The following is a 236108-nucleotide window of genomic DNA, read 5'->3' on the forward strand; positions in this document are numbered from 1 at the left end:
ACATATCAATCAGTAAACAAAACGAAGATCTCCACTTTCATGGAGCTTATGTTTTTAGCAATGGAGAAGATATAGGCAATAAACAATGATCATAACAAATTAGTAAATTATAATATGTTAGAAGATGAGTAGTGCTAAGTAAAGTAGTTAAAATTAAAACACAGCAGAAGGGATTAAAATGTTGATAGGGTGGTTGCTTGTAGTTTTGAGTTGGGTGTTTTCTCAGAGTCCCTTGTACATCCTCTTCTTTCTCTAGCCTGATGTTTACCGGGGCCAGGTTTCCCTCCTTTGGACTTAGAAGCAAACATCACAATATTCAAGGTGTGGGAATCTACTTTCCTGAGTGGCTGCTGAGTGACTAGATGATGCAACCCAGAAGTGCAGGGAGTTAGCTCTCCATGGCATCAACCTTGACTATATGAGTAGGTCTAATTGAGAGTCCACAACCTAGGCATTCAGGAAGTACCACATTTCCTTACATTCTACAAACCTATTTAGATTTTGATGCCCCATCCCACTGAAGTGGCAGGAAATTCAAACTCTTATTTTCAGGACTTATTTCCTCCTTCCCCCATCACCAGAAGTGAAGTTTCCAAGGTCTTAACCAACATTATTAGTCTTCTGTCCAAACAGTTTACTTCTCAGTTTTTCATTGGTTTGTCTGTCTGTCCTTTCACCTCTCTGATATTTTGACATACAAATATATAACCATAAAAATGTAATGGCTTATATTTAGTGGGCACAGTAATTGTTACTGTATTAGTGCTTCACATGGATTTTTTTGCATTTGGTTCTTACACCTTTATGAGTTAAGCGTTGGTGTTGTCCTCATTTTAAAGATGTAGAAATTGAGGTAACTTGACCAAGACCATACATCTGGTGAATTTAGGATGGGAATGTCAGTGGTTACTGAGCTTTTATTCTTACAATAGAGGATTTAGTGGAAGAGTTGATTTGCTCTCTTTTTAGCATTTATTATATGTAGACTTGTAGCATGATTGTTAAATATCTTAGATCACCTAGTAGATTGTAGGTTTCATGAAAGCTTAAATATTTTGCTTATCCTTGTAATCTCTAAATTTTCTGACGTGGTCTCTTGTACACAATAGTTTATGTTTGAAATAACTATGGAAAAAATTGGACAAAACCAAATAATAAATTACAGTAAAATAGCTCAGAGAAATGCTTATCTCTTTGATAACAAAAGAGGCAATGCATTTTGTAATGCTGCAGCATTTCTAATCTGAGACCTAATTAAGCAACTTGAAAAAAAGTGCTAAAATTAAGAACCGTGGACAGCAGGAGTGCTCATATCAGAAATTTTTAATTGCTAAGTGTGGAGACGAATAATAAACAAAATGGTGGATACACACTTATGAATAATGATTCTCAAAATTGACCCATATGAAAAAGGGAGCAATGGTACAATTGTTGAGAGTACAAATCCCATAGGGAAATGCTAATTGTGATATAGTGTTTAAGTCTAGATAATGGAAAAACAGAGAGGTAACTTTAAGCATACAAAGTTTGGTTCTGTGTAAGAAAACTATAATTTACCATAGATCTACTCAGTTGTATGGATGTATCTAAACAATTTTTATCTTGCCCTTGATAAGTATCATTAAGCATCCTTTAAAAAAATTTTTATTGAGGTATAATTAATACACAATATTATATGTTTCAAGTGTAGAACATAGTGATTCACAATTTTAAAGGTTATATTCCATTTATAGTTATTATAAAATTTTGGCTATGTTCCCTGTATTGTACAATATATCCTTGTAGCTTATTTTTTAAAATTTCTTTATTTTTGGCTGCATTGGGTCTTCGTTGCTGCGCACGGGCTTTCTCTAGTTGTGGCAAGCGGGGGCTACTCTTCGTTGCTGTGAGTGGACTTCTCATTGTGGTGGCTTCTCTTGTTGCTGAGCACGGGCTCTAGGTGCATGGGATTCAGTAGTTGTGGCACACGGCCTCAGTAGTTGTGTCCCACGGGCTCTAGAGCACAGGCTCAGTAGTTGTGGCACACAGGCTTAGTTGCTCCGTGGCATGTAGGATCTTCCCGGACCAGGTCTTAAACCTGTGTGTCCCCTGCATTGGCAGGCAGATTCTTAACCACTGCACCACCAGGGAAGCCCTGTAGCTTATTTTATACACAGTAGTTTGTACCTTTTAACCCCTCACACCTATCTTGCCTCTCCCCGCTCCCTCTCCCCACTGGTAACCACAAGTTTCTCTCTATATCTGTGAGTCTTTTTCTTTTTTGTTACATTCACCAGTTTGTTTTATTTTTTTAGATTCCACATATAAGTGATATCTTTCTCTGTTTGACTTATTTCACTTAGCATAATATCCTTCAAGTCCATACACGTTGTTGCAAATGGCAAAATTTCATTCATTTTAATGGCTGAATATTATCTCATTGTATATATATGCCACATCTTCTTTACCCATTCATCTGTTGATAGACACTTAGGTTGCTTCCCTATCTTGGCAAGTGTAAATAATGCTGTTTTATTTTAGTTTTTTGGGAACCTCCGTACTGTTTTCCACATTGGTTGTACCACTTTACATTCCCACCAACAGTGTTCCTTTTTCTCCACATCCTAGTCAAAAATTTTTTATTTGTGGTCTTTTTGATGTTAGCCATTCTGACAGGTGTGAAGTGATATCTCTGTGATTTTGATTTGTGTTTCTCTGTTGATTAACAATGTTGAGCATCATTTCATGTGCTGTTGGCCTTCTGTATGTCTTCTTTGGAAAAATGTCTCTTCAGGTCTTCTGAGCATTTTTTATTCAGGTTGTTTGTTTTTTGGCTGTTCAGTTGTAGGAGCTATTTATATATTTTGGATATTAACCCCTTATTGGTCATATCATTTGCAAATATTTTCTCCCACATTAGTAGATTGTCTTTGCATTTTGTTGGTGGTTTCCTTTGCTTTGCAAAAGCATTTAAGTTTAATTAGATCCCATTTATTTATTGTTGCTTTTATTTCCTTTGCTTTAGGAGACAGGTCCAAAAAATATTGCTACAATTTATGTCAGAGTCTTCTACCTATGTTTTATTATAGGAGTTTTATAGTTTCTGGTCTTACACTTAGGTCTTTAATCCATTTTGAGTTTATTTTTGTATATGATGGTTAACTAACACTAAGTATCTTTTAAAGTCTTTTGGAGGGCAACTGCATTCTTATTTTTCTCGCAATAGGTTGTTATCTCTAGCAACACAAGTTGTTGTTGTTGTTATCTCTGTCTGGGAAAGAGTAGTACCTTTACTTCCCTTGCAAAATGTTCCTCCAGCTAGAGATGTTAATTTGCCCCAAACTGGCAATGTGTAGTCTTGTAGCAAAATCTTTCCCTCTGCTACCCAGCAAAACAGGTGGCCTTGGCTTTGGTCCCTGTTGCTATGGGTCACTGCACACCTGGACCCATTTGTTCAGCTTGAAGTGGAGCAGGTGTGATGAGGGTGGGCTATCCTGTGGGACAAAAATGGACTCCACATAGTGCTTTGCTCCTGTGCCAGGCAGCCTTGCTGAGTGGGTGGGCTGGAACGGGCTATGGTAGGCTCAGGGGGGAGCCAAATAGAAGGGCTGGTAATGCAACACAGACTTTAGAATCTAAAATAATTCGTAGCAGTAAGTAGAGCCTGGCAGCCGTTCACACAGAAGTTAAATGCTGGTTAACACCATGGCAGGTGCTGTGCATGGGCTGGACAGTTGTAAGCACTTGGATAAATATTGGCTGTTGATTTATTCTCACTGTTTCAAGAGTGTCAGTTTCCCAGCCTTCGGAGAGATACTACTAGTTTACTTCATCTAGCCCCTTTATTTATTTATTTAATTTATATTTAAGAACACAGCAGAGCAAGTCACAGTCATGTTAAAGCAAGGCTGCAAGTCCCTTGATCTGAGTAGGTTTGTAAACATAAATAAATAAAAGTGTACAGCCTGATTAGCTCTATCTCTTAGAGGTAGAAGCTTCAAGGTAAGAATTATGTCACTCATCCTGGTAACTGATTATTATGAGGGATCAGAGACATGCTCAGTGTGTTTTATGTGAAAATCATGTAATATCACTGTTAAAGGAACATTTAGATGGGGAAACTCACCTTCAAAGTTCAAGGAATTATTTGTGACAGTAATTTTGATGTTTTTAAATATTGAAGTTTGAGTTATTCGTTTGCTTAACAAGTGTTCATTGAAAAGTGGTTGGTGGCACATGAGTAAGAATGAAACACAGTCCCCGACCTCAAGGAGTTTATGGACTAGGGAGGGAAACTGACAACACAACAGTTTCAACACGATTGCACATCTGCAGGTGGGCTGTAGAACACCTGACTGAAACTGCTCGTCAGAGAAAAATTATTCCTCCATTTTTATGTGAAATAGAAAAAAACAGCTTCAAAAATGGGATAACTGGGTTTACAATGTGTAAATGTTTTGAAGTCACTCACCTCACACAGAATGGTCTCTGTGAAGTATATTAACGAGTGTTTCTAGAAAACTATTTCAGAAGAAATCGTATGGCTATATTGACACCATGTGCATTTTAGAGCTCTCTGAACTGTCAGTGGCAGAATCCTGATTCAAAACTACTGAAGACAAAAGGAGCAATAACAGGCTCACACATTAAAACTTGTGGGAGCTAGAGGTGCTTTGGACACATCTGGGTTCACGTCCTGAAATAATGGCATCTGGAAACTTTCCCTCCATCTTTAGTTTTCTTCTGTGTGGCCTTCCTTCTTAGGCAGGCTGTCTGCACATGGTGTACTCCTGCAGGACTGGCTTCCATCCAACCAGGTTCAAGAATAGTGAGAATGAGAACCCTTCACTACCAAGTGCACCAGCAAAAATCCCAGGATCAGCTCTGATGACCTTTGACTGGGTCAGGTGCCCAACCCTGAACAATCACAGAGACCAAGTTGCTCCAAAAGGTCAAACTTGGGCCATGTGCCACCTTTAGCGAAGGGGATAGAGGCAGCTCACCCAAATCAGGTGGGCTGAGATCAGGTGAGAGGTAGTTACCTGTGGAAAATTGGGGAGTTCTTATTAGAAGTGAGACTGGTTGTTAGGCAAATCAGCCACCAAAACCCATGGATTTCTGTTTAATTAAACTTTTTATTTTGAGATAATTATAGACCCACGTGTTTTTAAGTGTTAAACATTTAAAGGTTAAAAAAAAATGTCTATTTTCTCAAACTTCCTAAGCTACTCTTACAAAACCCTTTGTTTTAATAAGTTATTAAAGAAAATTTCTGATTTGCATTTGTAATCAACATCTCTATTTTAGAACAGGGAAAGAGCCCTAGGTTCCAGGCCTAGCTTTGCTAATAAAAATGTGTGGTATTAGGCAAAACACCTGAACTTTTTCAGGCTCCATGTTCTCAACTGTAAATGTAGTAATTTTTGTGGCCTCACTTCCTTCACGGAATTGTTGACAAGATAAATAAAATGACAATATGGTTTTTAAACTGTAAAATATTACTATATTTCTTCACAAAGTTTATTTTTGAAACACATATTTTTACTTGATTTTGTATAAAGATTTCTTTCCACTGTATTATTTCTATCTCCTATATACAAATGAAAACTTTAGAAAAATTAATGTCTAACATGATAATTTAGCTTCCTATATTTTCCAGAAAATTAAGACTTGGATTTTTTCATACTTCTCTAGATTCTTCCAGTGGCTTTTTAGTGCTTGTTTGTTAGTCATCTATAAGTTAGCCATACTTATTTGATTGTTTGGAAGGCTTTGAAGTAAGGTAATCATTCTGTTCGTAGCTAAGTGGCTACTAAAATGCCTGAACAAATTAGATGCAACAACTCTCATTCAGGAGCTTTAGAAATAAGTATCCTCATAGGCATTTTGACCATGTAAATACTGGGCCATCAATTTGTGTACAGACTATTCACAGTCAAATAATATATTGAACAGGCCTGGGCTCACAGAGTATGATATCAAAGGCAACTCTATTTTTATCTTCACTGTTTTCAAAAAGGAGTACAGTGGAAGAATTTCTTCCCCTGTTCATGGTTAAAATCTTGGACATGCTCAGTAGTTTTTCTTGTCCCTCTTAAGTAATAGAAAGTCTTATAGTCTCATTTTGTCACAAACTTAATCTCAATTTACTAGCTGTATAAATAACCCATTTAGAAAATAAAAATTTGAACTTGATTTAAATTTAAAATTTTCTCTTTCTGGTGGAAATAAAAATGCAGTCCTCTCTCTCCCCTCCTTAAGACTCTACCTCTCCTCCCCCAGCATACCACTCTTGGGTCCTGACCCTTGCAGGATTAAAGATGGGAGGAGATGGAAAGTGGAAGAAGGAAAGTTCTTACTTGGCTGGTAAGGCTGTAAGACAACTTCATCATCTTGACATCTTAGGAACTGCCAAATGTTTAGAGGCAATTCTTCTTTCAAGAGTGATTCTTAGAGGGAGTATATGACTACTCTTACTTTCACAAGGACAATGCATTTTTATTCCCCTTGGAAAATGCTCCTCCCTTGGCTCATGGTTTTCTGGAGACCCACTTCATCCAGGTTATTTGTCCACATCTTATTGCCTTTTCAGATGGATAATTGAAAAGGTTTAAAACTGGTTCCATATTGACTCTGTCTTCCATGTGGAAACTCTTGCATTTTTCTGCCTAAATTTTACCAAAATTTCTGGAGATGGACTCCAATCCCAGCACAGAAACCACCTCCCTTTTGTTTTGCAAAAGCAGCATGTTAGATTTTCTTGTGTCCTATGCCTGATTAAATGCTGGGGACTTTTATTAACCTCCATGGTTGATGCCTTTGAAAATCTTATTACTATACTTGAGGTGAAGATGGGGCTACCTCCACTCTTCTCTCTTGGTGGAAGGTGTTTTGGCAACTAATTAGTAGAAGTTTCAAAACAATTCCTCTTCAAAAATCCCCTCTAATTTCCACAGACCAAGTTTTGTCCCCTTGAGGTGGGTGCAGGGTTGTGAGAATAATGAAACTTCATTCAGGTATGCATGTCTGGAACCTTCTTTGGAATACAGCATTGCATTTATTAATTCTTGGTTGAAATTTCCAATTTAAATATTGTGATTCACCTACTATTTAATCCACACTCACACTCATTTCACCTCTCGAAATCCTTTGTAGTACGCTGTTGCATCTGTATAAGGCCCCACTGATTCATTTACTTTTCAACATCTCTGTAATCTACTGAATTTTCTACCAACAGAAATGATCAGGCACTACAATGATTCTGTCCTTGCTGGGTTCTTCTGTTTGAAGAGTGTCCTTGTAGATTACTTGAACTAGCACTGTTAATATCATCACTGACAAGCAACATGATGATAACTATCAAAAATGCAATTCGGGTTTTTTTTCTTTAAAATTGAGTGGCATGAACAATTCTTCACTATTTAGAAATCTGTTCTACAAATTCCAACACTTTTGATAGTAACTTTAAGAACAATTGAAGATTAAGGAAGTAGCTTTTACTTCTTAAATTAGTTGCTAATTATCAGTACTGTGTGTAAAGAGCCTTGAACAACAAATAGGTAACTCAGCAAGCAAGAAACAGCCATAATAATAAACCAGAGTTCTCATCTCCTAAAGTATCACACCCAGAATCTAGAGTCGGACATACCTAAAACCACATAATCAATTAAACTTTTGATCACCCCTAATGATCTAGACAGAAATGATCTGCCAGAAAAAAATATATCTTTTAATTATGATGGGTTGGTGATGTGGAGAAAGATGAATGATTCAAGGTATAAACAATCTCTGATTGAATACAAATACACAATTTTAACTAAAGAGGAATACTTAAATAATCTCTAGAAACTTCAGTCCTACAGTTCTATGCATCACTACACAATAGCCAGCTAGCTGCTGAAGAAAAACACATTGAAAAACTCCATTGTATAGATCATAAATTTGAAGGAAATAAATGAGGTGACAAAGCAAGGTTGCCTGCCATGTCTCTTTTACAAGTTGGAAGCATTGCATTTAGGGAACATGTTATGTCTGTTGGACAACCTTCATGCCGTTTTTAATATGGAGGTCAATTGCAGGAAGGATTGACGGGTATTTTCCTGAGGGTTTAATTCACAGGGAGTGTCCTAAGCATTAGCAAAAGCAAAGCCCAGGGCGTGGTAAGAGCAAATAAAATGGGATCGCCATTTAATAAAACAGACTTGTAATTGAGTACAAGAATTTCAAGTGCTAGAACTAAAACTGCTTTCTGAGAGCTATCACATACCTGATAATGTTTTCCCTGAGCACTGCAAATAAAAAGCTTTCTTTAATATAGTGCTATTCCATTTATGTTCTATGCAGACTTAGATCAATCACATTAATAATCAACATCATTTGGAAAGAAGTTTGCTAAGCGAGCCTTAATTTATTGATTTTTTTCTTATGTTGGGGCCTTAGCTGCCTATGAAAAAGACTGCCCCGTTTTGTTTTGCCTGCCACGAAGCAGGCATTTTATAAGTAGCGATGTAAAAATTAGTTGGGATTATTTGGCTTCAAGTGACAGAATAGTCAACCATAATTGGCTTAAGTGGAAGAGAGTTTATTGGCTTATTGGATTGGGAAGTCCAGAATGTGATATGGCTTCGGGCAAGCCTGCACCTGGAGATCAGATGAAATCATCTGGACCTGATCTCTCTTCCAGCTGTCGCCTTTTCTTTTCTCACTATTGACTTTATTCATAGATATTCTCTCCTCTCTTATGCCAAGATGGCCTCTAGGAATTACATGTTTATATGCTCACAATTATAGTCCAGTTCCAAAGTTTGTTGGTTTTTTGGTTTTTTTTGCGGTACACGGGCCTCTCAATGTTGTGGCCTCTCCCGTTGTGGAGCACAGGCTCCGGACACACAGGCTCAGCAGCCATGGCTCACGGGCCCAGCCGCTCTGCGGCATGTGGGATCCTCCTGGACCGGGGCACGAACCTGTGAACCCTGCATCGGCAGGCGGACTCTCAACCATTGCGCCACCAGGGAAGCCCCAAAATTTTGATATTTTGATCCATTGGTTCTGATTGAGACTAATGTCCAATCTTGACCCAGGCTTGGTGGCCAGAGAAATATAGAAACCAACGGCAGTGACAGTTACATGGACTACAGGTACCAACAGTTTGGTCAAGAAGGATCTCTAAAGAGAAATTGGGGTGTGAGTGTAAGCAGATGAGGAGAGTGTGCAGAGTTGCAAGTACAGCAAGTATCCACTATAGATTTTTCCCTCTGGTCACTTCTAGAAGAGGATAGTGAAGCAAAAGGAGAGTGTCTTGTGGTGACATCTAAAGGCCCCTAAAATTGCTTTCCCCAGAAATGGTTCCTTTAAAGATTCTGTCTTGTAAGGAATATGTCTGTGGCAACTGAACACCCATATAAGTGGGCAACCCTTCTTTCTAGCCCAAATTCAGATAAATGTTTAGCTAACACTCACTCAAAGACAATCTCACTGTTGGGCAGTGTCTTCTTAAGTCTTGCTCTACCTCTGATTAAAAACAATAAAACTGGTCTTCCCTGGTGGCACAGTGGTTGAGAGTCTGCCTGCCGGCGCAGGGGACACAGGTTCGTGTCCCGGTCCTGGAAGATCCCACATGCCGCGGAGCGGTTAGGCCCGTGAGCCATGGCCGCTGAGCCTGCGCTCCGCAATGGGAGAGGCCACAACAGTGAGAGGCCCGCCTACTGCAAAAACAAACAAACAAACAAAAAAAACAGTAAAACTTAACTTGCAATTTTTAAGGTGTTTTCCTATTTATCCTGTCATTTGAAATATCCCCCAAGAGTTTTATATTTCATTAGCTAAACTAAATTTGCTTTGCATAAAAGTGATATACAGAGAGCCAAAGAGAATGGTCTCTACAGCGTTTTAGTTTTAAATGTATTGTCTAAGCAGCCAGAACTCTACATTTTTATTTTTCAGATACAGTTTTATTAAACCTGATTCACCTTATCCTAAACTTATATTTTTTATATCCAAACTAGAGCTTTATATTTATCTCTTTTAACCATTCTGTTTTTGTAATATTTAACTTATTTTTCCAACATATTGAGATAGTTTGTGGTCTAATTTCTCATGTAATAAACTCATTATAATCTGTACATTCTCCTCGCCTTATTTCTCTGCCCATCCCATCTTCCATGGCTTGGGGTTAAAGAGAAGCTTCAATGGTTTCTTCATCCTATGCCATAGTCCTCTCTACTCTGTTGGTTTCCCCAATGCCAGACTTGAGTGGCATGTACCCCAGCAATTTTGGAGCCAAGATTTATGATCCAGTTCTAAGTTGAAGATGGTGAGTGCAAACTGGGAAAGGACATAGGAAAAAGGCCTGTAAATATTTAACATTGGGGTACAGTGTGACAGAGGAAGGGAAACAAAGATATTAAGTTTGGATAAGAAGGGGAGAAGATTAAGTAAGGGTTATCTATATGTTGTGCTTGGCCTGTGTATTCTCTTAATCTATAAATTCCTTGTTTAATCCTTGACTACTGCAATTTGAGGCTACTATTCCTCAGAAATCAATTTCCCTGGGGTTACCGGTGTCCTAAAATTACCAAATACAAGGACTGTTCTTCCATTACTTGATGTGTCTGTATTGTTTTGTACTCTTGACTTCTCTTGCCACATAATTCTACTCACTGTTGTCTTTGGTGAGATCATTCATCTTAAAGATGCTTCTTCTACTTTGGTAGTTTTTGGTTTCAGTCTTTAGTCATCCAAGCCAGAAACTGATAGACTAAACTTAGACCTCATGTATATTCCTTTCCCAAAGCATTTAATTTAACTTTTAAACAACTTTATTGAGAAATAATTTGCATGTTATACAATTCACCCATTTAAAGTATACAATGCTATGGGTTTTAGTATATTAACAGAACTGTGCAAGTATCATCACTATCAGTTTTAGAACATTTAATCATCCCAACAAGAAATCCCATATTCATCAATAGTCACTTTCCATTTCCCCTAGCTCTTCATCCCTGCATCCCCAGCCCTAGGTAACCACTAATCTACTCTCTGTCTCTATCAATCTACCTATTCTGGATGTTTCATATAATGCATTCATACATTATGTGGTCTTTTGTGACTGACTTCTTTCACTTGGCATAATGATTTCAAGATTCATCCATCCTGTAGCGTGTATCAGTATTTCATTCATTTTAGTTGTCAAATACTATTTCCTTGTAGAGGTAAACTACATTTTACTTATTTGTTTAACAGCTGATAGACTGGTTTGTTCTCACTTTTTGGCTATTCTGAATAATCTTGCTATGAGCATTCATGAACAATGTTTTGTGTGAATGTATTGCTTTTTTCTTCTCTTTAGCATATATCTAGGAGTGAAATTGCTGTGTCATATGGTAACTCTCCGTTTAACTTTTTGCGGAACTGCCAAATTGTTTTCCAAGATGGCTGAACCAGTTTACACTCCCATCAACATGCAAAAGGTTACAATTTCTCCATATCCTCACCAACACTTGTCTTTTTTACCTGTTGCCCTTGTTGTTATTATAATTATTATCATTGCCTTCCTAGTGAATGTGAAGAGATATCTCATTGTGCTTTTGATTTGCATATCCCTAATGATTAATGATGTTAAGCATCTTTTCCTGTACTTATTGGCTATTTGTATATTTTGTTTGAAGAAATGTCTATTGAAATCCTTTGCTGGTTTTTAAATTAGGTTATTTGTTTTTTAGTTATTTACATGTGAAAATTCTTTTCCTTTTTTTAACATCTTTATTGGAGTATAATTGCTTTACAATGCTGTGTTAGTTTCTGCTGTATAACAAAGTGAATCAGCTGTAAGTATACATATACCCCCATATCCCTTCCCTCTTACATCTCACTCACTCACTCCCTATCCAACACCTCTAGGTGGTCACAAAGCACTGAGCTGATCTCCCTCTGCAATGCAGCTGCTTCCCACTAGCTATCTATTTTACATTTGGTAGTGTATATATGTCAATGCTACTCTATCACTTTGTCCCAGCTTACTCTTCCCCCTCCCCGTGTCCTCAAGTCCATTCTCTACGTCTGTGTCTTTATTCCTGTCCTGCCCCAGGGTTCTTCAGAACCATTTTCTTTTTTAGATTCCAAATATATATGTTAGCATATGGTATTTTTCTCTTTATGACGTACTTCACTCTGTATGACAGACTCTGGGTCCATCCACCTCACTACAAATAACTCAATTTCATTCTTTTTATGGCTGAGTGATATTCAGTTGTAATATATGTGCCACATCTTCTTTATCCATCAATCTGTCGATGGACACTTAAGTTGCTTCCATGTCCTGGCTATTGTAAATAGTGCTGCAATGAACATTGGGATACATGACTATTTTTGAATTATGGTTTTCTCAGGGTATACGTCCAGTAGTGGGACTGCTAGGTCGTATGGTAGTTCTATTTTTAGTTTTTTAAGGAACCTCCATACAGTTCTCCATAGGGGCTGTATCAATTTACATTCCCACCAACAGTGAAAGAGGGTTCACTTTTCTCCGCACTCTCTCCAGCATTTATAGTTTGTAGATTTTTTGATGATGGCCATTCTGACTGGTGTGAGGTGATACCTCATTGTAGTTTTGCTTTGCATTTCTCTAATGATTAGTGATGTTGAACATTCTTTCATGTGTGTGTTGGCAATCTGTATATCTTCTTTAGAGAAATGTGTATTTAGGTCATCTGCCCATTTTTGGATTGGGTTGTTTGTTTTTTTGATATTGAGCTGCATAAGCTGCTTATATATTTTGGAGATTATCCTTTGTCACTTGCTTTGTTTGCAAATATTTTCTCCCATTTTAAGGGTTGTCTTTTCGTCTTGTTTATGGTTCCCTTTACTGTGCAAAAACTTTTGAGTTTAATTAGGTCCCATTTGTTTGTTTTTGTTTTTATTTCCATTTCTCTAGGAGGTGGGTCAAAAAGGATCTTGCTGTGATTTATGTCATAGAGTGTTCTACCTATGTTTTCCTCTAAGGGTTTTACAGTGTTTGGCCTCACATTTACGTCTTTAATCCATTTTGAGTTTATTATTATGTATGGTATTTTGTAGTGTTCTAATTTCATTCTCTAGCATGTAGCTGTCCTGTTTTCCAGCACCACTTATTGAAGAGGCTGTCTTTTCTCCATTGTATATTCTTGCCTCCTTTATCAAAGATAAGGTGACCATATGTGCATTGGTTTATCTCTGGGCTTTCTATCCTGTTCCATTGATCTACATCTCTGTTTTTGTGCCAGTACCATACTGTCTCTATTACTGTAGCTTTTTAGTATAGTCTGAAGTCCAGGAGCCTGATTCCTCCTGCTCCGTTTTTCTTTCTCAAGATTGCTTTGGCTATTCGGGATCTCTTGTGTTTCCATACAAATTGTGAAATTTTTTGGTTCTAGTTCTGTGAAAAATGCCATTGGTAGTTTGATAGGGATTGCATTGAATCTGTAGATTGCTTTGAGTAGTATAGTCATTTTCACAATGTTGATTCTTCCAATTGGTTTATCTCTCCATTTGTTTGTATCATCTTTAAATTCTTTCATCAGTGTCTTATAGTTTTCTGCATACAGGTCTTTTGTCTCCTTAGGTAAGTTTATTCCTAGGTATTTTATTCTTTTTGTTGCAATGATAAATGGGACTGTTTCCTTAATTTCTCTTTCAGGTTTTTCATCATTAGTGCATAGGAATGCAAGAGATTTCTGTGCATTCATTTTGTATCCTGCTACTTTACCAAATTCATTGATTACTTCTAGTAGTTTTCTGATAGCATCTTTAGGATTCTCTATGTATAGTATCATGTCATCTGCAAACAGTGACAGCTTTACTTCTTCTTTTCCAATTTGGATTCCTTTTATTTCGTTTTCTTCTCTGATTGTTGTGGCTAAAACTTTGAAAACTATGTTGAATAATTGTGGTGAGATTGGGCAACCTTGTCTTGTACCTGATCTTAGTGGAAATGGTTTCAGTTTTTCACCGTTGTGAACGATGTTGGCTGTGGGTTTGTGATATATGGCCTTTATTATGTTGAGGTAAGTTCCCTCTATGCCTACTTTCTTGGAGAGTTTTTATCATAAATTAGTGCTGGATTTTGTCAAAAGCTTTTTCTGCATCTATTGAGATTATCATATGGTTTTTATCCTTCAATTTGTTAATATGGTGTATCACATTGATTGATTTGCATATATTGAAGAATCCTTGCATTCCTGGGATAAACCCCACTTGTTCATGGTGTATGATTCTTTTAATGTGCTGTTGGATTCTGTTTGCTAGTATTTTATTGAGGATTTTTGCATCTATGTTCATCAGTGATATTGGCCTGTAGTTTTCTTTTTCTGAGACATCTTTGTCTGGTTTTGGTATCAAGGTGATGGTGGCCTCGTGGAATGAGTTTGGGAGTGTTCCTCCCTCTGCTGTTTTTTGGAAGAGTTTGAGAAGTATAGGTGTAGTTCTTCTCCAGATCTTTGATAGAATGCACCTGTGAAGCTGTGTGGTACGGGACTTTTGTTTGTTGGAAGATTTTTAATCACAGTTTCAATTTCAGTGCTTGTGATTGGTCTGTTTTTATTTCCTATTTCTTCCTGGTTCAGTCTCAGAAGGTTGTGCTTTTCTAAGAATTTGTCCATTTCTTCCAGGTTGTCCATTTTATTGGCATATAGTTGCTTGTGGTAATCTCTCATGATCCTTTGTATTTCTGCAGTGTCAGTTTTTACTTCTTTTTCATTTCTAATTTGTCGATTTGAGTCTTTTCTCTCTTTTTCTTGATGAGTCTGGTTACTGGTTTATCAATTTTGTTTATCGTGTCTAACAACCATCTTTTAGTTTTATTGATCTTTCCTATTGTGTCCTTCATTTCTTTTTCATTTATTTCTGATCTGATTTTTATGATTTCTGCTAACTTTGGGGATTTTTTTGTTCTTCCTTCTCTAATTGGTTTAGGTGTAAGGTTAGGTTGTTTATTTGAGATTTTTCTTGTTTGTTGAGGTAGGATTGTATTGCTATAAACTTCCCTCTTAGAAGTGCTTTTGCCACATCCCATAGGGTTTGGGTCTTTGTGTTTTCATTGTCATTTGTTTCTAGGTATTTTCTCATTTCCTCTGATTTCTTCAATGATCCTTGATTATTTAGTAGCATATTGTTTAGCCCCATGTGTGTTTTTTTTTTTTTTGTGTGGTACGCTGGCTTCTCACTGTTCTCACTGTTGTGGCCTCTCCCATTGCGGAGCGCAGGCTCAGCAGCCACGGCTCTCGGGCCCAGCCGCTCTGCGGTATGTGGGATCTTCCCAGACCGGGGCACGAACCCGTCTCCCCTACATCGGCAGGCGGATTCTCAACCACTGCACCACCAGGGAAGCCCATGTTTGTATTTTTTACAGTTGTTTCCTTTAATTGATATCTAGTCTCATAGCATTGTGGTTGGAAAAGATACTTGATACAATTTCAATTTTCTTAAATTTACCAAGGCTTGATTTGTGACCAAGATATATCTATCCTGGAGAATGTTCCATGAGCACTTGAGAAGAACGTGCATTCTGTTGTTTTTGTATGGAATGTCCTATAAATATCAGTTAAGTCAACCTTGTTTAATGTATCATTTAAAGCTTGTGTTTCCTTATTTATTTTCATTTCCATGATCTGTCCATTGGTGAAAGTGGGGTGTTAACGTCCCCTACTATGATTGTGTTACTGTTGATTTCCCCTTTTATGGCTGTTAGCATTTGCCTTAGGTACTGAGGTGCTCCTATGTTGGGTGCATCAATATTTACAGTTGTTATATCTTCTTCTTGGATTGACCCCTTGATCATTATATAGTGTCCTTCCTTGTCTCCTGTGATAGTCTTTATTTTAAAGTCTATTTTGTCCGAAAGGAGAATTGCTACTCCAGCTTTCTTTTCATTTCCATTTGCATAGAATATCTTTTTCCATCCCCTCACTTTCAGTCCCTATGTGTCCCTACGTCTGAAGTGGGTCTCTTCTACACAGCATATATACGGGTCTTGTTATTGTATCCATTCAGACAGTCTATGTCTTTTGGTTGGAGCATTTAATCGATTTACATTTAAGGTAATTATCGATATGTATGTTCCTATTACCATTTTCTTAGTTGTTTTGGGTTTGTTTTTATAGTTCTTTTCCTTCTCTTGTGTTTTCTGCCTAGAGAAGTTCCTTTAGCATTTGTTTTAAAGCTGGTTTTGTGGTGCTGAGTTCTATTAACTTTTGCTTCTCTATAAAGGTTTTAGTTTCTCTGTTGAATCTGAATTAGATCGTTGCTGGATAGAGTAGTCTTGGTTGTAGGTTTTTCCCTTTCATCACTTTAAATATGTCCTGCCACTCGCTTCTGGCTTGTAGAATTTCTGCTGAAATATCAGCTGTTAACCTTATGGGGGTTCCCTTGTATGTTATTTGTTGCTTTTCCCTTGCTGCTTTTAATATTTTTTCTTTGAACTTAATTTTTGTTAGTTCAATTAATATGTGTCTTCGTGTGTTCCTAAGGGTTATCCTGTATGGGACTCTCTGCGCTTCCTGGTGTTGGGTGACTCTTTCCTTTCCCATATTAAGGAAGTTTTCAACTATAATCTCTTCAAATATTTTCTCAGACCCTTTCTTTTTCTCTTCTTCTTCTGGGACCCCTATAATTTGAATATTGGTTCATTTAATGTTGTCCCAGAGGTTTCTGATGCTTTCCTCAATTATTTTTATTCTTTTTCTTTATTCTTCTCTGCAGTAGTTATTTCCACTATTTTATATTCCAGGTCTTTTATCCGCTCTTCTGCTTCAGTTTTTCTACTATTGATTGCTTCTAGAGAATTTTAAATTTCATTTATTGTGTTGTTCATCATCGTTTGTTTGCTCTTTAGTTCTTGTAGGTCCTTATTAAACGTTTCTTGTATTTCCTCCATTCCATTTCCAAGATTTTGCATCATCTTTACTATCATTACTGTGAATTCTTTTTCAGGCAAACTGCTTATTTCCTCTTCATTTGTTTGGTCTGGTGGGTTTTTATTTTGCTCCTTCATGTGCTGCATATTCCTCTGTCTTATTTTGCTTAACTTACTGTGTTTGTGGTCTCGTTTTCGCAGGATGCAGCTTCATAGTTCCCGTTGTTTTTGGTGTCTGCTCACAGTGGGTAACGTTGGTTCAGTGGGTTGTGTAGGCTTCCTGGTGGAGGGGACTGGTGCCTATGTTCTAGTGGATGAGGCTGGATCTTGTCTTTCTGGTGGGCAGGACCACGTCCAGTGGTGTGTTTTCGGGGGTCTGTGAACTTATGATTTTAGGCAGCCTCTCTGCTAGTGGATGGGGTTGTATTCCTGTCTTGCTAGTTGCTTGGCATGGGGTGTCCAGCACTGGATCTTGCTGGTCGTTGTGTGGAGCTGGGTCTTAGTTCTGAGATGGAGAGCTCTGGGAGAGCTCTTGCCGGTTGATATTATCTGGGGCCAGGAGGTCTCTGGTGGTCCAATGTCCTGAACTTGGCTCTCCCCCCTCAGAGGCTCAGGCCTGACACCCAGCTGGAGCACCAACTCCCTGTCAACCACACAGCTCAGAAGAAAAGGGAGGAAAAAAAGAAAGAAAAATAAAATAGAATAGAGTTATTAAAATAAAAAAATTACTAAAATTTAAAAATTAATTTAAAAAAAGAAGAGAGCAACCAAAGCAATAAACAAATCCACCAATTATAACAAGCTCTAAAAACCATACTAAAATAAACATAAAAATAAGAAACTAGTCTGTTGCAGACAGCAAACCCCAAGTCTATAGTTTCTCTCAAAGTCCACTGCCTCAATTTTAGGATGATTCATTGTGTATTCAGATATTCCACAGATGCAGGGTACATTAAGTTGATTGTGGAGATTTAATCCACTGCTCCTGATGCTGCACAGAGAAGTTTCCCTTTCTCTTCTTTGTTCACACAGCTCCTGGGGTTCAGCTTTGCATTTGGCCATGACTCTGCATGTAGGTCACTCTCTGACAACTGTTCTTTGCCCAGACAGGACGGGGTTAAAGGAGCAGCTGATTAGGGGGCTCTGGCTCACTCAGGCAGTGGGGAGGGAGGGGTACGGAATGTGGGGCAAGCCTGCAGCGGCAGAGGCCAACATGACGTTACAGCAGCCTGAGGCATGCCATGTGTTCTCCTGATGAAGTTGTCTCTGGATCACGGGACCCTGGCAGTGGCGGGCTGCACAGGCTCCCAGGAGGGGAGGTGTGGATAGTGACCTGTGCTTGCACACAGGATTCTTGGTGGCTGCAGCAGCAGCCTTAGCATTTCGTGCCCATCTCTGGTGTCTGTGCTGATAGCCACAGCTCACGCCTATCTCTTCAGCTCGTTTAGGTGGCGTTCTGAATCTCCTCTCCTGGCGCACCCGGAAACAATGGTCTCTTGCCTCTTAGGCAGGTCCAGAGTTTTTCCCGGCTAGCTGTGGTGCACTATCCCCCTTCAGGTGGTCTTCACACAGCCAGCCCCAGTCCCCTTCCTGGAATCTGACCTCGGAAACCCGAGCCTCAGCTCTCAACCCCTACCCGCCCCCGGCGGGTGAGCAGAGAAGCCTCTCAGGCTAGTGAGTGCTGGTCAGCACCTATCCTCTGTGCGGGAATCTCTTGGCTTTGCCCTCTGAACCCCTGTTGCTTCCCTCTCCTCCATGGCTCTGAAGCTTCCCCCCTGCCCACCCACCGTTTCCACCAGTGAAGGGGCAGGGGGGAAGGGCTTCCTGGTGTGTGGAAACCTTTCCTCCTTCACAGCTCCCTCCCAGAGGTGCAGGTCCCATCCCTATTCTTTTGTCTGTTTTTGATTTTGCCCTACCCAGGTACGTGGAGATTTTCTTGCCTTTTGGGAAGTCTGATGTCTTCTGCTAATGTTCAGTAGGTGTTCTGTAGGAGTTGTTCCACATGTAGATGTATTTTTGATGTATTTATGGGGTGGAAGGTGATCTCCACATCTTTCTCCTCCACCATCTTGAAGGTCCTCCATAAAAATTCTTTACTTATGCTAGATACAAATTCCTTATTAGATCTATGACTTTCAAATATTTTCCCCCATTCTGTGGGTTGTGTTTTCATTTTCTTGATGGTAGTCTTTGAAGGACAAAGGTTTTTAGCTTTAATAAATTTGAATTTATTTGTATTCCTTTGTCACGTGTTTTTTTGTGTCATATCTAAGAAATTATTGCCTAACTCAAGGTAATGAAGGTTTACTTCTATGATTTTTTTCTAAGAGTTTTATAATTTTAGTTCTTAAATTTAGGTTTATAATCCATTTTGACTTAATTCTTCTATGTGGTGTAAGGAAGGGGTCCAACGTCGTTCTTTTGTATGTGCATATCCAATAGACCCAGCATCATTTGTTGAAAAGACCAGTGAATTTTCTTGGTACCCTTATCTTGTTTTTAAATATTGTACATTATAAAATTTTAATGTCTCTTTTCTACTTTTGTTTCCATTCTGTTGCCTCTGCCTTAGTAGGACCTTATTAGTTCTCATTGGGATTACAGAATATATATAGTTTATTTGTGATTGTATGTATATGTATGTAACTTCATCCATATATATCACCATGTTTTGCGTGTGGTCCCTAAATTTTTTATTCATGAAACAGACAACTTTATTCCATGAAGATTTATCTGTTAAAAAAGAAGACAATCTGAAGAACAATTCTTCAGTTGTTCACAAACTGTGAGACTGAATTCTTAGAAACCATCTTCTATGTTTGTTCTTTAGGAAACAAGTAAATGATTAGGAGAGGACTGAATATCTGAAATGAGGAAAGTGATCTTATTAAAGGGAAAGAGAGAAACTGGGATATGGAAATGAAATTGTATGAAGCAATGAAGAGTGAGGATGTGGCAAACTTTGATTTTCCTGTATATATTTTGTTTTCGTTTTAAAGCATTAGATAGTCTTTTAAGTAAGAGGCAAGTACAGTTGACCCTTGAATAGCATGGGGTGATGTGTGGGGCAGCAGGGGTGCCAATCCACCCTGCAGTCAAAACTTCCCACATAACTTTACAGTCGGTCCTCCTGCCCTCTGTATTCCCAATTCCACATTTGTGGATTTGACCAGCCAGGGACTGTGCAATATTGCAGTACATATTTGTTGAAAAATTCTGTTTCTAAGTGGACCCATGCAGTTCAAACCCGTGTTGTTCAAGGGTCAACTGTAAATGAATCTGTTAATATTTCAGAAGGGTCTATTTGGGAATATTTAGGATATAGTCTTGCTGGAGGACTCAGAAATGAGTAGATTTTGATCCCAGTTTTGCTAAAAATGTATTTCTTTCTCTAGCCAAAAATATAGTTAACGCGAATAGACCTTCTTTATCATAGTCTATGTATCATTTGTATAAATACCATAATAAGATTTATAGAATGTCTGCACTGTGCTAGGCATACTCCTTTTGTTTTAGCTTAATACTCACAATCTTACCAGGTAGTTACAGGTGGATATCACAGAGGAGCTAAATGATAGTAGAAAGGTTAAGTAAATATTTGAACTGAGATTTCACCCAATGCTTGTCTTGCACCAAAGCCCACACTTTTCCTAGCCTAGGCATACATCAAAATATTGACCATATACTTGTTCTACTATTAAGTGTCAGAATCAATGCAAAAAATGCACTGTTTATAAAAAAGAGGCAATGTGGGCTGGGGTAGTCAGGACAGGTTCAGAAAAAGGTAACTGTGGAGTCGACCCTTAGGAGGAGGATGGAAGAAAAAAGATGAAAAAAAAGGATGAAAGAGAGATGGTGAAGGTGTTCTACCATAAAGAATAGCATGGCATAAGAAAAGTCTCTTAAAACATTTGGTCTGAGCTTTATAAAAAATTTCTTTTTTGATTTATCTCTTTGGGACAAATGTTCTTGCCTGATTTAATAGAAATGGTATTTTCTCTGCAGATACCTTTGAGCCATACTCTGAGATGCAGAGATATTTCTTGTTGGAACCAACTCTGCCAGCATGCTTGAATAAGCAGAATTATTCCTCTAAGCTATCTGAAATGGAGCTGAGACACCAATAAGCAAATAACAACACACAAGAATGGAAAAGACAAACACTCCATCCAACTAGTGCTTACATTAATCTGATTAATTAAAGCATGAATTAGAACTAGTTACTTATGCTTGTTATAAAAGAGCAAATATTAAATCAGCTCTTTACCCTTGGAGACACACTGTGATTGTTGGCATTCATTCTGTTTTTAACCTCATTGCTTTCTTCTTTAAAAGCAATGGCTTACTATGTTTTCTCATGTTTCCTACTAGTTGAAGCAAGGCTAGTGCATAGCCAAAGAGGTTTTGTTCATTTCACTGATGACCAAACTCAAACAAAAGCAGGGTTTTAATATTGAAATTAATCATGAAATTTGCTATCAGACAACCTTGTATGCATGCATGTAAGACAGCTATCCAAATGACAGCAGCAACATGAGGGTCATCCTATACTTTTTTGAGGACTTTTTTCTGGGGATTTTGGTTTCCATTTGGGTTTTATCTAATCAGCTTTCCCCTTAAAAATTTCATAAGCATGAGGTTTATTTCCAATTTCCTATCTGTTTGCTCTGGGTTTCAGTGGAGATAAATCATTTTTATCGAATCAGTTCTAAAGAAGGATGCTTCGGGATTCCTTGAAATACATAAGAAGCTTAAGAATCTAGTCAAAATTGCTCATAAAATAGACTCTTGTTTAAGGTCTGATCCTGGCTTAGTTCTGGCTTTGACCTTGCAATGTCTATCTGGAACGGACTTACTGAATTTATGAGTGGGACTTAACATGATCCTCTGTGTTCATAAGTGAGGCTCCAGCCTGTTCAAAGGACTAGAAAGTGTTAATAGTTTTATAGATGCAGAAATGAAAGAAATAGAGTAGAGAAGTAACTTAAAATTGAAGTCAGCTTAAAATGAAATTTAACTTGTAAAAAATTGATTATGACATTGAGTGCTATAAAATTGAAATTGTTTGACTAGAAAAGAAATTCTTAGTAAGAAATATGCAGAGTAGTAGCTTGAATATAACATCAGATTATGCTTAAATAAAAATCAAGTTTATCGAAAATTCAGACTGGATGGAAGGCAAGAGAGAAAAGTGCTTTAACTGGTCATTTAAAATGTAGGTTATAGAAGCTATTTGAATTTAGAAGCTATTTGACCAAGTGATAAATTCATAGAGCATATGCTCTAACGGGCTGAGCAAAAAAAAACAAAATAGGTTTTGGTGGAAAGTTGTATAAGTACACTGGTAAATGTATTTTGTTGTTTTTTCACCTGAGAAATCTTTCTTGATCTCCTTGCTTCCAACCTGGGAAGATTTATTAGCTATGTCATCTGTTATGCTTGCCTGTATTATGAAATGTATCCCACTCTGTGCTAATTTTGGTTTCATTTTTCTCTCATCTGTTAGAAGGTGAGCTACTTGAGGCAGAGATTTTGCCTTGTTCATCTTTGTGTCCCTAGCACCTAACATGGGGCCTGCTAATAAATGTTTGTCCAATTGAATGGGTCTACACAATGGTCAGGATATGCTCAGACATTTGGTATTATCGTTATTTAAAGAGACAGGGTAGGTCTCAATTTTTTGTCCTATCTTTTAAAGTCCACATGAATAACATACCTAGAGGTGCAAGCGAGGTGGAGGAGAGCCCAGGGAGCTATTTCTAGAAAGAAAGCATTTCTCTGATCCTTTGCTTCTGCCCACAGTGTTAATAACACTTTGTTCAGCACCCACACTGTCAATTTCGTTCCAGCTGGGACTCTTCTGATTAGCAGTCTGCCTTTGTGTTCCCAGAGACAGACTAAGGGGAGGGACCGAAATGACAAAATTAAATAAATATGGTATTACTGTGTGACAGCACCTTACGTCAGTGCCAAGGGAGAAAAACAAAGAAGCTCAAAGCTTCTCTTGGGATTGTTATCCAGCACTGCCTACTGATAATTTCAAAGTAATTTTGCAGCAGTTTGTTGTTTCAGAAATAATTTCCCAACTTCATTTGATTGGTCTTTATATATAACAACCATGTGAATTTGGGTGATAAAGCTATCATACTGTACCTAAGACAAGGGAGAAGGGAGTGATGAATCTACTTTAGATGGTTGGCCAGGTCTGCACAGAACCTGAATTTTACAAGATCAGTAGATTACCAGGCAGATGATGGAAAACAAAGAAAGTTCTCAGTGGAGGTGACAATGTGCAGGAGGGAACAGAGACATGAAAATGTATATTGTTATTGGGAATATCCAGTAATATAGAAGCTAATGGTACATGGCAGAGAAGAGGAGGAGGTAAGGATGCAGAGATAAGGCAGGCATAAATCACATCATGAAAAGATCTTGCTTGCCATCCTTAGGGGCTGGAACTTCATCCCTGGACAGTAGTGAGCCACTGAACATTTTCTAGCAAGGGACAGTTATGATTAGTTCTGTGCTTAGTAAAAATTATTGAGAAACACAATTGCTTATGATTAGAACAGAGGCATGCAGTATTTTTATGCTTCAAAATAATGCTGTTCACACTTGAGGTCCAATCCCATAATTCTATTACCAACATGCTAACTGTAAATCTAGCTTTCTTCCCTCTTAAGAAAGGCTCTCTGAATGACAGTTAATGGGACTCATACTATTATGGGGACAATCTCAGATTCACATTAAATTATATAAAAAAGTAACCATTTGCAACTTTTAGCCCATTATTATTATTAACAAATTAACTATAATACTCTTTACAATTAAAACACTGTGTCTGATCAGACAGTAGGAAGAAAGCAAAGGAGCAATCAGAGTGCTAGGTGGAGAACCAGGAGAGAAACCTGGAATTATTGGCACAGGGCAGAAAACCTGAGCTTTGTTGGTGTAACCACAACTGCCATTAAATTTGTCCCGACAGCAGATCTCCCACTCTTATATTTTAAGCCTTCTCTGCTGGTACTGTGTTCTAAACTTATAAGGCTGGATGACTCCTAGCTAACAAGTGTTAAAAATACAGACTGTAGTCTGTGGATAATTTTTTAATGTGTGGGTAATACATTTTTCTCCTTCAAAAAATTCAATTGAAGAAAGCCTTTTATGCTATTTCCAAGCACATATACAAATTTGAGAGATGTGAGATAAATTATCTGCAGTTATTCTGATTTGTGTTTTTCTTTCTTTTGGAATCTATGGATAAAAACTATTATGTTAGGTTCCACATCATTAGTTTATTCCAATAGAACTTTAGAAGTGAGGACGGAGGATTAGAGTAGTAGTCTTCTCCAGAGATCTTTTTATCCCTTCAGGGCCAGTGAGCTAGATTGGTCCCTGCTTTTATAGCTAGAGGAACTTGATAGGCCAATGTTTCTGATTGTATGTTTTATAGAATACTATCCCCAGAGATGGTCCAAGGAAAAATGGGTTTTGTCGTCCAATGTTTTGGCAATTCTTATTAAAATCTCTGTTAAAGAATCATAATGCACATTACTGCTTTAAGTATCTTGAGAAATACTTTAGTAAAGAAAAAATTTGTTTAATATTTTTAATCCAGTGTGATAGACTGCTAGTTTCCCCTCCCCCCCAAATATGTTCTTGCCTTTTGCCATAATAATAGAGTTTAATCTGGGAATGTGGCCACCCAACACCTTCCATTGAAATTAGACATGGCGATGCAATTGAGTTCTTGCCAGTGGATTGTAACTGAGGGGTATATGCACAACTTCTGCATTTGCTCATTCTCCACTTCCTCACTTCTTCCCATGGGCCAGAATGTGGACATGAGTGTCAACCAACCTCAACATGAGGATGAGGACAATACCCTAGGAGAGAACAGAACAGCAGAATGGATCCCTGATGACCTTACAAAGTACAGCCTGCTTTCATACTCTAGATTCTTATGTGAGAGACAATTTTCTGTCCTGTTTGAACCAGCATATAACTTTGTTATACTATCTCAGGTTATACCTTATTATACTCAACATTACTTAAACTATCTTTGACCCTAGAAACTTCCTTCCCTTTTGTGGGGGAAATCTATTAACATCTTGAAAAACTAAAATTCTAGGAAACACACTTCAGGCAACACTGGACCATGCCAACGGATTCTCTGATTCTGATTTCTTAGTCAATACCACATGTTTTGAGGCATGTCTTGCTCTATGATTTTTCTCACCATTCTCCATTTCCTGATTGGCACTACTCTAATTGATGATCCAAGACCAAATTCCATCTATCTAATGGTTCTTCAGAATCCTCCACTGGATCCTCTGGACCTGGCTAGGATACAAGGAATAAAAGAGTTTGTCAAGGATCACATGACAAGATTGAGGGGCCAGGCCTGCAAGAGATGAACATTACTCTTGCTTACTTTGTTTTGGTTATAATCACATTGTGCTATAAACTGCCAGGGAACTGAGAATTGTAGCTTAGTTGTGTGTTAAAGAAGAAAGTGAAACGGTTTGGTGAACACAGAGTATTGTCTCTGCTACTCTGGAGTTTGAAAAATGTCAGAGACTCACTTCCTAAATTCAACTCTTCGTAGTTGCATTCTCTTTTGGAAATACACGAATGCTTCCACATGGAACAGCAGAAAGAAATGAGACCACTTTTGCTATAATTCTTATGAGGAACTGCATATCCTTTCCATGGTGAAGGACTGTTTGGTATAGTGGAAAGGAAACTGGTTGGGGGATGAGGTAGGTGAGAGGGCTTCTAGTTCTCTCTTGAAGTGATATCTTTGTTTAGTCATCTATCTTTTCTGAAATGTAAATCTGAGGTATAAATTGGTTTCCTGATCTCTAAAACAAGAGAGGTGTTTAGATATTTGCCCTGGTAACAACATCTTGTTATTTAAGAGCCAAAGTGGGTTATAGAAACCAGCTATTCCTACATCAGTACAAAAATCCATTTGACAACATTTCTGACAGATGTTCAAATTCTATGGAACTCAGAGAAATTCCTGTCTCCAAGAAGCTCTTTCCATTGTCACATAGCTATTATTAAGTTCTCTATTATATTGACCAAAAGCATAATGGTAAAAGCAGGTAGAACTTAGAGATTTGAGTCCTTCCTCTTTACCCGAGTTACTTGTTAATCTATTGACAATTCTTCTGCATTATTCACCTTTCCATATCACCTGCCTTCTTCATAATTGTTTAAATACTATATATCATCACTAGACTCTCTCATCTGCAAGTGTTTGTTCCTCTTTTTGTCCACTCCTCTAATAACCCTGCCCACCATTCCTGGGAAACATAAAGAGTCTGAGTATTTGATATCCTCTGACAGCTTTATCTTTCTCATGTATAGGTTCACTTTGTATCTCCACATTCATATCTTTTACTTTTGGTTCACCATCCTCATCTGCTCCCTTTGTTCATGATAATGTGAATTCAATCTTTGCTATAAAAATGGTTTAATATGCTGTATCTGACAATTTTGCCCCTTCATGTTCATAGCCATATATGGAAACTTCTCCTCCTTGTTCAGTCCCTATTCTCCTTTTATCTAAGAAGGAGAACAGTTAAATGTCTCCAAATATGCAGACATTTTTCTCCCAGGTCTTCTACAGACCTCAGTGGGTGAAAAGGTAATGATCAAGGTGAGAATTTCACGCCACTCCTGGCTGTACAATGGGACCCTCTTGTGTACATGACCACAAAACATGGAGAAGGCTAGATGAAGTATTTGCCCTGAAAGATCCTGGTTAAATCAATATATCCTGGTCATTTCTAGGGTTTTCTAGTTACTTATGATGGGTTAACTGCTAATTTTCCCACTGTTTGTCACAATTACTGATCTCAAGAAGTCAGAGTTTCCTATAGCCTTGACTAGAACCAAAGCCTTCCTTACCTAAAGATCGTCTTGACTTCTGCTCTACAGCCTGGCTTGGAAGTATTGATGACACCAATAGGCTAAGAGGATTTTACTCCCCCAGGAAAAACTCTTTCCATTCATGTTTTTCCAGGTAACTGGTCCTGCTTAAGTAGTCAGATCAGCTAACTGATGAAACTCCTTTGAAGCCTGAGAACTTTGCTTTGAGATAATTTTCTTGAATGCAGCCTGTGTCACTAACTGACCCTAGCTGGTTTGAAGAACAGTTATGATGTTACACCCACGCAGTTGCTGAGCATACCTGACTGGCCTATTCAAGGGCCTCTATACCCCTTCCTCCAACACTGACCTTACACTGTTTTTCTCGGATTTTGGTGGTGTTGCTTGACTCCTTCAAAGAACAATTTAAACTACTACTCTGATTTTAATACTCCTTTCTACTTTAGCATCTCAGTGACTGACTACATGTCTAAAAGAATGTTTGTCTTCCTAGAGAACTCTGTTTCCAGTTAATTTTTAGAACAAAGAGATACACACTGCGGGGCTTCCCTGGTGGTGCAGTGGTTGAGAGTCTGCCTGCTGATGCAGGGGACACGGGTTCGTGCCCCGGTCCAGGAAGATCCCACGTGCCGCGGAGCAGCTGGGCCCGTGAGCCATGGCCGCTGAGCCTGTGCGTCCGGAGCCTGTGCTCCGCAACAGGAGAGGCCATAGCAGTGAGAGGCCCGTGTACCGAAAAAAAAAGAGAGATATGCACTGTAGACAAATACAAGGAAAGAACATACTGGCTGTCTACTGGGTTTATGTGCATTATCCAATGATGCAGGATGCTGGAGGAACACTATGTGTTGCTTAGGTGGCAAAGTTGTTAATTCGGTGGCGTTTAATTTCTAGGTGTTCTTTCTATTCCTGACATCTCTTATCTTCTATGAGTCAGTGATTTGCCTGACTCAAGAAAGCACCTTCCCAGTGAACTACAATGTGATAGAGGTAGCTTTAGAAGTAATTGGTACATTACACTGTGATGAGCATGGGTCAAGGGAAAAGATGTGCAGTACATCTCTCATCTCCAGAAACTTACCAGAGAGTACTTATCCCCACTGTAAGGTGAACCTGGAAACACTCGGAAATTTCTCCAGACTTCATCATCTTCTGCCCACTCCATCCATAAAACAATTAGCATCTTTTAGGCCCCATCACTCTGAGTTCACTTTTCTTACTTGCCATGCTGGAACTTTCTTATTTGACTCTGGTCCCTGTAACTTGTTGCAGTGTAGTAAATTCAGTAAGGGAGATGGCTGTTTCTAGTAATTAAAGCTTCTCTTGCTTGCCCTTCCCTAGTTCAGGCTTCATGCTTTATACAGATGAGTAGCAGGGCTCTCTGCCCAACAAAGTCCGCAGAATTCTAATCATCTCTGATCTCTCCACTCTGTCCCATCATCCATCCAAGTGAGTTCTTTTTAAAATTTGTTATTGGACTTAATTAATTGTACTACCTTAAAAAGGTAGTTCTCTACCTTGTGTTATTTGCCCCACTGAGAGGTGAATTTGTCAGAAAATAAAACTAAGAATTTATCAAATGTATTTTTTAATGAAAATTTTATGCTGATAATTACCATTATTAGTAGTAACAATAATGATAAGTTTGGGGGAAAAAAGCACTGTGAAATGGCTACTATAAGAACCACAAAGAAGGATTTGGAGTTTATGGTCAGTCTTCTGCCTATCAGGGGATTTTTTTAGGCACCAAGTAACCATGCTTTGGCTTCGGGTTTGGAGAGTATCATCATGTCTAAATGGTTCTTCATCCTGTTGGTTGAGTTTTTGCTTCAGGACAGAAGCACACCTTCTGATTAAGGATGTCAGGACAACCTGATTATACTTTCCTTGCTGTCAGCAGGGAGCCACCCACCAGAATTTATGTATTTCTAGTGTCAGTAACAGGATCATGTGAGGCTTTTAGCACATATGAAAACTTCTCATTGTTCAGTGGATCATGGAAAGCTGCACTCTTTCAGAGAACTATCTTCTAGGAAGAGACGAGTCTTTTGCAGAATTCCAGGGGTCCTGTACTTCTTTTACCACTCTGCCCTCTTCTCCTGCTCATTAATCTCTTGATGATTTATTTTCTTTAATCACTCTTGCTTCTGTTTCTTTGCCTGTCTTTCTGTGTTAGTCCTTCCATCTATTATAAACCCATTACCGGCTCTAAAATACAGTAGTAAGGAGAAACACAGCTGAAGATTATCCTTCTTTCCCACTTCCATCTTGCTTTTTTGGCTTGCATAAGTGATGAGACGTAGAGCTGAGAACAAAAAGCACATAAATTCTAAAGGTTGCTGGAATAATTCCCTCAGGGTTTCTATCTCCTGAGTCTCAAGAAGGATTCAAATAGAACCCAAACATCGAGAATTGAGGTCTGAGTTGGAGTTCAAGAAACATCTTTTGCCAGCTGAGAGATTTTTAGCTTTATTTTCTTCATCTTTATTAGGGAAAAAAAGAAAACCTAGTTCACAGGCCTGCTGTGGTAATTTAATGAGATAATCTATGCAAAGTGCTTGGCACACTGCTTGGCACATAAAAAGTACTCAATAAACTTTAGCTATTGCTAAAATTATTTGTAACACCCCCTTTTTCAAAAGTTTATGGCAAATATTGTATCAGATTTTGTTCATGGAAACTATACGCTTTTGCCAGCCTAATTTTTATCTCCCCTTTATTTCTTCATCTATCATTTGATAACATACTGGTAAATTTCAATTCACACTAATTGGGATTAGTGTGATAAGCTACCCTTTTCATCAGTATTAGAGGTCTTTGAACATGGTGTGAAAAAATTTCTGCCTTTTCTAGCTTTTGAAGGTCTGTGATGCCCTAATGACAATGCTACAAGAGAAACATTAGATATAGAGCTCAACTTTTAAAAACTGTCCTGACTAAAACTATATAAAGTAAATTGTTTTTTTCAATAGTCTGCTGGGTTGCATTTCTTCAAAGTGGACGTTTTACATGTGAAAAAGTGATGTGAGAAAAATATAAACAAATATTCTGTACAAACTAGACTCTTAGTCTTCCTTTACTTCTTGAATTGGACAGATATTTAAAATAATTGAGTGAGTGAGAAGTGGTAAAGAGTGACAAAATTAAATCTTAATTGATGTCTGCAACTTAACGGAGGTGAAATAAGACTTACCTACTGTATTAGGGTTTTTCCAAGAAAAAGAACATGTATGTGTATATATATAATATTATAACATATTATTAAAACAATATTATATATAGGAGCTACATAATATATCATACATAATACATATAGTTCTATAGTATAAGTATAATATATAAATATTTTATATAAATGTACTATATATTTAAATATATAATATATGAATATAAAAAATATTATACATACACGTAAAGCTGGAGACCCAGAAAAGCCAGTGAAGTACCTCAGTCTGAGTCCTAAGGCCTAAGAACCAAAGGAGCCAAAAGTGAAAATCTCAGTTGAGAGCAGAAAAAGATGAGAAAAGCTGTTTTAGCTCAAAAGCGGGGAGGCATTTTTTAAAAAGGGAGGAAGTCCTTCTTCCTTCACCTTTTGTTCTATTTAGACTCTCAACAGATTGAATGTTGCCCACCCACTCTGAGGAGGACAATCTGCTCTACTGAGTCCACCAATTCAAATGCTAATTTCATCCAGAACCCAAACAGATACACCCATAAATAATGTTCAATCTGGGCTCCTTGTGGCCAGTTAAACTGGCACATAAAATTAACCTTCACACTTGTTTTATCCCATAAAATTTAAAGTAATTTTGAAAATCAAGCCACCAAAATAAAACTAGGTTTTATGATTAAAGCAGTGCCAGAGAGAGATATCATTAAGAAATTATGTGTTGTTTCTTTGTTGTTGTTAGCCAAATGAAAGTCAACTCAAGTTGATTTAAGAATATACATGTGTATGTATTCTCTCAGACAGATAGATATAGATACACACACACACACACACACACAAACACACACACATACACACCATGGGAAACATTGCTTATATTTTTACAACTTATTTTTAAGTAGCTAAAACTGTTCTAGATGAGAATAAACATTTTTTAATAAAAAATAAAGTTAAAATAGTCTTTTCAAAGTCAGTTCAAGGTCTCCTTCAAAGTCTGGGAAAGCATGCTAACATGAAATGAGTTGTTCAATGACATTTTAGCAAGATTTTTTTCAGAACTTATTGAAAATAATTCAAAAGCTTAGTGGTCTAATTTCAACATTTATGTAATTAACTCGATGTATTTATTGAATACCCATTATATTTCCAACTTTCTGTTTAGATCCTGGATGATAGTTTAGTCAAAGAACATGCTATTTACCTCATTGATTTCACACTCTGTGACAGACATATTCATAAGAATGTAGAAATTCACACATAAATATAAATAACATTTCCATGATGTATTAATAAAAATGCATATTCTATGTCTAAGACATTCATTCATTATTTGGGCAGCTTTTATGTTCCAAGTACTGTTTTATGAACCAGATTTATAGCAGTGAATGAAACAAACATCTCTGCCTTCATGGAGTTTACGTTTTCCGTAGAAGAGGCAACAGTAAACAAAATGTATAGTATGTCAGCTTCAGGGAAAAATAAAAACAGAAGAGGGGTTAGGGTGTACTGTTAGGGGTCAGGGCTAGCCTCACTGAGGAAGTGGCTCTGAGTCATGACCAAGAATGAGAGGGAGTGAGCTATGAGGAGCCCATGTAAGAGTATTCCAGGCAAGGAGATCAAAAGGTGGGAATTTCCTGAAGAAGGAGAACTGCTGCCATGTTTAACTGCAACGAAACCAGAAAGGTTGGAGTAGAGTGAGTGAAGGCAAAGGTAACTAGAAAATAAATCAGAGTAGTAAAGAGGCCCATTAGACTGTCCTTGGCTTTATTCTGGGGGAGAATGGTCGCCACTGGAAAATTTTGAGAAGAGTACATTGTACGACTTACAGTTTAGTAGGATTACTCTAGTTTCTGTGTTAAGAATAGATTGTAGCAAAGGCAAAAGAAGAGGTAGAGAAAGAAATAAGAAGAATTGCATAAATACAAAGTAGAAATGATGCTAGCTTACGTCAAGATAAACTAGTGAAGTAGTGAGTTAGATTCTGGATACATTTTGAAGTTAACAGTACTCACAAACTGATAACATGTGGAATATGAAAGTAAGAGTCAAAGGTGACATAAAGTTTTGGTCTAAGTAATTGAAAAGATGGAACTGCTATTAACTGGAGATGGAGAAGCTCATTTTTGACATGTTCAGTTAAAAGGGCATGAAAATGATGAATAGCATTTGAATATACTAAGTCTGGAGTTCAGGAGCCAAGCTAGAACAATAATTTGGGAGTTGTCAGAGATTGTTTTCTGGAGCCTGTCAATGTTCAGAGCTAGGAAAATGGAGGGAAAATCAGCAAAGGACAAAGAGAAGAAGCAGCCAGGTATAGATGAACTACATTATAGGATGCTGCCAAGCAAAAGCAAGGGGAGAAAGTATTTCAAGAAGAAGGAAGTAAGCAAATGTTTCAAATGCTTTTTAATACTATGACTGCAAATGCACCATTGGATCAAACATGAAGAAATTGGATCTAATGCAAACAAACATATAGTTAGTTCATGGTTTTTTTGGTTTGGCTGATCCTGGCTCGACTCAGCTGATCTTAGGCTGGATTTGCTAATTCACTTGCATCAGCTGCCAGGTCAGCTTGGGACTAGCTGTTCTTAGAAATTCACAACTGGGAAACTGTCTCTGCTCCATGTGGTCTCATGTCCTCTGTTAAGCAGGTGCAGACTTGTTCATATGGTGGTCAGAGAGGGCACCAAGAGAGGAAGCAGAAGTATGAAAGGAATTTTGAAGTCTACACTAGAACAATGTCACTTTTATTACATTTTACTGCCAGATCATAAGGTCAGCACTGATAAAAGATGAAAAAATTTTGGAGATTAATCCTTTGTCAGTTGCTTCATTTGCAAATATTTTCTCCCATTCTGAGGGTTGTCTTTTCATCTTGTTCATGGTTTCCTTTGCTCTGCAAAAGCTTTTAAGTTTCATTAGGTCCCATTTGTTTGTTTTTGTTTTTATTTCCATTTCTCTAGGAGGTGGGTCAAAAAGGATCTTGCTGTGGTTTATGTCATAGAGTGTTCTGCCTTTGTTTTCCTCTAAGAGTTTGATAGTGTCTGGCCTTACATTTAGGTCTTTAATCCATTTTGAGTTTATTTTTGTGTATGGTGTTAGGGAGTGTTCTAATTTCATTCTTTTACATGTACCTGTCCAGTTTTCCCAGCACCACTTATTGAAGAGGATGTCTTTTCTCCATTGTATATGCTTGCCTCCTTTATCAAAGATAAGGTGACCATATGTGCACAGGTTTATCTCTGGGCTTTCTATCCTGTTCCATTGATCTATATTTCTGTTATTGTGCCAATACCATACTGTCTTGATTACTGTAGCTTTGTAGTATAGTCTGAAGTCAGGGAGCCTGATTCCTCCAGCTCCGTTTTTCTTTCTCAAGATTGCTTTGGCTATTCGGAGTCTTTTGTGTTTCCATACAAATTGTGAAATTTTTTGTTCTAGTTCTGTGAAAAATGCCAGTGGTAGTTTGATAGGGATTGCACTGAATCTGTAGATTGCTTTGGTTAGTAGAGTCATTTTCAGAATGTTGATTCTTCCAATCCAAAACATGGTATATCTCTCCATCTATTTGTATCATCTTTAATTTCTTTCAACAGTGTCTTATAATTTTCTGCATATAGGTCTTTTGTCTCCTTAGGTAGGTTTATTCCTAGATATTTTGTTCTTTTTGTTGCAATCGTAAATGTGAGTGTTTCCTTAATTTCACTTTCATATTTTTCATCATTAGTGTATAGGAATCCAAAAATGGGCAGAAGACCTAAATAGACATTTCTCCAAAGAAGATATACAGATTGCCAACAAACACATGAAAGGATGCTCAACATCATTAATCATTAGAGAAACGCAAATCAAAACTACAATGAGATATCTCACACCGGTCAGAATGGCCATCATCAAAAAATCTAGAAAGAATAAATGCTGGAGAGGGTGTGGAGAAAAGGGAACCCTCTTGCACTGTTGGTGGGAATGTAAATTGATACAGCCACTATGGAGAAAGTATGGAGGTTCCTTAAAAAACTAAAAATAGAACTACCATACATCCCAGCAATCCCACTACTGGGCATATACCCTGAGAAAACCATAATTCAAAAAGAGTCATGTACCACAATGTTCATTGCAACTCTATTTACAATAGCCAGGACATGGAAGCAACCTAAGTGTCCATCAACAGATGAATGGATAAAGAAGATGTGGCACATACATGCAATGGAATATTACTCAGCCATAAAAAGAAATGAAACTGAGTTATTTGTAGTGAAGTGGATGGACCTGGTGTCTGTCATACAGAGTGAAGTAAGTCAGAAAGAGAGAAACAAGTACCGTATGCTAACACATATGTATGGAATCTAAGAAAAAAAAAAGTTCATGAAGAACCTAGGGGCAAGATGGGAATAAAATAAAGACACAGACCTACTAGAGAATGGTCTTGATGATATGGGGAGGGGGAAGAGTAAGTTGGGACAAAGTGAGAGAGTGGCATGGATATATATATACACTACCAAATGTAAAATAGATAGCTAGTGGGAAGCAGCCACATAGCACAGGGAGATCAGCTCGATGCTTTGTGACCACCTAGAGGGGTGGGATAGGAAGGTTGGGAGGGAGGGAGACTCACGAGGGAAGAGATATGGGAACATATGTATATGTATAACTGATTCACTTCGTTATAAAGCGGAAATTAACACACCATTGTAAAGCAATTATACTCCAATAAAGATGTTTAAAAAAAAAGATTACAAAATAGTCCCCATCTCTTAAGGGTACTCACATTGCAAAGGACATGAACATGAGGAGGAGAAAAGGATTGTGACAATATTTACATTTGCTACAGTGACTTTTACAGACCACACTAAAAATGAAGAACGCAAATATATTTTATAATTTTTTAAAGGTATCACTTATTAATATTGAACTCCTAGTTGTGTGATTAGTCAAAACTGAAATTTTATGCTGGAAAGGAATACATGAAAAAAACTTTTAAGTAATTACCTATTTGCCAAGATAAATTGATTTTATGTCTAATCTCATAGTCCTCACACTGGGGGTATTGTGTCCCCAGGAGTGTGTGGTGGCATGCCTGGAGGTCCATAAAATCGCAACATAAGTTAGACACATCTTCCTAAAGGGTGAAATTTACATTCAAAATAATGAGAAAATAATTAATGTTTTAAGAAAAGTGTTTAAATGTTACATAAATTATTATAAACTTTCCATGATTTTAAAGATAAAGTAAAAAGCTTCAGTGATATTTCATGTTTGTGGCATCTCAGATTGTAATCTTATGAGTTCAATCTTTTTTGACCATTAGGAGTGCTTTGCTGAAAAATTTAAGATAAATTATCATAACTTATGTGCCCTGAGGGTTTATAACAGTATCCTGTTTTTGCAGGAAACTTATGGGAGGAAATAGTTTGAGTGTACATATTTAAATAATTTGATCTGCCAAGTCACTTTAATTTTTTATTTGTGCAATGTTATTATGTATTTTTAAAATAATACAAATATATCTTAATTATATTATAGAAATAGAAGTAAGGTAAAATTTAGAGAACCAGGTTTGTTCTTCTGACTTGCTTATTAATTAACTCTGAGCAAATTACTGAAGAGTAGACTTAAGTAACTTCATCTATTCAGTGTGGGAACTTATGCTGGAACAATCTGCATAATATAACATCATGAAGAATAAAATGAAATATTGTGTGGAGGATCCAAAGAAAGTGTGAGTTATAATCATATTTTTATTGAATAGATTCATCTGCATTATGGCTTCTGGTCAATATGTATACTATACTGTGGATAAAATATTACTTCGACATTTGTATTTTAGATACTGTCACTTATTCTGGATTATATAGTACCGTTAAAAATAAAATTTATATGAAATATTACAAAGACAACATTTGAGACCAGTTTAAGGCCTAGAACCTTTGAGTTCTGAAATTGGTTTTCAGCACCTCGGACAGCGTCACAGTGTTTCTGCAGTAGCAGCGAATGAAAGGCTTTGGAATAGCAAAGACTAGTAGGGAGCACTTTAGTTCATACATATGTCTTCAAATTTAAATGGTATTGTGAAAATGTTGAAGAAGGACAATCTATATGTTTATTTCAAAATTTAACAATTAACCAGGACTTCACAATTAACCATAGAAAAAATAAACAAATACATATTGAGCACATGATATGCTCAGTATAACTGATGTTATTTATTAAATGCATTCTTATAATAATTTAATTTTTCTCTTATCCTTCTAATAATATATAACCATACACTATAGGGTACTACAATTATCAAATTTCATATAGCATGTAATTTGATATTTGTATATTTTGAAATATCTTTAAAAGCTTGAGTCAACTAAAGATCTTCTAGTTTGTCTTTTGTTAATTTCATTGTCCTGCGTTAACTACAATCCTTTAACACCCCCAAACAACATTAATAACAACAACATAATGCCGAATTTCTCTAGTAGCAAAAACTTATACATCTCCGCAAAGTGGTGTTCAAGAAATATAAATTTGACATCCAAAATTATTTTGTAGGAGACATATATTATTTTTTCAGATGTCAAATAAAGTTAAATAAGTTTTTAGGTAAGCAGTAAATTTTTAATAATGCTATGACAAGGTTCCATTTAAGTTAAATACAATGTAAGTAAATTGAAGTAAATCCCAAAGTAGGACTACAAATGTAAAAAAAATCATATGCTAATCCTTCTGAAATGTTTACTTTACAATTAATTAAGGTAGTTGATTTCAAATACAGTGGAATTATGGGCTATAACCACATCAAACTTACTCGATGTGACATTGCCAAGGGATCATTAATGAAAATGATTCCACTTTTGGCCAGGAGATGGAGCTGTCATGTAAGATGCTGTCATATTTATTTATTTATTTTTTAAATTTAGCATGCTGCTTTCTAACAGACAGTGGGTACCATTGAGTATGTGTCAGAACAGAAAGCTAAGGCAGAAACAGAGAGGATGCTACGGTCGTCCTTTCTTGTTTTTTCTCCTTCAGTGAGGATGGAACACGTGAGATTTTACTTTCTGCTCTAGTGGGAATTCTGAATAACTGTGTTGGAGAATATTATATTTAACACATATGTGGATTCTGATCTATGATTTACAATTCCCTTTATTTCAGGTAAGCCAAGATGATTCTATCTTTGACCTTTCAATGAATTGTTATATATGTTAATGATGACATTTAAAATGTGTGCTTTGTGAGCTTGGATTTGGATCTAAGAGATTCAAAAGCTGTAATTCTGTCTGTTCTGCATCTTTAAATCTTCTTAGACTGAAATGAGCTCTGACTCTGACGTGCTGTATTTTAATATTTCTTTGGCTTTCTGGCCTTTAGTGTCTATCTGTGGCCATATTTGTATACCTTTTGAAGGTAAAGCTTTCAAAGTGAAGGATAGATCTTCCTTTCACAAGGCAAATACTGCTCCTTAATGGGGTGAACAAATTGTAGAAATGTAATGAAGCAGATTAACATGGCAGTGGCTTTGCCAAAGCCCAGGGCTGAGCCTTCTGATAGCAGCCTCCGAGGCACGCCAACATCCTGAGCCCAAAGGCCTTCTGAACAATCCCTGCCAGTAATGATGGTACAGATTATTTATGCTTTTTTCCCTTTTAGGAAAAATATGTAAGTCATTTCTCCCACATGAGTGGAAGATTTATGTAATGTGCTTAGTAGACTTGGAATGATGGTACAGACCCTGCCCCCTCCCTCCAGTATGGATGTGAGGAGTAAACTGAAAACAAATTAATTGCTGAGAAAATTATTTTTTTTCTTAGATTGTGGTGGATTTGTGATGATAGGACTGTGGCCATTTAAAATAGTTGATGTTGTATAAGATGCTCACATTTAAAATTATTTTTCATCATGTGACATTAGCTGTGCTAAAGAGTGGAATGACTCAGGAGCTGGAAATTGCATGCAACCGCCTTGCTTTTCTGCTGCTTCTCATGCTTTCCCCTAAATTCTCTTTTTATTATTATAAAATTAACAGGAAGAAAGCAATATAGAAATCCTGTATTTAAAAGCCCCAACTGTCATTTAGATGAATTTATAATGAAATTTAAAAATATTTAAAAATTATTTTGGTAAGATTGTGTTTAAATATCTCATTCCTTCCTCTTTCGAAAGAGCAGTGTGTCTGTGTGGATGTGTGTGGTGCCGGTGGTGGAGGTGGCAGGTGGAGGGTGCAGAAGGATGTTTCTATCTTACTCATCATTTTTTCTGTAAACTGGTAGTTGTGCTGTGTCAGAGGTTGTGAAAGCTATGGAGAAAGATTTTACAGAATGGTTCAAACCACCGAGAAAAAAAAAATGCATTCTTTGACATTTGGGATCTATAAAGAGATTTAAGTTCCATACGATTCTATATACATGAAAAAATTTTAGGAACACAGATTATTAGCATTCATCAAAAACACTTCTGGCTGAGAGATTAAGTGGAATTCCCAGAGCCACATAACTAGAATCAGAGGCAAGACTAGAATGCTGATTGACAGACAGTGTTCAATCTTTCATAGCAGTAACACAATTTACCTCTAGTGTGAACATATCCAAATGGCATATACCAGGTGTGCTGATATTGACTCTGTGTATGCGTGTGTGTGTGTGTGTGTGTGTCTGGGCAAATTTTGTGCCTAATGGTATATTATATACAGTGTTCAATTTTCTCAGGGCTCTTGACAAGGCATTCAAGAAAACTAAAACAACAGCTATGGAGATTCTCTGTTTCTTAGTATTCTTCTTTCCCCATTTGATGAGGTATGTTATTCTACTCTATGCCCATGAATGATATGGATGGTCACATACTAGCTTCCAACTCTATTCCTCCTACCTAATAGAACAGACTATAAATATGGTCGACCGACCCCTACAAGAACATCCTCTCATGCCCTCGCCTTCCTTTTTTTTTTTAAACCTCCTGTGCACAGGCTGCACCCTATTTCTTCAATATCTTGAGGGGGAAAAAAGAGATTAAAATGTGTCACTTTTACATACAACATTTACAGAGTACCACAGACCTACCAAGAACTGTCCATGGGATGGATTGAGATATAAACAAAGGTACATAGTTTATCTCATGGAGTTTAACATGGAAATGTGCATGTACAGATAGTACTATAGCTCAAAATATTATAAACATCAGAATGAAGAAGGGTGGGAAAGTGAATGGGGCAGGTATATGAGCACCTATCTGGTGCCAGGCACTGTGTACATCCTGAGATTCAGAATAAGCCAACAGTCACAATTTCTGTCCATGAAGAACTTAGAGCCCAGAGAAAATGATGTTAAGGGGATATGATAGTTAAATTGTATCTTTGAGAGTGAGTTTGGTATAATTAAATAAGAATATAAAGTTGTTCTTTCCAGGCACAAAGGTGAGGCAGGCAAATACAAAGAAATAGTGAACTATTGGACATTATATAGGGAAATTATAAAGAATGGTAAATAATCCAATCTGTTGAAATTACATAGGGAAATTATAAAGAATAGTAAATAATCCAGTCTGTTGAAGCATGAGGGTGTTGTATTTTTTTCCCCTGGAGCAGCAAAAGTAAGGATAATGAATCTGGCTTTTGATGTTATGCTTTTACATACTAACACATACTCTCACATAGAGATGTTCTGGAGGAACGTGAAAATTTTACATCCAAGTATCAGATTAGAAGGTAAAGCTGAATATACGGATGTATGAAGCTCTGGCAAGAATTAGGTCACACATAAATGAACATCAATAGGGAATAAAAGTGGAGTGAAGATGACTGGGATATAACTTTAAGAGTAGGTGGAGTAAAACAAGTTTAGAGAGAATATTAATTGATTGTAAAAAAAATGGCATAAATTAGAGTAATAACAGTGTCATAGGAGACAAAGCAGTTAAACTGACTACCAATAGCAAACCCATAAAGTGATTAATAAGAGAATAGGGTAGGAGCTGATGGACTTTGTTATTATTAGGTCATGGATGGATTTTAAAAGAAGAGGTTTAGTAGATTTGCATAGACATGGGCTTGGATTGAGGACTAAATGGGAAACGAGAAAGCTGAAGAGTGATTTTAGATTTTAAGACATTTATCAGTGAAAGGAGATAAAGATAACATTTTTTAATCTTGAGGGGTAAGGTTCGATTTTAGTTAGGGTTAGAGAAACCTCAGCCTCTTCACAGAGTAAGGATATAAAGTCAGTAGAGAGAAAGTGAAGAAAAAAGAAACAAAAAAATAAATAAAATTCCTACAGAAGACAAGACAGGGAAGGTTCAAGAATGTTTTTTTCTTTGAGACCAGAAGAAGGGGTAGGAGATGATATAAAGGAAAGCTAATATAGCTCACTTTAGGCTCCCTGTTCTTGGAAATTAAATCCTGTCTGTAAGATAAAATATCTCTTCTATTTAAATCAGTTGGTTCCTCAGAAAAGGCTATTTGTGGCATATTGACTTTCTGGAAGAAATAATTAATCCTCAGTATCGAAACACTTTCCCTCAGAGAATATTTTAGTCACATTAATTTTTTTTTTTTTTTTTTTTTTTTTTTTTTTTTTTTTGCGGTACACGGGCCTCTCACGGTTGTGGCCTCTCCCGTTGCGGAGCACAGGCTCCAGACGCCTAGGCTCAGCGGCCATGGCTCACGGGCCCAGCTGTTCCGCGGCATGTGGGATCTTCCCGGACCGGGGCACGAACCCGCGTCCCCTGCATCGGCAGGCGGACTCTCAACCACTGCACCACCAGGGAAGCCCGCCTTAATTCTTGATTTGGCAACTAATAACATTGTTTCACAGTAAGCTTATTGTATCTGCTTCGGTTATCTGTTTCTTAGTCGGAATGACCTTTAAAAACAAGTTTTATTTTGAACATGCATAAGATTAGACCGACACATATCTATTACACGTATCTAGTTAGTTTGATTAGTAAGGGCTGGTTTGCCAGCATCTGCATTAAATATTCAAGCTCTTGCCTTTTCCTTCCTCCATTTCTTAAGTACTTTCACAAGGGTGTGTGTAAAGAGAAAAGAAAGTCAATTTAATTACGAGTCCTTCCCTTAGGGCGAACTAACCTCCTTTATAAAGAAGTTCTTTCTCCCTTTCTATTGACAGTTCCAGAATCCTCTCACATCTTTCCTAGAGCCCCATCTCTTCTAGGCCTTCCATTGCAATCACATGCCATGGGACAGGAATGTGAAGCCTTGAAGAAGGCACAAGCATGGTGAAGAATCCCATCCTTCACACTGAAGCCTCTGAAAGAACTGCTTTCTCAGGTCAGATTAATTCAGTTCAGTTTAGAATTGCTTGGGTAGAATATTACTTCCTTGTTTTAAGACCTGACTCTATTGAGTTGTACGGTGAGCCTGAAAGGCCATAGTGAGAACAGAAGCAGACATTTAGGTGGCAGTACAGACACAGATGACTTAGCTTCCCTCAGGGCTGACCTTGGGCAACACTGTAAAGCAGATTTCACCCCTGCCCCTCCGTGTTCTTTTCTTCCCTCCTGTCTTCTTCTTTCAGGGGTCACCTTTAGATATGTTCCTAACTACTTCATTCAGCTTCTAAGCTTTATAAATGAGAGTATCATTGTCTAGCCTCAAATTTGCAATTATTAAAATATTAAGACAGAATTAAATTTTATTTGTGTTTGTTTGCTTTTATTCTTTTGTTATTATAAAAATTGGGGTTATTATTGCCAGCTGTGGAACTCTTAACCCTTATCCATTTCAGAACTTGATGTTTATTTGTCTCCATATTTTCTTGACCAGCAGCATGGGCAGTTTGGGGGGCACAGATGGGATAATTGATGATTTGAAATGGGAACAGTAATTCAAGTTCAATTCCATTAACACCCATTGTCATGGACAATGCTTAGTAGTACAGGTTCTGAGGCAAGTGCTAACTATGCAGCAGCAAACCTAGTGTTACCAAACTCAGGTTGGGCTGCTTGTTGCTGAAGAATCCAATACTGAGAGACAAGTATTGGATAAAATGAAAGATAACTATTGAGGAAACCATCAGTCCTGGGGAGAAGGTGGACTCTTGTCTCAAAAAAACAATTCCCCAACTCCCCAGGTTTTGTTCAGAGATTATATAGGGAAAAGAGGAAAGGGTTACCTCCTGGGAAGGGGGATAAGCTCTTATTTTTAGAGATGATTGTCTTGATCATGTGGTTCCAAGTAGCCACCATGTCTTGCTTGTGATCTGAGCCGCAAATTTCTGGTCAGCTAGTCCTTCTGGTTCCAACTGGTCTGGGTCTATGGGGTTGTGGTCAGCAGTCAACTTCTTCCACCTGGTGGGGTTTTCAGTATCTGCAAAACAACTCAAAGGACATGGCTCAGAATATTATCTCTAGCCCTTGAGGAAGAACTAAAGGTCCTTCCTTGACTTTGTTTAATGGCTAAACTGATATTGTCTTGCTTGACAGTTTTCCTTTCTTTCTGCATTTTCTTACTTCTCTGATTAAATTTATTCTTTGGGTGAAGTTTTTCTACAGACAAGAGGCAGGTGTAAGACATCATAAGGGGGAGTGGTGGTCTGTCCTGGGAAGGCCCCATAGGGTCCTGCACAGTTACACTAGGTCATCACTTCTCAACTCAGTATACTTTCAAGGGATTGAATTCTATCTTTGGTTTGTTGTTAATTCCCTTTGAAAAATACTTATTTTTTAATGTTGTAATTTTATAATAAGTCATAGGAAACACAAGGCAGGTCTTAGAATAATATTTTTCAGATTTCTGTTGTAAGCAAACATGCTAAAAGGTACACATCGAGATCTTCTAAAATTTCTATTGAAAAAAACTTTTCTAACAAAGTTCACAAATAACTTTTAAAATCAACTTCATATCACTTTCAGATGCTTCCAATAGAAAAAAAGAAAAGAAAAACCCACTACTTTTCCTATTTGTATCACCTTTTACTCTATAAATTATTAATGCAATTTGCTCAGTGTGCTTTAAATACTGGTGATGGTTACAAACAAGTTTATTTCAAAGGGAAACCAATTTGGAAAATAATTCAAGTGATTTTAATATAAATTTTGTATTTAAAAATACTGTGGATTTGGATTTTGCCAGTACCTACTTCACATGTCTTATGTCTAGAATACAAGTTTAACATGATTTTCTCTGATGTTTAAATATAACAAAGTAAGATTTATGAAAAAAATTATTTGCTATGTTGGGAAAAGTTCTTGCTTTAGGATTCAGAGAAGAAAGGTCATCATTCCAATGAGGGCAACTAAGCTTTTAATCATCAAAATGTAATTTCATATTATACTGATTTAAGAGCATTAGAATTTTATATACATTTCAATGATAATGATGAATACCATTAGCTATATAGTAGTGCCTACCAAAATATTATTTCTATGTAGGAAAAGATGGCCTGCATCAAGAACATGAAGTGAAATCATATTAAAACTCAAAAGTAAAAGCTGTTTGCTTATCTCCCTATAATATTCACACATTAGTGTGTTCTCTGCCTTATTGCATTTGGGTTTAGAGAAATTTGAGTGGGTGGAAGCAGAGGTGGAGGTGACTTTGCAAATCAAAAGTATAAATTCTTCCTGGTGATATTACATTAAACTACAAATTAGGAATGTATCACAAATGATTAACAATTCCATAACAATGGATATTTAGGGTTATTACCACTTTTTTTTTTTTTTTTACTATTATAAAGAATGCTGCCCTGAACATCTGGATATATTTGTCTTTATCTACACATGAGTTTGTGTAGGTAGGTCAAACATCCTGTTTGACATTTCCTCCCCTTTGATCATATTGAGTTGGCCAAAAAGTTCATTTAGTTAGTGAATACATTGTTCAATAAAGTTTTTTGTGAAAACAAAAAGTGTCTTTTATTTTTACTTAAAACCAAATGAATTTTTTGGCCAACCCAATAGTCCAAATAGTCAGTAGTCCACATTTCCACCACAAACATTGTAATAGCTGTAATCTACTTTCTTTTACAGAAGGTAGACCCACTATAAAATTTTGAAGAAAAGTAAATGGAAAAGTTCTAGCACTACAAGATGTTCCAGGCTCATCTTGTATATTCCCTTCCCTAGTCTTACAATCAGCCATATCTGTAAGGAGCACTGGTGCTTTTTATTGGAGAGTTGTATTGGAAACCAAGATCTGGTCACTGGGTGGATTCAACCTTTTTTTACACAATTAGAGTAAACCGAAAATTGGGAAAACACCAAATGTTTTATAATAGAATTGTGGAAGTGGCTTCAAATTTGCTGGGAAGTTTGGTAATTCTTTTCATCTCTCTTTGTTAAAGGCAATTTCCTATAATTTATATGTCTCCAGTGAATCAATCACCTGCTCTTTTCCAGGCAAAGATCTAGAGACTTGAGATACAATGGAGAACTACACAATACTTCTGTCATCAAATTCCAGTTGATAAAGAAAATAAATTATTTTTAAAAGTAAATGAACAAGGTAATAAATGCAATGAACAACAGTAAATAGAACAATATGAAAAAAGGACATGGTTGCAAGAGGGGAGGACAGTTAGCTTTGGCTGGTTAAGGAAGGCATCAGTGAGGAGGTGGCATTTGAATTGAAATAAATTTTCAGCTAGGAGAAGATCCAGGGCTGTGTGTTTCAAAGAGGAGGAATTATGAGTGCAAATACCCTAAGGAAAGAGAGGCCAAACCCTTATAGGAATTTGTAAGTTATTATAAAGGTTTAATTATTATTTGAAGTGCATCTAGAAGCCATCAGTAGGATTTAAGTAGAAACTGACATAATCTGATTTGTGTTTTTAAATGATCATTCTGGCTCTTTGTGGAGAATGGATTATAGGGAAACAGGAATGAAGTTAGAGAAATCCTTAATGAGATAGTTTTCTCTCCAGGTGAGAGGCAGTGCTGGTTTAGACTAGCTGGTAGCAGTGGTGATGGAGATGTATGAGCAGAGTTCACGGAATCTTGTGAATATATATAGTATACCTGACTCTGGGTGATGGAGCTAGAGATGAAAGAGCCAAGGTTAAATTTTTCTGTGGGATTTCAGTGAGAGTGGAAGAAGCCTTCAGGGGAAATCCCCATTTTATGAGCCGTCCCAAGTCTACAAAAGACTCAAGGACTCAAACTTTTAGTTTCTTAAAACTGTCGATGCAGCACTAATTGAAGTTTCAGTTTTTGAGTGTGGTTTCAGTGAAACTTCTACTGGACCACAGTGTCCATTTCTTCCTTGCATTAAATTTAAACTAATTTGAATTTTCCTTTACCAGAAAGCGAATATACGCTCATTAGAGTCCATTTAGAAAACACACATGAAAAAACTAAAGGACATATAATTTATTCCAACATTTTATACCATAAATATTTTTACTAGTAACTTGGTTAGTTCTTTTATAAACATGTGCTCATGCTGTACTCCCTTTGTTAAAAACTGCTTTTTGTTTTCTTTGTTCTCGTATGCAGTCATTTTTATGCCTGCATATTATTCTATCATATGACAGCACCTAATTTTCTTTAGCAAAAATCTTGTTGTTGAGCACTTGGATTTTTTCAGTATTCCATTGTGACAAATATTTCAACAAGCAGTATGTAAGCTAAAATTTTATATACATTTTTATTGTGTTCTTATGATAAATTTCTGAATTGCTTGATTAAATGATATGCACATTTTCAAGGTTCTGTATGGATAATTGCCACATAGAAAATTTGTGTGATTTACATTTTCCATAAGCGTTGCATACAAATGCCAGTTTCTTTGTAACCATGCTAATACTGGGTTGAAGCATTAATTTTTTTCAAATTTGGTAGTTGAAAATATAATGCCTTTGCTAAATTGAGAGTGAAGTTAAAAATTTTGCCTGATTTTTTAAAAAATGAGACTTTGTGTCTTTCTTTTATGAATTGTTTTCTCATATCTGTCACCCAGTTTCTTTCTTTTTTTTTTTTTTCGGCCATACCGCATGGCTTGTGGGATTTTAGTTACCCAGTCAGGGATTGAACCCGGGTCCTTGGCAGTGAGAGTGCGAAGTCCTAACCACTGGACTGTCAGGGAGTTCCTGTCTAGTTTGTCTTATTGTGATGATATTTACTGATTTATATGAGGATTTTTAATGTGTTTTAAATACACCATTTAAAAAATTCTCTATCATAGCAATTGTTTTCCAATTCATAGTGCCTTTTATTTACTTGTTTTTATTGGGGTATAGTTGCTTTACAATGTTGTGTTAGTTTCTGCTGTACAACGAAGTGAATCAGCTGTATACATTTCTCTCCTCTCTCTTGGACCTCCCTCCCACCGCCACCTCCCCCATCCCACCCCTCTAGGTCATCACAGAGCACCAAGCTGAGGTCCCTGGGCTATACAGTAGGTTCTCACTAGCTGTCTGTTTTAAACATGGTAATGTATATATGTCGGTCCCAATTTTCCAGTTAATTCCCCTTTCCCGCTGTGTGCACATGTCTGCATCTCTATTTGTGCCCTGCCAATAGCTTCATCTGTACCATTTTTTCTAGATTCCACATATATGCGTTAATATACAATATTTGTTTTTCTCTTTCTGGCTTACTTCACTCTGTATGACAGACTCTAGGTCCATCCACATCTCTATAAATGACCCAATTTCATTCCTTTTAATGGCTGAGTAATATTCCATTGTATTTATGTACCACATCTTTATCCATTCATCTGTCGATGGACATTTAGGTTGCTTCCATGCCCTGGCTATTGTAAATAGTGCTGCAATGAACATTGTGGTACATGTATCATTTTGAATTATGGTTTTTCTCAGGGTATATGCCCAGTAGTGGGATTGCTGGGTCATATGGTAGTTCTATTTTTAGTTTTTTAAAGGGCATCCATACTGTTCTGCATAGTGGCTGTATCAATTTACAGTCTCACCAAAAGTGCAAGAGAGTTCCCTTTTCTTTACACCCTCTCCAGCACTTACTGTTTCTAGATTTTTTGATGGCCATTCTGACCAGTGTGAGGTGATACCTCATTGTAGTTTTGATTTGCATTTCTCTAATAATTTGTGACGTTGAGCATCTTTTCATGTACCTCTTGGCCATCTGTCTTCTTTGGATAAATGTCTATTTAGGTCTTCTGCCCATTTTTTAATTGGGTCCTTGTTTGTTTTTGATATTGAGCTGCATGAGCTGCTTGTATATTTTGGAGATTAATCCTTGCTCAGTTGCTTCATTTGCAAATATTTTCTCCCATTCTGAGGGTTGTGTTTTTGTCTTGTTTATGGTTTTCTTTGCTGTGCAGAGCTTTTAAGTTTAATTAGGTCCCATTTGTTTATGGGTGGTTTTATTTTCATTATGCTATGAGGTGGATCAAAAAAGAGCTTACTGTGATTTATGTCAAAGAGTTTTTCCTATGTTTTCCTCTAAGAGTTTTATAGTGTCCAGTCTTACATTTAGGTCTTTAATCCATTTGGAGCTTATTTTTGTGTATGGTGTTAGGGAGTGTTCTAATTTCATTCTTTTACATGTAGCTGTCCAGTTTTCCCAGCACCACTTACTGAAGAGACTGTCTTTTCTCCATTGTATATTCTTGCCTCCTTTGTCATAGATTAGGTGACCATAGATGCGTGGGTTTATCTCTGGGCTTTCTATCCTGTGCCATTGATCTATATTTCTATTTTTGTGACAATACCATACTGTCTTGACTACTGCAGCTTTGTAGTATACTCTGAAGTCAGGGAGCCAGATTTCTCCAGCTCCATTTTTCTTTCTCAAGATTGCATTGGCTATTCGGGGTCTTTTGTGTTTCCATACAAATTGTGCAATTTTTTGTTCTAGTTCTGTGAAAAATGCCATTGGTAGTTTGATAGGGATTGCATTGAATCTGTAGATTGCTTTGGGTAGTATAGTCATTTTCACAATGTTGATTCTTGCGATCAAAGAACATGGTGTATCTCTCCATCTGTTTGTATCATCTTTGATTTCTTTCATCACTGTCTTACAGTTTTCTGCATACAGGTCTTTTGTCTCCTGAGGTAGGTTTATTCCTAGGTATTTTATTCTTTTTGTTGCAGTGGTAAATGGGATTGTTTCCTTAATTTCTCTTTCTGATCTTTCATTGTTAGTGTCGAGGAATGCAAGAGATTTCTGTGCATTAATTTTGTATCCTGCTACTTTACCAAATTCATTGATTAGCTCTAGTAGTTTTCTGGTAGCATCTTTAGGATTCTGTATGTACAGTATCATGTCATCTGCAAACAGTGACAGTTTTACTTCTTTTCCAATTTGGATTCCTTTTATTTCTTTTTCTTCTCTGATTGCTATGGCTAGGACTTCCAAAACCATGTTGAGTAATAGTAGTGAAGGTGGGCATCCTTGTTTTATTCCTGATCTTAGAGGAAATGCCTTCAGTTTTTCACCATTGAGAATGTTTGCTGTGAGTTTGTTGTATATGGCCTTTATTATGTTGAGGTATTTTCCCTCTATGCCTACTTTCTGGAGAGTTTTTATGATAAATGGCTGTTGAATTTTGTCAAAAGCTTTTTCTATGTCTATTGCGATGATCATATGGTTTTTCTTCTTTAATTTGTTAATATGGTATATTACATTGATTGATTTGTGAATATTGAAGAATCCTTGCATCCCTGGGATAAAGGCCACTTGATCATGGTGTATGATCCTTTTAATGTGTTGTTGGATTCTGTTTGCTAGTATTTTGTTGAGGATTTTTGCATCTGATGGGTCTGTAATTTTCTTTTTTTGTGATTTCTTTGTCTGGTTTTGGTATCAGGGTGATGGTGGCATCGTAGAATGAGCCTTGAAAGCGTTCCTTCCTCTGCAATTTTTTGGAAGAGTTTGAGAAGGATAGGTGTTAGTTCTTCTCTAAATGTTTGATAGAATTCACCTGTGAAGTCATCTGGTCCTGTACTTTTGTTTGTTGGAAGATTTTTCATCACAGTTTCAATTGTATTACTTGATAGGTCTGGTTATATTTTCTGTTTCTTCCTGGTTCCGTCTTGTAAGGTTGTACCTTTTTTTTTTTTTTTTTTTTTTGTGGTACGCGGGCCTCTCACTGTTGTGGCCTCTCCCGTTGTGGAGCACAGGCTCCGGACGCACAGGCTCAGTGGCCATGGTTCACGGGCCCAGCCGCTCCGTGGCGTGTGGGATTTTCCCAGACCGGGGCAGGAACACGTGTCCCCTGCATCGGCAGGCGGATTCTCAACCACTGCGCCACCAGGGAAGCCCAAGGTTGTACCTTTTTAAGAATTTGTCCATTTCTTCCAGGTTGTCCATTTTATTGGCATATAGCTGCTTGTAGTAGTCTCTTATGATCCTTTGTATTTCTGCAGTTCCAGTTGTAAATTCTCCTTTTTCATTTGTAATTTTTTTGATTTGAATCCTTTCCCTTTTTTTCTTGATGAGTCTGGCTAAAGGTTTATCAATCTTGTTTATCTTCTCAAAGAACCAGCTTTTAGTTTCATTGAATTTTGCTCTTGTATTTTTCATTTCTATTTCATTTATTTCTGCTCTGATTTTTATTATTTGTTTCCTTCTGAATTTGGATTTTGTTTGTTCTTCTTTCTCTGCATGCTTAAGGTGTAAGTTTAGGTTATTTATTTGAGATTTTTCTTGTTTCTTGAGGTACGATTGAATTGCTATAAAATTCCCTCTTTGCACTAATTTTGCTGCATCCCATACACTCTGGGTCATCATGTTTTCATTGTCATTTATTTCTATGTATTTTTTGATTTCCTCTTAGATTTTTTCAGTAATATTTCGATTATTTAGTAGCGTATTGTTTAGCCTCTGTGTGTGTGTTTTTTTACAGCTTTCTTCCTCTAATTGATTTCTAATCTCATAGCGTTGTGGCTGGAAAAGATTCTTGATATGATTTCAGTTTTCCTAAATTTATCGAGTCTTGATTTGTGACCCCATGTGTGATCTATAATAGAGAATATTCTGTATGTACTTGAGAAGAAAGTGTATTCCGCTGCTTTCGGGTGGAGTGTCCTATAAATTAAGTCTATCTGGTGTATTGTGTCATTTAAAGCTGTGTTTCCTTATTTATTTTCTGTCTGGATGATCTGTCCGCCAGTGTAAGTGGGGTGTTAAAGCCTCCCACTATTACTGTGTTACTATCAATTTCCCCTTTTATGGCTGTTAGCATTCACCTTATGTATTGAGGTGCTCCTATGTTGGGTGCCTCAATATTTATAATTGTTATGTCTTCTTCTTGGATTGATCCCTTGATCATTATGTAGTGTCCCTCCTTGTCTCTTGCAACAGTCTTTATTTTAAAGTCTGGTTTATCTGATATGAGTATCGCTGCTCCAGCTTTCTTTTGATTTCCATTTGCATGGAATGTTTTTTTCCATCCCCTCCCTTTCAGTCTGTATGTGTCCCTAGGTCTGAAGGGGGTCTCTTGTAGACAGCATATATATGGGTCTTCTTTTTGTATCCTTTCAGCCAGTCTGTGCCTTTTGGTTGGAGCAATTAATCCATTTACATTTAAGGTAATTGTTGATACGTATGTTACTATTACCATTTTCTTTATTGTTTTGGGTTTGTTATTGTAGGTCTTTTCCTTCTCCTGTGTTTCCTGCCTAGAGAACTTCATTTATCGTTTGTTGTAAAGCTGGTTTGGTGGTGCTGAATTCTCTTAGCTTTTGCTTGTCTGTAAAGCTTTTGATTTCTCTATTTAATCTGAATGAAATCCTTGCTAGGTAGAGTAATCTTGGTTGTAGGTTTTTTGCTTTCATTACATTAAATATATCCTGCCACTCGCTTCTGGCCTGTGGAGTTTCTGCTAAAAAATCAGCTGATAACCTTATGGGGATTCCCTTGTATTTTATTTTTGCTTTTCCCTTGCTGCTTTTAATATTTTTTCTTGGAATTTATTTTTTTTTAGTTTGATTAATATGTGTCTTTGCATGTTTCTCCTTGGGTTTATCCTGTATGGGACTCTGCACTTCCTGGACTTGGGTGGCTATTTCCTTTCCCATGTTAGGGAAGTTTTCGTCTATAATCTCTTCAAATATTTTCTCAGACCCTTTCTTTTTCTCTTCTTCTTCTGGGACCCCTATAATTAAAATGTTGGTGTGTTTAGTGTTTTCCCAGAGGTCTCTGAGACTGTCCTCATTTCTTTTCATTCTTTCTTTTTATTCTGCTCTGTGGCAGTTATTTCCCCATTCTGTCTTCCAGCTCACTTATTTGTTCTTCTGCCTCAGTTATTCTGCTATTGATTTCTTTTAGTGTATTTTTCATTTCAATTATTGTGTTGTTCATCACTGTTTGTGTGTTCTTTAGTTCTTCTAGATCCTTGTTAAACATTTCTTGTATTTTGTCTGCATTACTCTACATTCTTTTTCAGGTAGGTTGCGTATTTCCTCTTCATATCTTTAGTCTTGTAGGTTTTTACCTTGCTCCTTCACCTGTAACATATTTTTTTGTCATCTAATTTTTTTGATGGGTGGGGCTGTGTTCCTGTCCTGCTGGTTGTTTGGCCTGAGGCATCCAGCATCGGAGTTTGCAGGCAGTTGGGTGAAGCCAGGTCATGGTGCTGAGATGAGGACCTGGTCTCACGGGGATTCCTCCCTTCCCCTGAGGTGTCTGAGGTCCCCCACCAGCACCTAGTAGGTGCCCTAGTTGTGAGGAGATGCAAACTCCATGTCTTCCTACTCTGCCATCTTGACTCCGCCCCTCTGTAGTGTCTTAATATTTTATATATGCAGAAGTTATACATATGCTTTATTTATATATGTTATATATATACTTACTTATATTACACATTATTTATATATGTGTAAAATTTTGATGCTCTCCCATAGTTGAGTAACAGAAAGTCTACTCATCTGAAGGTTATATAAATATTCAGCATTTTAAGTGTTTTTTTTTTTTAAGGTTTAGCTTATCTAGTGTCTTATAACAATAGTGTGAGCTAGGGATCCAACTTTTTGTTCTTTCATAATCTTTATATTTCTCTTTCAGTTTTATTGAGATATAATTGACATACAGCACAGTATAAGTTTAAGGTGTACAGCATAATGATTTGACTTACATACATCATTCAATGATTACCACAGTAAGTTTAAAGAACCTCTATCATCTAATATAGATACAAAATTAAAGAATAGAAATAAAGTTTTTTCCTTGGGATTAAAATTCTTAGAATTTACTTTCTTAACAACTTTAATCTATAAGGTACATCTGTGTTAATTATATTTATCAGGTTGTACATCACACCTCTAGTGCTTATTTATCTTATAACTGGAAGTTCGTACCTTTTGACTACCTTTATCCAATTTCCCTTCCCTCCACCTCCTGCCTCTGGTAACCACAAATCTGATCTCTTTTTCTCTGAGTTTTTTTGTTTGTTCTTTTGGTTGGTTTTGAAGTATAATTGACCTAGAACACCATTTTCGTTCCTGGTACACAACATAGTGATTTGTTATTTATGTATATTTCAGAATGATCACCATGATAAGTCTAGTTACCATCTGTCACCATACAAAGATATTACATAATTATTGACTCTGTTCCCCATGCTGTACGTTTCATACCTGTGACTCATTTATTTTGTAACTGAAAGTTTATACCTCTTAATCTCCATTGCCTATTTCTCTCTTTTCCCCCAGCCCCTCTGGCAACCAACTGTTTGTTTTCTGTATCTATGACTCTGTTTCTATTTAATTATGTTTGTTCAGTTGTTTTGTTTTTCAGATTTCACATATAAATAAAATCATACAGTATTTGTCTTTCTCTGTCTGACTTATTTCACTAAACATAAACCCCTCTAGGTCCATCCATGTTGTTGCAAACGGCAAGATTTCATTCTTTATATGGCTTAGTAATATATATATATATATATATATATATATATATATATATATATATATATATATATATATGGCACATTCTTTATCCATTCATCTATTGAGTGAAACCTAGGTTGCTTCCATATTTGGGCTATTGTGAATAATGCTGTAGTGAACATAGGGGTGCACGTATCTTTTCAAGTTAGTGTTTTTGTTTTCTTTGGATAGATTCCCAGGAATGAAATTGCTGGATCATATGGTAGTTTTATTTTTAGTTATTTTAGGAACCTCCGTACTGTTTGCTATAGTGGCTATACCAATTTAGATTCTCACCAATGGTTCCCAAGTGTTCCCTTTTCTTCACATCCTCACCAACACTTGTTATTTATTGTCTTTTTGATAATAGCCCATCTGATAGGTATGAGATGACATCTTCTTTTGGCTTTGATTTGTATTTTCCTGTTGATTAGTGATGTTGAGCATCTTTTCATGTGCCTGTTGGCCATCTGTATGTCTTCTTTGGAAAATCTATTCAGGTCCTCTATCCACTTTTTAATTGGGTAGTTTGGGGTTTTTTGATGTTTAGTTGTATGAGTTCTTTGTATATTTTGATATTAACCTCCTACTGAATGTGTCATTTGCAAATATCTTCTTTCATTCAACAAGTAGCCTTTTCATTTTGTAGATAGTTTTCTTCACTGTGCAACAGCTTTTTAGTCTTATGTTATGTCTCATTTGTTTATTTTTGCTTTTGTTTCCCTTGCCAGAGGAGACATACCCCCCAAATATTGCTAAGACTGATGTCAAAGAACATACTGACTATGTTTTCTTGTAAAAGTTTTATGGTTTCAAGTCCTACATTTAAGTCTTTAATCCATTTTGAGTTTGTTTTCATATGTGGTGTGTGAAAGTAGTTCAGTTTTATTCCTTTGCAGGTAGCTGTCCAGTTTTCTCAACACCAGTTTTTGAAGAGATTGTCTTTTCCCCCATTGTATATTCTTGTCTTCTTTATCATAGACTAATTGCTCATATAAGTGTAGGTTCATTCCTGAACTGTGTATTCTGTTCCATTGATCTATGTGTCTGTTTTTCTGCCAGTACCATACATTTTGATGATCGTAGCTTTGTAGTGTAGTTTGAAAACAGGGCACATGATAATTTCAGCATTGTTCTTGTTTCTCAGGAATGTTTTGACTATTTGGGGTCTTTTGTGTTTCCTACAAATTTTAGAATTATTTGTTCTAGTTCTGTTAAAAATAACTGGTATTTTGATAAGGATAGCATTGAATCAATAGATCACCTTTGGGTAGTATGGTCATTTTAACAATATTAAATTTTTCAATCCACAATCATGGTATATCTTTCCAACTGTGCCATCTTCAGTTTCTTTCATCAGTATTGAATAGTTTTCTGAGTACAGGTCTTTTACCTCCTTAGTTTTATTTCTAGGTGTTTTATTCTTTTTGATGTGATCGTAAATGGGATTGTATTTTTAATTTCTTTTTCTGATACTTCGTTGTTAGTGTATAGAAACAACAGATTTCTGTGTATTAATTTTGTATCCTGCAGCTTTACTAAATTTATTAATGAGCTCCAGTAGTTTTTGGTGGCATCTTTAGGATTTTCTATGTATAGTATTATGTCATCTGCAAGCAGTGATAGTTTTACCTTTTCCTTTCCAATTTGGAGTCCATTTATTTTTTTCCTGTCCAATTGCTGTGGCTAGTGGTGAGAGTGGGCAACCTTGTCTTTTTCCTGATCTCAGAGGGAAATGCTTTCAACTTTCCATCCTTGAGTATGATGTTAGTTTTGGGCTGGTCATATATGGTCCTTATTATGTTGAGATATTTTCCCTCTATACCTACTTTGCGGAGAGATTTTATCACGGATGTTGAAGTTTTTGGAAAGCTTTTTCTGCATCTATTGAGATGATCATATTATCTTTAGTCTCATTTCTTAATTTGGTGTATGACAATGATTGATTTGTGGATGTTGGACCACTTCTGCATCCCTGGGATAAATCCCACTTGATATGGTGTATGGGGATCCTACTTTTTAAATTAATGATTAGTCAGTAGTTCTATGACAATCTTTTCCAGTAAGATAACTTTTATCTTTTTTTTTGTGTGTGTGTGGTACGCGGGCCTCTCACTGTTGTGGCCTCTCCCATTGCGAAGCACAGGCTCCAGACATGCAGGCTGAGTGGCCATGGCTCATGGGCTCAGCCGCTCCATGGCATGTGGGATCTTCCTGGACCAGGGCACGAACCCGTGTCCCCTGCATCGGCAGGCAGATTCTCAACCACTGCACCACCAGGGAAGCCCTTATCTTTGTTTTAAAAAGCCATTGTTATTATATGTTAGTTTTTAATATCTAATCTTGAGCCTTGTCATGGGCATTTGATTCCATATCAATGACTAATTTATTTAATTTTACTTAAACATGAAACTTTACAATATATTTTAATATATAATGAGAATGGGTCCCCTGTTATACTTTTTTTTTCTCAAAATAGTCTTTGTAAGAAATCATCTTTTATATTATATTAATAAAGATTATAAAGTTTACTAGTACCCAGTGTTAGTAAGAGTGCAGAGAAATGAGCACTTTTTGGAAGAAAACTTGACAGTACTTACCAACATTTAAAAGATACTTATTGGACTTCCCTGGTGGCACAGTGGTTAAGAATCCTCCTGCCAATGCAGGGGACATGGGTTCGAACCCTGGCCCGGGAAGATCCCACATTCCGCAGAGCAACTAAGCCCATGCGCCACAACTACTGAAGCCTGCCCGCCTGCCTAGAGCCCGTGCCCTGCAACAAGAGAAGTCACGACAATGAGAAGTCTGCACACTGCGATGAAGAGTAGCCCCCGCTCGCCACAACTAGAGAAAGCCTGTGCACAGAAATGAGACCCAACACAGCCAAAAATAAAAACAAATAAATAAATAAATTTATTTATTTTTTCCAGTGGTTATTTTGAGGGAAGACTTGTATGGGAAGATTGATATGTAGGATATTTATTTTTGCTTTATTTTCCTTTATTCAGTTTGCATTTTTAATAGTAATCATGCATTTCTTTTGTAGGTTAAAAATACAAATAAAATATTCTTCACTATCTGCATTTGACAAGAAGATAATATTTCACCTTTGTTGTATAAATGTCACAATTTAAAGAAAAGTATTTTTCATTGTGCCTCCATACTGACTGGATATAGATTAATAATCTTTATCCTAAGTGAGGTTCTTCAGAGGTTTTTATTTTGTGTATGCTTTATTCTTTCTCTCTTTTTTTAGCATCATAAATCTATTCAAAACTAAAAGCCAAAACAGTATAAAATATTGATTCAAAATATTTCTACATGTGGATATACATCTTTTTAGGAGTTTGCACAAGTATATAATCCTTTGAAAATAGGAAATTAGCTCCATCCTCACTGGCACTCTCTCCAGCATGACCTCTGCCTAAAATCTTGGTAATTTCAGTTTGCCTACAGATAGCCTTTCAACACATTATCTAGATGCAAACCTAATTACCAACTTAGGTCTCTAAGCTTCTTAAATTCCTTTCCCCCAATGGTTGTGTTCTTTACCCTTCCTCAGGGCCTCACCACTGTGGTTTTATCTTAGGTCTCTTCTTTGCCAGTATCTATGACCTTCCTGTAATCTCTATTGCATGCATCCTGTACCATTTATCTTTCTGGCTTGTTTCATCTTTAACTCCAGCTTGAACAATCCTTTAACCCACCTGGGACCCCAACTCACTGATCTTATTACACTTTCACTGTTCACTTATTTAATGTCCTCTTTCCTTTTATTAAATAGATTAAATTCCATGGTCATTCATAATAATCACTCCTTACATACACACATAATAAACTCCCCCTCCATCTTTTTTTAATTGTCTGGCAAAATCCCCATCCTATTTATTTCCAACTCTCCCCTTACTCCATGCTGCATCCATGTAGCTGGACACAAGTACCCACTTCAAGGGGGCCCTGGATGCTGCCTAGCAATCATACCACAATTACCTGGACCACTCACTGTCGCAGTTTCCTGGACTTGGATTTCATACCCTCTCTTCTCTCCTCAAACCACCAATACTTCCTACTTCATCTTCACTCTCAGTTGACAACGTTTTTTTTCCTACATTACTAAGAAATTTGAAACAATCAGAAGATATTTTTTCCTTCAAGACTTTCATCACTAAAGGTACCTCCCTACTGAGTTCTGCACCCACATACTCTGACTTCCCACCTGTTCCCTTAAATCAGCTATTCCTGCTTCTACCTAAGATAATCCCTGCATCTGTTCACTAGAACCTATTCCTTCTTACACTACGCAAGGGCGTCACTTAAGCAATTTTTTTCTCTCTCCCCTACACCAGTAATTTTAGCTCCTTACTATATCATCATGCAAGCATTTCATTATTGCTCCTATACTAAAAAATTTTTCTTCATCAACTACTTCTCTGTTTCTGTCCTCCCTTTTGCAAAAATACTTATCAAAAGTATTTCTGTATTCTGTGTCCATTTTCCTCCTCCCATTCCCTTCTAAATCCACTTTAGTCAAGTTTTCACTCTCACCATTTTACCAAAACAATTCTTGATAGGAATCCAATAGCCATCACATTGTCCAATAGTCCATTCTCAGTCTTTGTCTTAGTTGGTTACATCACAGTATTGGAAACAGTGCATCACTCCATTCCTCTTGATACACTTCTTTACCTTGGTTTCCAGGACAGCACATGATCTTGGTTCTTCCCGTCTCATTGTTCACTCCTCCACATCACTCTGCTTTTTACTCTGCCTTTCCAAAGTTCATTACTTGCGGGTACCCCTGATTCAGTCACTGATTCTCTCTTTTTTTCTACCTTCATCACTTTCTTGTGATTCATTGAGTCCCACAGCCTTAAATGCTATGTAGATAATCATAACTTCCAAATGTTTACCTCCAGTTTTCTGCTGAACTAAAAACTTTTGTGTCCCACTGCATATTTGAGATATAGATTTGGATATTTCTTGGATATCTCAAAGTTAACATGCCCTAAACTATGTTTCTGAACTTCCCTCTCCTTGACCAACCTGCTCTATCGCCAGCCTTCCCTATCTTCTTAGGGAGGTAATGCCAGTCTTACTTATCCTCAGGTTAAAAACTTTAGGGTTACCTTTGAGTATTCTCTTTCTCTCATATCCCATATCCAGTCCCTAAGGAATTCCTGTTGATTTCATCTTCAGAATATATCCAGAGACTGACTACATCCTGACATCTCCACTGCTACTACCCTGGTCCAAGCCATCACCGTATATCTCCTGGATTTCTGTCTTACTTTCTTCAAACTGGACTTTTTTTTGTTTGTTTTTTAGATTTTTATTTTTATTTATTTTATTTTATTTTATTTTTTTACATCTTTATCGGAGTATAATTGCTTTACAATGTTGTGTTAGTTTCTGCTGTATAGCAAAGTGAGTCAGCTCTATGCATACATATATCCCCATATCCCCTTCCTCTTGCATCTCCCTTCCACCTTCCCTATCCTACCCCTCTAGGTGGTCACAAAGCACCGAGCTGATCTCCCTGTGCTATGCAGCTGCTTCCCACTAGCTAGCTATTTTACATTTGGTAGTGTATATATGTCCATGTCACTCTCTCACTTTGTCCCAGTTTACCCTTCCCCCTCCCTGTGTCCTCAAGTCCATTCTCTATGTCTGCATCTTTATTCCTGTCCTGCCCTTAGGTTCTTCAGAACCTTTTTTTTTTTTTTTTTTTCAAACTGGACTTTATTCTTCTACTCCTTCTCCTTCTATTCTCAACACAGCAGACAGGAGTAAGCTTATGCCACATCTCTGCTCAAAATCCTCTAAGTAATGCCAATTGCTCTCGGAGTAAAAACTACTTTATTATTTCTGATTGAATCTGGTCTCCATTCCATTATTTTTCTGACCTCATCTCTAATTTCTCTTCCCCTTAGTCACTTTTACTCTTTCTTGAATATTGCAGGAACACTTACATCTTTATGGAAGTTTATCTTGCTGGAAGGCTTTTGCCTCAGATATTTGCATGAATAACTCCCTCACCTGCTTCAAATCTGTGCTCAAATGGCATCTCTAAATGATGCCTATTCTGACTATACAATTTAGTATCTCTTCTCCCTTCCCCTACTCCATTCTTCTGATCCTCCATACTCTGCTGCACTTTGGTTTTATTTTTACTTTTTGCTTTACTCTTTTTCCTTTCATTTCCTTTCCTTGCTTCCTTTCCTTCTTAAAACTTACAACTTCTAGCACACTGTATAATTTCTGTCTCCTTTGTCAATAATGTAAGCTCCAAATGGGCAAAGATTATTATCAGTTTGGTGCACTAATTTATCACAAGTGCTCAGAATGGTTGCTGACATATAGAAGTAACAAAAATAGTAACGTGTTGAGTAAATGAATGAACCTTAGAAACTTAAATTGTATTCCTTTAAGCATGCTAAAAGGGTAGTGTGTTTCCTCTTTTACTTTTATTGAGCTGATTCACACAAATGCCCAGAACAATCTGCCTGATTTTTCATTCAGTATTTATGTCAATAAGAGTGAAATGTATATTAATGTTATAAAATCAGGGCTTCCAGGAGAGTAAACATACCATAAATACTGGCTGATGGACTTTTCTTGATTTATATAACATTTAATATGTTTCTCATGGGGCTTTATTCTCTGCTTATTTGCCATTGTTCTAGATTGTGAGCTTCTCAAAGTCAGGAACTTAATCTTCATTTCCATCTCTCAGGCACCTAGTCCAGTGCCTGGCACATAAAACATTTAAAAAACATACTAGATTAATCATAGACCGAAAATACTCAAAATTTAATAATGATCCGGTGTATGCTATGTGTCCTGAACTTTCTTCGTGTGGATTCCTTTAATTCTTGCAACAATCCTGAAGAGGAAAGTTTAAGTTTCATTTTTACAGATGAGGTAAAACTGTTGTTTGGCCCAGGACTCCATTCTTTCTCAACTATTGCAGTATCCTCACTGTATAATCTTTAGTGACCATATCATAGAAGTTAAATATATTCCCTTGTTTAGAGATGACTAGAAGTAATGGTTGCGATGTCAAATGTATTGGGAATGTTTTGTGTTTGTTTTCAGTTGGAAACAAATCTTTAGCTTTGGATAACATATAGTTAATTTTATTTTGCTCTTTTAATAAGTTAGGAAAATTGACTTTATATTTTGTCCTTTTAATTCTATATCTGTTACAAAATTATTTACTATCTTAATTTTTTTCCCATCTTATTGTGATATAATTGATGTATAACATTGTGTGACTTTAAGGTATACAACATGTCTATTTGATACACACATATATTGCAAAATATTACTAATGTAGTGTTAGCTAACACCTCCATCATGCCACATAATTACCACTACTGTTTTGTGGTGAGAACATTTAAGATGTACTCCCTTAACAATTTTTGACTATATAATACATTATTGTTAACTGTAATTGCAATGCTGTACATTAGATCCCCAGAACTTGTTCATCTTCTAAATGGAAGTTTGTACTCTTTGACCAACATCTCTCCATTTTCTTCACCCTCCAGGCCCTGGTAACCACCATTCTACTCTCTGTTTCTAAGAATTTGGCTTTTTTAGATTCCACATATAAGTGATATCATACAGTATTTGTCTTTCTCTGTCTGACTTACTTCATTTAACAGAATCCCCCAAGCCATTCATGTTGTCACAGATGGCTGGATTTCCTTCTTTCTCATGGCTGAATAATATTCAATTATATATATGATATATGCAACATCTCCTTTATCCATTCATTCACTGATGGACACTAAGGTTGTTTCTGTGTCTTGGCTATTGTGAACAATGCTGCAATAAACAAGAGAATGCACATATCTCTACAATATTCTGTTTTCATGTCCTTGGATATATACCCAGAAGTGGGATTGCTAGATTATATGATAGTTCTATTTTTAGTTGTTTGAGGAACCTCCATACTGTTTTCTATTGTGGCTGCACCAATTTACATTCCCATGGATGGTGCATGAGGGTTCCTTTTCTCTACATCCTCACCTATACTTACCTCTTGTCTTTTTGATGATAGCTATTCTAACAGGTGTGAGTGTTATCCCATTGTGGTTTTGATTTACATTTCCCTGACGATCAGTGATGTCAAGCACCTTTTCATGTACCTGTTGGCCGTTTGGATGTCTTCCTTGGAAAAATTCCTATTCATGTCCTTTGACATTTTAAAATCAGATTGTTTGATTTTTCTCTATTGAATTATATGTGTTCTTTATATTATTTTGGATATTAACCCTTTATCCAATATATGGTTTGCAAATACTTTCTCTTATTCAGAAGGTTGCTGTTTCATTTCATTGATTGTTTCTCTTGCTATGCAGAAGCTTTTTAGTTTGATGTAGTTCCACTTATTAATGTTTGCTTTTGTTGCTTGCGCTTTTAGTGTCATACTGCCTAGAAATTGTTGCCAAGATGAATGCCAGGAAGATTTTTCCTATTTTTTTCTAGGAATTTTACAGTTTCAGATCTTTTTAAAAATTTATTTATTTAATTTATTTATTTTTGGCTGCATTGGGTCTGTGGTGCTGCGCATGGGCTTTCTCTAGTTGCAGCAAGCAGGGGCTCCTCTTCATTGCAGTGTGCAGGCTTCTCATTGCGGTGGCTTCTTTTGTTGCAGAGCACAGGCTCTAGGCACGCTGGCTTCAGTAGTTGTGGCCTGCAGGCTCTAGAGCGCAGGCTCAGTAGTTGTAGCTCACGGGCTTAGTTGCTCTGCGGCATGTGGGATCTTCCCGGACCAGGGCTTGAACCTGTGTCCCCTGCATTGGAAGGTGGATTCTTAACCACTGCGCCACCAGGGAAGCCCACAGTTTCAGATCTTATGTTTAACTCTTCAGTACATTTCAAGTTAATTTTTGTGTCTGGTGTAAGATAGGGGTTCAATATCTTCTTCTGCATGTGATCATCCAGTTTTCCCAGCAGCATTTATTGAAGAGACTATCCTTTTCTCATTGAGTGTTCTTGGCTTCTTTGTCAAATATTAGTTGGCCTTATATGTGAGAGCTTATTTCTGGGCTCTCAATTCTGTTACAGTGGTCTAGTATGTATTTTTATGCCAGTGTCATACTGTTTTTGACCATTGTAGCTTTGTAGTATAGTTTGAAATCAGGAGATGTAATTCTTCCAGCTTTATTCTTCTTTCTCAGGGTTGTTTTAGCTATTTTGGGTCTTTGGAATATGGTGCTTCCACAGAAGTACTTTTGTTTGTGGATAGATGCCAAATTATTGTTGTTGTGGGGGAAGAGAAATACAAGGGACATCTTATGCTGACATGATGCTGATGGGACTTCATTAAACCAGTAGGATTTAATTGAAATTACCCAGTTTAGCTCTCCTCAAGTGTCTTCGTGCATGTATTCTAAATCTCAGCTTAGGTATTTGTTAAATGCCTAGTATATGTCTTTATTACTTTATTTATAGAAAATTCTAACATAAATATGCCAACTTGCTATTAGAAAATGTATGTTTTTCCACTTAATCATACTGAAAAATATTTCCAATGAATATATTTCTGTCCTCAATAGATTCCAGGTTTCCAGTGAAAAAAAGAAATTTATAATATTCCATGCTTCAGAAGATATATATGAACTTTTGTCCTAATTAGATCTAACTCAAATGTCACTTCCTTTATAATGCTATCTCTGATATTTTCACATACAGCGTCACATTTTCTTCTGTACTTCCATTGCATCCTGCAGCTATCTTTACACTTGTCATAATGTGGACTAGCCAGATATATGTGCACCTAGGTCATCTCTCATATAAAATTGTTTACTGTTTAAGGACAGACATATGTATTATTGATCTTCCTCACACCATGAGGGGTGCCTGCTATCAGCATGACTTGTTACTGATGATGGAAACCTTGATCACTTGGATAAGGTTCAGTCAATAAATTTAATCTCTGTTTCCATGTAGTTCATCATTTTTCCATGAGCTTCTGCTTTCTCAGATTCCTGACCTTGATTAAGTCTTCAGAAAAATTCTGGTCATTATTAAAGACCAGAAAGAGTTATAAATGAAACAAAATATGATTTAATAAATCAATATAATACATTTTACAACTCAAAACATTCTAAGAAGATTTGAGTTGATTTAGGCTATATTTCAGTAAATACCATCTTAGTTTTTATGACAGTGTTTCTAGCAAATCAAGTGTTCTTTACAACAAGTAACAAAAAGACTAACAAAAATATTAGCAAGGGGAAAAAAGGGAATGTATTGGCTAGGTATAGGGTAGTTCACAGACATAGCATAAGAAAGGACAAATACTGGGATGTTCCAATATATAGATGGTAAGAATCAGTGGAACATTAATAATTCTGGAAAGGGGGTAGCAGAAAACAAAATAAAACAAGCTATAACAATAATAAGAATAAAAGAAAAAAGCCAATGGGATGTGTATTTTTACATTTAGATATTCAAAGAAAGCATGACATTTTGTCTCAGGAATTTTATGCAAAGTGCTGCATGTGTTGAAATGTTTGGTGTCTTCCACCCCAGTGATTCTCTTACCTTGCATTGCATAAATTAATCCATGACCTCATAGCATAGCAAATGAAAATTGATCTAGATTGAATAGAGAGATTAACTTCTCTAATGCATTTTTTGAGTTATAATATAAATTAATATGTTATATTTACACTTAGTGGTTCCTGGAGAAAAGGGGGCAGATTAAAAGGAGAGAGAGAGAGAGACAACTTGAAAAGTCCATGGCTTCTAGCATGTGATTATCAGTTTGTAAGCTAAGAATTTTCATAGCCTTTTATGGTACACTGTATAATGACTTCAAAGATATCCATGTCTTAATCTCAGGATTCTATAAATGTTACCTTATATGGCAAAAGGGATTGCAGATGTGATTAAACTAAGGATCTCGAGATGGGAAGATTATCCTGAATTTTCTGGATGGGCCCTAAATATAATCACAAGAGTTCTTATAAGATGAAGGCAGAGGGAGATTTGCATACAGAAGAAGTAGGAGAAGTGGGAATAATGCAAGGTAGAGTTCATAGAACCAGGAATGTAGGTGGCCTCCAGGATCTAGAAAAACCTCTGGAGAAAGTGTGGCCCTCCCACCACCTTGGTGTCAGCCAGGTAAAACTCATATCTGACTTCTGACCTTTAGAACAGTAAAGGTGTAAATTTATGTTGTTTCAAGCCACCAAGTTTGTGGTATTTTGTTACAGCAGCCATAGAAAACTAATACACTTTGTTATTAAGTATGAAATGACTAGGGCATTCAATAAATTAGAATCCTTAATGCCAATGACCTGTATTTTTTTCCTATGTGAGTCAATTTTTGATGATTTAAAGGAGGGGAATACATCAAATGTTACCAGTGAGCATCTGCTATTTATTCTTTAAGGGCTAATTTGAGAAGCATGTTGTCAACTTTATAGACAAAGGAAGACTAATTTTCAACTTTATCAATGGCTGTCAGGTGAACTGAAGTTATACGTTGGGTTATTCATGTTCTACTTTCTTATTGTCAAGAAGTAAATTTGGGGCATTTGTGGTTTGCAGTGGCAAATAGACATGGTAATGATAAGTCATAGTCACACTTCTAAACAAAAAAGATGGCTTGAAAAATGATGATGGGATAGTTGCTGTGCTGGATACATATCATTTGTTCCTCTACTCTTCTAAACCATACTTTGAGACCTGGGAGGTTCTTTGTTGGCACTGTATCAAGAGGCACACTTGGCCTGTGGCTTCTGGCAGGGATGGCCAAAGATGGGCACCAGCAGGGATTGGAGAGTTGGAAGAACATGAAGTTAGGGTGTTTATTTCTCACATATCTCCCTGTCAGATTGCCATGGTAGAATATGAAGGCCATAGCTCTTGTCAAGAGGCCCCTACTCCCTCTTGATTGCAGGAATCACTTCCTTCTCTTGCTTCCTACTGCCACTAGCCCTGGGGTGGTGACCATTGCTTAGTTGGTTTTCCTTAACCCTAACGTGCCTTTGTGAATAGTCATTTTTTGTTTTAATCTCTTCAATTAAATTCTCTTATGCCATCTATTACTCTGTCAAGAACACAGGCATACCTCAGAGATATTGTGACTTCGGTTCCAGACTGCCACAATAAAGTGAACATTGCAGTTAGGAAGTCACATGAATTTTTTGGTTTCCCAGTGCATTTAAAAGTTATGTCTAGGGCTTCCCTGGTGGCGCAGTGGTTGGGAATCCGCCTGCCGATGCAGGAGACGCGGGTTCGTGCCCTGGTCCGGGAAGATCCCACATGCCGCGGAGCGACTAGGCCCGTGAGCCATGGCCGCCAGGCCTGCGCGTCCGGAGCCTGTGCTCCGCAACGGGAGAGGCCACAACAGTGAGAGGCCCAAATAACGCAAAAAAAAAAAAAAAAAAAAGTTATGTCTACACTACATTGCATTCTACTAAGTGTACAGTAGCATTATGTCTAAAAAATGTACATAACTTAATTAAAAGCTACTTTATTGCTAAAGAGTGCTAACCATCATCTGAGCCTTCAGTGAGTCAAAATGTTTTTGCTGTTTAGGTCTTGCCTCAGTATTAATGGCTACTGACTGATCAGGGTGGTTGTTGCTGAAGGCTGGGGTGCCTGTGGCAATTTTTAAAAATAGAGACAAGTTTGCCACATTGATTGACTCTTCCTTTCACAGCTGACTTCTCTGTAGTAGGCAATGCTGTGTGATAGCTTTTACTCACAGTAGAACTTCTTTCAAAATGGGAGTCAGTCCTTTCAAACCTTGTTGCTGCTTTATCAGTTAAGTTTATGTGATACTCTTAATCCTTTGTTGTCATTTCAACAGTCTTCATAACATCTTACCAGAAGTAAATTCCATCTCAAGCAACCACTTATTTTGCTCATCCGTAAGAAGCAACTCCTCGTCCACTAAAGTTTTATCATGAGACTGAAGCAGTGCAGTCACATCTTCAAGCTCCACTTTTATTTCTAGTTCTCTGGCTATTTTCACCACATCAGCAGTTATTTTCTCCACTGAAGTGTTGAATCCCTCCAAGTCATCATGTGGCGTGAAATCAACTTCTTCCAAACTCTTGGTTATGTTGATATTTTGGCCTCTTCCCATGAATCAGGAATGTTCTTAATGGCATCTAGAATAGTGAATCCTTTCCAGGTTTTCAATTTACTTTGCTCAGATCCATCAAAGGAATCACTATCTATGGAAGCTGTAGCCTTACAAAATGTATTTCTTAAATAATACGACTTGAAAGTCTAAATTACTCCTTGAGACATAGGCTGCAGAATGGATTTTGTGTTAGCAGGCATGAAAACAAAATTAATTTCATTGTATATCTCCATCAGAGCTCCAGGGTCACCAGATACATTGTCAGAGAGCAGTAATATTTTGAAAATAATCTTTTTTTCTGAGAAGTATTTCTCAAAACTGGACTTAAAATATTCAGTAAACCATGTTGTAAGCAGATTTGCTGTTGTCCAGGCTTTGTTGTTCCATTTCTGGAGCACAGACAGTAAATTTAGCACAATTTTTAAGGGCCCTAGAATTTTTTAAATGGTGAATGAGCATTGGCTTAAAGTCACCAGCTGCATTAGCCCATAACAAGAGAGTCAGCCTGTCCTTTGAAGCTTTGAAGCCAGGCATTGACTTCTCTTCTCTAACTATGAAAGTCTTAGATGTCCTCTTCTTCCAATAGAAGGCTGTTTCGTCCACTTTGAAAATCTGTTGTTTAGTGTAGCCACCTTCATTAATAATCTTAGCTAGATCTTCGGGATAACTTTCTGCTTCACCTTGTAATTTGATGTTGTGATTATAGCTTCTTTCCTTAAACCTCATGAACCAACCTTTGCTAGCTTCAGACTTTTCTTCGGCAGCTTTCTCACCTGTCTCAGCCTTCATGGAATTGAAGAGAGTTAGCACCTTGCTCTGGATCAGGCTTTGGTTTAAGGGACTATTGTGACTGGTTTGATCTATTCAGACTACTAAAACTTTCATCATGTCAGAAATAAGGCTGTTTCACTTTCTTGTCATTTGTATATTCACTGGAAAAAAAAAAACCTTTTAATTTCCTTCAAGAACTTTTCTTCTGCATTTGTGACTTGGATGGTTGGCACAAGAGGCCTAGCATTTGGCCTGTCCTAGCTATCACCATGCCTTCCTCACTAAGCTTACTTAATTTTAGCTTTTGTTTAAAGTGAGAAACGTGATTCTTTCTTTCACTTGAACACTTAGAAGCCATTGTAGAGTTATTAACTGGCTTCATTTCAATATTGTTGTGTCTCAGGGAATAAGGAGGCCTGAGGAGAGGGAGAGAGACAGGGAACTGTCGATTGGTGGAGCAGTCAGAATACACACAACATTTATCGATTTAATTCATCATCCTATATGGGCATGGTTCTTGGTGCCCCTAAAAAGTTACAATAATAACATCAAAGATCTCTCATCACAGATCACCTTAACAAATATAATAATGAGACAATTTGAAATATTGCAAGAATTACTAAAATGTGACACAATGGCACAAAGTGCTGTTGGAAGAATGGTGTCAATAGACTTGTTCAACACAGGGTTGCCACAAACATTCAGTTTTTGTAAAAAATGCAATATCTGTGAAGCTCAACATAGCAAAGCATAATAAAATGAGGTATGCTGTATTTACTATAATATAGACACTAGTGAAACAATTCACATAAATCAGATTATTTTTTCTCACAATGATCCTGTGAGTTAGGCACTATTATGACCACATTTAAAATATGAGGATTCTGAAAAACATAGAGTTTAAATAACTTGATGGTCACGTAGATAAGAAATGTGTAAACCAAAATTGAATCTAGGAAATTTGACTCCATAGTTGAACTTAGATGTGGTAGTAAATTAATTAATATGCTTTAAAAGATAATCTCGTATATTTGGTATCTATATAAATCCCATAAACAAGACTAAGTACAGAAAAAAATAGAATAAGTAGAAACAAGACAGGAGAATTTAGTTCATAGGTAGTAAAACTAAACACATAAGACACAGAGATATGGATTTAGAAATAGTCTGAACATGCTCTGCATAACTGAATGCTTCAGGATGTTATTCAGTATCTTAATTTTTTTGAAGAATGGAACTGAGAACTACAGCCTTTTTTACAGTACACAAAGAAAACCTTTTATTAATATAAGTGTATCATACAAATTAATTGAAATAATGTATTTGCTGTCTGATTATTTTTTCAGTGATCAAAAACAGATGAATTACAGGTGAAAAAAACTACTTCAGTCCCTAAATATTTGTAAATGTAAAATCAGTAAATGCATTTAACTTATTATCTCGCCAAATTCACACTCCCTGTCTATATATACATATACATTTATTTATTTTATTTTATTTTATTTTTAATATTTTTGGCCATGGCATGTGGCTTGCGGGATCTTAGTTCCCCAACCGGGGATTGAACCTGTGACCCCTGAAGTGGAAGCACAGAGTCGTAACCACTAGACTGCCAAGGAATTCCCACTGTCTTTTTAAATAGACATTTTAATTTTTAAAAAAGCATCATGACTTTAAAACAAAGAGATGAAAACTTTACTTACTGGGAAATTCTTGCTGATCTTCGCATAGGGTTGTGTCAGAATTTATCGTTATTCCATCTACAGAAACTGGAAGAGAAGATGACAACTATTTTTTTAAAACCTTTTAGTGTCTCCTATCTACCTTTCCTAACCCTTATATTCAAAATTTTCTTCCCACTGATATCTAGTAGTAAAAACCTTTCTCCCATGAAGTTTCTGAAATTCTTCACGACGTGACATAGGCTCTGATAGTGCTGTCTGATCCGCATAATACTTATCTGAGTGATTTGTGGTAATATCACTGATAGTCCACTTATAACCTATATCAGGGGTCAGCAAACTATGGCCTTTTATAGCCTCTTTTGTTTAAAACAGTTGGGAAATGAAGAATATTTTGTGATATGTAAAAATTATATGAAATTTGAAGTTTAGTGTCCATTAATAAAATTTTATTGGAATGTCCATGCTTATTTCTTTATATATTTTCCACGGCTGTTTTTCATGCTACAAAGACGGAGTTGCATAGTTGCAGCAGAGACCACATGACCCACAAAGCCTGAAGCATTTACTAAATGGCCCTTATAGGATCTGAGTTGCAGACCTCTTGGCCTATATGCTCACATTGCCGTCCAATTGCAAAGTGTAGGTGTTTGATAGTATTTAAACTTCTGGATGAATGATCTTATACAGTGAAATGTATTGGTATACCTGTATTACAGATATAACCTACTAATTTTACCATTTTTACAGTTGCTTCTTTTAGCCTAAGTATATAATTTTGTCTGTAAATAATTATGATAATTATATCTACTCTTTTCCGATACTTCTAATCAATGGGTTGCTCTATTTAATTCTAAATATTGTTTTCTTCTGATTACTATTGGCATATTATCCTGGCAAAAATTAATAGTGAAAACTTCTAGCTTTTTCCTTACTTTGAAATAAATATTTATAATATTTCATCACTAAAATATATTGGCATCAGTATTCATAGTGATGTAATTCTATTGATGCAATTTTGATTTGAGACAGATAGACATTATCATGTAAGGATGTTTATTTCTCTGACAAAAAGAATTTATAATAATTTACAAGTAAATTTGAGACATTAAATGCCATTTTAGCATCTGGATATAGTTCATATTCTTTATTGATCCACTGACATAATATATTTCATGAATATATTTTCTTATATTATTTTGTAATTGCTATTTTTGATGTTGTTTTTGGTGTGTTATTAAGTAACTGATGAATTTTATATAAGATTTTTATCTCTGTATTCATTAGTGGTGTTGGTGGTAGATTGCATTTTTGGTAAAGTTTTACTATCAAGCTTATATTTGTTTCTTAAATCTTTTGAGTAATTTACTGTTTTTCTATGCTTTGAGTCAATTTAAAAATGTGGAAATAAAGTGTTTCTAGATAATGTCAATATTTATTTTCTAGAGGATATCAATAACTCTTCTGTAAAATAACACCTTAATTGTTATTTTAAAGTAGCTTTACCTATTTTTTCAATTAATTCCTTTACAATTTGCCTGGTCAAGTTTTCTACTTCTTATACGATTTTGACAATTTCATTTTCATACATGATAAACATTTCATAGAGGATTTTAACTATTTATAAATTTTAAAATAAGTCTTATAAGTTTAATGTACTGTAGTCAAGGAATGTGGGTGAGGTCCACAAATTCTACCTTCTAGAGTTTGGTAAGGTCAGATATTTCGGCTTGTATAGTTGCTTGTTTGTTTTTTGTTGCTTTGTTGCTGTGCAACTGATCAGTTTAGGAAACTATAAAATAAATTTTTCTCTGTACAGTACAAGGTTTGGTACTTAGTTATTAAAATAACAGTAATAATTATTTTATTCAAATCTTCAATACCTTTATCTTGCTTTTATACTTGATCTCTCAAAAACTGAGAAATGAATTGATGTCTTCTACAATTGTGTTGAATTATGTGGAATTTCTAACAGTTCTGCATAATAACGTACTACCATTAACTTTACAAATTTATGACTAGTATAACTTTATTGGAAGATTTACCTTTATAAATATAAAATTACCTTATTTATCCATTTAAGTTATTTTTGCCTTGAAAAATTTTGTCTCAAATAACATTGTAAAACCTACATGTTTGTTTGTATTTGCCTGATATATTTTTGCCTATTTTTTAGTTTTAATTTTGGCAATTTCTTCTATGCTTCTTTTAAATAAACAGCATCTGTTCAACTTTTGCTTTGTGATCTAATTTGGTACTTTTTGTTATTTAATATGAATAAACCAATTCACAATTTATTATCATAAGTTTTAGGTATATTTGGTCTTTCTTCTGATAACTTGTTTTGTGGTTTCTACTCTTATTCTTTATTATTTTTCCTGATTTGTCTATTGGACTGTATCAGCTATCATTTTTACTTTTTTCTTTTTTTCTCCCTCTTGTTTTTTTTCTAGTTATTTGGAATGCATACATGGCCTTGTTTTCATTCCATTATTTTAAAAGAAATTGCCAGCATCATGAATGAAACAGTATCTATTAGTTACTTCCCTGTATGATAAAAATGTTAATTTTTCCTTCCCTGTACAACTATTTCCTAGTTTTTTTTAAAGGTAATCTGGTATTTTATACAAATTTACAGAAATGTTCTTAATAAATGTATTGTTTTATATCCATGTTGACATGGATATACATATAGTGATTTACATAGAGCCCTATGGTTTAACTCTATGTCCTAACTGAGAGTTCTTTTATACACAATTTTGCCATTTCTTTTTGCATCATCTTCTGTAGAGCTGAAGTATATCTTAAAATCATTTTTTCATGAAGGATACATTGATGATATATTTTCTTACCTCTCGATGTGTGAGACTGTTTCTCATATAGGCATGACAATTTCAGTTGGTATACAAATATTTTTCTCTATAATATCTTGTTCTTTTATTCTCTGACATCTAATGTGGGGAAGATAAGATACAGCCAGAATTTTGCTAGTGTTTTTCCTCTTCTTGGAAATTAACCATTTTTTCCTACCAGAAATTTGAAAGATTTGTATCTGTATCTTTTAACCTTCTCTAGCCTAACAGAATATGTCTAAATTTGGGTTTATTTTCATTAATGTATGCGTTATTTGCTGGTCCCTTTTGATGTACAGACTCTTTTTGATATAAAATTTTCATTCTTTCTTGAGATTAGAAATTGTTGCAACTACCATGTTTGCTTTAGTTTCTCCTTCTGAATTGCTAGCTTTAATTATATCATCTTCTGGGCTTTTGTCTTATACATTTTTTATACTTTTAGTAATCATTTCTATCTCATTTTCTCCTCACTCTTAAATCTGTGGAAATTTTTTGACTTTGTCTGTTATTTAGTGGATTTAATTTTCAGCATTTTCAAATCTCTTGTTTATTGTTCATATTGTACATATAAATTTAGCTATTTTTGCAAGTGTCCTTGCAGTCTCCAATTGGACTCTCTTGTTATTGGCTTTACTTTCATATTTAAATTGTCCTCTTAATTATGGCTAATATTCCATTGTATATATGTACCACATCTTCTTTATCCAGTCATCTGTTATTGGACATTTAGGTTGTTTCCATGTCCTGGCTATTGTAAATAGTGCCGCAGTGAACATTGGGGTACATGTGTCCTTTTGAATTATGGCTTTCTCAGGGTATATGCCCAATAGTGGGATTGCTGGGTCGTATGGTAGTTCTATTTTTAGTTTTTTAAGGAACCTCCATACTGTTCTCCATAGTGGCTGTTTAAATTTATATTCCAACCAACAGCACAAGAAGGTTCCCTTTTCTCCACACCCTCTCCAGCATTTATTGTTTGTAGATTTTTGGTGATAGCCATTCTGACCAGCGTGAGGTGATACCTCATTGTGGTTTTGATTTGCATTTCTCTAATGATTAGTGATGTTGAGCATCCTTTCATGTGTTTGTTGTCCATCTGTGCATCTTCTTTGGAGAAATGTCTATTCATATCTTCTGCCCATTTTTAGATTGGGTTGTTTATTTTTTTGATATTGAGCTGCATGAGCTGCTCGTATATTTTGGAGATTAATCCTTTGTCAGTTGCTTCATTTGCAAATATTTTCTCCCATTCTGAGGGTTGTCTTTTCATCTTGTTTACGGTTTCCTTTGCTGTGCAAAAGCTTTTAAGTTTCCTTAGGTCCCATTTGTTTATTTTTGTTTTTATTTTCATTTCTCTAGGAGGTGGGTTAAAAAGGATCTTTCTATGATTTATGTCACAGAGTGTTTTTCCTATGTTTTCCACTAAGAGTTTTATAGTATCCGGGCTTACATTTAGGTCTTTAATCCATTTTGAGTTTATTTTTGTGTATGGTGTTAGGAAGTGTTCTAATTTCATTCTTTGACATGTAGCTGTCCAGTTTTCCCAGCACCACTTATTGAAGGGGCTGTCTTTTCTCCATTGTACATTCTTGCCTCCTTTATCAAAGATAAGGTGACCATATGTGCATGGGTTTACCTCTGGGCTTTCTATTCTGTTCCATTGATCTATATTTCTGTTTTTGTGCCTGTACCACACTGTCTTGATTACTGTAGCTTTGTAGTATAGTCTGAAGTCAGGGAGCCTGATTCCTCCAGCTCCGTTTTTCTTTCTCAAGATTGCATTGGCTATACAGGGTCTTTTGTGTTTCCATACAAATTGTGCAATTTTTTGTTCTAGTTCTGTGAAAAATGCCATTAGTAGTTTGATAGGGATTGCATTGAATCTGTAGATTGCTTTGGGTAGTATAGTCATTTTCACAATGTTGATTCTTGCGATCAAAGAATATGGTATATATCTCTCCATCTCTTTGTATTATCTTTAATTTCTTTCATCACTGTCTTATAGTTTTCTGCATAGAGTTCTTTTTTCTTCTTAGGTAGGTTTATTCCTAGGTATTTTACTCTTTTTGTTGCAATGGTAAATGGGAATGTTTCCATAATTTCACTTTCAGATTTTTCATCATTACTGTGTAGGAATGCAAGAGATTTCTGTGCATTAATTTTGTATCCTGCTACTTTGCCAAATTTATTGATTAGCTCTAGTAGTTTTCTGGTAGCATCTTTAGGATTCTGTATGTACAGTATCATGTCATCTGCAAACAGTGACAGTTTTACTTCTTTTCCAATTTGGATTCCTTTTATTTCTTTGTGTTCTCTGATTGTCATGGCTAGGGCTTCCAAAACTATGTTGAATAAGAGTGGCAAGAATGGGCATCCTTGTCTTTTTCCTGATCTTAGTGGAATATTACTCAGCCATAAAAAGGAACAAACTTGGGTCATTTATAGAGATGTGGATGGACCTAGAATCTGTCACACAGAGTGAAGTAAGCCAGAAAGAGAAAAACAAATATTGTATATTAACGCATATATATATGGAATCTTGAAAAATGATACAGATGAACTTATTTGTAGGGCAGGAATAGAGACGTAGACATAGAGAACAGACATGTGGACACAGCAGGGGAAGGGGAACATGGGGCGAATTGAGAGATTAGGTTTGACATAAATACACTACAATGTATAAAATAGACAGCTAGTGGGTACCTACTAGCATCAAGCTCAGCTTGATGCTCTGTGATGACCTAGATGGGTGGGATGGGGGGGCGTGTGGAGGGAGGTCCAAGAGGGAGGGGATATAGGTTTACATATAGCTGATTCATTTCATCGTACAGCAGAAACTAACACAACATTGTAAAGCAATTTTACTCCAATTAAAAAAAAAATTGTCCTCTTAGAAGAGTACATTTCAAAATTAGCATATCCTCTTTTGTAGTAATTTTGTTTCATAAGGAGATATCTGCACCAATTATTACAAACATACACCTTACTTTAAACAATCATATGTCTGGTGATTTTCCTCTGTTCATTCATCCTCACAGAGAAAATTCTATGCTGTATAATATTGGAATTTGTGATGGTTCTATCAAGTATTGTTGGTTTCCTGTAATTATCTAGACATCCTTTAGGCAGAAGAGAAAGCTTTAAAATCCCAGTTGTTATAAGTTTGCCATTTGAATGGTCCAGTGGCCCAAGGAAAACAAGAGCTAATCACAGCAGGGACTGTGTAGGCTTGGCAGCCAGGATCGAATCTTGGGAAATAAAGCATTATTTCCTGAATTCAGTTGTCTTCACGGGGAGCAGTATTCCTGTTATTTGTCTGGCATGGCTGCCTGTACCTGTTGTAAGCTGAACATCCCAGAAATATTAGTGAAATCTGCAGTGTTCTATGATTGCTACAAAACCTACTCTTCCTCCAACCTTTGCCACAGGCTCCAGCAGTGATGATGCTGTTCTATGGGCACATTTTTCATTTATTTCTGAGTGAAAACTGATCTATCTTACGCCTGCAGGTCTGCATATGTTTGGCTTTCCTTCAGTCTGCTGCTGGTGGTCTATATCTAGAAAGACACTTATGGCATGTGCAGATCTGTCTTCCTAGTTTCCAGAAATGATACACATTTTCCCCCCCTCAACTCGTCTCAGAGTATGCAACGCTCTTTTCACTTGCATCTGACATTTGAGAGGGTGGTGCATTGAAAGGAAAGGAATTCTGTGTCTGTGATTGGGAGACTGTTTCACCCAAAGTAAGTGCCTTCAAAACCTAAGATTAGTCATGAATAAAGGAAAGAGATATAATAGAAGTATTCACTGATTCTAATAAATATATATAGTTCTATTTACTTAATAGAAAACAATTCCCATTTTTATCATTCACTTCAAATAACTTTTGTCCCTTTTCTTTTTAAAAATCTCGTAGCTTGTTTCTCTTCTTTAGGGAAAACAAATCATTACCAGTGAAAATAGGACTGTACTGGGAATCAGAAAAACAGAGCTCTGGCCCGGATCTGATACTAACTACCTATACTCTTAAATTCTATAAGCTTCAATTTTACCACCATTAAAGTGAAATAAAATGGACTACATTCTCTCTGAAGTGCTCCATAGTTCTTCTAGTTCATATTAATAGAACCATTGATGATGACATGTTTAAAAAACTATAGAGTTAGAGGTGGACAAGGTTATCTCCTTGTTTAGAAGACAAGAGGTTCCTCTCACTCCACGTCTGGAATACTAGTAAAACAGAAGTTATGCAGTAGGTAAACAGAGTGCTGTAAATGATTTATACTTGGCTTTCCCCTATTAACTTTCTCGGTCCTATTGATTTTGTATCATTTGCAAAAATAAAGTATGCTGAATTATCTGAAGTAGGGGTGCATCTGTGAGCTGAGAGTGATTCGGGGAATACCTCATATGGACCTTCTTTTTTTGCTGCAAATTATCCTTAATAGAGAATATTGCTATGGTTCCTTCTTCACATGCTTGAGCATCCCCTCACTTTATCACTCTGCATCACTGCGTATGACATTGAATGTGTTTTAGCTGTTTGAAAAAGAGAAAAGGTATGATCTTTCCATCTTACTAACATGTTGATTTGTAATAAATAGTAATTTACTATCACTAATACTGTTTCTTTGGCTTTTGAGTACTATAGTTATCTCTCAAATGGAATGGCTTCTATTTTTTTAAACTGATAATGAAAAATATTGCAAGCGAAAAAAAACCGTTGCAGTTCAAAGTCTTAAAGCCAACTAGTGTTTTATCCAGATCGCTATCCTGTTTGGAAATGGTAAAAATGTACAGACTACGGTTCACAAAATACTGAGGTCTGGATGTTTTGCTTTTCTGTGTGTATGTCTTTTATGTTCATCTCTAATAATGATTGGTACTCTTTTAGCGTGCTCTTCCACCTTATCCCTTAGTGATGAAGCTGCATTTTGTTGAATTTTTAAGTATTGGTGGCTTATTTTTGTTTCATTATTGGCCTCTCTGGTGAAGCTTTAACTCAGCTTTCCTTTAAATGAAAATTCCATTATTCACTTTTTATATTGATTGGCTGTTTAAAATATCAAAATGGGGCTTCCCTGGTGGCGCAGTGGTTGAGAATCCGCCTGCCGATGCAGGGGACATGGGTTCGTGCCCCGGTCCGGGAAGATCCCACATGCCGCGGAGCGGCTGGGCCCGTGAGCCATGGCCGCTAAGCCTGCGTGTCCGGAGCCTGTGCTCCACAACGGGAGAGGCCACAACAGTGAGAGGCCCACGTACCACAAAAAAAATAAATAAATAAAATAAAATATCAGAATGTTCTTTCTTAATACTATTTTCATGTTCAACCAGCTAACAAAATTAAAATAAAGGAAAAGGTTATTTTTTTTACTTTTTTGTTACATTTCTTTTTACTATAATTGTTTTAATATTTTATATTAGTAAAAGATAAATCTAATTTTTCAACTCCTTTTTCTGGAAGACTATTATTTTTTTCCTTATTATAGAAAAAACAGTCTATGATAGTCTAATGAACTGTGGAAATATTCACTTACTCTTAAAAATCATATGTATCTTATATTAATAAAGGTTATATTTATTAATCATTCAAACTTCACTCATTTTTTTTCTTTTATGAAATAATAAGAAATATTCATTCTTCACAGTTCAATATCCAGCTGACTTGGATTTCTTCCTGCAAAAGATTCCTCACTAGTATCCTTGATTTTACTCTTCCTCTTTCTCCACTATCTCAAAGCTGAATAATTTTTCTTTAATAAAACTTACATTCTTTTTCCTCTATAAATTTGGGATGGCTTCACGTGCAATTAGACTTTAAAGATGAAAACTAGTGAGGGCTGGGAAAACCAGAGAAGTTGTCTACCTCCTGTGCATCGTCCCCTGGACAAGAACCCTGGAGTCATTTTCAGCTTCTGCAGTTCTCCCCCACCAGTGTGAAAACTTCAAGCTTTACTGAAGCAACCTCAGAAATGCTCAGATCATGTCCTCCTGATCCCATTGCTTCTGCCTCATTTTGACATTCATTGTCTTTCATCTGGGCTCTTACAATAGGCTTTTGTCTTACCTTGCGCCCTAAAAGGCTTCACACTCCAGACCTCTTCCACACTATCAGAATAATATCTAAGAAATAAACTTGGTTGGGTTGCTTTTCTGAATAATGTTCCCCAAGAATTCCTGTGCCCTTAGTATAAAGTCCAGATTGCTTAACTTGCATGTGAACTCCATCCCATGGACTTTATACTCCAGTCCATATACATCCAGTTCTACTGGATATAAAGCCTGGGGAGATGGCAGTGGTCACAGTCTGACCTGGTATAGTAGACCTAAAATAAAAGTTTGAAATCTTAACACTGTAGCAGGAAATAGAGCCATGGCTAACATTTTACAGTTTACATAGATGATTTAGTCAGTGTGCATGGTTAAGAACTTGGACTCAGACATTAGGTTGCCCCAGTCCAAGTTCTGGCTTTTCTAGTTACTCATCTGTTCTTGGGCAAGAAATAAACCTCTTTGGACTTCCTTGTGTGAAATAATTGTTCCTTCACCATAGATTATTGTGAAGACTGAATTAAATAATACAGTGTACATGTAAGACATTTAGAACAGTACTTGTCCTTAGTAAGATTTCAAGAAGTATTAGCATTTTTTGACTAATTTTTTTTAATGTTGGTTATTATGATGTTCCATTGTGTTACATTTCTGGAGAAGTCAGATAGTAAATTTTTCCTAATTTTAAGCTTAAATTCATCTCACACAAGGACATCATATCCTCTTTTATTCAATTGGGGAAAAGTGCTAATATAATAATGACTATATATGTATGAATTATTACCTAAATTTGTGTTTTTTTAAAAGTCTCCTCCATTTCTGTATTTTTATTATTATATCTTATTTCTTTTGTAAACAACCAAAAAATCTGCTTCTTATCAATGATAATTTAAATGACCTTATTATTCGTTCCTGTATTTTCCAGTCCAAATCTTGTCTTTTTTTTAAATCAATATCTGCACAGAACTTTACTCAAAAGATTGAGGTGATCAGATGAATTTGATCTTCTCTGTTGTCAATCTTAATTTAACTGTATTTTCATCCATTTACTTGGACTTTTCCCCATACTTAATGTTATTCTTCTTGATTTCAAAGCTTAATGTTTTATTCTTTGTTCTTGACCCTGTCCTATCCTCATATTCCAAGAGAAAGTCCCCTTTAGCAAGTACTCTCTCCATATCTTTAATTTCCTATTCTTCATTAACTCTTTTTGTTCTGCCTTCGAGCAAGCATAGCTCTCTCTTACACTGAAAAATAATGTGCTCTTTGGTTCTACTGTCCCTGTTTTTCTTCCCTTGAAAGTGAATTTCTTAAGTTTTGTGTACCAATTTCCTTTATTTCTTTATAACCTACTTGTTGCTTATCTACTCTCACTACTGTACTAAAATTGTAACCTTACATGTGTATTAGTTTAATATTTTCATATTAATATTTTATAATATTTAAGATATTTTATAATATACACTTTTCTTCTTAATATTTCATTTTCCTTCTTAAAAACTTCAGCAAATTGCACTAACCTTTGGCATTCTATTTGACACCTTCCCTGCTCTGGCCTCTAATATCCTTCCCTGATTAGATCTGCAATTTGATCTAGGCAAGAACTTCCACTTCAGTTCAATTGATCTTTTCATTTGCTATTGCCCTGACCTGTCTTGTTTTCTCTTATAGGTCAGAGCCAAGCCCTGCTTGGGGCTGAGCCTTGGATTATGATTTCCTTTCCCATAGGAATGTCCTCTTCTTCTGGTACAGCTTTTAAAGTTTAGCCTAAGTTCCATCTCATCTAAGAAGCTTTTGTTGATCACTTCAGCCCTCAATGCCTTTAACCTCTTATAAACAACAAGGGATATAAAATGAATTCTTTTGGGGGGAGAGTCAAAATATGTAAGTTGCACTCTTGCATCTGTTGTGTATTTGCTGTGGCCAGTGACATAGCTAACTAAAAACTTTAGCTTCTTCATCTATTAGATGAAGTTATTCATACCTCCCTGATCTACCTCCTAGGATTGTTGTAAGTGATAAATATAACATATATACAAACATTTTGTTAAATTTTTAAAAATCTGTCACAAACAAATCAACTTGTTAGCTGTATTGTTTTTGTACATTTTTCTCTTATGCTGTTACTGGACTCAGTACTGTCATTTAAATTTCCATGTGTTTATTTGGACTAAATTAGGTTTCAAATTCTTTGGGTGGGGCTGGGGGGGAGCAAGGAAGATTGATAGTGATATGATCAAAGACCAAAAAGAGCCAACTCCCAATTATCTTAGAAGTAATTATCTTAGATGCATAATTGGCTTCTACTTCCCTTTAAAGTGTGAATCCATGTCAGAGGAGCTTATATTCTTATCTTGACCACATGGAGAGAGTAAATTGAAGATACATGATAGAAACACTATCAACTGAAAGAGGGTCAGCAAGAGAGTGAACAAAGATGGTTAGCTTGCCTCAGCTCACCCAGGTCTGGCTTGGTGTAGTCACACAGACTTACTGGAAAACAGGAGGTAGAAGAAAGGCAGTAGAGCTTGGGCTCATCCCATTTTCTCTAGTTGAAGTATAATTTGCATAAAATTAGAGATGAATTAGTTTGAGTCTTGACACATGTATTCCTTGTGTAACCACCATCTTGATCAAGATGTAGAATATCTCTATGCCCAGAACATCCCCAATGCCCTTTCCCGGTCAATTCTTTCTGCCTCCAGAGACAAACACTGTTCTGATTTCCATCACCATATCTTATTTTTGCCTGCTCAAAAACTTAACATAAATGAAACCATAAAGTATGTGGTGTTTTTTTCTTGGCTTCTTTCACTCAGCACAATGTTTTTTTTAGATTCAGACATTTTGTTGCATATATAAGTAGTTCATAACATTTTGTAAAGTAGTACTCCATTGGATAAATACATCTTTATTTTTCATTAACCTATTGATGGACATTTGAGTTGTTTCTGAGTTTTAGCTATTAAAGGTGCTATGAACATTCCTGTATAGGTGTTTTTCGTTTCTCTTGAGATTCTCAGCAGACTGGATAAAAAACAAGATCCAATGATATGCTGTTTTTAAAAGACACATTTTAAGTATAAAAATACAGACGGTTGAAAGTAAAAGAATGGCAAAAGATATAGCATGTAAACACTAAGCAAAAGAAAGCTGAAATGTCTATATTAATATCAAATAAAGTAGACTTCAAGACAAGGAATATTAATACAGATAAAAATGGTCATTTCATTGGGATAAAAGGTCAGATTTGTAACGAGACATAGCATTCTTAAATGTGTATGACAAAATCACAACATTCTAAAACAGAAGAAAAAATTGACAGAACTAAAGTAAGAAATAGACAAATGCACAATTATTTTTAGAGATTTTAACAGTCTTTCAGTAGTTGATAAAACAAGTAGAAAAAAACCTGTAAGAACATAGGAGACAAATAGTATTATCAATTATTAAACATGAGGCTCAAATTGACAGTTATAGAATATTACAATCAACTACAGAATATACATTCTTTTCAAGTGCACATGGAACTTTCACCAAAGATCATATGCTGGGCCATAAAATAAGTCTAAATCTATTTGATTATTTGGCTACAGTGGAATTAAGTTAGAAACCAATAACAAGACATCTAGAAAAAGTCCTTTTTTTTTGAAAAATTAAGCAACTCACTTTTACGTCAATCCATGAATCAAAGAAATCACAAGGAAAATTAGGAAGTGTTCTATACTGAATGACAGACTACAACATGTTAAAAGTCTGTGTGTTTATGTCTTTTAACTATAATGTTGTCTCAGGAACTGATTAATCAAATTTACATTTTCTTCAGAAGAATTGGGAAAGAGAATGGGCAGAAAAGCAGACTAAAGGCTTAGAATTATAGGGATCAACCCACCATCAGCCAGTGTTTTTATTTTACTACAGTTGTTATTGAGTCACTGTACCTTGGTTGAACTAATAGGTAATATCCTTTCAATGTCAATAAAAAGAATGCTAAATAAATGTTTTGGCAATTTCACCCTGATAAATCCCATACTGGGATGTGTATGGTGCTTCCATTTCCATCCAATGAAACACTAGCAGAAATAGTCTGGATAGCGTTAATATTAACAGATTATAGCTAAAGAGTAAGTTAGATGGTGATTAAAGAGTTGAATAGACGACTAAGGAAAATTGAGAAATCTCTGTTCTGCGATCTGAGACAAAGCCATCTGTCTCTGATTTTAGTTCAATCCTTAATGAATATAAGTAGTCTGACTAAATGATCTCTTGGGAGGCCCCCTTCCAAACACAAAACCTATGATTTTAATTAGCATTGGTTATGGTGCCAATACAAGGAAAAGAATTTGCTCAGTGCCATAAAGAAAGTAAGGGTTTAATTCTAAATATAAATCATATCTTCTAATTTGCGAATTCTTTTATTTGGAAGAACATTTTCTTTATAGAACTCAAACCATTCTCTCTCTCTCTCTCTCTGTATCTTTTATGAGAAACCAAAAGAAAATTCAGTTTGCAATTTGTGATCATGATTCGAACTTTTAAAAAAATGTGTGTCATTTCTTGCCCTTTGATAATTTCCAAGTGATGAGGCTGCTTTTACAGATCTGTCCTTGCTTTCAATGATTTCAGTATATTTTGGTTGGGAGTGAGAAAAATAAATGGGAAGGGGCTTCCCTGGTGGCGCAGTGGTTGAGAGTCCACCTGCCGATGCAGGGGACATGGGTTCATGCCCCGGTCCAGGAAGATCCCACATGCCGCAGAGCGGCTAGGCCCGTGAGCCATGGTTGCTGAGCCTGTGCGTCCAGAACCTGTGCTCCGCAAGGGGAGAGGCCACAGCAGTGAGAGGCCCGCGTACCGCAAAATAAATAAATAAATAAATAAATAAATAAATAAATGGGAAATGTCATTCATGAGTATGAGCCTGGAAATGAATATGTAGAAGGCAAATGGTCACTTTATTGGGGAGAGGCAGTATGTTTTCCTGAAGCTTTTGCCCTTTTCCCTTTTTAAGCCTGCTATTTTTCCTGTTTTAGTTTGCAGATGAAACTGGTACAGCAATATGGTGGGAGAGAAATCATGTGACCTGACATATGTGGGCTCCTGCATCTATGTGCATGGATAGAGAGCTGTTCAAAATCTGACCATCTTATGAGTTCTAACCATACTTTTATAATTCACATACATGGAGTTATGTAGGGAAACTTTTAAACATAGAACATAAGTGGTCATTTCTTTTTGTTTAAAATACCCTTTCTCCATTCATTTCTACAGGCAAATTTAATGTTTTAATAATATGAAGAAAAATAATGAATAAACAATGTTATAGGGCTCTACAGTTCAAAAAATGGTTTACTTTAAATAATCTGATTTCATCCCAACAGCAACCTTATGGATTTGATCAGGACAGGAATTATCCTTGCTCTAAAGAGAGGGGGAAATGAAAGAAGAAATAGAAATAAAGAAAGAGAGAGAGAGAAGGGAGGGAGGGAGAGAGGCAGGAAGGAGCCCTTAACGCTTGAGGGAAGAGTGGCTAATTCTCTATTTGTTCTCTCTAAAATGTATTAGGAGTGATTAGAAGCTAGGGAATATGCTAATGAAGATAGCTGCCACCATGTTGAATAGACAAATGCATTAGCAGCACACTTTTCATACATAAAAACAAACAAACAAAAAGTTTTGTAAGCAATACCTGTTTCACAGCTGTGATTTTAATTTGTGCTATATCTTTTAATTGGTCTATTTTAAAACAGCATCACTGTCCCAAAAGAATATCCCTTTTCTAATCTTTTAAAATGTCAACAAATATTTCTAGGCATTAAGGATAGGCAACATTTTGCTTTGCCTGCTTCTCTGATGTTGAGCTGTTTTCTAGCTACTAAATTTGGCTCCTGTATACTCCGTATCTATCCATAAGGCAGTTCTTGGGTCCACTCTGCAGACGGCCATCCAGGTTTAGATTTTTCTGAGCCACCGGGCATGGCTATCCTGCTTTTAACATCCCCCTTTTGTGCTCAGGCTAAGGACATTGAGTGGCATTGAGCTTTCCTTCATTTCTGGTATGATTGTTGCTTCTCAGGTTCTGGCTTGGGCTCTGATCTTGACATTTTTGTCACAGGTGTCCCCGGTGAAACTGCTGGGAAAGCAGATGGCTGGCCAAACTGAGGTTGGCAGCATCTGCTGCTATACTCACTGTCCCTGCTACCTGCTCCACTTTCTTCTTCCTGTTGATATGTGTTGCTTTGCATGGTCATTTCATTCTTTCAATGTTATTTACCTTTCTTTAGGCCTTTCCAAACCTGAATACCTTTCTGCAACTCTTTCGATGCGTTTGCTTTGCTTGCGACCTTTTCATGCAGGAAGGCTCATGACATGGCTGGCTTCTGTGAGTCCTTCAGGGATTTTGCTTGAATGTTAACTTCCTCAGCAAGACTTTCCTTGACCACTCTATTTCAAATTACAACTCACCCTTCTTCTCCCTCACTCTCTACCCTGTCTTTTTTTTCTCTCTCTCTCTTTCCTACATTATCTTTTTCCATAGCAATTACCACCACCTGCTATATTCTATAATTAATTTTCTTGTACATAATCTGTAGTACTAGGATACATAAAATATAAGCTTCATGAGGGCAGAGATTTGTCTGTAAGCATCTGGAAGAATGCTGGTTTTTAGTGAGCATTTAAAAATTATTTTGTTAAATGGTAAACTGGATTGTAAATTGCAAAAGATCAGACTTCTAGCTTTATATTTAGTCTTATTTATTCTGCTTCATATGGTGTTATTTGTAAGAACTTGAAGGGGTCCTAGAGTCTGTCATACAGAGTGAAGTAAATCAGAAAGAGAAAAACAAATACCGTATGCTAACACATATATATAGAATCTAAAAAAGGTTCTGAAGAACCTAGGGCAGGACAGGAATAAAGACGCAGACGTACAGAATGGACTTGAGGACACGGGGAGGGGGAAGGGTAAGCTGAGACAAAGTGAGAGAGTGGCATGGACATATATACACTACGAAATGTAAAAGAGTTAGCTAGTGGGAAGCAGCCGCATAGCACAGGGAGATCAGCTTCGTGCTTTGTGACCACCTAGAGGGGTGGGATAGGGAGGGTGGGAGGGAGATGCAGGAGGGAGGGGATATGGGGATATATGTACACATATAGCTGATTCACTTTGCTATACAGCAGAAACTAATACAACATTGTAAAGCAATTATACTCCAATAAAGATGTTTAAAAAAAGAACTTGAAGGGTATAGGAAAAATATGGAATAAGTAGCATCTTCTGTGTGTGCTGGGTAATTTACTTATCTTCTTCAATCCTCATTATAATCCAAGTACTTTGTTTAAAGGACCACAGCTAGAAAGTAGCAGAGTAAGGATGCAAACTAGTTCTGTCTGGCTCCAAAGTTACTGCCTTTTCTTCAGAAACCTGGTGTACACCAAATAATAGTAAGTCAGTTAGAGCTCCTCAAAATGAGTGATGTTGCATAAATCAAGTGTAACTAGAAGATGAGTGCCAAAAAAGTTTGGTGGGAAAAAAAAGAACCTTAAATTAGCTTCCTAGAAAATAAGCAACAACCCCCAAAGAAGGAAATCCCAAACTATTTAGAGCCGTAACCCTCTTGGCTTAAGTGCCTGGACCTCCAAGGTAACTAATTTTTAAAAGGAAGACATGTATCTGGACGCATATTTTCACATATTTGCTGAAAATATATTTTTTACAATGTGAACTCAACAAAGACAAGTAGATTCATTCTTTATCCTAAAAAGAGGCAAGAAAAACTTCTACCATTGCTTTTCAGTGTTTTCTTATTGCATTCCAAGAAGCAGTAATTGATTGTATTTTTAAAACAAGCCAGATTTTATGTTAAGATCCTTTTTTACTGTGTCTTCTTTCTGACCTCTTTTGGTCTAGTTATGCAAATGCAAATTAAGTCTCATTTTTAATTCAGTTCCACATATTTATGGAGAAACCACATGATGCAATAAGCACTGGAGAAGAGGGTGGTTAGCAGGTCCAGACAAGCTCCCTGCCCTCATATGCTGCTCATTACCAAGCAGCGGCAACCACTGATCGGGGAGACAAAATGTTTTGTCACCATCTTCTGGATGTTGAGTTATCTCTAATCCAGAATTTATGTAAAAGACCATAATAATTAATTTAATTTTGTCTTCATTTTTCTTACTTTAGTAAAAGATAATTTGATGCTCTGCTTTTTAGAAAATCATACAATCTGGAGGTTGGAAATATTTTTGGAATTGTATATTCCAATTATTTGCCCAGACAAGCATCCTTTCTACAGTATCAGCTTGAATATCTCTGGTAACTGAGAATTACTTCTTATTAAAGAGTAGCTGTTTTGCTTTATGCAGCTCTAAGAATTTGAACATTATTATTTATATCGAATCAGTTTTTTTCCTATGACATTCACATGCATCTTAGATCTGTTCTCTTGAGTCACAATAGCCTGTTGTACATCCAGGCCCCCTTCAGCATCACAGCTTGTTCAATACTGTCTCTTTGAGATCTTTTGTTATTCATTTCTTTTATCGGGTATCTACTTTGTGCAACGTATTGCTTTACGAACTTCAAGAGTTACAAAGAGGAGGACATCATACACTTACCTCAAGGCAGTTACATAAATAAAACAAATAGTGTGTAAAAAACAAGTGTTATTTAGCTCAAAAAAGTGAAGGGCATAACAGGATGGAAGGATGTGGAAGTATTTATGGAAAATGCAATATTTGAGCTTTAAAACTGCTGTTGTCTCATCAGGTTGAATTGGTAATATAGTGAATGTCAGGTCGTGAAAACGGCATAAACAATTGCTTGGAAGTGAAGGTACAGAGATCACAGTGCAAGTTTAGGAAAACTTGAACAAATTATTTTGTCTTTATGACAGGTAGGGATAGGGGTTGACAGGATGTAAGACTGGAAAGAAAATTTGGAGTGTCCTTTAACTGTCAGGCAGGGGAATTTGTACTTTATGTGGATGGTAATGGAGAATCCTTGACGATACTTGGATGAGGATGACAAATGTAAGGCTCTAGTTTCATTAAAACTGACCTAAAAGTAGTAATTTAGGGACAAATTAAAGCAAAGGAAAATGTATGTAGAGGTATGCATTAAGAATTAAATACTGCACTATTTTTCAACCATAAATATAATGGAAATTCAGAAAATGAATAAGAAATTTCTTAATGTTTTCCAGAACAATGGCTCGTGAAGAATTGATGACTGTGAAAAGCAAATACATGAATGTTGAACTTTCTGGGCTGGTGAAATAAGCTAGAGAAACAGAAACAAACATATCTGTGTATATGTGCACATGTGTGTGGTGTGTGCATGTGTGTTGGAGAGTAGAGGCAGTGATGATAGTAGTCTGACTTTAGGTTAAGGGCACGTATTAGGACAGGTGAGGTCTGCTCAAACTATAGAGGTGCCATAAATGTATGCAGTCACGTATAAAGTTCTATATAACTGAAACAACGACCACAAAATTAGAAACCTAGAATTAGTTGGTGTCATGACATAAATTATCCCCAAAAGGAAAGAAAGTGTACTCAGTAAAAAGACCAAGAAAGCTCCTGAATAAATGTACAGTTATGACTGTTAATTCATCAGTGATTTACTGGACTTTTTATCTCAGGTGAGTACTATTCTGGACACTGGAAACCACAAACAAAAATGGGATGAGAGGGCTTCCCTGGTGGCGCAGTGATTGAGAGTCCGCCTGCCGATGCAGGGGACACGGGTTCGTGCCCCGGTCCGGGAAGATCCCACGTGCCACGGAGCAGCTGGGCCCGTGAGCCGTGGCCGCTGAGCCTGTGCGGCCGAAGCCTGTGCTCCGCAACGGGAGAGGCCACAACAGTGAGAGGCCCGCGTACCGCAAAAAAAAAAAAATAAATAAAATGGGATAAGATAAGGAAGATGGGATAATGGAGAGAGAAGCTTTACAGAAATAACTTTAATAAAAAGTTCAAATGACAAACAACAGCACTAAGGTATCTCTGAAAAAAGGAAAAGAAGCCAGCATTTACTAAGCATCTGCTATGTCCCAGTCATAGTGCTTAGTTTGTCCTTATAAATTTATTTCATAAAACTCAAAATGAGCCTTCATGTCTACTGATGAGAACACTGAGGTTCAGAGTTTAAAGCTTATTCCAGCGGAAGTCAAGCTAATCCCACAATAGCAAGATTATGAAGGGGAAGCTGAGTTACCCTAGTGGGTCACCAGTTTGTTTAATAGCAGTGGGCTTAGTGTACCCTACAAACATCTTAGCTATAGATGGGGATCCAGCGACTTAAAAAAATCAGACTTATTTCACATTATCCTTTTCAACCTGTGTATCAATGGTACATTTCTCACTCCTGAGGCAAAATGGGACAATGAAGTATATTTGAATTTGAAATCAGACACATGTGAGTTTAAATGCTGGCTCTGTGTGACCATGTCAGGTTACACAACCTATGTAAGCCTGGATCACCATCACATTAGAAAAATGACCACAATACTTCCTTCACAAAATATTACAAGAATTAAATGTGGCAACTAATAGAAAGAACCAGGTAGAATACCAGAATTTAGGACATGCTAACATGATGTGAAGAAACAAATCCATGGTCTCTTACGCGCTCATTCTCATTTCTAGTTCTTTGTCTCTCTGAGGCACACACGTGCACGCGCACACACACGCACACACACACAGGCATGCACAGGCATGCACAAATTTTGTATATAGGACACTTTGGAATGTAGCTAGCTTTTGAGTATCGTTTTTCATTCCAAAGACCTGCTCATGGCTCTGCCTGATTGTTCTCCCCTGGGGAAGATGCCCAGACATTCAGATTTACTATCCCACTTAACGAGGTTAGAGGCCACTTTTTTCTCCCCTATAAAAAAGGATGAGGGCTGAGTGGGGGACAGTTTTAGGTAGCAATCCTCAGTGAAACAGAAGGAAGGAAGAAAACTGAGCTGGAAATATTCAAGCCTTTGGAGAACATGGAAATGTCTCACTCTCATGGGGAGGACCATACCTTAGGAAATTTCCTTCCTTAGTTGATTCTTAAGATCCAGAAGTAGAATTCAACGATTCTAGTATGATCGATCCATCAAAAACAAACTAGCATGTAATCAGATTAGAGGTGAACTTCTAGTTTATGAATCATTTTGGTAGGGTTGAAGTATTTCACGAATGTGAACATGCATTTAATATATCTGAAGATAAAGAAAGGATGTAGAAAGAAGTTGCCACCCTACCTGCAATAAAATGAAAATGCTTTTATAAAAATGAGGCATATTTCATATATAATTTATTTTTCCCAGGAAATTTTATGAAAGAGATTATTGTTACCTTGAATGATATTTCCCAGGGATCACGATAGCATTGGAGTACATCTCTGTTAAAGAGAAACAAAATGTGTTTAAAAACATAACAGTCATTTAAAGGAATATCTATACTTTTTTAAAGAATATTGCTCAACAAATAGCATGATCATAAAATATTGAAAATAAGGTTTTTAAAAAGTATTGTAACTAAAACTAGCATTTAAAGAAAAATGACATTTTATCTGAACAGTACGTACTGAGCATATGTCTTTTATTTTCTGTTATGCTCTGTTTCTAATCTGTAGTGAGAAAACACGTAAGTCTGGTAGTTCAGAACTTTCTCAGTCTTACGGAAATTGTTAGTTACGGAAATGAGCTAGTGGATCAAGGTTAAAGAAAGAAGGATATGCAAAAACACAGTAAGTGACAATCAAAAAGTTCATGAGAAAATAGAGTCAAACCTATAGATTAAGGAAACTAGAAAATACAAAAAATAAATCTCCAGGTAATACTTAGCAAATCTTTCCTTAGCTTATGTTTCCAGTATTACTTTAATGTGCTGAAGAAAACTAAAAATTACAATTGTAAAATAGGATTAAAAGATCACTTGCAGAAAAAGATATTCCTTAGTCTTTCTCAGCTTTCTTAACGCTTAGGTACAAAATCCTCTAAGGTTTTTGAGCACTTATCCACAATCATCAATTATAATATAAACTATTATATAGTTATTTCCTTATCCATAAAATGTAATAAGCCACTAATTTTCTTAGTATAAATTTAATTTTAGAGTACTTATTAATATAAATGTGAATCTTTGTGGAAAGGAATTGAGTCATATACTATTTATTATTTCTTTGTTTTGTTATTGCTCTTTCACTGTAATACAACTTTTTGTAGATATCATCATGTGTAATAATATCGTTAATTTTTCTTTTATATTTTAATTTAGAAAATTAATGTTCTTCTTTTATAAGTGAGACAAATTTTTCAAAAAGAAGACATCGAAAGGGAAACAGAAATGTCATTGGAATTTAGAAATCCAATTCTTAATATTCTTTCCAACCACTTAAAATTATATTGCTTGCCTTTCTTATTATTTATAGGTCTTCCAAATATAGTGTCTGGCCTTAAAAGTTGTAATACAAAATCTTCTGTCTCCAAAGTAGTACAACTGAATGAAATTTAAAAACCATGTAACATATGTCATTTAGCATTCTCATAAAATGTCAGCATGATGTTAACAAGGGTCAGGGAAAATGCAAGAAAAACTAATATGCATGACTTCTGAAAACATCCTGGGAAATCAGAAACAAGATACTATGATTCTTATCTATATTTTACAAAAGACATTTTGAGACGGAAAAAATATGTGTTGTTCATCCTATGTCTTGGATGTTTTGGTAAAATATTTTGTGTTCACCATTTTAAATATCCTAAGACACATTCACTGGCTAGGATCAATGGGAGAGAAAGGGGTGACCCTACAATAATGTAAATGCACATATCTTGGTGTGTTCCTGATACTGAGTGATTCCACAACCCTGACTGTTCATAGGTTTCAAGTAGGATTTCCTCCCTAGTCCAGGATGAGGCATTGGCTTAGGAGAAGCCAATCAAAGCACAAAGCATGACATCACCCTGGACGGCCTGATTGCTTCAGAATGAGCATGTGACCCAACTGAAGCCAGTGAGATGTGGTGAGAGATTTTCTGGATCTTTGTTCCGATTGGATTTAAATTTGGGAGATTGGGAGGCCAGAGATGCTATAGCATCTTACTACAATGAGGAACAAAAAGCTATCACCATAGAAGTCAGAGCCAAAGGATGCAGTTTGACTAGGTGCTGGTAACATAAATTGGGCATGCCTATAGCTAACCCTAAACAATAAACCTTGACAATGAATTCCCATGTTGCTTTCCTTTCTTTCTTTTTTTTCCCCCTTCCTCCCTTCTTCCCTTCCTTCTTTTCTTTCTTTCTTTCTTTCTTTCTTTCTTTCTTTCTTTCTTTCTTTCTTTCTTTCTTTCTTTCTTTCTTTCTTTCTTTCTTTCTTTCTTCCTACCTTCCTTCCTTCCTTTCTCTTTCTTTCTTTCTTTCTTTCTTTCTTTCTTTCCTTTCTCTTCCTTCCTTCCTTCCTTCTTTCTTTCTTTCTCTTTCTTTCCTAAGTCACTTTGGGTCATTCTTTTGCTTCTATAACCAAAACAGACATCCTAGAAGGAATTTAAAAATTCTTTTTGGCTATATCTTATTCTTGCTTGTTTCTATCAAATACCTTTTCTATTGAAAATGATGAAGCTAGAAAATATGTAAAAATATATTGACTTAATAATTATGACTTTGATTATAATTGGTACCACTTACTGATTTTTATTTAATCTTTATTTTAGGATTTAGTTACATGAGCAGGTGTCTTCATTTTTTGTTTTTGTTTTGTTTATGGCTGAATAAAGCTCACAGATTTTAAATTTGAATCCTGCCTGTGTGATCTTAGGTAACTTTTCCTAACCTCAGTGTACGTCCTTTCTTCAGTTTTCAAATAAGGATCATGAAAGCCTGTATCTGATGGAGTTACGGGGAGGATGAAATTATATAGTGCATGCAGACTCAGCCCGGTCAGTGACTGGCACGTGGTTAGCCTGCAAATCTTAACTATATTATTAATCTAAGTATTGGCATTTAGTATCTCACTGGCTTTCTTTTTTTTTTCTGGTTGATTTTCAGCCACTTAAATTAGAGGTCAAAATATTGGTGTCCCATTAGTTTAGTTTTATTTCTAGGGAAAGTTAACTTAGATAACACAAAGGCCACCTCTTTGTTGAACTATCAAAGCCCTTTATTGGATTTCAGGTACTCTGGGACTGAGGCTAATGTTAAAGCTCATGTATGTAAGACTTTCATTAATTTAATTGCTGTTTTATGAGTTTTTATTTTTAACCCTTTATTTACTTTGAATTATTTGTGTCGATTCAATTTGGCTTAGCAGATAAAAAGCATGAATGGAAGCATTATCAGTTAACAAAATTAGTAATTCAAACCAGCTAAGTCTTAATGTTCTGTTCTAAGAAAAGCTTGTAGAAGATTAGAGCTCCATTACTGAGAGCTTTGGGCTGCTTCAAACATGCTTCTGTGTGTACAGAGGGGTCTCTCTTCACAGTTCCCCCGCCCTCTAGTGGTAGTTATAATAATGCCGTTTTGTAGTCCCCGCACAGGAAATGCCTGGTCTTACTTCAGTTACCAGAATCCTTTCACAGGAAGTTAGGTGTGGTCTTTGAAGGAGAATTAAAAAAAAATGAAAAAAAGAAAAAAAAGCATGATGGAATTTTAGCTGCAGTCTTCTTGGTGCCAGCTTATCAATCCTAAACTCGGGGTGTAAAAGATTCTGCAGGGGTAATGTTTTAATATTCTTATTATGCTTATTCTCTGTGATGCTTCTTTACCTTTACAGTAGAATCCTTGGGGGAATCTGCAGAGGACCACTTTCATTTTGAAGCTGCTGTCTGCATGTTTTAGCATGTCTCTTCTATTAGAGCATCCAGGCATGGCAGGTTCCTCCGTGAAGTGTGCAGGGACCGTCTTCATGCCTATGCCTGTCACTAGGCATAAGGGTCTCTGGGGATGGGTGAGAAAAATGAGGGATGTATTGGAGGCACTGTGATACTGAGAGGGCAGTCTTCTAGCTGGTGGCTGAAAGGTCCTGGTCTACTTCAAAAAAAAATGTGGAAATGGTACAGTAACTTATGTTATTTTAGATTTCCCTGTTTGATCTAGCATATCTACAGAAGTGATCTGGATGTGAATGTATTTTACTTTTAGAAAATGCACCTCATATAATTAAATGGTAATTCTCATTCCTGTAGGGTAAGGGTTAAAATGGATCGATATTTTAAAAAGAAGGAAAAATAGATAAGTGATTGTATATAGATGGCATTCAGGAGTCAAGATTTTGGTTGTATTATTTCAAAAAGCATAGAAACTCTTGCCACTGATTCAGAGATAACGTTTGAAATGATTGGTGTGCTCTCTTGAGCTATATATGTTAGTCCAGTAAAATATGATTAGAATACAGTAAAACTCCATTTATGTTATCACAAAGACCAGCATAATAGGAGTTCATGTAAAAGATAAACTATCTTAAACTTACTATTTTTTTCAAGTACAAATCTGCTACGTGGATTCTTAAGAAATGGGCACTGTTTGAGAAAATGAGCTATCTCTACGGTATTTCCTAAGGTACTGCAAATTTGTTAATTTAAGAAGCAATTACACTAGCTAGCAGCAGGTTGCTAAACCAGGGGGTCCAAGCTCCAGACCTCTTGACGTGGGTGACTTCCTGCCTGGTTTGGCAGGAGCTGGGTTCCTTCCTGTGCAGCTTCCGAGCAGTTCCAAATGCAATCCGGCATTCCCTGCTCCTTCCCGCTCCCTTGCTTTCAAGCAGTATCTACCTATGTTTCCACAGCCTGGCATTTCAGGATTTCCAGAGCTCTTTACCAGGTGCATTGATTTTGAATAAGCTCTTTGAGGTGGAAAAGTAGGCCAAAGGGAACATGAAAAAAAATGGAGAGATACATGCAAGATCTTCGCACAGCCCAGGTTCTACAATTTTTGATAATTATTCATCTCTTGTTATGGATCTCGGATATTTGTTTCAGAAGGGATGCTGAAAAAGATGGCTGCCAAAATATTCACACAAGTGAAACAGCAAGCACAAACCGGTATTCTCCATTTCTGAGCTCTGAGTTGGATATTTTCACTTAAAACATTTTGGGAGTGGGAGATTAGATTACCTCATAGACACCTACTGAATGTGAAAGATAATCTCCATGCAAGCAGATGAATGCATACAGGAGAATCCCCCGAATGCCAAGTGCAGCTTCCTTAGTAAAATATTACAGATAGCTTGGTTTATATATTTTATCTCAGTATCATGTAATTGGCCACAGTCACATTTTATCCTAATGACCGTTGCTTTTTTTTTTTCCTCTCTCTCTCTCTCTCTCTCTCTCTCTTTCTCTCTCTCTCTCTCTCTCTCTCTCTCTCTCTCTTTCTCTCTCTCTCGTTTCCATAGCACTTTCTTATGCAAGGAGCTAAACAGTGATTAAAGGAGCAGGATGAAAAGATGGCACAATCAGTGCTGGTACCGCCAGGACCTGACAGCTTCCGCTTCTTTACCAGGGAATCCCTTGCTGCTATTGAACAACGCATTGCAGAAGAGAAAGCTAAGAGACCCAAACAAGAACGCAAGGATGAAGATGATGAAAATGGCCCAAAGCCAAATAGTGACTTGGAAGCAGGAAAATCCCTTCCATTTATTTATGGGGACATTCCTCCAGAGATGGTATCAGAGCCCCTGGAGGACCTGGACCCCTACTATATCAATAAGAAAGTGAGTTCTTAGTCAAGTTACCTTTACTTCCCCTACTTCCTAATTGCTTCTGGGCTAGTGCCAGAGATGTCAGGTGAAGAATGTTGCACATCCTCCCCTCTGTCTGAAGTATCATTAGGGTACTAGGTGGGATTGACCATGTAATGGCCCCATTACCCTAGAACCCTTTTGCAAGCACTCATTTGAACCCATGTCCAGGACAGGCAGAGAACTGAAGGGGCATCCTGCAGTGGGGGAAATGAGGGAGGGCAAAAGTCTGTTCACCTTACACTGTGGTGAAGCAGAAAGTTAAGACAAGGAGTATTTTTTTTTTATGCATTAAAAATAATATTTCCAGGGCTTCCCTGGTGGCTCAGTGGTTGGAGTCCGCCTGCCGATGCAGGGGACACGGGTTCGTGGCCTGGTCCAGGGAGATCCCACATGCCGCGGAGCGGCTGGGCCCGTGAGCCATGGCCACTGAGCCTGCACGTCCGGAGCCTGTGCTCCGCAACGGGAGAGGCCACAACAGTGAGAGGCCCGCGTACCGCAAAAATAATAATAATAATAATAATAATATTTCCAGGAGCAGTATCCAAATTTCTCTTTACAGTATCTAGCTCTACATAAGGTACTTTGATCTTCAGCAGGTTTATTCCTTCACACCATAAACTTTGCCCATTCCATGGCTCCCCCCAGAAGAAATAAAAGTAGGTGGCTTTTAAGTGCCCAAAAAAGAGTGTGATCAAACAACACCTCTGGAAAACCCTGAAGTTCCTCTGAGAAAGTTTTTATCTAACTGAAAAAGTAATCAAAGTCTCATTTTTGAGCTCTTTGTGAATTATAATTACAGTTTTAAAATACTGATATTAAAACTTGATAAGGATGCTAAGTATTCCTATGGCAGTGACTACAGATTTCCTTTATGTTCTTTAAATCCTCATATCACTTACCAAATTTAGGAGAGTTTATAGGGCTCAGAAAGAGAAAGCACATAGCATCATGTTGGTAATTAGTATATTATTATATTATTTTATAAGACAATATTTCTAAATAATTGTCTCACTTTTTTTCTTAAAATGTTTTTAATTTTAATACTAAGATTCTAAATTCTGTTTTATGTGTTTGTTTTCTTTTTCAGACGTTTATAGTATTGAATAAAGGGAAAGCAATCTCCCGATTCAGTGCCACCCCTGCCCTGTACATTTTAACTCCCTTCAACCCTATTAGAAAATTAGCTATTAAGATTTTGGTACATTCATATCCTTTGTTCAAGTAGTCATTTAATATGATTTTGCTCTTTGGCTGACTTATTGAGTGGGGAATTTTTCAGAAATATGCGTGGTTGGCAATGTTATGTGCTCTTTCTTTTTTTTCCCCCTCTTACTCAACAGTTAGCATTATTGCAAAATGGGATCATAGGTAAGTGAAACACTTTGCCCCATCTTCCAAGTATTTCTTCTTTCCCTGACTTACTACTTCTTTCTTTCTTCTTTCCTCCTCTGCTCCCTTCTGAATTGCCTACTACATCCAAGACTTCTTAATTAATTTTGACAGTATTACTAGGCTCTCCTTTTTTAAGTCTTCAAATTTTACAAGGTTATCTATATAATGGGTAAATTCTGTGAGCTAATTTTCTTCCCTACTTTACATTTGGAAAATATATGCATAATCTGAATTATACAATTTTATATCTTTTTGATCTGAATTTTACTACTTTCTGCTTTTCATTTTAGCATTTGAAAGCTTTGAGTTAGTAAATGTTTATAATTGTGATGGAATACACATAACCCTTTCAAATGTCACTTTTTTGGGTCACTTGTTCCTATGTTTTATTCAAGTCTCAGGTCTTGCTACAATTATCTCTTTCCAAAGGCTTAATTTCTATTTATCCTCATTTCATGCTTCATTCTCCTCATGAAGTATCTACTTCCTAGAGATGGGATTGATGACACCTTGGTGGGAGATGGTGATTTGATTTACTCCTGAAGGTTAAATAGAGTAGTTGTGAATGAGAAGTTTTATTCCAGGCCAGGGACAGTGATCTGGCTGACAGCCAGCCCTGGAAAAACCAAGGAAGCAAAGGTTTGCAGGACTGGCTGTGCTCAGTAGAGGCATTTACAGGAAGCACACAGAAGCCTTGGGATGAGGAACTGATATATATCAGGAACTAGAGGTAAGGAAGGGGAAACTGAAAGTTAAGCAAAGTCTCAGGTAGGACAACTTTAAATTTTGTTTCCTAATTAGAAAGAGTCATTGCCTGCAATTTACAACATGGTCAGCCCAGGGCTTGGCTTCAAGGCTTACAAAGTAAAAACTTAACTTCCTCTAGCAGGCCCAGAAAATATTTGAATTAGATATGGTAGGGAATTAGAAAAGATAAGGAATTCAAGAGATGGGATAAGCTTGGTCCAGGGAAGTCATCTAATTTCTGGGTGGAGGGGCTGTAAAGCATGTCCCCAGACTTGCCTGGCATTGTGGCAAATGCTGTCTTTAGAAGGGTGGCATTCTGGAATTCAGTTTCCTTGTAACCTCGAGGTCATTCATTTTCCACCCCTCCCCCAGTTTTGCATAGACATCAACATATTTTAATTTCATGTTTTAACATTTAATAATTCCTTGTGAGTTTTTTTTTCAGCAATAATGATTCCTTACTTCTGTTTTTCAAGTAAGAGAACCCAGTTGTACAGGGAGAAAAAATGCTTTGAGTTAACTTTAGGAATGAATAATAAAATTGAGATTTAGATTTGAGTCTCTTGAACTATAAATTATGGTCCATTATTATGTTTGAGTATTTATAATCTGGGTACTGAATAAATCTTTCCATAAATCATTTATTATATTTAAAAATAATTGTACATCCCTATGTAATCACAATTTATACATGAAATTATGTGGAAAATTCAGACTTCACCCAATGCTCTGTTCATAGTAAATACTGAGAGAGTACATATTGAATAATTAAGTGACAAATGAGTCAAAGGGTTAAATAATTAGATGCAAAACAAGTGACAAGATGGAAGGTTTGAAGAGGTCAGAAAAATCTATTTTTCTTGAAACTGAATGATGAAATAAAATTAAGAAAGCCCAATGTTAAAGGAAAAGGCAGGATTTTTTGTTGTTTTTGTTGTTGTTTTAAAACTTTTGTGGGGAGACAGTATATTTTTTGAAAATCTATAATCTCCACTCCAAAAAATTCTATATTAGGAGACCCAGGAACCCTAACTTAATGCCCTCTGGGAAAAGAGACTTCCAGTGGTAGAGGATGAGAGCAGTTTTAGAAGTTCTGATCAGAGACTCTGGGCATTGAGGACCGACTTTATGGTGGGGGCTATTCAGGAATCAAGATACAATTTAATTTGAAGGTGTGCACTTGCTTCCCAGAAAAAAAAGAAAACCTCCAAGGGGCAAAGTTGTTAGGAGGCCTGCAGTGGTGTAAGTTGAAATGTGAAGGCAGCCAGGTAAATCTAAGATTTGCCAAACTGAACGGTTGACTCTCCCAGAACCTTACAAATGGCATATAGTTACAAATTTCTTCCAACGTAGAAAAAGTAGATTCTTAAAAATCTCTGATTGCCGGAATTAAAATATTATATTTCAGATATCTCACCTTGGAGTAGAGATATGAGAAAAGGCAAGTAGACTGATAGACACATTCTTCAGTCTTTTGGTGATAAGGCACATTTGCCTGGAGATCCTAGTAAACTTTGATGTAGATAATACTGTACAGTTTGCAGGTGATTTTCCCAGTGATTTTGTCTTATTCCTCACAACGCAAATCCTAAGCTCAGATCCTGGTTTTCTGACTTCAAGTGTCTTTTGCTATAAGATAAAAATGCTTGGGGTTGGTAATGGTGGGTTTTGGGCACAGTTAAGAGGTTGTTGTGTATTTATTATCATTAGTTTACAATCCAGAAAATGGCCATTCACAATCAAGAAATGTGTATTTTAAACCTAGATTGGTGTCTCTATTTCCACCGAAAATCCTGACTTATTTATTAAAGAGTTGTTATCTTCATTAGGAGCTGTTGCATATCAAATTAGCTTTGTTTCTTGATTTTGGCAGAAAAATCTTATGCTTGCTATATCTCTGTCAGGGTATATTTTGAAAACTGAAAATGCTGTTGATGTGCCCATTACCTTGTTTCAATAGTTAAATAAAATATGGTTATATTTTCTAGATAGTAAACAAGTAAAAAATAATCCATATTCCTAAAATTCCCTATCAGAATTGTCAATGTGTTGCATGTCAGTTTTTATTATTTTACTTTAACATGCACACTCTCCTTTACTTTGCATTTGTTACTCATTCATTTGTTCATTTGCAAATATTTATGAAGCACCTGTTGTGTGGCAGATGTTCTTCTAGACACTGGGATGCAACATAGAACCAAACCTAGTCCCTGCTCGCATGTGGTTACATTCATATGTATGTGTGTGTTTGAGAGGAGAGAGGTAATAAAAATAAATCAGCTAGGCGTCCCTAGTGATGCAGTGGTGGGGGTCCGCCTGCTGATGCAGGGGACGTGGGTTCGTGCCCCGGTCCGGGAGGATCCCGCGTGCGGCGGAGCGGCTGGGCCCGTGAGCCGTGGCCGCTGGGCCTGCACGTCCGGAGCCTGTGCTCCGCAGCGGAAGAGGCCGCAGTGGTGAGAGACCCGGTACTGCAAAATAAATAAATAAATAAATAAATCAGCTAGCGATAAGCGCCATTAAGAAAAATAAAGTAGTGTAAAAAGAGAAGAGTGGCAAGGTCCTGTTTTAAATCATATGATCAGGGAAGGCCTCTCTGAAAAAATAGCATTTGAGTAGAGAGCCAAAGGAAGTGAGGGAGTGAGACATGGAAATCTGAGGGAAAAAGGAATAGCAAATATGAAGGTAAAGGATAAAAGTGGAAATGTACCTGCTGTGCTCTAGAATCAGCCATGAGCCCAGAGTGCCTGGAGAAGAGTGGGAAAGGCAGAGAGTAGGAGAGGATGAGGTCGGTGAGAGTGAAGGTCGGGGCTGAAGTTGTAGGCCGTGGTGAAGACACCAAATTTATGCTGCATGAGATGGGGAGAGATGACTGGAGGGTTTTCAGCAGAGGAGTGTCATCACCTCACTCAAATTTGAGAAAGATCACTCTGGCTGCTGCGCGGAGAACAGACTGCCTGGGGGGAAAGAATGGAAGCAAGAAGATAGATTGGGGGCTTACTGCCATTATGAAGGCAGGGACGCTGGTGGCTTGGCCTTTGGTGGAAACAATGAGGGTAGCAGATGTCATCAAAATCAGATGTGTTTTTCAGAAGAGCTGACAGGATATGCTGAGCAATTGGACACGGGGTGTGAGGGAATGAGCAGAGCTAAGGAAGACTCCAAGTGTTTAGTCTGGTCAAGAAAAAAATAATGTAGTTACTTGAGCTTGGGACAACATTAGGTGGAGGGATATGCTGGGTAAAATCAAAAGCGTGGATTTGAACATATTAATTTTTTTTGAGGGGTCTATTAGACATTATTCAGTGGAGGAGTTGAGAAGTTAAATGGAAATACAAGTCTGGAGTTCAGAAAAGGGTTGGGCTGGAGGTATAACTGAGAGATGTCAGTGTATGGATGGTATTTAAAGTGATGGAAAAGACCTGAAACACTCCAAATCACGCAATAATACAGAACTACCTGTCATTCATAAGGGGTAGGAAAATAAACAGGTTTTGGTTTCAGAAAACCTGGATTCAAACCCCACCTCTGAGATTTACTTATTGGCTCCATGACCTTGGGCCAAGTTACTCCAACTGTTTTGAATCTCAGTTTCTCCATCTATAAAATTGCAATCGTTATTTTTACATCAGTAATAATAACTACATAAGTACCTGACACCATGACTAGCACTTGGTAGGAACGTGATAGCTGGTAGCTAGGACAGCTATTGTTGGTAGTAGGAGCTACAATTCTAGGAGCAGCTGCTGCAAGATTAGCAAAGGAACACTCTCATATTGTTTAAGGAATTCCACAAAGAATTCTGTACAAATCTCTACTGTCTTGAGGCTTGATTTTGCAAACAAAATGTTTATACAGCACCAGAGTTAGGAGCTGTTAATCTACCAAAACATAATGTGGTCAGTTCCAGCCTTCTCATTTTGCAGATGAGTTCATTGAAGCCCACACATGTTTAGTCTTTTTCTAAGACTACATTTTATATAAGTGGCAGAGCTAAAACTTCAGGTTTGGTCTTTTGCAATTTCCATCTAACTAAATCATCTAAATCAGAAGGAAACTGATTTCTGAACCCTCAGGTATAAATAATGTACTGGGGGCATTGCCAGTGTCTCTGTCTCTGTGTATTTCATAGGTTATTTTCAGTGGCTCCAACTTACTATTTCATTAAATAGGAAGAGAGCTTTTTAGCTCATCCCCAAATTATACGGTATCTATGTAGAAATTTTAAAAATCACGGTTTTCATCTATGTAGGAATCAAAACCCAAAAATTATATAGGTCTAAGGGAAAGGAGGGTAAGCAGCTTATGATTTCTACATTTCCTGCTTTCAGTGCTCAAAAGTTATAACATAGTTAGGAATTTGTTAATAACAAAATTAAATAACTCAAGAGTTAACATTATGTGTGTGTCACATATATATGTGACATTTAGTCAGTATTTCTGCTGTCTCACAAATATGCACCAATATGTAGAAAGAGGCCTGTCTTACTTTGCTTTGAATTCTCCATATTTATGTTAGAAAACATCTTACATAAAACTATCTTCTACCTCTAGTTCATATATATTTTAAGTTGAAAATTTCTCTGCAACTTCTCTGGATATTATGTATATTACAAAGTCCCTGGACAGAACAAACGATGTCTTCTCCTTAAGAATAACAAAGAAATGCCCTACATTTTTATGTTTAATAAACAAATGATTAATAGTAATAAAAATGATTGTATACTCTAAGAAAAGTATTAGTACTCTTATCTGCATTTACACAAGAAAACTGAGCCTTAAAGAATTAACTTGCTGAAGCCCATGTGTTTGGTAAAGGATGCATCTGATCCACAGTTCATCACTTTAAAACTCATGTTGCTTCATCCTACCTACATGGATATAGGGGTAGACATCTAGTTTCCATGTCAAAAGTTACATAAACAATTTTCAGTATAAGCTTGAAGTCTTTCCTCATCATACACACATAGGAAATATTTTAGACTTGCCAACTGACAGGTTAGTATCAATCAAAAGGTTAACACATTTTTATTAATACCTGGTATAGAGAAATTAATAGATTTAAAAATCCTTTTTTTCCGGATATTATATGAGGTTAACCTACCTCTATTTTATTTTATATACAAAGTCTCTTAAGGAAATACTATTCTAGGATTCATTGTTCTTTCGAAAAATGTACTTTAGTTGATGTCATGGAATATATATTTAGAAAATAAATATATGCATTTTGTTACTAGTTCTAACCCCTTGAAATCTGCCTTGACATGAAGTTTCTATACTTTTTCAATGTATGGTATCACCAATACCATGTCTACATTTTTTTTCATATTTGTATATTTGTTATCATTATCTGAAATCCTACTATATCAATCACTCACCAAACTCCAAGAATCTTAAAGGTATGTGACTGATAAAATAAATTTATAGTGATTTTAAAAAGTAATGGATTTTGAAACTCTCTATTTAGAGATTATCTGTTAAACTAAAAGCATAAAAACCTGACTCTAGTTATCTCTTATTTGGTTTAAAAGCAAAATAGTTTTATTTGCTTTCCTTTTTGAGCATCTGTCAGGATCTTTAACTTAAGCATATTTTTTATTATTAAAATGATAGTCATACAATGTGAAAAACACGAGTTTGAGTGTAATGATTTATTAATTTTGACTTACTGGGTAATATTCACTCTTTCTATTATTAATATTTGAATATATATTTTACGTTATTATATATACTTAATTTTTATCATTATAAAGAGTAAATATTTTTAAGGGTCATAAAACCATGGCTTAGTCTGTTATGTGACATAAATCTCATGAGGCTATCAATTTCCACTTTATATTTATCCAGTGTTCTCTCCTTCAAAAAAAGTGTAGAAACTTGTGAACTTGACATATCTGAAAACAAATTTCATGCTGTATTTCTGATCCACATTAATAAATATACCATTAAAAAGGGAAAATTTACTTCACTTAGTAATAAACAGTCTTCCAAACTGACATCATTCAATAGTCAATGGACACTGCAAAATGGCAAGGGTAAGGTGGTGAACAATATAGACATGGCCCTCGTGAAGTTGACTGCCTAGTAGAAAAAAAAACAGTGTTAAAATTAGTCATTGGAGGAATGGTATCAGGTGCTACAAGTATATATTACTGATAGACCTAATCAGGAAATGTGCTATTGTGCACAGCATTTTACTGAAAATAACTTTTAATCTGAGTGCTGGAGAAAAAGTTGGAATTGGCTAGGTGAAGTAGAGAGCATGTCCAGGGCAAAGAGGTGATATTTGCTAAGATCATGACTTGAACAAGAGCTTATTTAATTCCATGACCTAAAACAACTGCAATAATATTGGACTGGGGAGACTGGAATGAAGAGTAAAGAAGCTGAAATTGGAGAAGTAGTGAGGAGTTAGACCTCCTAGACTCTTCACTCTTTGTAAGATATTTGATCGCCATCCTAAGGTAGTGGAAAGCTATTGAAATTACATTTACAAAGGTCATTTGGTACAGTATGCAGAAAGGATTGAAAGGACTCAAACATGGATTCAGAAAGACCAGTTTAGATGAAATTGCGGTAATCTAGGTTAGATTTGATGGACACCTGGGCTATGTAGTGATATGAGGATTGGGGAAAAAGTTCACTGAATCCAGGTATTGCAGGTAGAATTGACAACATTTGGTGTTAAGTTGAATGTGGAGGTTTAGGGAAGAGAAAAATGCAAGATCACTCCTAAGTTCCTGGCTGGATCATGAACCATTTTCTGTGATACAGAGATGTCAAAGGGGCAGTATTTGAGAGGAGCGGAGGGGTAGGATGAAAAGATTTTTAGTTTAGTTTTAGAACTGAAAAAATCTGAAGTGTCAATGAGATGAGTAAACATAAGTGCAGATGTAATATGTACAATTGGGTACCATGACAGTTGAGTTCAGAAGAGAGGGCTAGTCTGGAGAGAAATACTTAAGATCAGTGGGCATGTAAATGTACTTGGAGTTATGTATGTTGATGAGCTTTACTAGGATAAATATAGCAGGAGAGGGAAAAATGGCTTGGATATCCGATGTCCTTTTCAAAAAGGGAAATAGAACATTTCAAAGGATACAAAAAAATTGTTGTCCATGAGACATGAAAAATCAAGGGACTGGGACTTTGTGATAGCAAAAATAAGAGAACATAATGAAAGGGGGAAGAATCATGCTTGTCAAATGCTGCTGAGAGAGGAAGTCAAATGAGAACTCAAAATTATCCTTTTGTTTTCAGGGACAAGACATGAAGATGTTTGTCATATTTAGAAAGAAAACTGGTAGGCTAAGGATGGGATAGATAAATGAGGGAAAGTAAAGATAAACATCTCTTCCAAGAAGTTTGGCTGTGAAATGGAAAAGAGAAGTAGTTAGTAGGAAGTAGTTAGAGGATTGTGGGTTATAGGAAAGTATTTTCTTTTTTTCCTCGAAGATAAGAGAGACTTAAGCAAGTTTGTGCTGATAGGACGAGGTGGATAGAGTGGGAAGTGTTAAAGGTAAGAGAAGGAAGAAGTAAGAGGTTTCTGAAGTGTTCTGGAAAGGTAGAAGGTATCCAGAGTATGACTAGAGGGATTGAAAACTCCCCCCATTGAAACAAGAAGGAGGAAAGGATCTTAATACAGAGAGGTTTGTCAATTTGGGGGTGGGAAGTAAAGATACAGCATTCTGATCCTATCTCTTCTCTCAGTGAAGTAGGAAATAAGGTCATGAGTTTGAAATGGGGAGGGAAGGAAGAAGATTGGAGATCAGAGAAGAGTAGAGAATATTTGGAATTGTCTTTGCAGAGTAGGAGGTGCAGTGAAGTGGAGAAATATTTAGACTGTGTTGAGTGTGGGTGAGGCTGGGAACTATGTATTTTGAATGGTGCCAACCGACCAAGGGGAGTCATTTTCTCCAGTAGAGCCTAGCAGTCTAACAGATACAGAGGATCCTCTAGTTTTATATACTAATAGCAAGTCATCTTTAATTTTGTCTTACTTTTTTTTTCTTTTTAGCAATAAAGGGAAAATGTTTCTTCTTTGAAATGGTGTTTTTCTGTGTTCTCTAGGTTGTAGTGCCCTCATGTGGCTGATCCACATGATTCACTTATGACTGTTTTCATGTGGATACATTTTAACAAGCTGAGAATTAAGCATGTGCCTTGCATCACTGCCAGTCAAAATGAAAAATCAATGATTGCTTGGACTAAAGTCAGTTGTGGGTGCAAAGAAGCTTCCTTTATAGATTAACACATAATACATAACACAACATATAGATAACACAACACTATTCTATTTTACTACACTTAAAATCGTGCTGATATTTTGCTATGTGTAAGTAATGTGAAGATTTATAATAAAAATAAAGAGTGAGAAGTGATATTAATAGCATTTATTCACTGGAATTTTTATAAAGTTTCTAAATCTATATTGATAAAGCTCTTGTTTTGCATAAGTACAGCTGAATCCTTCTTGTGCTTTTTATTAACTGTGAAAGAAAATTATTTCAAGTATTACTACCGAAAGTTTTCTTAAAGAGCTTTTGTTGCTGTTTTTCAGTATAAAGGAGAGTGAACTGCATTGGCTATGTCTACACAGGCAAAGTGAGGTAGAGTGAAACAAACCAAATATTTGTTATAAGTAGTGTTCTCTATGATTTAGGAAATTAAAAAAGTAATTTATTGAGTGTCTACCATGTACAAGGCACATTAAGTTGTAGGAGGTTTAATATATTTTAACTAATTTGATCCTGACAGCAATCCTGTGAAATGGTTATTCTTTCTCCCTTTTATAGCAAAGTGAACCAAGGCTTAGGGAAATTATTAAATAATTTGGCCACAGTTACAAACCCAAGAAATGTCAGTACTAGCACCAGCCATCTTCTCTTACTATTCAGAATTTAATGAGCAATCACTGTATATTATATACTCCACTTAGAAAGAATTTTATTGAAGATATTCCACTCAGGTGACCCTTAGGATGGAGTTATAATGCATTCAGTTGCAGTCGTCCCTCCCCATCCACGGGTTTCATATCCATGGGTTCTACATTTGCAGATGTTTGCAGTGTTCAGGATCCATGGTTCCTTGAATCTGAGGATGCGGAAACCATGGATACAGAAGGCCCACTATGGGACTTGAGCATCCGTGGATTCTGGTATCTGCTGCAGGTCCTGGAACCAATCCCCCATGCATACTGTGGGATGACTGTAATTACTGGAATTCTCTTGTTGAATTTTTGTCGGAGTCTTCATACATGCTGAGCTTGCACTTCAGTCGAGTCTGTCATTAAAGAAAGAAAAAAACTTAAATTTATAAATTATTTGCCAATGAGCTAACTTCTTTTCATTTAATCTTTTTCATTACTAAAATCACATAAGCAGCCTCCAAATAATTGATGGCTTGGCCTGACATGACTTGGTTATGGAGTTGTTAAAATTACAGAAATAGAAAAAGCAAACTCAATAATAAAATAATAAGGGCATAAAAGTTCTAAACTTCATGGTGGTGAAAGACATAATGGTGTATGAAAGTGAAATTTTCCACTGAATTTTGTCTTCCTTGACGGTATTCTTCTACTTTATTCAATGTGCTCATTATGTGCACTATTCTTACCAACTGTGTATTTATGACCATGAGTAATCCTCCAGACTGGACAAAGAATGTGGAGTAAGTAGAAGATTTTTTTTTAAATCTTGCAATATTGTTATCCCTTTATGTGCATTTAATAACTTGAGACCTCATCAGTTTCTTTAGCAAATCATACTTAGCTACTACAAACCAGTTAGTGATTCAAGTTCATTTCAACCACTGATTTTCTGTAGGACAAAGCTTGCACTGGCTCATTAAGTTGCTCCAGTTACTGCACTGATTTGACTGCCAATATTTGTAGCTCTTTATCTTCCTTATGAGTCTCACACTCTTTCAGAGGTCATCAGTGATTACTAATATCTGATGATAAAAACTATACCTAGTTTGTATGTTCTTTTCCTCATGGCTATCACCTTTCTCTGTTTTATTAGTATATATTTCATGGCTGTTAATGATGCACATTTTATTAAACAAAAAAATCTTCATTTATTTTTGTTGATAACCATTTCCTTAAATTAGACCAAAACTAGTGTATTTCAGGTAATATCTTCATATAGAACCATATTATTGGGGCCTTCAAATGAATTAATGTAGCAAGTACAATACTCATTTATAGTCAATGAGAATGTCTTTCAGAATGTAATGTTTCTTTCTTCCTTAAGTACTACCTAAGGTCTACATCATAGGGAGACCAATATAGAACTATATGGAAGCCTCTAATTTGTATTTGTTGTTTTTCTCCTTTAAGATATGTACATGTAAATTACCTACTGGATCTTTAATGTGGGGTTGGCTATTTTCTCTCAGGTACACCTTTACAGGAATTTACACATTTGAGTCACTTATAAAAATACTTGCAAGGGGCTTTTGTTTAGAAGATTTCACATTTCTGCGGGATCCATGGAATTGGTTGGATTTCACAGTCATTACTTTTGCGTAAGTATCTTAATACATCTTCTATCCGGGAAGAGTAAATCATTAGTGGGAGCCTACACTGTATTTCTCCTTGGTGGTTTCCCTTAACAGATCAAGCATTTTTCTTGGTTATTATGTGAATTTAGGATATTTTTCTTCCAATCAGATTGTGCACTTTGGAGAAATTAGGGACTATTATAGTAAATTACATGGTTTTGATTTCAATTAGTGCTGTAAAGCAATAAAATAAGTTTCCCAAGTAACAGAGATTATGATTGATGACAATGCCATTTTTCTCTTAATTGGGAAATCTGATGGCAACACTCATTGAAGTTGAAAGATCTTGATGAAAGACCAACTTAGACTTAGATTTCCCTAAATTCTGAATAACTCTGATTTAATTCTACAGGTATGTAACAGAATTTGTAAACCTAGGCAATGTTTCAGCTCTTCGAACTTTCAGAGTCTTGAGAGCTTTGAAAACTATTTCTGTAATTCCAGGTAAGAAGAAACTGGTATAAGGCGGTAGGCCCCTTATATCTCCAACTGTTTCTTGTGTTCTGTTATTGTGTTTGTGTGTGAACTCCCTATTACAGATATGTGACAGAGTTTGTGGACCTGGGCAATGTCTCAGCGTTGAGAACATTCAGAGTTCTCCGAGCACTGAAAACAATTTCAGTCATTCCAGGTGAGAGCTAGGTTAAACACCGAGGCTGACTTTAGCAGCATTGGTGCTACAATCACAGCTTTTGTGCGTAAGCCTTGTTGCTTCTCACCTATTGCAAATAAATTTGTAAAAAAGCAAGAATCAATACATCATATTTTGGGTGGATTTGATTCTTTGCTTTTACTACTTGCTTTCTTTAAAATGATCTGTTCTAAATCAGCCTTTGAGTTTAACAAGTTTTTGCATGAGGCATTTGCAGTAACAGGCTACATGGTTTGCGTCCTGTAACATCAAGCTTTCTGCATAGAAGCTAAACTGTAAGGCATTCAAACTGCTGCAAATTCGACCAGTTAGATCTAAACCTGGTAATTTTCTTAACTTCAGATAAATGAAAGAGCAAGGGATAGCATGAGTGCTGCATGGGGCTCAGTTTTCAGATGTCTTCCTTTTTTAACCCATACTCAAGCTTGCAGAATTCACAAATATATAACCTCATAATTCAGTGACTTCAAGATTTCTTACTGCTTTATTCATATAGATTTTTATAAAATCAATAAGAGGTTAAGGAGTAAGACATCTACAAATAAAGGCAAAAAATTTATACAAGGTTGATGTTTAAGCATGAATAACGAAACCATTTCTTTTGCTTTAAGGAGTATTTGGAAATACACTTTTGGTTTATTTCCATTCACAGTTTTCTAATGAACATACAAATTCTGCTTTCATTCATTTTCACCAGCTAGCAGGCTTTTCATGAAAATGTTATTCAATCACAAATATTAAACTAATATTGTTGGCATTCTGCATGACATCTTTATTTTCCAGGACAAGCTCATGATGTTTTTGTCTGTGAAGTAGCTGTCGAATAGTATATTTAAATTCCTCCCTTTGATTTTATGTGTAGGCCTGAAGACCATCGTGGGCGCCCTAATCCAGTCAGTGAAGAAGCTCTCAGATGTAATGATCCTGACTGTGTTCTGTCTGAGCGTGTTTGCACTAATAGGATTACAGCTGTTTATGGGCAACCTGCGAAACAAATGTTTGCAATGGCCCCCAGATAATTCCTCCTTTGAAATAAACATCACTTCCTTCTTTAATAACTCATTGGATGGGAATGGTACCACTTTCAATAGGACAGTGAGCATGTTTAACTGGGATGAATATATTGAAGATAAAAGTAAGATATACTCTTTTAACCATTAAGCTGTTTAGTCCTTTAAATATAAAAAATATATGTATAGTGAAAATTGTCTCAATTTTGATGTGAACCAAATTACTTACACCAATTTAAGATAATATATATGATACAGAAATCAAATGGTATCTTACTCCTTTTTCCTTATCTTTCAATCAACGTGATAAAAGTTACCATTTGAAGATGTGTTCTTTTCCTAAACCAGTCTTGACAGCAATGCAGTATAATGCTTTATAAACAAAAATATTTATTTGTTAGGGATTGATCAGGAGTTTTCAGTCATCTTAATAAATAAATCAGTAGTTTGAACTATTCAATGTATTTTGCTGACATGGATTATTAAGAAGTCTGAGGAAAAATAATCTGGCCCTATTTGGTTTGACTCAATATATGTATTGAGTGTATATGATGTATCTGGAAATGGAGAAACTAAGATGAAATCTGAATTTGTGTACACATCAGAAAGTTAAGCAACCTCAATCCAGCAAGTTACTTATTGATGAAAAAGTGTAAACTCAAAACCTACCTTTATAATATTCTTATTCCAGTTTATCTCTTTGGTATCAATCATTGTGTTAGAGTTGTTTATCAATACAGTTTGAATTTATTTTAGAGATGGACATCAGAATATACTTATGATATGCTTTAGTAAAATTTCTTATCATTGAAGCCAGCCCCTCTGTCATTGGAATGTCCAAGTCCCTCCCTCTCCTTTTTTTTAAAAATTAATTTATTTTATTAATTTATTTTTGGCTGCGTTGGGTCTTCGCCGCTGTGCAGGGCTTTCTCTAGTTGCGGGGAGCAGGGGAGGTTCCTTGCTGAGGTGCGCAGGCCCCTCACTGCAGTGGCTTCTCTTGTTGTTGCGGAGCACGGGCCCCAGCTATGTGGGCTTCAGTAGTTGTGGCACATAGACTCAGTAGTTGTGGCTCACGGACTCCAGAGTGCAGGCTCAGCAGTTGTGGCACACGGACTTAGTCGCTCCGCGGCATGTGAGATCTTCCCAGACCAGGGCCTGAAACCATGTCCCCTGCATTGGCAGGTGGACTCCCAACCACTGTGCCACCAGGGAAACCCCCCTCCCTCTCCTTGTGCAATTAGCTAGCCTACTTCCATTGATCTTTTGATTATCAATACTCCATTGGGATACTTAGTCTGAGGTATCCTTCATGGTTTTTAGAACCAGGTGAAATTTTATCACTTCTCACATTATATTAATGTTTTAAGAATTAGTATTCTCATGAAGATTTTTACTGAAGAGATTAAGATTCTTTGGACAGGAGAATAAATAAAACACGATTTCATTATTTATGAAATTTCCCATTTATTAATGTTATAATAACAGAACAGTGACAATCTTTGCACATAAATCTTTTCTCTATTTCTGATTGTTTCCTTCAGATAGATTTCTATTAGTGGAATTTTGGTGGTGTTAAAGGGTATAACGAGATTAAAGCTAGGGAGACATAGTGTCATATTACTCTCCAAAGAGGTCAGACCACTATATACCTCTTATAGCAGTGGCCATCTTACTGAATTCTCATTAATATTGATTATTATCATATTTTAACATCTTCTGATAGAAGGAAAAGTGTATCCTCTTTTTAATTATTAATGTGGTAGAATCTATAATTGTTTATTAGTATCATTAGCAAGTTATATATTTAATGTAATATGAATTATCTGTTGACATTTTTACCTGTTATTCTATCAGGTGATAGTATATTGGGGGAAATTCATAAGATCTCTATAATTTATCAAGTATGTTAACATTTTGTCTTTTTTTGGCGAATATATTCTCCAGCTTTTTTTTGTTCTTATTGTTTGTTTTTGATCCCTAAGTGATTCTAATTTTTAGGCAATCAAGCCGTCAAATTTGTTTTCTTTTCTCTATATTTAAGATTATAAAATGCTTCTGGATTCAGAAATAATAAAAATTTTCACCTAGATATTCTGCATATAAAATAGCCACCTGTATATTCTGCATATAAAACAGCCACCTGTATATTCTAGATTGAAAAGAAAACCTACATATTTAATGGACTTGTCTTTAAATCTTTAATCTCTAAATATGTAGAATTTTTGATATTTGTTATAAGGTAAGGATCTAAAATTTTTTGTGAACCTATGACCCAGATTGACCTATATAATATATTAGGGTATTCCTTGAATATAGGCTTTTAAGTATTCCTGAAAACTATAGTAAAATTTTTTTTGTGGGGGTTATGTGTGTGTGTGTTTTTAATGTATATGTGTCTGGGTGTTTTTGTATGTGAATATGTAAATATGTTTATATATGTGTATGTTTCCTGAGATCATCTTTGCAACTTATTAAATTTATATATAAGGTATTCCTTAAGAATAAAAAGTAGGTATACTTAGAAAATACATATCTCCAAAGAAGCAAGTTTATCTTGAAAGACAGTATTCAAGCCAAAACTCAAAGCAAAACACTTACTTACAGTATCATGGAAAGAGCAAACAGCTCAGTCCAATTTTCACAAGAAATTAAGTTAAAATTGGTAGGGACAACAAAGGTCTGAATCTAGTTTGGGTCCAGGCAAAGCGTAGTTGTAAAATAAAATGTTATTTCATGGCAGCATTTAGAAGCAACAAGGCTTTCCTATCTCTCACTTTTTGTGCCAAACAGCCTTAATTTGACAGCTATTTTTTGAATTATCCCAAGCAATTTGAGTTTATATTTGCAATAAATGCTGATAGAGAATGTTATAATAGTTATTCCTTACCAAAAAAATTCTTTCTAAATCAATTTTCTAAACATTTGTTTAATCAAAAATGTTTTTTGATATTTGTTTAATATTCAATTATTATTAAAATATTTTCATTTAGCCCTATACATATTTATTATTTTATCAATTTCATCATGGTTTAAATAAAGGTAAGCTTTGTTACCTAGGCAAAATGGCTGAAGTGTTTTGAGGGTTTTTTTTTAATGATTCTTTCTATTCTTTGCTCTTTTAAATAGGTCACTTCTATTTTTTGGAAGGGCAAAATGATGCTCTGCTTTGTGGCAACAGCTCAGATGCAGGGTAAGTGATGTTTTGTGTTGAGTCTCAGTCCACACTGCTCCATCGGCCTTGATAACCTGCCACCTTCCACCCATCCAGCCCCTGCTTGCTCCTCATTCAAAGCCCTGCATAAATTCCACTTCACGCTGACTCTCAAAATAGCTGGGATAAGTGTGGATTCTCACCTCCTTCACACACTCACTCATCCGCAGCAATTATTTTTCTATACTAGGTCACAGCTAATCTTGCAAATTAGTTCAACAGAAAATATTGGGAAAAGCAGTACATATACATAAGAAGCTTAAATTAATAGAATTCATAAGCATGTTCTTTTATAAGTGTGATATTCTATATAAGCTAATGTGGTCTCCATGGCATAAAATGTAAGATATCTGAAGATAATGTCAATATCTGAGGTGTGGTGAGTACATGTTTAGCATATTTTAGCAAAGCTGTTAACAGCACAGACTGGAGAGTTTACATGAATTCAAACCCAGACTTCACCATATAACGTCACCTCTCCTTGCCTTGATTTCCCCATGTGATAAATAGGAATAATTATAGGGTAGCTGTGAGAATTAAATGGATTAATGAATGTTTAACTATTACAGCATTCAATAAGTACTTTTAATTATTAGGATTGGCATCATGTGAATGCTTGTTATTAAGAAGTATTGTACCTGGAGCTAAAGCAAGGAGAAAAATTCAGAGAAATAGTTACCTTTCTCTAGTTGACAAGATTTTAGCATCATAGACAGAAATCTAATGTTCTTTCTGTGGAAGATGATACTGTGGACATTAGTAGCTAATACCTGTAGCAAAAAACCCAATGGTATCAGCATCAGGCTTTGCATTTGGCTCATGTGGTAAAGATTGTGCTGCCTTTACCTCCAGATCTTAGTGATAAGTAAAACAGACTGATTTAAACTCTTTCTCTGTACTATACTAAACGTTTTACATATGATATCTTATTCAATGATTGTAAGTTTGGGAGGCAGGTTCTGTTATTAGCCCTTTCTTAAATATGAGGTTCTCCAAGACTAGCAAGTGTGGGAAACTTGCCCAAGGTCTCGCAGCCCAGAAGTGTCAGGCACAATATTGAGGCCAGGTCAGCTTGATCATTAAGGTCATACTATGAAACCTTCACTCTGCAGACTCATTCATTCCTCTCAATGTGCCCCCACCATCTTTTCTTTAGCCCTCTTGCCTACCTCCACATTCAACACACTTCTGCCTCTAGGTATCTTCAGTGAAAATCAAATTTTTCCCTGTAGACTTATTTTTCTGTTCATGTTCACAAATCCCAGAAGATAGTAATCATAATATGATTGCTTTTATATGGAGACATGATAAATATAATAATGACAATCATGAATCACAGAGGAATCCACAAATAAACTTAGCAGATTCTGTTGTTATATAAATCAGTCCACTTAAGTGCTGGGTTGAGCACTGGCTAAAGTGAGAGAAATCTGCTTTCCTTGGTGTCTCATAAAATGGATATTGGCATCTATAAAAACAGGAAAGCCAGCCATCCAACTTATAGTTACTGACTTCCTCTCTTTCCTTTAACCTAATAACAGCCAGTGTCCAGAAGGATACATCTGTGTGAAGGCTGGTAGAAACCCCAACTATGGCTACACAAGCTTCGACACCTTTAGCTGGGCTTTCTTGTCGTTATTTCGTCTTATGACTCAAGACTTCTGGGAAAACCTTTATCAACTGGTGAGAACAGATAAAATGATTCTTCTGGGAAGCATGAAATACTGAAATCAAGAGAATTGCTATAATATACTTTATTACTTAGAGTGTGAGCTCATAACATCCTGTATAAAATTTAATAAAATATCTCTTCCATTTTTGCAGACATTACGTGCTGCTGGGAAAACATACATGATATTTTTTGTGCTAGTCATTTTCTTGGGCTCATTCTACCTTATAAATTTAATCCTGGCTGTGGTGGCCATGGCCTATGAGGAACAGAATCAGGCCACGCTGGAAGAGGCTGAACAGAAAGAAGCTGAATTTCAGCAGATGCTTGAACAATTAAAAAAGCAACAAGAAGAAGCTCAGGTATAGTAGCAAGCTTTGAGCCTTTTTGTGTTTGTTTATCTCAGCTCTCTGACCACACTGTCGAGATCAGAGTCATTTAACACACAAAATCAGCGGTGGTAATTGATGTTCGAAACAAGTTATATGTACTTGGTAAGTGTTAGGAGCCTGTTTGGTTATTAGGAGATTATTATTTTATTTTGATGATTATTTACGGTCAATAGTAATGGCATCCAAACACGACGAATTATAATGACTTGGTTGACATTTTTTTCCTCCCTCGTGACCCTTTATTCACTCAAGCTCACAAAGTAGTTATACCTACATGCCTTCAGTCGAAGTATTTTCTTAATCTTCTGAGGAAGCAGAATTCAGTTATAATTGCTTCTTCGTTAGTGTTGCTAGAGGTGGGAAAGGTCAGAAAACCAGGGTCAAACTGAGGAGATGATTTCATAGAGTCTGGAAAAAAGACAAAGACCTATTTAATATTTATTTTCTATTTCAAGTGTTTAAATGCAAGTTTGTGGATTGCATAAGGAAAACACTGGTACATAAACATACTAAATCATTACATTCTTTGCCTACTACTCTGTAAATCCTATAATTTGGACTGATGAGGCTTCAAAATAAGGCAAGAATTTCTCTAGTTATATTTGTTTGACTTAATGTCATTAATCCAATTGCCTATATTCGTCTTTTCTTGAACGTAGAGTACAGTTCCCTTTTAACACAGAATAACCTAAATATCAATATGTAATAAAGATCAGATAAATAAAATATACTGGGCTAGCAGCAACAACATTGAGCACTTTTGCTTTCCAATAACTGTACTGTTGAAATTTACAAATTCATTCAGATGCCATGATCTGGGATTTTCTTATATACATTCTATAATCTGCTCTTGTTGTACATTTCTTAGTGAAATAATCATTTTAAGTCAAAGAGAAGAAAAGGTTTATTGAAACAAAATACTTGACTGAATTAAATTTAATAATTTAGACTGGCACTAAAAGTCATTGTCAAGTGGAAGTGTGATGGATCAGGTTAAAATAGGAAACCTTTAGTTCTTAAATTCTTTCCTTCTTATGATAGTGTTTAAATCACAGAGAAAAATCATTATGATATTTGAGTATCCTATTCATCTTATTAGATAATTAGAAAGTGTAGTGTGAGGCTGCAGGTTGAAGGTCTTCATTAAAGTCACATGTATCATCTTCCACTTCTCTGTTCATTTTAATTCTTTAATCAGTCTAACGACAATGCATTGTTTTCCAAATACACACTAGAATGGAGAATCCTTTTTCAAAATCACATATTCATGATACCAAAGATAAAGTAAGCAGTACCATAGATACACTTTTTCACAGTGTATATGCAACTACCATCTCCCTTGAACCCTTCTAGGCAGCAGCTGCAGCAGCATCTGCTGAATCAAGAGACTTCAGTGGTGCTGGTGGGATAGGGGTTTTCTCAGAAAGTTCTTCAGTAGCATCAAAGTTGAGCTCCAAGAGTGAAAAAGAGCTGAAAAACAGACGGAAGAAAAAGAAACAGAAAGAACAGTCTGGAGAAGAAGAGAAGGAAGATGGGGTCCACAAATCTGAATCTGAAGACAGCATAAGAAGAAAAGGTTTCCGTTTTTCCTTAGAAGGAAGCAGGCTGACATATGAAAAGAGGTTTTCCTCTCCACACCAGGTAAAAATATTAGATTATATAAATTGCGTTGTCATAACAAACACAATTTTTTTAAGATATGCCAGAATTTGGTTAGATAAAACTGCCTTCTTCCTGGATGGCACAATGCTTTCAGAATGCTACCGATCATTGAGTGTTTTGGTTATCACCTCAAGGAATTTGTGAGTTTTACAACTTTTTGGAATTCAGGAAAGCATTTTTAGAGCATAGATCCCACTGAGCTTGGGAAGGCTTGTGATTCTGAGACTTCTCAGGGCAATTTTCTACATGAGGAATAATCAGCAGATGGTTACTGTCCCTTCTTAGCTGTGGTGCCTGGACCCAGTGAATTGCAGGTTTTCTGAGTGACAGGTTCCTAGAAGTGAAGAGTGGATTCTTTCAGACCATCTGTGCGGTTGTTCCCAGGCATGTGCGAACTTCACATGAGGAGTGTATTCTTCGTGTCCTTGTTTCGAGGGAAACCGAAGCAAAATTTTTCTAAAAATGTAATCAAAAATTTTAGATAGACATGCACTGAAGAAGATTTATGACGCTAACTAAACAGTTGTGCTTAGTTGCTCTTGATTATCTGTGTCTCACGTTTAAGGAGACTTGCATGAAAAGAATACCTTGACTTACATAGTGCAGAAAAGGATATCTAGATGCTTCTGGCGTATGTACCAACACAAGCTGCTGAAACTTTGATATTTGGGATCCTTAATTGTCTTTGAAATTACCAAGAGAATTACCAGAAATACAGTTTTTCAGTAGTGAAAGCTTAATATCCATACAGTTAACAGTCACAATTTGAACAACACCGATAATAGCTAACACCTACGTGGTGCCTTGCTACTTGAAGCCACTCAGTACAGCCCTAGGGTGGTACTATAATCTTCACCCCCAATCTGCAGATGTGAAGACAGGGGAAGGCTGGTATTCTTTGCTGAGTTCCTGTTTTGTGCTTGGCATTCTTCTTACTCTACCATAATTAATGTTAACAGCCCTGCATAGTACTACTTTCACTATTTTTTAGGCTCAGTGAAGTTAAATAATTGCCCAATGTCATCTGGTTATTTAAAGGTTGAATTGTCATTTAGATTTGGCCTGACACTGATACTGATACGCTTGAACTTTCCACTGTATCAGGCTGACTAGAAACAATATCTTTAAAAAAAATCTTTTTTTTCCCCTGGCGGTCCAGTGGTTAAGACTTCACCTTCCAATGCAACGGGGTGCAGGACCGATCCCTGGTTAGGGAACTAAGACACCGCATGCCATGTGGCATGGCCAAAAAAATTTTTTTTAATAATAATAATAGGGCTTCCCTGGTGGCGCAGTGGTTGCGAGTCCGCCTGCCGATGCAGGGTACACGGGTTCGTGCCCCGGTCCGGGAGGATCCCACATGCCGTGGAGCGGCTGGGCCCGTGAGCCATGGCCGCTGAGCCTGCGCGTCCAGAGCCTGTGCTCCGCAAAGGGAGAGGCCGCAACAGTCAGAGGCCCGCCTAGCACAAAAAATAATAATAATTAATAATAATAAAAGAAATAAAAATATTTTAAAAATTCTTAAGAAACTGTTGAGGAAATTTACAATTTGATTTCATTTAAAAGATACGTATATTTAGGATTATACATGCTCTTTGTACATTTTTTAGTATACACAGTCTCACATAGCCTTATGTTTAATACATATAAATTTTTATGTCAGACTGATTCACTCCAAGTCCAGGTAATATTATAAGATAAGATAAATTAAAGGCTTAGTGAGGTTGAATTCAAATTTGAAGTAGAATTTTTTTTTTTTAATAAAATCAACATTTACTCACCCCTATTCATGTTGTTGTCACAATCATTATGATTACATTAGTGGAGATACTAATCTTAATAAATGTGAATTTAAAAAAAATCAAATCCCCTTTTTAGAGCATTGTTTATTTTGAAGGAAGGGAAAAGGAGAAGGAGGGAGGGAGGAAAGAAGGAAAGTAAGTTACCTGAGGAAAAACTACCTAAATCTGAACTGCAAACCAACAGATAAAACAGAGTTATTCCAATTTGCTTCATTTCAAGTCCTGTAGAACTAATTCTAGGCAAAATAGTAAAGTCTGAAAATGTTAGGCTCTCTCCCATCTGTTTCTGTAAATTTTGTCCAAGGACATATAACATTTTCCCCATACTGTCTTCTTAAAACCTCTGCTTCCTAGTTGGGCATTATAGGTGATCACTCACACAACATGTAATATCTGGCTCAAATTGATATTCGTTTCTGAAGTGGTGTGTGTATAAAAATAGAACTAAACAGTTTTATCTGATAAAAAAGTAGACAAGCAAGTAACTAAGAAGATGGAGAGGGCAATGGAGAGGCACAGAGAGAGAGAGAGATAAAGGAAGAGGAAGAAAGGGAGGGATGCTGAAATCATATTAATCCCCCTTTGCAAGACCCTGTAAGTACTACTGAAAATAGTGAACCAGGTTCTTAACCTGGGTACAGTGATGAAGGGTCCATAGCTTTTGTTAGATTTTTCAAGGGCCTAAGGCCCAAAAGTATTAAAAACTATTGTTTTGTAGTGACATGATAGACATCTGTGTTGGTAACCATTTCTACTTTCATATAGAAAAAAATATAATGTACACTTTTACCATAGGATTATAATTTTCTCAGTAGGGTAGGTGGATTGTATGAAATATTTTTTAGACTTCAGTATGATTGTTAGTGTGGGAGAAGGGAAAGAAGAAAGTCAAGAGCGCAATCTCCAATGATGTCTCAAGACAACCTGAATATTTTATTTTGAAGCCTTTATAAGATACTGTTGACTTTCTGAAGTTATTATTTCCCTCCATATTTGTGATAAACAAGGAGTTTTTAGAGATCCATTTGGTATGGCACATTTTTTCTTACTGTCCATCCTCTATTTGTGGCATAGCATTTGATTGCTATGGATTTATGTAATCAATATAAACAGTGGAAGTTGATGCTAACAGATGGGAAACAATCATTTTTCATATAGCTTCCATATGTAAACTATGCTCTTGTGTGGCATAATTCACCTTTGAACTTTGAGAAACACTGTGTGCAATTTAATAACATTTCTCTCCAGCCCTTCTGTTGGCTCTAATTGAGGGAAGTACTTGTAGTTAAAATGAAAACTCTTACCAAGAGTGGTACGTATACGTAATTTCTACTTTATTTCTTATTGCCAAGCATTTCTTATCTGGCTTCTTTTCGAGGTAATGATAACCAGTATGTCAGAAATTCTGTAACTGTTATGTCCTTATAGCTAATTCAAAGTCCCTTGTGAAAGGAGACATGAAAGAAATTGGATAGTGTAGGAGAAGTTTAAAAAATACTTGTATTGGGGACTTCCCTGGTGGTCCAGTGGTTAAGACTCCACACTCCCAATTCACAGGGCCTGGGTTTGATCCCTGGTCAGGGATACTGTGTGCTGCAACTAAGACCCGGCACAGCCAAATAAATATTAAAAAATAGAAAAAAATAAATAATACTCATATGGAAACAATAAAATAAAAGAATAATGAAGTTGATAACAGGATGAAAAAACATGGGTATAGGAAAAGAAGAAATAAGTTCTGCTGTGGGAGCAGATCAGTATTCTTAGATGTGTTTCTGTAAATAATGAATAAGATCATATAACATAAGATAGTGTTTAAAGATTATAGACATTTTATAGATGTTTATAGATGTTATTGAGAAAATCATTCTTTAGCTGAAAATAAAATTAAATGTATACTTATTAGTCAGGGAATGTAAAAAATATATAGGTACAAAATAATAATTTTAGTTAGCTTTAAATCCTTTGGAGATAAAAAGATGAAACTAGTAATGGTTAAATGATAAAGTGGGTATTCTATTAATAATCATAGAAATCCAACTTAAGCCAGCTTAAGCAAAAAAGAGGATTAAATTATATAAATGATATCAATGAGTAGCTTTAGGCACAGCTAGATCCAAAGGCTCAAAACATGTTATCAGGGCCAAGTATTACTCCACATCTCCAGGTTCCTCCAATATGCTGATAAGATGCCCACCATGGCTCCAAACTTGCATTCAGTATTTTTTTAGCAACCTCAATCGAGAATGCACCTCTTTCCCAACAATTGTACAAGAAATCTGTGACTGTCAATGGACCATGCAGGGTCTCCTACCCATTTTCAAACCAGTCTCTATGGCCAGAGGCATGGAATACACCCATTGACTAGACCTGGGCCATGGTCTTGCCTGGGGAGCAGTTCTTGGAGATAATTGGGGTACTGTCAACAGAAAAAGGACAAATGGGTATTGGACAAACAGAAACAAGTGCCCACTAGAGTGAGGTTGTAAAAATAGACTAGTAATAAACAGGAAATTATTCATTGTGCTCAATGGTACTACGTTTGAGAATCAAAGTAAACTGAATGATAGCAATGACATTGTAGCCATCTAGAAAATTGTCAAATGGTTGTGACCAGATACGTAGTGAAGACCAGGTTTTTGTAAATATGGTGCTCTTTAGATTTCTTGAGACAGAAGAGTGAAAAGCAGGGAATGAATCGTACAGTTCTTTCAGCTAGATTTGTTTAAATTATTCATGAGGACTGTTATAGAATATGCAAAGGGAAGGAGAGAAGTTGCTCCTTGTACTATAATTAAACAGACCTACTAGCAAGATTGGTTTTATTTTCCTTGGTGGTGAGATCTGCATCCAGGTGTGGGCACTAGTGAACTCTTACTTGTGTAGTTTTGGCTTCAAAGGATCAAAACGTAGTTGTGTACTTAATTGCTTTCCACTGGATTGTTAAATAAGAATAGTTTCTAGAGAAGGGTCTTAGCAAAGATTTCAGTTCTAGGTGCCAGAAGTGAGACAAAACAGTCTTTGCAGGGGGTACTTATGACTATCTGAAGTCATGGGTAAAGTAGAAGAAAATGGTAGAAAATGAGAGCTCAGAAGATGAAAATGAAGGAAAGGAGGAAAAGGGCAAGCAAAACAGAAGATCTAAACCTAGCAGGAAGTACCAGAACCCCACCAGCAGTTGCCACAGGAGCCCTTGCTTCCACCTGTCCAATGCCTTACCTTTGGTGAGTCAACAGCTATGAAATGAAGAGTCCAGGCTCATATTGTTCAGGACACCAGCACTTAATTCTGTTCATCTGTTTTTTGTTTGTTTGTTTCCTTTCTTGTTATTGATAGTCTTTATTGAGCATCCGTGGCTCCCTTTTCTCTCCAAGACGCAACAGTAGGGCGAGCCTTTTCAGCTTCAGAGGTCGAGCCAAGGATATTGGCTCTGAGAATGACTTTGCCGATGACGAGCACAGCACCTTCGAAGACAATGACAGCAGAAGAGACTCTCTGTTTGTGCCGCACCGACACGGGGAGCGGCGCCCCAGCAACGTCAGCCAGGCCAGCCGCGCCTCCAGGGTTCTCCCCGTTCTGCCCGTGAACGGGAAGATGCACAGTGCTGTGGATTGCAACGGCGTGGTCTCCCTGGTCGGGGGCCCTTCTGCCCTCACATCTCCCGCTGGACAGCTCCTGCCAGAGGTGAGGCCAGTGAAACCTGCAGCTGTTGGTGAGGGAGCTGGGGCTGGTTGCAGGCAGGAATGGGTTTCGATTTCCACACGTGTGAATTTTACAGAGTCTAACGTTCAAAGGCCAGGGGTCAGTTCAATCACGTTGTGAACTTATTTTGTCAAATTGTTCAATTCAGACTTTTCTCAAATGAATTAAAAACGTAGGTTGGGTCTCATAGACTATAATTAGAAGTATTCCTTCATCATTATTACTACAGAATGAAACTTGCCAAAAAGTATAGCAACAATTTATCATGCATTATGATTAGTTAATATAAGCAAAGTAAATGCAGGAAATGATATAAATACTTATCTTAAGGATCTTGTTATCTCTGTTCCTTTAAAAGAAGAACATGATACTTCCACTTGAAGTAGATAGTATTACTAAATACATCTAAATCCTGCAATGCAACATTCTTCCTCTTGGAAGGTCAGAGTGCTGTAACATTTTTAGCACCCAGTCAAATGACCATTGTACATCTGTGTGGTAAAGAAGCCACTCGAAGTACCTGGTAAAGTCATGTGTTGTAATTTTTAGGGCAGATTTCAATTTTTATATTACCATCATGAATTTTTAAATAAACATAGTGGCCGTAAATCATGCATATGAAAAAGGGTTTCAACTAAATACCAGACACTTACAGGGATATGTTATTGACATTTCCTTTGTAAAACATAGGTGCTTTTTAAGTTTGGTATTAAATAAGATTTCATTTGCCAATATAAAAATATTCTAGCAATGTCATTGGTTATACTTTATAGCTTACAGAATCATTAAAATCTTCTCTGTATAATTTTTTTTACACAATTCTACTCATTATAGTTGGACGAGCTCTTTAAGCTACATTAAAATCATATGGAGTCAGCTTTCAGTCACCTAATAGAGGAGATTCTTACCTTGGATTATAGACATAGCCACTGATCTTCTTCACTTTTTTCACATAGCCTCTCCCCACCACTTTCTCCCAGAGAAATGTCCAGGTATCCTGGAGTCAGATCAAATCATGAAAAAAGTAGAACTCTGTTGTGAAAGAAACTGGAAGAATGCAAAGGGAATGTCAACTTATCTTATGTACTAAGGCTAACTATGTACTAGACACTGTCCAGAACACTTTACATGCATTAATTCATTTAGTCCTCACAACAGCCCTTTATCGTAGTTACTAATATTATCCTCATTTTATAAGGAGGAAACTTATAAGGAGGAAACCTGTGCATGGTGGAGCTAGGGTTTGACCCCACGTATGCTGACTACTGAACCTACATTCTATCCATACTGCAATATTACCTCCCATTAATTTTCTTAAATGGAAAAGAAGACATGACCAAGGAAACAAAAACTTTCATTTTAACCCAGTGTATCTCAAAATATATTTCATCCTCAGACTACTTACATCAGAATTCCCTGGGATACTTTTCAAAGTGTAAATTCCTCATTTCCCCCTCCCTCCACCCCTGGCAACCACCATTCTACTCTCTGCATCTCTGAGTTTGATGACCACAGGGTCCAACATTTCATTTATGCAAGATAAATAAATTCTGGATATGTTACTATATAGTATAGCACCTAGAGCTAATAATACTGAATTGTAAATTTAAAATTTGCTAAGAAGGTAGATCTTATGTTAGGTGTTCTTACCCCAAATAGCAACAACAACAATAATAAAAGGAGTGGAAGGAAACTTTAGAAGGTGATGGAAATGTTTATGACCTGACAGTGGTGATGGTTCATGGGTGTATACTTATCCCCAAACTCATCAAGTTGCGTACCTGAAATATATACAGCTTTTTACATGTCGATAATACCTCAATACGTGGTTTAAAGAAAGAAATGGAGATTTCTGGGCCCAGACTTACTCAGACCAAAAGGCCGAGGAGAGCAAGATCAGGGATTTCTTCTTCCTTGACAAGTATCTCACATGGTTTTTACACATAATAGAGTATGAGTATCACTGATCTTGATAAAGGTTAACTGAACAAACAAAAATAAATCCACAACTTCTTTGCATAAATACAAAGAGAATGTCAGTCTGTCAGAAGATATTTAGCATTTATCAATAATTACCACAGAACTCTTGTCATATCAGAGAGGGTGGAATAAATCTCTGAAGGCAAATTGGGGCAGTTTGAAACAAAGCCTAGTGTGATCTCTATTTCCTGCTGCTTTGTGTCTATCCTTCAGTGCTGCAGTCAGGTGTGAGGCGGGGCACTGCAACATGAGCTGCAACATATGGTGCCACATGAGCTGAAAGTACAGGCCAAAGAAGGGGCTTTGCAAGACTGCAGAGAGGAAAAGAGAACAGAAAACAAAGAGCTGCAAACAAATGCCACCCTCCAAAGCACACAATATCCTGCACTTTACACATAAATTCAACTGAAGCAATTTAACTTAAGAAAGAATTTCCTTGGTAATATCATTAGAGATTTTGGAATCTAGCACTAAAAATTAGAAAGATATAGGATTACACATATAATTTTATATAGAGCAGAAGCGACTAGATGACCTTTAAGCGACCCTATTTTTTCTCTTTCCTTCTTTCTTTCTTTCTTTCTTTCTTTCTTTCTTTCTTTCTTTCTTTCTTTCTTTCTTTCTTTCTTTCTTTCTTTCTTTCTTTTTAACATCTTTATTGGAGTATAATTGCTTTACAATGGTGTGTTAGTTACTGCTTTATAACAAAGTGAATCAGTTATACATATACATATATCCCCATATCTCTTCCCTCTTGTGTCTCCCTGCCTCCCACCCTCCCTATCCTACCCCTCTAGGTGGTCACAAAGCACCGAGCTGATCTCCCTGTGCTATGCAGCTGCTTCCCACTAGCTAGCTATTTTACAGTTGGTAGTGTATATATGTCCATGCCACTCTCTCAATTTGTCCCAGCTTACCCTTCCCCTTCCCCATATCCTCAGGTAGGTCTGTGTCTTTATTCCCGTCTTGCCCCTAGGTTCTTCATGACCATTTTTTTTTTTTTTAGATTCCATATATATGTGTTAGCATATGGTATTTGTTTTTCTCTTTCTGACTTACTTCACTCTGTATGACAGACTCTAGGTCCATCCACCTCACTACAAATAACTCAACTTCACTTCTTTTTATGGCTGAGTAATATTCCATTGTATATATGGGCCACATCTTCTTTATCCATTCATCTGTCAGAGGACACTTAGCTTGCTTCCATGTCCTGGCTATTGTAAATACAGCTGCAATGAACATTGTGGTACATGATTCTTTTTGAATTATGGTTTTCTCAGGGCATATGCCCAGTAGTGGAATTGCTGAATTGTATGGTAGTTCTATTTTTAGTTGTTTAAGGAACCTCCATAAGGTTCTCCATAGTGGCTCTATCAATTTACATTCCCACCAACAGTGCAAGAGGGTTCCCTTTTCTCCACACCCTCTCCAGCATTTATTGTTTCTAGATTTTTTGATGATGGCCATTCTGACTGGTGTGAGGTGATACCTCATTGTAGTTTTGATTTGCATTTCTCTAATGATTAGTGATGTTGAGCATCCTTTCATGTGTTTGTTGACAATCTGTATATTTTCTTTGGAGAAATGTCTAGTTAGGTCTTCTGCCCATTTTTGGATTGGTTTGCTTGTTTATTTCTATTGAGCTGCATGAGCTGCTTATAAATTTTAGAGATTAATTCTTTGTCAGTTGCTTCATTTGCAAATATTTTCTCCCAGTCTGAGAGTTGTCTTTTCATCTTGTTTATTCTTTCCTTTGCTGTGCAAAAGCTTTTAAGTTTCATTAGGTCCCATTTGTTTATTTTTGTTTTTATTTCCATTTCTCTACGAGGTGGGTCAAAACAGATCTTGCTGTGATTTATGTCATAGAGTGTTCTGCCTATGTTTTCCTCTAAGAGTTTTATAGTGTCTGGCCTTACAACTAGGTCTTTAATCCATTTTGAGTTTATTTTTGTGTATGGTGTTAGGGGGTGTTCTAATTTCATACTTTTACATGTAGCAGTCCAGTTCTCCCAGCACCACTTATTGAAGAGGCTGTCTTTTCTCCACTGTATATTCTTGCCTCCTTTATCAAAGATAAGGTGACCATATGTGCATGGGTTTATCTCTGAGCTTTCTATCCTGTTCCATTGATCAATATTTCTGTTTTTGTGCCAGTACCATACTGTCTTGATTACTGTAGCTTTGTAGTATAGTCTGATTCCTGTAAGTCAGGGAGCCTGATTCCTCCAGCTCCATTTTTCTTTCTCAAGATTGCTTCGGCTATTTGGGGTCTTTTATGTTTCCACAAAAGATCACAAAATTCCATAAATTGTGAATTTTTTTGTTCTGGTTCTGTGAAAAATGCCAGTGGTAGTTTGATAGGGATTGCATTGAATCTGTAGATTGCTTTGGGTAATATAGTCATTTTCACAATGTTGAGTCTTCCAGTCCAAGAACATGGTATATCTCTCCATCTATTTGTATCATCTTTAATTTCTTTCATCAGTGTCTTATAATTTTCTGTATACAGGTCTTTTGTCTGCTGAGGTAGGTTTATTCCTAGATGTTTTCTTTTTTGTTGCAATGGTAAATGTGAGTGTTTTCTTAATTTCACTTTCAGATTTTTCATAATTAGTATACAGGAATAAGATTTCTGTGCATGAATTTTGTATCCTGCTACTTTACCAAATTCATAAGTGACCTTCTTTTTTCCTTCTAACTTTGCCTTTCTCTGACAAGGCAAAATATTCTAAATTCTGAGAGATAACTTTTTGATTTAAAGAGCTTTAGTTTCAGAGAGGGGTTATTTCTTTTCTCATTAATTTTACTTTTCTTTCACAGTAAAATTAATTTTAGAGTGACCTAAATGAATGTTTATTCCCATTAATGACAATCCTATCAATTGAGTGGAAAGTCTGCTTTTGAATATGTATGCATTAGAGGCATGCAGGTTAATAAAATAATGTTAACTATTGATAGCACAATAAAGGAGATGAACAGGACTCATATTACTATTTTAGAAATAAGGAAAATCCTCAGAGAACTAAAAGTGACTTCTTATTTATTATTAGCACTCAGACCCACATTAGGAATGCTTGAGTTTTGCCCTTTTTTCCTGTGACCATTAACTTCATTGTTTGAGCTCCTGATGTAGGAATAAATTTCTGCCCATATTGAAATTCTGGTGAGTTTATTTTGGAATAGAATCATATCAAGTCATTACAACATTGCTAAAAATCAAAGACCCCCCCCCAATTTGATGTTTTGCCTTAAATTAGAGTTTCAATGCCAAGGATGGGTTGTCTTATAAGTGTAAGACAAAGTTATAGATAGTTCTAAAAATTAGTTTTATTATTAAGGATGTTGGGAAATGTTACCTGTCTATAATGAACAGAAGCATTTTAAAGTGGAATTCTCATTTTAGGAGAACATATTAGGGAAGGCTTTAAAGTTCTTTTCATACATTAAACCACATGAATGTATATAAATAAAGATCTAGTAGCTCAACCTGTGAGTAAATCAAGGAGTGATATGCTTCAGTTTGAAGTCCTAGATAGGACTGGCTGAAATGCTAAAAGGTTATCTATCCTGTAATAGGCATGATCCCTCCAGCCCAAAGCTCCAAGATGGAGGCATTAGAAAAGTCCATCTTGATCACAAACCCAGGCATCCCTGAAAGCTGAGAATATGATGGGCTTTTAAACACTTACCAAGAATGATGATTCCAGCAATGTCTTAATGAACTGTTTACATCTGAGAAAGCATGGTGAATAGTTACTTAAGTAACACCTATTACAGGAACACTTTGGATTTTGCTACCCTTAAAAATAATAGTTATTTCATATGAAATTTTTTTTTTTAGGGCACGACTACTGAAACGGAAATAAGAAAGAGACGGTCCAGTTCTTATCATGTTTCCATGGATCTGTTGGAAGATCCTACAGCAAAGCAAAGAGCAATGAGTATGGCTAGTATTTTGACCAACACCATGGAAGGTATGTCAAAAGTCTTACAGCACAATTACTTGGCAGTGCTCTGGTAATGATGAAAAAACTCTCATTAATTCCAAGAAAATTCTTCCTGGGCTTCCCTGGTGGCACAGTGGTTGAGAGTCTGCCTGCCGATGCAGGGGACACGGGTTCGTGCCCTGGTCTGGGAGGATCCCACATGCCGCGGAGCGTTTGGGCCTGTGAGCCATGGCCACTGAGCCTGTGCGTCCGGAGCCTGTGCTCCGCAATGGGCAATGGGAGAGGCCGCAACAGTGAGAGGCCCGCGTACCGCAAAAAAAAAAAAAAGAAAATTCTTCCTGACTTGACACCAAATCATCATTATGTCTTTTACTAAATAAAAGTAAAATCCACGTACAACACATGGATTCTATTGTCTCATACAGATTTTTACATTTAGCCTCCGGGAATCTACTGCAAATTCGAGGTATACTTGGAATACCACTTTGGTAGATTAAGTTATAAGTTGTTGCAGCTTGTTATGTGCATGACATAAAAAGTAATGTAATGATAAATGTTTATTTTTATGGTGATGCTAACCCATTTAAATTGTATTAACTGCTTGAGACTCAAGCTATAAACTCTTTTGATTTAACCAGATGTATAAATGAAAAAATGAGAATTAAGGTTTGATATTAACCTCTTTGAAGCAAAGTTTTCAAAATTTTGTAAAACTACTTTTGTCTCTCTCTGATCAGATACAATATCTCAGCTTTTACTTTAGTTGCAGATTATATGTGAGTGGTGAATATATTGTTTAGAGGTCTGGATGATATAATTCCAAAATAAAGATTTTGAGGACAGCTTGATTTGTGATCAATCATTAGCGCTGTGTGTTAGCTTGGGACTCTACACTTGTTTCTTTATCAGTAAAGTGTGGATAATGACGTTTAGATTAAGGTTGTTGTAAAGATTAAATAAGGCCTCATATATAAAGCACCTATGTATGTAGAAGCACCTGGCATGTAGAAGACAGTCAATAAATATTATTATTGGTTGTTTTATTATTGTTTTGTTAATTCACATGTTTGTGCCTTTCCATACTGTAAGTGAATTCAAACATCAACTATCAACTTAAGCTACTTGGAAAATACTTTCATGTAAAATATATTCTGTCCTCCTCCCTTGCTGTCCTTTCCCCTTCTCTCCTTTTCTCTTTTATAACCCCTCCCTATTCTTCCCCTCCAAAGTGTGTGTGTGTGTTTGTGTGTGTTTGTGTGTGTGTGTGTAGATGTGTCAAAGGAAAAAGAAAGATGGAGAATGAAGGAGAGAGCGCGAACATGTGCTCATGCCTTTCTTCCTGTTAGTTATAGTTTCTCTCGACACTGGATAGATTCTTGCAATAATTATTTTCCAGTCTAAATGCAAAAATCCCATGATACTAATATCAGTACCAAAAGCCGAAAAGTCACAGCCAGGAAAATCTCACAATGTAGATGGCCTTACATATCACAGCCATGTCAGTTACTGCAGGACCCAGTTTTCATAATGTCCTAATGCAATATCAGAAATCTTTTCACTGATTTCTATGGAATATTAAACTCAGTACGTTCTTCCCCAACCTCGCCTGCGTTAGCTTGCACTCCCTTTTCTTCCCCAGCTGCCAGTAGCTTGCTCCTCCCTGTCCCTCCAGGTAAATCTTTTGAAGATTCTCTGGTCTTCTGCTCCTTGCCATAGCAAAACCACTGAGAGGAAGCTGCCAGTGGTTCTGCTACCGATGTCAGCAGCATGTCTGCTCCCTAAAGCAAGAAGTAGAGAAGGAGACAGGGTAAGTCTAAATTAACAGTCCTACTTTGAACTTCTGATAGCATTAAGTTTGGGCTAACTTAAGAAATTACTTAAAAAACATCAACCCACCACCACAAGATTGGACTTGTCCACTAATTAAGATATGGAGTTAAAAATGAGTGCACCCACATCGCCCTCCATGTAAATGTGTCTCATGGACTTGCTTAGAATGAAAAGGATGTCCTAGAGATAAGTGTAACTTAGGAAGCAGGAGACTGAGTGTTTGGTTTTAATATCTGCAGAGCTTTTAACTTTATATTTATGTGAGGAAAACTGGCTGAGTTTTCATTCTGTTTTTCATTGGTTGTATAGAAGGCAAAGCCTACTTTTTTTTGTTCGATTATATCTAAACATTTTGAATCTGGCATTAATCAAGGTTTGTTGTTAGCAGTACGTAGCATATACATGCAACTAGAGCTGTCTTTAATATAGTCCTTTTTTTCCCTAATAACAGTGGAAAGGTGTCTTAGGTTGACATAATCTGTTTATTTGGAGATCCTTCCTTCTAAATCTAATCATGGTTTAGTTCACCTTTCCTTTTTGGAACCAGGCTTTTTGATCCAGGCTGGCAACTTTTGTTTTCCTTCTTTTGAACTACAGCTAAGTCTTCATTGTCCAGGCAATGAATGAATGGCCTCCTACTTAATGACACTGTAGGAGATAAGGAAAAATGAATTGTTTGCTTTTCAAGTTTTTTAAATGCAAAAACCATATGGAAATGTTTCCAGGTCAAATCCTTGGGAAGGTGGTGGGAGGGTGAGGTACAAGCACTGAGGAATTGAGGGGAGCCAGCAAAAGATCTAAACTGGGCTGTAAATGATTTTCAGAGTGGATAACCCACCCAGGAATAATGGAGACGTGGTTGTAGTTCTCCCTGAGTGCTTTGTTTTGTTTCAAAGTGTGATATTCCTTTTTTAAAATTGTTTTTTAGCATGAATAATTGAATGATTTTATTTTAGAATTTAACAACTCTGCTCCACTTTTTCCTGGTGTCAAGACGAGCAACACTGGCTGCATTTTGCCTTTTGAACTTTTCTCTGATTTACTTTTTTCCACACAGTTTCTGTTTGCTTCTCTTTATCTGCTAAATTACAAGTAACATTGTAAAAAATACTTATTCTGACTGTACATAGGCAAAGAGCTTTTTCAATTCTCTTTTGTTATTTACTGTAAGTAGTAAAGCCTTTTTACCTTCAGTATAAATATGGGTTTATTCGGAAGTCTTAAAAGCTTCTACAAAACAGTGCAAATAACTATATTTATATTTTTCTTCTAATTTACAATTCAACTATTGTTTACTGTTTACAAAATTACATTTAAGAGAAAAGGAAATAAACTGGGTACTTGAAGAATTTCAGTATATAAAGAGACAATTGAAGAATCTACCTCTCATGGAATTCTGTTAAAAATAATAAGGACATTAATTTACTTCAGGGAAGTAGTAAACTTTATAATATTAGTAGTGAATGTTTATCAGCAAAGCAAAACTCACTACCTATGGTCATGTTTGTCCATTGCATAAACTCTCTTGAAAAGTTTAATTCTTAGTAAACTGTACCAGGTTTGGAGGGATATTCCAGTTGCCAGAGTAGTAATACTAAAGTGACCAACCAGAGTCATGCTATGGATGAACAAAGAATCTTTTCCTCTATTTTAGTGCTAATCGCTGATGGTCTTACATTTGGCAGAGCAGGTAACAGAGTGTGCAGCAATGATATTGGCAGAAAACAACAACTTCTGAATTCTTTTCTCACTCAAGAGTTGATTAAGAGAGAAATATACCAAAGGAAAAGAGCAGATAATTTCCCACTTCTAATTCTCCCAAATTCTTTGCCATTATTTACTAAGTTTCAATATTTTGAGTATCACCTTATAGATCTGTGCATTTCTGTCTTTTCTCTCCTATTATTTATTTGAAATTCTTTTTGAAATCATTGTATTTTTTTAAATAAATGCATTTTTGTATGAAATCTTATAGGTTTGGTGTGATAGTTATACATTTTAATATATTAAAATAAATGCATACTATTAAAATTTATGAATTCTAAGTATGTTCTACCTAAGCTCCTCTTGTATTTTACTAGTAGTACATAAGTCCCATTTTGTGGAACAGTGAAGTTCTCAGTTTCTTAGGTTTGATATTGCCTCTTCTTTTGTGCCATCTAGTTAAATTAAGAAATACTGCTGAGTTTAATATACAGGCTTATATCTAATTAGGCTTAACTAGAAACTTTTTAGCTAAGACTGGTGACACTGACAAAACTATCTCATTAAAATACACAAAGAACATATCTAATCCAAGAAAATGAGATTCAGCATGACTGGTAAAGGTTTTAAAGACATCTCCTGAGAGGTGTTCTTTGATAATATATGTCTTGCTCTATCTGAAACATAGATGAGCTTTAAGTATACTTAACACAAGTCCTACCCATTAATTTCTGATAGCCTTAAAGATAATTATCAGACTGTTTAATATTGTAGATAGAATCTTGGAAACCATGTTTAACCAAGATAAATTTGGAAAGTTTACTAGCCTTTCTGTGCCCACACTTTTTATGACAGCTAATCCATTGTAAGTGCTTTCCTGCTCAACCATCAGATTAACCTATGCCTTTTAACAACTTTAGATTTTTTAAAGATCACTTTCAGTTTAAACCAAAGGCTGCTTAATAGGAAGGAAGCAGTTTTCATAAGTATTCTAACCTTTTTCTTCCAGAACTTGAAGAATCCAGACAGAAATGCCCACCCTGCTGGTATAAATTTGCTAACATGTGTTTGATTTGGGACTGCTGTAAGCCGTGGTTAAAGGTGAAACATCTCGTCAACTTGGTTGTGATGGACCCTTTTGTTGACCTGGCCATCACCATCTGCATTGTCTTAAATACCCTCTTCATGGCCATGGAGCACTATCCCATGACGGAGCAGTTTAGCAGTGTGCTGTCAGTCGGGAACCTGGTAAGGCTCACTGAGGGTTACTCTACCCAATGAAAGAGTTCATGATTGCCGTAATGAATTTCACATATCATTCTCAAATTAAATATGAATTAATTGGTCGTATATAACTGGACAGCAAAAGTTCAGCATCACATTTTTATAACAAAAATATACTGCTACAGTTTAGCAGTGGAAAAGATTCAAAGATTTTACGTATAGTTTGATTTAGAATTAAATATAAATTGCCCATTCATTACAAAGATTATTATTAATTATGGAGGATATTGATTTATGGTAAAATCCTGATGTGTTTCTCAGATATTTAGAATAGATTCTTTCAGACATGTCTACATTTGCCAAACAAATTATAAAATTTGCCAAGTCAGATAATTTTGAAATATCATCTATTCATAACTGAAGATGGATTTTTAAGAGAGGAAACATGATACAGGTTATTATTTCTGTTTGAATTTGTCCTATAAATTTAAGAATTTATAGGGCTTCCGTGGTGGTGCAGTGGTTGAGAGTCCGCCTGCCGATGCAGGGGACACGGGTTCATGCCCCGGTCCGGGAAGATCCCACATGCCACGGAGCGGCTAGGCCCGTGAGCCATGGCGGCTGGGCCTGAACGTCTAGAGCCTGTGCTCAGCAATGGGAGAGGTCACAACAGTGAGAAGCCTGCGGACTGCAAAAAAAAAAAAAAAAAAAAAAATTATAAATGATTAATTTTTGCATACATTTTTACTTAAAATTTTGTATTAACATTCATGGATACATGGTAGAATGATAGAAATGAAAGTAAAGTGGTCTTTTACAAAGAAACAAAATGAATAAATTCAGGCAACAAAAATATATTAAAATCAATATGAGGCTTATTAAGTTCTCATGAGCCTCCCAACTTGATAAATGAACATATAAATAGGTTCTATATAGATAGTAAATGATATATTCTGAAGTATAATATACAATATTTTTAGGCTCTGAAGTAACCACTATTTTTTTATTATAATCCAGATAGGTCTTAACTGATAAAGTTAACATATATATGCTGATCACTTATTTTGTACCAGGCATTATATTAAATGGTTTATGTAAAATCCCTCTCTCTAGGTTCCCACAAAGTCAGTCCTCAGGTAGATACTATGAATGTCTGCATTTTACAGTGGGTGAAACTATACCCATGAGAAATTCACAGAGCAATGGAAGGTCTGAATACTATATCAGAGACTCTAAAAGATATTTCAGAGACTATTTTAAGCTATGGCCAAAAATCACAAAACTTTAGGAAAGAACAATAACATTACCTAGTCCAAATTTTTTCACATATATAGGAATCACTTCAACATTATCTATAAAAAGTGAGCAAGGGATCAAAGAAGTGTGATGGATGTGGATATTAGGAAACAACTCAAAAGGGCTTAAGCAAAAATAAAGATAATTTATTACTTCAAGTAACTAAAGTCCATTTGGGCATAGATCCATGTTTTAATCTGGCTAGATTCAGGTTCTCAGTCAATATCATTGGGAGTTAGCTTCTTGCCAACTTTTTCCCAGTATGTTTTTTCATCTCTGGCTGGGTATTCTATTGATGGCAATGGTCTACCAACTTTTATCCTGACACAGCTCTTTAAGCAGTAGGATTGTGCCTCCTAACTAGTGATTCTAACAAAAGCCCAAGAATTGAATATCATTGGCCTAGTTGGAGTTACATGACCATTTCTAAGTCAGTCAGTTAATCTGATTCTAGGGTTAGAATGCCCTATTTGGCCAAACCAGAACCATGTCTTATCACTGGAGACAGAGTAAATGAATACAATTATGAAGAAGAAAACTAGGTCTACCATTATCAGAAGAGAGAGTGGATGCTGGAAAGACATAAACAACAAATGGACAGTTCAAAATAGGACTTGTCTTATGTGTTAAGGAAGATAATGAAATAGTAGAAAATATATAGACAGGATTCACATTCTTCTCAAGTACATATGGAATATTCCCCAGCATAAGTGATAGGTAGGTCATAAAACAAGCCTCATTAAACTTAAAAAGATTGAAATCAAAGTACTTTTTCTCTCAAAAATAGAATGAAATTAGAAATCAATAAACAGGAATTTGGAAAATTTATAAATATGTGGAAATTAAAAGCAGACTTGTAAATAACCAATAGGTTAAAAAGGAAATCACAAGAAAAATTAGAAAATACTTTGAGATGAATGAAAACGAAAACACACCAAACTGAAATAGTACCTAGACGGAAATTTATGCTGTAAATGCCTATAGTAAAAAAATAATACCTCAAATCCATAATCTGTATTTTCATCTTAGGAAACTAGAAAAAAGAAGAGCAAACTAAATCTGAAACTAACAGAAGAAAGGAAATAATAAAGAATAGAGTGGCGATGAATGAAATAGAGAATAGGAAAACATCAGAAAAAAAGTCAACAAACCCAAAAGTTGATTTTTTGAAAAGAGCAATAGAAATGACAAATCTTTAGCTATACTTACCAAGAAAAAAGAGAGAAGATTCAAATTACTAAAAGCAGGAATGAAGAGGGGACATCACTATTGATCTTACAGAAATAGAAAGGAGTATACAGAGTACTATAAATAATTTTATGCCAACAAATTAGATAACCTAGAGGAAATGGAAAAATTCCTAGAAAGTAACAAACCACTGAAACTGACTCAAGAAGAAATAGAAAATACAAAAAAACTTACAACAAGTAAAAATTGAATTAGTAATCAAAAAATGTTCCCACAAAGGAAAGCCTAGGCCCAGATAATTTCTTTGGTGAGTTCTACCAAATATTTAAAGAATTAACACCAATCCTTCACAAATTGTTCCAAAAAAAAAAAAAAAAAAAAATAGAAGGAAATACTTCCCAAGAGTTTGGAATTTAAAGCTGACCAAGATGGAGAAATTGAAAAAAGACTTTGGGCTTTCTTTTAAAACCCCAAAGGGGTTACACTTAAGGAGTAAAGGCTATGTCAGAGAATCAAAAGATTCAACTAGGACAAAGAGCAAACCAAAATATCTGTGCCCTACTTAAGTATTAAACCAAACTACCATAAGTTCAAAGTGGCCAACCTATAATTTAACTCCCTGCTAGGACAAAAATCAGTACTTTTTAGAGGAAAATAATGGAATCAAAACTCTCTACAACACATTATTCACATCACATAAAAAATTACATGATATGTGAAGAAATAGGAAACTGTAACTTTAGTTGAGAGAAAAAAATACTCAATAGAAATAGATCCAGAGATGGCTGAATTACTAAAATTAGCATTAAAGGACTTTAGAGGACCTATTATAAATACATTTAACAAATTAAAGGAAAAAAAATGGTCATCAAGAATAAACAGATGGAAAATATGAGCAGAAAAAATGGAAACTATATAAAAGAATTATCTGGACATTTTAGAACTGAAAAGTACAAATTCTAAAATGAAAAATTCACTGGATGAGTTTAAAAGAAAATTGCAGATATCAGAAGGAAGTGTCAAACTTGAAGCAAACCAATAGAAATTATCCAATTTGAACAGCAGAGAAAAACTTACAGGAAAAATGAACTAAGTCACACTAATCTGCAGAATAACATCAAGTGGTCTAATATTTACATAAGGGAGACTCAGAAGGACAAAAGAGAGAATGGAACAAAACAAATATTTGGAGAAATAATGGCCAAAATGTTCTCAAATTTGATGAAAGATATTAACTTAGAACCTTAATATTGTAAAATTTCAGTGAACATCAACAAGGATAAATATAAAATAAACTACATTGGGCACATCTTAGCCAAGCTGTGAAAACAAAAGAAACTTTTAGAAGCAGCCAGAAGAAAAGTACATGTTATATACAAGGGATTAACATCTTGTCAGAAACAGTTCAGGCCATAAGAAAGTGGCCTGATGAAAAAAAGAAAAAAAGAAGTTAAAACATTATTCTGTGGTGAAACTATCTATCAAAAACTAGTGTGAAATAAAGAATTTTAATATAAACAAAACCTTAAAAAAGTTGTTACGCCGGAATTATGCTGCAAGAAATGCTAAAGGAAGTCCTTCAGGCTGAACGGGAAGAACGTATTAAATGGAAATTTGAGAATGATGGTCACTAGAAATGAATAAATGTGGGTAAATAGAAAATACTGGTTTTTTTCCCCTTAATTTCTTGAAAAGACAACTGGTTATTTTAAGCAAGCATTTATAGCGTACGTAAGTATAAAATACATGAAAATATTAGCACATGTGATTGGGGTGGCCAAGATTTCTTGGAAAAGAGACAAAAAGTGCTATACATTATTTAAATATTTATAGAATATTCTAACAATAGAATTCTGCCTAACAATAAAAGGAGGAAAAACTGGTAATACATGCATGGGTGAATTTCAACTTGAAGTATTCAAGAAATATTTGGAAAAGTTAGCAAGACTCTCATGTTTCTGAGCTGGCCACCAAGGTAGAGAGTCATTCCATTTACTGAGTTGGCAAGTATCAGAAGAGAAGCAAGGTTGTGCAGAGAAAGTGATGAAATGAATTTTGGACCTGTTGTATTTGGGGTACCTGTGAGACAGTTATCCAGTGGATGTATTGAATAAGGAAATAAGGATGTAGTTCTGGAACACAGGAGATATGCTTGAATGGGAAAATAGACCTCAAAATGTAAATTTATTGTAAAAGGAAAATTAGATTAAGAAGGTTGAGGACAGAAAGACCTCTGAAGAAATCCAGTGTTGAATGATTTGTTGGAGGAATAAAAGCAACTGAGAAGTATCCAGGGAGATGTGGATCACTGAAGCCAGGACAGAAACTATTTTAAGAAACAAGGAACAGACAACGTTGTGAAAAACTCCTAAAGAGGCAAGCAAGATAACTATTAAAAGTTCAATTGAATTTATCAATGGCAGTTTCGGTTATGTTGGTGAAATTGGTTAAAGCAGTTTGTGCTGACTGGCAGGTCAGGGGGTAAGTTAAAGAAATGGAACTAGTGAGTACAGACAAGTACACAAACTCTTAAAGAAGTTGGCCTATGAAGAGAGGACAAATGGTGGTAGCTAATGGGGGAAGTAGAATGCAAGGAGAGTTTCTTTTATGATGCTGGTGGTAGTTTTAAGGTGGAGAGGGACTGAGTATCTGTTGATACTTGTAAAATCCCAATAGGAAGCAGTCAGTAGCAGGAAGAGGTTGAAACTACAGGTTAATTGAGAAAATGAATTCTTCAAGAAGTCCAAAGAAGATACATAATTGCAGCTGCAGAAATTAGAGCAAAGCAGTGACATGTCTTTAATTTTTAACAGGAAAAAAAAAAGCAAAGTATGGAGTGAATGTAAGTAGTTTGGTAGATATAAGGAAACTGAGTAAGTTCAGGTTGACTGACTTCCATTACCTCTGAGATGCAGAAGTACTGAGAGTGGAGAATAAAGAAAAATGGTTGAAGACACACGGAAAATTTAAAATAGTTGTAGAGAAAGAAAATGGAGAATAGAGAATGCTGCTTCTCTTTTGCCAGGAAAATAAATTTTTTTAAAAAGCATCCTTAAATCTATAGGGCTGGTGGTGACCTTGTTTATTACAGCCAATATAAAGCCTTTTTAGCACCAGCCTTGCCTGCAGGGCCAAGGGAGGGAACCAAACTATTAGGTAATTATTTGGTGAGTTTTTGGAGGGCTAGGGAGATCAGAGGCAGAGCCAGGTAGTTGACCACAAAGAGTTAGCTGAACCTTTCACGTAAGAATATAGAAATAAGAATATTAATTTTATTGTCTTAATTCTTATATTCTTTATCACTTGATAAACCTTAAATATAGTAAACAATTAAATATTGATTTGAATACAAACCATTCGAGGATACTAATTTCCGGTACCCAAACCAATTTTTAAAACTCAGAATTGAATTGTGATTTGTTGGGACTAAATTAAACTGCTCAATAGTTATTTATGTTTTCAAGAGTCTTCACTTGTGTAATAAACATTTCTCACTTAGGTCTTCACTGGGATCTTCACAGCAGAAATGTTTCTAAAGATAATTGCCATGGATCCATATTATTACTTTCAAGAAGGCTGGAATATTTTTGATGGTTTAATTGTGAGCCTTAGTTTAATGGAACTTGGTTTGGCAAACGTGGAAGGATTGTCAGTTCTCCGATCATTTCGACTGGTAAATTAACTGAAAGTAACCATAATGTTTTTATAAATAATTTACTTAGTCGTCTCTCTTTTCTAGGAAAAAATTACAAGATTTCCCATAGCTTTAATATTATTTGAATATACTTCTAACAAAGCAGATGGTAATTTCTTCTTCCTCATAGTTTTAATGCATAGATTAAGTTTATTCAAATGAACAGCCAATAGTTCTGTCCTTCGTAATTGAATGGCAAGGCTAATGGGGAGAGAGAAAATGGAGGTCATAGATAATTGCATATCAAATTAAACAACACAATATGTACCTCTCAGCTATATGGGGTTTTCTTACCCATGATAAGGCTTGGTTGGGGCTTTAGGTGGGCTCATCTTTCTACCAGAGCCTAAGGGATTATGGAGTTGCCCACTTTGCCCCCATAGAAGCCAAGACCTGGGACTGGGTAGAGTGTACAGGGAAAGAAGACAGAGCTCCTATACATCTGCTCCTTCAGCCAGGTCAGGAAGTCACCAAATCCACTCTCTGAGAAGAGTTGCCTATGTTATACTTTAATTTTAAAGAAAGGGTCTTTCATTTGATTTTTATATTTCAAAGTTTATGGATCTTTTACAGATGAGACAAAATATCACTTGACACATTTCCATTTGAAGTTTGGTATGTTTTATTGTGCTGTTTATTTGAGTTGGCTCTTTTTGTGATTTATTTTGAAACAACAGAGGTTGTATATAGTTAGTAAAGACAGGTTCTTATAGGCAACTTATCTTAACAGTGATTAGTTTCAAGACTTTGTTGTGAAGTCTGTTTAGAATCTCCCTTACCACTTTCAAATTTGTGTTAAGATCCTTAGAGCTGTGATTTCCTTTCCTAGTCTTCATGGATAGCTGTAGATCTAATTTGAAGCTAGAAGGATGCAAAAAAAAAAAACAAAAACAAAAATTAGCAATGATTATATAACAAGTAAATATGGGCAACTACTTTTAAGAAGCTTAGTAAATCTTTGTGATAATGTGATGCAGTTTGGGGAGATAGAAGGCATAATATCATCAGTGTCTTTCTTAGTATATCAGGCCCTTTTGCATTAATTATTCTCTGGGAATAAATTAAAATTTTTGGTTCTTATATCTGCTCCTCTGGGTCACTTAGTTGCCATTACATAATGTACTACTCTTGACCTGACATTTACTGAAGCATAGGAAATAAAATGCTGCTGCTATTTAATGGTAAATGGTACTCTAGAGGCTTCTAATACAGCCAGTGTGTCAGGCACAGTAGTGGAGAGCCATTTCCACACTATAATGAATTGATTAATTAAACCACTGAAGACATAAAGGTTGACAAAATACAGCTTTTTACTCAAGTCCAAGTATTTCTTCCTTGAAAATAATAAATCTCCTTTAAAATACAGCCTAATATTACAGCAAGCTAAAGATATAGCAGTCCAGAGATTTAAAGAAATTAGTTGGTTTTTCTCTCGTACTTTATATAAGTGTTAATGTTTGCACTTGTGCATTTCAGCATTATATTTCAAGTACACTGAAAAATATATCCACTTCGGGGTTTTAAATAATGTGAGCCTCTACTTCTCTGAAAGAGTCTTCTAAATTAATCACCACTAATGTTAGATATCTCAGTTCCTTACAGAAAAACAAAAAGAATAGTATAAATGCTTATGTAAGATTCAGGAATATTTGGTGAATCTTATTCTTTGAATGCTGATGAAAAACTGTATAATTATTTTATTTACAATATAAACTATTTCAAAATGAAAAATATCCCGTGGTAACAAACTAATGCATTTGCTAGATAATAGTTTGGCACATGAATAATCCATCACCTAAAATTGAGACACTGTAGATTTTTCCTATAAACAAATATGCAGATTCTTCAGAATGCAGAGCAGTAATGGCCTTCTTACTTTTGTTTCCAGCTCAGAGTTTTCAAATTGGCAAAATCTTGGCCGACTCTGAACATGCTGATAAAAATCATTGGCAATTCTGTGGGAGCTCTGGGTAACCTCACCTTGGTGTTGGCCATCATCGTCTTCATTTTTGCCGTGGTTGGCATGCAGCTCTTTGGTAAGAGCTACAAAGAATGTGTCTGCAAGATTTCCAATGATTGTGAACTCCCGCGCTGGCACATGCATGACTTCTTCCACTCCTTCCTGATTGTGTTCCGAGTGCTGTGTGGAGAGTGGATAGAGACCATGTGGGACTGCATGGAGGTCGCCGGTCAAACCATGTGCCTTACTGTCTTCATGATGGTCATGGTCATTGGAAACCTGGTGGTATGTGGTAAAACATTTTTCTCATTTTCAGTAAAAGACAATGTAACCATGAAAAAGTATGTTCAACTGAGGAATGTTTTGAATGTTTTTTTTTTAATCAATTCTCAATTTTCATGATGGCAGGAGTCAGGTATAGCTCAGACTATTGAAATCCACATGAACTTTTTAAAAATATTTCCTTATTCATTATTTTTATTTTTATTTTTTCCAGTTTTATTGAGCTATAATTGACATGCAACATAAACTCTTAAAATGTCTTTTGAACTAAAGCTGTTCTTCATCTCTGTACCTCTTATTCATGGAGAGGTCCATTTTCGGCTTTTATGTTTCACTTCTTGTACTAAAGCATGGAAGTGCCATGAAGAACAGTCATTCATTTTATTTATAAGTACTAATAATAGTATCACTTGAAAATGTTTCAAATTTGGGTTCTCTACAAGTTGGAGTTTAAAAAAAAAATAGTGATAATATCAGTCCATTAAAAGCACATAAGGTAATTGTTGCCCAGAAACTACAGTATGAACAAGTAACACTGACTCAAGAATCACTTGTTTATCATTTCTATGTAAAATGAACCATGTCCAACACATCTCTGCTGAGACCTGGAGGCATGGGAAAGATGATAGGAAGATATATATGGCATTGTGATATGACATTTACCTAAACAGGAGTAAAAATAGGAACTAGTAAGTGAAAAAATGTGAAAATGAAGTGTTATATGTCAAGTTCACAAGGTGGAAACTTTGCTTTACAGCGGCAAGGATGATCAAGCAAGGCTTTGTCAAGGAGTTCAGACCTGAAATATCTTTACTGAGATGTAAGATTTAGCTTGGTAAGAAGAAAGGTAGACTGTCCCAAGCCAGGGAACAGTGGACCCAGTGATTGGGGAAGAAAGGACAGTAGATTCTCTAAGAGGGATCAGGCTCTTATACTTTAAATATAAAGTTATTATGCTAGGGTACTTGATTAGGCCCCAGTCCAGTGGAATAGTCATAACCAATATTTTAAAGTATGCAATTTATAGACTTAATTTCCTTTCACATCAAAGTAACTTCCAATTCTCCAGAGGAAAAGAAAAGGGAGGGGGAAAAAAGCAAAAGGTTATCATTTATTTCTATTTATCCCAAGATTTCAACCTCCTCAGTATTAGCTTAGATAATTCTGACCTCTTCTTAAAATAACAACAAACATGAACAGTGTACAATCCAGAAATATGAACAGTGGCCTAAAACAATAAACATTTATTAATTATTTCATAGTTTCTGTGGGTCTGAAATTTGGGGGCACCTTACCTGGGTGCTTCTGGCTTTAGGTCTGTCATAAGGTTGCTGTCAAGATGTTGGCAGGGAACTCAGTTATCTTGACTAAGACTGGAGGATCAGCTTCTAAGAAGGCTCACTCTCATGGCTATTGGCAGGAGGTCCCAATTCCTCTTTGTTGGCTGTTGGTAGAAGGCTTCAGTTTTTCTCCATATGTATCTCACCATAGGGTTGTTGATTATTTCATGACATGGCAACTGGCTTCTCCCAGAGCAGGTGACACAAAACAAAGGGCAAAGAGAAAGCCCTCTTTATGTTCTAATCTTGAAGTCACATACTGTCACTTCTGTCATATTGTATTCATTAGAAGCTAGTCACTAAAAAGAACTCACACTTAAGGGATTAGGCTTTCACTTTTGAAGGGAAGAGTATCAAATAATTTATATACATAAATATATATGTATATATATATATATATATTTTTTTTTTGGCCATGCTGCGTGGCATGCAGGATCTTAGTTCCCCAACCAGGGATCAAACCCATGCCCCCTGAAATGGAAGTGTGGAGTCCTAGCCACTGGACTGCCGGGGAATTCCCCTGTAGATTTACTTTAAAGCCACCAGAATTCCGAATACAACTTGCTTGCTTTCAGAAAAGTGCAATATTGCGTAGAACAGAAAGAAATGGTCATAGGGTTAATAGAAAAGAAACAAAGAAAAGGTCATAGGTTTGATTTTAGATTTGATTTGATTTCATTTATATATTTGGCATACATTGGAAGAAAAGAATAAAAGGCAGAGAACAGAACTCTTTATGACAACAATGAGTGAGCAGATCAGACACAAGCAACAGGGAATTCATAGTGGGAGTAGTAGAAAGTAAGTATGGGGCCAAACTATGTAGAGTTTAATTTATGAAAAGGCTGACTTTGCATACAAAATTGGAGTTTTTCTGTAGGCAAGTCAGAGCTACAGATGGCTTTTTATCAGGAAAGTGACAATGAGCAAGTGGGATTTTGGTAGAATTCATGTAGCCAGAAAATACAGAGTGAATTTAAAGAGAAGGAAACTCAACATATCACATGTCATCTATTAGTTTACTGAAATAAGACACATCTCTCTAACTGTACAGAGGTTTCAAGTTGAAAAGAGAATTTCAGGAAGTATCCATACCTATGGATGACATTAATTTGGATGGCTATATATGCATAAAAAGATATAGCCTATAAAATAATAATTTCCATCTATTGGCATAAATTTAAATTTTTTTTTAAATTTTTGGGTGCATTGGGTCTTTGTTGCTGTGTGCAGGCTTTCTCTAGTTTCAGCGAGCCAGGGCTACTCTTCGTTGCGGTGTGCGGGCTTCTCATTCCGGTGGCTTCTCTTGTTGCGGAGCACAGGCTCTAGGCACATGGGCTTCAGTAATTGTGGCACGTGGGCTCAGTAGTTGTGGCTTGCAAGCTCTAGAGTGCAGGCTTAGTAGTTGTGGCGCCCAGGCTTAGTTGCTCCGCGGCATGTGGGATCTTCCCAGACCAGGGCTCAAACCCGTGTTCCCTGCATTGTCAGGTGGATTCTCAACCACTGTGCCACCAGGGAAGCCCTAAATTCTGTATATTTTTTTAAAAATTAAAGAATCTCCCCTTTTTTTTTAACTATAAGTTAAAAAATATTCCTCCTTTTGTGATATCTTGGATATTTTTTCTGGAGTAACTAAGGTAGTAATAGGATCTGTCATGTTTACCACTATTAAGGAAATGTGTTCATATCACATTTGCTTAAATAAGTCTGACTGAAACTGTTGCAGTGCCTCCTACAATCCTTCCTTCTCATCCTCACCAGAAAGGATAATGTCCCCCAAAGACAACACATGTAAACTGTTAACACATGTAAACTTCTGTATGGTGCGCCACCACAAGTGTGAGTAACCACTGCCTAGTCCACAGACAAGACAGAGGTTTGGCCACAGACTGCTTTTCCTCAGGCTATTATTCTTGGTTTGCTAACACTATGGCCAGAAATCCTTTTATAGGTTCAAGGCAAGTGCTGCAGAAGGAAAATACAATTTTTTTGAAGATTACCACTTCTAGAAGTAGCCACCACAGTCTCGTCTATGTCTAAGAGAAGGCGGAGCATTAGTACATAGGAGGGATATGAAAGTTTTGGGTTCTTCTCACCAATTAAGAATCAGGATGGAGGGACTTCCCTGGCTGTCCAGTGGTTAGGACTCCACATTTCCACTGCAGAGGGCACGATCCCTGGTCGGGAACTAAGACCCTGCATGCCTGTGGCACGGCCAAAAAAAAAAAAACAGAGAGAGAATCAGGATGGAGACAGTATTGATACATGCAATATATTTCAATCCTGAACCCCAAATGGAAATTATTATTCCAAGAGACTGGGGGATGTATGAGTCATTTTCACTCAATGAGCTATCAGGTCTGCCCATGACCACGTGTGAGACAGGTTTCCAGGTTTCAGTCCCTGAGTAAGCTAGTTGAACTGTATTCCCTTAAATTGCCTTTGATAACAACCAACACCTTGGCCAGTTGTTATGCAGATCAATCCCCTGTGGTAACAAAGGAGCCCTAGAAAAAGAGATTAGCTTGGCTCACACAAACATTTCCAAGAAAAAAAGATAAATTGAAAGATAGTATAACAGAGGGTAGGTTGTATCATAGTATTAATAACAGTGATAATAACAGCTAAACTTTCTCAAGGGTTTACCATGTGCCAGTAGCTTTGTGAGAGCCACATGGATTTTCTTTTTTTTTTTAATATCACATGGATTTTCTAACAATCTTGTAAGCTTAGCACTGGGAAAATGGACAGAAACTGGATTCTTAACCAGCCTTATAATTCTAATGAGAAAGGGGAGCAGGCCATATAGATATAACAGTAAGTGACACAAATAGATACCTGTTCCAATGCTTTGAAGAGGAACTATAAGTTGGATCTCACTCTGGGAAGATTGATTGATATTTGTCAAGAAAAAGTTCCTAATAGAAAAGTTCATTAATAAACCTTAGAAAATCAAATCTAGAAAAACTTATGGTACAAAATTCAGTTTTATAATGGAAAAAACCCAAATGTAGCATTTAATTTTTTTCTCTTGCATCTGTTCTTCATCCAAAAAGTAAATTCAAGGCAAATCACAATAAAATATAACTTTATTGATAAATTTATAATGTGAAGGAGCAGGTCTTAGTATGAATACTAGCAGACGTGGTATAGCAATTGAAAGATGTCAATATAGACTCACAGAATTATGTGCAGTCCTTGTTGGGTCTTATAGGTTTTTACCTTTCTTACCACAATTGGTTAGACTAACTCGTACTTGTTAGACAAAGGAACTCTGGGCCTCATTAGCTTATTGGAAAGATCAGAATGTAGCAAGAAGGCAGCATCCTTTTCATTGGAGTTTTACTTAAAATTTTTCCTAGGATACCTCTTCTGTACTATTTACTTTTTGTCTTTGGATCCCTTCAGGGCCATATCCTTCTTTTTTGTTCTGTATGCTTGAATATCAGGGACTCATTAATATTATCAATCAAGTTCTGAAAAAAATTATATTACTTGGTCTTGTGCCTATGGGAGTACTGTGTTCCTTAGTAAATTACCTCTTTTTGAGTGTACACAGTGGGTTTATGGTCACTAATCTTTTCACTCACTCATATCAGTGGGTCCTTTTTGGAGACCCAAGTTATAGACTAATTAGTGGTCTCCATTTCTTTATAGTATTTCCAACTACTGTATAAATCTAGTGACCATTATTTTCTGAACCAAAAGCTGGGAACTTTGATCTAGCAGTAGGTATATATATTTTTTAAATCGACAAGTTATCTAACGTGCAAAAATTGATACAAACACATAAAAATAAAATCATATTTAAATATATTGGAATCATCTTTGGCTTCAGGAATAAACTATAATAAATTATCAGTGTCCTGGAAAACCCAAGTTACATGGGGAAAATACTTAACATCCCAATAAAAGTTTTTTTTCTTTTTCACTGTATAGTTATCTAGATAGCTAAAATTTTAAATTTGGAAATGAACTTAATATAGAAGTTTTACACAACAGTGGTTTCAGTAATTTTGCAATGACTAAAAAGGAATTAGTGTTAATAGTATTATTTTATATTGGCCAGGTATTTATTTCGTTCACCTTTTTTCTTTTCCAGGATAGTTTACCATAAACTAGAAAGAATACCTATCAGCAAAAAAGTGAGATGTAAGAACAGTTTTGGAAAATTTGTAGTTCGGAGCAATAGAAACAATGGAATGTTTTGATCACCAATTTTCCTATTGTGTTTTAGGTTCTGAACCTCTTCCTGGCCTTACTCTTGAGTTCATTCAGTTCTGACAATCTTGCCGCCACTGATGATGATAATGAAATGAATAATCTCCAGATTGCTGTTGGAAGGATGCAGAAAGGAATTGATTATGTTAAAAGAAAAATACATGAATTTATTCAGAAAGCCTTTGTTAGAAAGCAGAAAGCTTTAGATGAAATTAAACCTCTTGAAGATCTAAATAACAAAAAAGACAGCTGTATTTCCAACCATACCACCATAGAAATAGGCAAAGACCTCAATTATCTCAAAGATGGAAATGGAACTACCAGTGGCATAGGCAGCAGTGTAGAAAAATATGTTGTGGATGAAAGTGATTACATGTCCTTTATAAACAACCCCAGCCTCACTGTGACTGTACCAATTGCTGTCGGAGAATCTGACTTTGAAAATTTAAATACTGAAGAATTCAGCAGCGAGTCAGATATGGAGGAAAGCAAAGAGGTAGGAATTTCTACATCAGAAGATATTTTGGTGTTATGTATGCTTTATACTATCAGACTTTTAAAAATTATATTTTCTTTCTGTAAGAAAATAGGAAATACTTATTGGCACAATTTCTATGCAAAGTTGGTGATAGATAAATTGACAGTACCTTAATATATAACTAGACAAATGATATGTTCTCATTTTTTCAAATATTCACCATTTTGAATTATTGATAATATGAATATTCAGATTAATATGAATTTTTGAGGATTTTAAATAATTTTTGATTTGTGAACAGTGCCTCAGTTTATACACTTTCCTCCTTATAATTCTCCCACAATGGTGGCTTTTTTGTATGTACTAGAATACTTCGTGAGAGGGCAGTTCCAATTCTCATTTTGCTACATTCTTGGCTCTTATGGAATAATTTATAAACTGTGATCTTATTTAGTTTTCACAGGCATATTTATTAATGGAAGTATGATTGGGATATAGGCTTGATATTTACATATAGTTTCATGTTTCCTGAAGTAAATAATTTTTTAAAGGAAGTGAAGGTAGTGATAAGAATCAGGTTGAAAATGTTTTTAACCCTACTGAACCCAGTACATGCTCTCTAAACCAACAAAAAGCCTTGATACGTTATAGAATGTAAAATTCTAAATTTATCAACTACAGTTAAGAGTCTTGGTAGTTTGAAGAATTCTTTGATTTACTAGAAGAGTATAAATACCAGAGTATGTTCTTGGTTTGTTTATAGATTAATAAGCACAGAGTTGGGAATAAAGAGAAGAAGGAATTAAAACCTTAATGTTTAACTACACAAAAATGAAGACAGAATTCCCAACAATTAAAGCTTGCATAAACAAATAAAAATAACAACGGAAAACAAAGATTCATTCTTTTTTGTCATTTGAAGTGATTGGCAGGGAACAAAAAGACCTCTATGATTATTCTCATCCTAAGAAAGATGATTTGGGGGAATTTGAGATGCTGAAGGGTACAGTTTAAGTAGTTCAACAAAGTCACAAAAATTAGGGATCAGTTAATAAAATTATGAGCAAAAATATATTTCTAAGAAAGGAAGCTTAGATATTTCAATCAGTATTACTATATTTATTCAATAAGATTACTGAAAAAGACGCTATTTCTGTTTGTTCTTGTTTGTAAGATAGGTAGTATTGCTAATTCAGCCATTACATAGAAGCAGATGTTAAACGTGAAATTCAGAGAAAGTTTAAATATAGGTACTAAAATTAGCAAACAGGTAACAAGGCCATAGCTACTAGTTTCACAAAATAACAGATGAGATTAAAGGGGAAAATTTTTAAACCTTATAGCCTGGGACAAATAATTGCTGTAATTAGTTGAACTCAATTGTTCACTAATAAGATCATTATTTTAAAACTGACTAATAGCTTAATATCTAGTTAATAAAATGTTGGATAAGCGTATTTGATTGGGCTATGCTGAAAGGGTGGGGACTAACTTCTGGCATTGTATATTACTAGAAACTAAAGTCAGCATTTGGAAGATAGAATTCGGTCGTTAAATTTTAATATATATTCCCCTCTCAGTATTTTGATATTATACCTAATAGCAAATATCTCCCTTACAGTACGGAAGTCAATTTTTATTTTTATCTAGTAAAAAATATATTAACTAAGAATGAATTATGGAGAATCAAATGTTGAAGCCATCAGTCAATTTAAACTTCTGGCTGAGGATCTTTTGAGGTATGGTTAACTCATCATCCAGTCTTCTTAATTTTCAGAAATTTTAAAGCCTCAGACTTCTCCAAAGGAGCATGTATTTTGCCTCATCTCAAACCATTGTGTTTGACATTAGAGAATTATCTAGTTAAGGTGGGGCTTATAGAAGGAAAAATCCAAACTCTCTTCCCAGTTTCTCTTTTTACCATTAAGCTTTTTCATCTGTTTTCTGTTTGAGTTAGGTACTCCAAAGTAATATATGTGAAATCAATACTTTGGAATTGAAGGCAGAGAACTGATTTGCCAGTTGAAAGTAGACAGAATTATTTTATTGCTTTAGCTGTAGAGTCCTTTCAATACTTTCCCATCATAGTGATTGTTACTTGTGTGCTAAAATTTATTATTTGGTGAAATTTTAAATTATGGCTTTATATCAAACTTCCTAAATATAAACTCATAAACAAATAAAGGATTAGAGCAATAGTCTAGGAAGGGACTATGTGCACGTTTTAATTTTCTGGTATTTTACCTTGTAACTCTACACTAGAAAACAAAAAAGAACTGACATAATTATTCAAGAATTGCAAAGTTTCCCACCTCAGATATCTTTTTAGTGTTCTGCCTTCAAGTTAGTTTTGTCTGGTCATTTTCTTAACTGGTAGGTTTGGATTGTGCTGTTAAATATCACATGTGGAATATTAATAAATGGAATAAGGCTAATTGACATTCTTTTCTAAATGATTTGAAAAATTAAAGGAAAAAAATGGAGCACCTTTTAATTTTTGGAATGCCTAATGAATTCCTTTTTATAGGGCAGACTAACCAAGTGGACCCAGAGGTTGTTTAGGTGTTTGAACTAAATCCTCTTCTATTTTATCTTTGCCAAATTTGTGTGATTCTTTGACAGCTTTCTGTAGATTCTCTAGAGTATATTATTTTAAATTCATATCTTAATTATATGTTTTAACTCATGTTATTTTGACTATATATAATGTAATTCCTTTCATACTTTGTGATTTTGAATGATTGATTTTTCTTATAGAGTTTTCATAATGTTGAAGCCACAATGATTATTTTTTACTGGTGCAATATGGTGACCTTCACTGCTTACCGTTCTTACTTCTCACAGGGGTAAAATCAAGCTGGAGCCATCAAGAATGCAGCTCTGGTGTTTTTTAACCAGCCAGAGGCTCGTGCCACCACTTTTACCCAGGTTACCTAAGCAAGTTGTACATATATAAATATAATTAGTTTCTAAATGAATTTTGACTGGCCTGCATGTTACTCAGCTACATTCCTTGCCCATCCATTGGCAGTAAAATAAAAACATGCACAGCTGCTCTTATGCTGAGTCATAAAGCATGGTCAGGCAAGTCTGGCAACCCTAACTTTTTTTTTTTAATTAGTTAGCTGCTAATTTTCTTACATAGATTTTTATAGAAATTACATTCAATGAAAAGTAAAAGTGCATGCCTTTATGAATTATTTAATTACCATTTAACATTACAGAGTTTTGAACGTGCTAAGGGTCTAAAAGGAGAAATATAAGATACTCTTTGAAAAACTCTTGCAGAAAGCTTTCTCTCCCCTGCCCTTTTCTTAAATAAATAAAGCCCCAATGAGTGTACTTTGCTGGTATTTTTTTGTTCAGTGTCATATTAAATTTTTCTGAAGGGTAATCTGCAAATTAAAACAATCCCTTATTCATGTGCAAACTTCCTAAAGGATGTTTTAATGTGATTAGAATGTAAATGAATTGGAATGTTATGTTTTGGCTGCTACCAGCATGGGTACAATTTTTATCTGCTTCATTTCAGAAAAAATGCCATCTCTCTATTTAGCACTTTACCAAAAGTACTTTGTATTTAGAATACAATTCGCTTGGAGAATCTGTTGATATTTACCCCTAAAACTCTTGAGAATGAAAGAAAAGGAAATACATTTTATACACCAAAAGAAAGGAAGGAAGGAAAGCAGTGTTATAGGTGGTATATTCATTCTGAAAAGAGATCTGGACTCCACTTTATTCATCGTGTTCCTCCTCTGTACTTGGTGTTTTTGTCTCTCTATTATTTCATCCAGACCTGCTGGGAAACTTTCTCTTGAAGAATATTATTTAAATATATCATGCACTGCAAATTCATATAGGAAGAGAATCAGTGTGAGCTTTGTCTCCTTTTGTGTCTACTAAATGAAGGGACCTCCTAGTCATGTATTTAAGGCAGTGAATGTAACACCTTTCTATGGGCTCCATTTGGAGGACCTTTCATTTCCTGATGTTGAAATCACAGTTTTGTGCTAAAATATGTTAACCAAATTACCTGACCCAATTTAATTATTTTCAAGAAATGTTAATTAAATGCTTTGTCACTTAGATGCAGTTTCCTCTCCTTCTATCATTAAAATTGTAAAACAACCCTAACATAAGCATATTTGCCTCTGAAAACAGCGATAATCATGCCATTTGGGGAACATTCTTTTATATCTTGGAACAAAATATTCAGTCACTGGCACTCTACATTCATGAAAGATAATGCCTTATATATTGGAGGAATGAAACCAATATCATTGGTCACATAAAGTGAGACCCAAGGTAAAAAATGCTCACAACTAAACACAGATACGTACTAAAAACATATACACAGGGACTAGAGAGAATTATTTTTTCCTATTATATATTAATTCTTCAGAAAAGTGTGAGATTTGACTCCTTAGGATAATGTCTTGTTTTTCCCAGTTTCTTAGAAAGAGGTAAGTTAGTTTTCTTATTCTCTGAGTATCATTTTCCAAGTTCCTGTGTAGAGAGGTATATCAGGGAAAGTGACAATCAGGAATATCGTCTACCAGTATTTAAGAGATTTAGCTGGAGTAAGTGTGGTGGAACACAAACTAAGTAGAACTGATGCAAATGACTTCATTTATTCTCACCCTCACAGTATTACACTTTCCAATTTCCTTGAATATGTCTCTGGCCAGAAAACATTGTCTGCTCCCTAAAAGAGTAGTATACTGAATTCCAACACAAGGGGTAGGAAGGGAGAGAAGGATGTGTAGAGATGGTTTGGGTAAGCAGTGGTAGAGTGGTTTCAATAGAAACCCATGTATAATTTTATAGTGGAGAATGTGTAGTCTTCAAGGGAAAGTTTTCCAGTGGGATAGTGATTAAAGGATAAAAAAAGCTCTAAATATCCTTAAGGTAAGAACAAAATTGACCAAACGTGTGTCTTTGGGGCACTGGTAGTATGCTGAGCTGTAGGTCAGCACGACATAAGGGTTACTTTTGCCATCCCAAGAAATATTTAAGACCCTGCTATTTATGGATTATAGAATTTTATAATGTATCTATTATAAAGACAAAAATGATTATCTGATAATGTAGTATGATGATAATGATAGTTTTGATTTTGCCTTCTTCCTTATTAAGAAGAGCAGTTCCTTTCTAGTTAATGTATCACTTTGGCCTTAGGCCTATCCCAAAGTAAGCATAACCATCACTTTCATTGTTTCGATGTTAAGATTTTTCATGTAAAATGACCTAGAGTTCTTTAAGTACAGATTAGGATCCATGTGGAACAAAAGATTGCCATTTGTGGTGACCAAAATAGATATGGAATATTTGATTTAATCTATATTTGAATTATCTCTTTTAAAAAAATTCTAATTTCTTTTATTGACTACATTTAGAATATACATTTTCCCCAAAATATATACAATATTTACTAATTACATTTTCTCAAAAATATATCTTCATAATGAGAAAAAAAAGTGTTCCTTTGAAAAACTTAAGAAGTGATTTCCCTCCCTTTTTCTGTTGTGATTATTTTCAAAAATACTTTTACTTTCTAAAAGGACTGTGAGTTTGGCATGTAGATGTTTAACAATATTTTGGAAAGTAAAAGAAATGTAATGTTTAAAAATGCAAAGTGAAATACTGTGTGTCTTGAAATTTATTTATTATATCATTAAGCAAAATATGATTCTGCCCTGTTTAACTCCTATGATTATAATTCCCCAGCACTTAGAGGAATCCAGCAGATTTTCAATAGCAAGAGCCCTGTAACATGAAGTTTTCACTAAAAAAAAAGTTCAGCTAATATTTTCATCTGAAAATAAATGATTGTCAATGCCAGGCATAGCAAATAAGTTTGTTACTCCTGTTTGATCTCTTGACTATCCTGACACTGAGGGAACATCCATATTTTCTTAAAGGTTGAGTAAGGAAGGGCTGTTCTAACAACATCATTCAGTCCAAATAAGCACAAATAAGCACATTTGCTTATTCAGCAAATAAGCGCAAAAAATAAAAAAGGAACCTAAACATCTAAATTTTACCAAAAGGAAGAATAGAACTTGCAAATAAAAAACTGGTTCTATTTCTAAGTAGTTAATATATTGGTCTCTTACTCATGTGGCATTTTACAGTGAATGGTGCCTAGATTGGAGAATTTACAAATAATCTTTATTTGAAAATTTTTCTTTTAAGTATATGAGTACTAATAATTCCATAAAATGATGTGTATTTGATAATTCTAAGTGGTGAATTTGCACTGTAGTTAGAATTAATCATAATTATGACCTTACCTGAAGCTGAAGAGTTTTATATTCTTAATTTGATTCATTGTTTTTTATTGGCTCTTTATACATTTTAACTGTTTTCGTCAACATATTTTATGATATTATGATATTTGCCTCTTATGTGACTTTAAGAAAGTCATTGAATTGATGTTATCAAGAAAGATTTTATAAATCAGAATTTCTTGCCTATATCTCAGGCTTATTGTTTAAAGTAAACTTTTGTTTATAAAATATCCCAACATACGTTTAGCTTCACTCTACATTAATACATATAAGGATATGAATATAAGAAACTAATACTAAGTTCGTGGTCATGAAACATGGGAATCAACAGTATCCCAACACTATCTTGAACCTATGATGTTTAATTACATATCACATCTACTAAATGTTTTAAATTGATAAAGATTGGCTTAACTTATGGATCATCAAAGAAATTCTCTAGGGAATCCTAGCAAAGTGGCGTACAAAAGACCTAGAGTCCAGCTACTGACTCAGTATGACTTTTGACAAGATGATTAAAGCCACATTTCCTTCTCTAACTAGACACTGTATTGGTTGGTGTTGAGGATTAATGTGTACCCTAGATTTTTTATTTGTAAACCAAATAAAGTTATTCAAGCAATAAATGTGACAGGTAGATCCTGTGCTGTTCCACATCAGAGAGAAGATGGAGAAGGATGAGATATTGCCTTTCCTTAGAGAGATTCCATTCTTTGCTGGGATTGTAGATCCATGTACATAGAGTAGAAACAGGAAAAACACTGTCAAAATGAGTCAGCCTTAGTTTTCCTGACTCCAGAGTTAAAGTACAGTTTATTTCATAGTTTCATCATAGGTCTGGTTAATTGGAAGCCTGATGTTTAGACAGCACTTCAAATTCTAAGGGTTGTTGGTCATTACCTACACAATTTAGAATCTCGAAGGATTTGTGTTTCTGTGTACTTACATGAGAATATTATATGTATTCCCTTGAATGTAAAAGTAAGTATTAGATAGGAGGTGTTAGAAGTAGTTAGTGGTAGAATAAAATAGTGCACGCATTGGTCATTCATTCATTTACCCAATGAACATCTATTAAACGCAAACATTGTGATGGGTCCTAGGGGTGCAGAGATGGCAAAAGCAGGATCTTTGCCTCGAAAGATTGTCTGGTGAGATACATCTTCTAGAAAAGCAGAATACTTTTATGTTGTACTTTTGAAAAAGTAATGATTTGAACTTTAAATATATAAATGTTTGGCTTCAATTTAAAAGATATCTATTAATTCTATGTCAGTACTAAGGCACTGCACTAAATGAAAGGCATTGTAGTTGATGTTACAGAGATCCTCTGGAAACTTTTGAACCAAGATTCCCTGGAATATGTTGTCTGGTGACTTCTCCCAATCACTGTCAAGGACTAGCCCTCATTCTGTTATGAAGAAGTTCATTCATTCATTCATTTTTTAAAAAAAAAATTGTTGAGTACCTGACGTGTAATATAGCCAGCACTGATGCAGGCTCTGATGCAGTCATTTGCCAATGTGGAGCGCCCTGAATATGGATTCTCATTTACCCACAGGCCATCCCCCAATCTGTAATTGCAGTGTTATCCTTTTTCCTAAAAGGAATGTTTTCCATTTGTTATTGTGGGCTGTTTGTAGTTAGATTATATATGACCAAGCTTCACTTATTCTGATTACCTATGTCATGTTTCAATATCCAGTAAATGATAAGATCAGTATTTTCAGGTCCTTAATGTGTAACAGCTTTATGTGAATCAGATGGATGGGATTGATAGGATAATTTAGCCATTTCTTAGTCAATTACATGTTTATAAACACAGCTACACTTATCAAAGAGTCTAATCAAAAGATGAAGGACAGGAAATTAGAAAAAGTCATATAATATTTCATTTTAAAACAAATATATTCAAATTTTAACAGTAAAGATATTATAATTGAGTATCTGTCTAGTATTGTGATATACTTGGTGAGTAGAAAAAGAAATCAACAAACTTCAGACACCTTATAATATAGAATCCTTGATTTAAGTAGTTTGGTTAGATTTAAAAATAATCCTGAATGAGTTCTAATTGAGGAGACATATATAATATTTATGCATCTATCATTGGTATTGTTAAATTACACACAAAAGCATTTTCAATCTTATCTATAGCTTATATAAATATTTTTACTTTATCAGCACCACTATGCCAAGGAAATATTTTATATAAAGAAAATTATTTTCAGGAAATAAAGGAACCAGCTTCCTCTGGAAATCCATAGAATCCTTAGCCCAAATATAATGTTTCCAGTACTGACTACAACATGTATTTTAGAGTGGGTTCAACATATTTCAATGTGCATTTTATCATATGCTTACCTCATCCCCTTTATAAAGTAGCTCCTATCAGCTCAGCCATTTCCTAATGTTATGCACTAATGGTAATAACATTGTAACAGGTCCGAGAATGCTGTGGCCCAAACTACTCTGATTCCATGTGGCACTCATACCTGGCCTGTGTCATTCCTGCAGCATTTTAAGACCAGGTTAAAGACTGGATCCCTTCATTTATACTGATCCCATGAACGACCTGACCTGGCTAAAGTTTGTTGTATTTCAAGATTTAAAACAACTTCTTTCTATTATATTTTTCTTTTGGTGGTATTTGATTTAACCTAAAGGAAAACAAAACAACAACGAAAGATTCATTTCTGCCTTTATTAACCGGAAAGGTAAGAGTGCCAGAGTAACAAGTAGTTTCCAAATGCACAATGAAACACAGGAGTGCATTGGCCAAAGAGAATGCAAAATATCAGCTCTTGCTATAAAGCTAACAATGTGCTGCTCTTTTCAGAATTAGAAAACTATAGAATATATTTAATAACAACAAGTGGTATATGTTTTCATGTCAATGAAAAGTGGGTAAATTTAGACTGTTGCTGTTTATGTGCATTTGATCAAATCTTTTCTGCATTTGACATGAAAATACACTCATACAGCTTTTGTTGGTTGGGTCACAATTTTAGAATAAAATTTATTAGAATAAAATAATTTATTAGAATAAAATTTAGAATAAAACAAACTAGACCATTTGCAAACTAATTTACAAAAGCAAGATCACAGACCACAATACTACTCTGGCAGCTTACATAAGCTCTCTGCGTGATTTTATTTCAGAATCTTTCTCTATACAGGAGCTTAATCAAAAATTATTTAAGTTGTTAGCACCATATTTTTAAAGGAAAAAATTTTGTGGTGCTGTATCTAATCTTGTGACCCCCACCTCTACTAAAGCGGACTGGCATTATGTTTAAGATATTCTTAAATTACAGATCAAGGAAATGAATACAGAAGACTTAAGGGCACGCCTTTGAAATTTTTATATTGTAGATTAAAGAAAATATTTTAAAAGCTTTTCTGTGGAATTGATTTTCAGAAGCTAAACGCAACTAGTTCATCTGAAGGCAGCACTGTTGACATAGGAGCTCCCGCTGAGGGAGAACAACCTGAGGTTGAACCTGAAGAATCTCTGGAACCTGAAGCTTGTTTTACGGAAGGTAAGGAAACAATGTGTGTACACTCATTAGACTTCTCTGATCTAGCCATCTATTCTCTTCCTCCCGGGCTCGCTCTAATCGTCCATATCTATCCAACAACTGTTCCTTTACTTGTCTATTCATTGCTTTTTCTATATCACAACAAAGATGATTTTTGAAAAGGTAAGATTTAATTTATGTAATCAGATATTCTATTTTGGGGAATCCTATTCAACTTTAAGAAATGCTGTTAACTGTCTGGGTTTTTTGGTGGCCTTCTAGAATCTTTGATAGGAGAGAAAGCCAAATCATACATCTCTCTCTTTAGCTTTAAAAAAACAGAATAAAATTTTAAATCAAAGAAGTAATTTATTGTTTACTGTTTTGTCAGGTCATAATGGGTATGAATTGATTAATGTACATTTCAAACTGTCCATGAATAACAATTACCTGTATCTGTCAAGATCAAATATTTTTTATTAGCTCTGAATGATACTAGATTGTAGATTATGAAGTGCCAAAATATACTGAGTTATATAATACAGGGCTCCATGCCACTGGAGTAATACTAAGAGGATTTTGTGAAGCAAACTAAAATTATGTTATTTGAGGTATGCATCAGTTATCTCTTGAACAATAACGTGTATCAAACCACCCAAAACTTCTTATCATATAACCAAAAAATGTATATTTTTGCTCACAAGCCCATGGCTGGCTAGGTGGTTTTGCTGATCTTGGTTAGGATTAGTCATACGGCTGAGGTCTTAGATGAGACTGCTGCCTGACTCGGCTCCCTCCACACACTGGCCCAGGCTTTTTCTCATAGCGAAAGCAACGGAGCAGCAGAGGAAGCCTAAATGCCAAGCACTTAATCCTCCACTTACTTCAGGTTTGCTTCTGTCCTGTTCACCAAAGCAGAGTCGCCAATCCGGATTCAATGTGGGAATGCACTCCATACAAAGAGGCGTAAAAAATTAGTGCAATATTACAGAGTATGGAATTCCTTATATTTCTTATATAAATCACTATTGTAGGTACAGAACTTTTTCTCTAAAGCCCTATGAATCACTTCATTCTTAACTCATTTTTTTAGTTAACAGCTATTTAACAATTCATACTATGTCTTAGACCCAAATTCAATAGTAATTGCTTAAACAAAAGTTGATTTTAATAATAATGACTGTAGTAATGCTATTTAATTACAACTAATTCTAAAAGTGTTTCATTTTCATTTTATTTAAGAACATTAAAGCTGTCTTTGGACTTAAGCTAATTTTAAAAATATGTGATTATACAAATGTTAGAAATCAAAATTGAGGTCAACAGATTCAAGGCTTTTGCAGATGATTATGTTACATACACCTATTGCTTTTGTTCTTAAATGCACTGGAGAAAACAAATATTTATATATTAATTGTCAATTTTTAAATTATTTCAGAGGAAAAACTATTTGTTCAGCATAAGTTATGAGGGAAGCCACTTTTCTTCACTATTTCCTCCAAAATTCTGCACACATTTCAGTGACGTTGATTATGAAAAAAATTATGACTTTACAAAACATTTAAGTGGTATATCACAAAAATAATTTCCGTAATATTAGTTATTACTCCTTCCCAGACAATTCGCTTATTTTTAGGGTCACAATATATGCATAATAATATTTATGGTAATATCAACATTTGTCTTTTGTGAAGTTAAAAAAAAGCATTTAAGTATGCAATGTCACCAACATAACATTATAGAAAACAAAAATAATACATAGACACCCACCAACCAACTTTAACAATTTGAATATTTTTGTCATATTTGCTTCAGACTTTTTATTTAAGAATAAAACAGATACAGATTTGGCCCCTTTTGTACCCTACCCTTTCAGTATCCCATTCCCTTGCTTTCCTCTCAGAAGTGAATCAGTATCCCAAATTTGGCATTCCCACTAATGTTGGTCTTTTTTTTTTTTTTTTTTTTTTTGTGTGTGTTTTTTTTTTTTTTTTTTTTTTTTGTGGTATGCGGGCCTCTCACTGTTGTGGCCTCTCCCGTTGCGGAGCACAGGCTCCGGACGCACAGGCTCAGCGGCCATGGCTCACGGGCTTAGTTGCTCCGCGGCATGTGGGATCTTCCCGGACCAGGGCACGAACCCGTGTCTCCTGCATCGGCAGGCGGATTCTCAACCACTGCGCCACCAGGGAAGCCCTAATGTTGGTCTTTTTATGTTAAACAGTGTTTTTTCATCCCATATCCTCTTTAGGGGAAAAAAAACCCCTTAAATCCAGTTCCATTTAATTCATTACAACAAATATTTTCAGGGAATGTAATTCTTCTTAATCCTTTGGGAGTCAGAAATGTGAAAAAGATCTTGCCTCAAAGAAACAAGAAAGACAATGCTATTTCTTTCTTTCTTGAGAAACTAATAACATTTAAGAGGTCTTCATTAAATTTTCATGAAACAAAGGATATGATCTGGCTGACATTATAAAGTAGCATCTGTTAAATATTTATGCATTAAAATATTAAGCTCCTTCAAAATGAGGTTTCCATTTTTCTATTCATTGAACGAGAGCTCTCTGTCATGGTTAAAACTTTATGTCATGACTCCTCTCTCACACCCCAGCTCCCCCATATACTGTGTGCTGCCAGGTCCTGTCAATTCAGCAGTATCTTTTGATTCCTGACCACTATCACTAGCATTACCCTTGCTTTCACTTTCTTTAATGTTAAGTTGACTGAATCTCATAGACTCTGGACTCCTTTTCCATCTTCTCTCTTCTAGTCATCCAGTGCCTTGTGCAGGTAAAGATCATTCTAAATCAGTATTCTTGTCAAGTAAATCTCCATAACTCCCAAATAAATCCTTCAATGTTTTCCCCATTACATAGCACATAAAAGCTAAGTTTTCTAACTGAATCATTCAGGTCCTTTTGAGATTGGCTTTAGAGTGTCTTTTCTAGTCTTGACTCCCAATTCTCTGCTTCATACAATTTCTAGACTTTTCCATTACCAAGGTTTATTAATATCACTTTTTCTGCATTCCTTTACAGCTCCATGTACTAGACCTGATTCTTATACATCCTTCAAAGTCTAGCCCCAAATCCACTTTTTCTGTAAAGCTCAGTATTCGAAAATTTTTTTAACATCTTTATTGGAGTATAATTGTTTTACAATGGTGTGTTAGTTTCTGCTATATAACAAAGTGAATTAGCTATACGTATACATATATCCCCATATCTCCTCCCTCTTGCTTCTCCCTCCCAACCTCCCTATCCCACCCCTCTAGGTGGACACAAAGCACCAAGCTGATCTCCCTGTGCTGTGCAGCTGCTTCCCACTAGCTGTCTGTTTTACATTTGGTAGTGTATATATGTGCATGCCACACTCTTACTTCTTCCCAGCTTACCCTTCCCCCACCCCGTGTCCTCAAGTCCATTCTCTACATATGCATCTTTATTCCTGTCCTGCCCATAAGTTCTTCAGAATTTTTTTCTTTTTAGATTCTATATATGTGTGTTACAATACAGTATTTGTTTTTCTCTTTCTGAGTTACTTCACTGTGCATTACAGATACTAGGTCCATCCACGTCACTACAAATAAATCTATTTCGTTTCTTTTTATGGCTGAGTAATATGTATTGTATATATGGGCCACATCTTCTTTACCCATTCATCTGTCGATGGACACTTAGGTTGCTTCCATATCCTGGGTATTGTAAATAGAGATACAATGAACGTTGTGGTACATGACTCTTTTTTTTTTTGTTTTGTTTTGTTTTTTTTGTGGTACGCAGGCCTCTCACTGTTGTGGCCTCTCCCGTTGCGGAGCAGAGGCTCCGGACGCGCAGGCTCAGTGGCCATGGCTCACGGGCCCAGCCGCTCTGCGGCATGTGGGATCTTCCCGGACCGGGGCACGAACCCGTGTCCCCTGCATCGGCAGGCGGTTTCTCAATCACTGCGCCACCAGGGAAGCCCTACATGACTCTTTTTGAATTATGATTTTCTCAGGGTATATGCCCAGTAGTGGGATTGCTGGGTTGTATGGTAGTTCTATTTGTAGTTCTTTAAGGACCCTCCATACTGTTCTCCGTGGTGGCTGTATCAATTTACATTCCTACCAACAGTGCAGGAGGGTTCTCTTTTCTCCATAACCTCTCCAGAATTTATTGTTTGTAGATTTTTTGATGATGGTCATTCTGACCAGTGTGAGGTGACACCTTATTGAAGTTTTGATTGGCATTTCTCTAATGATTAGTGATGTTGAGCATCCTTTCATGTGTCTGTTGACAATCTGTATATCTTCTTTGGAGATATACAGTCTATTTAGGTCTTCTGCCCATTTTTGGATTGGAATGTTTGTTTTTTTGATATTGAGCTGCTTGTGGTGCTTGTAAATTTTGGAGATTAATCCTTTGTCAGTTGCTTCATTTGCAAATATTTTCTCCCATTCTGAGGGTTGACTTTTTGTCTTGTTTATGGTTTCCTTGGCTGTGCAAAAGCTTTTAAGTTTCCTTAGGTCCCATGTGTTTATTTTTGTTTTTATTTCCATTTCTCTAGGAGGTAGGTCAAATAGGATCATGCTGTGATTTATGTCATAAAGTGTTCGGCCTATGTTTTCCTCTAAGAGTTTTATAGTGTCTGGCCTTACATTTAGGTCTTTAATACATTTTGAGTTTATTTTTGCACATGATGTTAGGGAGTGTTCTAATTTCATTCTTTTACATGTAGCTGTCCACTTTTCCGAGCACCGCTTATTGAAGAGGCTGTCTTTTCTCCATTGTATATTCTTGCCTCCTTTATCAAAGGTAAGGTGGCCATATGTGCATGGGTTAATTTCTGGGCTTTCTATCCTGATCCATTGAACTATATTTCTGTTTTTGTGCCAGTACCATACTGTCTTGATTATTGTAGCTTTGTAGTAATAATTTGAAGTCAGGGAGCCTGATTCCTCCAGCTATGTTTTTCTTTCATAAGATTGCTTTTGCTATTTGGGGTCTTTTGTTTTTCCATACAAATTGTGAAACTTTTTGTTCTAGTTCTGTGAAAAATGCCATTGATAGTGTGATAGGGATTGCGTTGAACCTGTAGATTGCTTTGGGTAGTATAGTCATTTTCACAATGTTGATTCTTCCAATCCAAGAACATGGTATATCTCTCCATCTGTTTGTATCATCTTTAATTTCTTTCATCAGTGTCTTACAGTTTCCTGCATACAGGTCTTTTGTCTCCTTAGGTAGGTTTATTCCTAGGTATTTTATTCTTTTTGTTGCAATGGTAAATGGGAGTGTTTCCATAATTTCTCTATCAGATTTTTCATCATTAGTGTATAGGAATGAAAGAGCTTTCTGTGCATTAATTTTGTATCCTGCTACTTAACCAAATTCATTGATTAGCTCTAGTAGTTTTCTGGTAGCATGTTTAGGATTCTCTATGTATAGGATCATGTCATCTGCAAACAGTGACAGTTTTACTTCTTCTTTTCCACTTTGGATTCCTTTTGTTTCTTTTTCATCTCTGATTGCTGTTTGAAAACTTCCAAAACTATGTTGAATAACAGTGGTGAGAGTGGGCAACCTTGTCTTGTTCCTGATCTTAGTGGAAATGGTTTCAGTTTTTCACCATTGAAAACGATATTGGCTGTGGGTTTGTCATATATGGCCTTTATTATGTTGAGGTAAGTTCCCTCTATGCCTACTTTCTGGAGCGTTTTTATCATAAATGGGCGTTGAATTTTGTCAAAACTTTTTCTGTATCTATTGAGATGATCATGTGGTTTTTCTCCTTCAATTCATTAATATGGTTTATTACACTGATTGATTATTGTATATTGAAGAATCCTTGCATTCCTGGGATAAACCCCACTTGATCATGGTGTATGATCCCTTTAATGTGCTCTTGGAGTCTGTTTGCTAGTATTTTGTTGAGGATTTTTTTTTTTTTCTTTGTGGTACGTGGGCCTCTCACTGTTGTGGCCTCTCCCGTTGTGGAGCACAGGCTCCAGATGCACAGGCCCAGCGGCCATGGCTCACAGGCCCAGCCGCTCTGCGGCATGTGGGATCTTCCCAGACCAGGGCACGAACCCGTGTCCCCTGCATCGGCAGGAGGATTCTCAGCCACTGTGCCACCAGGGAAGCCCTTGTTGAGGATTTTTGCATCTATATTCACCAGTGATATTGGCCTGTAGTTTTCTTTCTTTGTGGCATCTTTGTCTGATTTCAGTATCAGGGTGATGGTGTCCTTGTAGAATGTGTTTGGGAGTGTTCCTCCGTCTGCTATATTTTGGAAGAGTTTGAGAAGGAAAAGTGTTAGCTCTTCTCTTAATGTTTGATAGAATTCGCCTGTGAATCCATCTGGTCCTGGGTTTTTGTTTGTTGGAAGATTTTTAATCACAGTTTCAATTTCAGTGCTTGTGATTTTTCTGTTTATATTTTTGCTTCTTCCTGGTTCAGTCTCGGAAGGTTGTGCTTTTCTAAGAATTTGTCCATTTCTTCCAGGTTGTCCATTTTCTTGGCATATAGTTGCTTGTAGTAGTCTCTCATGATCCTTTGTATTTCTCCAGTGTCAGTTGTTACTTCTTTTTCATTTCTAATTCTATTGAGTCTTCTCCCTTTTATTCTTGATGATTCTGGCTAATGGTTTATTGATTTTGTTTATCTTCTCAAGGAACCATCCTTGAGTTTTATTGATCTTTGCTGTCATTTCCTTCATTTCTTTCTGATTTGATCTTTATTTCTTTCCTTCTGCTAACTTTGGGGTTTTTTGGTTCTTCTTTCTCTAATTGCTTTAGGTGTAAGGTTAGGTTGTTTATTTGAGATTTTTCTTGTTTCTTGATGTAGGATCGTATTGCTATAAACTTTCCTCTTAGAACTTCTTTTGCTGCATCCCATAGGTTTTGGGTCATCGTGTTTTCATTGTGATTTGTTTTTAGGTATTTTTTTATTTCCTTTTTGATTTCTTCAGTGATCTCTTGGTTATTTAGTAACATATTGTTTAGCCTCCATGTGTTTGTATTTTTTACAGATTTTTTTCTGGTGACTGATAGCTAGTCTCATAGAGTTGTGGTTGGAAAAGATACTTGATAAGATTTCATTTTTCTTAAATTTACCAAGGCTTGATTTGTGACCCAAGATATGATCTATCCTGAAGAAGGTTCCATGAGCACTTGAGAAGAAAGTGTATTCTGTTGATTTTTGATGGAATGTCCTATAAGTATCAATTAAGTCCATCTTGTTTAATATATCATTTAAAGCTTGTGTTTCCATATTTATTTTCATTTTTCATGATCTGTCCATTGGTGGAAGAGGGGTGTTAAAGTCCTTTAGTATTATTGTGTTACTGATGATCTCCCCTTTTATGGTTGTTAGCATTTGTCTTATGTATTGAGGTTCTCCTATGTTCGGTGCATAAATATTTACAATTGTTGTATCTTCTTCTTGGATTGATCCCTTGATCATTATATAGTGTCCTTTTTCGTCTCTTGTAATTGTCTTTATTTTAAAGTCTATTTTGTCTTATATGAGAATTGCTTCTCCAGCTTTCTTATGATTTCCATTTGCATCGATATCTTTTTCCATCCCCTCACTTTCAGTCTGTATGTGTCCCTAGGTCTGAAGTGGGTCTCTTGTAGACAGCAGATATACAGGTTTTGTTTTTGTATCCATTCAGACAGTCTTTGTCTTTTGGTTGGAGCATTTAATCCATTTACATTTAAGGTAGTTATTGATATGTGTGTGCCTATTACCTTTTTCTTAATTGTTTTGGGTTTGTTATTGTAGGTCTGTTCCTTCTCTTGTGATTCCTGCCTAGAGAAGTTTCTTTAGCATTTGTTGTAAAGCTCGTTTGGTGGTGCTGAATTCTCTTAGCTTTTGCTTATCTCTAATGTTTTTAATTTCTCCATCAAATCTGAATGATATCCTTGCTGGGTAGAGTAATCTTGGTTGTAGGTTTTTCCCTTTCATCACTTTCAGTATGTCCTGCCACTCCCTTCTGGCTTGCAGAGTTTCTGCTGAAAGATCAGCTGTTAACCTTATGGGGATTCCCTTGTAAAAAATATGGAACGCTTCATGAATTTGCCTGTCATCCTTGTGCAGGGGTCATGCTACTCTCCTCTGTATCATTCCAGTGTTTATATGTGCTGCCAAAGTGAGCGCAGTATTAGAAATTAATTTGCTGGTAAACTCTCACAATACCTATTTTACTTTCTACAACTGTAATATCTGTGGGCAAATCTCCCCTACTCAAAATACACACTCTTTTTAGAACAAGGCTATGTTTTACACATTCTAGTTTTATAATTTGTCGAATATAATTCCTTGAATAAACAGTTACTCAATAAATATTTGTTGGCAAGCCTTTGATATAGTAGACTGCAAAGGTGTCTATTACATTATTGCTGATAATAGCTAAAGAAACATAAATATTCAATAGTTGGTGGTGTGATAAATTGGAAGACTGGTATTGACATATGTACACTAATATGTACAAAATGGATAACTAATAAGAACCTGCTGTATAAAAAAATAAATAAAATTAAATACAAAAACATATTCAATAGTAGTGGAATCTTTATATAAATTTTAGTTATGTCTGGTAATCTTATTTAGAGAAGCATGTGAAACCTTTCAAAATTCTATTTACTTGTAACAAAAAAGGAAATGTTTATATTATACCATTAAGTTAACTAATTAGAAATGAAATATATATAAAGTCTGTATATGAGTGGAATCATACTCATAGGATAAGGATAGGATGGAAATATCAACTTTTGGTGATTTTACTTCTTTCTGTTGTTCTATGTTTTTATAATGCAATGTAATTCATTATAATAGTCCCATAAACACTAAAAAATAGTTGTTGAGTAAATGAGTAAAATGAGTAAAACTCATTGAGTAAAATGAGTAATGAGTAAAAAAAGTATAGATAATTTCTATTTCTACAAGTGAAAGCCATATTAAAAAGTAGTTGTTTACAATATATCAGGTAATAATGTAGATAAATCTCAGACCAACACACATATACATAATCAAAGAGTAATTTTTTTCTTCATTTACTTTGACATATTTTAGACTGTGTACGGAAGTTTAAGTGTTGTCAGATAAGCATAGAAGAAGGCAAAGGGAAACTCTGGTGGAACTTGAGAAAAACTTGCTATAAAATAGTGGAGCATAACTGGTTCGAAACCTTCATTGTCTTCATGATTCTACTCAGCAGTGGGGCACTGGTAGGTGAAATATGATTTGCTCTTTTACTTTTACCTGAAATCCTTCACCTTTCCCCTTAATGAACCTCCTCTTACATGTTTTTACAACAAGGTGTTTGTGAATATGAGAGACATTGTATGATATTTTTAGCACACTACTTAAATAGTAATTTTCATTGTTCTGGAATAGGCCTCAGATTGAATCAAATTTAGATCAGTATGATTTTTTGTGAATATTTAAGGAAGGATCTTTCTTTTAGTCATCAGAACCAGTTCCTGTTAAGAATGAGTATGTAGACATTATATGGGATTATCAGCTAAATATCAAACTGTTTAACATAAGCTCCATTGCTGCATAAGACCCACCTGTCTTATTCATGCTGATTCACTAGCGCCAATCACATTGAATGGCAAATAGTAAACTAAATTAATTACCAATGAGTAGCAAAGTGAAAGCATTACAAACTTATTTTATATCTGATTTCATTCCACAGAATGCTCAATTTGGTCAAAATATTGATTAATATAATGAAAACAGTGTGTCCCGTTTTCCATTTGGTAATGTAAATGTGGTTACATTTCTTTTATTTGTTTATTTTTCTATTAGTTGCTAATGTTTGGTGAGTTGATTTCAGTAGGAGGATCATGGCATTATATCTGGAGACCTCAAAGCCCACCTCTGATTTGATTAAGGATCCTGCAACCTGTCATGTACTTGGAGCAAAGAGGGTCAGCTCTGTGTTTTAATGCCAAGTAGAGAGGGAACTGTGACATCTTGTCGGTGACTAGTGCCCTTGCTGTAGCAGCTCACGGTTATCAATTACACCCAGTCAGAGCTCACCAAAGTGCACCAACATGCACAAAGGCTGGCTTCTGAGGGGCTTCTAGCTTCAGCTATAGATAGAGCTGAAAAGCATTTAGGCCCTTGTATTGAGCCCCACCTACAAACCCAGATCCCCCTTTTCTCCAAAAACAAAAAAAAATTCTCCTTTCTCCTTGATCCAGACCACCAGGTTACCCTGATAGTTTTTCTTGTAAGAGGACTGAATTAGATAAATGTTATTTTCATTCCAGAAGGCCTAGGGACTCCTGCAAATGAATTCCCCCTCTCTTTCCAAAGAGCTCTGCAAAATAGTGGCAAAGGGAGGTTCTAGATATACACCACACACATGCCCAGATTGAGCAAGAGAGAGAGGAGAAAGATAGAGATCATAATCCATTCCCCTTTCCCAGGCTAAGGGGGCTCCTTGCCTTACATTTACATTACTGAAGGGCTACAGTCCACAACTCTGCACTGAACAAAGCAGATCTGCTTGAAGATGATTTTCTGCCTCCTGCTATAAAGAGAAGCAGCTGGCAGTGTCTCAAAAATTTTAAGCTCTTTTGGGGTACCCTGATACCAAAATTTAAAAATTATTTGAATTAATTGGTTGATAAATGCTCAGTCAACAGTCATTTGCACATAGATAACTATAAAGCAAAGTGCAGCTCTGGGAAGCACAAAGTGTTCCACCCTTAAGCACCTGAGAAGAGGCTTGCAGCATGTTTTTCTCTAATAAAATACCAATTAGAGACAGTTTATGAAAATGAAATTCAGTGAAGCTTTTTCACTTACAGGCCTTTGAAGATATATATATTGAACAGCGAAAAACCATTAAGACCATGTTAGAATATGCTGACAAAGTTTTCACTTATATATTCATCCTGGAAATGCTTCTCAAGTGGGTTGCATACGGCTTTCAAGTGTATTTTACCAATGCCTGGTGCTGGCTAGATTTCCTGATTGTCGATGTGAGTATTCTGCACATTCTTGTATCATTCTGTTGGCATGTGAATGATATGTGGTAGCAATGGTGCCTGGCGCATAAAAGGCACTCAGTAAGTACTGCTTGGCCCCAAATATAAATGATGGTTCCCATCTTCCCAATAAGAAAATGCCCCAAAACAATTTTTTTGCTGGTTTAAATGTATATACTTTCAGAGATGAAACAGTCAAATGGAACTTATTGTATGTATTGATTTAGTTTAAATTAATATTTAAGATTCCAAGTTATACAAAATAATATATTAACATAGAAGTTTTGCTTTTATCACTCTCACATTTCATACAATAACTGTATTTAAATTCTTCAAGGGCATCTTTGATGTTACTATATTCATCATCACCAGAGCCTGTTGCAAAGTGTTTGTCCCACAGGTAGATTACTAATTACAAAAAAATTTGAAAGTCCAAATAGCAAGAGACACTTTGTAATTTGTATGATGGTAGAAACAGATTGGCTATGGACCAATTATTTAAAAGTTTTGTGAAACCATGATGGTGTTGAAAATAAAGATGCAGTATCAGAATATGAAGCTTTAAAAATATGAATATGAGGTTATTCCCTGATTTTTAAGGGAAAATTTTGAGGAAGATCTCACCTTTTTTAATGCATATAATATCTTAACTAAAAAAAATTTTTTTAATCACTTTCATTTAGTTTTGGAGATTTACTTCTTAAACCTCTTTTAAATTAATAGTCCATTTTGAATGACTAGAAAGGAACTTAAAGGCCTTTTGTCTAGAAAAGACTAGGTGAGCCAGTGAGAGTAGGGGACAGGAAACCTGGGGGGAGGGGACAGGGTGATGCTCAGAGCTAACGGAGGAGGAGGACTCTGGAATTTTGAGGAAAGCACAATGTGTTAAGTAGTGTACTTTAAAGATAATATTCTGTTGATTATAATAATTCCTTGGCAATTAAAGATGTATTTTGAAATATAAAATTTACATATGATGCTAGCAAAGAAAAAAATGGACCCTTTCATGGAGAAAATTATTTTTCTAGTTGAAGTCTATAAGTTGCTACTCATATTACTAGCATATCCTGATATTTACCTTCTTAGATTTAAGAAAACTATTATGATAATGTATTAAAATAATCGATACTTTGCTTTATGTCAAATATATTTATTGAGCATCTATTTTGTTATGGAAGAGACAAATATGAATGCCATTTTTCTGGGCCTATGGGAGCTTACAGACAACTAGTGAGGACAGATAGTATACAACGAGAAGATGACATCTATATTAAAAGTGCCGTCTACTTCACTGAGGAAGGAACAAAGGCTTCATGAGGGCAGTGCAGTGTGAGCTGACTTTTGAGGGATGACATGTCAGCAGGTACAGATGAGGGGAAGGACACCAAAGCCTTAAAGACACTGATGCATGCCAAGCAGGGCTTGTTCATGAAACAAGTGAGGGAAAGCATTCTGTAACTGGATGATAAGGTGAGAAAGGTAAGTTGGAGAAGAGGTTGAAGGACCTGAGATGCCATACAAAGAGATTTAGATTTATGATTTAGTAATGAAGCCGCTAAAGAATTGTCTATGGAAAGTGACAAGAAAAGCTCACTCTTTCAGGGAGAGAAATTTGGTGGAGGTGTCAGTGATGAAATAGAAGGAGATTACTATTTACAGGCCAAAGACCAATAAAGATCAAAAAGAGAAGAGGGTCTACAGGTATCTCCTTTTCATATTCCGCTACACAAGACATGTAAAATTGGATATTTTACTACTTTTTTAGCCAATAAATACTGCCCCAGTTCAGAATTTTTTTTCTTATGTCTAACTTTTATCTTTCCTCCTTTAATATATGCCTATCTCTTTTTCATTTTGTCTTTAGAGAAGATAAAGTACTATAGGTCCTCTTGTTTTATATGTAGAAGATCTTCACAACAGATGATAATTCAGTAACTATTTTTCAGTTATCTGTAAAGAGGAGACTTAAAAAGCCTAAAAGTTTAGATTTTAGGAAAAATATAAAAACCACTTCAGAAATTGTTATAGATTAATTTTTTTTAAATTTAAAGGTTGCTCTATCTCAGATGACATGTGCAAAATTAGTTCAAATAAGTCAAGTTTTGTTCTAAAAATTTTCTCTGTGCTTCACTTATTTTTCTTAAAAAATGTATTTTTTAAATATACACTAACACCATATTCTTAAAACCTATACTACACATCTGTTTTCATTTTTCTACTTTTGAAATTCAGGTGCACTTTAGGAGAAAATATCTCTTTTTAGTTTATATAGCTTTAATGAGTTTTCTATGTATTTTCAAAGGAAATCAGACATTTCTGTGCCACCTATGGCAGTTGTTCTTTTCCTTTTTAGCTGAGATTTTAGAACTTCTATCAACTGCATTAACTCATCTGTGTAAATGACTAAAGAAAACATTGTTCTGACAATTTCTAATTAGTTATACTAAAATCTCAACTATTTTTTACTTAATTATTTTAATTTTCCCTAATTAATGATCATATGCCCTCACACTGACATTTACAGGAAGACAAAGCCGCTGTTTAGAAACCTAGATCTTTCTGAATGTGTTTATATTCAGAGTCAATAGTGGTTTGTGTAGTTTACTTGCATACTTGTACTAAGTTTTAATTTCTCTTTCAGGTCTGCTCAGTAATATGAGGAATGATAAAGTTTTACAGATCTATAGATGAAAATTTCATTTCGGTGTCATTCTTTTTCTTGCTTTACATTTAATTTTTTAAAATTTTCTTGTCAAGAATCTTGAAAAAAAAAACACATATAGCTTCTTCTTTTTCATAAGTTTATAGCAGTGGTTTTCAAAGTGTGGTTCACAGGCCAGTATCATTAGCCTCACCTGGGAACTCGAAGAAATGCAAATTCTCAGGCCCCACCTCAAACCTTGGCCAGCGATTTGTGTTTACAGCAAGCTCTCCAGGTGATTCTGATACTCACTAAAGTTTGAGAACTACTGGTTTATTACATAGAGCAAGGTTAACTTGTGTAAGCATTTTTGTTTGTAAATGAGAAAACTGTGTTGCTTTTTCTGTATAGGTCTCATTGGTTAGCTTAACTGCAAATGCTTTGGGTTACTCAGAACTTGGTGCCATCAAATCCCTCAGAACACTAAGAGCTCTAAGGCCATTGAGAGCCTTATCCCGGTTTGAAGGAATGAGGGTAAGACCAAATGCTTTAGAATTTGTTGGAATTAGAATTGAGAACAAACTGCTGCTTTGAACCTTAGACATGACAAATCCATGCTGAATTTGTGTCTTCTACATTCAAACTCACACAACCAATCAATCAGTAATATTTGTCAGACATCCATAAACTTGGCATTGTTGGAGGCACTCACAGAACATAATACCTGAATGGTTGCTTCTAATTAGAAACAATTAGATTGCTTCTAACTAGATTTTTTTCACTCTGTGGGAAATTTCTAGCATGTTGTGTAGGCTTCTGATGTGAGTCAAGATTAGTTATGTTCCTTCCATTTATAAACGTGCACGAAATCCCACTCACTGTAATTTGAAACCACCACATCGTTCCCCATCATTTTTCTTCCCTGCTCCATATGATGTATTTTGAGCCTTTTAAAGTTCAAATCTGGCCTTTCAGCTTTCAAACGAAGGCTGAGATGGCTAAAAAGTAGGTCAGCTGTGGAAATCTAACACTCATTTAGAAAGGTGGTACAAAAGAACTCAGAGGAATTTGTGCTGCCATTTGTCATCCCCTGGGGCACAAAACCTGAGACCACATACCCTTAGCACTGAGGCAATGGTGATGCCCTGTCTCGTACATTTAGCTATTCAAAAAAGAACTTTTAGATGCTTTTTTTGTGATATTTTAAAATAGTTACTTAGGACTTTCTCTGAATGTTGCAAAAACAACCAGAAACAGATGATGTGTGTAGGTGTGTGTGCTCCTATGTTTGTATGCACATGATTGCATAGAAAGGAATGGCTAGCTCTTAAATTCTTTTCACTTTACCAATTTAAAATCTACTGTTTTTGCAGTAGCTGTTTTAATTTTTTAAAAAGAGAATCAAATTTTCAGTACTAGAATGATTTTCATATTTTCTATATCAAGTTTGCATATATAATGACCTAAATTCCTAGTCCTACCATAGATCTGACTCTCTTTTCACTTCTTTTTCCATCTCATTTCTGTGCCAGGTTGTTGTCAATGCTCTTTTAGGAGCCATTCCATCCATAATGAATGTACTTCTGGTTTGTCTGATCTTTTGGTTAATATTCAGTATCATGGGAGTGAATCTCTTTGCTGGCAAGTTTTATCACTGTATTAACTACACCACTGGAGAAATGTTTGATGTCAGCGTGGTCAACAACTACAGTGAGTGTAAGGCCCTCATAGAGAGCAACCAAACTGCCCGGTGGAAGAACGTGAAAGTCAATTTTGATAATGTGGGACTCGGGTATCTTTCTCTACTTCAAGTAGTAAGTAACCACCTTATTATTCACCGTGATGTATTATGAAAAGGCGTCCAAAATTCTTCTTTCTCTGTGTTTGCAAATACATACTTCCTCAAGCCCATCTGCCTAGATTGTTCCTCAGTCATGGCCGAACTGTCTTTTCTGCGCCATGTTGAAAACTGGACAGCTCTACAAAGTTTATACTCTCTCAGACTAAGCCTTAGGTTCCCAGCACAGGTCTTTGTTACTGAGATTTCTGTGTGGGTTCCTACTGTTTTCCCCCATCCCTAATCTGAGCAAAGTAGAGGCAGTGGCCCGAGGGTGGGGTTGGAAAGGTGGTGGGGAGAGGGGTGGTAGATTTCTGTCCTGCTTCTCAGGTACCAGACTGTCTCTAAACCCTCGCCAAGTCTCCACCCACCCAACCTTCACCAACACCGTAACCAAATGTACCCTCACACGAACTCCTACCTTGATCCCCCTCTTCTTTCCTGCTGCTTGAATGCTTTCAGATATGGAGATTGCTCTCTTGCAAATGGAAACCTTCCTATCGAGTCTATTATGTCTGCTATAATTTCATAAAAATCCATTCAACTTCTCAACTGACCACTCTAAGTCATGTCCATATGCTCCCTGAGATGATCCACCTACACAATACCCAACACTAGATAAATATTGCAGGGTCCTGTGGCACTAAGGAACTGAAAAAAAATGTGCAAGACTTGTCTTCAGGATTACTATGCCCACACAAACACACAAAACCAAAATATTTTTAAAAGTAAATTGCAGTTAAATATAATGTTTGCTTCAGATTATAATGCTGCTTCTTATAGAATAACTGCCTCAAAATAGTATATTTAGCAATACTGAGGAGAGTTTCAAGAACAAGCCATCATGATTGATGGTTGGTGATAATACCACTTAGAAAGGGATGAGCAGAAAAGAAAGCATTAAGATCAAACAACACAGCATATTTTTTCGTTTGTCTGAAGGTAGTACTATATACGTGAAATTATTTCATGTTATATTCTTTAGATACAGCAGAGTCAAAAGTTATTGACAATTGCTTTTATGATAGCATATTGTTGTAATACATCATGATTTCATTATAGATGTTAAAGTTGCATAAAAAGATGTTATAGAAGAATACAAAGGAAGAGTTTTCAATGCATATGTTATAAAACTTTGCCCAAAGAGTTTAAATATTAATTCAAAACTATTTTATATACATGTTTTGAATGAATCTTGGTCAATCAATCTGATATTTAATCTCTTTTCTAGAATTATAATTTGTGAGGGAAAAAATTAAATGATGTGACGTTTTTTACAGGCCACATTTAAGGGATGGATGGATATCATGTATGCAGCAGTTGATTCACGAAATGTAAGTCTGTTTAGAGAGAAAATTGTTTAATTTGATCCAGTGAATATTTCTGCAGTGTTTTTATTTAGTGATATTGTCAACAAAATGAAATCATAGGTAAATTTATAGATTACATCTATATTAGAAAAATAAAATATTCAACCTTACATTACACTTTCCAAAATTTGATTTAAATGTACTTCTCTACTCCCTGTGAATCTTTTAACATATCTTTCCTAGTATCTAGCATGGTACCTGGCACTTAAAAATTTGTTGACTCTTTTTGTAAAATGAGACAACTTATTTTTGGTTCTGATAGTTCTGGCCATGAATTAGAAGCCCTCACAGGCACTTTCTTCATCTGTCACAGATTTCTTCCAGCTTTTGATCTTTCCTCTGATAGGAAGGATCTGACTAATGGTGAAAAAAGCAAACAGAAAACAAAGTAAACATATTAAAAAATCCTAATGGTGTTTCTCCCTGGGAAGTGAGATTTTTGTGGTAGAAAAAGGGGCTTTCATAATCTACCTTATACACATCAGCACTTTTGAAATGTTTTGTATAATCTCCATTAATTTCTCACTAACAATAAAGGAGGAAATCACATTTTGAAAAAGAGATTGGCTTCTGATATATTGCCAGAGTATAGTAATTAAGCTCAAAATATTATATCCCTGACACCAAAAACCAGGTGGTAACTTAGAAAGAATTCCTGATTTTTTTTTCACCTTATTAAAAAAAAAAAAAAAAAAAAAGAATGAGAGCGCTTAACACCCTGCATTGTATCTATTACTATCAAGAATCCCAGTTATGGGTTTTTTTGAAAAATAGTTACAATTTATTATTTATTACCACTCACTGTGCTGGCTTTCTTACATTATCTCATTTTCTGCAGTGGTTTCCTACCTATTTGATTAATTCATTTAAAATTCTCCCCACCTTTCTTATCAATAACCTACATGACACACAACTTGCCTTCAGTTTCTTCCTTAATAACCTAGCATACACCATCTGCTATGTAACCCTTCAGCATTCAAGCACTTCACAAAAGATGGAGTCCAATTGGCCACTATGATTATGACAAGTTATTCACTCTTACTCTCATTAGTTAATAGAGAAATGCAAATTTAAACCAAAATTAGATATTACCTACAAACCTTCCTGATTGGCAATATTAAAAAGTTTGACAATACCAAGTGCTGCTAAGAATAAAAAGCAGCAAGAACTCTAGTATGCTGGTTGGGGGGAAATGGATAAATATTCCTTTAAAAAAGTAGAGCATTACCAACAGTATTCATTAAAGTTCAAGATATTCTTTAACCCCACAATTCCATTTTTAGCAATATATTCTACAGAAACTTGTGTACATATATAGGAGAATCTATGTATAAGAATGAGAATAACTTTTTTTGCATTAGTGAAAAACTGGAAACAACTCAAAAGTAGTAGAAATAGGCAAATAATTGAATATTAAACAGTATTGAAAATGATATATGAATCCAGTATACATAATAATGCAGATGAATCTTAAAATGTAACTGTTATAACAAATGTGTCTACTAGACAAAATGTAGACACAACTAACCTTATTGTTCAAGAATGCATACTTAGGTTCTAACTCTAGAGAAAAAGCAAGGAAATAATTACTGTAAAAGTCAGGATAATCATTATCTCTAGCAGGGATGGTAGAATTTATGTTTGGGAAGGATACACCAAGGGTTTCTGACATCTTCGGTTGTAAAGTTCACTTTAAAAGAGTTTATTACATCTAACACTTATGTACTGTGCACTTTTGTGTTTGCATTGTATTTAATTTTAAGACATTTAAAAATATTTTATATCACTGTCCACTACACACATGCATAAATAAAATAGAGGTCTTATCAAAGAATAGGCAGTTTTACAATATTTCCAATATTTTCTATTTTACCCTATTTCATTAGGAAAAAAATTCCATGTTGGCCATTACCCTCTAAATTGATTTCATGACACAATGGGTCATTACCTGCGTTCATTGTCACCTGTGACTAGTTAACTGAGTTGGTTAGAACAATGTCCTGTGAGACCTGAACTACAGATTACAGCCAAAGCTTAAACCAACCATCATACTTTTTTCATCAGAACTGTGCTGGATGAGAGAGGGCATCATTGTTACAAAAACAATGCCTAAGGCCTGCTGAATAGGATGAATCAATAGACTCATTTTCAGAATGGAAATATCCTACTGATGAACCTATGTCCACACGTACAGTAATAATTCTAGTCTATCAACAGAAATATGTAATAGAAATCAAACCTTTACTCTTTTTTTTTTTTTTTTTTTTTTTTTGCGGTATGCCGGCCTCTCACTGTTGTGGCCTCTCCCGTTGCGGAGCACAGGCTCCGGACGCGCAGGCTCAGCGGCCATGGCTCACGGGCCCAGCCGCTCCGCAGCATGTGGGATCTTCCCGGAGGGGGGCACGAACCCGCGTGCCCTGCATCAGCAGGTGGACTCTCAACCACTGCGCCACCAGGGAAGCCCCAAACCTTTACTCTTACCTATTATTATTGGCCAGGTGCTGTTCAAACACCTCTCATATACAATAGTAACATTTAACCTTCCCAACTACCATATGAGGAGTAGGTTCTATATTTTTCCATTTTACAGATGAAGAAGCTGAGTCAGAGAGGGTAAAATTTGAAAGTTTTTAACATAGAATAGTGTGACTACAACACCTCTTCTGTAGGAAGAGGAAATCCTCACTTTACATGCCCCACTGGCGTCTTGAAACTGCATTGAAAGTGCATTCATAATCTAGGCATTTATTGGGTGAAATTAATTTTAATTATTCAGACTTTTCTATGAGTTGTTTCATTTTCTCAAGTCAGTGAACCGTATTAGAGACTCTTCAATAGGTGTGTTAGATTTGATGTTTCATAAAATCTGTTTAATTTTTTTAAATTTCCAGTGATAAAGACATGCTTTGAGAATCAAAAATTCACTGATGTCTTTTTTGTGAAACATGGATTAGGTCTAATAGTTATCATTTTTCATATTTTTTAGGTAGAATTACAACCCAAGTATGAAGACAATCTGTACATGTATCTTTATTTTGTCATCTTTATTATTTTTGGTTCATTCTTTACTCTGAATCTTTTCATTGGTGTCATAATAGATAACTTCAACCAACAGAAAAAGAAGATAAGTATACTAAAACTTCATCTTTGCTCTAAAATGTGAACTAAACATATCACACTGTTTCCTTTTGGCTCCAAATGCAGTCAACAAAAAGAAAGAATATAAAATTCAGAAATTGTTTTGAGAGATTTAATCATCTATGAGTTTTTAAGTGATTGATAATTCAGATAGCATGTACTGATATTTCCAGTATAGAAATCTGACTAATATGGCATAATTTATGCATTGAATATATGCATCTCTAAAATACATATATTAATTAGTAGCATTAGAATAGAATGTGGAGCCATTTTTCACACAATTACTAAGATGAATTTTGTAGCTAGCAAAGAATGTGATTTTTACAAGTTTTTCTTTCATTTCTTTACTTTGGAGGTCAAGACATTTTTATGACAGAAGAACAGAAGAAATACTACAATGCAATGAAAAAACTGGGTTCAAAGAAACCACAAAAACCCATACCTCGACCTGCTGTAAGAATAACATACTTTCATCATCAATAAAAGCTATGCTATCTATCACTTTTACAGCCCAAATTGCTAGATACTAATTTTTGTGCATTTGCAAAACAAAGTTTTTGCCTTAGCAATGTGGCTACCTAGCCTAAATAGCCTAAGTATTTGTAATTTATATATACATACTATGTAGAAATTATGTAATATATTTTATATACAGACATAAAATACATATTAATAACAATGTTCAGACTTATATGCCAATATTATTCCATAGGATTGATGTCATTGAGGAGCATCTAATAATGCAGAGAAGAAAACATATTCATATATACATAGTGTGGGAATATTGAATGTTCTCAGAGTGCAGTGGGGACCAATTGGGATAATTGGTACCTCTTGGATATGCCCCATATTCTGTCCAACTCTGCAGATTGAATGGAATCATTAATGGAAAAAGTCACAGGTCTTGTTTTTTCCTGGTTTTTAAGAAAAATCTATTTCCTCCTAGCATCTTGCCCCTAAATCAGATGACATCATTCTTTAAGACTTTTTATGGCTATTCCAATTGTATATTTGCCAATGGCTACTGGTTCTGTTTGGTTGCTGCAAGGAATTGTTGTCAGGAGAGTTCCTGAGTTTTTCTATGTTTCAGAAGTCCTCCCCCAAGGTATACATGGTACAAGGCAATCCAGTGTTCCCCAGGAATCATGACTCTATGATTCCATTAGTGATGATGTAAAACTGGCCAAGCTAAAACTGGCCATGCCCATGTTTTGTTTGTAAGTTAGACAAAAGCTCAAAGAAAGTGGATAGTTATATTGGACAAAACATTAGGAATGGACAATTTGAGCCTACTCTTTGAGAAATAATACAACTTGAATGGATGGGGAGTAAAGCAGAGTAATGCCCTATATAAGAAAACATATACTCCAAAGCCATGGAAATAAATATTGCAGTGGAGAATAGTGATATATTTGAAATAGTGAGTAGGAAACACAAGGTTTTCTGGGTTAAATGAGTCAAGGTTACCACTATGTGTCTGAAGAAATTAATCTTAATTAAGCCAAATGAAAATATAATATAGTTAAGTGAACAGCATAGTAATGTGAAGAAAACAGTTTTAGAGACTGGCATGAGAAGATGTTAGAGACAAAATAATGCTGGGCCTCGGACAAGAAGATGAACGCTTATATACAAGAAGATGAGTCCACAATATGGGGTCATGCTAATAGGACTGGAACATAGGAAATAAATGAGCCAACAAGAAGACTCAGTGGGATGAGGCAGCTATAAAATATAGGAAAAGAGGGAGGACAAGTAGATCATGAAAAATGTAAAACAGTTAATGTTTTGTGAAATTAATGATTGCACTAACATAAAGTCTTATAAAGGCATTTGGAAAAATTAGGTCTTATGAATATGAGACAAAGATTTTAGAGTTGTCATTGTCAGACATAATTCAATTGAGCTCTGAAGCTTAGATTCATTTTTGAAAGATAATTAGAATATATTAAGAAAAAAAAAAAAGAGCCAAAAGTGCTGAGCATGAAGCCTTGGGCACTTCACCATTATAGGAAGAGGTAAAGCAGTGAAGGAGTGAGATTTATCAATAGGCAACATATATATATAGATAAATGATTGAGAAAGAAATTTTTAAATGGCTGTTTAATTACGTCAAATGACATAGATTTACCTGGACAGGGACAGGTATGCACAGGAAACGATCAGTGCACTTAACTAGACTATTATTGGCAACAATTTGGCAAATTAAGAAATGATTTGGTAAAATCCATCCATTCAGTCATTCACTAACAATGTACTATGCTAAACATTCGAATTTAAATATCAAACAGTAAAGAGTCTATTTGGTAAGCAAATAGTCACCCCAACAAATATAGAAATATCCAAGAAGGAAAGATCCATTTGGCTATGAGAGCTGATAAGAAAGAGGAGACTGATGATTCAGGGAAGTTAGGGAAGGCTTCACTGAAGCATGAGCTGAGGCATGGAGAAGAATGAGGAAGCATCAGTAGGCAATGTGGGAAGAGAAGAGGAATGTATATGTGAAGACCCTGAGGTAGGAAGGCCAGTGAGCTGGAGTGCAGAGGTTGGGGGTTCATTTGGGACATGGGGAGAATGAAGAGGTTAGGATGGCCCACACTTTTCTGGGCTTCATAAGCCATGTTCAAGAGTAGTCTTTGTCCTTAGAGCAATGGGAAGCCATTGAAGGGGACCTGGTCCATTTGGGTTTTGTGAATATCACTCAACCAGCACTGACAGAGGCAGTATGTGCATGGTAGACTAGTTTTGGAACTATTTCAGAGATGATAGGTAGAGTGGTGTGGGGATGGATTTGTAAGCTATCACAGGAATGAAATTAAAAGGTTTATTAATTGAATATGAGAGGTGAAGAAGGAAGCAACAAAGATGACTTACGAGTTTCTGCCTCACACAACTGGATGAATAGTGGTGTCATGCAGAATATGAAGTAGGGACATGAATGGAGAAAAAATTGGGGATACTAGTTTACAGAATTTTACAATCAAAAAGGAAATCTGAAAGAGAATGAATGTTTAGAAGAAGTAGTAAAATAAAGTTTCCAAAGATTGAGAGATTAGGTTCAGAGCAAAGCAGGAGTTCTGGAGAAGAAGAGATTGAAGAGAAAGGGAATAAATATAGAATAACGTTGTGCAGGATGTGGCTCAAGAACAGTGTAGAGGGCTTCCCTGGTGGCGCAGTGGTTGAGAATCCGCCTGCCGATGCAGGAGACACGGGTTCGTGCCCTGGTCCGGGAAGATCCCACATGCCGCGGAGCAACTAAGCCCGTGAGCCATGGCCGCTGAGCCTGTGCGTCCGGAGCCTGTGCTCCGCAACGGGAGAGGCCACAACAGTGAGAGGCCCGCATACTGCAAAAAAAAAAAAAAAAAAAGAACAGTGTAGAGAGCAAAAGGGACTGAGTCCTCCAGTGAATTTGGAGTAATATATAAAAAGATAGGTGTGGGAGACAAGATAATATGAAATGAAAAAGGAAGTAGAAGAGTTTCTTTACACCAGTTGACTTTGGTGTTCTCAAAAAAGAAGAATAGAGGGCAAGAGAATGGGAAATTTCTGAGAAGTCTGAAATTATCCTGGGACCAAGTGAGGGACAAAGGATTGTTAATCATTGTCAAGGTCAAGAGAACATAAATCTTTGGTGAACAAGGCCTCCAAGGTTATATAGCTTCCTCCAGCATATTCTGGGATTTAAATTGGAGACAGTGATCTACAACTGGGAATTGGAGTTGTACATTGAGGTAATCCACTGGAAAACTAAATGGACATGGAATCTAAGGAGCTTTTTATTGATCATGCTGATATGAAAATAAACACCAAGTTTCTGATTTTGTGCAATTTTGAATCTACTACACTGTAGGTGCTATATCTGTGGAAGAGAAAAAGGTTTTAATTAAATAAGAACAATTGATGTCATAAAATGTCATCACTTTTATGACAAATGTAAGCACAAAGTTTTCTGAGATCACAGAGTGCTTAAAACTTAAAACTGAGTTAGGATTCACCAGACTGAGAAGGGCTGTCTGATAATACCCCTTGACAGAGGTGTTAGGACAGAGGAGACAGATAAACAAGATAAAATGATATGGTAAAGATAAAATGATATGGTACAAGAGTGGTAGGAAATATCAGAAGGGTAGAAATAAGGGGACCATAACTAGCCTTGGAAAAGTAAAATTCAGTACACAAGGGCTAAGAACGAAGTGTTTAGAACTGGACTTAGATGCATTTATTAGGTTGAAAAAGGCCCTAGAAGGGCAGACCCAGCTGAAACAATGTAAGTCCAACCCAGAAGGCTAAATATGTATTCACAGAAAATAGCAAAATATAACAAACAGGTGGTGTTTGATGTCCCAGAATTTCAATAGGGAGTAATGGATGCTTCTACTAGGGAGAGGACCAAACACTAACATAGAGAATCCAGACCAATAAATGTGTCGATCTGGGAAAGCAGACTATGAGCACAGAGGTAGCAGAACGTCTGTAGTTCTAGTTGAGAAGGTAGAAGACAACCTAACAGAGGTAAGCCAAGGCCCAAGCTCTAGAGTGCCTCAATACCAAGCAGATAGAGACAAAAAGGAAGAAAATAGGGTCCAATAGGCTTAATTGGTTTACAAGATGAGGACTTAATTTCATAAACAAGACGTAAGGCCAGTTAGTGCTTGGAATAAGGTCCAAATTGAATAGGGCAGAGTTTGAACATTTGAATTCTGAACTGTAATTTTTTTAAGATAATTTTATTCTTATAGAAGAGTTACCTCACAAAATCCTCACCCTACTTTCCTTTATTTTAACCTCTTACATAACCATAGATTAGTTAGCAAAACTAAGAAATTAATCTTGGTGTAATACCATAAAATAAAATGTAGAATTTAACTGGATTTCACCAACTATTCCACTAATGTCCTTTTTCTTGAACTATAATTCTAAAAACATCTTCTCAACTGAACCTTGAGGTAGAATTAAGGTAGAATTTAAGACGCTTTGGCTTTGCCGGGGGTTGGGGGGTATATAAAGGGAGAAACTAGGGGGGAAAATGACAGAAAAAACAAGAGAAGTATTTATTCATTAGTTCTTCAAAGTTAATTTTGATGCTCACCCCCAACACAGGCAATAACAAAGACTCATTATAGTGACAAATATTTACTAACTGTCCATTGTACACATGGTGATGTTCTGGGCACTGAGAACCTAACAGGTGGTTCTTAACATAAAATCAGTTTATAAAATCTGGTATCATGAACAGTATAAATAAAACAAATACATTTGGAAAGAGTTGGATATTCCAATATACAAATTTTCTTCCAAGTGTAAAACAGAGTGTTTTTTAATAAAAGCTACATTTTCATATTGCTATATTAAAATCAGATAAGTTGAACTTGATTTTTTTTTTTTCAGTTTCTAAGTGAACTTTACATACTCTTTGTTTCAGAACAAATTTCAAGGGATGGTCTTTGATTTTGTAACCAAACAAGTCTTTGATATCAGCATCATGATCCTCATCTGCCTCAACATGGTCACCATGATGGTGGAAACTGATGACCAGAGTCAAGAAATGACAAACATTCTATACTGGATTAATCTGGTGTTTATTGTTCTGTTCACTGGAGAATGTGTGCTGAAACTAATCTCTCTTCGTTATTACTATTTCACCATTGGATGGAATATTTTTGATTTTGTGGTGGTCATTCTCTCCATCGTAGGTAAGAAGAGCTGCTTTTACTCAGTTAAGGAATTTAGTAGTGAAAATTTGTGTTTTAAAGCTTTAAAGTTTTTTTCACTAATCTTACTCATTCACCCCGAAATTTCAAATAAAAGTCTAATTATTAGTCCATTCTCAGCTTCTCATTCCTCTAATTTCATGCTGTGTATGAAATGATGTGTAAAAAAAAAAGAATTTATATTCTGCAGGTTTCATTTATCATGTTGTCTCATTTCAGAAGAAAATAACTGCAACTTTGGCATAATACTCCTGTACTCAGTCATACTCCTGTAGTATAGACAAGTATTGCTTTGAATAAACAATTCACACACACGTACACATATAAATCATTACAAGTAGTCAAATAGTCTATAAATAATTGTCCTTGATAATTGGAATATCATGTTGTGTGTTTATATATATTCACAGTCATACAAGCTTCATGTTATCTTTGGGTTCAGATAGTTTTCTATGGTGTGTAATATTCTTTTTCACAAGTACATATTTTGTTCAAAAATTCAAAGCAAATTCATTTCATCATATTAAGTGTTTGTGTGTAGGACATTAAATCAGGTGCTAGAAGTAAGGTTCTGCTTGTTTGAGGAAAGAGAACATATACATAGAGAGAAATAGTATTCCACTATTTATACACTTTCGCTGGTTAAACAGAAAGACAAAGTAGCATTCCATTTGATCCTGATGACTATGATATGCAGGATAACACAGTGATTAAGGGATGAGACTCCTGGGTCATACAGACCTGACTGAGCGCTTCCCTATTTTCACTACTTACCAGCTCTGTGACCTATGGCAAGTTACCTCACCTTTCCAATCCTTAGTTTTCCAAGGAATATTTTTGTGAAGTGGTGTTGTGAAGATTAAATGAGGTTATGAAAGTAAATGCACTTAGCACTGTGCCTAGCACAAAGAAAAGACTTAGTAAATGTTAAGCCTAACAACGACAACAAAAGTAGCTATTCTCACCATTTAGCAATGGATAAAATCATTGCCAGGATTCAGTCCCAAGTATGTCTGTCTTGAAAGCCTGGATTGTTTCCAGTACGTTGTTCTGCCACCTCCCAAATAAAATGGATCAAAACCATCTCAGAAGAATAAGAACTCTCATATTCTTGATCCAAAAATCATATGCTTTATCCATTAAATCTTATGCAAGCACTAGAACTAGTATTTAAGAAACATAAATTTCTTGAATTTCTGTGCTTGCTTGCCATATACATTGTGTCCTTTATAGATGCTTTTCTTGAACCAGGAAAAATGACCATTAATACCTTCAGTTAGGGCTTCCCTGGTGGCGCAGTGGTTGAGAGTCCGCCTGCGGATGCAGGGGACACGGGTTCGTGCCCCAGTCCGGGAAGATCCCACATGCCGCAGAGCGGCTGGGCCCGTGAGCCAAGGCCGCTGAGCCTGCGCGTCCGGAGCCTGTGCTCCGCAAAGGGAGAGGCCACAGCAGTGAGAGGCCCGTGTACCACCCAAAAAAAAAAAAAAAAAAAAAAGAAACCTTCAGTTAGTATAAAGGTGTTAATGTTATAACACTAAACATACCAGTTTCATTTTGCTAAACAAATATTGCAGATTTTGTGTATGTAAATTGTGTGTGTGTATACCTAATTCTCATGTCCACATTTTGGAAAACTAGTTAGTGCTTATCTTAGAAATGTAAATTTTCATTTGCTGCCATTAAGTATAACCTTATTTTTGTTTTATCTTGGCTTTCCATAGGTATGTTTCTGGCTGAGCTGATAGAGAAATATTTTGTGTCCCCTACCCTGTTCCGAGTGATCCGTCTTGCCAGGATTGGCCGAATCCTGCGTCTGATCAAAGGGGCCAAGGGGATCCGCACGCTGCTCTTTGCTTTGATGATGTCCCTTCCTGCGTTGTTTAACATCGGCCTCCTGCTCTTCCTGGTCATGTTCATCTACGCCATCTTTGGGATGTCCAACTTCGCCTATGTTAAGAGGGAGGTTGGAATTGATGACATGTTCAACTTCGAGACCTTTGGCAACAGCATGATCTGCCTGTTCCAGATTACCACGTCTGCTGGCTGGGATGGACTGCTAGCACCTATTCTTAATAGTGGACCTCCAGACTGTGACCCTGAAAAAGATCACCCTGGCAGCTCAGTTAAGGGAGACTGTGGGAACCCATCCGTGGGGATCTTCTTTTTTGTCAGTTACATCATCATATCATTTCTGGTCGTGGTGAACATGTACATCGCTGTCATCCTGGAGAACTTCAGTGTTGCCACTGAAGAAAGTGCAGAGCCGCTGAGCGAGGATGACTTTGAGATGTTCTACGAGGTTTGGGAGAAGTTTGACCCCGATGCCACCCAGTTCATAGAGTTCTCCAAGCTCTCTGATTTTGCGGCTGCCCTGGATCCTCCTCTTCTCATAGCAAAACCGAACAAAGTCCAGCTCATTGCCATGGATCTGCCCATGGTCAGTGGGGACCGGATCCACTGCCTCGACATCTTATTTGCCTTTACAAAGCGTGTTTTGGGTGAGAGTGGAGAGATGGATGCCCTTCGAATACAGATGGAAGAGAGATTCATGGCATCGAACCCCTCCAAAGTCTCCTATGAGCCCATTACAACCACTTTGAAACGCAAACAAGAGGAGGTGTCTGCTATTGTTATCCAGAGGGCTTATAGACGCTACCTCTTGAAGCAAAAAGTTAAAAAAGTTTCATGTATATATAAGAAGGACAAAGGTAAAGAAGGTGATGGAACACCCATCAAAGAAGATATCCTCATTGATAAACTAAATGAGAATTCAACTCCAGAGAAAACCGATGTGACACCTTCTACCACGTCTCCACCTTCCTATGACAGTGTGACCAAACCAGAAAAAGAAAAATTTGAAAAAGACAAATCAGAAAAGGAAGACAAAGGGAAAGATATCAGGGAAAGTAAAAAGTAAAAAGAAGCAAAGAATATTCCATTTTGTGATCCATTGTTTACAGCCCGTGATGGTGATGTGTCTGTGTCAACAGGACTCCCACAGGAGGTCAATGCCAAACTGACTGTTTTTACAACTGTATACTTAAGGTCAGTGCCTATAACAAGACAGGGGCCTCTGGTCAGCAAACTGAGACTCAACAAACCAGAGAAACAACATCGACAGGAGGTTTCTGTGTTCACAACCAGCTGACACTGCTGAAGAGCAGAGAGTAATGGCTACTCAGACTCTAGGAACCAATTTAAAGGGGGGAGGGAAGTTAAATTTTTATGTAAATTCAACACGTGACACTTGATAACAGTAATTGTCACCACTGTTTATGTTCTGCCACACCTGCCATATTTTTATGAAATGTATGCTGTGAATTTATCACTTTCTTTTTAATTCACAGGTTGTTTACTATTATATGTGACTATTTTTGTAAATGGGTTTATGTTTGGGGAGAGGGAGTAAAGGTAAGAAATTCTATGTTTCTCTACTGTATAACTGGATATATTTTAAATGAAGGCATGCTGCACTTCTCATACTCACATGAAAAGAAATCACATCACAAAAGGAAAGAGTTTACTTCTTGTGTCAGGATGTCTTTAGATTTTTGAGGTGCTTAAATAGCTTTTCATGTTTTTAAGGTGTCTCATCCAGAAAAATTTTACTGTGCCTGTAAATGTTTCATAGAATTCACAAGCATTAAAAAGTTGTTTTATTTTTTCATAATCCATTACATGTACCTGTATATATGTATATATGTATATGTGCGTGTATATACATATATATGTATACACACCACACACACACACACACACACACACACACACACACACCCCATTACATAGTCATTCAGAGTCCTGGCAGCATGACTTTAACATTTTTGATAAGTGTCCTTTGGCATAAAATAAAAATATCCTATCAGTCCTTTCTAAAACCTGAATTGACCAAAAAGCATCCCCCCCATCACTTTATATAAAGTTGATTCTGCTTTTTCCTGCAGTATTGTTTAGCCATCTTCTGCTCTTGGTAAGGTTGACATAGTACATGTCAATTAAAAAATTAAAAGTCTGCTTTGTAAATAGTAATTTTACCCAGTGGTGCATGTTTGAGCAAACAAAAATGAAGACTTAAGCACAGTATTTATTGCATCAAATATGTACCACAGTAAGTATAGTTTGCAAGCTTCCAACAGGTAATATGATGTAATTGGTTCCATTATAGTTTGAAGCTGTCACTGCTGCATGTTTATCTTGCCTCTGCTGCTGCATCTTATTCCTTCCACTGTTCAGAAGTCTAATATGGGAAGCCATATATGTCAGTGATACAGTGAAGCAAATTGCTCTATCAAACCTCATTCTTCATGTCATTAAGCAATAGGTTGCAGCAAACAATAAAGAGCTTCTTGGTTTTTATCCTTTCAATCTTAATTGAATACTCTACGGTAAAAAGCCCGATGTACAAACATGTTGCAAGCTGCTTAATTCTGTTGAAAATATATGGTTAGAGTTTTCTAAGAAAATATAAATACTGTATAAAGTTCATTTTATTTTATTTTTCAGCTTTTTGTACATAAAATGAGAAATTAAAAGTATCTTCAGGTTGATGTCAGTCACTACTGTTAGTTTCTGTTCCTAGCACTTTTAAATTAAAGCACTTCACAAAATAAGAAACAAAGACTAACATGCAGTGTAGGTTCCTGCTTTTTTTTTATTAGTACAGTAAACTTTGCACACATTTCAATGTGAAACAAATCTCAGACTGAGTCCAGCATTTATTTGCTTTCAAATAGTGATGCCTTATTATCAAAAGAGGCTTAGGGAACGATCAGTTGATATTCTTGGCATCGCTTGAATCAGATGTTTCCACCTAGTCTTTTTATTCAGTAAATCATCAGTCTTTTCCAGTGTTTGTTCACACAGGTAGATCTTATTCTTACTGACCCATATGGCATTAGAACTTTATCAGATATGATATGAGGTCCAAGCTTTTCTTTTCAACAAAAATTATATAAGTGAAATTATATTACCAGTTACAGCAAAACATTTTGTGTTTCTTTCACAGGCAACATTAAATGTAGATTCTTTACACTAAAGCTATTGACTTGTAGTATGTTGGTGAAATGCATGCAGGAAAATGCTATTACCATAAAGAACGGTAAACCACATTACAATCAAGCCAAAAGAATAAAGTTTTTGCTTTTGTTTTTGTATTTAATTGTTCTGTCTTTGTTTCTATCTTTGAAATGCCATTTAAAGGTAAATTTCTATCATGTAAAATGATGTCAGAAAAAATGTAAAAATACACATTGAATATAATAATTCATCTTTAAATTTTTTCATTTAATGGAAATTAATTAAGAAGAGTGTACTGGATATCTAATTTTAATATTGGCCCAAAGCGTAGATATGGTATTGGATAGAGTAGTGGAAAATTGCAAAAATTAATAAAAGATTGACTAGCATTTAAAGTTGTGCATCCTTTCTCCTTCCTGTCTACCTACTGCTTTGTTTTGTTTTGTTATTCTCTTTTCCATTTTGGTTCCTTCCCTATGTATTCTTGATGTACTTTCTATATACTTTTCCATCACTTCCTTGGGCTCGCAGTAATTTTCATTAAGGATATTCTCTTTCCGGACGCGCAAGCTCAGTGGCCATGGCTCACGGGCCCAGCCGCTCCACGACATGTGGGATCCTCCCAGACCGGGGCACGAACCCGTGTCCCCTGCATCGGCAGGTGGATTCTCAACCACTGCGCCACCAGGGAAGCCCAGGATATTCTTTTTCTTTTCTGTTCACCAAATCTCTTATTATAGTCTGTAGACAACAGATCTGTACACTTAGACCCCTAATAATCTGCTGCACTAGAAAAAGTTCATATAATATCTTCATATTCATTTCTATAATTTTGGAAGCAAAAATTCCAAGTGAGCTTAGATCTCACTCTTTATAATATATAAACAGAATTCCCCAAATAACACACATTTGGTTTTTCCATTTAATTATGAGAAGTTTGAAATGTTTTTCAGTTCTGATTATGTATTAGAAATACCTGAGAAGCTTTAATAAATGCCAATGTTTGAACCAAACGCAGACCAATTGAGTTCATATCTCTGGGGGTGAAACTTAAGCATCTAATTTTTTAAGGCTCCCCATTGATGCTGACTTATACTTGGGGTCCAGGACCAATGAATTAGGGTATCCTTGTCAATATGAAAAAATGTTCTATAGAAAATGCACCTGTCCCCTTCAGTGCTTCATTGTATAAGTCATCATATACAAGTTCCCAATATGATGGCTTTGGGGGTGTTTATCTTGTAGTAAGAGAGGTGTTTATCTTTTTTAAAAATTTTATGGAAGTATAGTTCATTTACAATGTAGTGTTTAATTTTTGCCATACAGCAAAGTGACTCAGTTATACATATACTTTTTCATATTATTTTTAATCACAGGATATTGAATATTGTTCCCTGTGCTATACAGTAAGATAGAGGTGTTTATCTTTTTTTAAAGCTTTTTTTAAAAAAAATATTTATTTATTTATTTGGTTGTGCTGGGTCTTAGTTGTAGCAGGCAGGCTCCTTAGTTGCGACTCCAGGGCTCCTTAGTTGCAGCTCACGGGTTCCTTAGTTGTGTCATGCAAACTCTTAGTTGTGGCATGCATGTGGGATCTAGTTCCCTGACCAGGGATCGAACCCAGGCCCCCTGCATTGGGAGTGTGGAGTCTTACCCACTGTGCCACCAGGGAAGTCCCAAGAGGTGTTTATCTTGAAGTGTGACATTGACCCATTTGTATCAAGGATTCTTTTCTAGGACTGTAGTTGGTGGAAAGGGAATTCTATCAGAATAGTTTAGAGATCTTCAAATTATACATACACACACATACAAAATGGCACCCCAACTATCCCTAGTGCATATGGGGGTGGTTTAGGAAACAGTATGGATTCATAGAAATAGTCCTCCAGATGCCCTGTTGGGTAAGAACCATTAAATCTGGACAGTGGGAGGCAGCTTATATAAAACGTTCATTCGATTTGTCATTGTCAAGTCACATCTAAACAGGAAAGACTTCCATACTTATCTTGGGCACCCCTCATCATCACTTGTTTTCCTAAGCTCTGGTATAATACAGATCAATGTACAAAGAGAAGGGAGGAGTGAAACAAAGAAGGGAGAGGATGAAAAGGGAGAGGAGAAGGAAGAAGAGGGAAGAAAAATGGGAAAGTCGAGGAAAGGAAGGGAGTATAAGAAATAGGAAGGGATGCTTCATAAATTATCCTCTAAAAAAAGTCTTTTGTTGTTAATATGTACAGCAATAGTGGGGGAAGAGGGAAGGAAGAGGCGTGTGTGAAAGAAATTTTGCTTAGTTGTCAATATGTCAGATCCACAATATAAATGTGCTTCTCCTCTCTTTTTTTAAAAGAAAAAACACCTATGAAAAAGTTGAAGAGGACATTATGCAAGTAAATGTTATGATTGCATGAATCGTGAATTTTATGTATTTATTTTTGGCTGCGTTGGGTCTTCATTGCTGCACGTGGGCTTTCTCTAGTTGCGGTGAGTGGGGGCTAGTCTTCGTTGTGGTGTGCAGGCTTCTCATTGTAGTGGCTTCTTGTTGTGGAGCACGGGATCTAGGCACACAGGCTTCAGTAGTTGTGGCGCATGGGATTAGTGCTCTGCGGCATGTTGGATCTTCCCGGACCAGGGCTCAAGCCCATGTCCCCTGCATTGGCAGGCGGATTCTTAACCACTGCGCCACCAGGGAAGTCCCTCGTGAGTTTTTTTCTTTCATCTGAACTAAATAAATATTTGAGTGTCTACTACATATCAGCTTTATGATAGGAGCTGAGAGATCAAACATGAACTTAACTGTCCAAAGGCGGGTTGTAGTCAAAGGTGAAGAAGCTTGAAAGTTATGCTAAAGAGTCTGGAATTTATTCTGTTGGCAAGGAGGAATGATTGATTGCTCCAAGCAGTAGAATGAGCAGTGAAATCAGATACATCTGTACCTATTTAAGCCGATAGTAATAAGGGTAACTTGCCTGTTTTTTGCTAATATTTTACAGAGATCTCATTTCCCCATCTTTTTTCTTTTTAAAGGTGTCTGTGTTTTTATCTTTTTAGTACATATTTTTAAAAGAATATACCTAGCGGTCTTCCCTGGTGGCGCAGTGGTTGAGAATCCGCCTGCCAATGCAGGGGACACGGGTTTGTGCCCGGGAAGATCCCACATGCCGCGGAGCGGCTGGGCCCATGAGCCATGGCCGCTGAGCCTGCGTGTCCGGAGCCTGTGCTCCGCCACGGGAGAGGCCACAACAGTGAGAGGCCCACGTACCGAAAAAAAAAAAAAAAGATATTAATTTCTTTAACAGATATGGGGCTACTGAGATTTTTTTCCTTTTTTTTTTCCTTTTGATAAGTTGCATTTTTTCTAAGAATTTCCTCATCTAAGTTATTGCATTTACTGCATAAATTATTCAAATCACTCCCTTTTTATGCTTGTAATGGCTGTGGCATCTCTAGTCATATCCTTTTTCTCATTTCTGGTATTGAAAATTTGTAATTTATCTCTTTTTCTTGATTAGCTTATCTAGGGATTTCCTCAATTTTATTAATGTATTCAAAATTACTAACTTTTGGTTTACTGATTTTCTCTACAGTTTTTCAGTTTTCTGTTCCATTGATTTCTGCTCTTTTCAATTCCTCTACCATCATTTTCATTTTCTTTCCTTACTAGACTGACTAGACATCCATTATAACATTTAAGAGGTATGATGATAATCGTTAGCTTGTTTACTTTTGATCTGAGTATGGGGAAGATTTTAATAATTCACTATTAAGTATGCTGTTTGGTGTAGGTTTTTTAAATAGTATCCTTTATCATCTTAAAGAGGATCCCTTCAGTTCCTAATTTTTAAAACCATTTATAATACTGAATTTTATTAAATTTTTATTGCATTATATTTAGGTATTCATAGTATTTTTCTCCTTTATTTTTATATTGCAGTAAATAACATTCATTGATTTTAGAATGTTAGATCTAATTATTTTCCTGGAATTGAATTCCAGGAAATTGATAACTTGCATTATCAATTTCATATATTGCTGTGTTTCATTTTTTTCATATTTTGTTTCATATTCTTACATCTATTTTTGTGAAAGAATTTGGCTTGTAATTTTTCTTTCTTTTAATGTGCTGGTTAGATTTTTATTATGAAGTTATGCTAACTTCTTGAAACAAGACGAAAAAGGTTTTCACTTTTTTGTTCCCTGGTAGAGATTAAGATTGGTATTAATTTTCCCTTAACTGTTTGGATAATTTACTAGTGAAGGCTTCTGGGGCTGAGTTGGTTTTGTGTACAAGTTTTTAGTTTTTTTCTTTAATAGAGAACCATTCAGATTTGCTGTTTCTTGTTTCAGTTTCTGTAACAAATTTTTCAAGGAATTTGTCCATTTCAAATGAAATTTCAAATTTATTCACATAAAGTTGTTTATAACTTTGTTATCTTTTACAAATCTGTAGAATCTCTATTAATGACTCCTTTTTGATTCTTGATATTGGTATTTTGTGACGTTTTTCTTTTTGTTATTCAATCTTTCAAAGAACCAACTTTTGGCTTTTGACGTCTTTTCTACTGTATATCCTTTTCTATTTCATTGGGGGTTTTTTTACATTTATATTTATAACTTACTTTCTTCTATTTCTATGATTTTTATTTTCCATTATTTTCTAAATCATTGAAATTGATTTGTAGCCTTTATTGTTTTTTTAGTAAATGCATTTAGGCTATATATTTCTCTCTAAGCATGACTTTAATAACACCTACAAATTTTGTTATATTTTATTTTGTTACCATTCAGTTAAAAATATTTTCTAAGTTCTATTGTGATTTTGTCTTATCTTATCGGAAGTTTAGAAGAGTACTGCTAAACTTCCAAATACTTCAGGAATATCTAGATATATTTGTTTTGACTTCCAATTTAATTTCTGTTTATTCAGATAATATACCCTGAATAATTTTAACCATTTAACATTTGAGAGGAATTGCTTTTTAGCTCAGCATCTATCAAATATAACATAAGTTTCACGTGTAGTTGAAAATGAAATGCATTAGTCATTTATTAGATGCAGTGTTTTATATGTTTAAAAGATCAAGTTTATTGCCCTTCTCATTCAGAATACATCTTTACTGATTTCTTTTGTCTGTTTTTTCAATCATTTACCAAAAGGGTATGTAAAAATCTCCCAGTGTATTTATGAATTTGTTTGTTGCACTGTTAAGTCCTGTTAACTTCTGCTATATATTTTTTGATTTTTATTTGGTTATTTGATATTTATTAGCACCTAAAATTTATAATTGCTACATTTTTGTAGTATAGACCCTTTTACCATTATGAAATAGGCTCCTTAATTTCTAGTAATAATAGTCATAATAATTGCTAGTAATAATCTCTAGTAATTGCCCTAAATTCACTTTGTCTATATCTATATAGTAATATATCTATATAGTAATATAGATATTATTATATCTATATAATAATATAGATATCTATATAGTAATGTAGATATTACATGGTGGTTGCATGGTATATCTTTTTTCATTGTTTTACCTTTAATGTTTCTGTAACTTCATATTCAATATTGAATATGGATGTTTTATTTTGTATCCAGTCTAACAACCCTTATCTAACAACCTTTCTCACACACACACACACACACACACACACACACACACACAATACATTTGGATTTAAATTGATGACTTCTTTTGGATTCATTATTGGTATTTTTAAAGTTTTATACATTTTGTTATTATATTGTTTTTAGCTACCCCACCAACTGCCACATGCTTCTGTGACTTATTAAATTCTAAAATAAATTAGGGGGGGACCTTCAAAATGGCAGAGGAGTAAGACATGGATATCACCTTCCTCCCCACAAGAACATCAAAAATACATCTACATGTGGAACAACTCCTACAGAGCACCTACTGAACGCTGGCAGAAGACCTCAGACCTCCCAAAAGGCAAGAAACTCCCCCACGTACCTGGGTAGGGCAAAAGAAAAAAGAAAAAATAGAGACAAAAGAATAGGGACTGGACCTGCACATCTGGGAGGGAGCTGTGAAGGAGGAAAAGTTTCCACACACTAGGAAGCCCCTTCGTGGGCAGAGACATGGGCTGGGTGGGGGTTGGAATCTTTGGAGCCTTGGAGGAGAGCACAGCAACAGGGGTGCGGAGGGAAAAGTGGAGGGATTCCCACACTGAGGATCGGTGCCAACCAGCACTCACCAGCCCAAGAGGCTTGTCCGCTCACCCGCCGGAGCGGGCGGGGGCAGGGAGCTGAGGCTCGGGCTTTGAAAATCAGACCCCAGGGAGAGGACTGGGTTTGGCTGTGTGAACACAACCTGAGGGATCTAGTGCTCCACAGCTAGCCGGGAGGGAGTCCGAGAAAAAGTCTGGACCTGCTTAAGAGGCAAGAGACCATTGTTTCCTGGTACGCGAGGAGAGGGGATTCAGATCACTGTCTAAATGAGCTCCAGAGACAGGCATGAGCTGCAGCTATTAACATCGACACCAGAGACAGGCATGAGACGCTAACGCTGCTGCTGCAGCCAAGAAGCCTGTGTGCAAGCACAGGTCTCTATCTATACACCCACCCCGGAAGCCTGTGCAACACGCCACTGTCAGAGTCCCGTGATCCAGGGACAACTTCCCTGGGAGAACACACTGCATGCCTCAGGCTGTTGCAACACCACACCAGCCTCTACTGCCACAGGCTTGCCTTGCAGTCCAATTATAACTACTATACCCCTCCTTTCCCCTGGCCTGAGTGAGCCAGAGCCCCCTAATAAGCCACTGCTTTAACCCCATCCTGTCTGGGCAGGAACAGAAGCCTGAGGGCAATCTACAACAGAGGTGGGGCCAAATGCAAAGCTGAACCCCAGGAGCTGTGAGAACAAAAAAGAGAAAGGGAAATTTCTCCCAGCAGCCTCAGGAGCTGTGGATTGTATCCCCACAATCAACTTAATGTACCCTGAATCTGTGGAATACCTGAATAGACAAAGAGTCAACCTAAAATTGAGGTGGTGGACTTTGGGAGCAATGGTAGACTTGGGGTTTGCTGTCTGCAACTGACTTGTATGTGATTTTTATGTTTATCTTAGTATAGTTTTTAGCGCTTGTTATCATTGGTAGATTTGTTTATTGGTTTGGTTGCTCTCTTTTTGTTTATTATTATTACTTTTAAAATTGTTATTTTAATAATTTTTTATTCTTTTATTTTTAATAATTTTATTTTATTTATTTATTTTTCTTTCTTTTTTTTTCTCCCTTTTCTTCTGAGCCGTGTGGCTGACAGGGTCTTGGTGCTCCAGCTTAGTGTCAGGCCTGAGCCTCTGAGGTGGGAGAGCCAAGTTCGGGACATTGGACCCCCAGAGACCTCCCAGCCCCACATAATATCAACTGGTGAGAGCTCTCCCAGAGATATCTGTCTCAATGCTAAGACCCAACTCCACTCAATGGCAAGCAAGCTCCAGTGCTGGATGCCCCAGGCCAAACAACTAGCAAGACAGCAGCACAAACCCACCCATTAACAGAGAGGCTGCCTAAAATAAAATAAGTTCACAGACACCCCAAAACACACCATTGGACGTGGCCCTGCCCACCAGAAAGACAAGATCCAGCCACACCCACCAGAACACAGGCACCAGTCCCCTCCACCAGGAAGCCTACACAAACCACTGATCCAACCTTACCCACTGGGAGCAGATACCAAAAACAATGGGAACTACAAACTGCAGGCTTCAAAAAGGAGACAGCAAACACAGTCAGTTAAGCAAAATGAGAAGACAGAGGAATACGCAGCTGATGAAGGAGCAAGGTAAAATCCCACCAGACCAAACAAGTGAAGAGGAAATAGACAGTCTACCTGAAAAAGAATTCAGAGTAATGATAGCAAAGATGATCCTAAATCTTGGAAATAGAATGGAGAAAATAAAAGAAACGTTTAACAAGGACCTAGAAGAGCTAAAGAGTGAACAAACTATGTTGAACAACAGAATAAATGAAATTAAAACTTCTCTAGAAGGAATCAATAGAAGAATAACTGAGGCAGAAGAACGGAGAAGTGACCTGGAAGATAAAATAATGGAAATAACTACTGCAGAGCAGAATAAAGAAAAAAGAATTGAGGACAGTCTCAGAGACCTCAGGGACAACATTAAATGCACCAACATTCGATAGAGGTCCCAGAAGAAGAAGAGAAAAAGAAAGGGTCTGAGAAAATGTTTGAAGAGATTATAGTTGAAAACTTCCCTAACATAGGAAAGGAAATAGTCAAGTCCAGGAAGTGCAGAGAGTACCATACAGGATAAATCCAAGGAGAAACAGGCCAAGACACATACTAATCAAACTATCAAAAATTAAATACAAAGGAAAAATATTAAAAGCAGCAGGGAAAAGCAACTAATAACATACAGGGGAATCCCCATTAGGTTAACAGCAGATCTTTCAGCAGAAACTCTACAAGCCAGAAGGGAGTGGCAAGACATATTTAATGTGATGAAAGGGAAAAACATACAACCAATATTACTCTACCCAGCAAGGATCTCATTCAGATTTGACAGAGAAATTTAAACTTTTACAGACAAGCAAAATTTAAGAGAATTCAGCACCACAAAACCAGCTTTAAAACAAATGCTAAAGGAACTTCTCCAGGCAGGAAACACAAGAGAAAGAAATGACCTACATAAAAACCCGCCAAACAATTAAGAAAATGGTAATAGGAACATACATATCAATAATTACCTTAAATGTAAATGGATTAAATGCTCCAACCAAAAGACACAGACTGGCTGAAAAGATACAAAAATGAGACCCATATATATGCTATCTACAAGAGACCCACTTCAGACCTAGGAACACATACAGACTGGAAGTGAAAGGATGGAAAAAGATATTCCATGCAAATGTAAATCAGAAGAAAGCTGGAGTAGCAATTCTCATATCAGACAAAATAGACTTTAAAATAAAGACAATTACAAGGGGCAAAAAAGGACACTACATAATGATCAAGGGATCAATCCAAGAAGAAGCTATAACAATTGAAAATATTTATGCACCCAACATAGGAGAACCTCAATACATAAGGCAAATGCTAACAGCCGTAAGATGGGAAATCGACAGTAACACAGTAATAGTAGGGGACTTTAACACCTCAATTTCACCAATGGACAGATCATCCAAAATGAAAATAAATAAGGAAACACACGCTTTAAATGACACATTAAACAAGATGGACTTAATTGGCATTTACAGGACATTCCATCCAAAAACAACAGAAGACACTTTATTCTCAAGTGCTCGTGGAACATTCTCCAGGATAGATCATATCTTGGGTTACAAATCAAGCCTTGGTAAATTTCAGGAAATTGAAATCATATCAAGTATCTTTTCTGACCACAACATTTTGAGACAAGATATCAATTACAGGAAAAAAAAAAACTGTGAAAAATACAAATACATGGAGGCTAAACAATACGCTACTAAACAACCAAGAGATCACCAAATAAATCAAAGAAGAACTCAAAAAAAATACGTAGATACAAATGACGATGAAAACAAGACAACTGAAAAGCCTATGGAATGCAGCAAAAGCAGTTCTAAGAGGGAAGTTTATAGCAATACAATCCTACCTCAATAAATAAGAAAAATCTCAAATAAACAACCTAACCTTACACCCTAAGCAATTAGAGAAAGAAGAACAAAAAAAAAACCTAAAGTTAGCAGAAGGAAAGAAATCATAAAGAACAGAACAGAAATGAATGAATAAGAAATGAAGGAAACAATAGCAAAGATCAATAAAACTAAAAGCTGTTTCTTTGAGAAGATAAACAAAATTGATAAGCCACTAGCCAGACTCATGAACAAAAAAAGAGAAAACTCATATCAATAGAATTAGAAATGAAAAAGGAGAAGTAACAACTGACACTGCAGAAATACAAAGGACCATAAGCAATTACTACAAGCAACCATATGCCAATAAAATGGACAACCTGGAAGAAATGGACAAATCTTAGAAAAACACAACCTTCTGAGACTGAACTGGGAAGAAATTGAAAATATATACAGACCAATCACAAGCACTGAAATTGAAACTGTGATTAAAAATCTTCCAGCAAACAAAAGCCCAGGACCATCAACCATTTAGAGAAGAGCTAATACCAGTCCTTCTCAAACTCTTCCAAAATACAGCAGAGGGAGGAACACTCCCAAACTCACTCTACAAGGTCCCCATCACCCTGATACAAAAACCAGACAAAGATGTCACCAAAAAAAAAAAAAAAAAAAAACAATACTACAGACCAATATCTGTGATGAACATAGAAGAAAAAATCCTCAACAAAATACTAGCAAACACAATCCAACAGCACATTAAAAGGATCACACCATGATCAAGTGGGGTTTATCTCAGGAATGTGAGGATTCTTCAATATATGCAAATCAATCAATGTGATAAACCGTATTTACAAACTGAAGGATAAAAACCACATGAGAATCTCAAATGATGCCAAAAAAGCTTTCCACAATATTCAACACCAATTTATGATAAAACTCTCCAGAACATAGGCATAGAGGGAAGTTACATCAACACCATAAGAACCATATATGACAAACCCACAGCCAACATCATTCTCAGTAGTGAAAAATTGAAACCATTTCCTCTAAAATCAGAAACAAGACAAGGATGCCCACTCTCACCATTATTATTCAACATAATTTTGGAAGTTTTAGTGATAGCAATCAGAGAAGAAAAAGAAATAAAAGGAATCCAAATCAGAAAAGAAGTAAAGCTGTCACTGTTTGCAGATGATATGATATAATACATAGAGAATCCTAAAGATGCTACCAGAAAACTACTAGAGCTAATCAATGAATTTTGTAAAGTAGCAGGATACAAATTAATGCACAGAAATCTCTTGCATTCCTATACACTAATGATGAAAAATTCGAAAGAGAAATTAAGGAAACACTCCCATTTACCATTGCAACAAAAAGAATAAAATACCTAGGAATAAACCTACCTGAGGAGACAAAAGACTTTATGCTGAAAACTATAAGACACTGATGATAGAAATTAAAGATGATATAAACAGATGGAGAGATAAACCATGTTCTTGGACTGGAATAATCAACATTGTGAAAATGACTATACTACCCAAAGCAAGCTACAGATTCAATGCAATCCCTATCAAACTACCAATGGCATTTTTCCCAGACTGGAAAGAAAAATTTCACAATTTGTATGGAAACACCAAAGATCCTGAATAGCGAAAACAATCTTGAGAACAAAAATCAGAGCTGGAGGAATCAGGCTCCCTGACTTCAGACTATACTACAAAGCTACAGTAATCAAGGCAATATGGTACTGGCACAAATGGAACAGGATAGAAAGCTCAGAGATAAACCCATGCACACATGGTCACCTTATCTTTGATAAAGGAGGCAAGCATATACAATGGAGAAAAGACAGCCTCTTCAATAAGTGGTGCTGAGAAAACTGGACATCTACATGTCAAAGAATCAAATTAGAACACTTCCTAACACCATACACAAAAAATAAACTCAAAATGGATTAAAGACCTAAATGTAAGGCCAGACAGTATTAAACTCTTAGAGGAAAACTTAGGAAGAACACTCTTTGACATAAATCACAGCAAGATCCTTTTTGACCCACCTCCTACAGAAAGGGAAATAAAAACAAAAATAAACAAATGGGAGCTAGTGAAACTTCAAACTTTTGCACAGCCAAGGAAACCATAAACAAGACGAAAAGACAACCCTCAGAATGGGAGAAATGTTTGCAAATGAAGCAACTGACAAAGGATTAATCTCCAAAATACACAAGCAGCTCATGCAGCTCAATATCAAAAGAACAAACAACCCAATCCAAAAATGGGCAGAAGATCTAAATAGACATTTCTCCATAGAAGATATACAGATTGCCAACAAACACATGAAAGGATGCTCAACATCATTAATCATTAGAGAAATGCAAATCAAAACCACAATGAGGGGCTTCCCTGGTGGCGCAGTGGTTGAGAATCCGCCTGCCGATGCAGCCGACACGGGTTCGTGTCCCGGTCCGGGAAGATCCCACATGCCGCGGAGCGGCTGGGCCCGTGAGCCATGGCCGCTGAGCCTGCGTGTCCGGAGCCTGTGCTCCGCAACGGGAGGAGAGGCCACAACAGTGAGGGGTCCGTGTACCACAAAAACCAAAAAAAAAAAAAAAAAAACCACAATGAGGTATCATCTCACAATGGTCAGAGTGGCCATCATCAAAATATCTCCAAACAATAAATGCTGAAGAGGATGTGGAGAAAAGGGACCCTCTTGCACTGTTGGTGGGAATGTAAATTGATACAGCCACTATGGAGAACAGTATGGAGGTTCCTTAAAAAACTAAAAATAGAACTACCATACAACCCAGCAATCCAACTACTGGGCATATACCCTGAGAAAACCATCATTCAAAAAGAGTCATGTACCACAATGTTCATTGCAGCTCTATTTACAATAGCCAGGACATGGAAGCAACCTAAGTGTCCACTGACAGATGAAAGGATAAAGAAGATGTGACACATATATACAATGGAATATTACTCAGCCATAAAAAGAAACAAACTTGAATTATTGATCTATATTTGATCTATATTTCTGCAGTGAGGTGGATGGACCTGGAGTCTGTCATACAGAGTGAAGTAAGTCAGGAAGAGAAAAACAAATACCGTATGCTAACACACATATATGAAATCAAAGAAAAAGAAAAAAATGGTTCTGAAGAACCTAGGGGCAGGACAGGAATAAAGACGCAGATGTAGAGAATGGACTTGAGGACACGGGGAGGGGGAAGCTTAAGCTGGGATGAAGTGAGAGAGTAGCTTTGACATATATACACTACCAAATGTAAAATATTTGGCTAGTGGGAAGCAGCTGCATAGCACAGGGAGATCGGCTCCATGCTTTGCAATGACCTAGAGGGGTGAGATAGGGAGGGTGGGGGGGAGGCGCAAGAGGGAGGGGATATGGGGATATATGTATACATATAGCTGATTCACTTTGTTATACAGCAGAAACTAACACAATATTTTATTTTATTTTATTTTTTAAATATTTATTTATTTATTTTTGGCTGCACTGGGTCTTCGTTGCTGCGCTCAGGCTTTCTCTAGTTGTGGGAATAGGGTGCTACTCTTCACTGTGGTGCGCGGGCTTCTCATCGCAGTGGCTTCTCTTGTTGCGGAACATGGGCTCTAGGTGTGCGGGCTTGAGTAGCTGTGGCACTCAGGCTCGGTATTTGTGGCTCACAGGCTCTAGAGCACAGGCTCAGTAGTTGTGGCGCACGGGCTTAGTTGCTCCGCGGCATGTGGGATCTTCCCGGACCAGGGCTCGAACCCATGTCCCCTGCATTGGCAGGCGGCTTCTTAACCACTGCGCCACCAGGGAAGCCCCAACACAACATTTTAAAGCAATTATACTCCAATAAAGGTATTTAAAAAATAGAATAAATTAGTACTTTTACCAACTTCTGTACTTTGCTAGGACATGAGAATACTTTTTTTCTACTTCACCCCTGTCATCTGTTGTGCTATTATTGTCTTATATTTTCATTTTACCTATATTTAAGCTCTGGAAGGCATTATTATTACAGCCAATACTCACTTAGATTTCCCCCAATATTAATGCTTTCTATTCCTTCTTGAATGTCCTTACTTATGAATCATTTGTCTTCTGCCTGAAAAAAAACCTCCCTTTAATATTTTCTTTACTGTGGGTCCACTCTTACTGAGTCTCTGAAGTTTAATTTGCCAAAAGTGTTTCGTTTTTATTTTCAATTTTGAAGGATATTTTCACTAGATATAGATTTCTGAGGTAATTTTTTTTCTATTTTAGTATTTTGAGGATGACATTTTCTGTAAAATGATAATTTCCCCCAAAACACCTAAAACAATGTCTCTCATACAAATTTTTTAAAGGTCCAAGATTTCATTTAACTCCTTAATTAATGAGAAAATCCATAAGAACCCAAACAGAAGGATCAAGTGAGGACTGACTTACAGAGATGTATGATCTCTATCTGACAACACTGATTTGCTTTGCTATGAACAGGAATCATTTGCTGGCCTCAGATGGATTTCACATGAACAGAGACACTGCAGTTTCTTGATTCAAATTCCCTCTTTTCCACATAGTGCCTCCAGATGTCTCTGATCCACTGTGTTTTTGCCTCTTTCATACTTTGCTTTCTACCTCTCCCATGCCAGAGCTCCAAAGAAATTCTGGATGCTCTTACCTGTTAGGAGCAGACCATGTGACATTGTAACCACTCTCTCGATTCTTCCTGTACCTACAGGACAGCACCACATTGCTCCCTGGATTTGCCAAGTGGGGTCATCTCTAAACATCTTTCAAATTTCTTAGGCTATGTCCTGAAAAGTGCAGAATATGCCCTCTGCTTGAGAGTCACTTAAATCTATCTTCGAATGCTAATGGTCTACCACCAACACCCCAAATATTAGTTTCAACTATGAGGTGTGAGAGAGAATCAGGTCACTCATATCTAACCCCCTTCCCTGAATTTTTTCTCTTCTTTTGCTCCACTGAGCAGTAACAGGAAATGTTTTCCCTTTCCTGTGAGACAAGAACTTCCCTTATATAATAAACTATTCTTCCTATTCTAGAGCCTATACTTTATTCAATTCTCTGAACTTTGAGTCTTAATGTGCAAAAACTCAACATTACTATAAGTTTAAAAATATCAAATTTGGAGGGGAGCAATGTTTTTTCCCCTCCAAATTGATGTTATTTATATCTGAATTCCTGTTATTTGAAACAAGAAAATGTCATGTTTTTCAGATAGAAAGGATTCAAGAAAAGAAGAAAAACTTTTTTAGAAGTCAAAATGCAACAGGAGATAACTCAAACATCTTGGTATACATAAATAATCATATATATTTTAATTGATAAATCTTATAGCATATCATTGAACTCAATCTTCATGGGGTAAGAAGGATTATCACCACATGCTCAATTCTAGAAAGGCTTTCCATAAAAGATTGGCATTATTAGAGGGAAATATAAGTAGCTATAACTATTGCCATTATTTTCCCCACTAACAAGCATTCTCTTGCAAAACATGCCAATATTTTAGGAAACCATATTCTGATGTGTCTTGATTGGCCCTTTTTTTTTTTTCTTTTTGTGGTTCCTCAAAAAGTTAAACATGGACTTACCATATGACCCAACAATTCCACTCCAGGGTATTTAACCACAAGAAATGGAAATATGTATCCACACAGAAACTTGTACACAAATGTTTATAACAGGATTACTCATAACAGAAAAAACGTGGAAACAACCCAAATTTCATCATTGAGTGAACAGGTAAACAAATTGTGGTGTATACATACAATGAAATATTATCCTACAATAAAAAGGAATGAAGTACTGATATAAACCTTGAAAACAATATGCTAAATGAAAGAAACCAGACACAAAAGTTCGCATATTGTATGTTTCCCTTTATGTGATATATTCAGGATAAGCAAATCCATAGAGACAGAAAGCATAATAGAGCTTACAAGGAGATGGGAGGGCAGAATAGGGAGTGATTACTCAATGGTTATGAGTTATTTCTGGAGCGATTAAAAAGTTTTGAAACCAGTGAGAGCAGGTGGTTGCACAACATTGTGAGAACACGATCTACCACTGAATCACACACTTTAAAATGGTTATATTACGTTTAAAATAGTTAATTTTCTTTGAATTTCACCTCAAAGAAAATTTGTTTTTTAAAAAAGTTTACATTATTGCAACTCTATCCACTAGAGGATGCTGCTTCCATTGAGAAGCATGACTAGTTGTTTTTGGTGGAGTAGAAGGAGTTAGCCTTGCAAAAACATTTTCTGCTTATTTTCCATCTATTTCAGGTGTAAAAAAAAAAAGCAATTTTTTTCTAGGAAACATTCCTGGAAAAACTATGAATTTGCATTTGAATATACCTCTTCAAGAAAAAAAGGTTGTGAAACATGTGTATTAAGAAAATATTTCTGGGCTTCCCTGGTGGCACAGTAGTTGGGAGTCCGCCTGCCGATGCAGGTCTGGGAAGGTCCCACATGCCGCAGAGCGGCTCGGCCCGTGAGCCATGGCCGCTGAGCCTACGCGTCCGGAGCCTGTGCTCCTCAACGGGAGAGGCCACAGCAGTGAGAGGCCCGTGTACCGCAAAAAAAAGAAAATATAGAAGACCTCTTAGTTTAAAAATTAAACCAACATGAATAAATTATGAAACTAAAGAAAAGGTAATGGAAAGCGTTTCAGAGACTCGTGTAAAACTTAATGAACAAAGTGTCCAAGCATTCATATAAATACAAAGTTTCAAATACTTTTTCATTATTACTGTAAGTACTTGAGAGAGTCTTGAAAGTGTTTATCCATATTTTCATGAGCACAGTAACATTTAGTTATCCAACTCAGCTCATGTCTTAACTTCTATCTCTGATTCATGAAATACTTCATCATGTATTAAAATTAATAAAGCTACATTTGTGGAAGTCATATTAGGAATAAAATAATTAGACCATAATCTCCCTGAGCTACTGTGGCTAGGGCTTTTAACAAAGTAACACAGGAAATGTCATGTATCCACATGTGTGGAATATTTATTTTCAGCTCCAAAACCACACAATAAGTTACTCTTCCTACAAAATGAAAGTCTTCCTGCCACCATACACAACAACTTCCAATTGCAGCAGGGAAAAATTAGCCCAAGAAAACAGATTCCACAAAGTAAATCTGATCCAAAGGGCTCTGATTAGTACCATACAATTATAGTATTGTACAGCCATCGTTGGGTTAATTTATAAAGTGGGCAGTCAGCCTTTTCCAAGGCATACTAACAAGAAGCAAAGACTTCCTTGGGAATCAGCTGATAAACACTATGAAGACCATGCTCTGAGCAAAATCAGAATGATACTAAGTCCTCCATGAAACAAGAAGAAGGCATATCAGTATAGACAGTTTGGGACAAGACTCAATATGGGCCTGGCAAAAAAACAAAATTCCCCAAATCCAGAAACATAAGCTTTAACCATAGGCCTTTAGCAACATCTGGAAATATACCAGAATCTACTCTATAATCAATATATAAATCACATATAGATTTTCCTAAGGTGTTTCAATTCAGTCATTCTAAAAACCAACAAATGGAATATCTATCTGTCATCTCCACCAACTAACTTTCAGATATTTTTATGATAGCATATTGGTTTTCAATTGCTGAGTAATAAAGAACCACAACATGGTGGCTCAGACTTGTTTATCATCTCCCAGTTTCTATGGATCAGGAGTTTTGGGACCACTTACCTGGATCCTCCGCTTAGGACATCACAAGGCTGTAGTCAAGGTATTGGCCAGGGCTGAGGTCTCACCTGATGCCTGAGGTCCTCTTTAAAGCTCATGTGGTCATTGGCAGAATTCCGTTTCTTTTAGCAGTAGAACCCATGGTGGCTTGTTTCTTCAAGGCCAGCAGAAGAGAGTCTTTTCTGCTTCAAGTCTCTGAGTTCACTCTAATGACAGACACATGTCATTTTACATTTGTCCAAAACCACAGAACGTAAAACACCAAGGGTGAACTATAATGTAAACTATGGACTTGGGTGAGGATGTTGTGTCAATGTAGGTGAATCAATTGTAACAAATGTACCACTCTGGTGGAGGACATTGATAATGAGGGAGGCTGTGCATGTGTAGGGGGAGGAGATATATGGGAAAGCCCTGTCCCTTCCTCTCAATTTTTCTGTGAACCTGAAAGTGCTCTAAAATAATTAAGTATCTTTAAATAAATTTAAACCAGTTGGATAGGGGCTTCCCTGGTGGCGCAGTGGTTGAGAAACCGCCTGCCGATGCAGGGAACACGGGTTCGTGCCCCAGTCTGGGAGGACCCCACATGCCGCGGAGCAGCTGGGCCCGTGAGCCATGGCCGCTGAGCCTGCGCGTCCGGAGCCTGTGCTCCGCAACGGGAGATGCCACAACAGTGAGAGGCCCGCGTACCGCAGAAAAAAAAAAACAAAACAAAACCACACACACAAACACCCCTTCGGACTTCCCTGGTGGCGCAGTGGTTGAGAGACCGCCTGCCGATGCGGGGAACACGGGTTCGTGCCCCAGTCTGGGAGGATCCCACATGCCGCAGAGCAGCTGGGCCCGTGAGCCATGGCCGCTGAGCCTGCGCGTCCGGAGCCTGTGCTCCGCAACGGGAGAGGCCACAGCAGTGAGAGGCCCGCGTACCGCAGAAAAAAAAAAAAAAAAAAACCACACACACACACACCCCTACACACCTTAGGACTTCCCTGGTGACTCACACACACACACCTACACACCTTAGGACTTCCCTGGTGGCGCAGTGGTTGAGAAACCGCCTGCCGATACAGGGAACACGGGTTCGTGCCCCAGTCTGGGAGGACCCCACATGCCGCGGAGCGGCTGGGCCCGTGAGCCATGGCCGCTGAGCCTGCGCGTCCGGAGCCTGTGCTCCACAACGGGAGAGGCCACAACAGTGAGAGGCCTGCGTACCGCAGGAAAAAAAAAAAAAAAAAAAACCACACACACACCTTAGGACTTCCCTGGTGGCGCAGTGGTTGAGAGACCGCCTGCCGATGCAAAGGACACGGGTTCCTGCTCGGTCCGGGAAGATCCCACATGCCGCGGAGCAGCTGGGCCCGTGAGCCAGGGCCGCTGAGCCTGCGCGTCTGGAGCCTGTGCTCCGCAATGGGAGAGGCCGCAGCAGTGAGAGGCCCGCGTACCGCAAAAAAAAAAAAAAAAAAAAAAAAAAAAAAGTATAAACCAGTTGGATACCTTCATTACATCTCCAAAATGTAAAATATTTTATGAGACACATATTAATAGTATGCCCTATGATGAAACTCACCTGCTTTAGAGTTTAAAATTGGATTGATAATGTATTGCTGATTCTTGCTTTTCATTGCTAAAAAATATAAGTCCAAATAGGCTACAGAGAATGGTTAAAAACTAACAGTTGCATGCATTTCTGTTTGAAGTTATCACTGTGTTTAGTACTTAGTCATTGGAATAACAATTACGGATATCACCGAAGCACATGCCTCGCCCACCTGCCGTGTTGCTGTGGCCACCTGAGTCTCTCTGCCTCAGTTCCTGTTTTGCTCTCATGGGTAGCAGCACTCCCAATGGGTATTGCTCTGTCTTACTCTACTACTCTTCTGGTCCCACTTTAGCTCAACACAAAGGAGTAATTCAAGTCTCCTGTTGTCACTCATTTCTTACGCCAAACTCACTGGTGAAAAGTGGCAGGGTACACATTCATACATGTAAATTGGCAGTGAGCCCAAACTTCAGAGTCTGAGATCGTGTCACCCCTGGGTAATCATCTGGGTTTACAGGCCATGTTCACTCAGCAGCTTAGAAGCAGAGTAGACCCAGTTCTGGGGAGAACCTTGGCTTCCTGCTATGAAGAAGTGAGAGGAGCTGTTCCAGTTAGCTAATGGGAAACATGGAAATAATTTGTTCCCTAGACAATCTGGGTCTGACATTATGTCCTCTGGGTAGCCTTCCTAATGTCTCAGGATTAGAAGTCTGGCAATCCGTCTCTTGGAGTCTGTGCTCTTGGCCGAAGAGTGGCAGCAATAGAGTCAGAGAAAACAGAGACTTACAGCTTGAGAGATATCTTACCACCAGATAGGTAATACTATACTAAGCAGAGAGACAGTGATGTTCACTATACCCAACAGAGAATCAGGAAACTCTAACTATGAAGTAGCACAGAATAGAGCAGCAACAGTTGGGGACTGCCACGTGGAACAGTGGCAGTGCCAGCAGAAGTAAATATGGGCACGTATAGGTATTTATACAAAACACAAATAAAATTGGGACCTCCTAGAAATATTTGTGAGGCTGGAGACCATGTAGAACAGGAAGAACAAAAACTAGAAATATTTGGGTAGCTAGGGTGACCAACCATCTAGTTTACTTGAGAATTTCCTGGTTTTAGCACTGAAAGTCCCATGTCCTGGGAAATCCCTCAGTCCCAGGAGAAGGGTTGGTCACCCTAGTTATAACTCTTACTGAGTTCCAACTTGTCCTATATTCTGATTAGACCTGGGGAAATTTGGATCATACATTTTAAAATTATATATACATTTTATTATTTTCTTAGTTAAAAATTCTAGAAGTAAAAAAAGAAAAATTCTAGAAGTGAAATTGCTGGGCCAAAGATTGTAGTTAACTTTGTCATTTTTGACACACATTTTCAAGTTGCCCTTGAAAGAAAAAGAATTAACCTCCTACCAAATATTAAGGCATTTTCAAAGCTATAGAAACTTAAATAGCTTGTACTGGCACAGGAATAGATATATCAATGCAATTATATTCATTCAAATCCAGAAATAGATTTAAATATGTATAGGATTTAAGATATGATAGATGATATTTCATATCAGTTGGGAAAAATATGGATTATTTAATGCATGTAGTTGGGCAGCTGTATAGTCATCTGAAAGAGAAGTGAATCCCAATCTCCCTCCTTATAACAAAATAAATTCTAAATTTACCAAAATTTAAATATTAAAATAAAAACATAAAAATATAGAAAAACACATCATTTTTTAAATTATCCTTGAGTAGAAAATGACTTTCCAAGTATACAAAAATCCTCAAAGTCCAAAGCAAATGACTGATTCTCTTGAACATGTATAAATATTTTTTAAAAGACATGTGTATTCAGGATAACATTCAATAAATAAATCAACAGGAAAAATAATAAAGTGGAACAATATTTTCAACACAAATGACAAAGAATTAATTTTTTAAAAAAAGAATTCACAGAGTACAAAATTCAAATAACCAATAAATACCTGATGTTTGGTATCACTAGTGCTTAAAAATGCAAATTAAAGCAGCACATTTTTAACCATTATATTGGCAAAGATGAAAAAATTTGATAATATTCGGTCTAACATGGGTGTGGGAAAACAGGCATTTTTTTTACAAGGTTCTTGAAAATTGAAATAACATTTTGGGATGGCAATTTCACAATATTTATGACATTTTAAATTAACGTATCTCCTTTACCCAGCAAATCCATTGGTAGGTGTTTATCCTTTAAATATATTTACTCAAATACACAATGATACAAAAAGAAGAATGTTCGCTTCTGCATTAGTTATAAGAGCAAAGAACTGAAAATAACGTAATGCTTGTCAGTAGAGTTCTGGTTAAATAATGTGACAACTACTTAATATAATACAACGCAGCTGTTGCTAGAATGAGGCAGATTTATATGAACAGAAATTGATAGTTGCTGTAAGAAAATAAAGTTAAAGAATAACATGTTTAGAATGAGTTTATTTGTATAAAAATGTATATACAAAAAGAAATATTCTGGAAGGATAAACATGAAACGGTTACTCATTACTTCTGGCAAGTATCAATAGAAATAGGGCCTAGAGGTTGGGCTGGAAACTTTTATTTTATATTACACTCATCTGGATGATTTTGTTTTGGCCACAAGCATGGGTTTTTAATAATAGAATATTACTAATAGGATTTTTAAAGGACGTACCAATCTGTTCTTGCACTTGTTTGCCTACTTTCATGATATCTTCCCAACAAGAATGGGTATTTCCTGAATGGCTTCATTCAGGTTGATCACAGTTGAATGTCAGGGAGACGAGGAAGCATATCAGCCTTTTGCAGTGTGTGATGTTCATTCTGTTTGCCCCACTTACATGAATTTTTTCTAAATTAAGTGAATACAAAGGTTCTGAGTATATCCCCTAGCCTTAGTTCTGGAACATGCCTCTTAAACTCATAAAAAACAAAAATGACTCCTCCTACCCCCACCATCTTTCCCTTTTTACTAATCAGTAATCAAATCATTAACAAATCGCCCTGGATCAGTGGGTGGTGCTGTCTCTTGGTCAGAAACAGAAACTCAGACTACCTCACATTGTATAAGGTTAATAAAAGGATACATGTGGAAATCAGGAAGGCAAGAACCCCACAGAAACTCAGGAAGAGTTGAATGGCTGAGATGCAGTGAAATTGAACAAAGTGAGGTAGAATTATCCACACAGCCTTAGGGTTCATTTATTTGGTCACCTCATTAACAGAGCACATCCTTCTTGGGCAATGATGGAGACTTATCTCTGCACCTACCAGCCCCCACCCAGCTCTTGCATCTCATTTGTAGCTTCTTCTTCTTCTTCATGTCTTCACTTCACTCATGGTTCTCATGGCCCTGCCTCAATATGGTCTCCTGGGTATTTTCTCGGCTTCTGTTCCCACATGGTCTTCTGCAGATTCTCTCTCTGTTTCCTGGCTTAAATTCCAGAGAAGGAATCTAACTCCCCTCATGACTTACCTGTGCTTAGAGATTTCTATTCCAGGCCACTTTGGATGGTTGCCTTTGAGATAGGAACCCATCTTGTGCACATAAAGATTGGAGAATATAGAAATGACTTACCCTAGGTTGGGGCCAATGTGTAAAAGTGAGAGAATTATTCTGGATTCTTTGCCTAAATAGCTTTAAAAGATCTCTGCAAGGAACTGTGGAATTTATATAACAACAAGAAAATGACACCTCTGCTATTATGATTTAGACCTTTCCTTCAGCCATATAATCAGGTAAAAGCAATGAATCTTACCTGATAAAAAAAAATCATATCTAATAAAAAGTTGTCCAAAAAACATTAGACATTATCAAGTCTACAAAAAGATTATGTAATTTATCCTGATTTTCTGGTTTATGTATATTTTATAATATACACAATATACTAATACACTATTAGATTAGTAATTACTAAGTAGGCATATGTAATTAGGGATATGTGTAAAAATTAACTGATAGTGTTTATATTCAAAAAAGTTATAAGCTACCCACTTGACTGTCAGCTTTATGAAGTCAGGGCTCCTTTCATTTATCCACATTTCTTACTTAGCACCTAGCATTTAACCATGTTGAGAAGCTCTTGTAAGCCAGACCAGATACTAGTTTGTTTATTGTATACCACAGTCCTGGGGATCCATGTTTGTTTTCGGGGTTATTTTTTTGCGGTACGCGGGCCTCTCACTGTTGTGGCCTCTCCCGTTGAGGAGCACAGACTCCGGACGTGCAGGCTCAGCGGCCATGGCTCACGGGCCCAGCCGCTCGGCGGCATGTGAGATCTTCCCGGACCGAGGCACAAACCCGTGCCCCCTGCATCGGCAGGTGGATTCTCAACCACTGCGCCACCAGGGAAGCCCCGTGGTTTTTTTTCAGAAAGGGGTAAATCAGTATAGTAGTCAATGACTTCAGCAGAAGTAGTACTTGTGGATATAATGTGACAGAATCAGTGTGCCCATCCTGTACAAGGCACTGTGCCTGCCCAAGCAGTGTGCAAGGGCGGGAATCCCACCCCATGACTGAGAGCTGGAATGGAATGAAAGGCTCTTGTCCAAGAAACATTCAAGCACCACAGGAAAGGGATGCAAGGCTAAAGAGCTAAGAGGTAGCGCCTTGTCCTGGCATGGCCACACTGATCACTGGCTGTGTCGCCATACTGGGAGGTAACATATAGGTAAGTTAACAGGTCAGCAGGGACATTAAGTTGAGGCACAGAAAAAGGTTTCAGGGAGGAGCCAGGAATCTGGACTCCTAGAGAAAAAAATTGAGAAAGGAAAAAAAAAATGGGTAGCTGTCTAACAGAGACCAGAGCAGACAGAGAATCCAGGGATGAAGCTAAATAGGTACTCAGCTAAATAACTGCATCAGGATGGCCCTTGTTAGTTTTGTTAAACTGCTAGTTTCTCAGTGACTTTTCTTGGACCAATTGGAAACAGTTTATAAGTATGAGGTAGATTTTCAGAAACATGGTCAAGGGCCATTCTCCCTGTTAGAATCTTTTTAGATGCTATAGTCTCACCAAACAGAAGTAATTCAGGTATGGAACATATATGGAAGTATATCCAGTAATAGGAAGAGATTTTCTATTATTAAAAAGATAAAATTCTTAGGCTACTTTCAAAGATGCTTCATAAGATGTCCCCAAACTTCCGTCCATAGCTTAGCATTCACTTTTATGTTTCAAAATACCTTGGAGTCAAGCCACACAGACTGGAAGTCTTTACTCATGCAAGACACGCATGTTCAAGTCTCTATATTTCAATGCCTATGTGTTGGTCCCTGTTGTATAGTGAAGAATTTAGCTGGTCTTTGTCTTCAGTTTCTGGGAAGTAGCCTCTAAATCCTTGGAATTTCCCAAGTGATAAGGGTATTTTTGTTATTCTCAGTGGTGGTCCCTGACACTTTATACTTGTGACCTACTAGTTACTTACTCATAGGGGGGCCCTAGAGAGTTTATGTTGAGATGACTCAGGACCAACCATGTAATTAGAGGGTTGGGGCTTTGAGCCATGTGACAGAAGCCAATATCCAGGGAGAGGAGGGTGGGTATAGATTTAGTTCGATCATATGGCCAGTGACTCACTCATTCATGCCTATGTAAAGGCAACCCAAAACAAATTCTAGACACTGAAGCTTGGGTGAGTTCCCCTGGTTGGCAACTCTGTTGACTTAAAAAACAAGCAAACAACATTCCCAAATACCATTTATTAAACATCTATTCTGTTCCAGGCACTATACCAGATTACAGCAGTGACAAAAGCTGCCAGTGTCCTCTGCAGAGTGGAGGTGAAGACTTTGGGGTCCTCTGCTGTAAAAGTTGCAGAGTTTGCAGCTGTCACCGGAGCTGTTGAGCTCCTCGGGAACAAAGGTTGCTGGTGTCCTCTGTACAGCAGGTCACTGAGGATCTCGATGGCACCCGCCACGTGGTTGGTGTCGATACAGATTCTGAGAACCCCTGACCTTCTTCTTTGTTTCCCGCTTTCTCCAGATGTTTCAGCCAAGCCAATCTCCTCAGCAATCCTTTCTGTGCCGTTATTCTCTCTTTTTCTTCCCTCCACTGAGTTGCTGTAGGATCTTAATTGAACTCTTGAGCCCTCCCAGGGCTATTTTTGTTCATGAATAGCAATCTGTTTTTATGGGAGGATGAAAATTAAGGATTTCCTACTCTGCTTGCTAAAGTCCTAGATCTGTCTCTCTAATCACACAGAGTATTTAAGACATGTACTTAAGGGTCAAGATTTAATAAAATTAATTTTTACTGCTTCATTAACATTCTTAAGTGAAACTGGCTTTTTCTCTCTCTTTTTTTTTTGGCGGTACGCGGGCCTCTCACGGTTGTGGCCTCACCCGTTGCGGAGCACAGGCTCCGGACGCGCAGGCTCAGCGGCCATGGCTCACGGGCCCAGCGGCTCCGCGGCATGTGGGATCCTCCCGGAGCGGCACACGAACCCGTGTCCCCTGCATCGTCAGGTGGACCCTAAACCACTGCGCCACCAGGGAAGCCCGAAACTGGCTTTTTCTATCTTTCTTTCTCCCACGTGCTTGTGGCAGGAAGAATAAAATTACTAGAAATGGAGGACAGTAGGATGCCACTGATGGTATTTGTGCTAAAGCACCAGCAGTTTTACCATTATTGCTTCTGCATCATCTATGCAAATGTCAACAAAGTGGGAAAGAAAGCAGATAATGTCTTAGTGTTATTATGAAAAGCATTTTGATCTCATGGACCCACTGAGAGAGTACTGGAGGCCCCAGAGAGTCCATGGAACACACTTTGAAAACTGCTGATGAAATAGCACTCCCTGTTGCTTAGTGATGCTTCCATAAGCTTCTTGGAGTCAGGTTCACTCCTGTCTTGTTTGTCATTTTAGTTTCAAAGGCTAGGAAACTGCTCAGCATAAAATATTGCAGGGCTTCCCTGGTGGCGCAGTGGTTGAGAATCCGCCTGCCGATGCAGGAGACACGGGTTCGTGCCCTGGTCCGGGAAGATCCCACATGCCGCGGAGCAACTAAGCCCGTGAGCCATGGCCGCTGGGCCTGCGCGTCCGGAGCCTGTGCTCCGCAGCGGGAGAGGCCACAACAGTGAGAGGCCCGCATACCGCAAAAAAATAAAAAATAAAAAAATAAAAAAAAATAAAATAAAATATTGCAAAGTAAATATGTAAAAAAAAAAAAAATATTGCAAAGTAAATATGTATATAACAAACAATGAATTTAATGTTAGTCATATTTGAAGCTTGCACTCCACTGTTTTGCTTTCAGTGTTCCCCTAATAAATGTCTATCAGTTATTTTGGCTGATAAGACAAAACAAAACAAAACAAACAAACAAAAAAGCAGACTCTATAAAGCTGGTCTCTTAAAAGGCTTACCCTGCATGTGATGATATCCTAAAAATTACATAGTCAAAGGAGATCGTCTTTAATTCCATAGTGGAACTGGTCTCATGCTTGAACGCAGAAGTGGCTTTTGATGCATGCTCTAGTAACTTCCCACCCTTGAACCCTGCATGGAAGGTCAGCTTTTCCATGGCAACCTCTGTAACAAATGGTGCAAAACACATTCTTTCCTTTTTTTTCTCTCCTTGACAATAGCTTCCCTTAAAAAGGCAGTGGGGAGGGTAATTATAAAACATTTAATGTCCACTTGCCTTTTCAAGCACTTTAAAAAAAAAAAAAGTACATGCTTCTTATTTCAATTATTAGCTGCTGTGAATAATAAGAGTATTTTTCACCACAGCTCTGACTGTATTTGTTCCGTAATGAACTTGTCTGATGGAGAGCATAACATCCCCATCAAAAGCCATACTGCAAGGGCAAGTACCTCCCCGCATTTGCACCTGCTGTTTTCTCTGCAGAGAATGTCCTCCCCGCCTAAAACCTTACCTGTCATTCAAGCCTTAACTCCACTCTCACCTCTTCTCTATGGCCTTGTGGTCTTCCCCACATGCAAGTTATGTTTCCATCTGTTTCCCCCTGTCACTTATACATACCCTACTGCAGCACTGATCATGATGAATTTCAGATCTTTACCAGCAGGAATGATGTAATCTTCAACTTTGGGTCCCCAGGACCTGGTACAGTGCCTGAAACAAAATAGATATTTAACAAATGGTCTTTGGGATTGTTGTTGTTGCTGTTTTTTAAGTCAATACTATTACCCTGTTGAGAGAATCTAAGCAAAGTTGTTTTTATCTTCTGATTATCATACAGATACATCATGATACATGCTCCACTATGACATTATCACCTCAGAGAAACCAGATTTCATAAATGCTATATAAATCCTGGCAACATGTGGTCCAGTCCTGCCTTGAGTACATGCAAAAAAATAATAAAGCAGCAAGAAAAACAATAAGAAGCAGTTTAATTCTTCCGTGTTTTCCAGAAACTTCAAGGAAAGCGTGCTTTCATAAAGATAACAGCCCAACTCCTTGATACAGTGGCAAAGAGTGGTCCATGGACCAGCAGCATTAGCTTCACTTGGAGCTTATTAGAAATGCCAAATCTCAGTTCCCAGTCCCAAAATATCTAGTTTAACAAAATCCCCAGGAGATTTGTATGCTTGTTAATGATTGAAAAGGACTAATCTAACTTCTTAAAAATCACCTTCATCCATTTCTCTCATTTTCATTGTTTTCAAAGCAGCTGCTCCCATAACTTTCATCTATGAGTGCTCTGTGATTCTAAATTTCTGCCAATGCGTAATAGAGATATTTCTAGAAAGTAAAACAAATCCCACCTCACCCCCATCCTTCTACAGAGGAAGGAAGGACTGTGAAGGTAAGGAGAAAAGGGCCCTGGGAAGGATGAGGAAGAATCAGATCTGAAGAGGCAAGGTGCTTGTAGGTGTGAGTGGTTTACTCTGGAACATCTATGGTTTGTTGTATAACACGTCAGTGAAAAATAGAACAAATTTTATTTTTATCTTTTTAAAAAGTGTACACTCTTGAAGAAAACTACTTCCCTATTAGAATCCAGATTACTCTGCTCAGATTCAGCTTTTCGGAAACAGTATTAATTAAAACAAAACTACTAAACCACCATTGGTGATGGTCATGTGAGTTCAGAAAATCATTGTAAAGTCTCTGATCTTTAAAGAGTAGAAGGATAAACCACTGATTTACTCTAATTATTTTATTTTGGCTCACCTGTCTGTGATCTGTGATTTAGCAATTCAGAAGTATCTCCTTAAGAAAAAAAAAATGTGTTTTTCCCTAAGCTTATTAAACTGTTGACTTGTGGTTCTAACTCATTACACTTAGCAAAAATATGAACTTCAGTAAGAATCTGATACTGACAATCTAAGGAGCCTTAGATGTTGACTTTTCACAATACAAGCTGTCTTTTTTTTTTCATATATTCATAGCTTGTTGCTTTATATTAAAGGGATCCAGAATAAACCACTGTGGCATAAAAAATTATTTTGAGCTGAAGACCTTTGAGTTGCTGAAATCCCTTATCTGCCTAAAAGCAGAGCCTCCCCAAAAGAACCCAGCTGTCACAAATCACCTCCCGGGAGCAATGCTAATTTCTTCTTGGAGACCAGAAGTCAGTACTGCACCCAAGCAGACATTGCTACAAAACCATCCTATCTCCCATCTATTCTCCTAAAGCCCATTTATCTTTTAAAAAGTCATTTGTTTTTCCATAAGTGGCCTTTTTAATCCCCTTCTAAGGAGTCATTTGTTCTCCCAGAAGTGCCACTCTGCTCCCCCCCACCCCCTCTTAAAATGGTATATAAGCCCCAAATTCGCCTCCTTAAGTCACATTTCTTTGTGAACTCCCTTGTGTACACATGTAATTAAATCTGGTTTCTTTCTTCTTGCTAATCTGTCACTTGTCAGTTTAATTGGAGGTCCCAAACACTTAACATAAGAGGGTAAAAGTTTTTGGTTTGCCGACAATATTCAATCTTATCAAATTTGAGGCAATCTAAATTGGTTTTCAAATGGCAGGCATACCCAGACCAGAATTAGTATGATTTAACCATTATATAACTATTTACTGTTTAAAATTTTGGCAAATGTGAGGTGAATTCACTCTGCATAATCAATAGAACCATATGAAGCATGGATTAGCATCAGGGACACCAATAGTGCATTTACGTCACTCTGATTCTTTAACCATTCAGGGCTCACGAATTGGTGTTTTCTTCAGCCGCATGCTATTAAAAGAAACGGCGAATTTTGACCACCTTTACGAGAGGCATATACTCTGGTTTTATATCATTCCCGCTCCTCTGTAGTATTTGACATATTTATGTCTTACATATTTTTAATAACTTTATAGCACCTGAAGGCAGTTGAGCAAGTGTCTCCTGATTTTAACTAGATTGCTCAAGATAACTGTAAATATCTGCTAAATTCTAAATAATGTCAACCTAAACAGAGAGCTAGGCCTAAATCTATATCGTTAAATTGCATTTCAGCAGATTTTCATCACGGTAACATTATACAAAAACAACAATAATTCCCATTAACAATAAAATAGTACTCAAATTGATTTCCTATATTAATAGTTCTAAAACTTTTGGGGCTAACACACACTAATTAAGAATGTGATAAAGGCCATATACTTTCTCTCCAGCAAAATGTACTTGCTTTCCCTGTCCCCAAATACTTCACAAGCAAATTTTAAGTTGTTTATGGGCTTCCTAAAGCCCATTTGTAGAGTGCTTTTCCATTAAGTACTTAATATGGTGAAAACTAAGCAACTTGCAGTTAAAAACTGAGCTTCTGAACAAGCTACTACATTAAGTGTGTGTTAGTGTAATGGTGACTTTATCTCAGATCTCATATTGAATGTTTCAGGTTACAAACTCTTGGAGAAAAGACTATATCTATTATATTTCTTTCCCAATGCAAAGCATAATTCCACACCTGGTATTACTGCTAATAATACTGCCTTCTTAATCTTTAATATTTGACAAGTATATTTGAAAGTTGCAGATAGGTTGGAAAGTTGATGTATAAGGGATTTGGAAAGCTTTAGTATTTGCTGTTCATGGCAGAACAATGCAAAGATTATTATTACAATACATTTTTATAAAAGATGTGACTTTATGTTAATTTAGTTATCACTATTTTGAATCCATGGGCTTATCATTGTCAGTTTTGCTACATTATGCTAAATCTATAGATATTTTATTTTATCATGCATGTTTCTACATGATTGCAGAGACCATCTCAGGATACTATACCATCCATTTAGTATTTTTTTAATTTTATTTTTTTATTGAAGTATAGTTAATTTACAATGTTGTGCCCATCTCTGCTGTACAGCAAAGTGACTCAGTTATACAAATATAGACATTCTTTTTTTTAATATTCTTTTCCATTATGGTTTATCACGGGACATTGAATGTAGTTCCCTGTGCTGTCCCTGTAGGACCTTGTTGCTTATCCATCCTATATATAATAGTTTACATCTGCTAATCCCGAACTCCCAGTTCTTCCCTCCACTAACCCCCTCCCCATTTAGTATTTTTGATAGTTGATTAACAAAAGAAAAGAAATGGCTGCAGCAGAAACTTGGATACATGGTACCAAACAACCACAAAACTGCTATCACATACAAAATCTGTCCTGCTCTTACTTCTAGAGCTGTGTTGACATTAAATGATTTATACTTGACATGTGTAATTTATAAAACCCCCATTAGGAAGAAGCAGTTATTGCTGTATATCGAGATTTTGTTTCATTTCTTCTAACAATAAAAATTAGGCTGAGGCTACTTTGTTCTTTAAAAAGAATAAATTTAGAATATATAAAAAATCTTTGGATTCCAAGAAAAAATTAACATAAGAATTTTAATATGCTGGATTATTTTTACTCATTGTTAATCTCAATAAGTGCATTCAATTGAATCCTGACTCCACAACTTAACAAATGCAAAATTTTTGAAAGTTGACCATGCATTATATTGTAAAGATTTTTAAAAATTAAATTGAACACGTTGGCTGCTGTACAGTAATCTTATTCAAGATTAGTTCTATTCCCCCTCCCCTATTGATGTGATGGAGTAATGGCTTCATGCAAAATTTTCAGAGCATCAAAGTCTGATAGTCTTTTAGAACAATAGCTGTGCAGTCTTTGTAAATGTATAAAATCAACACTGTTCTCTAGAATTTTTCCTTCTAAATACTTAAATAAGCATGCAATTATTTCCTTTGTGGAGAAAGTATGACTAAGATTTGATAACATCTATCTGGGATTATTTTGGTTCACTTTTCTCTGAGGAATTAGTTGATTTTCAAACTTAAAAAAAATAAACAAGGGACAATTTGTTTAAACAACACCGAATCTTGGCTTCTCCTCACTTCTATCTCTTTCTATACATCCCTATCCACCAACAATTGTGATACTTAAAGGGGTTTCAATGAACTCCTAAGACTTTGCAGAGTACAGTTTGAAAATGATTACAATTTCTCTATACCTACATGTCTCTGCCAATAGAACAAAAAAATTAAAATTCTTTTCCACCATGTTTATATTTATAAGTTTTATTTTCGTACTTCCTATCTCAAATTTAACTGAAATTAACCCATTTTAAAAACATTCGATTAATATTGGCTTTTTAGTCATTAAGGTTTATATGGATCAGTCACTGCATTCAATTGATTGTGTGTCAAATTGAGTAGTGTTGAAAGTAATGCTAAAACTCTACTAAAGAAATCTGGGAGAGGGCTTCCCTGGTGGCATAGCGGTTAAGAATCCATCTGCCAATGCAGGAGACACGGGTTCAAGCCCTGGTCCGGGAAGATCCCACATGCCGCAGAGCAACTAAGCCCATGCACCACAACTACTGAGCCTGCTCTCTAAAGCCTGTGAGCCACAGCTACTGAGCCCACGTGCCACAACTACTGAAGCCCACGTACTTACAGCCCATGCTCCACAACAAGAGAAGCCACTGCAGTGAGAAGGCCACGCACCACAACGAAGAGTAGCCCCTGCTCACTGCAACGAAAGTCTGCATGCAGCAATGAAGACCCAATGCAGCCAAAAATAAATAAATAAATTAAAGAAACAAAGAAATCCAGGAGGGTAATTAAAAGGTGAAAATTATCTAACAAATATTTATCAAGTATCTACCAAGTATAAGGTACCACAATAGGCTCCATGTAACATAGGCTATCTGCACTCACAGAATTTATATAATATAGTTGAAACTTAAATAAATAGCTTATATTATAATACAAAGAGTGAAAATGCCTTGAGTTATTAAATAGAATAAGAGTTCAGAAGACAGAAGAATGATTAAGGCTGCCAGAATGGTTGACAATTTAAGCAACATAGACCCTGAGGAATGATCAAAGCATAGATAAAGAAAATGTTAAGGAAAAGAATGTAATAGAACAAAGGAACAGAATTGGCTAAAACACAAATATGAGGAAGCAAAAAGCATATATGGAAAATGGTGAGTATCTAGAATGGTCCTATAGGACAGCAGTTATCAAATTGTGTTCCAGGAAACCCTACAGTCATGTAGACGTAAATGAAGTGCCATGATAAAGGGGAGGAATGCTAAGTAATTGGATCTTCAGAGAGCCCTTCAACACCCCAAAAACTAGACCACTTCTATTTTTGTTTCTATATATGTTGAGGTTCCATATATAATTCATTTTGAAAGAACTTTTCCTCTGCTGAAACAAAAAATAGTGTTTTAGGATTGTTGTTGAAAACTAAATTCAGCCAGCTTAAGGAAGATAAAGATGATTTATTATAAAGAAACTGGGCATTTCTCAGAAACCAGGAACAAAACTGTGGGCAAGAATTGAGCCTATTACTACAAGGGTAAGAATTAATAAAGCCTCAGAAAGGAACTTAAACCAGGAAATGGAAATATATCAAGAGTTCAGAAAGCATGCTTTCTCTGTTTCTCAGTTTTATTACTCTCAGTGAATAGACTTCATTATTCTTTCTTCTGCAGAGAAGTTTTATTTGTTTCTTTGTCAACACAGTTGGCAGAAGCAGCCAGATCAAAGCTACCAAGTGCTTCCATGGCATGGGGACTGGCTGACTGGAGCTGTGAAAGGTTAAAAGTCATGAAGATTAAAAAGAAGAAAAAAAAAGATAAACAGAGAATCTGTGACCTGTGGGACAGCATCACTTGGCCAAATTTACGTGTAATTGGTGTCCCTCAAGGAGGGTGGTAGGAACAGAAAAAATATTTAAGGGTATAATGGTTGAAGTTTTCTAAGTTTAATAAAACTTATATTAAAAAAATTATAAAAAATTAAAAAATTAAACTTATAAAACAATAGTTCAAAGATGCTTAACAACCCCAAACAGAATAAAAGAAAACCATATAAGGCATATTATAATCAAATTTTTGAAAACCAAGTCATAAAAAGAAAATCTTGAAAATAACCAGAGAATAAAGACAAACTGAATACAAAAGTCAAAGGAAAAGAATAATGGCAGATTCTGGTCAGAAACACAATAAAGCAATATTTTAAATACTTAAAAAGGTGAAAAAAATCCTTTCATCCTAGAATTCTATATTCAGCAAAACTATTTTTCAAAAATAAAGGTGAATTTAAAATCTTTTTAGAAAAACAAAAGCTTAGAGAATTCATCACCAGTATACCTTCACCACCAGAAATATTGAAGGGAGTTCATCAAGTACAAGGAAAATTATGTCAGAGGGAAATTTGAATCTTCATCTAAAAATGAAGAACACCAGAAATGTTAAATATTTAGGTAAATATAAAAAATATATTTTCTCATTTTTAAGTTCTTTAAAAGATAATCAATGCAAAAATAAGACATTGAAGGGTTTAAGCATATGTAGAAGTAAAATATTTTACAAAAATAGAAATGGAAATAAACTAAGTTTACATTTTTATACTAAACATAAAATGGTATAAAAAGGTATAATATTACTTATAGAATATACATTAAAGAGGTATACTTTATCCCTTGCAACCTCTTAACTATAAAATAATAAGGTATTGCTAATAAGCCAATATGGAGATAAAATTATAAAAATATTCTTTTATAAAAATATAAAGAAAGAAGAAAATGAGGAATAAAGGGAAAGTTACTTTAGACAAAACAAAGCAAAACAAAACAAAAAACAGTGAAAGGCTGACAATATCAAGTGTTGGTGAGATTAAGGGCAACTCTCATACACTATTGTCTTACATATGAGTGTGCAAAATACCTTGGAGTCACTTTGGAAAGCAATTTAAGAATTTCTTTCGAGGTTAAATATACATTTACCATAAAATCCAGCAATTCCATTACTAGATATTTTTACTTGTATGTGTACATTTATTGAAACTTTATTCTTTTTTATTTTTTTGGCTGCGTTGGGTCTTCGTTCCTGCTCACGGGCTTTCACCAGTTGCGGTGAGCTGGGGCTACTCTTCATTGCGGTGCATGCGCTTCTCATTGCGTGGCTTCTCTTGTTACAGAGCATGGGCTCTGGGCGCGTGGGCCCAGTAGTTGTGGCTCGCGGGCTCTGGAGCACAGGCTCAGTAGTTGCGCGGCAGGGGTTTAGTTGCTCCGTGGCACGTGGGATCTTCCTGGCCCAAGGATTGAACCCATGTCCCCTGCATTAGCAGGCAGATTTTTAACCACTGTGCCACCAGGGAAGTCCCAAAGCTTTATTCTTAATAGCCCCAGCAGAAAACAACTCAAATTTCCACCAACTGGTGAATAAACAAATTGTGGTATATCCATAGACTGGAATACCACTCAGCAATACGAGAATGAACTAATGCATGCAACAACGTGGCTGAATCTCATAATCATTTATGCTAAGTGAAGCAGGCCAGAGACAGAAAGACTACCTACTGCATGATCCCCTTTATATGAAATCCTGTAAAGGGCGAAATTATAATGACAGAAAACAGAGCAATAATCCCCCCTACTGGAGGTGGAGGGGAAGGGTGTGACTACAAGGAGGTACCATGGAACTCCCTGACCCCCAGAGGTTCACTGTCCTCTAAACTTTGGCCCATTACTCTCGGCAGTCTTCCTCATCTCATACAAAAATTATCAGCGTTATGATTTAATTTTCACTAAAGCCTCTCTGCCAAGAAGTATAAGGTTGGTTTTTTGATTTAAAAAGCTTGGTGCTTTGTGACCACCTAGAGGGGTGGGATAGGGAGGGTGGGAGGGAGACACAAGAGGGAAGAGATATGGGAACATATGTATATGTATAGCTGATTCACTTTGTTATAAAGCAGAAACTAACACACCATTGTAAAGCAATTATACGCCAATAAAGATGTTAAAAAAAAAAACTAGTCGAAACTGTTAAAGACCAAGGTTATTCTAAACTAGGTTTTTGATTATAAGCCACAAACAATCCCTTGAATACAGTGCATAGCTGAAAGAATAATACTGAATATAAGCCAAAGAATGTGTGAATAAATTATTCCAAAAAACTTAGTGACTAAAGACTGTATCCATGCCTGCTGTGGAAGACAGAATTCTAAGACAGTCTCCATTATTAGCGTCTCTTTGGTGTACACATCCTACACAATCCCCTCCCCCTGAGTGTGGACAGGACTGGTCATGGCAGAGCGCTCCAGCAATTACGTTATCCATCAGTTCACTTTGAGTTAATAAAGAACGGAGTTATCGTTCCTGGATCTGATCTAACCAAGGTGAGCCCTTTAAAAAGAGGTGGTATCTAAGAGAGCCATTCTGCTGACCTTGAAGAATGAGCCACTATAAGTTCTATCAACACAAGGGAATGAATTCTATCAACAACGGTATAAGCTTGGAAGAGGAGATTCCCCGGCCTCAGACGAGACTCCAGCTCTGGCTGACACCTTGATTAAGCAGAAAATACAGTAATGTGGTGCTGGGACTTTGGACACATAGACACTGATATAATAAATGGAGGCTGTTTTAAGTTACTAAATCTGTGGTAATCTGTCATGCAGCAATAGAAAATGAATATGCCTATCTAGAGTTGGTGCTGGAGTTTCATTCTGGTCATTATGACATAAACTCTCTCAAAGCATTTCTTTGTTGCCAGTGCTATTTGTCCCTCTGAAGTGGTGAGAATTTCCCACTACCCACAGTGTGCATCTTGAACTAGTGTAGAGGAAACAGTCAAAGACCCAGTTGAGTGATATTCTTTCCTTTCAAGTAAAAAGATACATGGTGTGCACTTTTATATCTTTCCATCCACTTAGATCGTGCATTCCATCTGGGGGGAGCATGTGTTGTGAAATTTTTGTAACCATTTAAAAAGTATTTATAATGTATTTTGCTTTAAGTCTATTCAGTGTATAATAGACAAAAGCAAATGACATTTTTTTTCCTTGATGGCTCTTTCAGCAGTTTCCCAAGGATGGTTACTATAATTTAGTTAAAATATTCATTTTATTTCTAGGACTTTCAAGATCCTGATTAATACCCATTCAACTATAATGCCAAAACCTTTTTTGACACTAAACACTATTTACTCACAAAAAGAATAATAAATGTCAGTTACTTTTAGCCCAATAATTGCTTAATAATTACCAAAGTTTTTAACATCTATAACAGGTAGCATTAAGACAATGCTTACAATACCTAGGTAACTAATACCACTTCATGATCATCAGTTGGTACATATTTCTAATGCATAGATGAGAAAAGGAAGAATTTCTAACTTATTGACTAGAGGTCAAAGGAAAAGTATTCTCTCTAATCCAGTTTCCAAAAGTCAGATCTGCAAACTTTTTAATCTGCATACTCGTCAGTAAGATATTTTCAAACAAATATCCTCAGTTTATGGATGTTTATTTATTTATGTTATAAATAAATATATTTCTATGTTCCTTACATTACAAAGGAGGCAACAGAATTTTTAAAAAATGAACTGAGAAAGCCATAAACATTATTTTAATAACTATTTTAATATGAAGGGGAACAAAATACTTTTAAAAATATATATATATATTATGTTATAGGGGACAAAACTAATATTTCATATGCCTCATTATTTATAAAAATATTTTGGCCTAATGCTTTACAATATAGAAATTTGCAGATATGAGTTTAAGTTCAGTTTACTTATATACTTGGGTTTAGTAGCCCATCTTAGCTGACAAAAAAAGGAGGCAGATCCAGATTTTAAAAATGTCTTTTTTTTTTTTTTTACTTTTCTTCTCAAATCATCCCACTCATTTCTCTATGCTGTTCATTAAAGATTTTTGTTGAAATTCAATCAAGATTTAATCTTCCCTGAAGTCCATCAGTTTTTCTTGTAAACTAATCAAGTGTTAATTATATCTTTAAATAATGATTCAAAATCCACTGAACCTCTTTTGAAAATTTTTAATCAGGGTAGAAAATTTGTTTTCCATGTTTTTAAGTGTGCAGATTTTTAGCAACAAAATTATGTAATGATGGAAACATCCATTTTCAAAATGCTCTTTCCATAGCCTGCATTTATTTCAGAAAAGAGTTCTTTATATTGATCAACTTCTTGGATCTTAGATTATTCCTCTTAATTAGGTTGAGAAAGCTTGCATTAAGAGTAGGAAATGTGCCAGCTGTGTCATTTTCAGGTGGCTTACTTGTGGTTGCATTACTTGCAATGTCTTCAATCAATCACAATTCTTTTTAAGCCACTAGTCCATTTTCTGAAGGCTTAGGTCAGTGAAAATCAGGGGGGGAAATCCATACATCCACCTAAATGAGTCCCAGTGAAATGCTTTGTGTTGTAATAATGTTTGAATGAGAATGTTTCTGTCAACCCCTCCTCCATTCTAAAGACCCACTTTCCCTACCTCAGTAGGTGACCCATGACTGCCCCTGCTGATGGGCTCACTGTGAGGGCCAGAGTATGAGTAAAGCCTAATGCCTTTCTTAGCTTTCAAAATAAAATAAAATAAAATAAAATAGTTTTAGTTTTTTCTTTCCCCATCTTTTATAGACGTCTTGAAAATTCACTTTGAAGACTGATGTTGGTCATCACCTTCACCGAGTCCTGGTGATGCTTGATAAACTTTCAATTCCTGAGTCCCATCCAGACCTCCTGGGGCAATAATCAGAGTTTTAAAACAAGCTTTACAGGTCACCACTTTACACAACAAAGTGACAACTCGTCTTGAATCAGTGATTCCCAAGCAAAGTAGAAAAACAGGCTTATATCAGAATTAACTTGGGATGCTTGTTAAAAATATCCACACACTGGATTCCATCCGAGAGCAACTAAAACGAAATCTCTAAGGTAGGACCCGGACTTTTGTATTTTTAAAGTGATTTCTCATGCAGGACCCAGTATAGAAACCACTGCAGTCTATACCACTGAAGTGAGCTTTGTAATAACTGACATTTTTCTTATTCCTCTCAAGATTCAATTTTATAACAAGCTTTCAGAGTTCTTTCAGGTTCTTAGTTTAGATCTGTGGTTCTCGAAGTGAGGATCCCAGACCAGCAGCAACAGCATGACTTGGAAACTTTAGAAATACGAATTCTCAGACCCCATCCCAACCCACTGAATCAGAAACTTTGGGGTTGGGCTGAGCACTCTGTGCTGGAAGGACCCCTGAATGTAATTCTGATGCACACTTAAGTTGGAGACTACTGGTTGAGGTCAAATCATGAAAATTACCTGTCCCATTTTTTTGGTGGGGAGGGACTTTATAATAATTTCCTATTTAACAACTAAATTAATTTCTTAAAAGTTGTATTATTGGGCTTCCCTGGTGGCGCAGTGGTTGCGAGTCTGCCTGCCAATGCAGGGAACACGGGTTCGTGCCCCGGTCCGGGAAGATCCCACATGCCGCGGAGCGGCTGGGCCCGTGAGCCATGGCCGCTGAGCCTGTGCGTCCGGAGCCTGTGCGTCCGGAGCCTGTGCGTCCGGAGCCTGTGCTCCGCAACGGGAGAGGCCACAATAGTGAGCGGCCCGCGTACCGCAAAAAAAAAAAAAAAAAAGTTAAAAGTTGTATTATTGACAATGAATAAAACCTCATGCATTCTCTCTGTGTTTCCCTTAAGTTATGTGCTGCAGAGATTGGCAAGAATGGCACCATTTTAAATATTGTGTTGGGGGAGTCTGAGATCAGAATTGAGGAAATCTTTTAAGGTTAAATTCTCACAAATACTTCCTCCCAAAGACCTTGAGCTAGTCTGTGATTTCCCAGCAGATGTTTTCCGTTATACTGTTACTGGGTCATGACAGACTCTGCAAGGTTTGCAGTTGCCATGACAACCACGGTTTTTGGTCTGCAGAGAATAGTATACAGCTCAGAGGTGTATGTTTTTTCCTTAGTAATGAAAATGTTGATCCATCAAATGAATTGATTTAGTTGACAACTGTACATTTGATAAATCAGCAGTAAATTTGCGCAATCACATTTATTATACATGCTTTATCCAGCGGACTGTATGCTGTTTCCACTAAATTTTCTAGACAGATAAAGAGCCTGTGTTAAACATATCAGTCTTAAAAAGTATAAAAGCTGGGGGAAATGTTTTCTTACTCTTATAAACCATATTTTTCATGTAGGAGAAAATGACTCTAGGAAAAAAAAGCCACAAATTTTCGTGATTCATAGTTACTGTCTTATACTCATTTTGAAACTGTTTTCCCCTTGGTCATTCTACAAAATGAAAGCAAGTATTAATTTGCAAAGCAATGATAATTTAATAACATTGTAGACTTGAAAGCAATATATGTAGCATCTAATTGTTGGTAATTTCATTAGGGAACTTGTTATCTAAGGTATCATTAGGTTTTACATACACAAAAATGCTATGGCAAAACATTTTCAGAATTAAGGTCCTTTGAAAAATGAACCAATTATTTTTTAAATTAAATCAGGAGACAGTTTTGGGTTTTTTTTTTTTTTTTTTTTTTTTTTTAACCTACCAGTATATGTCTGTCTGGACATGACAATTTTTCTCTCAATTATTATTCACAACATACTGAAAACCTGTTCTGGTTGGTTTATGACCTATATAAGAATGAAAATCTTTCAAACAGAGGTATTTTAAATTATGGTAATTACTTTCAGTTCTAGGTCTCATGAAGTCAGGGTCAAAATATAATGTACATTCAGTAAGCTGTGAAATCTAACTGCATTTCTTCTACTACAAAAGTAATTAGGGATGGGCTCTATTTTCTACTTGTTTTTGCAATACTTTAAAAGTTTTTGCCTTGAAATATTTTTGATTAAATATAATCATGTATATGCATTACATTGATAGGTAATTATTCCATTTTAATTGATTATTTTTTGAATTGGTTATAACTCAATGAAAATTTGAAGATGTTTTCCTTTTTCTTTGTCCTGGAAAATAAAAAAGTCTTTATGTTCTTTCATTGGCAACTTTCTCTGAAATATAGACCTTGAAATAATTATATTTAGTATTTTTCTCCTACCAGTTGTATCTTCTTGCAATGTATCAGTGGTGTGTGTATTTTTATTCTTTCCTCCTTGTAGATTATGTGCTTCCTAAAGTTCAGTATTATTTCTTTGGTTTGTCTTTGTATCCCTTGTAGTACCTAACACAAACATAGGTGCACAATAAATCCTAGTTATAATCAGTTGAAATAAAATATTTTATCCTCCTGTAGATTTCAATTGAACTAATGTCAATCTGGTATTGCTTTCTAGATTTCTGAATTTTCCAGATTCTAAAATTAATATTATTTTCATAATCTTAAAGGAAATTATGCTTTAAAATAACAACAAAAGTGAAATTCAGTAGTTACCTTTCTGCCTTGATGTTCCTCTCAGTTCTACAATACCTGGTAAACACAACAGTGGTGTTTGTATGTTTTTCTCACCCTCCAGCCCCTCTGAAATTATGGATAAAATTTTTGAAATGATGAAGTCTGTTTATTCTAGAGAAATTATACATCCACACTCAATCAGGAAGTGGAAGAAAAGAGTCCCGTTTTTCTCCTCATCCTATTCTATTCCTTTCCACCCACCTCTCATTCTCTCCTCTATGGGTTGGTCTATTAGGAAAAGAAGAATCATAAGATTTCAGAGACGAAAGGGACCTAAGAGACTATTAGGTTACAATCTCCAGTGCCCCCTGGAGCTGGGCAGTGAGTGCAGTGGGATTGCCAAGGACTGTGTGGTCTTGGAAAACACAAGCTCCGTCCAAAGGAGGTAGTGCATACTCAGCTCCAGGCAGTTATTGCCAAGAGAGAATGCAGGCCAGCTCTGCCAATTCCTTCAAGAAAATTCAAAAATGGATTTTTATATAAACATCCCAATTTTAATTTTATTTTTTCAAACTTAAAAAAAATTGAAGTATAGTTGACCTACAATATTGTATTAGTTTCAGGTATACAACATAGTGATTTGATATTTTTGTAGATTACATACCATACAAGGTTTTTATAAAATATTGGCTATATTCCTTGTGCTGTATGTTATATCCCTGTTGCTCATTTATTTTATAATTGGCAGTTTGTACCTCTTAATCCCCTTCACCTATTTTGTCCCTTCCCCTACAATAACCACTAGTTTGTTCTCTGTATCTGTGAGTCTGTTTCTGTTTTGTTATATTTGTTCCTTGTTTTGTTTTTCAGATTCTGCATATATGTGAAAACATACAGTATTTGTCTTTCTCTGTCTGACTTATTTCACTAAGCATAATACCCTCCAGTCCACCCATGTTGTCACAAATGGCAAGATTTCATTCTTTTTTATGACAAAGTAATATTCTATTTTACATATGTACATATACACCACATCTTCTTTATCCATTTATTTATTGATGGACACCTAGGTTGCTTCCATAGTTTGGCTATTATAAATAATGCTGCTATGAACATAGAAGTACATATATCTTTTCAAATTACTGTTTTCACTTTTTGGATAAATATCCAGGAGTGGAATTGCTAAATTGTAAGGTTAGTTCCATTTTTAGTTTTTTGAGGAAACTTCATACTGTTTTCCATAGTGGCTGTACCAATATACATTGGTTCCCTTTTTTCCATAACCTCACCAAGACTTGTTATTTCTTGTTCTTTTGACAATAACCATTCTGACAGGTGGAAGGTAATATTTCACTGTGGTTTTCATTTGCATTTCCCTGATGATTAGTGATGTTGAGCATCTTTTCATGTGCCTGTTGGCCATCTGTGTGTCTTCTTTGGAAAAATACTTATTCAGGTCCTCTGCTATTTATTAATTGGGTGGTTTATTTGATATTGGTTTGTATGAGTTCTTTATATGTTTTGGATATTAACCCCTTATCAAACATATCATTTGTAAATATCTTCTTCCATTCAGTAGAAATGGAGGAAATTCCCTTTCGATTTTATTGATGGTTTCCTTCACTGTGAAAAAGCTTTGAAGTTTAATTAGGTCCCATTTGTTTATTTTTGCTTTTCTTGCCTTTGCTGATGAGACAGATCCAAATAAATATTGCTAAGACTGATGTCAAAGACTATACTGCCTATGTTTTCTTATTGGAATTTTATGGTTTCAGGTCTTACATTTAAGTCTTTAGTCCATTTTGAGTTTATATTTGTATATGGTGTGAGAAAATTTTCTAGTTTCTTTTTTTTACATGTAGCTGTCCAGTAACATCCTCTCTTTTAAATGCTCGCAACTGATGCACACACAAAAAAGTACTTTTTGTCCAATAAAACATATCCTCAGGCCAAAATTAGTTCATGAGCTACCAGGTCGCAAAATGTGGTTAGACCAAACTTTCGTTTCATAGCTGAGGAAACTAAAGTTCAGATTAATATGGAAACTTGCCTTAAGACCATCCTGGATCTTAGACAGAAACTTCAGCTCCTCAACCATAAGTGTTGGTGACTTGATAGAGATATTTTCTAAACAAGTCAGGAAGGAAGTTTGCAAGCAGGTACTTTGTGGGGATGGAGTGTCCGAAAACTGTTTTATATCTTTGATCATGGAAGCAAGAAGGCATTTGTTTTGTGGATTAGAAAGTGGCAACAAGGCTTTCTTTGAGTAGGTGATATGGCCCAACATCTGAGAGGCAAGGTAGAGTAATAATGCTTAATTTGTGTTCACTGCATTTTTTTTTTTTTTTTTTTTTTTTTGCGGTATGCGGGCCTCTCACTGTTGTGGCCTCTCCCGTTGCGGAGCACAGGCTCCGGACACGCAGGCCTAGTGGCCATAGCTCACGGGCTTAGTTGCTCCGCGGCATGTGGGATCTTCCCGGACCAGTGCATGAACCCGTGTCTCCTGCATCGGCAGGCGGATTCTCAACCACTGCGCCACCAGGGAAGCCCTTCACTGCATTTTTTAAATAACTCCAAGTTCTTTTGTGTAGAATAACATAGCAGTCTCTGAATTACAGTTAAAGTTTCGCTAATGCAAGGAAACTGATATATTTTATATTACTTCTATTAGATTATTATTTTGATGAATGCTTTAGGATTTAGGATTTGTAATTTAGAGGAAGAGAAAATTATCTACCGAAATTGCAAGAACAATCTCTCTCCCTGCATTTATATTATTACATTGCATATTGTTTTCTGCATTTAAAGTGATTTTTTCCCTAAAGTCTCAAGAAAATTCCAATAGATCATTGGTAAAATCAACCAGACCTTCCTCATAAAAAGTAAGGTTTCTATATCCTTAGATAAAATTTCATCCATCGAAGAGATTTTATATTAAAATGGCCTATCATGCATTGCTCCTTGTCTCACAAACTACACAAGATTGGAAACAGGATCAACCAGACCAGAAATGGCTAAAATCTGAACATGAGAGTATGGCTGCAAAGATTAAGAAAGGCCTAAATCACGAAATACATCACAAAGCACACTTCAAATGTTTAATAAAAAGACTCTATATCAGTGTTCCTCAGCCCAGATCATCCAGGAAACTTAAAAAAAAACAAAACAAAAAAACAGTGCCCAACAAAGAATTCTGATGGAATTGATCTGGGAGGTGGGCATACAGATATCTTATCCCAGTGCAGCTCCAGTGGTACTGATACATGGTGGAAATAACAAAGGGTCCAGAAGTAGGTAAATTCTCCTGTAAGTGCTCATATCAGTCCTTGTCATGCATCCCAGGATGTCCAGCATCAGTAACTAAAGAGGAGGGACAAATCCGTCTCAGTCCCATAGTGATGTGCTGACTACTGAAGAGGGAACCGAGAGCCTTAGTTAATTGCATCTTAAGTGCCAAAGCTGATCGAGTTCATGATTCCCTATCAGTGTCTATTTCCTTGGCCAGCACAGCAGTTTCCAGATAAAGTGCCTTGTGTCAATAGGACTAAAGTCCTTTTAGTTCTCTGGGGACTCAAAGCAGTAGAGGAGATTAGGACATTGACAGAACGAAGCACCACTTGCTGGACATGCTCAGGGACAAGGTTGTAGTAGAGTCCACCTAATAGAAAATGTAAAAGCACTCCAGAGAGTACCAGAATTCTGCATAGGAGGCTGAACTCTGGCTGGCAGGGAGGAGAATAGTCCTTTGAAACCTGACTTAAAGTTACATTTGCAAAACAAATCACTTGTTTTACCTAGAACATATGTTTATTTGCAATACAAGAAGTTATAGAGCCATGAAAGGCTAATGGAGATTATGGATTTAACCAAATATCCCAGCCAGCCATCTATCTGTGATGTCTGTGATGGTTTAGTTTAAGAGCTGGCTGGTTGTCAAAGCAATTCTTAAACACAAGGTCAGGGGCAGAGAGGGAGGCTGAATGCTCTAGTATGGCCACTGGCACAGGCCTTAAAGTGATGGGTTTGGGAAAAACATCAATCCCCTGAATCACACTCAGTGGTGAGAAGTTCATTCCTGACTAGACTTGACCTCAGAGGGTTACAGCTCTTAGTGTTAGTTTATTTAAGTTCATCAACATAATCATCTCCCAAGGTGCTGGGTCAGTGTTGTTTCCGGTACATGCCATCTTACGGACTCAGAATCCTCACCCTCAACTTCTTCTTAATTGTCCACTCTGACAGTTAATATTTGGACCTTCAGAACATCGAAATTCTTATTATTCTTATCTACAGGTTAACTAGGACAACTTGCCACAAACTTGCTTCTGTTAAAGGATTCCTTAGTAATTTTCTGTGCCAATATTTAGAGTTGCCACTTACCACTTTAAGGAAGAGAGAAAATATGGATACATACATTTATTTCCGTTTAAGCTCTGAGTAATTCCCTAATTTACAGTTAATCCTCTGAGAGCCTACAGATAGAGATTTACACAGTAGAGATAACCAACTTTTATAAATTTTAATATTTTTACGTTTTAATACTTAACATCAAAAGGATATATCTAGTGAACACAAAACTTTAAATTGGTATTTCCGAAACTGTGTTCTGCAGACCTAGGGTTCTATGGTTTGTTAGCAGTTGCCCATACACTCATGTACCAATGTAAACACACACACACACACACACACACACACACACACACACACACAGAATTTACCAGATTGGGCCTTGGACTATTGCTTACTGTAGGACATTTGAGTTATTTTCAAAGTTTCCTTTTCATAAACAGCTTTGTATGAACAACTTGGAAAAAATTACTTGTTTGCTTTTAGATTATTTTCTGGGAGTATATTCCCCAAAGGGCAATTACTAGGTCAAAGGAAAGAAAGCATTGCATAGCTTTTGTCACAAATGGCTCTGCAGAAATCTGAACCAATTTACAATGTCACTTAAAATATATGTGTACCTTTTTTACCCTAACCTGTCACCAATGGATCTTTATTGCTTTTGCTAGTTTAATGGGTACACACTGGTACCTTCAGTTTGCTTTAAGGCTATTTTATTTAATTTCCAGATTTTTGAGTATGATGGTTTACTGTCTATTTTTATGCAAGTGTGCAAGCTGTTTATTTTACTCTTTTGATATTTATTGACTAGAATCTGAATCTTCAGTGTTATAGGATCTTCAGCCAACCTCATGTTTTAGGGCAAATATTGATAACATATGATAACGCTTCTTAAGGACGATGAGCAAGCTTTGTCATGTGACTCCAACCCTTTGCTCTTTTACCACTTCCCAGCCCCATTCTACCCTCTGAATTTTGTACTTTAGTGGATCTCATTTTTTTTTAGTACAAGAATGATGCCACACGATATCTAGTGCTCAAATCTCACCTTATGGTTGGCCAAGGTTGTTTAAGTTTTTCTAAAACCCAGAAGAGTCATGATCTCAAACTTATATCAATAATTTATCCCATGGAAAGCCTTTAAATCGGATCCTGATAATTTTAAAATTAAGGTGTAAAGGGACTGGACAATTATGTAAGAGCATTACAGAGGACTATTTCATATAATGCCAAGCTCTGCCTGCAATATTTTTCTCACTTGGCCACTACCTACCCTGTTCTTTAGGACCAATCGTGACTTTAGACAACAGTTTCCATCTCACTAATCTATAGCTTAGCATTCAGTTGCAGGTCCTCCTAGTCCAGTCTTGAACTTCAGTACTGATCACTAATTTATCAGTCTTGAACCCAAGGAGTAAGGTACTTGGTTTTGCCTCTGTGGGCACTCCACGGGGACAGTTGTCTGTTCTCCAAAACTCAAGCTTGTTGGTGGTGGGAGAGTTGGTCTGTGACCTGCTGATTGACTGTAGACGCTGACTTCCTGCCTGTCCTAAGCCTTAGCAAATATGGAGTCATCTTATTAACTACTAACAGATGAGAAGCTAGATGAATCATGATCCAAAGTCTGAAACTCTACCATTGTTTTCCACAGAAAAGAGTGTGTGTTATTTACATGGCAAACTGAACAAACAGCTCTCTCTTGACAAGGTCCACAAAATGAGGAATCTCTTATATGCATATGCATGACTCAAATATTTCCTTCTCTATATTAAGGAAACATGCATGCTTTGTAAAAGACCAGTTATTGAGGACTGTGTACTGAAAGAAAAGAGGCAGGAGAGGGAGCCATAGAGGAGATAACCAGGCAATTGTCTGCAGAAACATTTCACTAGATGTCACCCCACTCTTGAGTCAGGATTAAGGTTATTTTTTTAGCAGAGCACAGTAGCAGGAAAGGTGCCTTCAGTTTCCTGGCAAAAAAATCTTATCTCTCCTCCAACCTAATGGCGTATCTGTGTGTTGAAATGATTCCAAGTCATAAAAGGAACTTCTGGCTTTAACCAAGTGATTTTTAATATCCGTGAAGTTTTGACATTTGAGTGATGATGTACTATGCTAACTTATTATGTAATTGTATATAGTGTATATTTACTATATAGAAATTATAAAATGCAAATAAGCAAAAGGAAAAGGGAAAAAACCTACATGACATGACCTTGCCTTCAAAAATAAAATTACAAACATTTTGATACATCCTTCTAAAATTCTTCTTATACACACACATATACAGGAACTAAAGAGTTGACTCATAAAGTACACATTATGAATTCTTTTCATGTCAATAAATACATTTGTCACTGTGAATATATAATCACTTAAATGGCATAATAGTATTCTATTATTTATTAAGTTCCATATAGTCGAACATTGACACTATAGGCTTGAGATCCTAATATGTTGAAAAAAGAGGTGAGCCTTAATGTATTTTTCCCATGTTTTATATTAATGGGTATGACATTACCAAATCTTACTTAAATCATTTAAATATTTTCCTTTGAAATAATTGTTCAAACTTCAAAAGAAAAATCTTAGAGTAAGCCACCTTTATCCAAGTATTTGATATGAATATCTGTATTTACCACTAAGTTTTCAATTCTAAGGAAGAAAAATGGTGACTTACTCGATGTGAGTATTCACTCCTATGAAGCCTGAAATAGCACAGGTTTCTTATCTGACTGTGTGTGGAGCTGGGGGTGATCAGCGGACACATATTGTATACAAAATATTGTGTGTATGTCATTTACTGGCAAGAGACTTTATCGATTTCAAGGTTTTCAAAGATGTTAGTGATATATTCTTGAGACCAGATGTTTCTGTGTTCTTATTCCTTACTGGGTTAGTTCATGCCATTTATTTAATTTCTCTGATCTCATTTTTCCACCTGTAAATTGGAGGTCATGATATCTACCTTGATGTGTCATTGGAATTAAATGAGATCATGCTTTTAAAGTTCCTAGTCCATAAAAGCACCAGGAGTTTATTTTCTGTTTCATAAATGAAACTTCCTCTTTTTCAGAAATATAATCCATGATTCTTCACGTCAGTTGAATGAATGAGTAAATAATACATGTTTAACTCTGTAAAACGATTAAACATATTTTACTGAACTGCACAATTATGAGGAAACCATGCTTCCTGCTAGTATTTCCATAGGGCTTTTATCAATACGCTTTTTTTTAAAACATCTTTATTGGAGTATAATTGCTTTACGATGTTGTGTTAGTTTCTGCTGCACAACAAAGTGTATCAGCTATATCCCCATATCCCCCCCATCTTGCGTCTCCCTCCCACCCTCCCTATCCCACTCCTCTAGGTGGTCACAAAGCACCGAGCTGATCTCCCTGTGCTAGGTGGCTGCTTCCCACTAGCTATCTATTTTACATTTGGTAGTGTATATATGTCCACGCCACTCTCTCACTTCGTCCCAGTTTACCCTTCCCACTCCCCGTGTCCTCAAGTCCATTCTCTACATCTGTGTCTTTATTCCTGTCCTGTCCCTAGGTTCGTCAGAACCATTTTTTTTTTTTTTTTTTTAGATTCCATGTTTTGTTTTTCCTCTTTCTGACTTACTTCATTCTGTATGACGGTCTCTAGGTCCATCTACCTCACTGCAAATAACTTAGGTTCGTTTCTTTTCATGGCTAAGTGTCCATCGACAGATGAATGGATAAAGAAGATGTGGTACATATATACAATGGAATATCAATATGCTTTTGATCTGTTTATTCTAAGCACTATACATTCTTATAATTTTTGTCTTCCTCTGATTTTATTCCCTCTCTCTCTTAATTCTTTCCTAACTGGAAAACTAATGAAGTCATTAGGCCCAAAATGAAATAAATCCTGTTGGGTTATGAATATATGATTTCAGTTTCTGTTGATATCCACCACGTGCTTGTGGAATACGTTGTTTGGCTTTTGAAAGAAAATAATGACGTGATGCTCCGATAGCTCATTCTCTATACACTTTCCATAATAGTCAAGTAGTAATAGAAAAGTGGTTGCTTTTCTTTGACAGAGCTGTTTAGATAGCCTGGTCAAGCCTCATAGCTTTGTCTGCACCTACCCAGCAAGTGAAGGAATAAAGCAAGAAAACTTCTATCCCTTCTCACTAGGATACACGCTCCCTACTCCCTCACACACACTATTTAAGTTTCCTCAAAAAGATACTGTGTTCAAGGAATGCTGTATAGATCCTTGTATTACCTTTATCAGAAATGGCTTCTTTCTCAGGCATATTACTAAATAGAAAACACCACTGATCTTGACTTAGCACAGAAACAAATATGTGTGCTTGGTGTATGTGTGTACATGTACATGATTTTGTATACGTACAAAATTCAGTTCTTTGTTTCTCAGTCTCCCGCCCTATAAAAACAATAAGGAGAAAACCCAGCTAGGTGAGAATTGGTTAATCTTTATTTGCAAGCCTTGCACTTCTAATGCCAGACGTTTTTTTTCTTTCTTTTTCTTTCTTTTTTCCTTAAGTGGGCTTGTCTGAATGATTCCAGAAGAAGTTAGTAGGTGGCGACTTTCAACTACGCTTTCTGTGCTAAACGTGTCTGCTTTTATCTTGGGTACTGTGCAAATTGTGCTCACGCTGTTTTACTCTTTAAGGCTGTACTTGCTCAAGCTGTGTTACTGTTCACTACTGCTGTAACATCAAGACCTAAACATTTTAAAAGAGAGGTCAAAATAAACACATTCTGTTCCTTTACTCAATGGGTCTTCATGGACTGCTTAATATGCACCAGATACTGCTTGTGTGATTAA

The 236108-nt window shown here is 36.3% G+C and overlaps 1 protein-coding gene and 1 non-coding gene across 5 annotated transcripts; one reads left to right on the top strand and one right to left on the bottom strand.

The window, feature by feature from the left end:
- The first annotated feature begins 36833 nt into the window (after positions 1-36833).
- Positions 36834-185157, top strand: SCN2A (sodium voltage-gated channel alpha subunit 2). Of its 4 annotated transcripts, none has more exons than XM_059052411.2 (27): positions 36834-37079; positions 93589-93906; positions 95024-95142; positions 105652-105741; positions 106471-106599; positions 107175-107266; positions 108150-108422; positions 111424-111487; positions 113050-113191; positions 113333-113539; positions 114923-115210; positions 120370-120717; positions 126560-126692; positions 131209-131447; positions 137407-137580; positions 139490-139846; positions 145421-145900; positions 155597-155717; positions 164750-164904; positions 166501-166674; positions 169733-169855; positions 170854-171135; positions 172439-172492; positions 175515-175652; positions 176018-176122; positions 181092-181362; positions 183102-185157. In XM_059052411.2, the coding sequence occupies exons 2-27, from the start codon at positions 93640-93642 to the stop codon at positions 184295-184297; spliced, it is 6021 nt and encodes a 2006-aa protein (XP_058908394.1). In that variant the 5' UTR covers positions 36834-37079; positions 93589-93639; the 3' UTR covers positions 184298-185157. The 4 variants fall into 4 exon arrangements, with proteins under 4 accessions (XP_058908394.1, XP_066882322.1, XP_066882323.1 ...); XM_067026221.1 differs by having other exon boundaries at positions 36957-37079; positions 93696-93906; positions 95024-95141; positions 105651-105741; XM_067026222.1 differs by lacking the exon at positions 36834-37079 and adding an exon at positions 90204-90223 and having other exon boundaries at positions 93696-93906; positions 95024-95141; positions 105651-105741.
- On the bottom strand, positions 163730-163832 carry LOC131751655 (U6 spliceosomal RNA). The gene has a single exon (XR_009334230.1). It is a non-coding gene; the product is annotated as a U6 spliceosomal RNA (small nuclear RNA).
- Positions 185158-236108: the final 50951 nt, after the last annotated feature.

The sequence above is a fragment of the Kogia breviceps genome, chromosome 2, assembly GCF_026419965.1.
Source record: "Kogia breviceps isolate mKogBre1 chromosome 2, mKogBre1 haplotype 1, whole genome shotgun sequence".
Lineage (NCBI taxonomy): Eukaryota > Metazoa > Chordata > Mammalia > Artiodactyla > Physeteridae > Kogia > Kogia breviceps.

Excerpts from the sequence above, each read along its gene's own strand:
- SCN2A (XM_059052411.2), top strand. The coding sequence starts at position 93,640 with ATGGCACAATCAGTGCTGGTACCGCCAGGACCTGACAGCTTCCGCTTC. Across the intron at positions 131,448-137,406 it reads TGCTGTCAGTCGGGAACCTG|GTCTTCACTGGGATCTTCAC; the intron begins GTAAGGCTCACT and ends TTTCTCACTTAG. Across the intron at positions 175,653-176,017 it reads TCAACCAACAGAAAAAGAAG|TTTGGAGGTCAAGACATTTT; the intron begins ATAAGTATACTA and ends TCATTTCTTTAC.